The 270,393-nt window shown below is 43.2% G+C and overlaps 3 protein-coding genes and 1 long non-coding RNA gene across 10 annotated transcripts; 2 read left to right on the forward strand and 2 right to left on the reverse strand.

Annotated features, from left to right (window-relative positions):
• Nucleotides 1-26,780: 26,780 nt before the first annotated feature.
• nectin1b (nectin cell adhesion molecule 1b) lies at nucleotides 26,781-165,366 on the reverse strand. 7 transcript variants are annotated; one of them, XM_047335616.1, is made up of 11 exons: nucleotides 164,418-165,365; nucleotides 115,808-116,179; nucleotides 113,616-113,915; nucleotides 112,749-112,866; nucleotides 107,200-107,351; nucleotides 55,911-56,058; nucleotides 47,855-47,948; nucleotides 43,257-43,358; nucleotides 40,967-41,005; nucleotides 39,191-39,303; nucleotides 29,235-29,400 (listed from the first exon to the last, which is right to left on the reverse strand). In XM_047335616.1, exons 1-11 carry the CDS (start codon nucleotides 164,467-164,469, stop codon nucleotides 29,370-29,372), a joined length of 1,521 nt encoding a protein of 506 aa, XP_047191572.1. In that variant the 5' UTR covers nucleotides 164,470-165,365; the 3' UTR covers nucleotides 29,235-29,369. The 7 variants fall into 7 exon arrangements, with proteins under 7 accessions (XP_047191570.1, XP_047191572.1, XP_047191573.1 ...); XM_047335615.1 differs by having other exon boundaries at nucleotides 29,264-29,400; nucleotides 39,117-39,303; XM_047335617.1 differs by lacking the exon at nucleotides 40,967-41,005.
• Nucleotides 132,289-141,974, forward strand: LOC118299204. Its single transcript, XR_004789788.2, has 3 exons — nucleotides 132,289-132,365; nucleotides 140,360-140,475; nucleotides 140,684-141,974. It is a non-coding gene; the product is annotated as an uncharacterized LOC118299204 (long non-coding RNA).
• A 59,151-nt stretch (nucleotides 165,367-224,517) lies between the features above and the next one.
• ttc36 (tetratricopeptide repeat domain 36) lies at nucleotides 224,518-226,579 on the forward strand. The gene is made up of 3 exons (XM_035623930.2): nucleotides 224,518-224,701; nucleotides 224,954-225,142; nucleotides 226,233-226,579. The coding sequence occupies exons 1-3, from the start codon at nucleotides 224,596-224,598 to the stop codon at nucleotides 226,499-226,501; spliced, it is 564 nt and encodes a 187-aa protein (XP_035479823.1). The 5' UTR covers nucleotides 224,518-224,595; the 3' UTR covers nucleotides 226,502-226,579.
• A 45-nt stretch (nucleotides 226,580-226,624) lies between these two features.
• On the reverse strand, nucleotides 226,625-231,916 carry LOC118299853 (F-box only protein 40). Its single transcript, XM_035623931.2, has 4 exons — nucleotides 231,864-231,916; nucleotides 231,549-231,581; nucleotides 229,536-231,413; nucleotides 226,625-227,532 (listed from the first exon to the last, which is right to left on the reverse strand). Exons 2-4 carry the CDS (start codon nucleotides 231,549-231,551, stop codon nucleotides 227,347-227,349), a joined length of 2,067 nt encoding a protein of 688 aa, XP_035479824.2. The 5' UTR covers nucleotides 231,552-231,581; nucleotides 231,864-231,916; the 3' UTR covers nucleotides 226,625-227,346.
• Nucleotides 231,917-270,393: the final 38,477 nt, after the last annotated feature.

The raw sequence follows: 270,393 nt of genomic DNA on the forward strand, positions 1-270,393 counted from the left end.
TCCTTACCAGGTTCATTGCTCGTTTCCCCTGGTGCTTGTCAGGGCTATGCAGTTCTTCATGACCCTCAGCTGTCGGTATGCTGTGTAACCACGGCAACCCAAACATCTGTGGCATGAAAAATTTTACTGGATTTGGATTTTAATAAATCTTGATCATAGTGAACCTTTGACTTTGTATAAGTTGTATTTCCAGCTACGTCTAATGTGAGCTGCTTTTGTGTGTTTTATATTTAGTGAATGCGTGTGTGTGTGTGTGTGTGTGTGTGTGTGTGTGTGTGTGTCTGCTCGTATGAAATTTACAGAAGTTCTAGCGTTGAGTCGTTTGTTCGTAATCAAACACTTCAATATGCTGTGAATTTACCCTTAAACGTTTGATGTAAAACTACTATATATATATATATATATATATATTTAATATATGTATTTAAAACATACATGTATCCTGTACTGTGGTTACAATGTATGAATTAGCAGCTCATGTGAATGTGCATCTCAAATATTCAACTCCTGGGTTGAATGATTGACAATACAGCACATATCACAAATGCTACATTTTTCAGACTTATATTTCATTATGCTTAATATTATGAAATAGAAATACTGTACATATCAGTCTGTTCAGCCTGATAGCCGCCTTATCACCCCTGCCTGAGAAATATCCCGTCTTTTTTAAATATCTCTTTACAACATGATGCGGTATTACCGGTAGCTCATAACGTTTTCAGGATTAGTGTCTAGTGAAATTAAAATGATGGCGTTATGCCCCACCATCCATTGTATTAGGCCGATACACGAGTGATGACAAGGGGTATTTACTGTCCGTGAAGGATTTTTTTTCCGTCAGAACAGCTCATCGTTGCCCGCGGTAATGATGGCATTGACCAAGTTAAACATATATGTTCACTTGTGAAGGTTGTGGCACAGCCAGTGTAATTAGCTCAACAATGGGAGTTATTCTCGGTGGGTCTCTTTTGCTGGCGTGTCATCGCTGTTTTCTCACAACCCTGCTGTTATTTGCGGAGATGCAGACTCCTCTCTGAACCTCAATTAGTGCAGAGTAAAAGAGAATAGGTCAGGCATGCACCGCCTGACACTTCGATGTTGCAGCTTTGAAGCTTTACCGTTTGAGGGCCAGTGCTATCAGCAGTGGCATCTTCGAATGAGTGATTCTTTTTTTAAAAGCAATGCTGAGAATGACATTTCCTCAGATCCCGTCTCATATCTGCGGAAAGCTGTTTGATTAAAAGGAATGATAAGCAAGACATCATCTGCTCTGTTGCAGATTAACCTTCCTCATTCAGAGGAGACTACTCTCCAGTACATTTTGTAGTCCACTTCAGACACATTACAACAGATGGATCCCCTCTCATCTTTTAGATGCCCTGTAGGCCAAGAAGTACTGCACATGGCGGAGCTCGGGTTGGACTGAAATCGAAGCTGAAATAAAAACAGGGGGGGCGGTGGGGTGTACTGCCTCTTCCCATGACACATCTTAGAGAACAGATTTGGAGCAACGGCAGCCTGTTTGTGCCACTGACATCTCTGTGATGTTTACAATGACAGTGTCTTACATACAACATAACAATGTCGCAGGAGTGGTTTTGTCCCAGTGAGACAGCGATTATATCATTTCTACAAGGCTCAATACACACAGATGTCGTATCATTAACAAAGTACATGCAACTGATTTCCTATTGACAAAATGGTTTAAAGGAATCATTTGAAAATTCCTTCTGGTTTCTTTTTCTTCAAGATAGACAAGAGAACAACAGAAGTGTACCCTAATTTTTTGAACCAGTTTAGTATAGCACCGATCCAAGATTTATGATTAAAATAGAGTAATATGTGTTAGAGAAGTCAGACTTCTCACAACTTCTGTCTGAGTAATATAAAAATCTCATGGGAATATCTGCTATGATTTTTACAAAAGGATGGATCACATTTGAATTATTAGCTACTGTAGAATCATCACCATAACTAAAAGAAAGCTGGAATTGACAAGAACAGGATTTTGTGAATATTTTTGATGGAGTGTTATGTCAGGATGTATTCTTCCTAAGCTATACGATTTGTGGTTATAGTCTGAAAATATTATATAATAATACAAATATTCTAGCACTGGTGCTGTTGTCATTATTGCTGTGTCATTGCTGTTGTCGATATTGGTATTTTGTTTTTGTTGTTGAGTTTTTTTAGAAGTTAAATTTTTCCTTTTTATATATACACCCTAACCCTTGCCTCTACTTGATTTTAAACAAACAAGCTGGACATTTTTTTCCCGCTCCTTTGAGAAAAGTAAGTACAGTATTTAACTGTGTTCTAGCTAGAGGTGAGATACACTAATTGGAGCACACTCTGCGCACCACAACGTGAGTGAATAATAGTCCTAATCTTCTCAAAATGCCTCATTAGTATCATCAACCACAGAGGGAGAGCGGGACCAAAGTGGTTCCCTGAGGCACGCCAAAAACAATGCCCACATTAACAGCTTGCAGGAAAAAGCAAAGTACTAACTGCTCAACAGAATATATATTTTTTTTTTTCAATAAACTCTTTATTACTTTGCCTTATTAATTCGAGAACAGCATGGGAAATATAATGTTCATGTTTATATACCATTATGAAGGTGACTTTCTTCACTTGTGAGTTACCATTCATAATGATGAACTACTATAATGGGCACATTATGGAAACTGAAGCACAAGGAAAAGGGGAACGTTCTTGGGTCAATATATATGCCATTGTTTTACTGCAGAATAAGCTGTCTGTTTTTCCTCATTTTTGACTTTGCACTTTAAACTGGAGATGCAGTGTGAGGTGTCGCACATATTATTCAAGATGTGTGACAGAGGCCTGCAGAGCTTGCAAAGCAGGTAGCACCGGCTCCTAACAGGCAGAAGAAACAAATAGAATTATTTATAGGTTTAAAATATTTATTGGGGATCTGTCTGTGGCCCCATTGCTAAAATATAACACAGGTTATTCAGCAGAAAAACCCAGAGTGGGCTAGAACATTGAAAGATTAATTTCTCCTCATTTCACTGCAACAACAAATTTGATGGTGTTGGTGCCAAAAGACAAAGGTGTATGTGAATAAGCAAATCCGTGCTGCTACTACATAGAACAACAGAAAAAACCTAAGTCCCCGATAATATCTTAACAGGATAATGAACATGCTTGACAACTTTGCATTAAAAAAACACTTAAAATTATGTATCATAATTTCTACATAAAGAGATACAGTAAAATAATCATACTTACTGGATTTGATTTGTGTGACTTGATAACAATATTATTTAACTTCACTGAGTGAGGCAAAATTGAAATAAAGATTGATCTTGTTGTACCAATACTGCTGTGTTGCAGGAACACTTTGTAAACACACACACACACACAGGAGGTTGAACAAGAGGTGCATGGGAGCTGCGAAAAGCAAAATACATAGAAAAAGTCAGTGTACAAGTGACAGGTCCATATCTGCATGCTAAAGGCAACAGGCGGGGTGGGGGTGGGGGGTTCCATCTGAGTTAACATGATGGTGAGAATGTGCAATCCGTTTTGAAATTGCTCTTTAAAAAATTAGCTATGGTTCTTTATGGTTATCAAGAAGGGCAATGGACCATTTAGTTTGCTGACCTCTATGTCAAAGCAGTGGCTGCTGTCAATCATCTAATCTTAAAATGTCCAATGAAAAGCTTTACACATTCAAGATCCTTTTGGGAATTACACTATACATATACCTTGCCTTGCATATCTATCGGTTATATACATTGTGTGTCACAACGGAAGCCTGGTTGTTGCCAAGTAGCAAAGTAAGTAAACATTTGATTTTTGCTTGTCATAGAGACAATATATATAGTAGTAATCACTTACACAACTGCTTTTGTTCTCCCAGCTTTGTCCTCCGCATGTAACCAAGGTAAGGTAACCAAAGCAGCAAGGGGAAAATGTGACAGATTTTAATTCAAGACAAACAATTAACAGACTTGATAATGGCAATCTATCATGTCACATCCATTTATCAGTCAGCAAACTCATGGCATATATTTATTATGAGCTAAATATAGAGCATCACAGCATCTGTAATGTTGATATTTGACATCTAGTTTCTGACAATGTCACTCACAGTAAACAAGCAGAAAGTCGAGCAGGAACTGAGGAGCCACGATCATACATGAAACCACCAAAGCCAGATTAAATACAAAGCCAGATACTAACAATTAAACAGAACCGACCAGGCCGCGTGTTAACACGCAGCAGCAGCTGCTGTGAGACCACTTCCCTGTAGCTCCTATGACCATTACAGGAAATTTACTATCCAGTGAAACGAGATGTATTTAATCTAATCTCAGCAATGCACCGGCTACGCAGCAGCAGGGTAAGACTTGTCAGCTATGCAGCAGATAATTACAAACCATTTTTAAAAAAATCACAATAATTCATGGCAGTAAGCGCAGAATCTCCTCTTAAAGAGCTGATAAAAAGCAGATGACCATCATAAAGCTGGAAATGAGTACAGCTTTGTTAGGCAGCAACTAAAAGCACAGAGCAGGAGCTCGACATTGTAGATATGATATTTGATGTGAAGAAGGATAAAGCGAGCTGTCACATAAACCAGGTGCTTTGAGTAGGCTTTTTTGATACAATGCTAATCATAAAATATGTGCAGAAAAAAAAGGGATGTGACTCAAATGTGTGTGTGTGTGTGTGTGTGTGTCAGAGATAGCCAGGTTGAATTTTCTATGAAGCCATTAGTACAGGGACATAATCAGTGGTAAGTGTACACCAGAAATGTTGACATTTCTTCGACCAATGTACAACACACCTGACCCTGCAAACAGGTAGAAACAGGCCAGCAGCAAGGGCAGAGGTGACCAGCAAACACGCAGCCGCCAAGACATGAACTCGCAATACATTCATTAGCACAAACAGCAGATGCTCACCTGGATGATGTAAGAAGGAAAGATCCTCTGCATCTCAGCGCGCAGTGGTGTGTGGTGGACCAGAGACTTTGACCACAGCTAGTACTGATACTGCACTGCTGTAGCGAGTACAGTAGCAGAAATAAGCCTCATTATTTCCCCTAGAAAAGAGGCTTAGATCATCCGACTGTTGGCCATGAGTTGGCATAAGTTCCCTGCAGCCCAGAGCAAACTACATTGAGGAGCAGACCTACAGGTAGTGTGAATAGAAGAGGCGTGCTGCATACCTGCTGCATCCTGTTGGAGGTTTGTGAGGTCCAACTGACAGGCTTGAATCAGGCTTTGTTTGGGCAAAGTTATACTTTGAACAGTTATCTGGCATCATAATTGGCTAGCCAACAACAACAGTAATAGGTATGTAGTGTTATATTCTTCAACATATTTATTAAAGAAAATATCAAGCATCATGCTAAATTCAATAATCAAAGGAAAAAGATACTTTAGATAAAGAATAGTAGCAAACAAAGATTGATATTCTTCTTCCAGGTCATGGGTAGTTTGCCTGGAAGACAATATATATTTTAAAATTAAAAAAAAAAAATATATATATATATATATATATATATATATATAATATATATTGTACACATGTGACTGCATTCATGTTAGCGGTACCACTGCATGCATTTGTAATCTGGATCCTTGAGGTTTGTAAAACACTTAAGGAAGTGATTCTTTGACAGAAAGGTTGTTCAGGCTGGAAAAAACTCAAACATGAACCTTTGCCTTCACTACGTGGGAGCCCTTGAGCGACCCCCTTCCATTATCTGTACACTGCAAGGTTTGTCAATTCAACATGACCTTTTTATGTATCGACTGTAACCATTATGTTGCTGTTTTCTGTAATGTCTGCTCGTCTTCTGGTCACCTCAGCCATTAAAAGCAAATTTAACAATGACAGCTCTTTGGCTCTTCTTTGCACAGTCTTCACAGAGTCTGGTTCATTTTCTACGGGAAATTTAATTTTCCCAGTGGCACAGACTCTATAATACATGCGCTGATATGATGATGTCAGTTGCAGTTATGTCAGTTAAAAGATTCAGTCAGTCAGTGTGTTTTTGGTTTTTTTCATGTTCCAGATTTTACAATTATTCACTTGATTTTTCCCAGAATATGGAACATGGGACATTGGGATAAGAATAATACTGTTTTTTCAGCATATTCAGAAATGAGGCTTATAGGCAATAGCTTTCACACATCACAACACTTAGAGTTTTTCTAAAATATCCCCAGCTCTTTATATTAGTTTAACTTCAATTAGAAGGGAAAAACAACAGGAAAACGATACTTGATGTTATGCTTCGCAGATTGTGGTGCCAAATGTGCCCCCCTAATAGAAAATCTGTGTCATAAAAACACAGTTATGTCATCTCATATTCACATTACATCTTCACCCTGTGCATACATATTCAGTCAATGCATTATGATACCCAACAACATTTCTTTTTTTCATTTATTATCCATTTCTGTATGCATCAGAGTTCAATGTACTGTAATTGTGGAAAGAGGGGAAAAAAGCATATTGACTGAAAACTAGAAAACCCAAAGGTAGTTCAACATGAATGACTGCTGATGCAGTGCTTTAACTTGTAATACCCCCCGAACACACACAAACACACCTCATCCCACCCCCTTACTCCAGCTGTGTGCTACCTGGGTCTGTCTGCATCCTGTCTCCTTAGGCTCTGAACCATCATTAAAAGGCAGGGTAATCCATAGCCTCACTCAAACCCCTTCGCTCACTCTCTGTGGTTTCACATTCAACATAAGCCTCCGATGCCTGGGCCTGGCATTCTTGAAATGTCAGAAGAATTGTCCCAAGGCCTTCCAGCCCGTTAAATTAAGCCAGACATGCGAAGCTGGACCTCTAATGAAGTACATTAACCTGGAGCACGAAGACTCCATTCACAGCACTGTGTTGTTTGCTTACAAGCCACCATGGGGGGAAAAGGTAGAGTGTTTGGATGGAAAAAGAGAGAAGATACAGTTGACAAGCATATTATTGAGGAAAAGAGTCTGCAACAACAACTTTGTGGTTGAGATACACTGATACATTGTGAAAGCCTATATCTTCTTCAAGGATGGGAAAGATGAACTGCCTTGTCCAACATCACTGACAAAAAAAGGAGGGGAAAAAACAAAACTCTCTCTGGACCACGGTTGTCTGGCTGACACAACTCATGTCCCCGGAGACCACAGCGTGGTAAATAAACTGTTGTGTCCAGCTTTTTGAAAAGGCTTTCAAAAACGCATTTGTCCTCATCGTACGGTGATTTTGTGTCGCTGACTTTCTGTGGAACTCACACTGGCATTAAAGTTTAGACCTACGCCGAGATCTGTCAGCTCCACAGGCAAAAAAAGGCCACCGAGTGTATTACAAGTTCATCAAGAGACATTTTTACCGTCTGATGCACAAAAGTGGATCAACATATCTGCAGCGGGCTGCAGTGTTTGGTGGGGATGTTGATCAATGCCAACGACTCAATGATTACTTGGCCGAGTGCTGAAACTTTTGGCTTTCAGAATTGCCCCTCAATTTTCCTACATTTACAACAGCTTGAAGATGACCGGGTTGGTGCTAAAAGCGAATGCAGAGCCACAGAGCCATGCCGGAATGTACAATTTAAAGGACCTGATAAGTTAATGTTGGACCTCTACTCCATTCATCTAGCTTTCTCATCTCTTGCTAGAATGGACATTTAAGTCCAGGCTTGCGTGCTGTGCCAGAGAAGTATTGATGTCGCTCCGGCTCTGTCATTGCCAATCAAGACTGACATGAATGAAAACATCAGGGGGCCAAACTACTACTTATTCTTGGCCATACTTAAGGGACCAATTTTACTTCAAACCCCCCCCCAAAGCTTTGTTTGCTCCCCCAAAAAAGTCCACTGGGCACAAGCATGTGTGAAGGTAAGTTGATTATGGTAATCACAAACGATTTGTTTAAAAGAAAACAAAAGAAAACAAAGGGGAACAAACTAAACAGAATCACTTCCTTAAAACAATTCGTTGTCAGTTCAGTCGAGCTGTCAGCCAGTCCCATGGAGATGCACTCATTCATTGTGCGTGTTAACAAATCAATGTCATGATGTGATTTAATCTTTTGATGCATTTCATTTTATAAAGGTGAACAGAAATTAAAAATGAACATTTTATATATGTGCCCTGTAATGCCCTGTAAAGGATTGTCTGCAGCTCTATCTGCACATAGGCAATCATGTGAGGCGTTGTGTTATTTTGTGTTGAATTCTACATTAGGTACTCTTTACTTTCAAAATAATGTTATCTTTTTTTTAGTCCAAAGACACAGCTTTTATAATTTCAAAACTATATATATATATATATATATATATATATATATATATATATATATATATATATATATATATATATATATATATATATATATATATATATATATATATATATATATAGTAGCATATACTTTCCATGTGATAAGAGATAAGTACTGTATATTTGACGGGTGCTTTCACATTTACTGTAACTACTGCTTCGCAAATACTTTACAGTGTTGAAAAAGCGGCGTCGATAAAGGTGAGGAGCTCCTGGAGTCAGAGGTCAGGCAGCTGCTGGGGGAAATTTCAGTGCTCCAGTTGAACACAATGGAAATTATGACTTTCATCCTGCTTTAACTTGTTAACAAGGGAAACACTGAGCAAAGTGAAGAGTGATGTCTGTCTATTGATTAAAGGGGCCATATTATGCTCCAGGCACTTTTTCAGCCTGCCTCCACGTATATTTTGTTATCTGGGGGGTCTGCCAGCCCACGAAGAATGAAAAGAAAACGATGAGTCGTTGATTCGTGGTTTGGGTTGATCGTGCAGACGGTCTGTAAACGAGCCATTCACAGGCCGGGCGTCAAGTGACGTAAGTTGACTCCTGCTACTGGGGCGACCACGCCCCCAACCTGAGCAGCACCTCCCCCCTTGAAGTGCGGAAAAACAGATCGCGTCTACGCCATAATTTTCTCACGGCTGCCGGCGGTTGGTCGCGGCTGCCGGCGGTCGGTTGTGGCTGCCGGCGGTCGGTCGCGGCTGCTGGCCGGCGTAGCTAGACTCACGGCTGGCCGCAAGCTCGGCAGGCCGGGATATCCTTAACGTTCTATCGCCCAGCCCCTTTTGCTCTGTTTTATTATGGAGAACGTGTTGGCTGTGCCTCCCGGGTCTATACGTCGTGTATGTGCCTTGTTACGTGCGACTGCGGCTTGATCCTTGAGGTGTTTTGACATGGAATGGCAAAGACATGTATTGCACACACCTGAAAACCAATGTAACTTGTGTAAAAGGGGGCATAATATAGGCCTTTTAAATAATATAATTATGTTATGGTATTCAATTACATTTACAACATGACATTTTGACAATATCATAACAGTAAAATGATTATTTTGTTGATTTCTTTGTTATTATCCATCCATCCATCCATTTATCCATCCATTCATCCAGCAGACATTGGTCGAGAGGCAGGGTACAACCCTGGACAGGTCACCAGTCCATCACAGGGTCGACATAAAGAGACAATAAATCACGCTCACATTCACACCAATGGGCAATTTAGAGTTGCCATTTAACCCAGGCTTCATGTCTTCGGACTGAGGGAGGAAGATGAGAAAACCCAAGCAGGTACAGAGCGAACAAGGGAGAAAGGCCCTGGTGGGCCTAAAGCTTTGAACCCAGAATGTTCTTGGTGCGAGGTAACAGTGCTAACAACTGGACGACCATGCCGCAGTTCTTTTTCCCTTTCTGCTGAAGTAACATGATATTGTGACAAAAAGAAGACTGCTGACATGCATAGATACATAAATACATATCAGTCTAGATATTTATTTTCTTGTGATTGTTTGGAAGCATGGAAGAAGGTGGTCAGGGAGAAGATCAGTGTGTCCATTGCGGTGAACGGACATTTGTGGTTAGAGGAATCATCATTTAAGGTATTATAAGAAAAGGGAGAGGTATTGTTCTTTAGAGAAACTGTACGTTTTTCTATATATGAGTGTTCAGTTAATGAGTGGAGCCAATGGTTTTTAGATATCTTAGTTCTGTCTTTCCAGTTCTGTAATAAGATGTTATTTTTAGCGGTCAATGATATGAAGAAAAAATGTTTGTAATGTGAGGGCATACGTTGAGAGGTCACCAAATAATGCAGGGACTGGTCCAATGGGGATGCTGAGGCTGAGCCCGCCCACAACCTCCGACCAAAGGTTTTGGATGATTGGGAACAGCCAGTGGGCATTTACGTAATTGTCTGTTTAGGTTGGACAGTGTGAGCATTGATGGTCAAAGTGAATTCTTGAGATGAGGGATGAGATTTGGCCTAATGAGCAAGATTGAATTCAGACAAGTGGATCAGACAGTTCACAGTTCAAACACTGTTTATTGCAGTGGTGGAAAGATGCCGACTCTGCATGCTTAGAGGAGGCTCGACCATGAAAACAGAGCAAGGAGTTTGTGTCACCAAACTCTGTGACCTGGGTATCAACACTTCCCTCTGCAACTGGATTCTGGACTTCCTAACCAACAGACGAAAATGAAATGTGTCCAAGCACCTTGACCTGTTCACTCAAGTCTTCTTGTTTGAAAAAAGGTATATGGCATCAATGATGTATGTCAACCTAATATGATCAAACTTGGACCATACTATACAAAGTCAATGTACAATCTTGAAGCATGTATTGCTTTGGTTAAAGCCCATGTGGTGAAGATTATGGGTAGATACTGTATACGGGTTCTGTGAAGAACTTTATACTGAATTAGTTGGGTTCTGGGGTTACAGGACATCGAGAATATTTTATTGCATATGTCTGACCAATCATAATCTGTTGGAAGGTTCTGTATATATCAAAGCCATGTGTCTGTGGGGATTGATTGGGTCTGAGTAAATGTAACCTTAAATGGAGGGGAGGGCTCTGATTTTCAAAATGTTGATGGTTTTCTGTACATTGATCCAGTATGTTATATTCTTTTTAGATATGGTTGAAGGTCATGAACAGGCCACCAGTGAGCAGCCATCCCAGGCTGGTTACTCCTCTCTCAACCCAGACTGCAAATTGATGGGTCTCCTTTTGATCAGAAACATTGAATTTCTCAATGGATGACTTGCCATTCAATTTAGTATATTTGTCTTTTGTGAATAGTGCCTCCATCACCTTGCTTGACCAAATACCTGCACCATATACTGTACTTGAGCAAATGTTATTCAAATGAGTCATTCCATAGTAACCCAACACTTTCATTGGCCTCCTTTCGGTCCGGGATTCTCCCACACATCTTTAAGAGGATGTCACATATTTCTCCCAAATATTATCACCGCATGGACTTATTTTTTATGGATCTCCCTGGCAGATTTTTATTCATATGGAGTGATGAGTGACAAGTCTAGCAGGTCATTCATTCATGGCCTCACATGCTTGCTTTACAACAGACATGAAGATGATATGTCCAATCTGTCAAAGAGACTAGCAAGAGGGCAGTCAGCAGACATTACAGCAGGGCTTTTATAACACTCGGGGTTGAAGGGGAGGAAGCAGTGAGCAGAACTGCACAGTAAATGTGGCAGTTCCTCCTTCTGTTTCCCCTCCCACCCTAACCCTCCCTTAATCGGAAGCTCAGGTGGGAACGCAGGCAGTCAGATAAGGCGAACAAAACCATGAAGGGCTGGGCAAAAGACAAGGTCAAAAAACACAAGCCGAGATCAAAACATCAAAAAAGAAAGAACACACAACTTAAGTGGCAGATGGGGACATGGCAATATTGTGCTCAGATTGAGCAGCATACTTGTCCATGTGGCCCACATTTTATCATCATGGGTAACGCACAGTTTGCCAATTTGAGGCTCACACCCTCTTGTTATGATGGCTTCATCAACAAAAAAAAACAAGATTCGCAATTTTTTTCATTATGTCTGTATTGAGAAAATATGTATGTAGATAATTAGCAATCTGACAGCTGAATGGGCTTATGCGGGAGGTTTATGCAAAAACCTCTGATGGTTTCTTTTGGGTGACACTTTGAATTGTCCCCTTTGGCAGCTCGCGCGCTTTAAGATGGACCACTCATCACTAGCCTTTTTGAAACTTAATTCATCATGAGCCAGATTAATCGAGTTAATAAATTGAGCCAATTATCCTAGTGCTGGCCCATTATCAACTTATGTTAGATGACAGCTAACTTTAGAGTGATGGACAAGGAGGTACAAGGAGCTGGGTCATGAATTTCAAGCAATATCGTACATAATCAGTGTTGGGGTGAGTGGCAGCATCACTGATACAGATTCAGTAATGCTGTGTGTGTGTGTGTGTGTGTGTGTGTCAGTGTAGTAGTATCAACTTTCTAAGCAGAGTACGTCAGAGTCAGAGAGGAATGTGAAGAAGTTTCCAAGTAAATTAAACATTTTTCAGCTGAAACATTTTAACTGCAATTTTTAGTGCCACCGCCTGTCTATTTATTTTGATGAATTGGATAGATTCATTGCATGACTGTCAGCACTTCATTGTCACATTAAATGAAACAAATAAAAAAACAGATTAAATAGAATAGTCATATATATATATATATATATATATATATATATATATATATATATTAATTTAACTGACTATTCTATACTATACGCCTGTCTGTACTTATGCAATTTTACCTTAGCATTATTTGATTGCAGTTGCAGTTTTTCCTAAAAGGTTTTGCTCTTCAAACTTTGCCATCATGCAAACTGTGACACCCATGTTACCTAATGTCGGTTATTTCACTCCCTTTGCTGGTACCTTATCATTATTCCTGACTTGTGCCTCTGACACTACTGTCTCTGCCTGGCCACATACAAAAGCGCCTTGTGTCCAATCAACAAAGACAAGAGTGTCTGTGAGACTTCTACTTGTGTATTGTAGAATGAGGGGGCATCAAAATCAATATAATGAGAATCTTTTCACATTTTTTCAAAGTCATCTGCGCTCCTGGAATTGGATTCCAAAGGCACAAAGCCAGTGTCACTGGCAAACACTTACAGCTGATAGCTCTCAGTAGCATTTTTCTTCAAGGAAAATACTGGCAGCTCAAAAAGAAAGTTATTAACGTGATATTATAATGGAATACTAATATAAATTTTTATCATCAAAAATTGCTGAAACACACATATATATATATATATATATATATATATATATATATATATATATATATATATATATATATGCCAAAACATGTTGACCGCCCTCTGGTGGCTGGCTGCAGTAAAGGTTAAAGACCCCGTCTCCTCGATGTTCGTATGGGATAAATTAAAAAGTCAAGGTACACATTAAATAATTGTTCCCATAGATATATTTTTTTATCATTTTAGGAAGTTCATATCACACTGATGATTGTTCGAGTGTTCATATTTCCAACAAGTTTGGTTTTAATTAGTTATCCGGGTGAAACATCATGATTGGCAGCTGAGACTGACTCGTGATTTGTCGAGTGAATGCGTGAGCTGAACCTTGATTCCGCGGCTCTCCACAACGATTACTGCTGCACAGACTCTGGCTCCAAATTATGTCACCAGCGCAAGATATTTCGGCTTCATTTTTGCACAGTGGAAGGAAGTGGAGATGCGGGATCCGACTTCATATACTGTCTTTGGGAACACCATACTAATACAGCCAAGAGGCTCCTTTGCTTCTCAAAATATTTTGAATGTTATTAAGGGGCCCAAAGTGTGCAGTATAAAATTCAAGGAGATCAACAGTACTAAAAACCAGCCTGTCTGGCACTTACAATCATCTAACGGCCAAAGTCAATGTCAGTGACTAGAACTCAACATACCAACCCACTGACAAAGATTTCCAAATCCCCCTGCTTCAATATAATACAATGGTTTTCGGTGAAAACGTGCAGCAACCGAGTCTCTGATTTTATTGTCTGCACAATGGCTTCTCTGTTTGAAAGAAAAAGAAAAAAAGCCATTCAAGTGTTCCTGGCAATTCCTGTTAACAGCTGCAGCTGCTTTGGTACACCAGCTGCTACTGACATAATCCAACACCTTATGTTATATCAATAAAATATTGTCATTTATTAGAGTCTGATTCACTCACAGAGAGTGGCCGACATGAGACTGTTCTCTCCTGATAGCCCTTTACACATTTGTAACAAGCAACCGCCCCCCCCCACCACCATATACTTTTTCTAATGTGAGTCAATGTAAACTACATGAGAGAAACATTCTCTCTTGTGCATACACACACAGACCAGGTGAAGCACAGCAAGCTTGAAATATTTTTTCTCATATCTACAGTCTGCTCTTTGCAGCTACTTCCGTTCCTCCTTTGTTCTGTGTATGCCTTTGGTGCCCTTTCAAATCCAATGTACCAGTCATAAGCGTACAATGACGGCAATAATGGCCCTTATTAGTTCTATAGTCCTGCCTGATTCAGCTGCCAAGAACCACTCATTTGTCACGATGACCACATAGTACACGTTAGGGCTCATCAACTCAAGTCAAAGGTTACATAGTGTGCATGAAATTGAATGCATGCGTGATCAAACCGGAAGAACTTTCCATATGAAGGTACTCAACATGACGGCTTTATTTTTTCCTTCCTACCGTGAAGGTCACACTCAGATTCACTTCTGCTGTGTGGGCTGGAAGCAGTGTAGTGTAACGTTACAGTGCCCTGCCTCTCCTTCAGATCAGAGGACACCGTTTATCGATCAGATGAAGCAGCCTCAGTCAGCTCGTCGATGCGTTCGCACGACCTTCCTTCGCTTGACCCGGGCTTGTCGCGCAGTAAACCCACCGTGTGACCAGCTGCTGACCAGCTGCTCACCAGAGTCACCACCTCTCCTCTGACCCAGGCCCCATTCACCTACCAGCTCCCCTCCATCCATTTTACCACAGCCTTTCCTGCTTAAGCAGTATTGACATTGAAACTGGTCTGTTTTATTTTTATTTTTATTTTTTTTTACAGGACAGACGCTGTGCACGGACACATTTCCAAAGACAGCAGCCAAAACAACATTCTGTCATCTGTGCTCAAATCTGGTCTGGTGAGTATTTTAACAAGGTAAACAAGGCCTTAAAACTGGGGGGGAAATCATTTGGGGAGCCAGTATTACAACACAAAATTTGGAAAGTTATGCATGTAATTGCAAACAATGCAAAATGGCTTTTTCTTTCTTTCATTTTTTGTGCTTGACGGCCCTCAGCATCTATCTACATGGTTTTTGTAATTCACTGATGTGGATACATAATGTATTTGAATTTTTAATTTCAAATCCTTTTTAATGTGACAGTTATTAAAGTAATGGTCAGTCTATGGTTCAAGTTAGCAGGACACCGCAATCTGGTTTGTCCAAACAGAAGAAAAAAAAATCCACAAACCTATACCACTGAAGATCACCATTTAGCATCCATCGTTTATCAGTTGTAGATGAAACCAAGCCACCTTCCCTATGACAAAAGCCTTGACAAAAAGACCAAAGCCTGGACCCTAACCTCATAAAAAAGTTAACTCAGATAGAAAAATGATAATACCAGTTAACAAATGAAGTTCTATAAGTCAATTTAGCAAGACTAGTCTGTTGAACGCTTTCGTCAAAGTTGAATTCTCATTCACCATGCATGGACACTCAGTTGCTTGCTGACATTTCCCTTGGCTGTCATTTTAAGCAATCAGCTGTTCATCAGCTGGTCATCTATCCAACTGCCTTATTAGCCGATCATCTCATTGCTCTCTTTAAATGGCTTTTCTCTCCTTGTCCTAGTTCTCTCATGCTGCTGCTATGTGCACAATCCACTGGGCCAGTCTTCACCGACTCTTCAGATTCATCTCTTCACCCTTCATCAGTCTCAGCAAGTCGTCATCCACCATCACCACCGCAGCATCTGGACTCCATGTGGGGGATTTATTTCGCCGCTGCTCTGGGCAGATGCCCTCGGCTACAATGTCCTCCCATTGAGTCTGAGCGCCAAAGACTATATCAAGACTTTGTCATCGCAAATCGTCTGTTAAATCTGTAATAAATAGTTATTCCCCATTCACCTGTCTCTCCTGATTGAAATTGTGTTTTGTCTTTTGGAGGCCAGCTGTAGCCTTATATTTGAGGGTGCAGCTGGCATTACATTCTACTGTCATTCAGTCTTCTTATGTAACTCATATTTTTTTCAGTTTTTTGTTGTTATTTTTTTTAAAATGTTGAACTATTCCTTTAACCAAACAGTTTTTCATCACTGGCAGCTAGCCAACCTCTCTTCACCCAGCAACTCTTCTCCCCTTGTGCAACTTCGAGACGGATGTTTTGCTTAAGGGCACCTTGACGGGAGCTTCCATGAGAGAGATCAGTGTTTCTCATCCTACACCTGCACTTTCTGTCTGGTGTCTCCCCTTGCAGTCAGGAGTCAGGTTGACCTCCAGGCTCACCAAACTGCTCACGCACCATCATCCTCCACTCAAGTGGAAACTCGTCTGAGATTGTTAATAAGAACATTTCAAGATCAGTTGAATTATATTTTTAAAAAAGATTCAAAAGTTAGATGACCATTAAATTAAATAACATTACGTAACTAAATAAGGTGAAAAAAAGAATTGCACTGTGACAGGGTTTTGGTAATAGCAATTATCTGCAGTTGGATAATAGTACTTTTATTCATTTTAATGATACAGTTCTCCTTTTATGAGCACATTTTCACTGGGTCTTAGATAAGTTAATTGAAATAAAGTGCTGCTGTGATAGCAGGCCTCCGAATTGAATAATACCCATTCTTAGACATTTGTCAATTATGGCAGGTTTACATCCAGGTCATGTGAAGTGTGATAAAGCACAGCGCACATTTTATATTCATCAGTAGCTCAGTTCCAGGATATGAAATTTAAGGTCACGGTGAATGACTGCCAGATGCATTTATAAATATGCTCCTTCTTATTGCCTTCTGGAATCTGCATAAATAACCTGTTATCAAGCCTGTGTTATGAAATCTAATTTCTATTTTAATCCCTTCTGCACTTTAAACAAATTTAATCAACTGAGCAAAATATCTTGATCAAGATTTATTGTCAACTGTCCCATTGGATTGCATTAATGCAAAAATAAATCGAGTTTTAAACTCAGATATATACGTTGAGTCATTTTTTTGCTCACTGCTTTAAAAAGTATACCCAATTTTCATAATTTTGCATATTTGCATGAATTCCTTTTTCATGTCACCTTCAGATGGAGCCATCAGAATTTAACTTTGATGAAAGCTTTTTGTGGAATAGTCAGCTGGAGCCAGAGCCCCTGCAGGGTTTATACAAGGTGGCTGAGATTGGACTTCAGAGTGCTGAGGAAGAAAGATGACTGACACAAGAACTGACAGAGTCGGGGAGGCAGTTCCATCTGATCCATGTGTGGATTTTAAACCTCTGTGCCTGTACTCCTGCTCTCTTTCTTTTTCAGGACTGGATGCCTGGAGTTTGTGCAGCAAAACGGACAAACTTGGAGAAAATCTCATTTGAAAACTACTTAAATTGTCATGTGTCTCCTCCTTTGAGCTCCCTGTAGACACTGTCGCATAGTGCAAGAGTACATGAAAGCCCGCCAGTCAATCAGTGCTTCAGTGGAAATGCCACAGTAGAATATACGATAAACACTTTAGTGTGGCATTTTAAATACTGTAAACACTGCAAACCACTATAGCAAAGATGAATGAGTAAAGTCAGCAAATCAGATACAGAATATGCCAGCTTTTGAAAAAACTGTGGCACCAAAACTCAAATCATAGCAGCTGTGACTTGAAAAAAAGGGAAATTTATTCCAAGTGCTAAAAGTTGATGATTAGATTCACCGTCCTTTATTAAATTTGCATTAACAACTCAGGCGTTTAGCCAAAGCTGTTATTTAGAGCGACTTCGCTGTACAATGAGGTACATTTGCTCAAAATGTCTCCAACTTCACAGGCGGCCAAGAATGAGAAGTTAAAGGTCCCAGTAACGCTGCCCCTGATTATAGCAGCAACAAAACAAAATATTACTGTGCTTCAAGAATAATCATGAATATCACTCTTGTTTGTTGTCCTACTTCCATGCACACTCTAACAAGTGCACATGCACACACACACACAAACGCGTACTAATATTCACACAGCTTCAACCTTTTGAAGTGTATTGTATGAAAATGACTTTCTACACGATAACGCGCAGCACCCTCCTCCAACCCCTTATCTCTAACTGTGTTTTGTTTATCTGCCTCCTCACTGTCGCTCTCCATTTATCAGCTGCTCTGGCATTCCCGCTAAAGGATCCCTGTGGCTTTTTTTTTTCCCCCTCTTGAACAATGATGGACACAGGTGGTCAGAGCAAAGTGTCCACATGGCTGGGGCCGGAGCACTGTCCTGGGGCTCTGGCAGTGGCCTTGAAGGCTTATCATCTCTCCGCAGAAGTGCTCTTTCATGCTTTTGATCTTGTGTAAATTAGTTTCCCGGGCTTTTCTGTTAAAGCAATTTTCCTCCCCGCCCCTGTCACTGAAGATCCCAGTGGCGACGGGTATGATCAGGAACTTATGAGAGTGTCATTTCTGCCGCCCTTGTGTCTGTGTGGCTGTGACCTTGATTGACAATCTTGAGCAGGGGTAGTTAGGGACATGAAAGAGTGAACAGTGAGAGGAACAGAATTAGCTCATTATCTGAGCTCACAAACAAAAATAGTGCCGCCACCAAGAGGTCACAACAAACCAGCATTTATTAATTCATATACAACTGAAAATGAATAACTTTCCCCTTAAATTAAATAAATGAAGAAAAAAATTTACAAAAACAGTCTAAATAAGTAGCACGTAAGTAACGTGTTATTTGACAAAAATTGTAGTGGACAGATTTTACATTGCGATAATTTTACAGATTATAATGAATATAACCTGTAAATACAAAAAACATAGCTAAATCAATCATGTACAATAAAACCCAAACAAAGCTTTGACTTTATGTTACAAAACAGAGATTTAAAGGAGACATACTATGCTCATATTCAGTTTCATAATTTTAACTTAACATAAGTTATTACTTGAAAAGGTTTAGATGCTGTAATGTTGAGTTAACACATCAGTTTCTCTTTTCAGCCTCTGTCTGAAACACTTTTCAGAGAGAGGTTTTAGCTCCTGTCTCTTCAAGATCCACCCCATGTTACGGTGGATGTAGGAATTTGACCCAAATGCAGAGGTTTAGAAATCAGAAAGTAGATATTTAATAAAAATAGAAAACAAAACAAATTCACGAATATCCAAAGTAAAACAAAAACCAACAGAAGGTGTCCACGGGTATGGGAACGGAAACAGGAAATCTCAGCAAACACTGGAGCCATAAAACGCATTAACGGACTGGGTGGATTCACAGACGAACCAACAAAGGGAAGCACAGAGCCTAAATAGACACAAGGTGGGCGGGGCTAATTGAACACAGGTGAGACACATTATAAACAGGTGCAGACAATCACAGGGGCAAGCGACACAGGAAAAGTAAAGTGAACAGACAAAAGACAGCAATAGCATGTCTTCTTTAAACGTTGCGTTAAGAACCATCACAGTGATGCAATATTCTACCTACTGGGCACGGAGCCTCTCTGGTGATAAAGTGGTTCCTTCATTGTTGTCCTGTCAACACGCTCAAACAATGGACCTGCTGACAAAAAATTATCTGACTACAAATGTAAAAATAATGCCCACGATTCTGTGACCACCTCAGTCTTTTGTGTCTATAGTCACTATTTTATTTGGATTAGTTCATGTTGTGGCAGCTCTGTCTTGGTTCTGTGCAGATGAATATGTTTCCTATGCTTCTGTCTGCGCTTCACGCAGTCATCACCTCATTAGTTAAGAGGAGCCACACAATAAATACATTTAGTGTTTTAATTTGCATGTTTTTAAGGGGAATTAACAGACAATAACATAACAGAAATGTGTAATACTCTTAAGACTTTAAGACACAGCCTGTTAATGCAGTGAATCATCTCACACACCACGGCACATTGCTCACCTTTACACATCGAACACCAGGTGCTTTTAAAGCTACAATTATTCAAAATAATCAGCATCTTTGATTATATTTGTGGTACAGTTTCATAAGCTGTATTTTTTTCAGTCAAAACAATGTTATGCTATGTTCAACAAAGCTTTGTTAGTTTGACACGTGCTGTCCATATTGAGTTTAGTTGGAACATTAAAACGATTGACAGACTGATGCGATTACCTTCAAGCAATTGTTAATTGTCTATGATCAAGGACATAATCAAATCCATTACTTTCTGAGGCTGTGATGAGGAACAGCAGACGCAGGATTGTGTTTCTCATTCTACTTTCATTGCAGGGGGCAGAGACAAGTCTTTGTTTGATCCTCAGGAGTAACTTGAATTTCTTGTTGAGCCCTCGCTGGATATTTAACTGCTCTGCTTTTGTGCTGCCTGCCTCCAGGACAAAACAAATAATGTTATATCCTATTCATTATTTGGGTTGTCATATCAAATGATTTCCCAGACAAGAGAGCCACTTCCAAATAATATGACTCAGTTTGAAAAACTTGTGCCACAGTATCAATAAACTCCAGCCAGAGTAAGCCTACCAAGAACTGCCCACTCAACAATATGTGATTAGGGAAAAGAGAAAGGCTTTACTACTGGGATTGGATATGATGTATAGCAGGAAGAACAATACTTATTGGTTGTGGCCACGACGAAGAAAGGGCCCATCTCCCGCTGCGGAGTCGTGTCACATGAAATCTGTTTCCATTTCTGAAAGGCACTGAATTAGTCAATTCCATCTCTGTTTCCCTTTTTCTCTTCTGTGCATCCCAATAAGCTTCACGCCGACATCAAGATATGGCAGGAGGCTGATGAGAAAATATAAACGGCTGCCTCTATATGTTTCCTGGATCGACACGAGAGCAGCATTGATTCTGACTGGTAAGGTTTTTAGTAAAGGTCGCAAGGTCGTGTTTAAAGGAAATTGCCTCAACTTATTGGAATATGTATTCAGATTAAATTGTTGATGCATTTTCTAAACACTTGTCACAATCAGTGTGTATTCCCTGATCATTGAAAATAAATCACTTTAGCTTCATTTAAAGTTGTGTTTCTTTTACACCATATCAGTACACTGTGTGCTCTACTGTGTCTATACTTTTGCATTGCTTTGATACAGAAGGCATCCAATCACCACCGGCAAAATTCTGTACAACTACAGCACATTTCACAGACGTTACTGTAAACACTTTCAGTTGAAAATGTAGATCACTGTTGTTGAAAGTATGCAGCATTTCGACAGACAAATCAAATGAGACAGATAATTCTAATTTCCGCAGGGTGTTTTTTTTTCATTGCCTTGTTACTCTCTATTCAAAAGTGGTCACGTTTCACCAAACCTCTGATACCGCAAATTACTGTAAACAATGGAAATGTTGTCTTTTGTTATTTTTTGGTTATTGTTTGTGTGGTATTAGTAGTAATTGATTCAATTGTATGTTTTTTTTGTCTTTTTTGAATGACAATATTATTGCACTGTGAGAACAAATGGCAAAATACAGTAAAACCCACTGTAAAGTACAACATTCATTACTTTATCTTTTACTGCAAGTTAACCACTCTGAGAGGCACAAGAACCTTTGTAATATTTATGGTTATTATCAATTCAGCTACTTGGTTAAACATGGTTCACAAACTGTTGGATATTTGTGCTGTAAATACACTGTTGAACATTAAAATGTTATATGAATATTAGTGAAGTTAATAACTGTAAATTGCCATAGATCCTTTGTCTTTCAAAATGAACATAGGCACCTTGGGTTTCATAGTAACGGAATAATGCACATCAGTTAATCCTATCTAAAACTTGCACAATTCTAATGTCATACTGTAATTGGTATCACTAAAGTCTATGTTCCTGATGTCTGTTTTAGATTTTAGAGAGACAAAGCAAATTAGGGAAGAGCAAAAGAGGAGCTGAGCGACGTTTTACATAAAAGTGACACAGAGGATTTGTTCCAGGAGGCTTCCCCCGATTCAATTAAGTGGGCTTTTCTGGATGACTTCTCAAGCGATACTTGCATCTCTCAGGAGAAAGCACTCAAGTTAACCTGTCCTTTGGTAATGACAAAATTACCTTTTTTTTCTGGTCACAAATATGATATTGTGAAGGATTCTGCAGCTCTTCTTGCAAATGTTTCCTGTAGACTTCTTAGTTTTTTTGTCACCAGCACATACATGTACCTTTATTTAGTTGACACATGCGTTGTTGTGTCAATTATAATCACTGTACCTGCTGTGATGTTTGTATCTTTTTCAAGCAAAGTAAGCAATCTTTTTAAGCAAGCTTTTTTTTAATCATCATGACATAATTCAAACTTAAATTCCAGAAACAGATCACATAAAACTTCATTGTGTGTTATTCTCATGTGAGGAGGAACACAAACATGTGATTGACTAATTAGAAATTGGGCAGTGTTGTCACGCCTGAAGGTCAAACATGACAATTACTGAGAGAAACACATTTCTGCAGTGCTGCAACTAAGCAACCATTACTGAATCTTCTTCTAAGTTTCTAGTGCGGTAGATGCTACAGGGAAACTTGTTCTATACTGTGCATTTTGTTCTGTCCACTCCACCTTCACATCTACGTCTACTGTATATTAATAATAACTATTTTTCCCCCTAACAAACAGACTATTAATAAGAATGAAGCAATTCAGTATTATGCCCATTAAACAACGACCAGTTTTAGCTGCTGATTGGAAAGGTTGAGGAAATAAATTTTAACAACAATCAGTACAGCCACATTTTTTTCTGTACACTTACAAACTCTTTCATTGCAGCCCAGAGGCCATTTAAAATCAAACCTTTTTTTCCACCAATAAAATCAGGGTCTATTATTCTTTTCTATGCACACAGCAGACACCGGCATTCATCAACGCTAGGCTTTCAAGCAGAGGTGTTGTTAAGATATTTAAAAAATCGAGGGCTTAGTCCACTGCAGAATTTGATTTATTCATTTAATTAACCGAATCATAGCCACAAGTTATTTAGGGGAACAAATTAATATAAGTTTTGAGACACCGTTTTCTGTCAAAAGGTTACAGTCAGTTGTGTTGGCTGGCTTTTTCTCAACACGAAACCAAAGTAAACCAAATGAGTTCAATCGGACTTCTCATTCAACTTTGTTATCATCTTCATTTTCATCAGCAGGAGTAGAACCCAACGGAAACAAAAGGAGCCCTGACTCTAATGAAGCTGTCATATGCTGCCAATGCTTTGCTCAAATTTTAAAATTGACCAACCAACCATGGTCTCAGAGCTTCTGCCTCTGTTGTTTGACGAGGGGCTCCTTTTGAGCTGTGACAAATTTGAGCTAAGAAAAACTGTGTTAACTCTGTGTCGTATCTTTGTGTCTGATTCTCTCCTCTTTCTATTGCTCTTCTGGTGTCTGATCTGTCTGTCACCTCCCTCATCTCAAAATTGTGTTTTATCCAACATGCTGCAAAATAGGTGGCTGGGACCCTGAAACTGTAGCAGTTCCATGTTCAGTTCTGATAATTTGTTTTAGTTTTGATCGACTGCCTCAAATGTTGTGTAGGTGTTACTGACAGAGCATTCTGCTGACCTACTGTGCTGACTCTGACTTCCTACTGAATGAATTCATTGCTGATAAAACTGCGACAGAACTCATGGCTATTAACTCTACTCCATTAATTCACTTACTTGAAGCAGTCCCCAGAGGCTGAGTGTCTCAGCCTCCCTGAGCGCCACATTGTCTGAAACCACAGTATCTCCTCACACAACCATCTCCCACCATGTTTGTTTACTTATCAGTAAAATGTGCACGTCTTTAACTTCTGCCAAAGAATATTCATATATCTATATCCTTATACTTGTTTAGATCATGTTTAGGCACTCAAAACACTTGGTTAAAGTTAGGGAATGATCATAGACTAGTTGAATACAGACTTCAAAAACAATAATTGTATTTACACTCACCCAAAGCCATGATCTCTACCAAATGTTAAAAGGAGGCATCAAGTTCATCAACATCCATGGTACAATGGTATATAAGGCACACCTAGCGGCTACCCGGACATGCCCCCAACAAAGCCAGGTACAGCAAGAGTGGAGTTCAACACTTCCTACACATGCTGGAAGCCCTTGACCAATAAAAGAAAAGACTGGGCTTTATCAGGAGGTGGGCCTTAAAGAGACAGAAGCTAAAACAAGTGTTTCAGAGAGGCTGATAAGAGCAGCTACAAGAATGGACAGTATGCATGGCCACTAAGTGGTTTTGATATGAAGGACACGCATATACAGTATTTGGGAAGACTAGACAGCCTCTTCAGGGTGAAACTGTAGAGTCAGAGGCAAGGCTAGAGAAGCTTTAGCCTTTATCATTAAATACACAATAATTAGTTACAATAACATGCACACTAAGTGGCCTACAGCCGGGAAATCCCACTATAATACACTATATCCACAATGACTTTTCACACAGCTCAGAAAATAACTAATGCTGTTACTTTGATTATGTGGCCATAGGTCTTACACGTGAAACAAGTCTTCAGGATAGCCTTCTTACAACTGTACAATATAATGAAAATTAGAAAGACAATAATTCAAAAAAGATGCATGCATTTCTGACCTATAGAATTGACTATACTGCATTTCCTTGTTTTCAAAATGTCACAGTGAATGTAAAATGTAAAATCCTCCACTTGATCCAAAATGCATGAATAAATAATAATAATAAAAAAAAGAGGCAAGAAGTTTTCTCTAAAACAATTTCTTTCAACAGCATAAAAAGGCTAAAATGTTTGGACATGCTGTCGACTGAAAGATGCACCATTCAGAACCTGTTGTGGGGAATGGTCTAAATCTTAAAGGACATTGATGCAGGGACAAAATGGTTGAAATTAAAAACATCCACAGATCATCATCGCAATCATTTTTTAAATATATTTGTTGTTTTGTTTTTCTCACATTTTCACCAATTTCCCGGGAAATAACACATGGATCTTGATGAAAAGATTTAGGGGACTGGTATCTACTGTATGAGTGTGATTAATGCTTCCCTGTTATACTTTTGTCACAGACCTACTCATCAAATTTTCTTGTGTTTCAGATACTGCTCCTGTGCGTTTTCTGTCTGTGTGATTAGTCTTCACCACCCCCTATTAGTTTAACCTGTGTCTCATTGTCTTCCCTTCAACTTGTGTGTTTGAAACCAGAATGTAACAGTGTGTTGTCACACTCACAGCCGAATGAGGCACCCTACTTTAAGGTGTCGTAATAAGTAGGCTACAGCAGCAAGCTTCGGGGGGTACTTCTCTCTGGCAGAAACAAGAACCGATGTAACTTTTGGTAACCATGGTTACTCCCAATTAAAACTTACCTGTGGCATTTTCCTCTTTTTTTATTTTTTTTATTTAAATATCATCTTCTTTTTACCTACCTGATGTAAGGTTCTTGGTTTTTGCAACAGTCCCTGTAACTATACACCACATTGCAATCACATGAACACATCTATCATTTTTTCTTTAGACCAGCGAGGGCCATGTTTCATCTGAAATATAATATCACCTTTAAGTTGTTAACATCTGTGTGACAATATTAAATCTATCTTAGTTTGAGCAGCTTATGAATATGTGTTTGTTCAAAAACTTTTGAAGAGAGTGTGTTGCAGGACGAACTCACCACAGGCATTGCACTCGGTCAGTAAGTCGGCGTGGATACACACTCGCTGTTGAAGGGTTTATAATGAACCACTTTCACGGCCAGCTAATTAGTTTGCGATGGCACTTAAGGCAAACACACAAATGGAGTGGAAGTGGATAGCGAGAGGGTGTAGGGTGGTTTGGGAAATGGCTCTTGTATTTGTCCTTTGTAAAGTTTTCGAGCAGTTTTCATTATTTAGTTTTTGTCTTATTTCCATTGTCTATGATTTATGATATTTTGTACTGTGCATCAAACCCTTGTGGCAAGTAAAGACCCCATTTTTTAACTTAGTGACTGTCTCTGAGTCGAGCCTCCAGTTACATTGGCCAAGAAAAACTCAGTGCCGTTGATTACACTTTTAGAGTAATCACTAGTATGGATTAGATCCTGGATTAGACTAATATAGTGCTAATTTTGTCAGGGAATTTACTGGTTATATACACACAGGATTAATTAGCAATCAAACTGATTGACAGGCTACATCTGCTTGTTCATGTGTTTATATTTTGAAAAATAGTGAAAGTGACAGGTACCTTTACGCTTTATAATAATTTTGGCATGATTCAATTCTACAGTACATTTTATAACATTGTGTCATTTAATAATATGCTAATCCAATCCCAAACAACATGGACAAAGTAAGTGACTAGCTAGTGAGCATAGTGGAGCATTTAGCAGCTAAAGGCCCTATTATTTCCCTCAGTTTATGGTCACAGAAGGTGACTGTGAATTGGATTAAAATATTTAACTTGTGTAGACTTGGCACTTTCCCATAACATTTTTATATTTATATATTTTAGCCCTAGTTTATAGTTTTTCTTTTTCAGGCTTGCAAAATGTTGCTGTTATCCAACTCCTTTCAAGCTCTAATTTCCTGAACAAAGAAATTGCACGACTAAATAATTGCTGGAGACCAAAAATTGGCAAATATCCAATATCGTCTGGTTTATTGGATATTATTTCAAATGAATGTCATTGCTTAATGTCTGCTGGATGTGCAAAGAAGCAGCTGTTTGCTAACACATAAGCCATATCAGAATTTTTAAGGTAATGTTTGTGTTGACAATAGTGATAACAGATTAATAACAACTATGGGTAGTTTGTGAAGTTTAATGTTAAACTGCATAACTTGTTTTTTGTCACACATCAGATACAATGTTAATATATTTACATATAACGTAACTTCAAATAAAAAAACAAAAACAGGTTAAATTGTTTCACATCATTTCAGTCTCGACAACAAAAAGAGCTCAAAACCCTAAAATTAATTCAGGTAGTATCCTACCACAAATTTACAATAAATTTCAAAAGAGATGTGCTGTAGTCCTTTACATATGTATATGTTTAAAAAAAACACCAAAAAAACGAAATAACTAAATGTTACGGTCATACAAAACACAAAGCAACAAGATCAAGGGTGAAAACAAACATGGCAATTATCTTCAGGACATTCGAAATAAATCTGTGTGACTGAAAACGAAAAAGGATTCAGCAGTAAAAATGAATACAGTGTATGTAAGTGCCATTTTAAGCATACGCTGCAGCAAACACTAACGTACAATAATAATAATCATAATCATAATAATAATAATAAAAGGAAGGATCTCATGTGTCACAAAAAGACAAAGTAGTGTTCAGTGTATTTTTCACACAGCAGGTACAGCAATATCAAACTCCTTCAGCAGTTCAAACTACAGACCACTGCTTAAACTAAATGCTAGCACACATCGAGCCAATGCAAGACAACAAGGTGAGCACAGGAGAAAGTCTCACAAGTTTTACTCTATCTCATTTAACACCACCATTGAGTAAACACTAAATACCTTCAACATCTCACGGATTTGTATTCATATTTTTTTTTCACATTGAGCACAAACACAAGTATTTTACTTTCTCTTTTTGTTCCCCTAACATACATCTAACATGGCAAACCGTGTGAACTTTCAATTTATGCAAATTGGCTATTTCCAGAGGGGCTTGTGTGTGGGAGGCAGTATCCTGAAATTGGCTCATCAAGCGCATTAGCTTATGTATGGTCTGAAATTAACAGTCACAATGTAAAATCTGAAAATAAATCGCATGCTATCATATATAACTAAGCATTCTCTACAAAAATACAGTAGCAAGCTTATCTCTCCAGAGTTTCTTAGACTGATTTTAAAGTCTTCAGGCTCTATTACTAGAAATTAATAAAAAAAAAAAAAATATTCAAATATGCTTAACATGTGGGCTGTCCTCGAAAAAGTAGGTCCCTTTAGGGTTTTACTAGAGCAACTTAAAGTCATTTAAACTGGGTTTTTTTTGTTTTTTCCAGGACAACCCATGTGTGTGATTGTCTTCACCTATTGCACCTGCATAAGAACATCTCCTGGGGGTTGGTAACACGAAGAACCCATGAATCTCACACCAACCTCCACGGGCAACTCAAGACTTTTACATACAGATATGGAAAATATGGCGAGCGATCATGTAAACTGGGAAAGCGTAAGCACATTGCCGATCCTCTTTGTTTATCTCACATCGAACCTTGTGGTTTTCATGTAAATGCTAGCATGAAACAAAATGGACGAAAACTAGATGAAAATATATGTCTTTGGCAACTACTGGTAGATGATAGTGATAATAATAATAATAATAACCATGATCGATGGATAATAATACATGGAGAAATAGAAAAAAGGCGATACTGCTAAATGTCAAGCCCTTTGTTTTTTCTTCGTAGCTAATCAGGATAAAGTTTTCATTAATTTCCGGTCAAACTCCATAACAGCGAAGCTAATATGAGAAGTTACAAAGGATTCGGTTGAGACACTGCCAATTGACATCTTCACATAACAACCCTGTTATTAACGTTCATTAAAGGGGTAAGTCCACGTCATTATGGATTGATAATTAGCTTCACAAATCAAAAATCTTTTTTTTTTTCACCAGAACACATCCAATCACACAAACAGTATAGTATACGACTTTCAAAGAAGCAAGCATATGAATGACATACCAACAGAAAACACACAAAAAAGAAGCACATTGTTATTCAAGGCTACTACTACTGTGGGAAATGTGAAAACAGAAGAAAAATAATAAAATTTTGAGTGATACAATGCCATACTCTGTACACAGTTTTGACGGTTGGCAAAAAAAAGCAAAAATATTTAAAGGTGAGGATGCAATCAGAAGCAGACAGGGTGAGTGGGCACAAGTGAGGGATAAAGGGTAGAACGGTGGTAGAGGGGTAGTTGGTGTCAGCTACGCTAATGTCAGTGGAGCAAACGATGCACAATACACAAGGGATTTAGGGCCACTAGTTACAGACACTTTCATCATAGCAGGGGTAAGCCCACGTGTGTTTTAAGCGTATAGAATGAACAGAAGCAAGGTGGGGATGGATGCCCATCCGTTCTGCAGCAGCGTTGTTTTCCATGAAGCCTTTGATGGCACATTGCCTTTTTGCAGAGCTACGAGTAACGTGGCACGTCACACGGATTGCTCCTTGGGGAAAGTGAACGGAGCTCGGGGGCCGGGGGCGGAGAAGCCCGTGTTGGAGTACATGGGCTCGCTGGGCGGTTGCTGCGCGTAGGGGTGCTGAGGCAAGAAGGTAACAGGAGGGAAGGCTGCGGCGGGCTGAGACTCGGGAACGTGTTCCATGTTGCAGATGCGCTGGTAGCTCATGTATTCAGCCGGGTTCAACAACTCTTCTGGGCACCTCCCAGAGTCCTGCAAGGACAAGACAAAAGAAGGAGAAAGAAGATAATACTGCAGGGTCACAGGGTTTTCTTTTACGTGAGAAGAGGTTAGTGAGCATTCGTTACAAACAGCATTCCCAACTGAAAACCAATATACAAACTCAAGTTTAAGTAGAATCTTTATACATTTCCATGTATGCTTTTGCATCATGCAGCCCAGGTGCTCTAAGGGTTGGATTAAGTACTATATACATGGTTTTGAATATTTCCTCGAATTCTTCAAAAAAATTCTTCTCACGGTATCTATATTATATAATATAAAAAATATTATGAAATAAATACATATGATGCATGCTTGATCAGCCAATAACCATTTACACTGAATCAGAAATGTGCAATTACAGTTGGTGGCACAACCTAGTTCTGGCCAGTAAGAGTTTTGGTAATGTGGCAGCGCAGATGTGAGACGGCTTGGATACATAGCGGAGGTTATTGTTGGGGGGGTTTATGTATTTATTATTATTATGTGTTTATATCAACGCATTATTATTTGTGGGGGTTTATTGTGAATCAAAGTGGCTCTCTCCGTCTAGATTTGAATCTGGATGTTATGGCAAATTTTTCTACAATAATCTTCGATAGAGAAACTTTGATGAAGTAGATAGAGGGATTTTTGAAAACAATGGTCAAACTCAGGGCGGCAGCTGCCAAGGCATCATGACCTTTAGTTCTCATTACGGTGGCCGACAGTGGCAACTTAATAAAACACATGCGAGTTGACCAAAGGCAAGCGACTTTAGAAGACAATCTTCATCCGTATTGAAACTCATGTGCCGACAATACAACAGAACCAAATAGACACATGCGGTGCAAGTAGCACAGATGACAATGGAAGCATTGATGAGTAGCCAACCTCAAAAGTCGAAATGGATTGCACAACAAGCGCGTCTCTTTTAGGGTCATCCTTTTTTTCGGTGTGGCCTGGCAACACTTACACTGTTCTATGTGCAACTTGCAGAACGTTTGTCCATGTGGTTGCATAGTGTGTATCTGCAGTGCATTTGTCTATTTGCTTGCACTGTGCCTTCGCAGCTCATACTGTTGCCATATTGTCGAAGATGTTTTCCTAATTTGCTTGTGTTCCATCTATTTTCATGATGTTCTTCTTAAGTGTTGAGCTCTCTCAGCCACCATTATCAAGCGTCATAAACATTATAATTCCCATAATGCAACTCAAGTCGTCTTGTTTATAGGAGATTCACTGACTGGTGAATACTCGTCCTTCAAATCCCACACGCAGTTTGTTTTTTTGGTGCTTTTCTACATCTAAGAAACAACCCTGATGACATAATCAATTCAAAAAGTAATGCCACCATACCATTATCATATTTACAAGAGTGACTATCTATTTTCTGCTCAGTCCAGACACAATCACATGAAGCATTTTAACAGCAGACAGGGAAATGCGCTTGTTTTGTTTCCTGTAGCTCTCAATTTGAACAAAACAACTGCTGTGATTATGCTGCTGCATATTTTTTACATCATGTTGATTGGTTCATCCATTCTCTGGCTGTTTGTCTATTAGAATTCAAACCACAACACTTCTAGTACTGCCCGAGAAATCAAAATGGCTTTAAGATCTGGAGCTGTGTCCTCAGGGTGTCACCCATCACGCTCATGACTCTTTTTTAAAACTAAAATTTGGATATGCAGCAGCGAGATGGAGTTCTGAGTTATGGCCAACAAGTTATCTCTACAACAAAGTCTAGAAGTTTCTATTTTGCATCACTTTAGCTTCATTTGTCAAGGGACATCACACACTGACACACACAATCACACACACCCCTCGAGGGTGAAACTGTACTGGGTGGAATTAACTTTATGAATACTGCAGCTTCACTGACATTAATGCTTTCACTGAATTAAGACTATGCACTGAGGTGTGAATTTGGTAAGAGCAGATTCAAGTTTCCAATGTGACAGTTGTATTTTGCTGTTACTGTTATTATTATTATTTGACTGGGAGGGGGGGTAAGGCACAACCATAGCTCACACAAATCACCACACAATACAGGACACACACAGGATTACCATTTGTGTTCACTGGTGTTGATCAGCTCCAACATGAACATAGTGTCCTCAGCCCTGTGTGTCTTATGTGTTGGTTTTATTCTTTGCTTTACAAGTCTGAGGGGAACACACAAGGATTGCTTTGAATGAGGTGCATCAGTGTTTATTCTTAGATGCAGTAGTTGCAAAAATTGGATATTACATCCTGCCAAAATAAAATGATGGAGAGAAAATAATATCAGCCTAGATTTTCTTAAGTAAAACAAAACTGTTGATGGAGACATAACTAAAGATGATGGAAAACAAACTAACAAACAGACATATTTTTTTTAAATTGACCTTTCCATTTATAATTTGTGTACCGTGGTGGCCGACAGGTCCCAATTTCTCCATTTCTTTGTAAGGAATTGCTTAAAAATTTCAAATAAATGATTTGACATGACTGCTTGGTTATGAAATGACAGTAAAGAAAAGCATACATGCAAAAAAAATTAATGAGTGAAAATGCAACTTACGAATATTCCTCAAGCATCTCTACATCTACGAAAACGATGATCCCAGTTCTGAAAATGTAAATGGACTGTATTTATATAGCGCCTTGCTAGGCTTATTGACCACTCAAAGCACTTTACAGTACAAGTCACATTCACCCATTCACACACATCCATACAGCGCTTCTTAACACAGCGCTTTTTCTATCATTCATCATTCATACACTCTCATCACCAACTAGGGGTTCACTGCCTTGCCCAAGGACACTTGCCGAGGAGCTGGGGGATCGAACCACCAACCTTCTGGTTGGTGGACGACCCGCTCAAACTCTTGATCCGCAGTATTGATGGGGGCAACAAAAACCACAGACTTATATCTGCCAACAAATGATTGCATTTGGTAAACAAAACATAAAATCAGGAATGTTTGCAAAACAATAAAGCTGCCACACCACAAACGATATTTCACGGGTAAGTAATGAGGAATTAGCCAAGGGGTTTTCAATAAGCAAACTCAGCTATTAAAACCAAAGTTCATCTTTAAAAAGTTCACCTTTCATATGTGTAGTAACTTAAATAACAAATTATACTGTCTCAATTGCAATCTTCTTTGTAATGAATTGCCCTTAGCTGCATTAACAGGGATTTTGACAATATTTGCTTTGACTGATTAGACAATTAACTGATTAACCTCAAATAAATAATTTCAAGTACTTTGAATGGGAGAGTAACTGGAGTGGATCTCAGTAACACAAAAGGGCGAGTGTTGATCTTGTGTGAAGGTGAATCGTGTCTTCACAGCAGAAGTCATGCAGGTAAACCCGTCCTGACACACACGCCCAAGACATCGACAGAAGTGTCTGAAAAGCTTATTTGTTTCAGGTCAATATCACGGACCGTTCAAACTGCCAAAGAAAACTTTCGACTTTGTCTGGTTATTAATTTCTTGGCTTGCTGAGAAGACCTTGGCAAATTCAAGCAGTTTCTGGCAAATTGAAACCAACAGTCTTAGGAGCAGGTTTTTCTCAGCTTCAAGGTTTGTCTTAGGACATTTGAGATTCAGACCGGCAACCAAGGCAAACTGCTGTGAATACAAGTATAAAGCTGGATGTTATTTTCTATCTTTTGTCTGTACAGAGTAAATTAGGAAATAGGTTTTAAATGTGATAATGCATCAGACTATGTCTTGAGTAGCAGCTCCCAACCAAGACATGTTGTCACCCCTGCCAAGTTTAAAGTTTATGGGATAAACGTGGTTTTTTTGCGATAAGCGCATTACATATGTGCATAGAGACAGAGATTCCTCACATTATAGTAAAATAAGCCAAGCTTTATTTACTAGCTACATATTTACCATATAGGCATGAGAGCAATATGGATCTTTTCACCAAACTCTCAGAAAGAAAGCAAATAAGTGTATTTTCAAAAATGTCAAAATACAGTATTCCTTTAAACAAAAATGCACGGTTCATAAGGTTATACAGAAATAAATGTTCTTTCACTGAAGATAATTAATAACTAAATCATTTTCCATTTTCTACTTTTTTTCTTCAGTATTTCTTCTATCAGACAACCAGAAACAAATTTATTTCCAGGAGTTACCACGGTGTAGTCTGAGCTGCAGAGAATCATATATTTCTATGAATGCTGTAAGCAAAACTGACAGCATACCTACACTGAGGTTTACATTTATTTGAGAAGAGTTTGCCAAATAGTTCCCATTATGAACAATACTTTCCAAAACAGCGTGCTGAAAGATTTCCGCCTTTAGCTATAGTGTCTACTGTGTTTTTCAATTATACGACCAGGTGCACCAAATATGAACCTTTTTTCAAATCCTACATATTGCAGCTTTAAATTTCTTCATAATGTCAAACTATTTTTAATAATAAAAACATTTGTCATTTGCATACTTTGTCTTCTTACCCCAAAATAGTATGTAGTTTGTCCTATAAGTTACAATTGTGAAGCCTTTTTATCTGTTTCTGAGCACTTCCAGAGTTTCAACATTAAACTCTGGGCGGTGGGCCAAGGATTTATATAACAGATAGGCTATCAGAAAACAGCCTATCTGAAGACATATGGTATAGATATGGATGGAAAAGAACAGATGATAAGATGGGCGATAAATAATAGAAAATAATTAATTATCTATACCGCTTATCCCTCGAGGGTAGTTTAGGCGGGTGGAGCACATTCCAGCTAATGTTGTGTGAGAGGCCGGGTACACCCTGGACAAGTCGCCGGTCCATCACAGGGCAGACATACAGAGACTTTCACGCTCAAACTCACACCTACAAGCAGTTTAGAGTCGCCAATTATTCTGACCTGCATCTCTTTGGACTGTAGGAGGGTGCCGGACCGGGAGAATAACTCCGCAAGCACAGGGAGAACATGTAGACCTCAAAACAGAAAGGCCCTAGTCAGAACCCAGAAGCCTCTTGGTGTGAGGAGACAATGCTAACTGCTCATTGTAAATTATGATAAATAAATAATGAAGCCACTAGTAGTGTACGGAACGAAACACCAAAAGTGTCTGCTCCAGGATCGATTCTCATATTAAAATGTACACTCTTCATTGATTTGGTGTAAACATGAGGTTTTTTTTACACATGAACTGGTACTATTACTCGCAGGTTGGTCAGAACTACTTCTATTTCCGCCTTTCACAGTAATACATCTCTATGAATGTGCCACACACAGTTGTACTGACAGGCACGCTGATGATGGCTGGGCGCGGACGCAGTCATGCGTGGAGCTTTTTCTGTCCTGAAAACAGCCATGTGAATGTTTATTTCCCTTTTCCCTTTTCTGTGCAAAGTATCTGTATCATATTGGTAGCGGTAATACCACCCTCAGTATTACTTGGTCACCTATCGGAATGACAATTTAGTGGTGTGGCACATCACTAGAAGCCAACCTATGCAGGATTTGTATGTAAAATGATGCACATCATCTCAGCCCATAAATCACAAAACTAAAACGCTGAGCATAAACCGAAATAGGGGAAATCATTGGCTGTTAACCTTACAGTTCACGTTGAATCTTTTTTTTCTTCTTTTTTCTAGTCTTAACACATGGAAACAGATGCAACATCTGCTGACACAGTGACAGGAGCAACATCTGGAGCTCAAATTGAACTTTCCTTTTACGTGATGTTACCGTGAACTGAACACAGACAATTATTGGGAAAGAAAAGCCCCCCGTTTTTTTTTCACTTTGACTTCATAACCTCTGCTCATCTTCTCTTCATTAGTTGTTAATAATGACTAACATTCATTATTTTTAATTGCAGTTGGGCGTATACAAGAGGAGGTTCTTGTTTTAAAAAGTTTTGCCACAGACAGGCAGCAGAGTGGATGTGTTTAGCTTTTCTTTTGCACTTTTCTGTGGAAGCTTTTGTTGTGCATGAAACATCCACATGTTTAACAATCCCCATGAATCCAGCATTTCTTAAATTACTTTATCTTGTTCCAACACTTAGTTGGATAGTAAAAGGACTCATTGACGGAGCTGGTTAGATTTATTGCAAAGTTGTTTTAACATTTGGGCGATAAGCCACTTCCGCTCATAAATCAAAAGATTTGTCAAAAAAGTAGCTGCAATTCAATAGACTGATCAATACAAATGCATTTCAAATTCTCGTACTTTACAATATTAACTTATTTTTATTTTTTTCCTCACATGTTCACATTTCTGCCCCTTCAGCCACTTGACAGAAGCTTATATAAATAATTTAATAAAGGCTCATAAACAAACAAAAAGCATCTTGTGTTTAACCCAAATCCGTTTCAACCTAATGAGCAAAACATGAAGAAATGAAAATGATTTTATCCAAAATGGACGGTTGACTGTGCTTTGAGAATATTTTACCATCCTTTGGTTGTCTGCCAGACAACAGTATGCAAACACCAAGAAAACACCCCAAGCATGCTTCTTTACATGCATTAAGCTTTCGCAGCTGTTCACACAACAAGAATAGAGGAGTCAGCAGCTCTGAAATGGAAGATTCCACTTTTTTTTCAAATGCAACAGATGCTTTGCTTCGTGTGATCTGGAGAAGTGGTTTTAGCAATAATGCAATTGTACTGTACTTGACGCCTTTGCACTAAAATGTAACTTGCCAAGGTGTTTTGTTTTTTTTTTCCCCCCAAGAAATTTTGTGACCCTTTGCTTTTTCTGTCAGGTCCAACTTTCTCTTCCATTTCTCACTGAAATAAAAGCTCGTTATTTCAAGTTTGTTGAAATGTAGAGCTCAAATGCATACATTTAATACTGAGGATACATCTAAATGAAATCTGGATCACCTTGAAGTCGTTCTGAGCGGGTGGAGAGCGTAACCTTGGAAAAGAATGCCCCAAATATAACTCTTATTTAACATTTATTTGAGTGATTACTTTTAATTCACTGACCGAAAGTGAAATCCAAAGCCTTTCTCCTTCTCTGAGACTATAGTGAGGATTTTGTTACTGGATGTGGTGCAGTCTTTGCTTCGGTAAACAAAGTTTGTATTGAATGGTGTAACCCCGTGACTGGCTCCAGTCAAGACGAGGCTTAATGCCTTATTACAAACAGAGAATGTCAACAGGCAATTCCCGGGAGGACTTTCATGTTGAAAGTGTTCCCCTGTGACACTGTACCATCAATTACAGAGCTGTGGATTGAACACCTTGTGAATGCCAACGCAAGGAGTGAATCAATATTCATTAATGTGTCTGTCTGACAACTGTGTGTTCTGGTGGTTGAATTGATTGCAAAATGTTCTTGTGCTCAGTGTTGGGGTTGAAGTGTATTTACTGTATCGAAATCGTGAGGAAAAATATATTACTGTACTGTAAAAGTGAAATTAAATGCCTTACAGATGGAGATAATATCTCTGTATTCATTTTCTTGACATTTTGAAACGTAACTCCACTAAACATAAAGTTAAATTCTACCCTAGTTTAAGAAGAAAAAAAGTAATGAAGATGTTTAAGGTCCAAAGTCAGAACACATTATGTCTTACTATGGATATTTTTGGGGAAAGACTTTGGGGAGCTTCCTCCCACATGCAGCTGCCAAAGATTTAACTTCAAAGATAAGTTTGGGATGTTAATACAGACTGTGTGCACATGGCTTTGTATTAGAGCTAAGTTACAGCATATGCAAGAATATTAAAATCCGCCCATTTCCTTGGCCCCAATCACAAGGGTAGGCAGAAGAAATAGGCATTTCTTCCTTTTGAATTGAAAAGTATATTTAGTCATATTTAATATATAATATATATAATTTTAATGATGTTAGTTACATTAAAAGTGTAATGTTCTGTCTTCGTGACCTATTCATCTTAATTAACATGGGTGTCCTGCTGCAGTACACATTGATATACAGTATTTAATTTAAGTTCTCTGAAACCTGCTGTTGCCATAACCAACCAACACATTGTTTGAATATCAAACCACTTCATTAAAGTCATGGAAATATTGTCTTGTCTCGATTAACCATTTAATATATTAACGGTGACTTGAATCTTTTCTTTCCTTTTTGCCTTTCACCAAAACAAAATACATAATATCCAGGGGACACAGTTGTGAGGGACGATTATTGTTCTAACCCCACCATCACGGCTGTTCTGATGTCGGTGTTGGAGGGAGTATTGACGCCAGGCTGGACATACTCATGTGTTAGCACAATGAAAAAAATGCTAATTTATCAAGCTAATTTATCAATGTTGCCCTCAAACTGCCTCATGGAAAAGTGACGCTTTGTCCAGAGAAAGCTGGACCCACTGGACTATTGTCTTGTTTTTCTCAGCTCTCGCTTCTTTTAATGTAAAGCATCAGAGTTGCCGGGCTGATAAATGTGCCTGCAGTTTACGCACCTCGCGTCCCATGATTTCCCGGCCCCTGAACTGGTCAAAATTCTAACAGTGTCTCCCGTTGCCTTCCGGGGTACCCGGCGAGTGAATGCCTAATGTAGCTCTACATTCTTGCTGCCTGGTGTGTTAAAGTTGTGAGTCACCAAAATAGACAATCCCAAAAAAGTTTAAGTCCCTCGGTTATTGCTTCTCATTCGGAGACTGTTCTCTAGGCCATTGTGTATCACAGTCACAGATTTTTTTTTCATACAGTGGATCTGTAAGGCCTTTATGCACCATAATGCATTTGACAGCAACATTTACTTTCCTCAGATGCAATCGTCTTTAAATGAGAATAGAATTGCTGCTACAGTATTTCAATGATAAACTCTTTGCGTTGCACCTCGCCATGTCTCAATTATTGCCACAAGAAAAAAACCCTCCTGAATTACCTGGAGAATTACAGTCATCGGAAGCAGTCGAACCAGTCTGACGCCATGGCGATTTGTGCCCCCTTATATCCCACTTTGCTGCATGTAAATAATGAAGATTTCGAGTGGTGCAGGGGACTGCATACGTGTGATGGGAGGCAATTTTCTTCCCCCTGGTTCTCTCCTGTGTGGCTCATGTGAGACAGATCAGAGCGGCATCTAGTAGATGAGAGCATGTTTTACGCTGCTACCAATCAGGGCTGTCAAGGAGTTGCTATAATCACTTGAGGAACCCATTCTGCCTGTTTATGTTTTAGAAAAAAACAACTTCATATTCGATATCTTCAATATTTGATGCTGCCTCTGTTGTTAAGGTAAACAGTGAGTTAAAATACCCTGCAGCACAGTAAAAAAAAAAACATAACGATTCACCATTCCACTGATATGTTCATGCAAAAGACACATGCAGATAAATCTCCCATGTTATTGACATTAGTAGGGAATGTTAACTGTATGGAGAGGATTCATGCATTTAAATACTAAAAGATTTGAAGACGAAATGAATGTATTTTGTTTGCCATTGAGTCCTATTTTACATGACATCTGCTGAAAATAATAGAGCACTTAAATGGCTGATCCTACCATCTGACGCAATCATGTGCAAGCTAGATTTAGGTTCTGTTTTTTCCGCTGTTGCGTCAAAGGCATTGGATGTCTCTGTCTGCGCTATATTGTTTTCGAGAAATAATCGCCAGAAAATATATCCGCCTCAAACTTTCTGCAGAGCAGCGGGGGGGGGGAATCAAAAGACGGCCAAGACTAAGGAGGAAGGTAGACAAGCGAACCACATTGAGGCCGGGAGGTCAGTGGATGTGAAAGGGGGGTGAACCAAGGGGAAGGAGTGCATCAGTCTGTGTACCTTGAGGCCAAAGTCTGAGGGGAAAGGCCTATAATGGCATGCGCTAGTGTGAGCTAGGCTGGATGGTTGCATACTCGACAAGGTCCCCAGGGCCAGTGTGAGCAGAGCTTCGTGGGCTGGGAGAGGAGGCCAAAGCTGCAGTATCCAGCTCCGCGTACTGGACATCACAGTCCTTGTGGCCAGAGTTCTGGAGACAAGAGAGGCGAGAGGTGTGTAAGGAGTGAGGCAGCCAAAATTATGAGAGAGTGAGAACGACAGAAAGACAGCGAGAGAGAGAGAGAGTGTGAGAGAAAGAGAGAGAGAGAGAGAGAGAGAGAGAGAGAGAGAGAGAGACAGAAAAAGGGGAGCGACAGAAAACAGATGAGAAGAAAAAATTAAATATGACATCTGATGGGACATATGGACATTTTGCGTTTGTGAGCAGTGGTGTTAGAGAGGAAGGCAAAGAAAAATGTGTAAGCATGGAACATAAAACGACAGATTGAGGTCGAATGCGACACGCCGACAAAAAGGTGGAGATGTCACATGACAGACAGGCCGAAATTAATTCAACACAATAAATATGAGGTTAGAGGTGGAGAAGGCCTCACATTTTGTTTACATGAACACTATAACATCGATCCATTATTTTGATTTATTAAACAAGAAAAATAAGCTTTTATTCCGTATTCAGTGACCATTAGTTTATGATTCTGATGCTTGTGAATTTTTTGCTGGATGCAAACTCAATCACTGTAACTAAAAAAAGAAACAAACACATGTTTGGCATGTGTTGCGACTCTAGTGGCCGGATAGTGGTTTACCCACTTCCACATAATCTTTAAAAAATGAAACTATGGGGACAGTAAACATGTGTTCAGCTCACTGAATGAATTCACTTATTATTTGGTAGAACCATAGTTGCTGTGCCACACGTGGAGGCATCCACGCAACCTGTAACCACGTTCACGGAGACGCCGCGGCGTGCATGTAAACAACAGACAAAGACCTTCATTCAGCCAGCGTCTGACCACTGAGTCCAATGATTGACTGACTGATTGACTCGATGAGCAATTGTGGATTGTAGAGGGGGGATGATTGAGTAAATGACCTTAATGGGATAATCGATAAATGGCAACGAAAGCTTTCAGCACTGTTTGTCCAACTCCAAAAAATACTTCTTGGATTGTCTCACGAAGGAGACTCAGGGGCACCGCTCAGTAAATATCTGAGAAATGATGAATTCAGACACTGACAGACACAAACATGTATATAGTGCGGACGTGGAAACACATGTTGATGTCTGAAATAGATATGCGACATTGATAGAGACTGGAAAGACACTAGTATTGAAACAGACAACGAGGTAACACTACGACATTAAAGCAAATGAGGTTTGGATTGGATTTGGTGACTGAACTGACAAGCTGTGTGTTCAATTTTGTGTATGTCATTTTATGAAAAAGCAATACAAAGTGTGGAATCACAGAGCACTGATGCTCTCATTGCAGAGAAAACTAGAATTACAGAGGAATAAAAAAGGTAACGGACAGATCTTTTAATTTTGCTGCCTCCATTGTGAGGAGTAAAAACTCCAGAATCCTTTTTTAACTTCTGCACAATGTTGTTGTTTTTTTGTCTTTCCTATCCTAAGAGCCAAACTGACTGCATGAGAGAGTCAGTGATTGGCTCAGATGGTGGTGCGTCTCCTTTTAGCCTGCCTGCTCTAATGAAATCAGTGGAGCAAAAGAGGGCGTTATGGCGAAGTAAATGCAAAGCAGAGCTGTTAGCTGCCAATACTGCATCTTAGGATGGATGTTAAGAGGGATGGGGGGGGGGGTTGTGAGGGAGGAAATGCAATGGCATGATACCTGTTGTCCCCAAACTGCATCAGTGTACCTTATTTCCATCTGAGAAAGGATTACACAGAAATGATTGAAGCTTTCACAGGATTCCACATTAATAATTTAAATCTACTGTGCAATCTCTCCGCCATTACACATTCCTCCACCTCTCCCACTCGGCACTCGCTGGATATTTAAATATCTGGAATATTTGTCATGACCAGAGTGCAATCAGGGGGAAAATTACAGCCACATCGCATTCAAAATTGGCAGATAGTGTTTTGCCCCGAGAGAATCATCATTAGTAACACTTGACGCTCGGCAGTCAATGCCTGTCCCTCGTAAATAGTGTTTGAAAAACCTCAGTGGTAAGCTATTCATCTTAAGAGCAGCCCTACACTTGGATTTAAGTGGAATGTTATCGGGTATAAGAAATGAATCTAAAGAAAATCTACCCTCGGTGTCCAAGGATTATCAGAATTAAGCATCCAGTTCCTTTGAGCATATAGTTGGAGATGATAGTTTAATATCCTTGAATAACTACACAGAAAATCAAAATCAATTCGTCCGGGGGAAAAGAGTGATAGCAAATTAGGTATCCCTGCAAGTTTGGCGAGAGGACAGGAGCTATTTAAAAAGCAGGCCATCAATGTAAAGCAGCAGTTTTAAACAGCTTGGCTGACAAGCTTATTTATGAAGTAGTGCAAATATGCAGAGTGTATCAACAGCATCGCTAAGCACAACAGTTATGGAGCAGAGATTTCCTTTTTAGGTGATGTTTACGAGGAGGTTTAGCCTGAGTTGTGTGCATCAATTAACATTAAATCCCTTCAAGTTACTATAAGACCACAGACAACTAAGTGCTAGTTTCTTTCTATGGCACTCCCAAATCGGCCGGTGTGTCTTAACCCCAAGCACATTCATTCCTACTGAAAACCTATTTAAAAACAAGTCACAGATACCTAGATTTAAAAAAAAATTTTTTAAAGAGATGAATAATTCTGCAAAACAGGTGGACAGTGCAGTTTTCACTTCATGGTACTCATAAAGCAGGAAATGGAGTGTTTGTTGGGGGACTATTCTCCGCAGTGTGTTGACTCACAATGAACTGCGGTGACTGTTCGGAGCTCTATGACTCAGTGGAATAATTGATGTCAGGCTGCGGACACACAGAACAGACCTTTTAGTAGGATCCATTAGCATTGGTGCCTTTTTTTGGTTTTTCATGGCATCGGTGAGCATAACTTAGAGAAATGCATTTTAAATTGTTGGTTGATTTGAAATCAGGCTGACAAATTATATCTGAGATCTACTTACTATGTCTGACAGACAAAAGACAAATTCGATATCCAGAAAAAAGAAGGTGTCCAGATCAACACCCACATGATTGTCATTAGTTTCTGCACATCAGACACAGGCGACATGACACTTCTTAGCTCCAGTAGCAATAGCAGGCAGCAACAATAACACTGGTGCTGAGCTGTCCGTTTCTCATCCAATATGGCGGACATGTACCACAGTGAGACACGGTTGAAAGGGTTTATTTTTCCACTAGCGCACACAAAAACACGCACACACACACACAGACTTACACATGCACACGCATTGCCCCAACCAAAGACTTTTTTTTATTTTCTTGAACTCAAAGCTCCAGCCGAAAGCAAGCAAAGCCCCGACCACGCCCGGGCATCTGTGCCACCGAGAGAGGCTCAGAACAAGAGTCGGCACTGCACAGGCATCTGATAACAAGGCAAACACATCACAGTCAGCGGTTCACACTCGGGGGCCAGAGATGAACAGAACTGCACGCAGTTGCCATGCTAACGCCAAGTAATCGTTGCGGGTTGGAGGAAGCGGAGGGAGAGGTGAGGCAAAGGGCAGAGTGGGTGGTGAGTGTTGGGGTCACGACATGGTATAGTCCACACAAACACAGAGAGAGAGAGAGAGAGAGAGAGAGGACTTTGACCAGCCAAGGTCTAGACAGAGGGAGAGTGGTGCTGATGTAAATGATGAGATAAGGATCCCAGTGGGTTCACTGGTCAGCTTTGTTGGAGACGCTCCGGTTCCACTTTCGACAAAAGGCAAAGCAAAGAAGAAGCAGTTATGTTCACGAGTCCTCAGCGACACTCGGGGAGCGTCGCAGTGCTGCATTTCAACTGTGAATCAATTGTGGAAAAAGCTCCGAGAATTAATGGCACAGTAAGTTCACCCTTTCACCAGCAATTACTGCCAGCCGCAGGCGGCGGCGGGGGCTGCCGGTGACCCCGGCATACGAGGAGCTCCTTTGAACCTGCCCGTGGCGTCATTCACTACTCACCGGCTTATCAGTGAAGGGGGTCGACTCGGAGGGCGCCATGTCGTAATAGGGAGGCTGGAGGGGAAGCTTCTGCATTTCCTCATCCTTGTCGAGATGAACCACCTACAGGAAACACCAACAGCTCAGCAGGACTCATAACGATGTCAAAAAGTCCACAGACGAGGCAGGTCAAACCAGTTTCCACCGGAGCGGCGCTACAATCCTCACAATCCGAATTTCACCGCTGGCCCATCACTGCAAATACCGCGTTGCATGCACGTTAGTTTAAAGCCACAACACGTCAGAACAGCATGTTGGAAGTTATTTTCACAGATGAATTCTGAACTCTGACAGACAGCAGTTTGAACCTCATCCGCTCCGTTGCACTCTCTAATTAATCGCGTCCACATCACACAAAGGTTATGATGTAAACCCCGGAAAAAAATCCCAAAGCTACCGTGAAGCTGCAAGAGCTGAGAGAGCCACAGACCTGAAGAGCTGCGGAGGATTTATTTGAAGGTGACACGTGACTACAGAGCAGATTAATTACAGTTTAGCAAACGCATATTGTCAGTATATATCTGAATAATCAAATATCTTACATCCTTATTTTTTTCTTTTTACAAGAGAAACAAAACATGAAACAAAACATTTTCAACAGCTCCACAAACAGGATGTAAACGCCCAGTTTGGTGTTTACTTTACATCCTTTTTTTAATGGTGAGATGTCGCTGAAGTGAAATATGTAAATTTGGACTTATCCCAGAGCAGAGACGCCTTTGAATGGAGACTTTTTTTTTTTTTTTACAATCGAGCCTTGGCTTTATCATATTCTAGAGGAATATGTCAGCGTCTGAGGATTTGAAACTGGACCCCTGATACTCTGAGAACACTGAGCCTTTAATGTGTCAAATGCTTCTTTATTTTTAATGTTCTCTCCAAAGAAAACTAAGAGAAATATGCTTGTGAAAGATACAGCGGCTTCTATTTCAGTAAAAAAAGAAAAACATTGAATGTTGAACATTACAACAATTGGAGGGTTTAAATAAACCTCGTGAATTCCAAGCAAAACCAATGCCTCATGAGTCAAATTCATATTTGAAGAGGTACAAAATAGGATGATGTTGCCAGATTATTGAATGCACTTTTTTTGTGCATTTCTGCACTGAAAACAGTGTTTCGATGACAGTAACCTGAATTTCATTGTGCAAGGGTTATTATAAAAGCACAGTAGCGAACTGTGGGGTCTGGCATTGGGCCTTCTGACTCGCAAAGTCTGAATGTTTTTGGGGTATCTTTTTAAAGATGGGAACAGCTCTGAGGATGCTATTCCTGTAGTCAAGGTAAAAAGGAGAGCTAGAGGGGAGCAGGGCATTTTAGAAAAGACATTTTACGGTGAAGATGATATAGGACCAGTCCTTATTCCCTTCATACATACCTCACCATCAGTCACACCCTGTAACTACACTAAACAATTTTCACAACCCGGGCCCTTGAACTGATCAGTTTGACTAATCAAAAGTTCGCCAAATGCTGTTTGATCTCCATTTCTCTCAACCCTCAAAAACTAGCCGTTGAATGCCAGTCAGTGTGCTCTTGGTTTGCGTGAGCTTATCCAATCCCATCACATCAAAAGGCCCGAGAACTTAATGGCTGAGCGGTTGAACCGGGAGCCGAGCACCAGGCTTCACATGTAATTAGCCAAAGGGAAACGTTTGTTTCGGGGCATAAAGACATCGGCCTCCTGGACGCCGGTTGTCTGTTTGGCTCTCGGAGTCGATCGCAAGGCAACATACACTGATTGTTTGTGATGTAGCGGGGCGCAGATGTTTATACTTTGGCTGCGTTGCCAGCTTTGCTTTGCGCACTGGGCAATGATTACTCCGTGATGCTGCCAACTTCTACAGGCCAGTCAAGACACCCAGTCAACCTATCCTGAAATAGAGCAACGATATCCAACTTTTTTCAGGCTCCGATTTCAATTACAGGATATTTTTTGTTTGCCATTACCAGTCTTGTGTCTTGGACCGAGGTCTGCAGTCAGAGCCGTGTTGAGGGGGTAGCAGCTACAGCAAAAGCAGCTTTATCCATGTCTCTATTTCTTTATCATTATTTTTTTGTATATGTGATTTCTCTTCACAGGCTTTGCTCTAAACTCCGAATCTTGTTGCCCAGAATCCGGTCATAGTTTAATTCTGCCTTCTCTCCCCTCACACACATGCGCACTCTGTATCTTGCTCTCATTAACCCTGGGCCGTCATTTTCGGTAATCAGCTGTTCAACAGCTGTTCTCATCCATCCAATTCTAATTCAAAATCATTATTATTTTGGTTCACTTGGAACCTGTACAGCCGTCCGGACATATGTTCAGCCATTGTTAAATCGCGACCTGCTGTATAGAGTATTTTAAAGCCACAAATACAAAGCAACCTAAAAGCTTGAGCCTTAAAATGTTTTGGTCCATTCATTCATAAATTTTGCTCTGCACACATCCACTCGTATAACAGTGATTCTTATTGTTTATGCGTCAGTGACTAGTGTTTATGCATGCATACTTTACTCACCGTGTACATATATCACATTATAAACCTGCTGGGATGTTATTTTTTTTAACCCTACTTTGCTTACTTTAAAATTTCCAAATGCAAGATAGCTGAGCATGCAGCTTCTGTTAACCACGGTCGTAAAAAGGCAACCATTAAATCCTGTAAACTGTCAGTTACAGCCCCGTCTCGCCACTAATCACTAGTGAGCCGGCCCCTTTAGGTGCATCACTACAGGAATCCTCTGCAGTAGTTGTATCCAGACGAGAGCACATTACTTTCCCTTCTCTCCGTTGCTTTCTTTGCCCAGAACTTGGACGTACGAAGGCTATCAAAAAGTTGTTTTTCAAATCTCAGCAGTGCAGATACACTGTGGCCAAATCGGCGGTTAGGTGAATATTTAATTATTCACATTGTAATAATTACCCCCTCCCCCCCGCTGTATCTCCCAACCTGTTATTTTGTATTGCAGTCCCTAACCACACTAAAGGCATGCGCAAAAACTCATGTGACCTCCGAGGACCCACACACACACGCACACACACACAATCCACAACCTTTGATGTGTTCATAGGAATTCACACTAGTTCTTATGACAGTTGCCATTCTTCTCCTAACCTGTGGTCTGAGCTATGCTGTTTCCATGCAATTCTGACCACCAGCACATCTGAAATATTGGTCCCACAGACCAAGATCCAGTCATCAAGGGAGCCGGGCAGAGTTGGCAGAAAATGAGATTTCAAATTTCCATAGGGACTTGGGGATTCTTTTCTTCTTTTTTTTTTTTACCCATTCACGAGCCATGCTTTAAATTTGAGGTTATATTGCAATGTCGCAAGTCACAAGTAATGCCGCTGTGTAAACTCCAGTGTGGACAGCTACACATCAATCAAAACTGCAACTTTACATTATTTTTTATATTATTATCATTATCAAATGTTGCAAAGAGACACCAAGATATTTTTATTCTCCAATGAGTCAGTTATCATTTTGTGTTTCACCCCAAACCAAATAATCAAGAGTTCCCCCTTTCCTTTGTGGGAGGATATTGTCCATCAAGAGCACAGTCATAGGGTCTATTGTTTTTTTTTAGTATGCATGCTCAGTTTTATGGGATATTTGGTTTTGTCACACACACACACACACACACACACACACTCTGCTTAAAATGATGTGGTTTGTCCTAAAACCTCCCCTGTCTCAGGTCTCTGCAGTGGCGTTGTTTTGCCTCTTCAGCTCAGATCAGTGATCTGAGAAAATTGCTATAGCGGTATAATTCCCCCTCACTAATCCACTCAATGTTGACATTTCAGTTTGTCTCTTATTAATAACAAAGCTGCTCGTTCAAATCATGAAATTGATATATTCTGGGGGGGGGGGGAAGAAGAAGGAAAAAATCACTGCTGAAAAATGAAGCTGTTTATCAGACTTGAGACTTTGTTACTTATATACCACTCATGTAATCCAGATATAATAGAGTTGACTAAAACAATATAAGTGGACTACATACAATGATAAGACCTATGCTGCGTATTCCCTATGATCAGTGGCTAGTACCAAATTGTTATTTTTAGTAGTAGTAGTAATAATAGTAGTAGTAGTAGTAGTAGTAGTAGTAGTATTCATTGTCATTGTTACTGTTGTTGTTACTGTCATTATTAGCCTTATTTTTCAAGTATTACTTTATGCTGAAAACACAAAATACTGTACACGTTACAAAGATATAGCCTCCTAACATTAAAATGAAAATTCACTATATTGTTATTCAACATTAGCCAAGAGTATTATCTGCACACCCACCGAGTCCAAGTGATTCAGAGTGAACTTACATTTCAAGAAAGAGAAAGCTCTTTTAACTGTGTTACACATGTAATTGTGACATGGCTGACGTGGCTTTTTTCCAGACGTGTTAAAAATTCATCTGGCCTTAAACTGGAAACATTTCACGATTGGACAACGTCGGAGACAAAGTGACAGAAATTTGACGGAGAAATCTGGAGAGCTCTCGGAAAAACTCGTGCCGGGTGAGCCCGGGAGGGTGCGGACGAGAGAAGAGGAGGAGACGGAGGATCTTACCTGGATGTCGTCAGATGTCAAGTGTCCCTTCATGTCACTGTTCTTCTTCTTGGGTGGGGGAGGGGCCGGTTTGTGGGCGGGCGGGAGGTCTGTCCTGTTAAGAGAGCGAAAAAAGATAACATGACACTGATGGCACGGTAAGGGTCCGCCACTCTTTACGTCCCTCACCTTCTACAGCACTCTATAATGAGAAGTCCTGCCTGCACTTGCCTTTTTTCACTCTTCCCTTGGATTTTGATAGATCTGGTGTTGGTGGCTTTGTTGCAGCGGCAGCCATTCCCCCTGCCCTTTCAAAGGCTCTCGCTGGAGAGACACTGTGCTAATGAGAGTGGGCTGTAATTGGACACTGAGGTGAGGAGACGGGGATGGATGGGGTATAAGGGGGCAGGGAGAAGGGGCATGTGTGAGTCAAGTCTTCAGGGTGGATCGAGGCTCATCCAGAGTGCCACATGGACAAACACCCTGCCTACTGTGAGGCGACTGTTTGGTTTCTTTTGACGTGTCGTCCTGAGTGGTGACTCAGAGAGCTCCTGCTATCCACCTTTCCCTGAATCCCCGGAGCGAACGTCCCCTAATCCCAGTGCCCTCGCCCTGACTCTCTGTTATCACCCGGGGAAGAACAAGGCCTCGACACTGCTGAACCACCTTCGCGCATTTGTGCTCCGCCATTAACGGGACAGTAAACCACCATTTTCTTCAAACCGGCAACGAAATACTCGCTCGAGATGAGGCCCCTCTCCGGCGCACAGCCGTTGACGTGGTAACAAAAGGGAAAATGTGATTGTGAACAGGAAGGGCAGCGGTAATCGAAAGCTTGATGTTGAAATTGTTTGAAGTGCATGCAGGTAATTATTGCAGACGAGGAAGCAGAGGGGTTGTCGCTATGAAATCGTTACAAAGAAAAAACTCCTTCCCTCAAACATGCTGGCAGTCAGATGTCATCTGCCACATTGTGACATGATATGAGGAGTGAGCCGAGATAATGAAGTGGATCACAGACACTGAGCTGTGTACCTACATGCATTATCTCCAGCTCCTCCCGCCTCCCATTCGCACTGGTTTGCGTCCTTATTGAATAACATGACCTTTTCGCAAGGCCAAGTCGGCGTTTTAATGTGCAGAAAATTTGTGCATGAGTGCCCCTCCTAACTCTTTCTTTCACGCTCATTATTTCCAGTCCGTATCACCTTGTCTCCAGACAGGGATGCCGTGCCACTGCCAGATTCATGTGGCACCCCCGCTCGGCGTGCCTTGCAGCACAGAGGCACGGCAAACACACAGAGAGGGGCAGCGTGCGTGCGGTGCACTCCCTCGTCTACAACAACCTCTTCCGTCGCGGGGGCCTTCAGAGGGAGAAGCATCCATTTTCTCAGACACAGATAATTATGGGTCTTGTGGAAATGCGGCTTGCGCAGTCACAGCAGCGTGCTCACCGCGAGGAATTGTAATCCATTTGCCTGTGATTGACTCACTTCTGACACAGGTGAAATCTTGCCGGGAGAGCCAACACGGTCATTTGCTTCTCGAGGAATGTACTGCATGAGACAAAACATAATTTCCAGCGTCTGTCTGCCCCTGTGCAATACACTGAGACACCCAATCAGGACTTTTCCTAATTTTGCTGAAAAGCCCCCGCGCGCTGACCTAATTGGCATTTTTTGTTAAAAAACGAAATGTGGCGTCACCAAACATTTAGTTCAAAATGAATATGCTTAGAGGCATCATCATGTTGGGGCAGATTTATTCAAGAGGCGTGAAATAGTACCATGTTTATGTATAATGCATTTGTATTCAGATGTGTATGCTTACATTCGCTCCCATGGGACCACTGATGATTGCATTTCATATTGCACATTTTGTGAAGGAGCCCGTTCATATAAGCTGATGCGTCGGGGCCCCCCCCATGTGCAGTGGTGGTTTTATCAAATCTGACAAACATGAAAAAACTTGTGCCTACTCAGCAGATACTTCCCCCTCGTCATCCTTCCCCTTTCTCTATTGAATTCAGCCTCTTCTGTAATCACATTACTATGCACACACAGGGGCCTCGGGAGACCGTCTTGTGCATGGACTGTCACTGCTGGTTGACACAATAGCCGGAAACGGAGCAAGGGAGAGGCATCTGGGATGAGGAGCCGTGTGTGCAGGGCACACAGACGTACAGTCAACCCTGATGTGTGCTGAGGTCACGCGTGCAACAAGACAAACCCTACAGTACGTGTGTGCTCACTCACTGTGTGTCCCAGGTCCATACTACAGACCGAGACTGTAAAGTATTGATGTTCTTGTGGCAGCAATGGATAAAAGATCTTTTTTTTCCCAAAGATTTCAATGCCTCTTTGATACATGCTTTGTTTTTCAAAGCTCCCGAAACCGTCTTAACTCTATGCATAATGTGTTCTTAATCTTTCCAGCTGTGAGCAGCTCCTCCCTTTCCTATCAACATTCAACTGTGGAACTTTTGTCTCCGTATCAGCGGCGGCATTCAGGAATCGAGCAGATGTAGCGCAAACCATTAGAGTGTACCTGTAGAGGAAGTCCTCATTTCAGGTTCTTCGAAAGATCAAAATTGAATCAGGAATTCAAACTGTAATGGGGGCGTTTACAATGGACTGTTTGCTTGAATGATTTTAATATTTATTTTTCGACTGAAAACATTTTTCCCCCAAAGACTTTATACATCTTCTTTTCGTCAGGCTGACGCTCCCTGACCATTGTCCTCAGTGCGTCTCCGTTGTGGAGAAAAAAATGTCGACGTAACAGAGCTCTCGATCATTACACAACCTTAGTGCATGTGGATACATGCATTGCCTCTTGTCCAGCACATTATTACCATTTATCACGATGCAGAGGTCTCCGCACAGCACTTAAGAAGAAGCACCGCTGACCAGTTTTGACACAAAATCAAATCGGGTCTCTACAAATCACTTCTGCCCCTGCCATCCCTCAAACCGAAGGACGTCTATTTCTCTAACCGCAACCCCCCTTTTTTTTTTTTTACGTGTGCATGGTTTGCCTCCTCTGCAGTGAAGCCATATGCTCACAACCAGCTTAGAATGTATTTCATATTTATCGGCGTTGTTCTCCGCTATGATGTACACCGATGCCATATGGCGACTAAAATATTCAGGGCTCGCGCATGTCATTCTGCATTTTGCTCCCCGCCGCAGTACAACCTAATCAAGGTCTGCGCCTAATGCATGAAGTAAGCACGATCCGTCGTTAGTCAGGTACGGTGACGCTCATCCCGGCCCCGACCACCCCGTGTGCATCTCAGCGGTGTGATTCTGCGCGGACGTCCTTCAGAGCTAAATGCGATGCAGGCAGCGTGGGGGCGTTGGCTTTGTGAGAGGCAGACACTAATGGAAGCTGACAAGCACCACAAGCCCGTGGGGAACAGAAAGCACCGGGCAGGGAACCATGAGCCACATGCAGGTTCGCGCCGCTTCCTGCTCAGGCGTCCACCTTGAAGACCCTCGCTCCTCCTCGCTCTGTTGGCTACGAAGGGATCAGGGCGGCTTAAGGGAAGATTCAAGGGGGATAGCGAGGATGAAACATAACTAATCCTTAAACTGAGAAGAGTAATCTGCGACGGAAGACTCGCAGCACAAGAAAGTGACTTTTACAATGCACTCAGAAAAAAAAGGGACCTTTCTATTGGACAATTTTTGTGGCGGCTTTTCCGAGCTGCTGATAATCAGAGCTACGGCTGACCCGCGGTTGGAAAACAGTCTTCCTGTGCGCTGCATGTGAGACAAAGTGAAGTGTCGCATCCACGGCGTCGTTTGGCTTAAAGAGCCGCCGTATGACCACGGCCCCGCTCGTGGAAAAACAATGTGAAGTGTTGGAGCTGATCCTTGTGGCTCCCATTGATTTCTGTTGATCACAATCTTATTTGGCAATTTAAATGCTAATGATACTTTTAATTGCAAGACGCGATGAATGTGATTTGATCTTTGGGAGGCAATTACTTTCATGCTTTGTCTTGCTCCGAACCTCCAAAAGGCGGACAACAATTGCTTTGCAGACCTCAGCTTTTTTTTAATCTTTTTTTTCCCTCACAAGAAGAGAAAAGAACAAAACAAGAATGAAACAAACCGACTTCTGTTTGTGTTCTTTGACAAGTTTATCAAAAACTATTTCTGTCGTTGGGGGTGGGGAGAGGTTTTGCCTTTTTAAAACATTTACCTTTACAATTATACACACACAGCCAGTTTCCAACAGCTTTTTCAACACCTTATGTATCGGTACTAGATTACATACACTGCTAAATGAACATGAAGAAAACAAAAAACAGGTGACTGTTAAAGACAGTTATGCTGCATATATAACATTCTGTACAGTGTAACCAAGCACCACTTTTTACTCATAAACAACAACAGTGGTTGATTTCAATGCCCAGTACAATGACAGTCCATGTTGAAATTGACCCAGAAAGACAAGAAAGACAATGCTACTTTGGTTACAGCTTAAAGCTAGAAGGTGTCCAACAATGTATTACCATTTATCACATGTTTACAGGTCTCCACACAGCAATGGTGAAAAGCATGGGTGACCGGTTAATAAATCAAAGGGTACACAAAAATCAAATCCCTCCTGCCAGTGTCATCTTTCAAATTGTGCAAGAAGAGCAGCCACTATTTTCTTTTTAATAACTGCAACATTCCATATTTTTTCCCCAATTTGATGTTAAACTGTCTTTTATCTCAATGATGCAACATTTCAGTCCTGGGAAACCATTTCCAGCCCCGAAGGTGGAAGAATTTGCACCCACGCTTGAGAAAAATAAATAAATAAATAAAATAAAGTGTTAACGCTGTTTAGTGACTTTGACATCGAGCTCAGCGACTCAACGTCCTTTTGCATACACTCGCACGTGATTTAGTACAGATATGGCGGTGAATGCGGCCAGGAAGTTTGGCGTCAAAGTGATTTATGCCAGCGAGTATCTGCAACTGTGTCAACACCAGCTGCACGTCAGGAACACTAGCGAGTTAATTCATTTAGCGGGGGGGGGGCGGCGCCTCGATTGGCGGTGCTTTTCGGCATTTTGGAGGTCGTACATCACGCTGGCGCGAAAGACAGCGTGATGAACACATTATTCGGAGAACATCGCTGTTGACAATGCCCATCCATTTTGATAATCAGTTGACTATTGTGCCAGTGCGGCCTCTAAAGGCCCGGTGATGTATTAGGATTGACCAATTTTGAGTCGAGTCGTGTGCTGCTTTGTGGGGGCAAACAGAGGCGTGACCGGCGGTGCAGTCAGGCATGTTATCAAATGCCCAGGCTTGATTAACTGCTCATCAACATGCAGAATTAAACAGTCTGGCTAAACGCTTCTCCCTTCACCCTGACAACAGACATTCATATAAAACTATGAGTTTCTCGCAGTGGCTATTTAAAATAAACCCCACACATTCACTTGCAACGTATCTGCATTCACATTATCAAACATTTGTTTAGTTAGTTTTTTTTAAAAAGAGGTGTTTTTTTTCCCCCGTAAGACACTGAACACGTTCTGATGAGAAGCCACAGGAAAAACAGAAGCAAATATTCACCGAGAGATTTTAAAAGCTTTGCGTCACATTTCACTACATTAAGCATCACATGCCGAGCTACAAGTAGGACACAACCACAACAACAGTTAAACAGCACTGACACGACCATGACTCTTGTCATGCATATTTGACGACAATCATGCACACACAAGTATAGGTGGGGGGAGCAAGAGGAGAGGGGTTGCACAACGTGGTCTGTTAAGGAAACGGCAACATTGACTCTCAGTTCATATGATCAACACGAAAAACAAACCCGCAGCCAGCGTACAGATTTCCCTCCGATTAACAATTTGATACGCGTATTCAGTCTCATTCGGACGTGCACTGTTCTGTCCAAGCTCCCCAAATCGGATAAACTCTAAGTGGAGCTGGACATGTTATCGAAAGACTTTTAATTCAGTTTGATTTAACTCGGCGGTGTTTTCATTGAGCTTAATGTGCATCCGCAGTTTGTCAAACTGCTTTTGTCCTTATTTGACGGAGCTTTTTATCAAGCACCAACTATAATAATGATATGATAATACAAATATGTTTGCATCAATTACAATTTGTTGCGTGATATCAAAAGAAGAGGGGGGGGGGGGTGAATTCCTTCAATTTCCAAGTTCTTTTTGCGACAAGTCCAGTTTGAGTGTCTAGTGCGTGATCGGGTCGACGGACGTTTGCTGTTTTCAGTGCTCATAGCGGTGTGCTCAAGTATGTCACTTGCAGGCCACCGTTACATGCAGGCAACAGGACAGAGGATCCAGGAGGACAGGGTTCGGCGGGGGATAGACTGGGGTCAGGTGCCTCTACTTTCCTTGTGGGGGACTCTGGCTTCTCTGGAGCCTGTGTCACACAACTATCAGCAACAGCAGCAACAGCAATGCTGAGGGAGGGGAGTGGGAAACAGAGAGCAGTTACTTTGGCATCAGAGCGAGAGAGAAAGATAGATTAGCAGGGGGGGAGAAGGAGACAGAAAGCAATGGGAAGAGGTAAGAGTCTCTGTGCCTCATTTGTCTTGAAAAGCATTCCTGAGAGGTGGAGGCAGTGTGGTCTCGGGGGTCTCCGCGGGCTCGGCGGCGGACCTGCAGAGTGCTCAGAGTGCTGAGACGTGCAGCGGGGGGAACCTGGCAGGGCATCTCGCCCGATGCTTGATGTGAGCATCGCTGCTTTGAACATAAAATCAATTGCGAAATTCTGGAGGGGCACCGCTGAAATATGTATTATAATCTCATCATGTGAGTTGATTAAAGGCTCATGTGTACCCTCAGCCAGATTCTGCACACCCCCAACCTCAGTTCTTTTGGTAATATTCCCAGGGAGGAAGATAGCCAACCCCTGCAGACAGCGGCATCATTCCCATGGGTATGTGGTTTGCATCTTGTGTATGCAGCGTCGCCAAGAGCATAATGGAAACCCTGGCAACCATTGAGCTTCCTGTCATGGCCAGGTGTTTTAGACGAATACATTTCGCTGCATCCAACTCGAATGCTTGTGTCCTTCTCTGTTGTAAAGAGATTTCTTGCTACTCTTCCTAAACGGCTGGCAGAGAGACTTTTATCACCTTCGCACAAAATGATATTTTAGATTTTTTTCACAGCCCTGTTGCTCGTTGTTCTCTCAGCTGCATCCTCTGCAACTTCTGTTTCCCTCTCTGTGTGCAGGCAGCAGCTGGTAATGTTCAGGACTGTCACGGCCCACGGTTTGCAGGCAGAACAAAATTACCTGGCTGCCCGGAGGAGGGGTGGTCGGGGTCCCTAAATCTTTATCAGCAATCTGCCTGGGTAAGGAGTCTCCCTTATTCTAGAACGCATTGTGGAAAAGTGAATTTCTCCATGTAATTGACCTACACGGTTCAGACTTTAACTTGATAGAAGTAGATATTTGAATCACATGTGTGCTCTCTCATCATTGTTCAATCCCCAATCTTCACATCGCTTTTCTTTTCATTTTTAATTTTTTTGTTACTGTTTCGAATAAAATGAATTAGCATAACAACGCACTTCTTTCTCACGGTAACATTGAGCCGACCTTTGGACCTGTTGCATGCTCAACAATCTCCCGGATAATCTCCTTTTCACTTCCTGATGATATCGTTACGATCCAACAGAGGTGAAGTTTTCCCAGGAAGAGACAGCAGCACAAAGTCCTATAATCAGTCCTTATTCAGACAATAGCATTTTAATTGGACATGGGGTCGCTACAGCTCACATTACAATCAAGTTTTCATCCTAATAGCTGCTGCTGTAATGATAATCATCTATTCCGTCTGCCTTCGTAAACAAAGATAAACTTGCTCTGTTTTTGTCGTGAGTGCAATTGGACGATATTTCCTAAACTGACGTGGAAGAAGAGTAAATCAGTGTCTACAGAAGGAATGAGGAGACAACGGCAGGATTTTTCGTGTGTTCTTCCCAAAATGCTTCTCTCTCGTGGGCTGACAAAAGTTCACCCTTAATCTTTCCGCCTGTCCAGCCCCCTACAATATTGTCTGGGAGAGGCGTGGTACTCACAGGTCATTATCTGTCTCCGTGCGGGTCTTCTGCTGCCGCCGATGGACCATGAAGACGGTAACGGCCACTCCGATGATGAGTCCAATGGCGACGATACCTCCAAGGATCCCGATAACACCACCTGGGGGACCCTGCGCCATTGGCTTCTCTGCAGGCAAGATGAGACATAACAGTGTCAGACTAGGCTGAGTAACTGAAAAGACAAATCCCAAACCAGCGAAGACAAAGGAATTCCACCAATGTCACATCTCAGTGACATCCTCTTGAGGCAACATGAGTAATAAATCACAAAGGCTGGACACATTTCAGCAACTGGCTTGAGATATTTAAAAATGAGAGCAACAATGCATCATAGAAAGAACGAAAAAATAAATAGGCTCCGTGAAAGGAAAATCTGTAAAAGCCACTTGAAAATTACATTTGCCAGCGTTGAAGGTTACTTTCATTAAAACACATCCAAATACTATTTTCAGACCCATATTTCAGGATGTGACTATTGTCCCGTCTGCCCTGGCACTCCATGAATACCACACTGTTGTGGTCACTCACCAGCTGCTGCATTTCTAATGTGTGCTCCATCAACTGTTCAAAAGAAGCCAAAATTGGCTTGGCTTTGACAGTGAACCCAAATGCACCCTTAAGAGCATGACAGAGCTATTATATTTTAAACTCCTTGCCAGCATGGGGTAACAAATAGAAAATGTATTTTCAGAGTGTTTCTGTAGTTTTTTTCTTACCTAATTCTGTGGAGAGCAAAACATGGTTAGTCTGCAGCTGTCAGTGCCACTGGCTTGAGAAGGAGACATCAAGGTCCAACCCGGTAAACATTGCGGATTTTTTTATGTTACTCTGTCTGCTCTGTGCTCAATACTCCAGTCGCCCCTCTGTTGATAAAGCCAAGGTTATTACCTTTTAAAAGGGTCGGGAAGTGGAAAACCAATATTCAAGTTATTGATGAAACATGTTTTAAAGAGCTGCACTGGGCTACCATCATCCTCCTGAACTTATTTTTTCAAAGAGTCTTTAAGAGTTTAATATAGTGACTGTCAAAAGTAGGGGAAAGTCTGACGCAGTCTCACTTCCAGCAGATGGTTGGTCAGGACCCCTTGCCGTCACTTTTTACAGACAGGCTACCTCTTTATCGTCCTCTTTCAATGTGCAGGGTTAGGGGTTAGCGATTAGGGGTGGGGTCAGTTAGATTTACAATGTTCTGCACACAGCCTGTTTTCTGCTGACGTAACCCAAACCCTACCCCTTTTCCAACACCACAACCTTCTCCTAACCTTGACCAAAGTGTTTTTTTCCCCTAAACCTTCCACAGACATTACTCAAACTCTGGTCTCTAGGTGACAGTGGTGTATGACCGCCAATCACCTCGAGCGACTTCACTGGCATTAATAACTGTATATACATTCAAATGATTTTGCACATTGGACCACCCGGCAATGACTTTAACCAGTGCGTTAAAAAGATTCGCCGATGGGTCCACGCATGATCAAGACTTTGTGTGTGACGAGTTGAGAGTGAGAGAGAAGAAATATTTAACAATAATGTAACATTTGTAATTTGACACCTCAGATCAACAATGAATCCTCCTGTATTACAGGAGTGGAGAGCCTCTGGTCCCCAAGCCATCGCTCGTGAAACAATTTGATCCGGCCAACGAGACAATTCATAAATATGGAAAAGAAAATCGGAAATATAAAAAAGATCTTTAAATATAAGATTTGTTTTTTCTGTGATAAAGGAAAACAGTTGACTAACATGTCCTTGAAGGTGGTCCTCTCTGGCTGTACACCTGTCAGGTCTGGCTCAGGGTGATCGAAACATACACTTATCTGTTCCATGCCATCATTGACAAGCATCATGGCGAAGAAAAGAAATATGGAGATATGGAATGTTTGACTTAACAAGAGTAATTAACCACATATATTTTTTTCTTTATTTTGGATAGAAGTAAGAAAAAAGCTAGTCTACGTAGCTTTAACAATGATGAGAAAGTCCAATCCCTGGTGTCATTGCAGCTGCGAAACAAGCAGCTTTGCTGCTCTTTGCTGGAGTTTTGGTGCCCAACTAGCAGTTTTCTCAAGACCACATTCTGACAGAGACACTGAGACAGAGACAAAGTGAGCCAATAGTAAAGAAGCTGACACCTCATTTGTGGAGAAGTGCATTGATGCCGCTGCGGAGCTGCTACAACCGGACAACGTAAACTTGTTCCCAAGTGTCAGTTTGTCACAAAGAACCATTGCAGAGAGGATTACTGATAAGATATTGTGAAGAAAAAAAACACTGAAGTACACTGCAAAGAAATGTCTAGTTTTTCTCTCTGGCCCGAGATGAAACAACAAAAATAACACACACCCCCCAAATACCGCAATTCTCTCTTTTAGCGCGTGGGATCACTACCGACTTTGACATCAGATGCTTTGCCAAAGAGAAGCAGTTCCAGCCATCGCATTAGAGAGGTTAGTGTAATGTCTTCACTAACAATTGAAATGGCCCTTGATAGGAAAATGGTTCTCAACACCTGCTGTATTTCATCAGAATCCCATTCATCTGTTGAGGGGTAGATAAAAAGTGAAATTACCGGAGGTCCCATGTGAACCTCTTGCGCCGTGTCCCAGCTAATGTCAAGATATCGCTGGAATATGTTTCCAGAAGGATAATGAAGCTTTTCTCTTTGTCACGGCAAACAGCACTTGCATCTGTCTTCTTCGACAAGAGCTGTTAAAGCTGTCCTTTTTTTCCGAGACAGGCCCAGGCACCAATCAATGGCCGTGAGCCTGTTGTGATGGGACACTCACCTTCTTCCACTTTGAAAAGGAAAAGCCTATCTCCTGCCCTCATGATGTCTCCATTATTATCTGGCCGGCCCTCCCGGTAGTGACAGAACAAGGCCTCGCTCCCAGGGGGCTCCTCTCAACAGCCCCTGCCTGCTTGCTTGATTCACTGCCCATAATGATGGACACAGAGGACCACTTCACACACGGCCACACAATAGCCTGCATGTTGGTCAACCTCGTACCCAACACTCGCTGCCTCAAAGTCGGTGATTACATATCATGTCCATCAGAGTGTCCTGTCACGCCGCGGCTGTTGCTGCTGCTCCGATTCTTTTCTCGTAACCCTACCACCAAACGAAAGGAGTCCCTTTCCCTGGATTCCCTGGTAACCACTTTACATTTCTTTCTTGCGATGCATTTCAATAATAAAAAAAAAAGGGCGGGGGGGGTCTGTGGAGTAGCTTTTGAAGACTGGGCATAAATGTGGTCTTGCTGTAGCACGGCCCACAGATAAGCTAGAACTCCCACTGTTGTCTCATCGTGCTACATGGTGAAAGCCCGTGGGCAGAATTTCATGGCCCTCATGCAAATGCCAGACACAATAGTCTGTTGTAGAACAGTAACACACATAGGAGTGGACTGGATGAGAGTGTGATTTCCCTGCTGTGGAGCCTTAGGCACTCGGCACACAGGATTTAGACTGTCACCTCCCAACGCAGAGGTGGGGTTGGCCATGTGGCGGAGGAAGAGAATCATCGGAAACAGGAGATTTCATGTCCTGGGACATGCATTTTACACTGTGGCATCCGAGTCATGTTTGCACTGTTTAGGTGGAATTATTTCACAAATACTCGTGCGGATGGCAGAGAACGCTGCGGACAGTGACACAAAATGATTAGCGAGCATGCACCACTACTCACACACTGTGTACGATAATGCTGAGAAGCCAAAGCCTCTCTACTGTATGTGCAGCCAACAGCACACCTTCGAATTCAATTAGTCCAACTAAGATAGTTTATCATCGTAGGAGATAACCAGGGCCGAAATGATTCAATTACTGCGGGGGAATGTACTCCGAAGGACATGAATTGCTGAGGATTTGAAAAAAAAAACGTGGTGGTACAACAGCAAAGGTCAATTCTGTAAAAAAAAAAGAAAAAAAAAGAAAAGAAAGTTGGATTGTTAGGCCTCAATAAACCCATAGATTATTGTTCAAGTCACAAGCCATACGAGTTGAGGACAACCGTGACAAGCAAACTAGTCACTAACAAACATATATTTATATATATATATATATATATATATATATATATATATGTAACCTTCGATTGTGCTCTGCGTGCTATTTTCTCTGACGCCTATGATTTCTTACTTCTGTCAAAGTGAATTATTTGGAACCCCCCCACGCCGCACACAATGGCCAGTGCTCCATGAAGAGGGCTTTGTCCTTGTTGTAGAATAAACAGTGGATTGCCAACGGCAACAGGCTTGGGGACTGCGTTCCCGTATGCAGTAGTAGCTCTGCTGCTGCGTTCACAGCCCACGCCAGTGCCAGTACCAACACAGACACCGCGCTGTCTCTCAACTGCATGTAAAGGTGTGAAACACACTGTATTCAGTGGATAAAGCGATGAACCATAACTTTAACATAACGAAACATCCCCGAAGTCGTGATTCAAGCCGTAGTCTAACACACAGTAAAGCTAATGGTTAGGAGAGCCTATATGATCTTTTCTGGGAAAAGATCCAGGAAATTATGCATTTTTATGTTCATAGAAAAAAGCATTGAGTAAAGGATCAGCATAAGTTTAATACCGCTGGTGAGAAGGCAAAGCAAGATAAGCCTCACAGAACCTCATCTTGTTTTGCTACAGCAACAACAATCAAAGCAAAACGTGACCTCCTCTCATTGCGGTGTTGCCCGAATCGAGAGGGACAAGAACCCTGTAGAGTACCTGTAAGTATAAAGTCAATTAAACCCTTTGACCTCCTTTGATTTTTCACCAGTGGGAAAACCTGCATAAAAAAATGTGACCCAACTCTACTGAGTAGAGGCTGTTGCTCAGATGTGTCTTTTGGCTGCCAGTGAAAGATTGCTATTGATTTTCAATAAGTGCAAAGCACCCCTCTGTGCAGCCGCTCTCTCCGTGCTGTCAGTCCACCAACGTGGCACATTGGAGCTGACAGACTTGACCTTGGCTGTTTGTGGCTGCGGCTCCGTCTGCGGTGGCGGCCACCTCCATTCTTGTCACATCTGCTCCCCGGTGTTCTGCACCAAATTTATGAGCGATTGTTCTTTTCCCCCGGCTGCACAGTACATCCACAACACACAAGGGTACAGTCGCTGGCCTGCACAAAAGTCCTCTGCCAGCTCTGATAGGCTTTGCGGCATTACTTTTCACGTCAGCTGGAAGCCCGTGGAGAATCAAATTTCCCTGACAATCCATCAAGGAGGCATCAGTGGCAACTTCCAGCCGGGCAGGTTGCTCTGTTTGATGCAGAGTTCAGACGTGCAGCCAGCCAAATCTCCTGTGGGATTCAGGGGACACGGAGGAAAGGTGCTTCGAATGTGATTTATTTCTTATTTATTCCTCGGGCATAACCAACACAGTTTTTTGCATGGTACCAACAAGAGGCAGTCACTATTTAGGGAAGATCTGGCAACAAATTTTACAGTGCAAAACAGAGACTGATCAACTGAAGCTGCTGCTTCTTTTGGAGTAAATAGGAACTGCATGCAGAGTGACGTAGCAAATTTAGCACAAGGAGCAACCAAAATGTGAGAAAACAGCCTAACCTGAAGCGTCAGCTGTGCTCAATAGCCAAAACATGTGGGCTCTAGGGTTACCAGTCTCCCATAGAACATGTTAGTCACACATACCAGGACAGGACGAGTTCAGGTGGGAGGCCAAAGGGTAAGCAATCTCCAGCTGGAGCGGACTTTGCCCACTCCAAATCCAATCTGTCACAGCGTGTGCGGCTACGCAGGATTTAAATGGAAGCAGGTTTTTTTTTTTTTTTCAGCAGATCACTGCCATGTCCCCGCTGAGGCCCCGGTGTGGTTCATCACAAGGACTCCGGCACAAGGACAAAAATTCACAGCTAAATTATGCCTTCAAATGTACAGTCACCCTGTGGCAATCTGACAAAAAGACAGGGAGCAAGTGTGTAGAGGAACTACAAGGCATCGACAGTGATGGTAGCGAGAGGATATTTGTGTAGTGGCGCTTTGTAAAAAAACGTTCCAGTCACAAGTCTGATCGTATTCCAAGAATGGATGTGGCTCCTGGCGCCCCTCCTCCTCTCCCATCAGAAATTGTAATTGCTATCTCCTCCACGGGGGCCACAATATTTTCCAGCAATACTGGGGAGTTTTCAAGTGGACAGATTGAGAGTCTGGCTCCTAACCCAGGCCAACTCCACCACCACCGATGCCATGTCTGAGACGGCCACCTGTTCCAAAACCACAGTGACTGGTTATCTACCTCGGCTCGCACAAGTTGCCAGATCGACCAGCACGGCAATACAATCAAGGTGTCTAGTTGCTTTTATCTCTCTATTCACGAGTTGTACACCTACCCTGTGTGGAAGTCAATGCCCAGGCTGTTACTAATTTAATCTGCACGAGGGGTTTTTTAAACCCTTTTTTTTCCACATTGGGTAAATGCTCTAGGCCCCAATAAAGAGAAAGTAAACGTAATTTAATGTAGTTCATGAGTCTCTATTTCTTGCTGCCAACTCCAAGCAGCGCATGCTGTTCCGTCTCCCTCTCCCACTGCCCCTCTCGCAGTCGGTAATCTTGTTAAAGTCCAATGTTTCCAGAGCTGTCTCCTCTGGGAGCTGGGGTTCCTGATGTCCTCCTCTTACCCACAGTAGTTTGGCCGCGAGGGAGGTCCGCATCCTATTTCACCTAGATTCACACTGATGGTCTGTTTCTCCACCGCCTCTCAGACCTGATGTGTCAAAAGAGAGATAGGCGCTGGAGGTGGATGGGGGGCAGGGGGATTGTGATGTGTGATGTGTGTGTGTGTGTGTGTGTGTGTGTGTGTGTGTGCGTGCGTGTGTGTGATTGCTGCATGGTTTGCATCACCCCACAGAGGGCGGCACTTCATTAAACGCAAATTGTTAACACATGGGATGTGTTTATTAAGATGAAACCAAGCCCATTATGAAGCTTAATGCCCTGGACCTGCTGGGCCTCTGCAACACACACACGAGCCCCAAACAAAATAGTAATTTTTTGGGTTTTGTTTTAAAAGATTGATTGTTCTGTTTTATTCAGAAGATATGTTTCCACGCTTGAACGGACGCCGCAGGGCTGGCGCGGAGAACCACGCACACGTCAGCTGGAAGTGTCTGGTGCACCGCTGAGTCCGGCGGGGTGGATGACGCGGCGGCTGTAGCGGCACCAGAGCCCCTGTCAGTGAATATGACATCGCAGTGCAGCCAGGCTGGATGCCGATTCTGTCACGAGGTATTACCTCCTGCGACAGCCGACACAACAACAGCTCTAATTAAAGAATGATTGGAACGGGTGGACCACTGCTTCCTAATGGGGGAATAAACCGCAGCATCCCTCCAGGAAGTGAATTGCGCTCATTTATTAACTTCAGGAAGCTGGTAGATGCTGTCAAGATGTAATAGCTTATTTCTAAAGCTACACATCTCATCTCTACACATGCCCATTAGCTTGGTCACCCCTGCACTTTAATTAGTAATATGTGTGTGTGTGTGTGTGTGTGTGTGTGTGTGTGTGTATACCAACATTCTATACGGTCGCCTACTGTTTTTTTTTCTCTTTCTGTTTTACGAGGAGGATATTTGAAGTGTACAGTGTACTGCAGCAGCTCCCTGTGCCATGCATCACCACTAATCTGCAAACTAGCTTTGGCTCCTTAAAAAAGAAAAAAGAGCTGGCCAAGCAGCGCTGGTGATAGAGCTCCCACTCTGCTTCAGCAGGCGCTCTCAAGCCCCTTTTTTCATGCCCCCGCTGAACTCCTCTATGTGTTGAATGTTAATTTATCGTCTGCTCCCAGCTCTGCACTGGAGGAGCCGCAGCGCTTCTTTCAGATCCGTACCCCTCGTCTCCACCTTGTCCCCCTCCCTTCTCCTCCGAGTAAGCAAAATTACCTGTCTCTAGGCCGAGCGGCATGAGGTCACGGCTGTAATTTTCTCTGCCTGGTTAAAAGCTGACAGAGTAACGGACCCAGTCACTCTGGATGTGTTCAAGAGCAGGTTTTCAATTTATCAACACTTGGCCTGGTAAGCCTGGAAATCCCATCCCGGAAGGCCGGCCCTTTTTCTCCTGCCCCTGCTGCAAAGCAAGCGTGTCATCTCAAAACAGCGTGCACACTCAGACGGATTCAGTTAACCTCTGTGGGATTGAGTATTAGATCTGAAATACAATATACTTTCATATTCCTGGACTCGGACTGTTTGTGTTCTCATTGGAAAATTAGCATTGATTCATTTCATGCACAGTGGCAGACCTCAGGATTTCAGTGCAGGGATATGAATTCAGAGTGTCTATCATCGGCTGCTCCTGCCTTGATTAGGTTATTATTTGCTTTTACTCGTTGCACATTTTTCATGAGGTTTTATCAATGAAGCCCAATTAACCAGGCATCCATAACACCTACAGTTAATGAGGCTACTTGTACGTCACAGCGTCATATCTCTTTAATGTACACCAACGCACGGCATCAGCTCTCAGCGGGAAAGGACATCTGCAAAAATCCGCAGGTTCAGCACTTCCAAATACGAAGTGTCCCTCCTTTTCTACGGGTTTGACATTTTCAGTATTATGTGCCATAAATTCTGATGCACATAAGGCCACCGCGGGCACGTGGTTGCCCCCTACGATGATGAAAAGCTTGAAATCTGTTAAAAAAACAAAAAAACAGCTGCGACTTGAAAGAGAATACTGTGCAAATCGGAGCAATGATGTTCAGCATATTTCATCTTGATGTCAAATAATGCATCTGAAACCCTCGAGTGAAGATTATATTCTAATAACATCTGGGAATCAAGACTACTTAATTACACTCCTGACATTACGCTGATGCTCTTCATAACTCTGTTGAATGAATTGTTGACAGGGTTATTGTCTTATCTATGCAGACACATAAAGTCACAGGGTTCATCACTCAGAATCAATGTCCACATCTTAATTAGAAATCACCTAAACGTTGTGATTGATCACATACAAGCGCATTGCTCGATATGCTTACAGGCTTAATCAGAAGTTGGTGACAGTTACCTCAATGAACCCCCCGTGCTGAATGTCCTTTTATATTTCAGCTGTCTGAGTGTCTCACGTCTACGGTGAATGCCAATTTAGGTTCCTCATATCAGGAGAATAAATGTGGCCATAGGTGAATTTAATTTCTATTCAAGTAATATGTATTTAATTCAAAATAACATTAGCAAGTGAGTAAGGGTAAGACTTTTTCAACCTGCTAATTACTGTTGTTCTTCTCAATACTGTGCAATCCGCAGTTTAGTACAGTATATGTCATAATGTAGACGTAGGTAACGAGAGGATGACGACGCAACATTTGTTACAGAATAAAATCCATAGGTTTATCTTGGATTGAGGATTGCACAGCACGGCACTACTTCTTCTACTCTTGACACAAAATGACACAAAACAGACAAAGGTCCTTGGAAAACCACTCAAGAGATGACCATCTCAGGGATGACCAACTGAAAGATAACCATCTCGTCTGTCCTCTGCACTTAAGAGCAGAGACAAACCTCGCACACGGTAAAACCTGTCTGCTGATACTTTCATTCCAAGCTTCATTTGCAAACTGGAAACTATTTCAAATTAGTGTGTACAGTATTCGCGTATTCTGAAATGTCTCATCCCCAATATTAGGAAAAAATAAAAACAACAATAGAACCTTCACAAAACGTCATACGGGCTCTGGAAAGCAGCACGAGGAATGAAAAGCAGCGCATTTCCTGAAATGATTCATGGGCCGACTGTAATCTAACAAATTAATGATGTTGTACTAGAACCCTCACTTCAACCCATTTGTATTTTTAGAATTTAAATTATCAGCTCTGTGGTAAGAAGCTTATTTCAATGCAGATTCAAAAATAGTGCAGGAGGTCCTTCAGGGGACATAATGCACTGTTAAGAAACATCAAAATGAGTGGGGCTCAATTATCCATTTACCCGCTATAACTAACATAGTCTCTTGTAAAATATACATTTGACATTGGACCTAAACAGTTCCACTGCCATCTTAGCACAAACGTGAGAAAACACATCTACAGACTGATTAGTGGGATCAGAACAGATGGACTGGAAACAGAAACTGATTAGATAACACAAATATCACAGCAGTTCTTATCCAAGCCTCTGTTTGTTGGGAGATGACTTAAAGTGCATCAAACGAGACGATAACTCTCTATCTATTTCACATTAGTTCCCAATTAAAATGGTCCATAATGACTTAAAAAAAAAAAACAGACGTTAGGTCTCTGCGTTTGGCACAAGATGGAGACGTTTTACAGCCCCGATGTTTTAAACTAAAAACAAATTCCACAGGTTGGGGATCCAACCTATGCTCTCTGCCACCAAAATCCCCATTTTCTGAGCCTTTCCTGAATCAGCAGGAGGCATTTAGATGACAGCACGTGGCGGAGTTTCCTGTTTCTGTCTGAAGGGGAGACGTCCGTGCCCGCATACCACATATTGTAAAAGAAGAGGACGCGTGACTTCTCAGCTTTTCAAAGGAATCTGAAGATTTGGGACCAATACGGAAGAAATGCGTGGGGAAAAAAATCAGCGTGCGGTTAATATAACGACTGTAAGTTAGCCAAAACAATTACGCTGGTAGATATAGCCTCCCTGCTGCTTAACTGGAAATCAGATTCCTCAGACTGGCACTAATGTGCTCTTCCTTGTGGTTTATGGAACGCCCGGCTGCTCTATGGACTCTGCAACTGGCTGTTTCCACGGTGCTTGAGATTTTCAGGCAAACACTTGATGTGAAAACATGACGCAGCACTCACATGGCAGGGGGAGCGATCGATGGACGGATGAAACGCTTTCATCCTGGAGTCCTCGCTCTCGCAGCGGAGGAAGCTAAAGAGAATAACACAGTATGGGTGCATACTGAATTTTCCGATTGGAAATAAACCCCTTAAAATTCACACAGGGGATTCGCCGGATCTCCGCAATCCCCACCTCCACCGCTGAGAAAACACATTTGTGTCGCCAAACTGCGATTGTCTCAAAAGTGAAATCCACGCATGCAGCCGAAATCTGTGCTCTGATACGAGGAAGGGGAACCCAAGTGTTTCTGAGAGATTAGAAAACTTGAGCGGAGTCTGTGACAGTCGTTCCGAACTGCGCCGACGCCGCAAAGAATGGCCGCTGGGACAAAAAGTGACCCATCACCACAAACTGTAATCTTATGGCTCGTACAGTCGATGGGGAGGAGAACTGTTTGAGATCTCTGCCACGAAAGGTCAGCCACCGTGTCAAAAAAAAATCATTGAGCAATCTCAACAGAGCATTTATGTCTCCTTGTATTCTCAATTGAGATGGGATCTAAAAGAAAGAGGAATCCACAGTTGAGTATGTTCGTTTTTTTTTTGTTTTTTTTAACAACATCATGCACTTACAGTATATGCCGGTCTGCATTTTCTCAGGGCAGTGGGGCTTAAACAAACCTGACCCACCCTCTGATGTCTGACTCGGGCTGTGAAGTTAAAAGAAGGAGGTATGTCCTCTTCAGGTCAGACAGAAGCAGCCTCAGCTCAGATCTGCTTCTGACCATGTAACAGGGGTGTCTATTGTGATTCTGCACGCATACCATCGCCCCCCCCCCAACCCCCCCTTACCCAATCCGAGTGCAGCTCCACTCCGAGCACACACACACTGCTCAGACAGACAGTAGAGTTTCAAAGGAATTTCACCGAGCTACTTACTTCCCCTGCTAAATACTGCCGGGGGAATCTCAAGACTCTGCTGTGGTCACTGAAAATTATCTGCGTTTTGGGGAATCTGTGAGGTCAAAGAGCACAGGGAGAAGAGGGAGAAGAAGAGGAAGGAAAAAAAACAGCCCCTCCAAAGAGAATAAGACCGAGCAAGTCTTTGGAAACAAAAAAGAAAACAGGGCACTCAAAGACAGATTTCTACATCCCTGTTGCAATTACCTCTGGCCGAGGAGAGGATAACAGAGGATGGATTTGTCACTGTTTTGATGGTTCCCTTTCCAAAATATGCGCAAACATGCACACAGAGTTTGAAAAAATAATCTCCCCCCACCGTACTGGACACTTAAACTACACCAGGTTTAAACATTTGCCTTTTTTTGTGTGTGTGGGGGGGGGGTGGGGGCTCAGTTTGTTACTTTTGGAAACCACTCAGTTGTGGCAAAAGAAAAAAAGGGAAAAAAATGTCAATGCAACCCAGTAAAAACACTCTTTATTCTATTCTCCAAGAACCCAGGAAACACACGAGCACACAGTTTCTCCAACGGGAAACACGTCTGACCTTAACCCTACCTTGACAGCGGTGACACAGTTCATCATGACTGAATACGATTCAGACGTGCGATGATTCTGCACATCACAACTTCAACATTTCATTTGAGGGTAAAAAAAGGAATATTTTCTTTTTCGCCTGAACCTTGTGCAGATTTGAACAGAAAATGCATCACTTGAACCGTCACCTCTTGATGATGCTGTACGTTCTGTGATCGTCTGGGCTATAAACTCCTGCTGCGTTTACAATTCAGTGCATCGTCGGTGTGACAACTGAAAACATCGAATATGGAGAGGAAAAAAAAAATAAAGACATGAATCACGTATACACAGTGAAATACCTCAGAGACCAAAGACAAAGGCTGAAGTCAAAGCTACTGCAAACAGAAGAGCCCTGCCTTTGTGTGCTGGTTTGTAGAGACTGGGCTTGTACGTGTCTCTCAACGTGTTATGCCTCGACACTGCATTAATTACAGATCACAGTGTTGCCACCAACCATCACAGTGCATAGTGAGAGTAGATGACAAACACAAGCGCAAAGTGGCCCTTTGACTGGGAATCACGTGGGAATCAAGTCGGAGACAAGTTGCGAAATGGTCTCCTCCACAAAGTGCTACCATGTGGAGGTTTGCAGCGCCATTTACAACCAAATGTTTCTTTGTTCAGTTTCAGCGGAGCTGCACCAGTGTAATTTCAAGGAGGATTGGAAGCGAGGACCCCAGTGGGCAAATAGGTTTTTCGAAAACCAGATGCGCAGACCATCCATTCAGTCATCATGAATATTTGGTTTTGTGAAGTTGAAGTTTCGAATTTGTTTTTTTTGTGTGTGGAAGAAATAGATCTATGCTCAGTCCTGTTGGATATGTAAGAATGCTGTTTCCTTCGAGTTGTTAATGTCTCCCGTCTTTTTTTTTTACCAGGTTTTAGAGTAAAATTATATTGACCAGGTAAAAGTAGTGATGAGACGCAACAGTGCCTCTGCATCACAGACACATGGATAGATAGATCGGTAGATAGATAGATAGATAGATAGATAGATAGATAGATCGGTAGATAGATAGATAGATAGATAGATAGATAGATAGATATATATAAATTGCAATCACACATTTTCTAAGGTTGGGTGTAAAGAAACACCACAACAAATAACAACAACAACAACAACAACGACAAAACAGCCAATGCCCCAACTGTACAGGTGTTACCTGTAGTTAGCATGCATTATAAAATGAATAATTGCACAAGTTGAAACATGTCACAACTGACGAGGACGGGTCTTCACCGCCTTTCTGTTTGCCTTGATTTAATTTCTAAACAGTTGTGCTGTGCCCACGTCAAGTCTGAACAAACGCTCACCTTCACTCTTTGAAATACCACGAGAGGTGCAAGACTTACAAACCTCCTCTGCCGGCCATGGCAGACATCGGAAGCATATTAAATGTAATATTTTATTTGAATTAGATTTTTTTTTAACACCCCTTTTTTTTCCCATTTTCTTCTCATTCATTGAAAACAATGCATTACATAATCTCAGCATTCATCTATCTCTACAGAAACAATGATAAGTTCAATCTTTTGGCATCACTATGGAGTGCTTATATGGGATTTTCTTTATTATTATTATTTTGCAGTAACCTGTCGTCCATCCATGCCATTGTATTTGGTTTGCAAACATTGATCATGACAGGCTCCTTCCAAACCTGTGCAAAAATAAAACCAACTCTATCTTCTCGGGCATACCAAGAAGCAGAAGGAGTAAGCAATGTGCTTTGGGTGAACTGACCCTTTACAAATCCCCCACCACACCTCTGTGTTTTACGACTCAAAGGTCCATTGACTTTCAGAGTGTACCTCGCTGATTAATCCCAACAACAGAGGGACAGATAGAGACGCTGCCGCCTACAGTTCCAGTTAGGCTCTCCGCCCGCTGTCTACCGATCTTTTTCAGACAACTTGATTGCTCCTCCTGGATTATCTGGTGGATGTGCGGCCACTTGGCACCGCCGCGTGCACCTGCGTGCGCAATGTGCATGCAAGTGTGTGTTTTAATTAAAGTTTGAAGAGGACTGGGGAAAAGTTTAATTCGGCGTAAAGGCAGGCTGAAAAATTGTCTCGTTTTTCTTGTCTTCGTTCCTGTGTCGTTTCTTATCTCCCCGTTAAGCTCGGTCACTGCACAGGTTATCTCCAAATTACCAACAGAACTCGTTTATTCTCCAATTGAATTAGGTCCGAGACAGAAAGCCTGCGCAGTCATCTCTGCTATATAACACAGCCCACCAGCAGTGGCTATCCACATCTCCAATGATTAGACCACAGCAGGACCTGGAACAAACGCCTCAATCAGACAACGCCGCTTGCTCCCTTTCTCTCACTTTATCTCACTAACAATCCTCTTTCTTCTCGGTCGCTCTGCCTCCGCTGAGTTGCGACAACAAAACTATGTTCCAGGTCCAAAATCCACAGATTCCCTTTTTTTTCGTAATGAGCAAAATTCAGCTGTAGCTGCCTTGTGAAATTTACCCAAAGACATTTTAATTACAGTTTTTCTCTCATGCTGTACACGCCATTGTATATTGTGGGAACAGCTGACAACAAAACAAACACACAATGGCACGAGTCATTGAAAGTGGAATCATGTTCTCAGAACTGATCAACGCTCAAAACAACATCACAGAAGCGTTCGAAAACAATATAACACAATATAACAACAACCTGGACATTTTGCCTCCATGATGGCAACGTTAAATGGCATCAAGCCGTAAATTCCCACCCCCAATTGTTTGGCATCTGGGATCAAATTGGATGAAACCTATAATACTGTGCAGGACTGTATTTATTTTGTGTCGGGCCATGTCATTTCATACAGGTTACATCTAGTGTTCATCCTGACTGAACAGTTTAGTTAATAAAAGAAGAAAACAACGTGCCTAATCCAAACAAGCTAATGTGACTTGAACATTTGATTTATGTTGCTGTACAATATGGTTCAATCCTATGTGAATATATGTAAATGAAACGTTCCTAATTATAACCAGATCAAATGCTTTTTAATGTAAATGTGGATCTTAACATTTAAATTGTAATCAAAACCGTGAAATGATCAACTCACGACACTGCCTCCGCAGCGTTTACAGGGTGGATTGCGATGGATGAACAAAGCAAGTGGAACGCTTCCGCCATCTTCCTCTAATCACTAACGGGAAGCCAACCTTCTGACCTGGAACTCTTTAACCATGAAAAAAACATTTCAAAATAAAGCCCATACAATATACAATGCCTGAAAGGGCGACGCAATTATGCTCAATTGCGTCAACAGTGATGGATCCATGTATATTCCTTTTAAAACCCTCTACACTATGATGTCACATGGGCTACAGCACATTTCTACACAAACAGTTCTTCTATCTCCTAGTCGACTTTGAGTCGGCTCAAACCGCCGACCTTCTGCTGAGTGAACGGGCCCGTACATTGTCCCATTTTTACAAAAGAAAGTTAAAAGTTGGCTTCCCCCTTCGCAGTGTTTCGCAGCAACATGTTTTTGTTTTTGTTTTTATCTCTTAATATTCCGGCTCTGATGAAAGGTCCAACACAGCTGCTCCAGATTTTCTGCTAACTGGTACAAAGTCCGAGAACATTGTTAGACGAGAGTTGAGGTCAGATCTTTAACTCGGGGCCTTTGTGCTTGAGGTTTTCGAAACTCTGGGGTCTATCTCCTGAACGTATGCGCAGTTCTAGGAGGCAAACGGGGACCAACTGCGACCGAACAAACCGGAGGCTGGCTGACAGTAAGTGGAGCAGCAGGCGGTCGGTCAGACCAGGCGAGCCGAATTATGCCCAGTGAAGCTATTTGCTTGGTTTTAGTTTTACAAACATGAATTACAAACAGCTGGGGGTCGGTCCCGTGAAGTTTTATCTTTCAAAGAGGGAATGGACAACTTCTCGGCTTAAACTTTTTTTTCATTTGTGTAGAAGGAGTGCGACCAGGTGAGATCAACTTCCCCAACTCCACCTCCATCATCCTACAGGTAGTTTAAGTTAAGCTGCAGTTTTAAATTCCTTTCCCTTTTTCTCCACTGGTATCAATAATGTTTAGGACCTGCTCACCTTGGAAGATAATGTTGGCTTGTAGAGTCTGAAACACAAGCTGGAGAATCTGCGTTCCACACCTGACAACTGAAGTAGAGCATGTATTCCTTGCTTGACCAATGCCATGTTCTTGGCTATTAGTGGGTGTGACTCCAAATTAGTTGTCAGGGAAGTCAGGGAACAAGCTGTGTTTCTTTTCTGTCCACCAGTTAAGAGTTAGTCCTGCTTAGCAACTTCATTTAGTTCTGTTGTGATCAGCTTTTGAAAAAAGAAAAAAAAAATCTCTAACCCTGTCTTTTATATCTTAAGGGTGCAAAATATTTTACCCTTTTTCACCACCTAGACAGGTACAGTGGGTTAATAGAGTTATTATTATTTTACTTGACCGTATATATAAAGATGGACGACATGACAAAATCCAAATCATCCCCACCCCCCCTTTGTGGCTATAGGTCATGTTACCAGAGAGGACATGGGCAAATATAGCCCATGGCAAATACACGTTAGATAACTTTTCTGTGGTTTCTATCATTTTAGGTAGTCGTTATGACACTGATGTATATTCACATGTTCATGTCAGTGAAAAATGTCACGATTGACCACTGTGACTGACCAGCGATTGGTGAAGTGCGTGAATTGGCTGGACCTTGATACCGCAGCTCCAAACCATGATCACACTTGTCTCCAAATGACGTCACCGGCGCAAGATGGGATATGTTGGCTGCGGGATACAGTGCCTTTTTTCCGAATACGCGGTTTTTGAACGCAGTGTGAATGAACCAGGTGGGGGGATCTGAAGGCTGTAAATAAAAACACTGAGCCAAGAGAGACACTTAAATGTGTCACAAAGCTAATATTGCAACACTGAAATACAGTTCTCTGTGGGTGCTTTTCAGATCAGTATTTTCACTCACTGCCAATTGAAATGAAGTGATTTCCTCTTCTCCCCATATAATTATAATATTAGCGGAGATTTAGTGTAACTTAGCTTGTTAGCCAAACACAAAACTGTGGTTCATTGGCACCGCCCACTGTGGTTTAACCCAGCCAATGAGATTGGGGGGCCTTGTGAGGAGAGTTTGCATAATTAAAACCCCACTTGGCCGGTCGTTCTGTAAACAGCATATACTGCAGTATAAATATTCCTTTAGATTTATTCCTGCAGTATCTATTGACTGTGAGAGCTCTTCTCCTTGATGATTGCCTCTCTCCCTCTCTTCTCCCTGCTCTCCCTCTACTCCTACATCTGCTTTCAGTTTTCTCTGTGTGTATGACAAACAGCGAAGAAAATTCCAAACTGTGGTTGTCCTAAGCCAGCAGCCCCTCCTCCAGCTTTCTCTTGGCAGGATGGCTCGTGTCTCACATTTAATCACGGAGGCTTTGCCAGGCAGCTGGGCCTGAGGGAGATTCAGCGGGGGGAACAGTAGAAACCTGATCGGATGAGGCAGGCAGCGTACAGTTAACCCTCTCCACAAAGGCCCGGGAGCCAGGTCATAACAACACCATCATGATAGTCCGACCAAAAACAAGAAGGTTTTTTTGGGACAGTCGCATAAAATTACAAAAAAAGTGGCAGAAAACTACATGAAGTTTAGCAAAGCTTCAGGAGCACATTAAATGGCAAATTAACTGAACAGATGGAAAAAGGCAGCACCGTGCCTTTTGCATGCTGTCCCCTCAATTCCTTCCCCATTTTCTTTTCCACAAAGAACACGACTCTTGTCTACTGGATGAAAACGCAAAAACATTGCCAAGACATGTGTGATCTATTAAGCCGACCAAATTTAAAGCTCCACCAGTGGCCATGCAGCCCCACATCACAGTCCCCCAAATTCTCATTCTCATCCATCCTGTATAATTGCATTGTCAAAGAGAATGCTTCAAGGGAACAGATAATTGAGTGGCACATGAACCTAATCATTTCTGCAGAGTCTCCCGAGGGGATCGGGAGTGACGAACTCTTTATCTCACGAGTCTCAAAGGAGAACCTTTTCCCTTAATCTCTCTCTGAACGCAAAGATGAGGGCATTGGTGGTCACCAATCTCACTGCTTTTGGTCCATAAAGTATTTTTCTCTCCAGTGGGATAAGCGTCTGCGATGTCAACCACGGATTGATGAAGAAATGTTTTGAAGGTTCAATTTTCCCCTTCGCTGACATCTTGGCTACAGCGAGTGGATAGTCCAAATTTGTTCAAAGTAGAAAAAGCCCAAGTGGAGCCGAGGAGGTGAGACACGCAAATATCTGACTGATTGTCAGAGACACCTGTCAATCATGCAGACATGTCTAAAAGCATGTTTCTTTTCAAGTTCAGCCACATCTTGAATTGAGTGAGGATTCCGAAATATATAACCTAAACACACTTTATGAAATAAGCTTACTCTTATCCAAACTTTGAATGCGAATCAATGGCATCCCACAGCCTGTACATTTAGTTTTGTTACTTGACTTTCAGTATCACGTTCACATGGAAGGAGTCAGCTGGTTGTGACTTAATGTCCAATCCATCCAGTGTAGATGGGCTTGTAGCACATCGGAAGTTCATGTGGGAGATTCATGTTCAAGATCTTGTCGCACACGTGCAATCAACCCAATCTCCTCCTCCCGTTAGAGCAGCTGTAATCGATATCTTCAGATTACCACGAGATCACACGATCCACTGATGAACCCGCAGGGAATTGTCCCCCGACTCTGCAATTTCCCTCCCCACTCTATGTTGCGTTTCAGCACATTCCAGCTCACTGTGTAGGTTTTATTGTCCGCAACATTATTGTTTTGGTTCACTCTCACTTTCACTTAAAAAGCTGTAAATGCCTCTGTGTAAGTCTCCATGTTTGCTACTTTGTGTTGAATACGGTTGTTGCACAAAACGGTCCAGAATACGTTGCATTCGCGTAGAAGTTTCAGCACTCCTGAAACCGGAAATGGAATTAGCGGAGCGCCACCATAAAGTGTCCCTATCGGGTGCTCAGTTGTTTGCGGTTTACAACTTTACCACCAGATGCCGCCAGAAAATTACAAAAATTACACACTGGGACCTTAGGCATTCATTTATATAGAAACCAATAGTCAGTGAAGCTGCACTGAGGAACTTTTTTTAGCAACTTAATCATTGCGATGGGAATTTATGAAATTTGCGGCATATTATAAGCGGAGGGTTTTCAAATATTTTCAGACGTGTTCACTGTAAACGTCCGTCACAGAGGGGACTGTGGGGATCCTTTGTGTGATATTGCAGTTTCAACCTTTTCTATTATTATTTTGAAAAGTCACTTCACTCTTCTTTCTGGAGTACAATTATTCAAATTAGGCTTTGTCCCCTGAAATTGATAGACATGGCTCGGTTCCAGTGTTTGCCTGTCATGACTCATTAGAGACATCTGTAGTAAGCATGTCATTACCCACTCCCACACCACACAGCTGACAAAACTGTTCCACAGGAGACCTCGCGAAAGACACTGTGTGGGAGCCTTGCCGGCCCGCGCTGGCAGTGGGTGGGAACACCATGTTATTTCTATAACTTTCACTCTGAGAAAATTGAAAAAGCCACACATGAATATCTGAGAGGGGCTGAGTCTTAGCCACGCTTAAAAAAGGCACCTGAGACAAACTCTGCCATCGTTACGAGGAACCTGGATAATTATGGTGCATTTTGAAAAGCACCACAAGTCAAATTGAATTTCAATGAAAAGAAAACCCCGAGAAAGAGATGCAAATATGTGATGGATCAAAATAATATCTGAAAAAATAAGTATTATGGAGAATCAGTGAATTCACGTGAGAGCATGAAAAAAGGTCTTGATGATATACTGTGTGAGTGATTGTCATTGGCATCCTGAGGGCCATATGACACTGACACATCTCTGACAACATGGTGTACCCACTACTCCATTGTCACATCTGAAATATGACAATGCTCTCCTGACGACGTTGTGCACAAAGTTGCATCAAAAACATCCAGAGATGTGGATCGTTCAGATAAGCAAAGAGCGATTCACCATGTCCCTTCTCTGTGTTTGGATTTTTAAAAAAAGAAAATATTTTTAAAAAAGTTGGTGGTTGATGCTGTTGGCGTTTACAGGTTTAAGTGAAACCTCGTCTATACGAGGCCCCGTTAGCTCTGCTAGCTCCCAAGAAAAGTGTTTCAAATGGTGCTGAGAAACAAGCTCCGGCACCGGTGTGGTATTCGGAGAAGTGGTTGAGGGGCTCTGTGACCTCGGGGCTCGTCAGAATAATCTCGTACATTTTGTCTTAACCCAAAACAAACATGCATTGTTCCCAAAGTCCCGCACCGCAGAAATGATGCACACAGTCTGAAATTCAACTGGATCCTTGTTTTGTTTTCTCGTTCCCCCTCCATCCTTGGCTCTCTAAACAGAGCCCACACTTTGTTTATCCTGCATCTGGGTAGCTCCAGCCCCGAAGAGCGGCGGCATTGACTGACAGTGCCTGCAAATGAAGACTTATAAACCTCTCCTTCCCCAGTTACCCTGGACTCTCGCAAACAAGGAGTAAGTGTGTCCACATTAGCTGACCACAGCCGCTGTCATTGATCAGCCGGAGGGTCATGCAGAATGGACAAACCCTATTCAACTCCTCTCTTCTGTTTTGTCTCTTTGTTCCAGCCTCAGCATTTGGTCGGTCGCTGCAGGGGAAAAAGATTGCTCAGCTTTCAACAATTTCTCACAAGTCAAAGTAAAAAAAAAATCGAAATGTCAGGCTGATTGAAAAGGTGCAATCAAAAAGGCCATTGTGCTGTTTTTTTTCAATGAAAAAGTCAATTATGAAAATAGTTCAAGATTTTTATTGTTATTATTTAATTTTTATCGTGGGGCTCCATTTGAGTCTCGGCTGGAGTTTCATTTATTTGAAATTGCCAAATAATTTGAGCAGCCTCTCCGGCTCTGTGGGAATTTCTGCACCAGAACGTGACGTGGAGAATATCAATGTAATACAAATGCTGTCAAAGCTGTGGCACCGTCCAATGGTGTCACCTCATCTTGACATATAAACTGGTGAAATCATTAGGAAGCACAGCCCCGGGTCTTTCACCGTGGCTCTTTCACGTCAGATTATAATGTACCCTGCAAACTTTCAATACCTTTGTCGCATCTGCTTTTTGCAGCAAGTCATGAATTCAATAGAGAAAGGTCCTTCTCGAACACAATAGATCACCTGATTGATGGCCATTCCTGAAAGAACTGCCAGAACAAAACAAGAACCTCTACTCCAATTCCCTGAGAGCCGATGAGTTTTGTCGGGTGTCAAAATGAACAAAAAAGAAGGAGGAGAGGCTGATTCATTCTTGCCCTGAAAATAGACGACGGGGGAAGAGAGCTTCAAAATGCGCGGCAGCATGGCCTCCGCAAAAATAAAAGATATCACCTGACGGATGAACAGGCACTTAATTATGAGCAACACAAAATCACATCAAGCTCCTCCACAACGAAGTTGCTCGAAAACATTCTGAGGACTGTCGTCATGCAAATAGCCACCTCAGCTCTGGTACAAGTCTTTTTCATGCAGATAAATAATGGCACATGATTACAGAGCGTAGACACACTAACAAAACCAAATGGACAAAATTATTCAATCTAATTCAATACCACTATCACAAATGATCTATGGGAAGCTCGTTAATTCCCTTGTTGGTGAGACTTTGTCGACAGAAATTCATTTGACCATATTGAGTTCTCATCGGGTTCGGTTTTGTATGTGTTGTTAATTCATTTCAGTCAATAAAATCTATTGTTGTTTGATTCAGTTTCCTGTAAGATCGTTGTGTTTTTTGGCGCTGGTGGCCGACAAATGCGATCAGAACAATTCAAAAACCTTTCTTTATGGCATGTCTTTGGCCGAATGTGTTGTTGTTTCACAGTATTCAGATACTTAGTGACTGTTTTTTAATTGAGAAATATTGTGCTTGAAAAAGCATAATATGTCTCCTTTAATCAAATCTATCTGAAACGTATATGGACCCCTGCATTGGAAATAGAAAAAACATATATAAGTCTAGGCCATGCTTTACGACACTGCATGAGCACTAGATAGATCCCCCCTCCTCCATTTTGTGAAGAATGCACACGTGCAGGGTTCCTGTCATTCTTCTCACTTTGCCAAGGACAAGTGCTGCTGTGTCAGAGTCTTAGAGAGGCTATGCAATCTGACTTGTGCCCAAACACACCACAGACAATACCATTCGTCAAATTGCGTCGGACATGGTGAAGTTAGAGTGAGGATGCACAATACTGTGTGGTTGTCAAAATTATAGTGGGTATGTAACAAATACATGGAAACACGGGGACGTCTGATGTGGTACCTTTTGTCCTACACGAGTTGTCATTGGATGATGGATTATACTCTTTTCTGGGCAAAAGCACCTTACTGTAAACACTCTTACAATACCACTACAATACTGCAACATGTTACCCGACAGTGGCTCTGCGATGCAACGGATAAGGTGGTGCATGCACCCTCCAGCGATATCACAGCCTGAAGATACCCCTTAAACGTTATCCCAAAATAAATAGTTCCTGTTTCTTTACCACAGCCTTAGACTTACCAGTAAAACTTGAGTCTTCAACTGTGCACCAAAGTCTTCATACATTTCATACTGCTCTGACATGAAGGACCTTAAGAATATCAATTTTGCCAAATGCCTGCCAGGGACAATCCAACATGGAAAGTCTTAACAATCTGAAAAGTAGTGATAAAGAATTCAACTTGTTGACTTTCACACAGCAACATTTGTCTTTGTAAAGTGAGAAAAACGAGAGAATATATTCGGTAACCCTGCACGTCAGCTCGCTGTGGGCCGTCTCGAAGTGTTTACCATAAAGGTCAGAATACCGGTCCAAGGCTGGTTTGACTGCAGTGCAATGGGTGGAAAGTCTGGTCTATTGTGCCGACGATCACAAATGAATCAAAACGCACAAACTAATTGCAATAGTATTTTGAGCACCTAATGTGGCCTTGATATATATTTATGCATAAATTTATCTGTCTTTTTTTTTTTTAAATGTCTATGGCCGTTCTTTGCCTCTGCAGTTATTTCCCTGTTCACAAAAAAAACAAAAACTCTGATGATCTGTCCACCCCCACAAATCACAATTAAACAATAGCCACTTCTGTAACCGATATCACTTTCCTGAGACCACACCACGGCCAGAACTAATGTGAATAATCTTCTTGGTCTGATTGGGTTTATTTTGTTTGTTTTCTGTTGTCAGCCAGGCTTTCATAAATACATTTCAAGAGCTCCTGTCAGAAACAAGCGTTGAAGACTTAACAGGCTGCTTTGTGAACGGGGAAGCAAAAGAATTCTCACAGAATAATTAAACATAAATATGTGTCCTCCATTATCTCCAATTTCAAGTTGCCTTTCCGCAGAACATTACCAAAACCAATTCTGCAGCCAGGACAGTGTTGCTGCCAAGTGGCTCATCCTGGTAATGCTGATAATTGACATCACTTTACTTTGGTTAATTCCTCTCTGGCTTGCTTAAGGGCAAGCGGCTCTACAGTGAAGCTAATTGGTTGAATTGTTTGACCTTTGAGCTGGTTAAAAGCTTTTGAAGAGACAAAGTGCGCAGGTACAAGTGCGGGTTTGACTTCTGTCAATCGACACACATGACGTGTCACGACACAAGGAATATTACACACACACACACACACACACACACACAATGACTCTTTCGTTACATAGCAACAGCACAGCAGTTTGGTCCTTGGCTATAAAAATAACACTATAAAACAGCAATGCTGATTCTTTTACACAAACAAAATGTAACTCAACAGCTTTTCATCAGGTTTAGCAATTCAAACAACACTAAACACACCTTTTCCTCGTGCACCATAATATAACATCACTCCAAAGTGCTAAAACTCCATTTAACCACAATAAATGAAACAGACCTCCATTTCGTAACAGCGTGTTTACTGCTGCACTGGAGGGTCATCGTTTTGACCGTATGAGTATCTGCGAATGGCCTGTACAGCTGATGCATCACTATGTGCCGTAGCATGTGTTTGCTGCCTGTGGGGATATGTTAAGTTTATTGAACTCTGTATTTTCCTCTCATTGCAGGGAGTTGTGATCTGGCCCGTTTTCACGGTTTTATATTTTTTATTTATAATTCCAGTTCATCTTGCAGCATATGTAAGCTCTCAGCAATGCCATGGGATAAATATTGGCCTTATGCCATAGTTGAACATTTGGAAAAGTTGAAGTTATATAAATGTCATTGAATTAATAAAGTGGGTTTTTGGTGGAAGCTGGGATTTAACCGCCAACCTTCAGGTTGGGCAAATGACTCTACCTCTTGAGCCACAGCCGCCCTATAATTTTGATGTATGTTGTACAGGGCAAACTTAAAATTAAACTGTTTTCTGTCAGAGTGAGAAAAATTAAAATGTCATGATTCCTACATTTGAAGACATCACTTCCATCATCTATGCCTCTGTTTTATCCAAACACAGTGATTGTCCATATTCTACAATAGCTCACTATGTGTTACTCAGTCCCTCCAGATAAAACACTATGTTCAGAGCGATGTCCTCTGATGGCAGCGGAGGACGGTCGCCCTGGTCGTCTTTCATTCATGTGATTCTGTCATAAAAAATGAAATAAAATACAAAAAAGTCAAGGCAACATGACTTATATTTCAACATCGTACTCATACACTGTAGTCAGCTAAAGGATGAGGTTGTACTTTGGTTTTTTTCTGTGTCAGGAACACGTGTAGTGCTGCAGTCCGAGGCCCCAGGGCCAATCACGAGAAAACATCCTTCAACTCCTCTCATTGAAATGGTAGAAAAACTGATCAATGCACTGTGTATATTAAAAAAAACCCTCTCTTGTAAATTGCTGAAGGCCGCACGTACATCACAGTCAGGGTATGAGCTGAGCATATTCTTGTGTGTCATATTATTAGAACCCCAAAAAAACAGAAGACAGGACTAACAAAATGCATCTTACACATTGGGCAGTCGCGTGAAGCAGACCAGATTGAATGTGAGGTCGAGTAGTGAGGGAAGCTTTGTTTTCTTCTCATTCATTTCATTTTTGCCAAGAGCCACACGATTCCAAGTTACTCATGGAGCACTCAGCCAGGCATCCACTTGCCGTCGCCGAATACCTTCTGTTCAAACAGGAAGCTTTTACCCAGCAAGCCTTTTCATTAGAAGAAGGGAAACCTCTTAAATCAACATTAGTGTATCATGTTTCCCTTTGACAAGGCGCTTCATGGCAGGAAGTCCTTGTAGATATATCTGCGAATGCAGTAACTCCTTGTTTTTGTCCTGCTGTCAGAGCCCCAAGATGCATGTGCAAGTGAAAGCGTAAAGTTCTCCACGATTATTCGACTAAGAAGTTATTGTAAGAGCCACTGCATTTACACAAGAGACAGTTGGAGTTGTCTTTATGGCAACAATTTCAGGCCCTGACAACCTGATTGTCTGAAAGGGTTCATGTCATGGAAGAGAGCAACGACAATAAAAGTGATCTGACGACGAAGCATGCAGAGGGGTGGTTAATGCAAAGCAACCCCCGCAATATGCACCGTCCAAGTAATAAATTAAAATCAACAAACAGTAAAAGTATGTCGTATTAAATGCCTCATGAGAGAGGCCAGCTCCTATCGGCTTCTTTGCCATTGTCCTCTCCAGGGAGAGACATACACGTGTAATCAGTGATAGCGAGCGTTCAATTATATGCTAACGCTTTCCAACTTTGATTAGCAAATTAGAGCTCAAACCAAAAAATATTTCATAATCTCATGGCACATCAACCAGCTTCTTCCATCAACCAAGTTGCTTCCTGATACAATATCATCACCCCTGTAACATGATGGATAATAAAGTCTGTAAGATGCTGCAGGTACGATAAAGAAAAGATCATAAAGTTATCCCGTTCTGTTAAAGCACTGTACCTGTATTGCATCCATAATTTGGTCGCATGGTGTTCCTAACAGTAACAGATGAGGTTGTATTTGCAGACATATAATTTTGATCTGACAGATTGTGCAGTCTACCCCAAAATGCTAAAATGTTTGTTCATATTCCCACAGAATTATTTTCGCTTCCAGTACAGCAGTGGAAACGCTATGGGACCAAATCACAAGATGGCGTAGGGAGAGCATGGGGTCACACATCGGTCCCTGTGCACTGAGGGCACAGTGTCCATTGTCCACTTGTTGACTGTGACCTGCTCTCTGTCAGCAAAGTTGATGGTATGTGGTCCACATACCGAGCAGAAAGAAAAAAACTACATCCATATTGCTCATCAACTTGCGAGCTAACTATACAACACTGGCCTTTGGAAAAAAAAACTTTTTATACTAATAAATATTTTCAACAATGGAGCCTCATCTTTGATTACAAAACTGTCAGCTTGTATCCACTAAGTTGTGTCCCTATTGGGAAAAAATGTATGTACTATCAATTTTTGAGATGGTTGTATATGAATTACATAAATTCAAGCACATGGGCCCAGCATAGTGTGTCACCTTTTGCCAATGCTCAGCACAGTACTTTGTACCACGCCAGGGATGTTTTTCTCACCTTAATTTGATTCCACTAATCTTAACCCTGTAATCATTGCTGCCTAAACTCCCCTCCTCCTGGGAACCAAGAAAAATTGTGACATGTTATGTAAAAAAAATATATAAAATATAAAAAAATTAACATATTATGGGGGTAGAGTGATATTAAACCAAGAATACATCCTGCTTGGAACATCTAAACTGTATTGTTCCATTTGCTAGTTGATTACAACGATGTTAGTATTATTAGTATTAGTAATTTCTATTAAAACGGAACAAATTGTCGATATAGGTCCATATTGATTGATGGGTCTCAGGAGGAAGTGAGCAAACATGACAATAGCAAAAAAAAAAAAGATGGTTTACTATTAAGATGTTTAATGTAAAAATCCATCATTCCTTTAGCCATCTTAAATTCCCGGCGTCTGAAATAGATCCGGTCCTTTGGCCTATTTGGTCAAACGGAGATTTGGATATAGTGCTGACACAATCACAGTACAAAGCAATATCGGTTCTGCTGATGTGAGCTCAAGCGACTGACCTCAGGTTTGTGTATTGAAACCTGCTGCTGCAGGAAGCCAATCCTCCCGAGGCAACTAATTGGTTGTGACTCGTCATGGCAACCAGCCACGAGACTTCGGGGGAATCGGTCCCAACAGGCGGTGCGTTTGTGAGGATCCGTTAGTTTGTTTTTGCATGAATCAGCTTTCGGAAAGATTGAGCCGCAAATTGCACTGTGCTCTGATCAATGTCTGGCTCTGTGTATGTATCTGTAGCAGATGAGGGTATTTCTTTTTGTTAGCGGAAATTCTGAACCTTTATAGATCAGAGTTTGGGGGGAGGGGGGAAGCAAAGTCCACAGCTACAGATTCCCTGGCACATGAAGCGGTGTAAGATGTGGAACTTTGGACTCAATTAAATATTCTCTGATGACCCCTGGTGCCCAAAGATAATTGAGTGGTTAAGTCAACCGCCGCCGCCGCTACCTGTGTGTGACCCTCCTGGCGTATATTCAGATCCCACTGCTCCATTTTCTCCACTGCCTCCACATTTTCATTTTTATTTTTTTTAATAATCACTTTTAAATTCTAATTGGCACATTCAAACTTGGGGGAGTTTAGCCTGCAATGGGGGATTATTTGAAATGTTGAAGCATCTAAAGTGAGAAAGTGTGTGGTGCACTGTAATGAAAGAATACAAAACATATATATAAATATCAACGTTGATGTGTCCAGTCATTCTGAAGTACATGATTAGGATTCTTTAGATTCAAGGTTTTGATTAATCTCTTCCTGTCATTGAATATATTACAACCTCTTTGGCAGAGGTTAGAATATATTTTCACCCATGCTTGTCTGTTTGTTTGTTTGTTGGTTGGTTGGTTGGTTTGACAGCAGGATTATGCAAAAAAAAAAAATGAAACCTATTACCACCAAACTTGGAGAAGGGTCCATGAAGAACCCATTCAATTTAGGTGCATATACAGATTATGGGAATCTGATAACCTTCTTTCAGTGTGTTTTATGGCATATGTGGGTTCCTATCCTTGTTATAATTCTACTAAAAGAACAAGACAATCAGGTGTAGGATTGTTGGGCCTTGGCAGGGGCATGTGCTGTACTGAGTTCCATTTCTAGTTGGTGATTCTACCCAGCACCTAATAGAAATTCGGAACTTTTGGTCAATTTCAGTTTTGGGGGACAGTACACAAGACAAACCATCAGGTGGCTAACACAGGTTTGTGTGCGACAGAAATCCTGCCTTGTGCAGTTGTACATCTTTTTCATTTAGCATTGTTTGTATCATCAGTAGCATGATTTGTGTTTGAGTTGAGGCCGCAGCCTCCCTGCGAACGGCGCAGCCTCAACCTGGTGGCTCCGCTGACGAGGATTGCTTCTGACAAAGGGCCGCTGGCTGTGCATGACGACAGACATGCCTGTATGTGCTGATGGGCCGCCTCCTCCGGCACAGTGAGTCTAAATGTAGACTGGCACTGACACTAATGTACACTGATAAAGCTGTGAGAGTCAATAGACAGAGGAGAGAGTGTGGGGGTGGGATACACTGGATTCTTAATTTACCCCATTTGTCCCATTTGTCAGACGCTGGAAACTCATGGTAACACGGGTTGATGAATCATTCCGAATGTGGACGGGGGAGCTCTCCCCTAGGTCGGTGGGATCAGCAATTCTTAACAGGTGAAGGTTCACTCCGCAAGCTTCACGTCCGGGGGCCGGGGAAATTTTAATTTCAACCGGCACGTTGACGCTGAGTGAGATTTGACTCATCCTGCCAGGCATTTTCTCTCCCACTAAGAGCAACGAGCTCGCGCGTGATGATCACTAAGGACGCGAGCGGAAATCCGGAGTTTGGCCGAGGACATTTTTCCTTCATAGAAACATGTCCATGCCGAATGTACAGGGACGTAATTGGTCCTCCCGTAGGCTGTACAACATTTGTAAACACTCAATGCAGAGTGCACCGGGTGATGAAGAAGCATGTTTTGATATGTCATTTAATTCAATCTCTTGCATCACAGAGGACAAACTCAGTAGCCAGATATGTTTTTTTTGAGCTAATAATAAAGCCAATAGGTAATGACCGGCTTACCTTGATATTTCCCTCAATTCTATTTAACTGAAGTCAAATTAAATCAATAAATACATTTAGTAAGCCATGAAATCTAAATATACTCATCAAACGAAGTGGAATGGATCAGCACGGTAAGCTATGATTTGGGAGTTGAGCTCATGCACAGAGCTAAAGTAAAACAAATGTGTGTGCATTTCTTATTAATATTTGCAGACCTTTGTCCTGAATTTACAATAAAAAAATATGCCACATCTCTTTCTTTTTTTTCTGTATTTGTGCTTCATTATGACTGGGATGTATATTATTTCTATGTGCTTTGGGGTCGACATGGTGGAAGGTGTCCTTGAAATCCATCTCTCCGTCCCCCGTTGGCCACGCCCCGTCTCCGTGTAATTGAGGATTTCAGTGAGAGAGTCTGTCACAATCGGTTCTATCACCCATGAGCCCCTTCAGCAATTAATTTTAAAAGGGGATTCTTTCATTTTAGGGCCGTGGTAAGACGATGATGCACTTCAGTCAAAGAAAAAAAGGCAGCGAGCCAAATCACTGCATCTTTGCCATCGACCAAAAAACATTTTCAGCGACCTTCTTCTACCAAAAACCGTGCAGGGAGAGCAGCAGATATTCCCCCTCGCACGTTTTTGTGGTCATACAAACATGAAAACTGTAAACTGTGTAAGTTGTGCGGCTGAGGCCGCTCGGGCGCAGTGCAGCAAAAAAAAAAAAGCCTTGATAAACAAAGGGATGAAGAGGATGCACACTGACACCCTCTCTGCCCCACCACACACACACACACACACACACACGCACACACACACACACACACACACAGAGGGAGAGAGAGAGAGAGCTTCTTTGACACTGGGTAAATGGTCACAGGGACAGAGTATTCCCAGCAGGACTTTGTAGATGACGGTTGTCAGCACTTTTCTCACCAGAGGGTTTTAGGCCTTTCGTTCTGCTCTGGGAAGGCTGAGTTTAATTGGAGAACGCTAATGCGCAGCTGGATAGCAGAGCTGCTCATGCCATGACCGGCTCTGAAAATGGGAGGGCGCAAAAAAAAGCAGGGCTGGTGTGTGTGTGTGTGTGTGTGTGGGTGTGTGTACACATCTACGTATATACATATATGTGTCTGTGTGTGTCTCCAGTAGCTACTGCAGGCATCCCCAAGACGCCAACAAATTTATTCATGGGATCCGAGCCGTTTGTTTACGAGCCGTCTCATTTACCAAAATAATAGGCAATAATAATTTCGGCAGATTGATCCCCGGTTAATCCAAATAATTGCCAATTCATTATGATTTCACATTTTCCGAAATAGAATCGACTTGTTCTGTCTATCAGCGGGGTGTAAACTAAACTGAGAGGTCCGGGTCGATCGAGTTATGGGCAACGTGCGTATCTCGCAGAGGCACAACTGAGCAACTTGATGTCAGGTAATATTCTGTACGGTAGAAAACACGTTGGAGAAACATGTTCCTACTTCACTGTATGATTGTGGAACAAATTACCAACTGAGAGAGTCCTCTAAAGCATTAGCATGGTTTAAGTGTCAGCGCGAGTTCCTGTACTGTACGACATAAAAGCACGCTCTGAGAAGAAAGAAAAACCTCCTGGGGTTTTTACTTTTCAATTAATTATCTTTTTTCAGTTTGTAAGTGAACAATGGCACATTGTTGGAGTGAGATAAGTGCTTCATGACTGATTTCACTCCTTTCTCAACCACATATCAAAGAAAGGACCATGAGCTCAGGCCTGACAGGTTGCTTGTTGTCCGTAACTCAGGACTTTGTTAAAACTGTTTTTAATTCTATAATGGCAAAAAAAGTTTGGAAATATGAAGCACATGTGTTGGCCATAGATAGTGTTTGGTTAGAATTTTTGATTTGGCATATTGTATTACAGTGTTTCAAGTGCAATGAAGCCTGTATTGTCTACTACTGAATGCTGGGTTTAAAGTAAATACAGTAATAGGTGTGGCAGTGATTTAGTTCAGGTTCGTTACAGTGCCTCACGCTGCCTTTGGCGGTGGTGATGAGCTTGGGCGGCATGAACTTCAACATGAATCAGGCGACAAGATGAGAATCGGGAGAATCAGGAGAGGCATGTGGTAGTTTACAGATACCACAAGGCCAGGAGAGGTGTTAGGTACGTCATGCCGTTCTTAATTTTAATTTTATGTGAAGCCCATACACAAGGATTAAACATGTCCTTAATCCTATACCTAATCAGCTCTGAATATGGCACGGACACCAAAAAGCAACCCTTCTGATCTACTCTAGCGTTTCTTTCAGCATGAACATGAAGTCGGCTGCAGCACTACAGAGCAAAAGCAGCTAATTGTTGAGAGCGGTTTCAATTGGGGATGGAAAGAACAGCGTGAGCTCCGTCTGACAATGTGCCTGTGCCTTTTTTCTTAGTCCATTTCAACTGGTTTGGGTCATGTTTCCAAATTATGTGCCTCGTGTTTTGGATGGCACTCCAAGTTAAACTTGTCCTCTTTAATCGCGTCATTCGTTGTCTGAGGGACAGAAACTGTGGAGAGACAGAAACCGTAAAAAAATTGAGAGTGGAAATGCAGAAAGTGGGAGTGGGGAGACGGCAAGGCGACGCCTCGGGACATCTCTGATCGGATGACCAATGAAAATACCACAAGCGAGGGGAAGGAATATCAGCAGCTAAAGTAAACCGGCCTCGTGCTTGATAATTATCATGGAGCTTTAGTTTTGTTTGGACTAAAATCAAGTAGAAGGAGGAGATATTTTGTGAGAGGAAAATAATGTGTTTTAATAAGTCATGTATTTAATTAGAAATGATTACTCCTGAGAAATTAAAGTTTGATTGCAGTGGTATCCAGTGGTTATCCAGCAGTGGCTGAAAACCTGAAACCTGATAACATGGCAACCCTAATGTTAGGTTTGTGATCAATCCAGCATAACCTACAATGCAAACCCACTTCAGAAATAAAAAATAATAAATGTGTATGCCTACAATTGTGTTTATTGGCATCAGGTATTACAGCTGTATGTTTTATCCGATGTGTTTTGGATGAATTGATATTGGAATTATTGAGAGAGGCAATTTTGAAAATCCTCCACATTTATGCAGCATACAGTATAGCATAGCAACATATTGTCTGTGTGTGTGTATGCATATACATATATATATGCACCCACGGCATTATACCAAGGAGGCAGCAAATACTTTCGCCTGGCTAACGTCCATTGGCATCATATAACAGGACACCTCAGACAAGGCTGCATGTCAACGAAAGCAAAAGCAACAACACTCCAGATTTTTTTTCGGTGAGCTTGATTAATAACACGTTCTAAAAATGGACGATGAGTTGGGCACACTCCAACTGTGGTCACTGAGTGAACATGAAAAATACATTCTGAGGTGTCGTGCATACACACACGCAGTGCGTCTTTGGCAATGTTAAATTGAATCACTTGCAACTTGGCATGGTTACATTACTAATATATATTCATTTCACCTTTTAACTCTTGAGACCAACATCAAACCCGCTTCTGATGGTGCGGTTGATTGACCTGAACCGATGAACTGCATTTTCTATTCTTCTAGAGGTTGTGGCGTGACTGTGAAATGACAATCTTTGCTTTCTGTCTTTACTGTCACATTTTTATTATGGACTCACCTATGTGACCTAAAACTGCACACACTGAAAACAGGTAGAAAACAAGAGCAGAAAAAAACTGATTTCTAGAAGTCGTGAACAATCTATTCATCAATAATATATATATATATATATATATATATATATATATAGTTATTATATATAGTTATTATATATAAAGTTATTAGAAAGAACTATGCATCCACGTACCATGGTGACCAAACATGGCACAGGTTAGGTTGCTGGGGCTGAAAGAAGAAGATTTCATAATGCAAATTACATTTCTTGATCTTGAATGGACACACCAGTCTTTTAAAGAAATGTGATATTTTCCCCGCTATCATGTCGTTATGTGGATCTTTATAAATAAAGCTCATAGCTATAACCTAGCGCAGCTAAAAGTAATTTACTGATCAATGATCAAAACTCTCCTCCTGTATCCAGCGCAATGAATTGCTCAGGCGAATGCATAATGTTCATTAATCACTTAATCGCTGTGGTTTAGCAACTCGTGGTATTGGCTGTGTTTTCCTGCGGGCATTTGAATTGATACGGTGTCCCGATTCTCAGCTCATCGACAGCTCGAACAATTAACAGCGGAGAAGCGTTCTTATTCCAACGCAAGCGCAATTTAAAAGTCCAATCCTGGGTTTGGTGAGCAATTGTAGCCAATAAAAATCAGACTGACTCCGAAAGACAAACTAAAACAAAAAGAGACGGTAATGTGACTCCCCGGAAAAACGCAAAAGAAAACGAACCAAGCCCCAGCGCTGCACTGAAGATTTATTAAACTTAAAATACCTCTTTACATACGGAAAATAAACAGGCAAAGCTCGGATCATTTTTCTCCAGAGAGATTGCAGTCTCTTGACGCCGCATAGCTGCGATATGAATTCTCTGACTTTAAGTTGCGTCGAACGGAGACGACATCACATACCGCATGCGCTTCACTAAACTTTTTGAATCCGAGGCCCATCGGGGAAACATATTTTAAACCCCCCCCCCCAAAAAATCCAGCCATATTTTATCCTGAACGGACTTTGATGGAGGGATTAGAAGAAAAAAAAGAAGAAAAAAACTAGACGGCCATGCATGTTAAAAGCCTATGTGCTATCAAAGCCCCTCGGGCTACAGAGGGCTCTTCCAGCAAATGGATGGCAACAGCTGCAAACTCTGGGCTCTTCTTCATGCGCCCGCCGCAGATGTCTGCACTTGAGTCCCACAGTACGAGACAGAGCTGTCTGCCTCTTCACCGGGCCTCCCTTATCATATCACCGCGGCTTCATTAAGCACCCGATCCAATATTAACATCTGCCTGACAGTTTTGTTTTTTTAAGCTCTCAAATTAAATGGAAAGCCGTGAAAAAAAACTTTAAAAAAAAAGCGATCAGAGAACCGTCTCGTGTGTTGTATGTATCGCGTCTTCCGTCCTCTGCCCGCCCCGCATGGAATGTTTCTCAGTAAAGTCTGTCAGCTTTTTCTCCACCTGTGAGACACTCTCGGAGCGAGAAGCAGCTCCTGATAATATTTGATTGTGAAAAGACTGGAGCGAACAATGAGGGGGATCCAGGGATGCATCCAAAGAGAATCATCCTTCTTTAGCGCTGCAGTCCGCCGTCTGAGAGCCGAAGCAGCGATGGCGAGACTGAACGTCGGATGCTGCAATGCAAACCGCTGGCTCTGTCTAATGGCCGGATGCCTGAACGCACCCTGTGCTTCGAGGTTTTTGATCAAAAAGTAGGGACCTCGTTCGTCGGAGCGGAGCTACGCACATCTGGATTGAAATATCCGCTCCGAACAAGGTCTATCTTTGTTTAAGCCAAGGAAAAGTTTGTTTGCAGTATCTTTCTCATGTCTTACACTTGAGGCTCTCGGGTAAGTGATAAGGCTGGAAAACAGATCTGAAATGAGCACCCGCACGAGGCGACAAGCTAATCTAAGCTATTAGGGAAGTCCTGCTGTTACATGAAACAATACGCAGCGATAAGACATGCGGTCGCAGACATGAACCATAATCAATCTGATAACACACATCTAACCAATCAGGGAACTAGGACAGAACATTGTTGACTATTGAACTCATTTAATGCTTAAAACAAATACAAGTTACTTCACTGGGTCATCACAATTGAACAAGAGATTTTTTTTTTTTTTTCATATTTGTAACACCCTCAGAAATATACATTCACATGGCGGCATACAGACAAATTTCTCTCTTTTTCGATTTCTGTCAATAACATTAAATCAACAAACTGTATGCATCACCCCTTTGTATGACAGTGAAGCCGCTAGTGGCATATTAAAAACGTACTGGAGGAGCTTTTTTTTTTTTCTTCTTTATTTTTTATTTTTTTAGATGGGACTTTGGAAATAAGCTACGTATGTATCGATTTCATCTAGCCATCATCGAGTGTCCGTGTTTGCAGTCAAAATTGGTATATTTTACATGAACTGGGCCCCTATGCACTTTTCCCTAAATAAATCCCGACTATCTCGACCTTATGTACAGTATTTACAGTGGAATGTTGAACATACTGAATACAAAAAAGTAGAATAGGATGGAATGGAGTTACACTCAGTATTACAAAATAGAAATTCATAACACCTGACAACATGAAGATGTCTACATCTAGTATACAGAATGTTAACTCAAATCTGAAAGGTTTGTTTGTCTTTTTTCTCCGTCCAACATGTCTGACAAGCAAGCGTGGCAGTGGCTTCATGAAGGATGCAGAAACAATATATAAGTTCAATGAAACCCTCAAGCTTGTGCTTTGCAGTGGGCCAAAGTTGCATTTCTTTTCTTTTTTTTTTTAAATTTGTTTTCATGTACAAGTAAATTCAAATCTCTTTCGGCTGCATTCGTGTCAAATGTTGTGCTTATATAATGTCAGCAATGTCGCGAAAGTCGGATGTCTTTAAGATTTAAGACCCATGAGGGAGGGAAAGAGAAGTGCCGTGTAACCATTTCACCATCATTAAACTTTAACACGGTGACGAATGCAGCTTTTAAGAGATCTATTGATTTAAAGATCATGTATAGACACATTGTTCATGCTGGAGCCCCGATGGAATAAAATCCCCGCTACATTAACGTAAGTTCACTGCAGGCAAAAGAAGAAGAGAAAAGATTAGTTGTCTGAAGTAGTTTGCAGTCCATGTCATATTTCAGTATAATTTATAATGTTATTCTGGGCATGAATAATTTAAATAATGGAGCGGCAACTGTTTACACCTCATGTCTACTAAGTTTGATAGGCACTGAATGCAAGAGTATAAGATAATAATAAAAAAACAAACGTGCTTTGTATAGGCTATCTCCGTCTCTGCTGTGTTGTGATGCGAAGCACGTGGAACAGGAAAGTTGCAGCACGGCGGTTTATCTGCAGGTGATTAATAAACTACAGGCAATAAAACTGCGATTTGCTTTGCACTTTGAAAGTAGAAACCCCGCTACTGTCAATTAGTTTCCCCTCCTCTGGAGCTTTCTGTGGCAAACCTTATGGATCGCTCTCTAACTGCAGTGGATACGTTTAAAAAAGAAAAAAAAGAAGTAAAAAAAAAGGAAAGAAACAAGCTGTTGAAACGAAAGCGAACTAAATTCAACAGAACACGACACTCAACCTCTAATAAGAACACGATATCTCCCGCTTTTTGTAATTTGTGTTGAAAATACAATATTGTTTGAGGCCCGTGATTAACATCCTCATCTAAAAAAAGAAAGAAGCAGTAGACAAGCAATGTTCTGTAAAACATTCACATCTCCGACTGTCAGAGAGATCTGCTCTTACAGAGAAGGTTTTTTTCTTCTCTCTTTTGTATTATATATATATATATATATATATGTATGTATGTACACATATATATTTATTTTCTGTGTGTTAACTGCAATATTGTTGCTGAGTTCTGTGTGCCCATTAACTCATACCTAGGTGAACACTGACAACACTGACAAAGTGCCGTCTTTTGAGCTGCAAATGAGGACAAACGCACAAGAATTGATACAGAAAAAATAATAGGAACATACGCACTTCCACTCCCACACACAAAAAAACCCATGCATAAAATAAGGCTTAATACAGTATTTATATTGTTCAGAGCCAGTCCGTTATGCTGTTTTTATCCATGGATTTACGCCTTTTGCTTCTGTTCTATCCAATATTTTTTTTTTGTTGGTTGGAAGCAAACTCATTTTGCCGATTGTGTAATGGACCTCAATGCTGAAGAGACTGGCACTTGTTTAAAAACAGGTATATATATATATATATATAGGTAATGCCTCCAGATAGGGTCATTGTATCACTATTGGCGGATTCAGATGCCAATAAGGAGGTTAGGAAAACCTAATTATTCCTTTAAGATCCCCCCAAACAGCTACTGAAATTTGTTTTACAAAGAAAAAAGGGGGATGGATTGGATCAAACACATGAAAGCAGCAGGTGACTTATTATACTCCAGCATGGTCACCATCGTGTTTCGATTTCCCTTTAGACGTCAAAAAAACAACAACAATCTCCTCTGCAGACGCAAATAAAAGCCTCAGTTGACATTTTCCTCCAATCCGTGTCTTTTGTGTCCATGGACGAAAGACTCCTCCAAGGAAAATGCCGTTGGTGTGAGTTGGGGGGGGGGGGGGGGGGGGGGGGGGGGGGCTTAAGCCAATCCGTCGGTACAAAGTCACACAATTAAAAAGGAGAGACAAAGTCATTATTGGGTAATTCCCCAGACACTTTCCTCATTTTCCATGTTTGATAAGAAAAAAAGGGGTTAGAACCAAACATGATTATGGCACAAAAGAAAAAACCCAACCCCACCAGACATTTCATTATAGTGGCAAGATTTCGAGCTCGTGTACACAGGTGGACCTGTTCAAGTCAAGTGACATTTCAGAGCGTCATTGAGGGATTCACCGGGAGACTTACCGAACCTCGGACGCGATTGAAATGCACCGCAGGGGATTCGGAAGCGGCTGCGCGTGGTGAGTTTGCAGCCCTTCTCTCTCTCCCCCCTGCTATTCTGATTCACTGATGTGGGACATGATTGGAAATAACTGGAAACACTCTTTACACTATTTAACCGTCACTGCATTCGTCAACACGGCTCAGTGGACTGACTCCCTCTCAGTAAAGACACACAATCGAGCATGTAAAACGCACAGTGGGTCAAACAAATACTAAGCGTGTCTTTGGAAAAACAGCAACGACATATCTGCTCTTAATGCTGTAAATATACAAAAGTGAATCATTTCCATGGACACCAACCCCAGTGAGAAACACGACAAATGATACAGGTGCTGCATGGCGTTTTTTTTTTCTCTTTTCTTTTCTTTTTTTTTCGCTCCTTTCTCTGACTCATTTGACCACACAATTACAAACACTTGACACTCCACCTGAAATTATTATTAACTCTCAATCGTCTGGTCTCTTAAAAAAACCCATACAAAAAAAGGCAATGGTAATAGAAAACAAAAACAAATAAAAGTTTTAAAAAATCGCATCGTACATCCAGTGTAGGACTTTCACAAGTGTGCTCAGCAAAACCTCAACCTGCAGTCTCATTTTATACATTTAATACATCTAAAACATGGAATAAAAAAAACAAAAGACAGAAAAGAATAATACACCAGTATGAATCAACCAATGAGCTCCCTGGCCTCGTGGGTCAGTGGCGATGAGTCCTTTTACATACCTTAGTTTTTATTCTTTGCCCATTCACCTGATGGAGCTGATGCCAATGTTGCAGTGCTGAGAGGTTGGTGTTGCTAGCACTTTAAGCAGACGCTTGCTTTTCTAATTTAGATTATTGGATGGGGTTCGATGTGGGAGGAGGTGAGTCGGGGGGGGGGGGGGGGGTCACTAGGTTGACCAGACGAAGGGACGGGACTGTGACGGGTGCAGTTTGACGAATGGGAGGGCGGGTTCGTGAAGGGAGATGAAGGGTGCAGTGGAATGCAGGTGGGGGACAGGGGGTTGGGGGGGTGGTTTGGTTTGCCTGTTGCATGCCACTACACATACCACTCTTTCTTAGAAATGACAGAGCCGTCGGTTTGAGAGATCATATCGTCGGCTATCTCGGGTTCAGGGTCATACTGGAAAGCCAGAGTTCGCTCGTCATAATCTCGGCTCTCTCCTTCGTCCACAGTGAAATAGGGCCTCTTCAGGTCCTCGGCTTCGGCCTCAAAGTCGCGCTCGCTCGCCTCAAAGCCCCCGGGGCCGCCGATCTGCGCGGGCTTCTTCTCGTCGTCCGAGTCGTCGGGGTACTGCAGGTTCTTGGGGATGGGAGGGTGGGCGGGCAGGCCGCCGGCCTTGCTGTAGCCGTTCCCGAACACGTGTTTCTTGGTGCTGTAGTCGCCCTTGAAGGTGCGCTGGCGGCGGCGCAGAAATACGAAGAGCAGTATGGCCGCCACGCCCAACAGGGCGACACCCCCCACAGCGCCCCCGATGGCGGCACCTGCATTGTGCTGCTCCAGCGTGATCTCGCGGCCCCCAGGTGTCGGGTTGTTAGGGAATTCTGGGTAGGAAAAGACAGATGGAAGGGAGTGTGTCAGTGCTCTGGTGGGAGGAGGTGCATTTGTGCAGGTGTTGATTTTTTTTTTTTAAGGAAAGATGAAGTAAGGGAGACAAGGACGGAAAAGCAAAGGGGAAAAGGAAGGAGCCCCGGACCCCACGACGGAAACCCCCCAACCCAAGAGAAGCCCCTACCAATGGTGTGGCAGGGCTTCGTCATTAACAGTCACATGCAGATTCAGACAAGGAAATAATGAAGTGAACAGCAATTCCACCACATGGCAACAGTAAAGAGTCAAAAGACGGACGTTTTGTCAACATGCATTGACCGTCATTTCTTCCCTGAAAGGAAGAGGGGGAAAAAAACAACCAAATAAACTGTGGAAGAATTATGATTCAAACAAGTCTAAGTAAACATATTTGAACGAGTCCAGCATGAAAACAGTGCTGCATGAGATACACGCACGACTTTGTCATCAGTGTCGCAGTTATGAAATGAAGGAGCACCGCCGGAGATGATTATCAGCAGCCAAGCATACACGGCCGTGTGCATCAGGAGAGCGGATCGAAAGTGAAGCTCTCCTGAGGAGACGTCGAGAAAAAATTGTATACGCCTCCGAGAGAAAAGTATATATTATTTAGAAGAAAATAAAAAACAGTGGAGAAAACAGAGGCAATTATGAAATGAGGCAAAGGTTGTCTAGAGCAATGTGACAGTAGCCATTGGCCTGCGAGAGACAAACAATAACTTAGGTGCCCATGAGCTGCAGGGCTGGGATTTTGCCTTGCAAATACAACAAATGGCAACGGCCGTGCCGTAACTGGAGCCAAATTGAGCCGGCGCGCCCATGCCGCCATTTTAGGGAGCACAAACCGCCTGCTACAAAATCACAGTCGCTGCTCACAATAAAACTAAGCCATGTCCCTTACATGCGCGTATTCACTTAGAAGAAAAATCCAAAAACGTGCAAAGCTCATTCACTCGAGCACTAGCTCGGGAGACTTTTATATCGGGAACGCGATCAAAGCCTCGCGGCGCACAGGCAGTGCTCGTGTAAACCCGCAGAGCAGAGGCGCGTTTAGCTTCAATGGCAAAGGCTCCAAATCCTCAACAAAAAGATGGGGGGGGGGGGATGGAAATAACAGCGCTGTTAGTAAGAAAGAAGGGAGCAGGATAAAACCAGTCTCGTAGACACAGATACGATTTATTGATAGGCTGCTATTGCGGTCTACTCTTGTACGGATTTAATACCACCTGTTCAGGCGGTGAACAGTAAATTCCTTACTTACATGCTGCTTCGTGTCAGTGTTTAGTACACCAACAGATATCTAGCATGTCTGACACCTTGGTACGAAACCAATAGTACGTGTAGTAATTGAATACTATTCGCACCATTTACTACTATTAATGAAACATAATAGAAGGAACACCTGAAAATAGAGTGAAGTACTGGAAAAAAGGAGCCACTGGTTACCGATATGCGATTCCAATGACGTATCGGTTCAGATGAGGTAGTTTTTTTTAGAGTTTAAGATGCAAAAAATACTTGTCAATATGTGCCAAAGGTAAGGGATGTTAAAAGCTTAAGGGCAATGCATGGCAGATAAATTAGGTTGTGCTATCAGTATTTTACATGAGTGCGATTATGCTAGATAAATGAGCAATACTGCAGGTTATGTTAAGCATGAAGCAGTTATGATGGACTGCGTTGATCAGAAAATCATCAGAAACATGTCATGACATTTTATGCCACCATGCAAAAATGAACAAGACACATTTCTCATATTCCAGCTAAAGATTATTTTCAAAAGTTAACTGTGGAATCCGAAACCCCTCGGTTAGACTGCTTCTCAGTGTAAATGACAGATGCCTGGGCGTCAGTAGTAACGGATGGTATTGGGTTCAGTCACAATTGAAGCATTACTCTCTGCGTTAATTACTGCGGCCCTGAATCAGTCCAAAGGCGGGACCTCCCGAACACAGCCAATCTCCTCCGCTGCTCTTCCTCTTCCACGTCTCTCCCTCTCCCTCTCGCAGGGCCCCGGCAGCAAAGCTCTCCAATTTCTAAAGCGGTGCCGGGCACAGTCTCAAATATCAGCTCAGGTTTTAATCTGACCACCTAATGGGATTATTCAGACACAGGCCTTCATTACACACATGAATGAGAGAGCGCAGCCAGGTCACCCCTGCTCGGGAACACATCCTCCCACCGAGTCCAAGGAGGGGCGCAAATCCAGAGGACTTAACGAGTGGAGAGAAAGAGGGAAAACGGTGTCCCGTAATCCGCTCCTCTCCCCTTCGCGGTCTTCCTCCGCGAGGATCCGTCTATTCGCCCATCAGTCCGCTTATTCAATCTTAAGTAGCAGGCCTTTTCGCTCTACATCTCGGAGGTCGCAACGACGGCACATGTACCACTCAGGGAGGTGAGGAACACAAGGCAGTAACTTTAAAACCTGGGAAATAGTGGCAATGAAAGATGATGCACCGCGCCTTCAAAAGCGCTCTCCATCGCCCCCGTTTCAAATAAAGGATCGGGTGACACCACCTCTTGACACTCGTATTTGCAGAGGGTCGATGTCAACGCTAATGATTTCAAAATATGTCATAGTCCACGCGCAAACTGTAGACATGAAAGCAGTTGTAAAACTCTCAGGTATTTTCGCAGGCTTTTTTTGGGGGGGGGGGGGTCTTTGTACCTCAGAGGACGGAGAGGAGGAGTATCGAAGTATTCGGGGTGGCTCTGCTAGTGTAGTCGGGATTCATTAAAAGCAGAGAAGGACGCTCGGAAAAAAACACCGGTATAAGCCCGGTCGTCGGCGTCCCCCGCGCCGTGGGAGTACACGCCACTTTCACTCCACAATTAGAAGAGGCGTGTTGGAGAAGTGCTGCACTCTTCCGCCGTGCACTCAGCCCTCGGCGAGGTCACATCACAGCACCAGCTCCCATTGGGCACGACTGGCCTTGTGCACACAAAAGAGATAACAACACGGCAAAAAAAATAAAATTATATATATATATTTATATATATTGCTCACACAGCGGTGGCTTTGTCACACGCATGTACTCAGTGAATGGGAGTACGTGGAATTACAGAGGTTACGGTTACGACTAATCACATTACAGACACACTAATAATAAAACGTGTTGTGGTCGGGGCGCACAGGGGTTGCTTGACAGCACGGGGGAGGGGAGGAAGCGTTCCACCAGCACACCATCACTGCTGGCAGCACCTGCCAACAGATAGATAAAAAAGAACCTCAAAGCAGTGGGGGAAACAGCCCTGTTGATACTGTTCCAGGCAACAAAAGGCAGAGTCTATTAACACCAGCCTGGAAAAATGCAGATAGTTGGGGTTAACCTTGAGATGCAGCGACAAAAAAAAAAAAAAGTACTATTGAGATTAATAGGTGCCCAGATGTGCCGCGAACGGCTATAATTGAGGCCTTGGTGGATTCATGCAGGTAATGGATTGCGTCGAATGCCGCAGCCGTTTCAAACGTGGCCATTTTGTCCCGCAATAATCACACCGTTTTGAACGTTCACAGTGGTTTTTACTCAGCGGATGATTCACTACCTCCAAACATTTTTAGGCACACGATCCGTTTCCTTCGCAAACTTGATCAGTGTTCTCTCTCGTCAGACTCACATCTTTGCTGTGGAAATGACGATGGCATCAGATCAGAGATTAGTGGCTTCAGAAAACAACACACGGGGTTTCTGTTTTTCAGTGCGGGCCACCGAGCAAAACAAAGTAAGCGGCAAATCTTCAAAGATATTGAAAGGAGTGGCAAGTCTGAAGCAGAAGGGGGGGTGGGGGGGGGGTTTTAAAGTTTGAGAAACTGTTTCACAACTCGTGTCTCGCAGGTAGTGCTTCTGGGCGTGCTCCAGTCAGGTCTGGACATGAAAAAAAGAAGGAGTCTCATTCCTGAGTCTTAGCGCAAATCGCTTGGACAAGGTGTTATGACAGAGGCTGGGAAAAATGAGAGAGGATTTCAAAGAGAGGTGAGGGGCGTGGTGTTTTAACGTGACTAAATGAGGAACAAGCGGCGGACAACAGAAGATGAAAAGAGAATAGAGGGCCGCTTAAGACTCGACAAGAAGTAGAGTGGAGGCGGGGGGGGGGGGGGGGGGGGGGGGGACATGCACTGAGCGCATTTGAGGGATATTGGGGGGTGACAATGACAAATAAAGAATGGCACAAGGAGCGAGTGAGGAGGGGGGACAATCAGGGACGATGCATCCATTCGCCGATTCCAACGGCCCTCATTACTCCGCTGTCGGAATTTGCCAGTGGTTGTTAAGTCTCGGAAATGTAATGCTGCCACGACGGATAAAGGCTCATCACTGACAGGAACTCAACGTGCCGCCTGTGCAGTGGACACCGAGGCAAAGCTCTCTTTTTCTCCCCACCGTGCACTCCCTTTCCAATGGCCACCGTTTCTTCCCGTTTGTCAACTTTTATTCCTTTACTTCTCGTTTTCATGCCATCACTGAGGCGCGATGAGTTTACCTCATCCGCGGGGGGAAATGCCACTCGCGCCATTAAAACCCCTCCAGACCAGTAATTCAAGTTCAATTCCCCGTAAAAAAAAAGAAGAAAAGAAGACAGCCAAACAGATAGGAAGGCACCGGATGCGCGGGGGGAGATAAGGGAGTCAAAGACTGGCATGAAAACACAGGCGACATCGCCGGCGGCGCGCTGTGAACACGTCGTAGCTCGCAGAGTGGTCCTCTCAGAGACACCACACACTACTCACGGCTGACGCAGCAGGTAAGCCTCCGAGTATTGCTTTCTTTCTTCTTTTTTTTTTGGGGGGGGGGGGCCTCTACTGATGATATCACAATACTCGCAGACACAATACGGTGATTTTGAGCCACAGAAAGGTTGTAAGAATCATTCTCAATGCACCTTTGATGAGCAATGGATATTCACACAGACGTCTAAGCGCCGATGCTCCTTTTACAAATCATCTTTGCTCATAAAGGCGCCGTTATTAATGCGTCCCTTCATGCGTGTGGCCGCAGCGCTAAGAGGAAGTGCGATGAGGCCCAGTTACTGGGTCAACGGACGTGCGGCGCACAGATCTTCATCTTAGTACGTGTTAAGCCGGGTCACTGTTTGTTTAACACACACCATCCTCCCCTCCGCTTCTCCTCCGTTTTTCTTTCCTTTCCTCCCCCCTCATCTCCTTGTTGTTATTTTGGAGCTGTGTGTGTAATGAATGAATCACCGCAGCATCGCCATCATCATCAGCAGCAGCAGCAGCAGCAGCAGCAGCTCTGGAGCCAGTGGTCAGACCCTGGGACAGCATCTGACCTACTTCATCAGTCGCTCAGGGAGGCGTGACCGAACCAACACCACACGGGTGGACGGAGAGGAGGAGGAGGAGGACCGAGGAGCAGAGATGGGCTGATCGGCCAATCCCCCTGCTCCGTCCGTCCGCCACGTCCCTCTCCTCCGCACATCCTCCGGAGAGCGGAAACAGCAAGCCACGCAGAAACAAATGTTAAGATAAATCACTGCGATCTCAGCTGCTCCGCTCTCACGTGCTTTTCCCCTGGTGACATTTCCATTTCACTCCCCCCCCCCCCCCCCCCCCCCCCCCCCCAAAAAAAAAAGAAAAGTAAAGATACTGCAGCCCTGCAGCCTTCCCCCTCAGTGGTTTCCCTGGCAGAGAACAACACATCAGAGGCTTTATGTGCGGCCCATGGTGTGAGAGCGAGGGAGCGGCTCATGCTAATGTCTCATTTGGATAATGAGGTGTGATCTTGCCAGGATCTGAGCAGCGAGCGGCCCCTCCTTGCCCCCCCGCCCCCCGACTCCTCCAGACCGTCGCTCTAACAGCCTGCAGACCCAAACCCCTCCAAGGTTTGTGGAACGCCTGATGGGTGAGGGCGATGAGAATCTATCAGCGGGGGGGGCTGGAGACTGCGAAATGGGCGCCTCAGCCTGCCTGACAGCATGTGTCTCGTCGCAGTGAGGATGCAATGTTATACATGATATACACGTGTGGCCTTTGGATCTATGAATAATGCAGACGGGCGATGCGCTATATAGCGCGCAGATTGAGACCGACTCCGCCATGACAGGCGAAGACAAACAAATTTCACATTGCTGGGGGGAGCCTCTGCAAAGCTGACATCATAATGTCTCTTGTCTCTGTCGGAGAAAAGAAAGAGACAAATGGCTGCGTGGAGCCGCTCTGCAGTTTGACGACAGCAATACACGAGTGCGATACTTGTTTTTTTTATTTTTATTATTCAAGGATGCTGTCGCGAGTTACACTACACGCATCGATCGCCGTGGTTATCACGTCGAACAAACCGCCAGAGCCCGCCGTTGCATTGCAGAGGAACACGCCTGGTGCGCAGCTGATAAAAATGAGCCACGGAATCAAGCAAGACCTAAGAGTTGTTCACGGTTTTGCCGGCGATCGGCGAAGAGGGACCCGGGAGCCTTTTTAAAAAGAAAACACGGGAGAAAGTCCGAGTTCGGAGCATTCCTGACGATTCTAACGAAAAGCCACTGCGAACATTGTGCCGCTTTTGGGGCTTCCGGGCCGAAGTTACCACGAGAACCAACGGGAGCTTCTTGTCAAAAGAGTCTCCCCATTAAAGTCTCATGAAATGCACTCATTAATGTTTAGTATTTCTTGTTGAAACAAGACCAGTTTGTGAATCAATCAGAAGTGCTTCAGAGAATTGCTTTTGGGAAAAGAAAAAGAAAAGTTATCTTGTAAAATGTAGACTAATGAGGCCGGCGCCTGTCTGATAAAGGATTAAATGTCTGCTAAATGTCGAGCTGCGTAAATTTGATGCTATAATCTGACAATAGTAAAAAAGCAAAACAAAAAAAAAAGACCCTTGTTACATATCCAGGACTAGTTGTGACACGTTTTATGACAATTATAACGTCTAATGTCAGCTCACAGCAACATCTCCTGCACAGTTGATTTACAATGATGCTGAAACGGCTGCCTCTGCCAACCTGGTGGCAGGCACGTGGAATCCCTCCATGGACATTAGCTAATGTTCTCGGAAATGGCCTCGTTTGCTTGCATTTTTTCCGGGGGAGCCAATGAAATTAAGATTGGTAAATAAACAGTGGGACAAAAAAAGTCCATGCAGGGAACGCCAGGAGTTGACGGAGGCTTCATTTTGGAGAATCCACTTTGCCTCTTCGACTAAATTCCAAAAGTAAAAACCCACTGAAGCATCTCCGTCAGTCACGCGGATACTTTTTAATTATTTATATATCGGTGGACCTCCCATGTATTATTCATCTTATTTTTCGCCACGTGGTGAAGATTTTCTCCACGCACCTCCTCTCTCTCGACTTCATTTTCTCCACACGGGAGCGAGACCATCGCCTGTTCAGGCGAGCGTGAACACATGTCGGCGCCGGCTGCCTGTGCTTACAGGGGGGGTCCATCCTCGCGCTCTCACTCCTTCCAGTTTAACCCGAGCGGTAAAGCCCCGTAAGCAGCGCTTGCCTGCACCTCGGCTCTCCGAAAGAAGCCCGGTGCCACGGCCCTGACAAAGGGCGATGACAGTGAGCGTTGCTGGGGCCATGAGTGGAACCACCTAAAGGTTCACATCGCGGCTGACCCCGGGGCTTATCCGATCTCCTCACTCGCAGCTGATCCCGCAAATGTGGCGGGGAATTAAGGGTCGGCCCCGGGACCCCATCTCGCAAAGATTAGCGGTGGCGCGCGGGAGGGTCAAAGTTCAAAAATGATCTAATCAAGTTAAAAATGATCGTTCATGTGGGTAAACAAATTAATTCTGCGGTGAATGCGCTGCCTGGGTAAAGGGCGTGTTGCCACGTCACACACACTGTGTGCTGCCAAGTATTAAAACCACACATCTCCGTTCTCAGGGGTGATAATGACATAATTGTAAGGCCGTCCTGACAAAAAAGGGCCGTTCATCACGTCCCATGTGCCGGGGGGGGGGGGGGGGGGGGGTTGAGCACAAAAACAGAGTGTGATGTTGGAAAAGCCGATTATCTTAATGAAAGACTGAATCGCTCCCTCAACTCGGGGAGGATCTTAAGAGTTCAACCACACTATTGAGCTCTCTTCCTGTGGCTTCCTCCGCCGTAATCTTTTACAGGAGTCGCCGTTCGACTCCGATTCCCTGCATTAGACGGCCCAAAGCTGCCAATGAATGAATCGTCGAAACTGACTTGTTCATCGTGAGGCCGTTTAATTGTCCCTATTCTTTTTAATATGGCCACTGATGGCCGTTATTAACTAGCTGATTAATCAGATCTGACGACTTGTCAAGTTTGCCTCAGGAGGATTCTGATCCGAATGTGAATGAGACAAATTTTCTAAAAAAGGGGCCCAGAGCAGGCAGTCAAGTCAAATCTTTATAGGGGCTCAGCAATCTGCATAGCCTGACGCCAGCCCCTGTCCCTAGAAGCCCATCCCTCTTATTATAGATCTCGATTCCTCTCCCTTCGCCCTGTTTCCACCTCTTTTTTTGCTGAGAGCGAGGCTTGATTAAGACGGGCCGGCGGTTCATTAGATCCTGACGAGCGACACCAGCTCTGCAGAACACACGTCCTCGGAGGAAGCCGCCACAGCCCATGTGGCCTCACCGTAGTGGAGGCCATCTCTCCACCGCAAAACATTACCTGCCGAGGTGACAGTTGTGTGGCTCCCACAAATCCGCCCCGCGAAAACCGAGGAGCTTGATTCAAATGTCCGTTAGTTAGGTGCACCACCGGTACTGTGTGGGGAAATAGTTTTTCTGTGATACAAAACAAAGTTGCCAGTAGAACCGTGTTTGGGCAAATCTAGGGCCTGAAGGTGACACAACCATGGACAATGGTGATTTAAAGAGCTTGACGCACCGTTGCCTAATTCATCATCGCTCTGATCTAGTTCATCGCAGCAATGATGCCCGAGTTCACTTTAGAAACAGAACTCTCCCGAGCGCACCTAAATCAAAAAGACGGTTAAAATGTGCCCTTTAAGAACGGAATTGAATAATGAAAGTGGTGCCTCTGCGGGCTGTCGGAAAAAAAACTGCCCGCATCACTTTGGCCACCTTCCCTTTTTCTGCCCTTTTTCTGCCCTTCTCACCTGCCATGTCTCAGGCCGGGCTCGCCTGCGACCGTTGGGAGGCACAAAGATGCTCCTTGAAGTTAATGAAGCATCAGCATACTTCTATACCTCCACTCCCCGGGTCATTATGCAAAGCCAGTGTCAGGGCTGCGCAGGAGTGCTTCAAAGAATTTTGTGCAAATGCCGAACCCCCTCCTGTTCACCGCGAACACCTCAGTCACGACACCAGAACCGATGTAAAGCGTACCGCGGGCGGGTCCACACGCGCGGGGATGTCTTTCTTAATGGCATGATCCCCTTCGCCCGTATCGCGGCGTTCCACGGCAGCGCGAGAGATTAATGCCGATGGCTCCGCATTAAGACGTGAATCGGCTGGAATTTTACAACATCAGCAAAGAGCACAGTGTGTGTGTGTGTGTGTGTGATCCCATTGTAACATATCCACGTTGCACCTGCATGACAAACACAAGGGCAAGGCCGCCCCTTGTCTTTGCCTGTGCACACCGCGGCTTCGTTCTCTGCATCCTAAAGCAGCAATACACACTAATGTCTGACGATCATCGTTAGACGCTTGTGTGCTGTTCTGCAATTTGACAGGGCGCCATGTTGAAGCCGAGGCTGTGAACCACGCTTTAAGGGGGGGGTTACTATGGGAACTGGCAACATGCTAATGAAGCTTGTATTTGACCCCCTGGGATTGTATCCTAAACAGAAATGCGGGCCGTTTGCCATCTAACAATGCGGAACAACAAAGCACCCGGCCACCTCAATACCAGGGAGGACACAAACACGCCACCGAGTGCTTTGTGACAATCAGGTTGTCAATTAGGGAATTAGAAAAAAAATTGAATAACACTTTAATTCAGAATGATACGTGCTAGCCAGATCAAACAATGAAACACGCAGGGTGATTGGAAGTAACAGCTACCCAGCAGTGAACCAAGAGTGTTTTCACACCGTCAAAATCAATCATTGCACTTCCTTTAATCTACTGCTGAGCACTGCCATAAATGCTAAAAAACAGAAAGAAAAGAAATGTTTAAATTTAAATTCCCCATTCGGAGACAAATTGAAACTGAATGCACTCAAATTATGTACCCACGCACCGTTCACCTCACTCACTCAATAAAAAATGATATGGACAAATGATGAGAATAAACAGTGAGACTGCCGGGACAATAGCAATGTGGTTTTGTTAATTTAAGCAATCAATGAAAAGGCTGAAATGGAAAATGACTTTAGTGCCTTTGTTTTGCCTTTCCGGGGGGGACGCACTACTTTATGCCAAGCAGTACCATCTCTTCGGAACACAATAACTCAATAGAAGCTGCTGCGGGGTGATTTCCTGACGGTAGATTACTTCCTCAATTTCCGGTAAGGGCTGTTTATGCCCCCTATGAGAGTTCTATTATCGCTCTACTAACCCGCCTACTTTGGATGAGAACACCTGTCATGATACAGGTAATGACATCACATCCCCACAGGGCGGCTTTGTCCTAGCCTTACCCTTAACAGTGGGAGAAAAAAAGAAGAAAAAACAAACAAAAAAAATACACAATGAAAGAGAGGAAACATGCAATGATCCTGTAAGGCACAGCTGTTCACTTCGCGGCGAGCCAAGCGTTCCCAGAGACACGACGTGAGTCAACATGCAAAGGCGATGCGAGTTAGAACGCCCCCGCTTCCCAGAAACCAAGCAGCACAGGGAGGAGAAGGGGGAAAAGTCGCTCCAGTCTGACCAGAGCAAAACTGCGACAGTATCCCAGATCCACACACACACACACACACACACACACACACACAGCTGCAACCAATAGAGGAAGGGGTCCTTCAGCAGCGTCAGATCAGACACAAAATGTGGCAAAAGGGCTTTGAGGGCAGGAAAATGGTCTCCTATGGATGAGAACCCGGAGGAACCACAGTCTGTGTGTGTGCCAACAATTATGTGGAAGGGAGGGGAACTGAGTCAGTTTTGTTCAGCATTTTTGTTTTGTCCCCCGAAGACAGTAGAAGAAGAAGAAGAAGAAGAAGAGACACAAGAAAGAGCGCGCAGCTCAACTGCGAAAAAGAGGCACGGGGCTGTTTGGAGACGTGTGAGCGTGATGCGAGCAAACCGTGATCAATACAGTACCCTCACCTCAAACCCCCATTTTCCTTGATGTTACTTTAGACGCTAATAATAGACCAGCTTTATATCTCTCCCACACATGTGCCTGGCTGCGTAGCGGGGCATGGGAGGGAGGGAGCGGCTGTTGTGTTCTCACAGTGTGTGTGTGTATGTGTGTGTGTGGAGCCTCTCCTTTTTCTTTTTTCTCGTCTAACCTTCCACACAGTGCGGCAGCGGGGAGCCACACAGCCGGGGCAGGTGTGAAGCCGAAGTCGAAAAACACGTGATCGGCGACAATCGCCCGCTGGGCGCACGTGAAACGGATGCTTGTGTGCATGTGGCCGGATTGGGAGTCCGACGGCGCCTGACTCAAGATTCTGCGGGGTACTGTATTGATGCAAGCCATGCCCGACTCGAGAGACAGAGGATGGAAATGACTGCCGTCGTGAAACCTACCTGTGATGTTGACGTCCACAATGCCGGTGCGGGTCCCGATGCCATTGGTCGCGTCGCAGACGTACGTGCCGGCCAGGTCGTAGGTCACCGGCCCCTTGAAGAACAGGGTGTTGTTCTTGATCTCCACATTGCTGGGCAGGGAGCCATTCAAGCTGTGATTAAAGAAAGAATAAAAAAAAAAAAGACAGAGAGGCAATAATAAAAAGGGTGAATTTCACCAGCGCACAAAAACAAAAAAAACTGAGGGAAAAAAAAAAAGAGTACAACAACAACAAAAGCTCCCTCTCGCAGGAGCTGCAAGGCAATTCAAAGTGCACGGAAAATACAGTCTCTGGTGCCGAACCAACCTGGATTTGTGTGTGTGTGGGGGTGAGATAAATACCAGGAATATTTGACAGCGCTATATTTCAGCCATCATCCATCAAGTCCAAACAAAATTATGAGGACAGGGAATCCCAGCAGGTCCAAACAGGTAAGACATAGCTGATGCCTGAGGACACAGGGGTTCTTTTGGCATGTGAAATAAAAAAAATGCGTCGGGGGGCGGGCGGGCGTGGGCGGGTGGGTGGTTGGGTGGATAGGTAGGTGTGAAGTTCTTCAACTACAGCGCCGCTCACATGGCTGAACTCAAAACCCACGGGAGTTGTCAAGAGAGGCAGCTGATCAAGCGATGAGCGCAGAATTGACCAAATGCTGGGCTGGTCAATGAGAAGAGGAGGCCACGTTGCTCCCGCCTGAGGTGTTTGCCTTCATGGTTCACCGTCGCCACCACGTTCAGACCCGCTCACGGCCTTTGATCAGGTCGCCGCGCTTTTGAGGTCACGCATCATGAGCTCACCCACCCCTCCATTCTATTATCTAGACCCCCTTTTATGCAGGAGGACCCGGGGCCTGAAAAAGGTATTACATTTCGTGGCAATTAGGCATTTCCCGTTGCCTTCCCCTCGACACGCTTCATCGGCTGCTCTGAATGGATCCGGCTCGAGTGGAGCTACAAACGGGACAGTGATAAAATTGCTCTGGTCAGACTGCGGTGAGCTGCTGGGTGTTGCTGGCCGTTTTGGTTTCTCTGAACAAATAAAAAGGGATGCCGCGAAGACTTCCTCTTCTGGGCTTGCTCTCTGTCAGCTCCGCACTTTGACATCCACTGGCGTGCGAGAGCATTAAAACACAATGCAATGCTCCATTTATTACAGTGAGAGAAAAAAAAAAGACAAGATGACATTACACAGGCAACAAAATTTGGCCTCACGCTAACAGCAGCCACACATCAAGCGCTCGAGCCACACTAAACGGGCTGTGAGTAACGCTCTCCACTGATGGCGGAGAGACACTGTGAGTAATTTGTTAATGAATCTGTCATAAAATATCAATTACCATCAGCTGATCCATCTGCGGCTTGGTTAATTCAACGTAGAACATTTTCGTGACAATATTTTTAAGAAACAATGAAGAAAAAAAGTTGATAAATAAAATATATGGTCGAGTTGTTTTTTGTCATTGGCCACCTGTGTGATGTTTTTTTTTGGGGGCGATTTCAACTGCAAACAACCCGGAATACAGTATGTCACGATTCAATAATCAGTTACCATGTGAGCCTCTATCAAATGCTGAGTTCTGCAAAGCCCAATTGATTTGCTGCAGAAATGAAAGGCTGGCAAACTGCGATTCTCCACAGATCCGGCCGCAACCAGAGATGTCTGAAATTGTATGAGACATCTGAATGAGAGAGAGAGTGTGTGTGTGTGTGTGTGTGTGCGTGCGTGTGTGTGTGCATGTGTGTGTGTGTGTGTGCGTGTGTGTGCATGTGTGTGTGGAGCCTGAGGGGCAGCAAGATGTGAGGCCAACGAACAGCTTGAGAGTGATGCAGATTCTTTGATGGCCGGCTTATGTGCATGCATGTGATGTGCGTGTCTAGATGTGGGTGGATTAAATGCTCTATACATCAACCCACCATCCAGATTGCAAGATTGTGTGGAGATGGGCTTTAAATTTGAATGCAGTAAAAAAAACAAACGCACGCGTGCACAGATCAGGACCACGAGAAAGGCCAAAATGTGAAAATTCACCGTTAACGAGACAATTCACACCGGTGACGAGCAACCGAGAGGAAGATCTGTGTTGTTCGTCCATGTTTTAATGTTTGACGTGGGATTTCGTTCTGTCGGCGTAGCCAGTGTGTATCGAGCACCACTGCAGAATATTCACGTTGTTAATTCATATTTTTGACAAGACATGACCTGGAGCTGGGGGTTCTTCCACACACCAACAAACAGGTATATGCTTGCAAGCAAAATGAACACATGAAATGACTGCACATTTTGAATGGATTACTCGTTACTAGTAGTAGTACAGTAGTAGTACTAGTATTACTGTACTACTACTACTCGTCTGTAGGGAATATGACCCAGTCTGGTGCAAACATTGCACCTCTGTGAGGTTGATTTGATCAGGATGGGGATACAACTAATTCAATTCAATTTGTGCATACTGAATACAAACACGTTCTTGAACCACGTTTGAGAAATGAAATATTAATGTCCCAAGCATTACATATCATGTCAGCAACCCATTTACAACCAAATGACTCCCATGTGGTCAACTTGTACAGTGTTTACGTCTTTGGGAGCATTTCTGCGAGCAAATCAAAGACGTGTGCTTCATGAAGCTGTTCAGCAAATGATCGCAATTCATTCATTCGACTCGATCGCTGGAGAGTTTTGGAAAGCAAACGTGTCTGTTGAATCGCCACTTTGGACAATTAACACGGTGTCAAGGCTCATGGTTACAAATGTATTGCACAATTGTTTTTATGATGCACAAATGAATCAAAATGTTTTTTATTTATTCTGATCATATTGGTTGCCAGACTTGGACTAAACTGGTGCAACTCTGTCCTGTACACTTTATGGACAAGCACTTATAAAGTCCTTTTCTAGTCTAATCAATGACTTAAAGTGCTTTACACTACATTACTTATCTTGTTAGTCCAATTATATTTGAATTTTTTGATGAGTCTGGAAGACTGGCTCTTTAAGTGTGTATTATGTATTGGATTTCTATTTATACAAATTTTCTGTTTTGAGGAATTAAAGATCTTTATATTATATGAATTCCTACATTTACCTGGGTCTTCAGAGTCATTCGTGTGTCAAAAACTTTTGAAAATGTAATGATTGAAAGGTCGGTTTAACATATTATGCCACCGACACGTGAAAATAAAACTAAGATGTCGGATGAGTGTGTAAGCACCAACAATGGCACCACTGCTGATAAAAAAAAAAAAAATTAAAAACCCAAGGGAAACACCCATTGACAACATAAGCAATATTTAGTAACTGGTTATGTTAAATAAAAACCTGCGTGAGACTGTGAAGCCTCCGCTGTGACAAGAAAGGCGGCACCAGGTCCTGCAGCAACAACGCTCTTGACTAAACTTAAACTTAAATATAATTTAAAGGGGACTTAAAAGTAATGTGAGTTTTACCCACCGCGAATTGGCAGCCGAGGAAGCGAACTAATCGCTCTTTTCGGTAGCTTTTAATCGACGCCATTAATACAATCACATTTTCACAATAGGTAATTACACCGCAAGCTCCCTTCTCTTACTTTTACTACAGTGTTTTTTTAAACATACTCAATAAATGAGCCTGGCAAGCCACGAACGCTCCACGAATAAACAAATCTCAAAAACAAACAATGAGGCTCATATAGGGTGCGTCCTTTGTTTTTTAGTCTAGTCTGCTATTTCAGTGCAGCTTCCCATTAACCCACTTTGAGAAATAGGTTTGGCATTGCGCTCCAAGAAAAAAAAAAAACAACAGTTGCTTTCCTCAAGGTTTGTGTACAGTGTTCGCTAAGGGTTTCTGCACAACCGACATAACACAGAGGAAAGAAAGTAAAAATAAAAGTGATCGCAGATGGATCACATAAAGATTTGTCATTTTATTTTACCTTCCACAATAAACCATTGAGCCAAAAAAGAAGAAAAAAAAACATGATCTATAAAACTGTTGAATATAAGAACTACGTGCAACTTATAACCTCTGGAAATAATGTGGATCTGTATATCCATTACGTTACATCGATTTTTTTTTTTATTTGGTGTGTCTGCGGTCAAAGTGTGGCGCAATCATGCCGGCCTGTTCCGGATGGGTCCGTCACAGTCTTGTGCTGACCTCTAGAGCGGAGCCCAGGGGAACCTTCACAACAGATTTGGCATCTCATTTTCGGTACAGCAATGGCCGTCCCCTCCTATCTGTCAGCACAGTGTCCTCGTCTTTCCAGATCACATCGCCTCACCCGCCTCCTCTTGCCTCCTTATCGTCCCCTATCTCCCACAATCTCCCTTTGCCAGTGATAAAAAAAACAAACAAACAGGCCAAATCTTCTATATCTTGTCTTCTTCTTCTGCTGCTGCTGTGTGTATATCAGTGTTTCTGCCCTGGAAGCTATATGCATAAGGGAAAAAAAAAAAAAAGAAAGAAAAAAAACCCCAACCCCATGCCTCATTAAAATCCAACAGTGGCCTGTCGAGAAGATACAACCAGGGAACAATGGTCTATTAATCCACATCCACTCAGGTCCAGTGACATATTTCTCGAAAACCAACCTTTCCCGCGCAATAACAGGACAAATTGCTACATTTATCTCTTAATTGCACCGTATAATACTTTCATTCAAACCCACGACATGCTCAGAAAAGTCGATTTACATTCAAAGGGTCTGATCGGTGAAAATTACAGCAACAAATTTCGACATCGCAGTTGCATTCCTTCCACGTCTCAGCGCTTTTTTTATTCAGACGACGTGACCAACTTCCATGCCATTACTCGAAGCCGATCAAACCGGGGGGTTCATTTGCCGATACCCGGAGGGCCCGGGAACATTATTTGCGTATCTTCTGGCCTGTGTATTTGCAGCGATAGTCTCCGAGGCCAAAAAACACTGCCGTACGCCAGCCTAATCCACGGCTCCTACATTTGCTTCAGCTCCAGCTGTCTGCTCTGTGTCAGGGACAAACCAGCTACCTTCCGAGCCCCCCCCCCCCCCCCGAGGAGAACCCGACGGCACTGACAATGGCGCTTTTCTTACCCCTCTACCTGTATGCTGGTCCTCAGACTTCAAAGCGTAAACCCAAAAGGCAACGCAAAACTGTGTTTCTGTTTGCAGTGGTCTCCCAGTATCTGTGACCATCAGGCAGATGGGGGGGTGCGTCGCTGCCGTAATAGGCCCGTCGTGCTCTGCCTCGGGTCCTGGTCTTATCTTCATTACACGTAAACAAACAAATAAACGGAGACACATCTCTGGAGAGGATGAAGGGAGTGTGTGTGTGTGTGTTTTTTTTATCTTTGTGCAAGACTTTGTTGTGTAGGTATATATGCCTCAAAACAAATATTACAAAAGAACAGACTCCATTAGACTCGGCCATTCTATGAAATAGCCTTGCTGTGCTTTAGCGAGCCTTTCCCACCAGCAGGAATCTACACATAGCCTTGTTGTCTGGTCCCTGGATGGGGGTTTTTTTGTTGGGGTTTGGTCGGACTCACAGTTTCCACTGGTAGATGGTGACAGGGGGGTTGGCGTCGGCCCTGCAGGTCAGCTGAACATTCTGGCGGTTCAAGTACCAGTTTCCATCAAAGCCCTCGATCTTCACATCAGGTTCATCTGAAAGGAAGGCACGCTGGTGTCAGTTCATCCCTCACACAACATAATCCCCCAAAAAACATGGTTTGGCATTGCACCTCGGCCCGAAGCGCACCCATCGTTTGGCTGCATGATTATTATTGAACAGTTATGCTAAAAATACATGTCAACCTACTTTGTTGAAAAATTAACCTTAATTGTTGTAAACTGCTCAAATTAGCTTTAAAATATCTGAGCTTTGTCCTTCATACTTTTTACCATTTTAGCTATTATGCTATGATAAAGCAAAAGTGATAACTACAGTATAATCTAATGCAGACCTGTAAGATGAATGTGGAAGAGAATAAAATCTACTAAAAAGGTAGAAGACATCTGCACGTGGTCGGCACAAACATTTACTAAAAAGTTGGAAGTTTATCTAAAATCAATATAACTGAATGAATGATTATTTTTGTTTTGTTTGTATTTTAGTTTTAGATTAAGTAGTATTTTTTTAAATACTACTTGTGTTAGATTCAGTCTGCTGCATACTCATAAGCTCATTTGTGTATATTTCTCTTCACTTTGTATAACTGGAAGAGTTTCTGAGCTGTGTTTGCAAGAGGATGGTGTTTACTGTAAACTACAGCGACCGGTGTCCTCTTGCAATGGGACACCGGTTTGGGTGCATGGGATTGCTAAATCGAGATTAAAGCAGGTTTAAATCCATCTCATGAAATAGAAATAAACAAAGGCTGAACAATACGACGACTCGGAGAGCAGATCCTTACACTGCACGTTGAGCACCACGCTGTCTGTGATCCTTTCGCTGCGGTAGGTGACGATGCACGTGAGTTTCTGTTTGTGGGTCTCGCGGCTCGGCACCACCACGTAGTTGCTCCGCACCGTCACCGTGCCGTTTGGGTTGCGGGTCTCCTGGAAGGTGGCCTCGCCCTTCAACCTGGTGTCCCATTTGATCACGCTCGGGGGCTTGCCATTGGCCGACATGCAGGTGGCAACGGTCATCTTGCGCTTCTGAGCCCTGGCCACGATGGTGGGAGTCGTCAAGAACATGCGTGTCATAGGCCGAGCTGTGGTGAAGAAAGGTTAAAGTGGTCGGATTAGTGAAATGTAATTAAAACACATTAAAAAGAAAGATTTTCTCTTTCTTTCAACTCTCATCTTACTTCATTGTCTAATTGTATTCACTTCTTCTACAATCAGCCTCAGATTTGACGAAAGCCGCCGTTTGAAGTAAACGAAACTAAGTAGCTGAGATGAAAAGGCGCGTTGCAACGCAAATATGGCAAAGTTTTGTTTCCCTCCCGCCTCAAAGCCAAAGCAGTTGTCAAAGCTCTCGGAGACGTAGAACGCACTCGCCTACCCAAAAGCACAGTCATCCAATTTGAATCCTTTGTGAGTTGCCAATTAACAATCTTCTCTCAGCACATCAAAAGGCAGGCTTGAGTGAATGCACAACTGAGAGAAATAGGCAATGAAGAGGCTGCCGGTCGGTTGTCTGCACACAGGTTCCCGACGTTCACTGAGCCGCAGAAAGCCTTAAAGGACCCGGGAGGCTCAGTGACAGAAAATGGGGACTCGGAGCTGACGAGAAGCTCCGGCAACAGGCGGCACTTAAGCCAAGTGGCTTTTCTTTACTGGGAATTAATGGGAAACACACCGACACTCAATGTCTAATTAGATCTCTAATCAGAGTCAGCGCACGACCTTTTCAAATCCGCCTCTCTACAAGACAACATCCTGGGCTCAGCTTTTGTTTTCTTTCTTTTTTTACACACACAAGATGAGATTATTCAAGCCAAATTATACACTCTGAAGTGGCCTTATTGATTTCTGTCTCACCTGCCATTTTTATTGACCGCTCTCTGTGGCAGTTTCCTATTTTTAAAAGCCATACGGGGCCAAGCTGGGACCGGTGTTAAACGACACGTCATCCCAATCATCACATCAACAATCCATCAGAGTGATTTTTCAATTCAAACGCTGTGCGTGTGCGTGCTCCACCTCAAGGTCCGCGGTGGAACAAGGAGTTTTGTAGACTCAACCATAACATGCAGTCACAGCAATTTTATACTGTAAACAGCATATTTGTATTAAAGAGTTCTAGAAAACAGCGAAAGACCTTCTGATCAAAGGCGTTTTCAAGGTTCTCACTCTACTTCACAACAAAGCCCGTGGCAACGCAACGCTGACGAGAAGAGTGCTTCGCGTGTCCTCCTTAAGTGTTTCAATGGAAATGGATAGATGTCAGTTTGACCCTGTCTTATCAGATTCAGAAGAATTCTTTTTCTGCCTAAAGTCAGATTTGGGTGACAGGTTTACATCCAACTGACTGCTCGTCAGGCCAGTGGTAACGTGTTCGAGGAAATAGCCACTAGCTTTGAGATGTAGATCCTGGTATGCCTTTGTTGTCTTGGCTCAAAACACAATTACACATGATTCATTCACTGCAACAATTGCACAATCTCATGTGCACAATCTGTGCATGCTCTACAACATGCTGGAACATGCTACAAAATCATCAGATTGGGGCCCTGAATGTAGATGGCTTTTTTTCTGATTCTCCAAATCTGCATTGCCACAAAGCTGAAAACAGGAATGCATTTTTAGAGCTCATGAAATTTTTTGGCATTTTGGAGATGCATGAGATACATTTTGCAAAAATACACGTCGAATTAAAATGTTGCTTGAAACACTGACGGGGCTGGTTTAGGATCAAGCTTTTAAAGACAACAATGAATTAATGAGAAAGAAAAGATCCGTTTGGTCTGGTCAAAAGTGGAGACCAATCAGGCATTAATAAAGAAAGAAAAAAAAAATTAAGATGGCTACTGTGGCCTTTGCTTTCACTAAAACACAAGATCTTGACAGTTTTACCTTTTCAAATTAACGATGCTGTCTAATCACTACGCATTAAAATCACCAATTATCTCCAGAATTCCAACATCTCCCAAGTTCTTACCAAAAACGGTGAGGTTGACCATGTTCTCCCGGTTGCCCGCTGGAAATGTGGTGTACTCGCAGATGTACGCAGCTTCGTCGGACAGCTGCAGGTTGGAGAACACGATGGTGGTGTCCTCCAGCGAGGGCGTGCGGTGGCGCACCGCCGCCTGCTTGAAGCTGACCCGCTCCTTGAAGGGCGACAGGACGGACACACCCAGGGCCGGGTTGGCTATGGCCACGTTCTGTTTGGTCCCGTTGAGGAGCTTCTGCCAGGTGACCTGAGAGATCTTGACTGGCGGGTTGCTGTTGATGAAAATGCAGCGCAGCTCCACTTGTGAACCCACGAGGCCGGACTTGCTGGGGTCCATTTGCACCATCTGCCCATTGCCAGCTAGAAGTAACAGACACACAGGGAAAGAGAGAGAAAGGAAAACATTTAATGACGGTTAACAGGTGTCCGAGGCCAAGCAAGGCACCGCATTCAATAGCGAAGTACATGCACCGAGAAAAGGAGTCAATTCAGCCTGCTAAGTAGTACGCGCACGCACGACCCCGTGTCGTCAAATCGCAGGATTTCGGCCACACACTCGCCTTGCGCTACGTCTGCTCCCTGCACACCGGCGTAAAAACAAAAAAAGAAAATTTGGTACACGGCGGTGGTGGTTGTGTGCAAAAGCTGTGGGAGTAGTTATTACCATAATGGGCTCATCTATACAACCCTGTCTTTGTCACCCAGGGTGCTGTTTCTGATGAGATGGGAGGGCCGAGCGAGAGCCAATGCATCACTAATGAATGAGTACAAGGGCAGCGAGTTGGAGCCAAGACGCCGTGCGCTGTGTTCCCCCTCCACCTACCCAGCGACACACCGACAAGGCCATTGTAATTCTAATTACATTGTACTCTCAAATACTTCAATGACTGCCTGGAGCGCCTATTAAAAGAAACAATGTGGAGCCCCTTGTAAGTACACAACACAATGAGAACACACACATTAGCTATATATATATATATATATATATACTGTATATATACAAAAATTAAAAAAGCCCAGCAATTACGCCCCTGTCCTTACTCTCTAAGCCTGTGAGGAGTTTGGTAGCTCCCCCAAAAAAGGGGTAAATTAGCAAAGATTGACCTTCTGTAAACTCGCCTGGGGTTTAGACTTCCATGCTCATGATGACCTTATGATAAACGGAAGTGTCATTTCCCTCCTCTCTCGTGCTCCATCTGCTTTTTTTACTTGATGCGCGGTACGGCCAGAGATAAGCAGTGAACATCCTTCCAATTAGATACTCATTACGGACACCACCGCTTTTATCTGGGGCCGACGAGATGAGCCGACTGACAAGAAGCCAACAACAACAATTTTGACGACCGACTCGCCGCTTTAATCACTTATAAGGCATTCCGGACGTTTTACCGGAGCTCGTGTCTGAAAAACAGCTTCAGGCAGTTTTTGGTCTCTCGGACAGGCACATTCTTGTGAAGTTGTAAACTCGTTGCGTCTGCGGAAGAGAGATAAGCATGTTCTGCTGTTCACTGTCATTTTATTGGAATTGCTTCATCAAAAAGAAAAAAAAGGAAAGTCGATCAGTATCAAAATGCGTGATTCAGCTCTTCTATCGACAACTGCTACGACAGCCCCCCTTATCCTTCAACACGAATCTTAAGTGCAGAAAAACAAATACAACTTGGCCTCTGAAATGACTGTAGTCTAAACAGATGTGCCATTGAACGGCTGCAGGGCTCCCGCATCCTGTTGTCCCTGACACATCTTTGTTATCTCCTCCAGCTTCTGATTTATGTTCCGTTCCAGGTGAACTCTGATGACGTCCCCCTTCCTGGACCCACAAAACCCCCGACTGCACTTATATTTACAAGCAGCTGTAGCTATAATGATCTCCTACATACAGGAAGACGGACTGAACTTCTTCCATTAATCAAACTGGACTCATAAAGGCACCGGTAAATCAAGTCGTAAACACAGAGAAAAAGAAGTCGAAGAAGTCGTGGCCCCCGAGTGGCGGACCGGGCCCCTGCATGCGTTTGCCACAAACAGAGCGGCTCTTTAACACTGAGTAACTGCAGCGCCGCAATGAATAATCCCTGCATTCAGAGATAACGTTTCCACAGGGGGCTTTAAAATGTGTAAGAACAAAAAGGAGCGAGATCCATTTATGTATACACCCATTGCATACAATATCGGATGCAGTCTATCTTGAACGTTAGAGGAATCTGAAGCCGAGAGGAGAGGGAGTTGTGCGCGTGCAGGCCTGTCAATCTGCACCGAGCGGCCGCAGCGACGGTTAAGAAGATGCTGCTCACATAAAAAAAACAAAAAAAAAAAACTGGAGGTAGCCGGGCCGAAGGACACCGGCGCACAAACACATGCATGAAGACGGGAAATAGTTTGTGAGGATTATAGCTGGAGGGCCATTAAGATGAACAATGGATTCCTTTCCTCACAGTGGGCACAGGGCTCTCAGGTTGAATGGCTTATGTGCCGGAAAAGCAGCGCATTACGAGTAAAAAGGTTATTTCTATCTGCGGTTATATGCCTTCACTCCAGCACAGCCTTTGCCTGCCTTCATCAAATCACATAAGAAGAAAAAGAAGAGAGGAAAAAACAAAACAAAGTGACAACCTTTTGCAGTAGCTGAGTGCACATCATCTTTCATTTCCCCCCGACCGCATCAGCGAGACCGTCTCTGTGGAGATTTAAAGTTGTGGGATTTCGAAGGTGACAGATTGATTTGCTAATACAGTTTGACAGGGAGGGACTGACAACCTTGTCATCTGTACCCCGAGAAACACCTGTGTCCTTGTGCACCTCGGGGCAATGCTTTACCCCCATTTTATCTAAAGTGGCTTTAGATTACCAGTTGTGGCAGCTGTAGTATGACTTTTTTTTGCGAAATAGCAAACACAATTTACTGTGTGACAACACTAGTTAAGGTTTGACGTTAAGTCGAAGGGAAGTGAGGCACCGTGTGCTCTAAAACAATACTGGCAGGGGCTGGATTTATGGAAAGCTGCCGCCCCTCCGCTCGACCCCCCTTTTTCCTGCTTTGGATCCGAAGCTCCCCGCTCTGATTGAGCCGAATAAACAGCCGCTCACGCAAATGGAAACCAGAGGAATGGGCATAATTGCGCAGCCACAGGGCCCCCTCCGTGAAGGACCAGGGGCACCCACGGGGACCCCTTTCATTCAAGGACCGGAGGAGTCCTTGGCGGAGTTCACAGCGAGGCTTTAATTACAGACTACGCCACGGAGCAGCAGCGCCGCCGGAGAACAGAGCCAAACGTACATGCAAGAGGCATCACGGAGGGTCGGTTCTGTGAGGGGCTGTACGGGAGCCGGCGATACAGAAAACAGAGGTGGAAAAACAGAGGGAGGGCAGAAAAAAGAGGAGGGCAAACGCAGCGCAGATGCGGAACTGGCGAGAGGCAGAGCGAGAGACAAAGGGGGAGGCGGAGCTCTCGGGGAGATTTGTAGGTGTGCTGCGGGTTTGAGGCTGGCCCGGTGTTGACGCTCGAGCTGCTGCTGCTGCTGCTGCTGCTTTGTTCTCACACTGACAACGGGGTGACTGAGGGGGCAGTCACGCTCTAATACACCTGAGGCCAGGCTTTACCCTGAGAGTTGCCAGTGGAGAGAGAGGAGCCCCATTTTCTGTTAGAAAAATGCAATCCAAACAAACAAAAAGCGAGAGAGTATGCCCAAGATGGCCGAATATTAAAAAGAAGAAGAAGAAGAGGAGGAAGAAAATGAGAGGTTTGATTCACACCAGGTGAGCTGACTCTGACCGAGGGGGACATAAGGGGGCACCATCAAAACAGCTGCTGTGCCGCCTGGCCCCTTCGCCGATAGCGAGAGGCTCCCAGGGCCTCGGCACGGAACTGTTTACAGGGGTGTAATACGATCCGGCCTGTCAGGGCGGCAAGGAAGAAGCATGTGCCTTTGTGTTGTTTGCATATGGCCCGCACTGGTTGGTTCCCAGATATTCTTCTGTACAGTAAACCAAACGTCACTCTCTCTATATAAAAGGAATAATTAAACCCCCGAAATTGAAAACCAGGGCGCCGTCTTCAAAAACCCTAAGAAGCTTCCTTTCCATAAAACAACTGCTATTTGGCAGCTCATCTCATAATGGATATGTAATACTATTGCCTTTTTTTTTTCTTCTTCTTCTTCTCGGCTTAACTGGCCAACAACCAACAATATTTCAGAAGACAATTATTGGCTCATTTACCATTTACCCGGGCCGTGCTCATCCAAGGAATATCCATTTGAGCCAGAGTCAAATGACGTTCAGCGCAATTCACCTCTCGCCGCAGCGATCTGGGGGAAAGCAAAGGACTGAATCGGACTGAATGCATATTTTAGAGGAGGCCCTCATTAATGTCTTCTATTTAAAGCTGCACCGAGCAACTTGGCAAACCGTCAGTCCCAAATGGCAGCTCGACATCACTGTTTGAAGTCGGAAAAACTTCAAAACCCAGAAAGAAAATGCGCAGTGTGATGCCATTAAACTGCACTCCTCTTGGACCTAAACGTCCTCCTCTCTGTGGCATTTCTTCTTTTTTTTTTTCCGGGGTGGAGATGAAAAAGAGCTGCTTCTTTCCTTTTTTTAAAATTGTATTTCCACTGGACCAGACACTCGCTTGTCCTTTCCTGGAGAAAAAAAGGGGAATATTGTGTGATTCCGCCCTGAGATCAACTCTTAAATTCATCTTCAATTGGATTTAGGATCCGACATCAGTTTGCGCGGAGGCAACAGTCGCGCCTTGGCCGTAACTTTGATACAAACTTCTCGCCAAACGCAGCTTTAAGGCTTATCACGCAAAGACGCATCATCTGCCCGTGCTTGATATGGTAACTCCGTTGTTACTTGAGTGGGATACTGCTCGGCAAAACATGGCTTCAACTGCTCGGGATAATGACTGTTTAACGTGGTCCTAGTTCCCACGGCAATGGGACAGGCCGCTGAGTTCCCGTATTCATGACCACACATGGGGTGTTTAGGGAGGGGGGTCCAAATCTCCTCTTTCACACACGCAGCCATTAGTTCTTTATTCTCCTGATGGGACACCTTTTAAACTTATTTTGACAGTTAGTTGTTTAGAGCTCAACCAGTAAGCATTTTTTACTGACCGTATGCTACGGGGAGACAGAAGTGCCTTTCAAATGCTCCATAGTACAAATTATGTTGCAACTCTTAGGAATAACTGGGAGCTATTTCACTGTGCCGGAGGCTTGAGAACATCCAGATAGGGCAATTCATTTGGCAGGAGCGGCGACATACTCCGTTTAATGTCGCCGTCGGTTGACCGCGGCCATTCGATATTTAGAGACGCGGAGGGGTCACTTTAAATCCACTCTCAGACACTGTTTGACGGCGCATCAGCCGGGTCTCATGGGTAAACGACGGCGTACCTGCCAAAGCGGCCCTCTCTACCCCGACGTCTCCCCGAGCAAACGTTCAACTGCATGAGGCAAGCCGAAGCCTCGCTGGAACAGATGGCTAGTGGACCTGTTACTAATTTTCCACTATCTGGTTCAAATTTGAAACGCTCTTTTGTACAACACACTCGTTCATTGAGAACAATGTAACATCTGCTGCGCTGTAAATGTTAATGATTATCGGGAATATTTATTATGTTAGGCGACTCACCAAAACTGGAATTGCTCCACGCCAGGCACTGTGCATTTCATTTCAACTATTCCCAGTGGCTGTTTGTTTGTGGGGAAAAGAGAGAGAGAGAGAGAGAGAGAGAGACGCAGCGACTGAGCGCCACAACACGGTAATCGTGTGTTTTCTGCCGGGGCACAGAAAATTACAACTTTCAGGTTGGCAGTGCGTGGCATCGTCCAGTCAACCGTGCGCAGCCGTTCTCACCTAATGCGGCCCCATCCATGGTTGCGCACGCTTGCGCACGCTTGCGCACGCTTGCGCGCACACACACACACACACACACACACACACACACACACACACACACACACACACACACACACACACACACACACACACACACACACACACACACACACACACACACACACACACACACACACACACACACACACACACACACACACACACACACACACACACACACACACAGTTGCGCCCCTCAAGCAGCTTTAAGGCATTCCAAATGTCAAGGGGATGCATCAGTTTGCCTGCAACTGCGCTTCTCATCTTAGTTCAGCGGGATAATGATTCATCCTTTGGATGCAACACTGGAGAACACTGACGCGCCATTTTGTTATCAGACAGTTTCAAAGAACACATCGCAGATGACACGGTGGAGCATCGCGATGCCCTTTTTGAGAGATCCATGTATACACTGGGTAACGGTGCATGTGGATTTCCTGTAAGTAATGCTTCTTTTTTTTTGCGCTCTGATAACAAATATGCTAAGGGTAATCTGGGATTTTACTTGGGGCCAAAAATAAGGCTTTTGCCCTAGAGAGAGAGAGAGAGAGGGGGGGGGGGGGGGCAGAGACACAGAGAGAGGAAGAGAGAGAGTGTATAGTACTGAGTGTAAACACAGTATCACAGCGCCCTGACCATCCTCCCTCCCCCTGCAGCTTAACTAAACAAGGCCGCCACGGTTTCGGTCCTGCAACGCAAAAATAAACAGCGCTGACGTTACCTGACCAAATGGCGAAGTGACATCACCCACTGATACCAGATAGCCAGCGACTGTCAGCAAACAAAAGGGCCAGGCGCAAGTGGAAGGGAGGGAGAGTAAATGAATGACTGTACGCAGTGCAGTTGTTTGTTTCACTGAAACTGAGGGGGGGGGGGGGGGGGGAATTAAACACAGGGAACAGATCCAGGTGATGCCAGTGTTTGAACCTGTAGAAACGCAAAATGTGTTGTGGTGTTAGAGCAATAACAGGGAGATAGTAATACGCCATCAGACAGATCTCGAGCCAATACGCCGGGGAGCACTTACACCGACCAGACAATTAGTCAACAAAGCATTCCCATCCACAGAATGGGCTCAGCGCACACAGAGATTCGCGCATGGTTATTATTCAATACTGCAAAAAGTATCCCTGGGCTTCCGGGCGAGGGCAGCTGTTGGGACACCTTAATAGGAGCGAGACGATCAATAAATAAAAAGGGGGCCACGGGCGAGTGGAAAAAAGTGTTGCATTGTGGTCTCAGACAGGCCCCCGGCCCAGGCGGTGCCCCGGTGTGGGCTCGCCGCTCGCCTGGAGTTGAGGGGTGGGGCGGGGTTACATGAATGTGATGTAGAGGATTGTAACAGGGGAGGGTAAGCAGTGCGAGTGACACGCAGCGGGTCAGACGCGGTGAGCAGATTACAGCACTCAGGATATTAAAGCGGCGGCGGCGAGAGACGATGCTGCCGGCCACACACCTCCTCCCGTGGAAATCTCTGTATTAGCACAGGGGCGACACACACAGGCTACGGCCACATTGGCTTTTTGACACAGTGCAATAACACGACGGCTGCGGATCAGGCCCCCCCACTTGCCTTCAGGTCAGTTTGCAGTCCTTGTGGCAAAGGCCAGAGAGACGTGCTGACTGAAGTTCGCCTATACAATGGTATACTACCAATGCCGACACTTATACTAGAGAGAGAAACATTTCCAATACCAATATATGTAATAAAAACAAAAAATGGAAATGATTTCCTGAGATGTTGCTATTAAAACCCTTAATAACAGAGAAATGTAATTGAGACTGATGGGTTTTTTCACCCGTCAAACATAAACTGTATTATTTATAACCATGAATAATAAGAAAGCACAAATACAACCAAATCTATACAAGTTGAATTAAAATTAATTGTTAACATATATGAAAATATTTCCAGCATTGTTCTCTTCTTACATACAACATAAATGCTGATACCGATGTGTGTTGCGAAAGGCTCATTTTGGTCGGGCTCTTATATTAAGTGTAACCGTGGGTTTTGCAACTGGCTGCTCAGCTCACTTGCATAAAAGAGAAAGAGTAATTCACTTCATCATGTTTCATTGTTTAGTATCAATGGGTTTTGAACTGCTTTAGTCCCTGGGAACTTGTAATGGACAACGTTTTGAGAATAATTTCAGTTACTCCTGATTCAACACCCTTGTGGACATTATGCCGTCCACCTTTGTGACATTTTATGCAAAAGGACAAAACGAGAAACCCATATCAACTGAAAAATAATCGACAGAATAATGGGTCGTGGAAAAAAAGAATCAATGAATAGGGCGGTCATTTTGCTTGCATGAGTCAGCTTTAATGCTCTGTTTTACACAGTATTAACCACAAACACAGGCACTGAATGTGCAATGGGACAATGAGGCACACAGGATAATGTATGTCTATAAGAAATGGTCTTAAGAGTGGGACGTATAGGACGAAGGGGGGGGGGGGGGGCACAGCGGTCTCTATACCTCCGCAATGAACTCAGCAAATATTGTACAGCATGACAAGCACATGAAGTCCGACCAGTGAGTGCTGAGAAGGAGTCTGGCCCCGGACAACCATGCATGACAAATCCCTCTCTCACACCATCTGTCCCCTTGTCCGCAAGTAAAGATAACCTCTTGCACATGGTGCAAACGCTGACAACTTCCATGCGGCTGTGGCGAGCACTTGGGCACTGGATACGTTGGAGAGTATAAAGATGTCAACAATCAAACAACTGCATGATCAATTATTGACTGTACATGAGGAAGGCAAATGGACACGTGACGCGGAGCCCCGCTGCATTCTCAGTGCACACATCATACGGGTGTAAATACACCCCGAGTCAGGTAACCTTTAGAATATTGTTTTTTAGCATCTGACCTGCGTGTTGACCTTTATTGGTGGAGCTTCTTTTTTTTTCTGCCTCTTTTATTCTTTTTTTTTTAAACAAAGGTCAGCTGATATCTTACAGGCATGCAGACGGGAGGCAGCCTTTGGGGGGGTAACTAGGTCCGGGGTAAACACGGAGAGAAGCACTGTTGCATGACCGCTGGCTTATTAGACCAAGAAAAGAGAGCGTACAATCAATATTTGATTAGAGTCACTTGTGATTTTCCTGTTTTTTCCCTCTCTCAGACATTTCCATTTCCATTCTGCGTTATCGGGGCTGCCTCTGCGGACTTCTTGAAAGGAATTGATGCCGTGCATATCATACATTTTTAAAGATGTGGGGGGGGGGGGGGGGGGGGGGGGGGGGGCGCTGGCTGTCATCAAAGTGCATCTCTGATTGTGATTGGGGCATAAACAGGACAGCGGTGGCAGTGTGCGCCGCGGCTCCGCTTGTCGGTGTGTTGCGCCGAGCTATTTCTTTCCCCAGCGTTTCTGGCACAGGCCATTTATGCAGCGGAGCCATTAACATATAGGAGAGGGAATTCGCACTCCAGCTGGAGCGGGCAGTGGGCCGCAGCCCCGGTTTGCTATCAATTAACAAGCACACTTAGTATGTGTCTGAGTCATGTGCACCATGGGACTCTGACAAATGCTGCGCATTTGCTCAAAACGCGATTGTCACAATAGGAGAGTCTGTAGCCAATTACCAACCCCCCAATATCACGCCGACGGTGTAAACCAGTGGCACTGCATCGACACGGAAGGCATTAAAGTGTCTGCTCAACGGTCGCATCAAGGAACCAGTCATCTGGTCGCACGTGTAAGAGGAATTAACCACGAATAAACACGATTATGAATTTTGCCCTGCAGTCACATCGTTTAGGCATGGATTAGTATCCCGTTTTCACCACTGGGAGGGATGAATGTGAACAGCTATTTAAGCTGATAAAGTTAGATATGCTGCACTTATTTTATCCCTGAACATGTTATCTTACCATGTTATCCAACTAATCTTTACACATTGGTAATGCGTGTGCATTTTTACTGGGGCATTCCTTGCTGCAGTTTAACTGAGACGTGCGCTGCTCGCTGTCGGAAGGTTTCAGGCAGTTTTGTTCGGGGTCATTTTGCCCCGAGTTTCGCAAAAAAAAAAAAAAAACAGCGATTCAGATTCATCGCACGAGTTAAAGGGGAAGCATCAACGGCCAGTGTGTGATACACAGGCGAAAAAGACGGGATCGGTGCAAACATGTGCGGGAGATGGCTACATGAGAACACTGAAGATTTGAGCATGAATGCTGGATCCCTCTGCCAAATTCCCCCCTTTTTTCATGTGTGTTTTCATCAGAAACCTCGATGAAATCCGGCGGTTCTCGGCAGAACTCCGAGACCAGGGCTGAGCTATTTCCGAAACCACGACCACAGCCTATCTTTCCAAGGCGAGCAGGGCTCCATGCTCCACACACATAACCGTCGGAATGCTCACCGCATCTCAGGACCAGTGTTCATATACCGCTGCATGTGCTTTCCAGCTGTGTCGGAGGATTGTCTTCCCCCGCCGGCCCCCGAGCTTCACCCTATACAGTTCTCACTGCTCCGCATGTTTCCATACGGCACCTTGCGGCGCGTCAAGCCGATCTGGCACCTTGTGAACTACCTCTGATCTCAGCTCGAGAGCCATTTCAGATGCCACGGCCATTTCTCTCGAATGACTCCAAACACAGAATAAACAATGCTGGTGAATTGAGCTATTTCTAAAGACTTAATAATATCAGGAGAGGCAATTATTGGCCTGGCATCCGCACCTTTTATTCTTCCCATTGTGACATTGTATGACGGAGTGCTGTGAAAGAACATAAAATAACAGCACTTGAATATGTCAGCACAGATTGCGCTGGTCTTTCAAGAGAAAAGCAGCTGGCATGGAGACACAAGCAGGGAACCGCAAAGCCGCAGAAAGGGGAAGGGAACAGCCCGAAAGCCGAGTCGGGTGGTATGAGTTACTCCAGTGCTCACTGGTTGTTAAATGTCTAACAGTGTGTATTGACACAGAGACCCAGGACAAAAAAACGTTTAGTGCATTTCTCAAAGACGTGCACGGCAAGAAAAACAGTACAGCTACACGCACGGTGGGACTGGGCAGAGATAAAAAAAAAAGAAAAGGGGGGGGGGGGGGGGGGGGGCGGGCAGTAATCAAACATGGGAGACAAAAATCACGAAACAACTCTCTGACTCGCCGGGTGTCTCTCAGTTTCATCTGAAAACATCACAGTGGGTGAAGAGTTAAGCCGTGGGCTTGGGGGCATTGAGAGAAAGAAAAAAAAAATGTCAGGAAATTAGCTCATAGTTTCGCAAGTGCTGCTGAAAAGGTGGGATTCGACGAGTTCCCGGCGATGGGATCAACCTTGTTACGAACCGTGAACATTTCAGTTTTGAACTGAGGACGGAGCGGCTTCCAACGGAAAAAACGAACAATGGTGAAGAGGGCCGCCAGTGAGTGGGGATTATTGTGCGGTTCAGCGCAATTTCACTGTGGCCAAATTGGAACTGCGCGCCTGCTCCGCTGACAGCCCGTGCCATTAAATGCAATCAAGCCGGCAGCGTAATCAATCTCGGCGTTAAGAGATATTTTTCCCGCGGTTACTTCACCGCGTCCCCGAGGATTCACAGCGAAAGAGTCCGGAGGGAATGCAGCATGTCGCGGCCCGTGGCGCTCTGATGAACAACAGAAGGTAAGGAAAAGAAAAGAAAAGAAAAAAAGGCATAGCTGACAAATCTTGACGGTGTATCAATATTGATCAGAAAACAGGGGAAAGTGTAGCAGGCGGTCGCAGGGAGACTCAACTACTCAATTAGGCTGTATTGGAATCCCTGTCACTCGCTAACTAATGGAGTCTTTTGGGAAGAAGAAGAAGAAGAAGAAGAAGAAGAGGAGGCAGCAGACAAAAGCGGGGGAATCATCTCCCATGATGCCGGCGTCTCCCCCGGCGTCGCCATGGAAGCTTTTTGTGGCCGCAAACAAGGTTTTTACCCCGCGGAATCCCAGAGGAAATTACTCACGTGGACACCTACACTTTGACATTAATGACCTCTGCCGACAGGGTTCACTGGAAGCCGGGGTTTCAAAAAGGGCACACGGGGGCCCGTCCAGCGGGAGCGCAGGCGGAATGGCTGTACGCTGCATGTTGCGGGGGGTTTTGTTTTTTCCCCTTCGGGGCTGTGGGAGGATTGTTTGGAGCTCTTACCCTCGCGTTGCCCTCCCCGCGCTGCGTCTCCACTGTGGGCCGCTCGTTGTTTGACAGGATTGACAAGCTCCCTGGCAGAGCTGATTAAAAGCTTTAAGGTCAGAGAAGTGGAACAGATATCGAGCGAACACCTGTCTCCGCGCTGGGAGCCGGTCCCCTGCTGGGCGTGTCCTCCATTGACGCTGGATCAATGGCTCCATTAAGACCCAACGTGGACTCTCTTTTTTTTTTGTTGGTTTTTTTTCTCCCCCTGACAGTACTGCTTTGGCTTGCAAACAACCTTTCACCTGCCTCTTCCTCTTTTCACTTGCCTTGTGCTTTGGTCACAGACTCTGTAAAGGAGCGTCGTTTTTACACAGCCGAGCTCATCGTCCAGCCTCGGCTTCAGTTAAAAAAGGTTCGGAACAAAATGCAGAGACACGAGAACACACTACAGTGTTATTTTTCTTTCTTTTTTTTTTTTTTTTCAGCTTCAGCCTTAATTTCATCATGATTTCCACGTCCTGGTAAAAATAACTCTGAAAGCACGGTTGCCCACTGAAGATTTGCCAAAGGATTACAGATCATTAAAGAGATGTTTGAAGTTCACTTGAAGCCTCTCCACATAAGTTATCCGAATCGCAGAGTTTATAGAGTCCTGGCCACATGTTTTCTGTCTCGCTTTAACGGGTCTGCAAAAAATCGCAATAGCCGGCCATGCTCTCCGGAGTCATAATCCAATATTGGACATTTCAATTCACCACCGCCGAGAGTTTGGACGATGGCGATTTAAGATACCTGCTTCTGTGGATATCTAACTGATTCCATCCCTTCCGGTAGGCGTCCCACGCTCACGGCTTCACAGACGGGAAAATGTTCCCCTTCTGAAATTGTATCTCACAATTATCTGTAAAATGAAACCTAATACCGTGGCTTTAGCCGCGGGATAAGACTTCAAGGGATGGGTGACTTTCACCAAAAGATAGCTCGCAACCGTGTCCCTCATCATTACTCTCTTCGCCCCTGTACTTCCATTTTCACAGGTTTTTTCTGAGTCCCTCCCCCAACACACTCACCTAGCTGGTCTTTCTTGATATGATTCAGTGGCCGGGCACAGAGGTGCATTGTGCTGCATTTTTTTCTTTTCTTCATCACATTAATATGGCTCGCGATCGTGTTTCGCGCTTGCCGTGAGAAAACAAAGTGGCTGACTCGACCGACTTAGAAGTAGACACAACAAACATTTCCTCAAACAAACAACGGCAAAGTCTCCAACGTGCAAATTTGCACATTTCTCGTGTCCCACCGAAGGGAGTCGTTACGCTTCATTGTTACAGAAAGACAAAAAAAAAGCTGATGAGAAACTGTTAATTGGCTCAATGAAAAACATAAGAACATCAGTGATTGACTGCAAATATAGACTGAACGGAAACCTTGCCGTTTGAACCCGATAATGACCTGTCACACCAGGTAACCCATGGCAATAGACGACTAATTTGGAGGGCCACGTGGGTGCTTCGGCACGCTGGTTCCACATTTAGACGTTTAATGAAGACGCGGCACAGCGGCGAGGTGAGAGGAGCGAGTTCGCACGTCTCCAACAGGGCTTTACAAATAGGTGCCAAACTGGGTTTGCAGAAGGGAACGGGTGAGGGGTGTTGGCCAAGTGAAAGGGGTCACACCTCCATTCGCAGCTGCTCCTTCTCGTGTGTGCGTGTTTTTAACTGCTACCTTAAGGAGCTGGTTTTCAGTCAAGGATGGGAGGGGAAAATGCGGTGCGATGTCCTGAAGCTACACTCGATGGAATTTGTGTAAAATGTCTACAAACATCATAATAAAAATGGTACGGGCAAAATGCTTTGTCTGATTTAATATAATATTATATATTACCTTTTTTAAAAAAGGAGGGGGGGCTGTTATAAAATAATGTTTATATCGGTGGAGTTAATATTTTCCATTAGCCAACCCTATAACTAAACACATTCCTTGCACATTTCACATGATTCATGAAGCTAAAAAAAACGGAAGTTTACACAAAACGGACCCGGTTGTAAAAGCATTCCGTGTGTACTTAAGGTGACCGCATTCGATAAACAAAACCATGCGTCTTATCTCCACCATGAAATGAAGAAGTGGAGTTAATAATTGACTGCCAGCGACGCTTAGAACGATGAGATGCAGACAGTTTCTCGTTGGTTAAAGTTCACACTTTATCCCCCCCCCAACCCCTGCAGCCTGGACATTATAAAAGTCATCTGGTGAACACTTAACTGCCACCAGGATTAGAAAATGTCGGTGTTTTTCCACCGTAGTGCAGTACAGGGTGCACATATCGCATCTCTGTGTGTGTGTCCTTCACAGATTGCGAGTGTACCCTGCACTCCCACACTCACTCACTTGCAAACCCAGCCTTGCAGAGCTGGGAAGAAAAGAAGTGTTTGAGCACAAATGAGCCGAGTGCTGGTGTCTTGGAAATCGACAAACCCGCGTTTGAGCATTGAACGCCTCGGACGCGTCGTACTGCCGCACACACGCACACAAGCGGGCGCACAGGCGTTGTGAATGGATGCTAGAATAAAAGTCGACATTTGGGTTAATGCAGGCCAGAGTGAAATAAAGGGCAGTGGGCTGTGACAGGTGTATTCCTCGTGGGCATGATCTTGGGCCTAATCTTGTTTAAATGTATTTATAATTTCAGACTGTGTTGTGCATTGATCTCTCATCCATATCAGCGCGGTAATTAGAGCTAGTATTCATTTTGGAATGATGGATATGTTTAGAATAAGAAAAGAAAGCAACACAAATTATCACATTAATCATTTTATCTAGACTTGGGCCACTTCTGACAGATACGCACACAACGACTGCGCTGTATCTTACCAGCAGGAGCGAGACTAAACGGAGTTCTTTACAACGAAAAGACTCACGCTACCCGGTCACACGCCGTCACTGTCTCGCTACGATGGAAGCCAGACGATCTTTCAGCCCGTCGACGTGCTGACTGTACGTGCCGGCCGATGAGTCCTCGTTGACTGTAGCCGTTACCACGTCATCGCACGAGTGCTCGGCAGCCATTACAGCATTACGACTCATCGGTACTCATGCGTCGGACCACGCCCATCTTCGGGTCTCGGGTCCGTCATTTCGATTGCAACTACACCCCTGTAAAACTTTTTGTGACTGTATCTTGCTCAGCTGTGACGCCACTGTGGTGAGAGAACAAAAAAGCAGACGGACGCATTAACACCGACCGAGGTACTCCAAACCTCCTCTGTGGTCGTCCCTGCTTCAGTAGGCGTCTCCGGGACCTTGTGAGACACACACACACACAGTGAAAACGATACCAGCCCAATGTTGCGGCTGGTAATAAATCACTGACTGATGGTGGCCCGTGGTGGGTGCAGAACGACCGGGCTCTTAAAGCTGCTTTTATCTGTCCTGGCCTGGCCACTCCAATGTGCGCCCGACATCGCCGACCCTTCATATGCAATAGATGTTGTGGCGTTGTGGCGTTCACGGAGCAACGGGGCGCTCGAGGCCATTGGTTCGTACAAGGGCAGAGGCATTAAGACACATTATGACAATGTTTTTATCAGGCCCGAATCGTCTGAAACTAATAAGCGGCCTCTTCAGCGGCACTGTTTCATATTCATCATGTTAATGTGGAGGCTGGCAATGACGTTCGTATCGGAAACTCAGACTGTTGAGAGAGGAAAAAAAGTTCTGATAGGTTTCATTTGTCTCTCATTTTGTAATATGAGTGTGGTTGAAGAGGAGATATTTTTAAACAGTGAAAAACTGAACCGATACCAAGTATTTCTCTGTTTTCTGGAGAATGGCAGCAATAAGGTGGGGGAAAAAAAACCCATCCTTAAAATCTATAAATCATGACTTCACCCGTTTTCAGAACAAGAGCAGCTTGTTATTGCGTCAGCTTTATTGTTCCTAATGAATCTGGATTTACCAGCAAACCAGCATTAATAGCAAATACATTTAGATTTAACTGAATTATAATTCTTTTTCTTATTCGTCGTGATCAAAGACATTCGCTTCCTGGGAGGCGGGAACATCGACGGTGCGCAGCAATTAGCGGGGCATTGTGTTCCCATTCCCCTAACAGTTAGTTATTTAGCAATTATCACGCTCAACATAATTTCGCCATACTTTTCCAATGCAGTTCACTCATTGAAAATAAATGTCTCATCCTTTCTTTCTTTTTTTATCCCGTTGTTATAGTAAGAGAAAGAGAGAGTGAAAAAAACCTGTTAAATATTTATGTGCCCATTTTCCAGCTACGAGCAGATCTCCCTCGGCTGCGCTAAAATGAAACTTGTTGTGACCTAGTTAGAAGAATGCTGCATGACAAGGCCGTGGCCGCCCACTATCCGCGAGACGGGCCAAGCGGAAACGGCCATATCGAGCATTTTTTTTTTTCTTTTTCTTGCGCGGAGGGATCCTTATCGACAGTTTGCCAGCGGGACGCGGGGCGGCCAGGTCTGTGTCCTACTCCTCGGCTGATTAGGTGGGTGAACAGATCCTGGCAGCGCCGGCTCTTCGTTTTCTCCGGGAGGCCGCGGCCGACGCGCTTTTGTCAAAGCGCTGCCACTCCCCCGCAGGGCGAGCAGGCCCGGACAGGCTGAGGCGGCGCTCCCATCTTTCCCACAGCTCAGCCAGCTCTCCACTTTGCTCGGCTGATGAACTGTGACGGGACGCGAGCTCCGAGGTTGTTTGTGCTGCTTTTTTCCTGTCTTTCTTTGCTTTTTTTTCCCTTTTCTTTCCCCACCAGACGAGCCAGCCAGAGTGCGAAACATTGTCGAACTCCGTTGACGGCTCTCAACCTTGTTATCAGCTGGCTCGGCGGCGACCGCTCCGACACACTCCGGTGAACTCCTGAAGGATCCCCGCTGTCACTATACGCAAGAGGCGCGGGCCGTACGGCCGGCTGCCTAATGTCCCAATACCACACGACCGCCATAAACACAGCGTCGCGAAAAAACCTGCCCAGACACGATGTTCCTTGCGCAACTCAAAAAAATGAGTCACTCCTCTGATCCAAGACAGGGGAGCAGTGAAACTCCAGGGGACTTCACAAGTTCATCTAAATAAAGTTCGCTGTGTACGTGTGTGTGTGTGTGTGTACGTGTGTGTGTGTGTGTGTGTGTGTGTGTGTGTACGTGTGTGTGTGTGTGTGTGTGTGTGTGTGTACGTGTGTGTGTGTACGTGTGTGTGTGTACGTGTGTGTGTGTACGTGTGTGTGTGCGTGTGTGTAGGGGAGATTGCTGTTCCTTTTACATTATCATTCAGATCACTTCGACGGGGGCCGCTTCGACTGCAGCTAGAGAGCCTATCACCGCCGTTCGCGGGCCTCAAAGCACACTGTTGAGCTCTCCGCTGGTAGTTTTGTGATATTCCTCCCCCTCGCAACTGAGACAATGCTACAAAGGGCTCTATGTGCCGGGAAGATTGTGATTTAGTGCTGCCTTTTCAGCTCCCCGCAAGTCACAGAAAACACATACAGCGCCCCCCCCCCCCGTGTCACCGCGCTTCGCCATCTCCTCCACATTCTCTGAAACAGAATCCAGCGGCACCATAAATGCCCTCCCCGCTGTGGTCGCCGAGGGTCGGCTCCAAAAGCAATCAGCGAGGCCGCGGTAGATGTTTGCAGGGAGCTCGACAAAATCCCGTCGTTGGAGAAGCTGCCAAAAAAACGCTGCCGGCCTATTATACAAAGAACCCCTCCCAAAAAAATTAATGCGATGAATTCCCACGAGACGAACACTCGGCCATGTGCAGGCGCGGAGAACATATTTCTTTCAGTGTTCCATTTTTATGTTGCCATCTTTCTTTGGGAGCGCGTCCACTTGAGAAAGGGAAATTAATGCAAACGACTCCTTTTGTCTTGCACACGAGACGCAACGAATCCGAGGAACGCGGTCCACGGCACCCATCGTCTCATCGCGCGCGGGACGGCTTTCATTACCAGTCCGCGGACACTTCGCGGAGGTAAATTGTTTGGATTAACGCGTTGAAGTTCGGCATACATAATGCCGGTTAATCCGCGCGTTTACACGAGACTGGCGTTCCAAAGACAAACGAGTGCAATCGTCACCCGCAAAGAAAAGAAATCGCAGATTTCTCTGCGACTGTGGGGTTGTTCAAATCAAAACTAGGCAGGCACAGACAAATTGTCAAACCAAGCAATGTTCTGTATAATTATCCCTCTGGCTTAGTGTTTCATCCCTCACAGTTCCCATTAACCCCTCTCCAAACACCCAATGGCAGGTCTGCACTGGCCTGCTCCGACCACCTAACAAGTGTCAAACTCCCTTATAGGTTGTTTTTTTAAAGTTTTGAAACTTTTTTTTAAGTTTATTTTTTTAGCTTGTTTGTTTATTTGCACACAGCTCATTTAGCTGACTCGCCCGGTGTGGCTGCCAGGGGATTGCTGGTCTAGATCGACCGCGTTTGTCGGTTTAACCAAATTACAAGAACGAGGCACCATAGGAGAATTACAGTTTGATTAGCCATGGGGGGGGTCGGCACAGTAACTGGGTTGGATAGCAGTTGTCGTCTGTGAAAAGAAAAGTGTCCGATTGTATTTAAGATGTTTTAAATGAAAGAAAATACATACAAATACATACATTTCTTCTTTTGAAACTGCTTTTTCGAGCCCCGTTGAAGCGAGACTATACGTTTGAAAGGTGAACCCGTTAAGAAAAGTGGAATTTACAAGCATTAACAAAAACGACCCCTTCTCACTTTATCATACAAATGTTTTTTTGTTCTCTCTACGACCTTGCTTTGTCTGGCGCAGCCGGTATCGTAAGATCGCTAAGGTGAGCAAACACTGAATTTGACGCTGTAGCGTTATCCAGCAATTGTCACTCGGTGCCACGGTGGCCGTCGTTCAGCAACAGTCTCGCAGTTTAACTTTAAACCTGTGCGTGGCACTTTTCTATGAAGAAAACAAATAGAAAAAATAAGAATCAAATATGTATTTCATACCACCAGGACATGCACATGCCTACCGTAAGTGCGTGCGCGCGCCTGTGGCTGCAAGGCTTTGCAAAGGGCAAGAGACGACATTAGGTGCCATTCAACACTTAAACATGTTCACACTTTCCACGCAGCTTTGCAAGCCTCAGCTGCTGAGAGATGCGCTCTGCTTTTCCTCCCTTTTTTTTTCTCCCTTTTTTTCCCGATGATGCGACGAGCCAATCGCAGCCCAGACTGTGACGGAACAAGCGTGACATCTCTAAAATGCGAGGCGTGGGTCGGTGAAGTTTCGGGGGGAGCTGCGACTTGCAGTTGCTGCAAAATGAGGGCGCGGGTGATAAATGGAAGTACTTTGCGTGTTGCCATTGGAATTGACTGACTGCATCAAGGCGGCGGCCGAAGGAAAAGAAACGTGAAAAAAAGAAGAACGCACGTACAAGCGGCGATATGTTGTTGAGGGATACAGCCAGGGGGACAAGTGATAAGGGGATATAATCGCTAATTCATTAACAATGAAAGCTTTCCCTAATTCATGCTAATCAGATGATTACGATGCCAGCATTTTCATGTTGTTGTTTTTTGTTGGGTTTTTTTTTTTATCAGCTGGGCCTCGGTCTGTGAGTTAGTGAGCCAAGTCCAAAGAGTTTTCGAGTATGTAAACTGGAGCAGTTTCACAAGTCAAGTGTGGGACGAGCGGTGCGGCAGTGAGCTCAGTTTAGCCCCGTAGATGCCACTGTTAGTAATGACAATTCCAAAACATGAATTATATAAAGCTGCAGTGTTTGGCGTCCGTCCCGACTTCTGAGGCACCGATCTGATGCAGACGGAGCTGGCATTTCTATTTTAGCCAAGGCTGACGGTTGAAGTAATCAGACACGTAGCTGTCGAGCACTCGCTTGACTTGACACTCTTGCTCTCGCCCATATTTCCTCCTTATCGTGGAAAGAATGCTGTGAACCGAAAACTGATTACTACTTCTATTCTTTCTCGGGGAATTGCTGGAATTCGTCTCCGACGATCTAACAGGGACGCCCTTGAACCGTCTACGATAAGACCACATCAATCCGGACTCCTCAAGAACGGAGAGGGTTCAAATTACGGGAAGGAAAAAAAAAAAAAGAATGCTCGATGCTGCAGTAGCACTTACTTCCGATGTTGGTTGTATATTTTACATGCAGTCCATGATCCAGTAAAACACCTGTTTGGGTTCAAACACCTATACACACGGGAGTGAAGTCGGGAAAAATGAGCATCTAGTCTGTTTGGAATTCATGAAACGGCCTGTTTCTAAACCCTGAGCTGCTAATGCATAAAAAAAACAACGGCGGTGATACATTTGAATTCCATCACGTTTAAATATTCAATACATTCAACATGGTGAGAGCATGGATAAAATAACAGTTCAGCATTATTGCACGGTAAGTGTGTGTGCGTGTGCGCGTGCGCGCGCGTGTCCTCTCCGCGGGACACCTGCCGTCCTTGACCGACCTTGCTGAGGTGCTCACCCTGAGATTTGGCTCTGACGTGTTTACACTGACTATATGGCCTGCTCCACGGCTCACACTCGTGTAGCAGATCCTCCGAGGGGCCACTGAGAGGAAAACCAGTGAGCACAGAAATGGAAAAATACACCTCCAGCAGCGCGCGGGGGGGGGAAAAATAACAACCCGACTATTTTCTTTCCAACAACAGATTGAGAGGGGGACACTAATACAAATTTTCACTCGCATGCCCCGAACACAGGCGATGATGGGTAAACCACTGCTATTATACAATACACGGATGGCGCCACGATACACAGCGTGGGAGGTTTATAAGAAAGGCAGGGAGAGATACGAAAATAGTCAAACGGTGGCGTGAGGAGCAGAAAGATGGAGACGGGCAGGGAGGTTCATTTCATCCGACAGCTCTTCTGTTTGCTCTACATGGTTTGTCTCTTTTTATGTGTTTAGCGAGATACTGCACTCCTCCTAGTGCATGTGCGACGCCCACACTGCAAACAGTGCGGTTCCTGACGGAGGAGTGGGCAAGTCTGAAGTGTGAAGTGTGAATCATTGGTGGGTCTTTTATGAGGTAATTCCAAAATGATTGCAAGGGAACTCGGGTGTTCAACGTCATGGTGAAAGCTTTTTTTTACAAAAAATGTTATTCTTTCGCGTGAAACCAATAGCTACTGGTTAAAAAGAACAACAACAGAGTAAGAAAATTTTTAAAAAGTGCACGTTAGGACACTGCTGCAGTTATTCCCAAGGTAGTTCCTTAAAAGCATAAAACCACAAAAAAAACAAAAACATGTTCCAACGCTTCTGCGATCCCGACACCCAAAAGGTCGTCCAGCCCTGGCGTTGGAGCACCGCACCAGTGTCACAGAGGCACAAGTGAGCCTGCGTTTTTTTTGACTTTTGCACGTTTGAAATGCGCGCAATTTTTTCTTTGTTTTTCGAGAAAAAAAGGGGAAGGAATATGCTGAGAGCGGAGAAGCAGCTGGAGTGCCAGATCCAATGGGGGGAGGGAGGGAGGCCTGTTTTGCCCCTGCACAGCGATGGGGGAGAACCGAGCGTGTAGTGCATCAAATTTTCATGTGGGCCTCAGCGCACAGCTTAGAACGGCATTATGGAACCAAAGCAGCAGAAAATATCCTTGAGGAATGGCTGAATGGAAACGTGACTTATTTATAGGCCGTGGTGAGCACACAGTTGAGTGATTGAATTAAGCTGGTGAAGGAACGGCGAAGGGCCATCGAGCAAAATATGTATTTACACTGTGATTGTGCATGGAATTATTCCGGAATGGGTCGCATTGTATTTCACTTCATACCCTCATCGCATTCATCTCTATGTGCAAATTAACAATTAATGAGAGGAGGGACAACCAATATGCTGACTAGCTTGAGTTCACTTAAGTTGCCGTGGACTTTAAGAGAGAATCCACTGTTGTGCTCATATGTTGTTTCATGCTTCTATGTTGTGTCAACACATACTGGGGGGGGGGGGGGGTCTCCACAGAGACCGTTCATAAAATTGACACACACAGCAACATGTCAGGACTGGGAGGGTTGTTTATGATAAACAGGGATGCATTTACAGTCACGTACGTGTGGTCCTGGGGAAGTTGAAAAAAAGAACAAAAAGAAACCAAACAAAATAAACGGGTGAATGTTACAGACAGAAACCCTGAGAGGACACTGGCATGCCGCAAGTGAGGAAAGATAACTGTGCTCAACTACTGTCTGTGAAAGTAATGACTTGAGGTTTCCCTATTTTTAAAAGTACAGTTTAAAAAAAGAATACATGCCAATTCTGTTCAAACGTGACAGGTTGCATATGGTCAGAACAGAAGCACGTTCTTTACAACCTACACAACGCGAGTTTACGGCAATGCATCTTCAGCCTGATTTGTTTTTGTCCCTAATGCATTGTGGTTTGCAAAGTCCACCAAAAAAAAAAAAGACTCTCTTTGGGATCAGATGTACAGGAAACTTTAATTTACACTTGACGCTCGTAGAAAATAATGCAGAACCGTTATGACGTCCAGGGTGGGTACATTTCCAGAGTGACACGTTAATCTGAGTCCATTCCAATCCTACCAAAGAAAAGATTGTCAACAAATGTTGGATAAACAAATAGGTAAGATTGAACTGACTCTCTCTACAAAACTCTGACGAAGTTAGCCTCGTCAACATGTCCATTTGGGGATCCTCCGATACGTGCCGGAGAGTTTTCTACACTGCATTGCATGTCTGAGAAAAAAAAAAAGAAAGGCCATAGTCATCAGGGATGAAAGTTCTGCCTGACAAACGAGGACTCTGTAATCTCTGTAATACTCGGTTTATGTTCGGCGGCACACCTGGTTCCCAGCCTTAGCACCCGCTCCACAGATGCAGTCACCAGATGGGCCACTGAGCAGAAATACCGCACTGCAACGTGGGTGTAAAAAAGGAATGAGCCCACAGGATTACAATATTCACACGTAAAAAAAAAAGATAAAACAAGTTCAATAAAATGGTAGGCTTGCTGCTTGATAACTTTTGTCCATATGAAACGTGTGAACAAGCAGCTCTCAGGGTGAAAACAACAGGCGAGCGTGTCCACTTGATCTTTTGTTATAGGTGTCACCCGCAGTGTACAGTGCCACGTGTAACGTACTAATTTAGCTCCTTGAATCCGGTCAATGGGTAGTGTTCAAGCGCCAGTAAGAGCCAACCCAGAAATCCAAGGTGATATTAACAAAGTGTGCACAGTTGTGATGATTGGCGGGTGAAAAGATGTCTAGACGTCTGGGTTGAAACTGGGCCAAATCCGGTTGAATGTGGGTAATTTTTAACCTCCGGCGTAAATTTACAGTAAATGTCATTTCATTCGGTATCCGACTGTCTGTAAGGCTGGTATGAAAACACACAGAGATGTGCACTTCTCAAACACATTCAGGAAAGGCCTCGTCTTGTTCGTGTAGTATTGTTATGAGCCGTCCAAGCTCGCCTACTGTGCTACAGTTTGCGGGGACATTTATGAAACGGAAGGGTCCACCTGAGCAAACACGGCCACATTAATCCCCCAGCTTTCGCATGTGCCTAAAAAGCAAACTCAGTACACGTCTAAATCTCTAATGGAATTACATACTACAACAAACACCCCATCTTTGACAAACACACACACACACACACCAGTCCAAACCACCTGAGGGTGAGTTTAACGGCTTTTTAGATTACAGACCGGTTATACAGCTTGGTTCGCAGCTGATGTCACCATGCTGCCTCTTTTTTTTTTTTTCCTTCTTCTCTCCCGTTCGGCGCAGACATGTGGGCGAGTTGGGTGTGGCCGCCTCTGCCGCAACTTACTCTCGGGCCAGAGTCACATATAATTTTCCACACATTTCGCTAACCGCGACATGCCCAATATGAGACGGTTGCAACCCCACGAGCGCCGCTGCCGGGCAAACACGCCTCGGCCTCCCGATTTGTGCAAACAAGCTCCGCGGGTTGACAGCCACTCAGCGCCCCCGTCCCTTGCCATCATCCACATGGAGAAGTGCATCTGAAAGGCTATGAAAAAAAACCCCGCTCTAACCACACATGATATCCCGACATCTGTTCCAAGGACACTGTGCCTCTGGAGGACACCAGCGCAGGCAGTACTGTTGAGGGGCGGGGAAGAGCACCTTCCTCTTCCCTAACTCCCCCTGATCTGCTTGACGAACAAAGCTCAGCACAAGTTCAACCGGGAAGTCTATCTTCGGGACCCAATCGTTTCACAATTCTCTCCAGCTCTCCCTCTCCTGGTTTCTTCAAATCACCTGACTGTGTGCGCGGCCAGATTCTGACACCAATCTCCCTCGAGGGCCTAAAAATTGAGAAGTTGGGAAAAACTGCTCGCCCCGTCTTAGACTGGCTTACAGTCTAGGCAGCAAAAAACAAAAAAAAAATGTTGCACTTGCATTCACTTCCTGAGTGAATGCAATCCGTCACAACTCTTCTACCAGCAGTGAAGGCAAAAGGCTGTAACGTTTGTTTTTTTATCTTAGGTAAACCAACTGTGGGGTAGACAATCTGCTCAAACACGCTCAGTGTGGGTGAAAGGTCACGTGATGCACATGCCCAGGATTTGGCAGCGTGGACGGGGATTAAAACTGATACAGAGGTAAAACGCATGGGGAACATTTTTTAGTTTCAAAATGGCGTTTTGAAATGACAATGTAGTAGTATGAATGTAGCCACATGATGACAACACGATGGGGTCACATTTCTCCTTGTCTGTGCACAAAATGGTATTTTCTCTCTCTCAAATGTAGTTTTTCCTGATTGAACTGGCTTCATATTAGTTTTTTTCTCCTCTTGGCTTCCACAAGGCGACGGCGTTGTTGGTTCCCACCTCCCTCTCCACTTCAACATCCGTGAGCTGACGGTGAACACGGTGTCGAGATCGCCGCGCGCTGTGCCGGTACAGGAATATCAAGAATGATTCATGAGTGGAATGTTCGCATGGCAACAGCTAAACAACAGGCCCATTCAGTGGACTGAGCCCCCGGTGTTTATGAGTAATTGTTTCAACGGTGGCTAAGAGACAGTTGGCTTTGCCGTCGCAGGTACAGGCAGCGACTTGTCCGGCCTGTCAGAGCTCAAACCTGAACTTCCAGGAGAGGTGTGTGGGGAGGGGAGTCGGGAGGGCAAAGCTGTCACCTGATGAGTGCACATTGTGATTATTTATTGAAAAGCCCCGGTGACACTTTGGCAGTGCAGCATCCTTGAGGGGGAAGGGCGAGCAAAGGCACCAAAAAAAAGAAAAAGGAGTGGAGAGGCAGCCAGAGAAAGATCTCCTATACAGCTGTAAATTCGCTCGGAGGTGGTGACATTACACTCCCTCCAAATTATGAGCATCTGCTACACTCACAGAAATTCAGCCTCCCCAATTTACCGGTGCTGCTTTCATGAGATCCGCGATCTCTCGTCTTCGTCTACTAATTGATTCGCTAACAGCGATGCCACCGAGCCAACTGAGACGTCTTCTCCAGCACGCTCCCCCCGCCACAACTTCTGCTGAACTAGCAATGTTCCACTTGTGTCCCATGGTGCACCCTTATTTCTGCAACACCTGCTCTTTGCATGACTCCTTGTTGATAGGCCTCGCATGAATAAGACATGGGAAGTGTAAGTGTGTATCGCCCTTACGCAGGAGTAGCACGCTGCCCCCCCCCCTTTTTGTATTCTCATCACAGCCTGTATCGTAAAGGTGTTGAATTGATTAGACAACAGGCAAAAACAATTATGATGATTTTCAGCCATTTATAAAGATAGCAGCCACGACAGCTTGTTCTACATTCACACATGCTGGGTTTTTTTTTGTTTTTTTTCATCAATGTACATGTTGCACCTGTGGTGAAAAAAAAACAACCTTTTTATAGTTGCCTTATAGCTTTTTATACACTGGACATCTATTCCATCAAAAAAGTACATTTCCGAAAGATCGGGCGATGACAACAACTTACCGGTAGCTGCAGCCCTGGTTTTTATCCAACAAACATCTAACTTAGAAGCCAACCCTGACATATAACACTGTGATTGCCCAACAGATGCCACGGGGGGCCTTGTTAATGCTGAAGTACATAAAAACAAGCCTAATTACTTGCACATGAGCATTTCTTCACTAATTTAACACCGTCCGGAAATCTGCCAGATTTAAAGCCTAAAGCACAGCGCTGCCGACCACACAGCCTGGCTTAAGCATCACTATGTTTTATATATGTTTTCTATTTTATTTACAATATTCAGTCCTCATATTCAAACCGTGACATTTAATCCGCATCCGCAATTAATTCCCGACGTCCTTTTTTTCCTTCTGTGTGCTTCGTTCGAGCCTCTTTGTGCCCCCCCCCTACGCCGTCGCCAATCAGATTTGGTCAAGAGTCTTGCGAGGGCATCGACGCCGTCTCCCCCGTCAACACAAATTAGAGCTTAATTACTCCGGGAAAATAGAAAGAAAACCCCATTCACCATTGTTTCCCCCCAGAGTGTCTCCCTGCACCTAGCCGTCTGTATTACTTCAATAATATTTATCATGTTATACTGAGCAGGCTCGCTCTTCCCACAGTCCCCCTCCTCAATAAGCCCCGGACCCCAGGAGCTCGCTGCGTGTGGATAATTTCCCCCACGTCCTTTCCAGTTTATTGTTTTATACACTCTATGGTGCTACTCTTCCTCTGGGCAAATGTCCTCTTCTTCTTCTTTTTTTTTTGTCTTTTTTTTTTTTTTTACTTGTCGTGGCCCCGACGATCCCGTCATAATGCTTCGCCAACACTCCTGTGTTCCATTAGCGTCTGGCGTTCCTCCACTAATTGCATGAAACTAGGTCTGCAACCTCTTTTACACCCAATTAGCGGGTGGGGCACCAGGGTTCCCCATCTTGATTATAGGCCACAGGAGCTGGGGAGCGGCATCAGTGCAGATTAGACGAGTAGCACAGGTGGGTGTCGGGGAGGTTGGGCTCCACTTACCTCGCCGTGTCAGTGTGTGTGTGTGTGTGTGTGTGTGTGTGTGTGTGTGTGTGTGTCGTCACCGCCAAGGAGTGAAAGGGGGAGTGGAGGGCGGGTAGGGGGGGGGGGGGGGGGGGGGGGGGGGGGCTGGTGACGAAGCCAATTATTTTCACCTATCTGCTGCTCCCTGCCAGCAGACATGTAATCTTAAACGGTCTCAGTGATCTCCGGGCAGGCTTTGAGCCCCTCGGAGAATATGGTTTCACAGATGAAGCTGTCACGGCAAACAGCTTGCATTCGGCGGCAGGCTCTTGCAGACGCTTCTCACCTGTCGCCTGTTTAGAGCGTTGTGAGGGGAAAGTAAGGAATCCTAAATTTCCTGAAACAAAAAAAATAAATAATACATATGAATCGTGCTTGTTAGCATTTTATCCAAAGGTGTACGCGTGATCGCCTAGAGGTTTGTTCAAAAAGACAAAAAGAAAAGAAAAATACTGCCCTAACTCAGTTTCATTTTTTTCATGGAAATGAAGTGAGGTGTGTATGAAAAAAAAAAAATGACCGCAGCAGTGAGCGCTCGGGGAAGGCGGGGTGGAATTTCATCGCTGCAGCAAAGAATGGACGAGGTGGAGGGAGGGATGCTGTTACAGTTAGAGGATCAGGTGATGCGGTCGAAAAAAAAACCCTGACTCCAAAATCTCCCCGGGTTATTGCTATAAATAAAAGACATGAGGCTGGACAAACAAAACAGTTAACTTGTACCCCAAGGAGAAAGCTGAGCCCTCTTGTGATGAGTCAGTCGTCCCCCCGTGGTGAGCGGGATATGAACGGCCTTTCGTTTTTCTCAACATTTCTATTGCAGCTTTCGGATTATGGCAGGACCTGGGGCACCCGGCTCTCCGGTATATTATCCCCACAGTCCACAAAGTTACACAGAATTGTAACTTCTCCCTAAATGTCGGGCATTTAGGCGAACCCACCTCCCAAAAAAGAAGCTAAAACTAACACGTTCAATTCCTGCACCTCTCTGGAGATACCGGGGCTGGGTGTTTTCCCCGAGCAAGCGAATCGCTACACTGCACACAAAACCTTTGTCTTTCGTGATGGCAAGTGTGAAGGCGCCTCTGAAGCTGTCTCATACCCAGAGGTAGTGTCTGAATCGCTGCCCTTAAACAGGCAAGAAGGCTTATTTTTTTTGTTGTTTTTATTCTTTTAAACTGAATAAAGAAAAGGTTGTGTTAAACTCCACCAACACACGAGGGAGTTTTTTTTTAATCTCAAGACACGGGTCAACTCATTCAGAACGAAATAAAAGACGTCCTTCTTTTTAATTTCTGTGCCGAGTCAAAACAGTGTCTCTTTGTTGCCTGTTTGGTTCCAGCTTCGTAGACTATTGATTACAACATGCATGATAACACTATTGTTGATCTGTAGTTGAAGGCCACATATCGTAAGAGAGACAAAAGATCTCGTGCAGATGTTGTAATTTATGGAACTTGATCAAGGTAAATAAAATGCTCTTTTTAACTAGAGAGCCCTCCGCATGTACTTATCAGGCAGAACTTCTGGAGAGAGTAGCGTCATATTAAATATATTCTAGTCTTACATTGTTTAAGGTTAAAATTGAAATCCCTGGATTAAAACCTGTATTAGGTGCAGCACCGAAAGCCTGTGATTCAACCTGTGTTCACGTTACAAATCCATCCGCGGTGACCACATCGAGCAGACGCGACTAACAGCTATGAGTCCTCATGCATGCATCAACATGTTGGGTCCGGGTAACACTGCGTCCTTTGCATTCGTCTGCGCTCGCATCACTGCTGGGTTCATAGAAGCACAATCCTCGCACAGCCACCGCACATCTAAAAATACCCTACATTTATATTTCAGTTATTTCACTCGAATCAAATCGAGGCGAGCTTTTCCCCCGCGCTAATGGATCCCACACAATGACACTGACTAGACATCAAAGTTGGATAAAAAGGGCTTTGAAATGAGGCCATTATTGTAATTCATGTCTTTCAAGTGCTGGACACATATTTGCAACACATTGTCACAGCAAATGTATTTTTTTTCCTTCTCCATTCCCTTTGGATGCCCTCGTTCTACAGACACCTTTCAAGTCCAAAACCTTGTCCATGCATTTGCGGTGCTTTAAAGTAATTGTTGTACATGTGGGCACTAGTTTTGCGTCGAAAAGAATACTGTGAAAAATGGCTTTGTATAGGAGACAGTGGAGCTTTCACAAGCCACCAATCCTGTTAGATTACATCCTCCAGCTGATAGAGGATCTGCACCAACACAACTGGTGTACATCCAAAACCGACCTAAGCAAGAAAGACAACTTTGCAAAATGGCAAGACGGTGTATCCATATCCCGACCGAAGATACGGTTGCTTTCAGCATTTGGACAAAAGGGTTTCCGAGGAGCAAGTCTCCTCCAGGGCACAGAAAATGGAGACGAGGTAAACTGAAACACCAGGACCAATATTATCATCACATTTACTCTTGAGGCATTTTGGCAAATACTCAAATCCTGGATGGCTTAGAATAAGAGAAAGTAGTTCATGGTTATTAGCTCTAGGACACTTCAGAGGGACACACGGTGGATGTTGGACAAGTTATTGACGAACCCAAAACTTCAACTAAAAGTGAAATCGCCCAAATCATAAATATAAACCCCAAAAAAGGTGACGAATATAATTGCAGAAGAAGCCAAGAAACCGCATTTCACTCAGACACTCAGAATTCCGATTGGATCAGTGGGGGGGGCGTCTCCTATCAAGGGAAATTACAAACATCAGAACCAGGCCAAAGAATTGTCATAGAGCGGTGCTGTAATCAGATTTTTGGGGTTGGGCCTTTAAGTCAAGTCAAGCCTCTTCTCTATGGAAAACAGCCCTGTCAGGACCTGCGTGGTGGGCCCCCTCTTTGTATCACTGTCATTTAGCATCTGCACCGGCCTGTCAAACAGAATGCCACCCCTTGCACTGGCTGCTAGCCCCCGCATGAGACAGGATGCTGAACAAAGGCCCCGGGATGATAGATGACGTTATACGACGACCACTGCTTTTGTCGGTGAACGGGAGGGGGGGGGGGGGGGGGGGGGGGGGGGGGGGTTGTCTCCCTGACATCCACTGATGGATATGATTCTGAAAATATGTCAGTGTGTGAGATGAAGCCATTAGAGGAAGCAGGGAGAAAAGGCAACGGCAAAGGAGGCTGGAAGCCGGCGACATTAGCAGACCTCTCAAGGACATAGGTTAAATTACGACTACGTGGAGACACGGCAATTTGTGTCATGAAAGCTTTGACATTTGCAACAGTTGGAGGGGAGACATCTTCTGCAGCACAGGAAGCAACGTAGTTTCACTTTGAAAAAGACAGGAAAAAAAGACGGGTGGGTGCAGCACGAGCAGCACAGTGACTGGGCCGACAAAGAAAAAGGCCGGTGCCAGAAAACAAATCAACTAAATCAACGGAGAATCCAAAGAAGCGGATGCCACAGAGCTGGACTCGCTACTTGCGAAAATAACTTTGCCAAAAGAGTTTTGCTTGAAGTCCAAAAAAAGCTGTGCAGGCCCAGCTGTTGTGATGTGAAAATATTCACCATCACTTCCTCAACAACATCCCCCCCCCCCGCCCCGCCCCATCTCTCACTGACATATGTTATTTCCGGGTGTTAAGCGTTAAACTCGTGTGTCTTCTCTGTGAGCTGCAGCACCTGGAGGGGTTGTGAGTCACGATGGCCACAGGCGGGCAGACGGAGCAAATGCCACCGCGCCGCGCGGGGGGGGGGACACAGCCATTCGCTATCTGAGTAGGCAGCTGAGTCTCAGGAGATGCAGAGAAAAGAGGGAATTGGCATTTTACCACGCAACTGCATCGCTGGGAACCGAGCGGAGTGATAAGCAAATAACAGACTTAACAGGAATTTAACGGAGGCAACGGCAGCTTTGGAAAATCATCCAAGAGACGACCTTGATGGTCTTTACTGTGTTCGACTAAAGCTAAAACAATGTCAAAAACGTGTTAATTTATGATTAGGTTTTACAGAAAAAAAGGGTACATTCCCCCGTGGATTACAATTGCAAACACAAGTCAATATGCTGCAAAGAGCCAACATAATAGAAAATCTCACTATAGCGTATCGATGTACAACTCTGGCTTTTCTTAAAATGCAATCTGTCACAAGCAATACCGGCTGAGATACAGTGTGAACGTCACAGATCAGTGGAGCCGAAGGAATCACTTTTTTTTGGGGGGGGGGGGGGGGGGGGGGGGGGGTTCCTTAGAAAAATGGACACAAGTAGCCCTGCTGCGTTGTGTACCGACCAGCGTGTACACTACGCGAGAAATCCTAATGTCAACTACAAGTTTTGACACAAAGTAATAACACAGACATTTTGAATTGTAATTGTATGTGTTTAGCGTATCTTCTCTGGCTCCAGTGGTGTTTTGCACATCTCTGCCCCGAGGCACCGAGCAGAACCCAGGTCTACGCTCTTTCGTGAAAAATGTATTTGAAGTGCCTCGTAATCACTATCTTCTCTCTAATTTAAAGGGGCAGTACGCGATTTTGGAGAGTGCTTGTCTCTCTCTTTGTTGTTGTTGTGATTTTCCTGCTCCGGCGGGGCCGCGAACCCGGCGCGCGCACAGAACCATCAGATCGCAGATTTATACCAAACGTGTTTGGCTTTAGAATCTCTTACTGCCCTTTTAATATGAAAGTGAAGATAAAATTCGTCATTATTCCCCCTGGTCATTCGGCAGCACAAACGCAACAGGCTCCAACAGAATCCATCGGGCTGCCTTTACGTGCTTCCTACACATATTGCACGCGGTGTGAATGGCAGAGGTCAAAGAGCAGCGACAAACGGAGACCAAAGTGTGCTCTGAGTGTGACACACCTGGCAACAGCGCGTCAGACCTCTAGATGAGCGCGATTAACCCCCCCCCCCCCTGGCCTGCGAGCTTTGTTTTCCTCTGGAGGCATCTGCTCCGGTGGAGCACTGCAGGCTGCAGGAGTTAATGTACCGGTGGAGAGAGAAGGCCAGCTGCAGGCCTGGAAGGTCCGGGACGGGGGACGGGCGACGGGGGACGGGGGACTCCCGTGAGGCGAAAAGACACTGAGTCTTGGATCGCACCCTTGCCTGCACTGTCTCATGAAGACAGCCAGACATTTGTGCCAAACGGGTCAGCCGCGGGGCCAGCAGCTTGTAAATAAGACATTAACCTCTGTGTTTACGAAGGAGCAATGTGGTTTCTTCATTGCAAAGTGCTTTTCCATAGCGGTTCAGTACTGTAGCACACAGCTCCCTATGGTGGGGTGGGGGTGGGGAGGAAGAGGAATAAAGCTTGTCAGTTTTTTTTCTGGGGATAAAAATATTAAATCTCTCCCTTTTCAGAAAAAGAGGGCCCATTTTCATTTTCCGCCGCTCCCCCTGCTTCTCAAAACCAACTTGATGGGATAAAAAAACAAACGAGTTTCCGTCGAGGATATTTGCGCCAGCCAATCAATCAATTAGCTATTAGCGCCGAGATAAGTCCTCCGTCTCATCATGTGGAGGGGAGCTGCACACTGATGCGGCGGAGTGCACTTACTCGTGCACACAATGAGGTCAGCACGTGACCCCCCTCCGGTGCTGGGTACAAACACAACATCCCTTCTGCAGAGCTCTGGGCAAAGCGTTAAGGACCATCTGACTGAATCCTTAACATGATGCTGCCCTGACACATCGCGTTTGGAAACACAGGCCGCTGCGTCTGCGTGTGTGTGTGTGTGTGTGTGTGTTACTAAAAATACGCCCACACATGCAAGCACACTCTGGGGGATTGGATAGTAGAGTAGTACCTCAACGTGTGTGTGACTGTGTGCGTGAGAGAGCGACTTTGCACGAAAGAGAAAGCCTGCACACACAAACACACAAACACACACACCATTGTGACGCAAGAGTTGCAGCCGTGGTGCCGGAGCTCACTCGGGCTCGTGGACGTATTCATCCCCACCAACACTTAAAACACATAACAGACGGGGGAGGAGCAAACAGCTTTATCCTAATAAATCACACAGTAAGACTCCCTGTGGAAAGGTTACACGTTTTCTAATTCAATCCTTCTCTATTCATCTCGGTGGGATTTTCCCCCGTGCAGCCTTTGATTTATAGCACATCAACTGGCTCTTGAGTTTTGAAGAATTGTTGATTCAACGGAGGCTGACAGCTCCTGACAGTCCCCTATAAATATCAATCATAAATCTGGGGTTCAATTCATGCTGGTGAATAATCTTTAAGATATAGCCAGCCAAGAATATTAATTAACTAAATTTAATTAATCCTCTGAATAAACTGGTGCAGGAAGTTGTCTCAGCCACCCATGGCTTCATTGCCTGAATGAGAAGTCGCATGATGATATTTCACTGCAAACTTTAAGAGCTGTTTGAAAGTAAGTGCCTCAAAATATGTACGTTCATTCAGTGTGCAGCTTTCTTTTTCTTTTTTTTTTAATTAAACCTTTGTTTAACCAGGGAAATCAGCTGAGAGCCAAAACCTGGTTTACAATAATGACTTGGCAATTTAAAAAAAAAAAAAGACAACTGCAGCCGGCGTGTAATCAGGCAACAAACCTGTGGGGGCACGTCTTTAGACTCCCGCAAAGCTCGAGAAATAATCAACAATTATGCGGATTCGAATAAACCTGCATTATCATGAAACAGTAATGCCAGTAATCCTCTCGTTACTCATAACGTCTACTTTCACATCTACCGCATGACAATCAGCGCCGTCTATCCAGGCTAGAGCTAAACAAATGAGTCTACACATGGAGCACAAAGGGCTTATTCATGCCTGGGAGATCCTGCTTCCCATCCTTAAAAAAAACCAAAACGCCTTCAATTCGAAATATAACACAGCCTCTAATGGCAGTTTTCATCGGTTCTCCCCTTTCATTTTTTCAGTCCTTTCAAATGGAAAACAAAACAACACACAAAAAAAGATTTGTCAGATGAGGAGTCACTTCAAGGTGTGCGGGAAGGCAAACCTCAAAGGGTGCAAGGATGAGCCTTCCATTTCTGGCTTTTGTTTATCTCGCGGGGGGATCTTAGAAAGGCTATATCATTCATTATTCAAACTGTATTTGCAGAATACAGACTCTTAGCTGTGCTTAGTTCTAGAGCCACTCGTTGTGTAAATGTTCAATGAACCAGATCTTTGCTCCGGGGATTACCTTGCAAATGCATGACTAACTGTCATTCCTATATTCAATGGAGAGGTCGTCCACAATAGGCATATACTGTTACACTATCATACAAATAACAGTATTTTGTACAGCGCTTTTTGAGTGCAAAACTGCCAGTCAGCCTATCACTTTTCCACTTTTTCCAGCATAATACCACTCGTCTTCATTTTTCTAACAGTTTCTCATTTCCCTCAACACATAATACAACGATCCTCACAGCCATCTGTACTTAACCCCCCCCTTGTGATTGTTATGATTATTAATTGTGACTGAAGATGCCTAATGGTGCTGAAGATTTTTTCTGTCTCGAACATACATTAACCTTTGGCAAAAGTCCAGCGACCGACAATGATTGCAGGTCAAAGGACGATATTTTGATGATTTTTGCGGTTGATGTGCTGCAGATTGTGAAACCGACGGCATCTATAAGTCTGTGATCCGTCCAATTATTCTACAGATACATACTTTTAGTGCGAGTGTAACTTGGGAAATGGCCTGATTTTCACACTGCATGGGCATGCTCACTTCTGCAACTTATAATAACCTAGAAGGTACAAACAAGCGGCGTGTGTCAATTACCCCAGACAATCAAATAAAGCACACAACTGAAGTGTGCGTGCATGAACAAACAGCAAAGTCTTAATCTATGCGATAAGTAGTTGCATTCTCAGATGGCAGCACGTTTCTGCTTGATGGATTCGCTGAGCTCAAAGCGTGAAAAGCAGTTGTGGACGTCAAGATTCCCCTGACACTCATTCACCGATGATCAATTTCCCATCCTCCATCCCCTGGCCTGCCCTCACACATCAGCATCAATTCAACACAAGTAAATACAGTGAGTGGCTTAATGCATTTTCCTCTCCGGGGATTCGGCAGACCAAAATGGCACCGGGCGAGTAAATAAATAAATATCATGCTGAGTGGTTGAGTGGATCGCATTCTGTTGACTAGTGGAGAACTTTTTTTTTTTTTTCCATCCCCCTCTGATGTCCATAAAAAGGGAATGGAATTCTTTTTAGTGGAGGCTTCTGAGCATAAACAACCATGGGCACGGCTGCAGCAGAGCACAGAGTCGGATGATACTAAAAGTAGGCATAAAGCTTAAGTTCAAATGAGGAGAGAGGGGATGCAGGCGTCCCTTGTTAGGCAAATCAAAAGGCACCACTGTCGAGTCAGCATGTGCACTTAAGGAAGGCTAATTAAGAGTCCTCTTGGAGCGTGGCGTCCATTCAAAGTGCAATCAGGACGTTGGCACAACACGGACTATGGAAATCACTTTGGCTAACTAGGTCCATCCACAGTGCGCCGCCGTGACATAATCCTGTGGAGAGACGGTTCACATCCCGTCGCTGCACCAGTCCATGTCAGGCTATAACTGTGCTGCCCCACGTTGACAATGAGAGGAGGGACAAAGAGAAACCAAATTGAAGCCAGATTAAGGCGCATACGTCGACAAGACTTGAGCTTGAATGAAACTTTACTCGGCCCCTGTTTCATAGCATAACATCGTACGATTCGATTAATCTCTCCAAGCGCATAAGCCAGTGCGCTGCGCCCACAGAGCACAGCCGTTCTCACCCCGCCTCTGCACAGCAGCAGCTGGATAAGCTGTGATAGGACGGAGGGCACGGGAAAGAGAATGCAACGCATCCAGTGCTCGACACCTCGACCTTGACTTTGAGATACTGTCTCGTCTCTGTCTTTTACACACTGCTGGAAAAAAAGGGGCCCCGGTCCAATTACGGGCACATGGGTACAGCGTCTTGTCAACTTCAGCTCCGACTGTACATTTTGGGCAGCCCGGAGTTGCTCGCTCGGAGTTTAAATTGACAGGGCTACCTCTCCTGTCACAGCCTCCTGTGTTGCTCCGTCGCTGGTGGGCGACAGTGGAGCAAAATAAGCTGTCGGAGGCCTCTATGCAGATAGTGACAGCACCAAAGGACGGTGGGTGCCGACAGCCGACGTAGGAGGTCTGACTCTTGTTAAGAAAACACGTGGAAGCGCACTGTAACTCACAGACAGCACGTCGTAGTCGAATTTCACGGAGGAGATGTACACCTGACGCCATAGTTTAGTCTATCCGCCTTGACATGTTGATGTGGCTACGTGAACGCCTACCGGAGCTCTGCAACGCGACCAATGGCCAATAGACCCATGACGCCTAAGACACAGTGCTGAACAAGTTGTGTCAGCTTATCAAAGTTGAACGCTGAAAAGGTAAACAACAATTTGGATGAAATATTGATCATTCAAGTCAATCAATTGGAAAAAAAACTGGATGATTTGCTGCTTAGTACGAATTATTGGAAATGAAAGACCTTTGGTTCTGGGACTGTTGGTCAAGCAACATATTATAGATCGAGTAATTTGATTAGAAACTTTTAAATGTTAACCAATAATCACAAATGTTATTCTTTTTTCTCTAGAGTAAAACAAACCCAGATTTCTCAACTTTATTACATTTAACCTGGCAGGCTCAGCATTGCCCTAACTGAATCCCGTGGCTTTTCCCCGATTTGAAAAGTGGGAATGGCTGCAGTTCAGTGGCACCGGCGGGGCGGCAGATGCATTTGATCCAAACACCGGCGGATTACTAATGAGGAGTTGACCTATAAATGACACTTCAGAAATGACAGTTACCAATACTGACCTTTGAAAGCGGAGTAAATAGAAAGTGCTTCTCCCAAAGCACAGCACTCTGCATGTGCCAGAGGTCAGTACCGCGACTCCATCAGACCCACTTAAGTAAAACATTCTCCTGGAATAAAATGCCACATTTAACATTTTGACCAAATGATCGTAGTGGAAGAGGCACGGCATATCTGAATGTCTAAACAACAGGCGGGGCAGCCTTGACTCGAGTGCAGCTGACAGACGGAGGAGCAAAAAGGGCGGCCTCACTCTGCAGAACCGCGGCTCTGAAATACGCCGGAGTGTTAATTGGAAACACGGCACAACTGCCTCCTCACTGAGGCGTGTCATTGGAAAGGAAATAAGCAGGAGCAGCAAGATATACAAAGACACTCACGAGGATAAAGGGACGCGGCTCAGAATGATCGGAGTGGGCAGATGAGATGACACTAAGTACACATCTGACTGAGGCAACACTGTAATCTCAACGCAGACAAGTAGCCCTCTGTTTAAAAAAGCCGGTACGGCAACAAAAAAAAAAGAAAAATTGTGATTTGTAATATCCAGGGAAATACATTTCCTTTGAACAAAGGAACATGACAAACTTTAATAAAAGTGCGAGAATAATGTGAAGAAACGATTTCATTTCATTCTAGTTTACTGGTGTCATTCACCGGTGGAATGTGTCTACTTTGAAATGTAATTACTTCCCAGTTAAAAGTCTGGAAGTTAACATGTTCGATGTCCCCTCAGGTTTCAGTAAAACTCTCAGGGCCAATTGAAACAAACTGCAGAATAAAACCTCAGAGATTATTTTTCTTCCCCAACAAATGACAACAAATATATATATATATTATTTTTTTTCAAAAGGCCCTGGGAGGATGTGACCGCATCATAGAGGTGTACTGCTGCACTGTCAGACGATACAGTTCTGGTGCCCCGATGACTGTCCAACACCCTACCCCCATTCCCTGACCTCTATTTCCCTGTTGGTCAGTCCGCAACAAATCCGAAAAGCCTCCCAGCATCTCCATGGCGACAGGCCTCAGTCGAGCAGATGGCCTCAGTGTGCCGCGCGGCAATTAAAGAGGGAGCGACGGGCAGGGAAAAGAAAGTGGGTCATGGTCGGGGGGGGGGGGGGGGGGGCGGCAACGCAAAGCTGTCTCTGCCCAGGGCCTGCGCCTAGGTTGTACGCATGTGCAACGCGCGCGCGTCTGCGCCTCGGTGCACTCCTCCCGAGTCTTCCCAGCAAAAGCAAACACCCACCCCACGCCGGTCACAAGGCGTCAGCAGTGTGTGGGTGAAGAGAGGGGCGAGGGAGACCAAGGGAGGTGTGGCGCATTACAAAACTGCCCCCGATTCTCTCTCTCTCACACACACACACACACACACACACACACACACACACACACACACACACACACACACACACACACACACACACACACACACACACACACACACACACACACACACACACACACACACACACACACACACACACACACACACACACACACACACACACACACACACACACACACCTCCAACGGCGACAGGTCAGACAAACTTCCACCAGAATTACATACGCAAATCCCGCCACCAAATCAATAGGATTAATCCTTTAAATCCCCCACAACGGCGTACAGAATCAGACCCATCTTATTTGGATTTCTTTCCCTGGAGCGCCACTTACTCTTACAGTAATTACTTCTTTTTTTGTCATGGCTTAACCAAAATTCCACTAACAGCGGGGATGAAACGCACCCTTGACGGCGTGGGGTAAATCCAATCAGTTTCATCCAAACTTTCATCTCCACCGAGGAGTCTATTGAAACACGGGGCTAACACTTCATCTTGACTCGGACTCACTCGTAATGCAAGATCTGATTGAGCCTCTGAATCACTCGGCACTCAAATTAAGAACGGCTTTAATTAAACTAATTATGAAGACAATAAGATCTTTGGCACATTATGGAGCTTTTAATTTAATTTACTGTTTTATGTTACATGATATTCTTTCAATTACGCAAACTGCAACTCGTCCGTATAGAAGATTGGGGGGTTCTACAGGCTTCCCGCACAGAAATAGAAAAAAAAAGGTCTAATGAGATGGGGGAAAAAAATTGAAGGAACTTATATTTGAGTTTTTTCGTCCAGCGAGCATCCCCGATGTGCCTACACAGAACTTCAGCCAGGAACATAATTTCAAGGCAAACTAGAATCACCCTTGGAACGTAGCCTCATTCACAAACAGCATGACCTTCTACAAACTCCAAACCCCTGCTGGGTCTACATGTTAATCTCCATTTCCCCTTTTCCTTTTACAATTTGACCGTAATTTTTTCCTTGCATTTTTTTTTCATACAAATTATCCAAACAAAAAATGTATAACATTACAACCCATTCTTCAGAGCAATTTCAAAACTTGGCATCCCGAGGGGTATGAGTCTGCAGGTCGTAAGAGGGAAGGTATTTCGAGGGTTTTAAAAAGGCTCTATATCAAGTTTCTCATTCCAACATTTTGCTCTTCTTTAGCTTCTATTTTCAGTTTTACAATGCTGACGAAGAAAGTTGGAACAATTGCAAGTCTCTATCTGTCTCAGATAAATATTTACGATGCCCTTGCTCCGCGTGCACGGAGCATATTGTCAAAATGGGAGAAGAAACTCGACTCAGATTCATCAATAAAGGCAGGGAAATGCACTCTTCCCTCCCACTCTTCATCTGTGAGACTATGAGCTACTGTATGTGGGTGCCAGGTCAGTCAGTGGGTGTTTTGTGGCCACTTATATCTGCATAATTTATCATCATAAATGTTCTAACACATATTGTCGACACATGGGTGGGAGAAGGGGGGGGGGGGGGCTTGACCTCCTCAACTTTCTGTTTCTCTGGCCTGACGTGACATTTGGCATCCGCGTGGCTCAACTGACAATCCTGAACTACACAAAATGGGCCCGTGTGATTCCTTTACAGTATATCAAAGCCCTCTCCAGATTCCTGACTGGTTAATTCTACTTGCAGACCCGTAGCCAAGCAAGATGTGTGCTGCCAGAGCGGAAGCTCCCATGTGGAAACCGCTGGCAAATTTATTCAGCTGGAAGAGGCAAGACCAAGTGAGTCAGAGGAGGAGGAGGGGAGAGAGGGGGGTGGGGGGTTACAGCAGGCATTTTATATGCAACTATTCTGCATTAGAAACAATTTCCTTCAGGGGAAATAGTAAGAAGTAGCCCCGACCAGACAAAATGCCAATGCCTACAAGTAGTCAGATCCGGGGCGGCTATGACCCGGATCATTCTGTAACCTTAACCAAAGGGTTTTCTTTTTTACTTTCCAATCTGGACCGTAGCTCAACCTTACGCTTAGTGTTCCTTTACCCGCCATGCAGTCTTTTCCCAAAACCCTGTATTTTTAGTTGCCAAGTGCTGATACAACAGGAATATCCTACTGTAAAAAACATCAGCTAACGTTTTTACAAATCTGGAAATGTGATTATGCTTTTCTTTTAAGAGCAATGTTCACCAGGAGACATTGCTATTCTCTCCAAATACAATGAAATCTGTAAATGCAAAACAGTTGCCAATGAACACACTGCAGAAAATAGTGGGGCCTGACCGGTGTCACTGAAATACTGGTGTTACCACACGTGTTGACAATTAAGCATAAAGAAACAAAACACATTAAATTGCATTTTCCAGGACAGAATTCACACTTTGACCTCCATGATTCTTCATTTCATAGTGTTAACATCCATCATTAACTTAAAATGCGCGGCCATATCTCACAGTAAAGTCTATTCTTCATCTGCACAATATCCTGCCTCGGATGGAATTGGAAAACATGCAACACATGTCCATTGACATATCATCATCGTCAAAACATTGCTTGGGCTGTAGAGGATGAGGATGCAAAGGATGGTAGAGGACAGGCAGGTACAGGAGCACCAGCACATGAGGAAGTCTTGCTTTTCAGCCGGCCAGTCATAATGATTGAAGCAGTGGCCTCCAATGTGCACCATTCTGTGACGGACACCTTAAGTATGGAGAGTAGTACTGTACAGTATGTGCACATCTTCAATTCATTCGTATGAGTCCCTTTGGTTTATATTATTATAAGTTGCTCCAAAAAAAAAAAATTCAGGCAGTGCTAACAGACGGTGTTACAGCTCGAGATAAAGGGATAAGCAGAGCCCCTTTCCCTAAATACAAAATCTACTGATAACAACGTGCCCTGCAGTGGCATTTCGGACATAGGCGGAGGCCATTCTGCACACCTGACTTTCTGAAAACAATGCGACTTTGGATTGAAATTCAGCCAGGCCTGAAAATGGGGAATCAATAGCAGACTACATTAGTTGCTGTGGCATAGACCCCACTAACAAAACTGAAGGATCAATGCCAAACTGCAGAACACCTCTTTGTTCATCTTCATCTCTCCAAGTTGAACCATGTGCACTAGAAAAAGAAAAACAGGCAGACTGGAGAATTTTCTACCACTCATGTGGCTTGACCTCAATCTCACTATAATGACAGGCACTGTGGAACCGTCCTCTCGTCAGCCGCGGCGCAGGTGGAGTGGGGAGGAATATTTGCTGGAATATTGTAATAAGTGTTCACATATAAGCAATTTAAATCCTGTTTGAATTTGAGCAATTGTCTTTAAAGTCGATCGTAGCCTGGAACGACATGAACATGAATGAAAGACGCGCACAGAGAAATATGACAGACTCCGAGCTGACCTGTTATCAGTCATATTTTTTCGAGTCTGTCTGCACAGGATGAGGGCACTAAGGAGCTTTGCACCAAGCTGCAGCACATTGGGAGCTTAGCTATATGTCAGGGAGAATAAATAAACCTGCGTTTGTGTTTTCTATCCAATCCCCCCCCCCCCCCCCCCAACTCACATTTACAACCATGCTGTTGCTTTGAAGCACAGTCAACTCCCTGGGAGTTATCAGTGCGGAATATTAAATGAGTGAACACTATCACTCATTAAAAGGGAAAACATTGCATGAAACAAACCCCCTTTTGTATCAAGTGCTAACCGAGCCAACTCTCGACACACCACCACCAAAGGCAAAGCGAGGAGACAGGGGAGACAGGGGAGAGTGTGGGTGTGGGGGGGGGACAAGTTTGTTCACAGTAAATGGGAAAAATGTAAAGTTCTGGCAGAAGATCAGCTCTGAGCCTCACGAAAGCCCAGCTGTTGTGTCACAGCGACGGAAATGTCGATACTACTTTGCTTCTGAGCATTTCCGCACTGAAAGACCGAAGCAGCTGCAAAATGTTTGGAAATTTCTTCGCTATGTTCATGCGGCAAGCGTATATTCCATTTCAGCTTCACCCACGGAGGGAATTTATCAGTGGATGGCATGTGCAGCGGGTGAGCTGGAAGGCTAAAGGGATAGACAGATATGGTTTTTCGACAGGCGGTGCAGATGTATTCGGTATGGAGTTTGAGACGCTTCGTGCAAATATTCAGCGTAGAATTTTCGGCTGACCTGTTCCAGGTCGCATATTTGGAAAAATGTCCGAATTTGTTTTATCGTAAACACCAACAGTCTCATTAAATGGCTCTTTCAAATTCTTACGGCAGAAAGATAAACACTACCAAAGATATTATTGAAAAACTGTAATATACTGATTACCATTATTGAAAAAGTAAAAGTCATTTCTTATTGACAGTGGAATTATTATAGGTCAGTGCAGAGTCAAACAGTCAAAAAAAACATGGTAACAGCATCAACTTGTCCATCAAGTTTTAAAATGAATGACAGTCCACCTGAACAAGTTGTCCAGACAATCATTTTGGCTCCAAATCAGAAATAATCTCTGTCTATAATCACACACCTGAAAACGCACATGACCATCCGGGTACACTGTTCATGGGCTGCGTTGCCCTATACTTGACTTTGATTGGTTTGCAAACGACCGTACGTTTCACGTTGTGTGCTTCCAATTGGGCAGGTAAGCCTTTTCTCTCCGGTTCTTTTTCTAATTCTATGATGGTCAGCTGCTTTAACTTCCTGTAAAGGTCCGAAAGTCCGAACTATTCAAAAAATTGTTTTCACACAAAGGAATTGAATGGATTTTGGTCCATTGGTCCGGGCCGTGGTCCGACGCACCTTTCGCACCTGCAATTTAGGTCTGGACCAAACAAAGTAAGCGTGAGAACCCTTAGTTGCACGAGGAACAGCAATGTGTTTTGGTTTTTCTTTTTTTTTTTCCTGGACTTACGGTGAGGTGGAACTGTTACTGAGCGTAACCAACGCTTTTCATTCACCACCCGTAGTCCATTATTGACTGATAAGACCCAATGGGGGAGCAACTGTGGGCGACTGCGCCATAGTTCCCTAAAGTTTTTGTTCATGCCCTTGCAGACTAAAATGCAACCGTGGAGTTGTGTAACCAAAAATGGGCCAGCAGCGTTTTCCAAAAGTCTCCATTAGGAGATTTAGAAACTCCTGAGTAGTGTGGACACCAGGTAGCAAAAAAGATATGTTTTAAAACTGAAAAAAAAGTGTGGATGCAGCCCCAGTGACACTGCTTGATGGGTTTTGGTAGCACTGGTATCAGGTCATAACTCAGCTACCACAATGGACTTATTTCCACCTCATAGGATCAGTTTCCGCCTTAATCTTTAGTTGGCGTTGCACTGTTATTAGTTCTTCTTTGCTCCTCAATGGGGGCAGTCCAGCCCAGCTGCCTGTTTTGAATTGACTTGTTCAGGCAGTCACACAGGAGGGGGGCGGGAGCCGGGCTGATCAGATCTGCTTTATTCTAAAGTCATGTAGCCTTAGTGGAAAGACCAGGAATTATCCACTCTCTCAATCCCAGATCAACCCGCGACTGAATGCCACAGTTGTATACCCGAACACAATGAGCAAAGAAAGGTATTCCCATATGATTTGGGTTTTTATGGAGAGACAGAAAACCCATTAAAGAAAACATAAAAATGATGAATTAAATGGCTGCATTCCCTTCACACTGCAGCTTGGAAAAACAAAGAAATTTATGCATTTCCTGGAAGAAATAAATATCTTTTTTTTTTTAGCTGAAATGACTTATTACAGGTAGTAACTATATAACAGAGCACTAACTGGGAGAAATAGTGCAAAGAAACTTTACAAGCTACTGCCAAGCCAAGACGGTGTCACACAAAAACAGTGCAGACGGTCTGAATCCCTCCAACGTGTGAGATTATTTACTTTTTCTTCTGAAGATTTATATCAATGCAGGAACCATAACAAGCCTACGCTCGGATAGTGGAACAACGATCCGACTAACGCCAAGGAAAATATGGAACAAGCGCAGTCGGTCAATGCCATTTTCATTCTCAGGAGCGGAGCAGGAATCTAACCATTTTTATCCCTTTACAAGGATTGGCTAAAAAGAAAGAATGACTCGACAGATTAATGCCAAATCAGGAAATCTCAGGCCGAGATGTGATCCACTCTATTGATTTCCTTTTCCCCTTACTTTGCAGATTCTGCGATTTGGGTTGAAACAGAATGGGAACGTCAAGGATTTAAAGTGTAACATCGCAGCGGCAGCGTGATAAGCCAGTGCAAACGCGATTGACGTGTTTTCCATCCCGATCCAGCATGGTGACTGTTTGGAATGAAGGAGGCGAAGGAGCAGGAGGGGACATGCAACAGACACTATGCAGTAAAACAACTGAAAACACTACATATGATACCGAACGGCATGTTCTGACAAAACAATTTATCTTGGAACCTTAGACAGCCGGTGTCTGGGACAAACATTGCTTGTGATATTTGACTAAAACTTCCCCCATTCCCTAAAATAGCTTTGGTGGCGGGGGGGGGGGGGTCAGATTCAAACAATTTCATCATCGCAGAGATATGCAGAAGAGCTGTAAGCTCCTCACTCGAGGCCTTGAAACATTAATTCAGTCCCAATCGTGACCAAAATCCTGCATATAAAACCACATGCCCCGAACAATGGCAGAGCAGAACCTAATACAACATTCATTCCCCTTTTTAATACTATTTGTGCAGTCCTCTGCACGCAGAGAACACTCCATTTTGTCATAACCTTTTCATTATTTAGCTTCAGTGCTTATCATCATGTTTTATTCATCTATTTTCACGATATCCTCCTTGCCCACAGACCACAAGGTCTGGAAATGTACGCCAGGCACTAGGATGGGTCCTCTTGGATCAACCCATTGTGACATGTGGAACAAAGTTAGCTCATTTAAACATTTTGACATTGAAAAGAGTAAAAAGGAAGAAAAAAAATCACTCCTGAAATTAACTCAATTTCCAGAATTATAGCAGCGAGGCCTTGCGGAGACATTCCGTGCAGTGTTTGGAGAGGGATTTGCTAAAGAGCTGACAGCAGAACCACAATGAGCTAAATGCTCAAAGAGACGAAGTTTGAGTGGCCAAGTGCCTCCATTAGTTCCTGTGGCAAAAGTGAAGCTTAATCTCCTGTCAGCTCCCCTCAAGCTCGTCTCCCAGGACTCCGAGCTCCCTCTCCCATCCATCACCTCGGCGGGGACCAAAGGGAGACTCCCCAAGGGGAATGGGGATCAGAGAAATTTGCATTCACACTAACCATCAGTGCCCGACAATCCCATAGTGGCTGTCTTCATTCCACCGTATCACGACTGTCATCCAGCCGAAATACAAAATGCCACGGACTGGCAATTACAGTTTTCTTCAAAAGGAGAGCAAAAAATGAGCAAAGTCAAAATGCTAATTACAGTGTTCCAGCGGGGGCAGCAGTATTCCTTCCATGGCACATCTGAAGATAACTTTCTTTTTCTTTTTTTCCCCTGCCTGTTTCGCTGCTCATCATCATCAAACACCTACTTCAAAACTGTTCGTGAACATGCATGCAATTCTACTCAGACACCCCCCACAACTGTTCAGTCGATCAACCAGCCCAACTGAAGTGGGTGACATTTTGTACACAAAAGGCGGACTTCAGCTCCGTGCTCCGAATGAGTCCGAAAAACAACAACACGCCGCAGCGTGTGTCCGTCCGTCATGAGTCAAATATGAACCGTCGTGCGTCGGGTTTCGGTGACGGGCTTATGCACAGAAACCAGGTGGCCCGCTCTGCAATTAACCCCCAAGAGTCAAAACAATAAAACTGTCCCTCAAAAGGAAGCAGGGAAGCATCGCCCGCGGTTTACACCTCTCGGGAGACGTCACGTGACAACCAAACAAGCCAATAATCACAGTTAAAGGACAGTGACACACAACGTTAGCAGCTGTGTTGTGATATTGCTAAGGAGTGTGCACACAACTGAAAATTCTATAGAAACTCATCCAGGAGACTGCATGAAATGATGCAGGGGCCTCCGGCAGAACTATTTGAACACGCATGGTGCCAAGTTAATACAGAGACTATAATTTGCGGCTTCAACATTTCAAAGGCAGAATAACAGCACATTCAAAGTCGATGCTTGTCCACCATTCAGCATTTATTTCCCAAATGTTTACTCCAACCAAGATGAAGAATTGGAGCCAGACAATCTCCTTATCCCACCGCCAAGGGTGATATCCGCATGGGCTTGTACGGCACCAGCACCCGGGGGTGGGGCCGAGGCATAAACAACCACCTGGTTGCTAACTCGATCCACACTCAATTAAATGTCAGTCTGGGATACTGGAGAGACCGGGTGATAATACAAGAGAAAGGCAACAGAGCTGCTGTTATTATTCACAGATCCATTATTCTCAATGTTCCTTTTATTTGATCATCTGTTTGGCTGGCCGCATTGGAATATTTTCTGTTTATGAATTTGGCACTCTCGTGTTTCCTACAAATGGTTATTACCATGACAGGCGCAAATGGTTTTCCCTGATGGATGGCTGCAAACGCGGTTTGCTGCAACTTGCATTTGTCGGGGGCCATTCCCACTTGTTTGTGCTTGGTTAATGAGGGTAGAGTCTGGAACATGCTGTATATCAATTAGACCATCAAAGGGGGTGGGCATTTATGGCTACACCCTTTAACCTCAGGGTGAAAGACCAAATTCTTGTTTTTGCATGTGAAAAGGAAAAGGCCCAAACAACAGCTGAAATAGAAACTTCCCCAAGCCCTTCCCTTCACGATGATGTCTGCGAGAGTGAATCACGCAGTCTTTTTTTTTTCAGCTTTAAATGCGCTGCGGCAATAAAATAAAGCAATAAGGAGCGAAATGCGGCGCGGCGCCCAATTAGGCTCAGAAATCAACTCCCGCTTTACTCAAATAAGACATTTCCAGGACGCTTTAAGAGCAATTTTTGAGACATTTTCCACTCCCTTGACTGAACAGCATCAAAAGATTTCCACCAGGAATCCCAAGGGAACCAGTTAATCCTGATCTTCTCCACAAGCAAAGGGATCATCTCAATGTAAATCAGACAGGTCTTTTGATCAAAGCATTCAATCAGTCTTAAACACATGACGCCATAAGGAGCCTCGATGCGAGGCAGGGTCAGTATCTAGGTTGTTCTCGAGCCCGAAGGAGGGGGGGAAAAAAGAAGAGGGGGAGGAAACAGCTCAGATGAAAGAAAATAATGGACCAGAAATGACTTTTCAGACTCATTAGGCTCGAAAAAAAGGATCACCGCAGCCAGATCACTCCAACGCGTACAATTCCACCGTCTATTCAAGACACGATCTGACATTTGTTGACCACACTTGACCCTCTCCCATGCCTTGCTCACAATGTGGGCGCCAGAGAGAATTTGTCGGTCCGAGATGTAAACAAACCAGTAAACTTTCTGCTAAGCCTTTAAAAGCCCCCCCCCTCTCTCTGCATAATGGATCACAGCACACATGCCTATCTACATGGTTGTTTGCTATTGGCCTGCTTTTGCTTTGCAATGAGAGGGTTACCACTCGCCAATAACCGGAATAATGATTGATCTATCCAATAAGAGTGAAATACACTGATGAGGCATGTGTTTTAAAAAAAGGTCCTCTGGGAAGCTTTTAAGTCAAGGTGATCAAAACAATCTCTCTCTCTCTCTCTCTCTCTCTCTCTCTCTCTCTCTCTCTCTCTCTCTCTCTCTCTCTCTCTCTCTCTCTCTCTCTCTCTCTCTCTCTCTCTCTCTCTCTCTCTCTCTCTCTCTCTCTCTCTCTCTCTCTCTCTCTCTCACACACACACACAGAGAGAGAGAGGCAATCAGACTTCTTAAATCCATTCACAACCTTTTTTGGAAAATATGAGCTGGGTCAATTATCTGGAAGACAAGTGTCAGTCAAGCCTGTGGGTCTCATTCACAGTGAAACAAAAAGAGTTTATTCTTCTAAAAAAAAAAAAAAGGTCTTGATTATTTATCATATCAAAACTAACCGACAGGAAAGTAACGGAAATAACTGGCCATTCAAGAGTTTCCAGTACGATGAGTCGTCGGACAACTTGTGGACCGCTGGCCTACACGGTTCGCACACATCGCCATCTGCCTGCAGCCGGGGGAAGTTCACGACCGTGCAGACAAATAAGTATTCTGCAGCCGTTTGGAGAGGGTTGGATTTCTAAGACCCCCCACACACACACACACACTTTCAAATTCTCCTGCACTCATTTGCACATGTTGCTCGGCAATCACGTCGATATCCATTCATGCATTGATCAAGAACCGTTGCAAAATAAATCGTGCTGCGCGCACACACACACACACACACACACACACACACACACTCAGGGTGGAGCTGCGGGATGAGGATGAAACCGGGCAGAGACATGCCTCGGACGAGTCCATACGTCTGCGGCTCACCTTGGATGTGCAGCGCCAACAGCAGTATCCATGTCCCCACACGCGTCGCCATGGCACCTCGACTATCCGGGTCCTCTTCTGGAAACCCGAGAGTGGATGGACAAGGAGCTCTCACTCGAGGCGACGAAGACCGAGCATGCAACTTCTGCAAAATCCCTCTCTGGGCCCCCCCCCCCCCAAAAAAAACAAAAAACTAGTCCCCTACCCTTGCTGAGCAGCGGCAGACTTTCGCAAAACTAGCGGGTCGGCGGTGCGCCTCGCCGTGCCTAAACGCATCGATTTCACGTCTGCAGCGTTCCCAGCCCCCCGGCTGGTGGAGAGTTTGTCCGAAGTGGAACCTGGCCCGGTTTCTCCCCCCCCCCCGAACCCCCCACACCCCAACAACAACAAAAAAAAAAAAGAGATCCAAGCGGCTGCAGATTTGCAGTGTGCGCCGACGCGACTCTTTGGGCAAACAGCAGGCGAGGAGAGGCGCGGAGAGCGCGGCGCTTCTACTTCAACCAGCCAGCCTTTGTTGCTCCATCCACCGCAGCGGCTGCAGGACTCTCTCTCTCTCTCTCTCTCTCTCCCTCCCTCTTCCAGGGGAGCTGCGGAGTGGGCGGGAGGTCCTCGCTCGACGCTGCACACCGGGAACTTTTCCCGACACTGTCACAAGCTGCGTGGCGCCGTTGCCGCTTTCAGTTCCTCAAGTTCCCGTCGGTCGCTCCGTCCGCGGCGCACGGCACAGCCCGGACAGAGCAGCGGAGCCCGGGCCGGTGAAGTTGCTGCAACTCGGGGAATGGTGGGATGCGTAAACCGCCCCCCCCGTCCCTTTCCTTCCTCTCTTCCTGCTTCCTTCTTTCTGTTCTTTCGGATCGGAACACAGCGCAGCTCTGTCCCCGCTATGCGCACTGGCCCCGTCGCTCTGCCACCACGGTGTGCTGCCGACTATCGCCGACGCGTCGGGAGAGATCGGGATCGGGTGACGTCGTGCGAGGGAGGAGCCTGGATCGTCCTGCGAAAAGGAACAACCACCGGCCGGAGGGAAGTGCGGTCGGCCACAGCAGCCCCTTCGATCGGCATGGGTCGGTGCAGGCCCCCTGCAAAACTTTTCCAGGGGGTCTCTCTCCCCCCCCCCCCCACACACACACACACACAAAAAAAGCCAACGTTTGCGGAGATGGGGGGAAAAAACTAAAGTCCATGATCCGTCGATGACACAGCGCGGTGGGTGTGGGGACAGGACAGACGCAGCCATGCTTGAGTGAATTCATGCATGAATCATAACTAAAGTACCTTCACTGTGGTGACCTTAAATAACTTCCATGAACAGCATACCCCCCCCCCCCTCACACACACACATGTTGAGAAAGCTGCCTGGACCCTATTTTCTATCATCATCATTTCCCCCCCCCCCCTCAAAATTAAATGAATCAGATTAAGCAATATTTAAATTGCATCAATCTAATTTATGTACAACGAGCAGATAAGCATTTCACTGTCTGACAGCCGTCTCGTAGGCAGGTGGGGCGTGGGCAGTGAAGGCCCACAAATAACCGGCTACACCTATCACCGATTACGTAATTTACTTCACATTAGTAAAATAACTGAGAAATGTAAAATGTGTTCCATATGCAGCAACCCCCCCCCCCCTTCGAAAAATCCAGGGAGCTCATCAATGACCCCCGCTGCACGCGAACCACAAGTCAAACAAATAATTCAGGGTGGGGGGCGGTGGAAGCCAAGATATGATCCAATTAGTCATCCTTGCATATTCTCACAGTGAAGTAACGCGTTGTAATCCAAAAACATGGGAGGTGACACACCTCCCATGTTTTTGAAGCAAAAAATGTCCCATCTAGGCCTACATATACACAGTATATGAGCTGGTTCGCCCTCAAAAGCCGGCTGTGAGAGATGACTACCAGTACACCCCCCCCCCCTTCTTTTTTTTCTTTTAATCCTCACTCCTCAGCTATCTCCTCCTTTTCTCTAGAAGCAGCCTAACAGGATCAGGCATGTGACGGTGCTGCCTGTGAACGAATGGGAGGATGAATGTGTGATAAGAGTTCCCTCTTGTGGACACCACTTCTTCAGATATAGTCAGAGTATGGACCTGGGCTCAAACATGCGCACTATTACGGCCGAACGCCTTGTTCGGACTTTGGCACGTTTTGCGCGGGGGGCTCCGAGATCACCATTCACCATCAGCGGCACGGAATTATCTCCATTATCTGAACAGCAAGAGGAATCACCCGGCACGGCAAAAGAGCCTGGGCCAATTGGTTATAAGGGTCAGTGTAGTGTTTGGGGCACCGCTACATAAATCACACAAATGGGAAAACCACATGCGAAGAAAACGCTCCCTTCTAAGTGAATGATGCATGGTTAATAAACATGCCCACAATCCTGTTTAATGCGATAAAACCACACGAGCGCATTGGTCCTGGCAGTACACAGATAAACCCGAGACTTGACATTTTGTTTTGTCAAACACAAAGCTGCGAAGAATAAACCTAAAGGGCTGCTTGAAAGTCTGCATGCTTATCCCAAAGTAATGGTTTCAGCATAATGGAATAACGTCAGCCGGATGCAGTTTGTAGTCTGCGGCTGAAACGTGTCGCTGTTTACCGACAAGGCACAAGAGGGAAAGTGGATTTCCCGGGTTATGAATAAAATATAAAGTGTGGATCAACTATGTCAATTGTTGGACCACATTTTACCAGTTGGAAGATAAACTCTTAACTTCATAAACCTTCAAAGGTCAGAGCAGCAGCCGCCAGGAGGAAAGTAGAGATGAGTAGTATAGTCTAAATCTGATTAACCTGGGAAATTTCAATTGGAGGAAAGGGGAACATAACCTCCCCCCACCCACCACCACCTGTTCAAGGACAACTACCTTAAATGTGCCCTTAAGCAAGGCACTTACCTAGTAACTGCCCCAGTGGCAGATGTTCATTAGTCAGCAATGGTTAGACTGTCCAGCTTGTGGGCGCGGAGCAGTTTGATTCTCAGCGCTCAGACCAAAACTAAAAAAAAACTCCCTGCTCGGCCAAACTGCCCGTGGCAGATAATGGCTAAACATCTCTGGATTTGCCCCTTGCCTTCGCTGCATTAACTCCATTGCCCCCGTCATCGAGCGGCCGGGGCTGTGATTGATTTACAGGCGAGCTGATGAAATTTGATACGCTCATTCTGAACTACAGCCTGGTGCAGAGCTCGAGGTGAGGCTGGAGCCGCTGGTAGAGATTTGGGAACTGTCATGCATAATGAAATATTTGGAGGTGCGTTAAATACGTGCATTAATCAGAAAACCCCTTCATCTGCCGCATTTACTGGGCCACGTGGAAACAACCCAACCCCGCTCACTTTATTCCATTCATCAATGACTCTGGCACAGGGTGGGAGCCCAATCTGTCTCAGTCCCAAAATCTGTCCTCGCCCCAGCTAGTGATGCAAACACTGATTCATGCAACGCGATATCTGTCGTAATCGGAGGCCCTGATGGAAGCTGTAACAAACTCGCAATTGTGAGAACCTTGGCAAAGTGCTGATGAGCGAAAACAGAATCCAGGTTTTGCCGCAAGTCCAGAATAGCCCTGAAATCTGCACTGGGGCGCCGAACCAAGTCTGCCACACTGGGGAGCAGTCAACTCTTTTGATCCAAAACCGTTTGTTTCCCTGGCCTGAAAAACACTCGGATGGGGGGAATCATGTACCCTGTAGAGACAGTCTCCAGCTTTCTGAACAAAGACAGATCTGTTCAATTAAATTCATTGTCGACCTCTTCACAAGTGAAAAAAAGTCTTACATACCCAAAAGACCATCCTCAGACAGGAAGCAGACTTCATTATGAGTTCAGCATGCAAACATCTGGAAACGACAAACACCCCATGTGAGGCTGCTGCTAACTCGTTCCCCCTCCGCATTTAATACAGTGTAATCACACTGCAGCAAACGAATGACTGACCGCTTCACGTAACGTCTTGATACAGTGGATGGTAATTGTTTTGACGGACATACTTATGTGGGTAATGTCTTCAATTCTGCGTTCTCCATAGAGACGGCTGCAGGGGCCTAAAGCTTGATTAATTCCAGATTACATTTTTCTGTCGACGACGTGTCGATGACTCTCCCAACACTTTACAGATAGGGACACAGGTGACCGTAGATGATTTATACACATAAGTATTGGAACCGCTAGACAGTGGATATGATTCATACTGGATACCATAATCTTTCTGTTCCCCCCCCACCACAGCGAGAGAGAAGAAAAGCCAACGGCGCACTGTGCGAGGCAGCTAATCTCATTCAGAGCAAACTGAAAGGTGTTATCAACCTTTAACAGTGTTTACTGACAGTGTATTATCTTTTTTTTTTTTTTCTTTCTTCAAATCTCAATCAAAGGGACAGAATCTGGCTCTCTGGCATTGCCAGCATGTGCTCTCAAATCACTGGAAGAAGGAAAGAGGAGGTCTGAAAGAGTTTAACTCTCAGTAGTGCCCCGAGAAAGGATCGGGGAAAAAAAGAAAAGAAAAAAAGATGGCTTCAGTATCTTCAGTAGCCCAGTGTTGGACAAATTGACAGGAAAATACCTCTGAGGCCTAACATAAGGAGAAAATGAAAACGATATTTTATGAGGTGTCTAACAGCTGGACATTGGTAAGTTATTTTAAATATACATGTATGCATTTGACATCTGACCTCTGTCCATGTTCTGCACTTCAATGGGACAAATATGCAAATGAAAACCTGTACTCTGCTGTCATGTGAAACGTACACTGTACCATATACGTTATGCTGCTTGCATATTCAATGGCATCCATTTGACTGTGCCACACAGAATGAATAGTTTTGTAGGTAAATTTTGGCCTTCATCAGGCTGGGTGTGTTTGCTCACAGCTCCATTTTGGTTCCTGATTTGAGACAAAAAGATATGATATCAAAGAGTGAAGCCAATACTATTCAACATCTTCATAAGGCATCAGTGGTCCTGCATTAATTCTTGATTTGTAGTATAATTCAATCGTAATGTACTGTCTTTAACATGGTAGAAATACCATACACTTGCTGCCATGTTTCTCTAAAATCCCTCTTAAGGAATGCACGTTTTAGTTAACGTATTAGCCTGTAGTTTTTGAACATGTAAATTTAAGATCACTGTATCTAGGTATTTTTTACAAAAGTGATTACTTGTAGCGTGTCATAATTATTAGAAAATTGGTAGATTTTAATAAGCAATTGAAATATTGAATTAAGTGATGCTGTTAAAGCTTATTGGTAGAAATATTACCAATGATTTGTTTAGACAGTGCCGTTAGGGTCAAAATAGATGCTAATGAAAGAAAAAAAACATGATATTACCAGGTCGTTTGTCATTAGAAAGGAAGCAGAGTTTCTAATGACACAGAGAAATATCTCCTAATCATAACAAAAGACCTTGTTACTGCAAGAAAACCAGGTGATTTTTCTTTGTCAAGTCGAATGCTGCATGCCCCCATAGTTCAGGGCTGTTTTTGTTTCATTTGAAAAACCAACCTGAGACACACAAAAAAATGATGGCTAACCCGACAAATACAGGGGACGCGCGGCGGCCTACAGCATTTCAAATTGTGTGTACTGAGCCAGGTATTGAGTCCTTTATTTATGAATCCTGATGTGTTTCAGCTACGAGACAAGGAAAGATGATGCACTTGTGCGAGTGGGCGGACGTGTGCAGCTGCCGCGTGTATGTGTGTGTGTGTATGTGTGAGAAAGACTTTGGATAATTCTTTCCTTTGGGGAGCATTTAGGAAAATGCCACTGGTACCAACTTAGAGAGAGGAAATCAATCTGTAATAAAGTCACATCCTGTTACTCACCTCCTACAGTCGACGGGTAAACTATTAGCTGGCAAATGAGTGAATAACACCTCACAGAACAGGCAATTGCATTGGCATCCGTGAGGATACAAGTGACCCCTGTCTGCTAACTTGCTGCCACTAATGAGTGAGCATTAGCTTTAGCTTATGGGGCTTGTTAACAAAGAAAGAGCTAGTGTGGCAAATAGCTGAGCGGACAGAGTTTTTCACTGGCTCGACGACATTATATGTGTAACATGCTGCCACACGAGGACACATATTTGTCAGTTGAATTGTGAGTTTACAAATTAATGTTTAATTTCTAAAAACCCAACCATTACCAACCCAACATGTGAATTTAATCTAATTGTTTATTTAATGTAATTGTTTTCCCATATTCAAAACTACCCTCAACAGTTCTCAGTGCTGCCGGAAACCAGAACCAGAAAGGGAATCAGCGGTGCGCCACCATAAAGTGTCCCCTGTCGGGTGCCCAGTTGGTTGCGGTTTGCAACTTTTCCACCAGTTGCTGCCAGAAAATTACAAAAATTATACACTGGGGCTTTAAACATTCACAGTGCTGGTGTAAAAAAAAAAAAAAAAAATGTGATCCCTTGGATGTATTAAAACCTCCTTGGCAGCAATTCCCTCAAACAAGCATCAGACCGACACAAGGTTCAGGAGGAGTTTCCTCACAATACTGCTTCATCTCTACATCAGTCTGGGCTCTGACTGAGCCATTCCAAAAAGTAGATTGTCTTTGTTTGAAGTCATCCTGTCGTAGTTTGATATTTAGGGTCACTGTCCCGCTACATCAACCAACCTCCACTGAGCTTTGGGCTGGCGGCGAGCCACACTGACATTAATGATGATGTCGAGCTGTCCAGGTCCAGAGGCAGCAAAAACACCAGATCACGATGTTCCCTCCACCTTACTTTCCCACCGGGACGATGTTTCCATCTTGAAATTGTGCCCTTCAAACACTGCACATTAGTGCTGCGTGTTCTCCCCCAAACATTTCAACCTTTAGTTTCCTCAGTCCACAAAGCATTTTCCTGGCAGTGTTGTGGGGGATGTCAAGGTGCTCTTCGGCAAACATCAGACCTCAGCGATGTTTGTTCTGGACAGCAGCAGATTCCTCTGTGGTTTCTGCATGGACTACTCATAAACAGAGAAGCTGACCGGCTCCAGTGATTATTTTTAGCCTTAAGCTGTTACTCTGGCCTTTTTTTTTTTCCGCCGCACTAATCATTCTGCGTTGTGCCTTTGCAGTCATCTCAGCTCGACGCCCACGTACTGGGAGAGTAGCCATAGTATTTCAGGATTGATGAATATCTAAACTCTTAAAGATGACTTTGTAATCTCCGGATTTATGCAAATCAACAATCCTTCATTGTGGGTTTTTCTGAGACCTCTTTCCTTCCAAGGCACGTTCACATCTTGTGAACAGCAATCTCAAAGTCAAAGCAGCTCTAATCTCGTTTCATTGACTGGACACCACGGTTGCTAACTCCTGACTCCTGACAACATTTGTTGATGTCATTAGCTTCTGTATCCACATGCTTTCTCCAACACTGTGAATGTTTGAGCAATAGATTCAATATGGACACGACCCAATCCAAGTAGTTTATTTCTGTTATTAGCTGAAATAGATTGCATATTTAACTTTCCATGATTCCAAGACACATTCGTACACAAATGGACATAATTCCACAGGGTTCCTTCACTTTTCTTGCCTGTGTGCATCTCAACATGGAGACACTTTTACAGTGGCAGCGGGATCAAATCTCTGCTCTGTGGATAATGACATGGATCACATGCATGGTCGCACAGCGCTAAGTTACATGGTTTTAACAATCTATCAGTGGGCTCATTTTCCAGCCACTTCAACCTCCCGTAGTCTAGATTGGCTGCCTCCACTTTGACCGGCTGCCTTGTTAAAACGGTTGTTGGGTGTTTCTGCTCCTGTACGGAAGACGCCAGATTTCCTCAAGCATGAAAAATATATTATCATTCTCCAGGTGCCATGATCTGCCCCCCGAAATCACTCATGGTTTCATGATCACAGTACCTCCGTGTGGGCAATTAACCACCATTATTTCACTCATGGCTTCTAAGAATAGATGAGGTTTAGCATAACTGTTCCACTCTGAAGCTGCGGAAGGGCAGGTTCCCGTTGTTGACGTCCACGTGTGCCGGCCGATGTTGATTTGCTTTCAATTCAGTTCATACAAATTGTAAATGGAAAACGCATCATTTGCTAATGGTTGAGTATTCATTCCGATATCTCCTGGTCCGATATGAAAACCTTTTCATAGCGAGGGGCTTTTCAATTTTTGGGGAAAAATCCACTTTGCTGAATTGATTGCTGAATGGGGAACAAATTGAATACATCTTTTGTGCCGGCATTCAAAGCCACGGTTTAGCACATATGCCTCTCACATTTGCAGAAAGTGTCCCAGGCCTGTCCTGTCTGATAAAATGCCCTATTATAATTGATATCCTTCCTGGTCCTATTCAACGGAGATTTGCCAAGCTGGGGAAAAAAACAAAACAACAACTGCAGTGGTGCTGGAAGACTCCTTGTGGAAAATAAAGACTCTCCATTGCCTTGGCATCAGGATACCACAGGGATATTTAAGGACAATATGAAATCAGCTACTCCCACTACAACTTAAGACTTGGCATCTAGCGAGCAAAAAGTTGATGTCTACAAGGTTGAAAAATACTGTGGAGAAAAAAACAGGGACAGCATCAGCAATTTTACAAAGTAATAGGTGGAAAAAAATCTCCCTCCGTCGTACTCTGAGGAGGACACCTGAAGGTGTCACAGCTGCTCTGCCACCATGTTACTATCAGGGCCCCAATCTGCCACTTGGGATGCTTGATGATTCAGCATCAAGTTAACCAAATTACTTGTTTGTGTAATTATATTGTCTATCATCTGGCGTGTTACCTGCAACGAGATCATTAAACCCAACCCCTCGAGTTGAGAGCCTGTTTCCAGAACACTGCGTCTCCGATGTGCTGTCTGTAAACAACAAATGCCAGCTATTGCAATGAGAGCCTTTGAACAGGTTTATTTGTGACAGATTGCCATCTCTGTGCTTTAGACTGAAAGCAATCTTGCACACGCACACAAGCAGACAGACTTGATGAACTGACAAACAAATCAAATTTGGGTGATGACAGAAAAAGAAATGGATTTAGAGGAAATGTTTTCCTTGGACTATGTAAATGAACGCAAAAGAAATATACAAAAACCAAGATTGGACATTTTGAAATGCTGACTGCATCGTGCTGAGGCTATTCCAGACTAGTGCCTCGGGCGGGTGATTTCATTCCTTTATTTCAAAGGAATACATCATTAAAAGTGTTTGCAGAGAGACACATGCTTTCTGTTGGTGCCTATTAACTTCTATTTATATTTCATGATTTATTTACCAGCAGCTTATTAGCATATATTTATCAGGAAGCAGTGACACAAAAGGCCACTCTTGGTTTTGCATTGATGCAAGAAAACATTTACACAAGCCGGCAGTTCCTGATCGGAGCGCTGTATGAAAATAAACTTTTGAAGCAGTCACCAACAGGCTCCAAATATTTAGTAGGCAACAGGTAGCAGATGCCACAGATGTGTGTTTATATGATGAAGCTGGACTTTGGTTAAACCTGACATTATGAAATTTGGTATAATTTTGCAACGGGTAAAAAAAAAAAATCAACATACTGTGTCTGGATACAACTTGACATTATATTAGTGCATCATGAATACAACAAGCCTCCCCGCCTGCCTCACATCGATGGTGGTGGGTGTGGTCAGAAGTGCAGGCAGCCGTGTTATTACATCATACTTTCTAATCATCTGCACGTGCATTGGTACGTGTTGTGACTGGGTTGACGCTATTCCGATTTTTGGATCTGGGTAGTGGCTCTTGACTATTATGGCTGACACTGCCAATAGCAGTAGTAGTAGTAGTTGAGTAGTTCAAACACAATGTTTATGTTATTTCACAAACAACTCCCAACAAAAACTATGAGTTTCTGACTTAAATTGCATCGGCAGTATACCCAGTTAAATATTATACTTCTAAAATGAGTTTATCATCAGTATACTTAATAATATGCAGGGTTTGCAGGGGCATAGATTTGTTTCTCCTCCAGGAAAAAGCTGGCGAAGTTGGCCTCAGTTATTCCCTGCCCTGTTCTCTGCTTTGAATTCGATCTCTTATGTCGATCTCTTTATCTCTTTTGTGCTTTCATGCTCGGCTGTAGCCTTTTGGTCTGACCACATTTATGTAAGAGCACTCATTTACAAGTTTCTTTTTCTACATACTGCATTAACACATTTATTTCATGGGAAAAGACTGAGCAGCTTCGAAAGAGGTTTGAGTTGTGGCCACCACATAATACATGTACATTATTCCATCTACTATATGCAATTATGAGTGTATTATGTAAGCTTAGCGTTACATGTTCTCTGATACAATGATGTCGTTGCCATATCATGCACATAACTCATCTGTGTGTCTCTTTTAGAATATATTGGCTTCGGAATCTATCATTTGTTTAGTTTTTTACTTACATGTTTTGAGAAACCTTTAAATTGTGTCATTCTCATCGGGTATGGTTGCATTTTCCTGTTCAGCAGTGTTTATGAGGTATCATTAATGTGTCCACACACAAAGTGTGCGCGCCATGCACCTCAGGTAGCTGTATGACACCAAAAAGTAAAATCTACTTGATATGTCTCATTTTAGAACAATGAGATCATTAAGATTTTGAAAAAAGATCGGATGAAAGGGAAAGTTTCACGGCAGAATGTCTGAGCATTCATACACATAATGAGGAAGACAGACAATGTCGGCACTCCCAAAAGATATCTATGCTTTTAACACTGTGGCAGCAGACAGAAAGTAATTTCCTTGCTTGAGTTCTAGCAAATTCCAATGTAATATTCTGCACTGCCATCGATATTAACAATTATTTAAAAAAAAGAATCAGATATGCACCCAAATCCAATCAATAGCTCTAATATTAAGCATTCAGGAAATGCACTGCAGACAGAAGAAATATTTTATTCTGTCATTCGAATGGTATCATTATCTTTAGCTGGTGGTCACAGACTCTGCCCATGAAAAAGGTTTGAGCCATGGCAAAGAGTGACTTTTGATTTTCAAGCTTTAAACTCCAATATAAAATGACCTGGAAAAAAAACTAGATTTTTCTGCTGAAATGTCAAGGCTATAATTGCACTAACGTCATTTCAAGTGTAAATGAATGTTCGGCTACTTAGACTTATTTGAAAGAACCAGCGTGCACCAGGGGAATACAAGTTAAAATGTTCCAATACAGAAGGAAAAAAATAGCATTAGTGTTGCAGAGGGTCTTCAAAGGTTGACAGATTATGCATCTTCATGTGTGACATAAAACACAATAGCACTGCCCTGAAATATATATTACCATGCAGAGCAAAGTCTGAGGCGATTTAAACCGCTGAGCAAGATGTAGAAAAGCGCTGGAAGGAAAGGATTATATCTGGAGATCTTTAATTTCAGTCTCGGGCTTCAAAGGCCTCCAGAGAGAAAATGAGAGAGTCGGTGAGTGACCGGTGGGCTATCAGCAAATGGGTGGGCAGTGGCACGGGGTTCATCACCGGGATCATTCTGGAGGTGCACACAGGACTAAATTACTCTGTGTGAATAAATTCTAGCCGGAGGCAACAGCCAGCTCCATTAAACATCAGAAAAATAAGTCGCGGAACTTATTAGATTATCATTCCTCATCTGTGGTAAAAAAAAAACCTCACAGAAACTGAAAGATGTGAGACATTTCGGGGGTGGGGGGATTCTGTGTTTGGTAGAAATTCAGGAAAAAGCTATTTATTTGACAGAGAGATGGAAAGGTGTTTTTATCTGCAGTACTCCTGCGCATCTTGTTTACTCCCATGTTATCACAGTGGGGGCATGGAATCAGCTCAAGATCAATTCTCTTTAATACTCACGTGGGGGAAACATCTGGTTTTCAATTCGATATTTAGCGAGTCCTGACGACAGGGGGTTACCTCAAAGTGGCCGTGGTGCTGCTGGGCCGGCAATAATGAGGTGGCTAATCGGACGACACGTGGATCGAGAGCTCCGCCATCTGCAGTATCTTAAGATAGAGCTCCTCGCAGTCTGCTTCTCCCGATAAGGTGCAATCTGATGCAAGGAGATCAAACGTGCTGCAGGAATATTCGTCATTTAACAGAAAATAAGGCCCAGCCAACAGCCACAGTTTAATAAATCCTCACACTCAATCAGACCAAAACGTGATCCTGTCTATGTTGGTCACATGAAACCCCAACTGTCCACCGGCCTATCTCTGATGCCTCTTCGTCTGCATGAGTTTTAATAATACCCTCTGAGCATGTCAGGGGGTTTATCAGCTGTCACCTCCCGGTAACGACGTCTTATGAATTTGAGTTGAAAAAGAGTTGTTTACTTCCCCTCGTTCTTTTTTCAGCCGAGGTGGCAACATTTGAGAACACAGAGATAGCAGAAATAAATAAATAAGCAAAAAAAAAGAAAAAGAAAAAAGGGATCTGCGAGAGCTGATAAGAATTCAGGATGGTGAAATTGATTAAAACCTGTTTTCCCTCAGCATGTTAAAAAAAGAAGAAATTTGCTGATCCACCCAAAATCTACCAAACAATACAGTAGAAATTTGTGGATTTTGACCTACGGCATCCTGTATCTGTCATATTGGAAAAAGAAGTTTAGTTCAAGGGCCACTTCTGGGACACGGTGGCAGCTGAGGGGCCGGTCGACAACGCTCAGTTCTCACTGTGAGCTTTTCAGCGCTCACTCCAGATATTTATCTTTGCCGAAAACCACGATAGTTACATGTTGGAACCCGAGTTCTATGATGACAAGTGGAGCCCACTAAAGGACTCTACAGGTTCGGAGCAGGACCAACCGAGCGATGAGTGAGTGTTTTCCCTGACTGATCCAACAATGCATCTCTCGCTTCTCGCTTGTGCCAGATATGTGAGGAGAGGGAAGAAGTGAAGCATGTTCCCCCTGCTGCTCCCTGCGTGCCCCCGCCCCCCCTCAACCCCCCAAGCCCCAGGCCTCAAGCCTCAAGGGGAGGCTACAAGATGGTGATCGCTGGTGCTCTTGAGCCCAGAGTCTGACAGTGTCTGGCAGCTGATCCCGATATGATGCCTGAAGCCTCTGCAGGTCAAGACCTGCATCCCTGGACAAGACTGTCAACAGGTTCAGTTGGCGTGACTCATACAGTAACAACAGCCACATTTACAGGAAATACACAAGATAACCTCCACGGACAAGAGTTCTATAAAAAAAAAGTAGAAGGGTTTTTTTTCAGGGCGATTCAGGCCACTCCTCGCTCTCGCTGAAGCCCCGATCCACCACGGCTTCTCCCAACATAGACAGCCACGTTAGGGAAGGTGAGACTGCTTTAAGGGAGGACAACATCTATTCTGTCTACTGATGAGTCAAAACCCCCGTCTGTATCATCAATATATAGGCATAGGGGCTGTCACTTTTTCCAAAATTCAAGTTGGGACGAAATTTGAAATGACAGAGTATTTTTTTTTTGTTCCTAAGCCCATTTAATTAACGTAACTTAAAGCAATCTACTATTTTTAAGCAGCAGTATGTCACTTGGGACTGTACCCTGCTCTCAATAAAATGGAGTTTAAAAAAATAAAATTGTACTACACAACAGGAGGCAGTCAGACGAAGTTGAAGACTCGACATCCGCTCCGCTCATCCGAGGTGCGCCCTCCGCTGTCTCACTTGGGTGGTCAAAGCGAACCAGCCGGCTTTGCACAAAGTCACATCCTTGTTCGTTACTTTGCGGTCTATAGTGTAGAACCAAAAGAACTTCCGCACGCCGCTTCTCAGATTCCTTTGGTGTCGTGATGGTCCCACGCGGGACACCTTTGATCGCTAGCGTCCTCAATTTTCATTGAAAGAAAAAAACACAACATTACTGGCAGGTCAAGAGGGCATGCAACAGGTCACGTTGATAGGGAGCGCCCCCTGCTGGATCACAAGGCAAACCACTACACCGTATATTTTCAATTCAAACAGGTCATCACAGTTCGAATATGAACTCCCACCCCTCCCTATGTTTGAACGGATGTATGAAAAGTGACAGCCCTATTAGGCATGCTGACCACTGCCGCAGTCGTTGATTGATTAATTAGCGAGGTATCACACTGTGCCACACCGTTTCCAAATTGATGAAAAGGAATGTGTGCCGGATGCCTGTTATTGGGATAACAAAGGGAAAGTGGGCGCCTTTGTTGTAAACACAGAGAACGGTGTCTCCTGTAAAGTGAACATATTGTCCCTAATGCTCCAGGGAAATTTGAAAAACCGCAGCATTTTGTTGTTGTTTTAAAACATAATGAGATGGACTGGAATAGATTCTCATGTGACTTACTGAATAAAAAAGTGAATCTCCCTTTTGAAAAAGCGCTGTGTATTAAGTGCAGAACTCTCTGAGCCTCTCTGAGCCCAACAGGCCTGAAATCAATGTGTTGTGTCGCACTGACTCCCGGCAGCCCGTCGAACAGGCGATAGTCACGTAACTGAAAGATGCTGCATGCAAATGACCAAAAAGCAAGCCCCTTCAACCAAACAACCCCTAACATATGGATTCGTTTTTTTTAATGTTGCCATGGAGATGTAAGTCGCGCAAAGCTGCCAGACGCTGATGGTCTGAGGCTCCTTTTTGACGATGACCCGACCTGACATTATTTGTCCCCGTGGAGGTGGGAAGGAGCCTTCACACTGACTCAAACAAACATTATTTCACTCGGATCTGTGTCGTCTTTGGAGCGTCACATTTGAGAAGTGCACTTGAATAACTTCCTGAATAGAAGTAACCTCACTTCCTACATGACTATCACTACAAATGTACATCATTTGTTTGCCGTTAATGTAAAAAAAGACAACAACCTCCAAATACAATGTTCAGAGTTGAAAATGAAATGCATGTAAACCACATGATACAATATATATACCTCTGATACAATCCATAAGAGCATGTGTTGAAAATACTATCAAGAGTGACAGGTGTACCAGGACGACAGTAATGGTTTCAAAAAGGAAACGAACAACAGTTCCCCATCTCAGTGTCCTGTGTTCCGCTTTGGACCAATGTATCAATATTTTTCCAGCATAAAAAAACAATAGTAGTCATCACGCAGCTTGTACAAATTGTGGATTATACACTGTGGAGTGCAGTGGATTATATGAGGCTTGGCACTGTATTCAGTTGAAGAAATAAGTGTTAAAAAAGCATGAGAATTGACTCCCTGGAAAACAAACTTATTGTTTTTTTTCAGATTAAAAAGCAGGTACAGCCCAATATAGAATCCAATGTGAACTCATTATTTCATGCAACTGTCTTTATCATGAAATATCCATAAAATAGCGGGAAGATGGTCGCCGCTGGTTCCCAGTGTCTCAGGTGAAAGAGGTCATGTTTTATCTGGTAAATAATAAGTAAAAACAATTAATAATAATCAATTCATAAAGTGATGAAAGCAACAAATGTGCCTTTGGGGGAAGTGTGAACCAGCATTTTCCATTTAGTTGATGATTTGATTGTCAAAATTGTTGGCGATTTTTTTTCCATCCACCAACGGAAAACGTTTACCTTCCCCTCAAATATCTTTACGTATCCTTAAATATGCAACTGGAAGTCATGAGCAAACCAAACATTCTCAAGGATGTCTGGTTAGCGAAGACGACTGTTTTTGATAAAGCGCTTTGCATAAGTGCTGTACAGTTCACTGCATGGATGCCTTGATGCGTACGTGTGTGTGTGTGTGTGTGTGTGTGTGTGTGTGTGTGTGTGTGTGTGTGTGTGTGTGTGTGTGTGTGTGTGTGTGTGTGTGTGTGTGTGTGTGTGTTGCTGTTTGAAGGAGAGAGTGAACCTGGAGAAGGACGGTGATGAGCTGGTGTGTAAGTTAAAGCCAGCTCTGGGATACAGGGGCTACACTATCTGTTTGGCCGCCTGAGCACAGGGCTGTGCTGGCGGTGTGATAACACAGGACCCACACACAAAACAGGCTTAGTCGCCCAGAAAAAGTTCTTTTAATCAGTTTGATGCGCTTAGTGAGCAAAGACTGTGGCAAATGAAGTGGAGAAACTCAGGTCAGATAATGAGACGTACATCTGTAACACAGAGAATGTGATTTCCTTGAATCCATGCAGAGAAAGAAGAAAAGCTCATTATCCTTATCGCCTGTCAGAGTGGCACGATATAAATATTATGCATATTTTCCTGAAGCCTCTTGTTCAGAAATTAGCTAAATCATACAGGTTTTTTTTTTCCACCGGTCGGCATTTTGTGTGTCCATTTTTCATATTTCACACTTTCAAATGCATGAGGCCAGCGTTTCAATTTGCCTCCTGACTTTATCGATGTACGTTGTTTTCGCACCCCTTTTCATTTATTCCTGAGAAAGCTGACAGTTAATTGAGCAGACGGATGATAATCACGTCTGTCGCAAAGATTCTCCCAAGAGACCGTCCCCTCCCTCTGGTGGGGAACAGCCCAGTTTATTTTTTTTTAACGTCCTCCCAAGCAACAGCCAAAATAAAATGTGATGGATGTGGGGAGAGATAGGAAAACAGTTTAACAAGCCACAAAGCAACAGGCATTGGGACATTCAGTAATTACGGCTGACATTGATTAGCACTTTGCCTAATCATTGCAACAGTCGTGTGCAATTTCCACATATTTTTTTCGGGAAACCTTTTCCTGTCGGAGACAGATTGCTTTCCATGAATTCAGCTCCGTCACAGACATCTTTGTATATTTTGTATTTTACTCGTGCAATCAAAGAGTGGAGCTGTCACAGTTGGAAATTTCATTTGATGCGTGAGAGACTTCAGATTCCTCGAATGAGAAAGTGTCTCTTTGCAGGGGTCAGGGTGGCGTTCCAGCCACAGAACAGAAGGCCTGGGGCTGATGCGGTGTCTTGCTCAAGGGCACTTTGGCAGCTTGCATGCTTGCCGTCACGGGGGCCTGAACTTATTCTAAGGATAGTCTCCCAACTGACTACTATGCCAGTCTGCTGAGAGGCAATGTCATGCTCAATGGAGTCACATCATCCCTGCCTGCTGTTCACAAAATGCTAAATAAACCTTGCACTGTGGATGCAGTCAGGAAATGAGACATAATGGAAGGGATAACAGAGGATCAATCAGCAAAGTACAAGAGGTTCAGGTGTTGGAACATGATTGAATTAATGTTGTAATCTGGAACACAGTTAGAAAGCGCCACAGTTTGCAGATATGAAAGGAAATACATGTTTCTCTAATTGCGAGGCCCACCTCACGAAAGCCATAGTCAGATATTTCTTCACATGAAAGCAAGCTTGCTTAGAGAAAATGAATTAATTCTATAGCACCAACGTGCTGGCTGCCGCTTGGATTTTTTGAGGATCGGAGCCAGACAGGTTGAGGAGTGCAGCTGTAAGCTGTGCCACCTTTGACTTCCAAATGAACGCGTTACATCCCTCATCCTGATGCTGTGATCACAGTGTTTGCCAACAGTGCGTGCACCCAAACACAAGTTAAGAAGAAAACACACAGCATAAGAACCTGGCAAACTGCCACGTTTTGCTACGGGGTTTTTCTTTTTTCAAAAAGTTTTAGAAAAATTATAATGACTGTGCCAATAATGTTCCAGCTCTGGAATCGAACCAAATAATCTTTAGCACACTGGTCTGGGAAAAATCAAAGCCTCTTTGGTGTGAAATATCATTCATCATCTACCCATGCTATTAGAAACTTGTAAAAAGATATTATCACGAAACACTCCGTGAAAAGCTGGAAAAACTATAAGTGCCTAGTGGAGCTCTCAGTGTCTGCTATAGCTGGAGTTCTGTTTGCCGGATAAAACAGTCCTTTTTTTCCAAACACGGTCGACACCTAAGGCTCCAAACAATGCAAATGCAGCTTAAAATCAATGATGCATGTGTAATGGATTTCCTACATTTGAAATGACTGACTGAGCAATGAGCACTATGTGCATCTGGTTTGAGCAAGGGAGTGCATTTAAGTTCATTTACAGCACTTTCGTTTTGTTTATTTAAAAAAAAAAGAAGAAAAAAAAGAATTACAGACAATGCAGAAATAGAGGGGAGGTGAAATGGAGTTTTTGTTCCCCCCCCGTTTAAATAGCTGTGGTGGAATCGCCACGGGACCGCAAAGGACTAGTGAGACATTGCCTTGCTTCATAAGCATTATATAAGAGATGTCAAGGCTGGCTTGGCTAACGCTCCCCATGATGCCATGAGCTACTCATGCATGTTTTACATCCTGCTCAGTGCTGTGAGATTGGACTCCGAACCTCTGGAGGCTAAGTGACTTCTCTTGTAGAGGTCAATGCCTTTGCTCCACTTTTTAACATACTGTCTAAATGGTACAAAGTATACAGTGACGTTCAAGCGAGCGCAAACGCAGTTTCAGTAGCTTTTTACATTCAAATACTTAGCAAGAGAAAGAAATAAAACCATAAACCGCTCTGTATACAACACTCTACACACCCCCCATCTGAATACACGGTATGTGTGCAGTATAAATATCCACTGGATATTCTATATTTGAAACAGCAACACTGAATCTTTTGGGTTTAAAAAAAAAAAAGAGGAGGAATACTATTCAAGACAAAGGCATCTTCCCTCGTGCACACTGTGCAGCATGCGAGCCGTAGTCGTGTCTCTCGCGTCTTGACATGAAAAAAAGCCTGCAACAACGGGATGGAGATTACCAGGGCTACAGCGTATCGTGCATCAAGTGTATCATTCGTCATCGGGAATATAGGCTGTCATTTTACTGGGTAGACCACAGTGTGTAGTTGTGTGTGCACATATATATATATATATGTATGCTTCTTGGTGGGTCTGTCTGTGTTAATGCATCTCCCTTCAACTACTTCCCCAGCAGACCGGAGAGGGAAGCGTCCTTATGTAACTTGTCTGGTTAAATAGGGTTTTACAAAACACGACAATCTTCAATGTACAATGAACGGATAAATCCACAGACTTTGATAGTTGTATTAAGAAAATGCATTACTTTGGTTGTTTTGGCAGTGGCACCGCTGGCTCTTTTTTTTGTTGTTGAAACAGTTATAACTTGGATTGCATTCATAACATTTTGCAAAAGCTTCACTGAAAAGGAAAACATCAGCATGTTGCAGCGATGTGTGATCACTGTTTATATTGGTAGTGAAAGAAATGATGCAGCACAGTGTAGCTTGGCTGCGTGTCATAAACCGGAGCTTTTTCAGACTTAGCAGTGTCAGGACTCCCTTAAATAACAGCTCTCGTGATCCTCCAAACTCTTCACTGTGCACGGCACACTCGCCATATTGTGTTATATACAGGAGACGTGGTCACAGGAGGTCTTTGCTCTCAGTGGCAACCGGCTGTATACACTGTATTTCAGTACAAATTTATTGTCATCAAACAGTTGAAATATATTTTTAATTGTTGGTTTGTGTTTTTCTGTGTGTTAATTCTGTGCAAAAGTCTGAAAATGATTAATAGATGCAGTTAATCTGGTTTGAGGTGGTGCAGCTTCTCCAAATTGATACACATAATTCTCTGGACAACTTAAAGTAGCCATGTAATTTGATATCTGTCATTCTTGAGTCCCCCATTTTCCCGCGTAATCTGAGATATGACGGACAACTTATTTACACACTGCCAGTGTGTGCAGTGTTATTTGTGTTCAAAGTCGTGTAATTAAAAATTCCATTTCTGCATCGTAAATGATGAATGAATTCCAAAGTGAGTGTGATCTATTTATTTTTGGCAACAGATTACATCTGAATTAATCAGGTTATTGTAATTCTGCAACATGTAATCCTGCACCCTGCTTTGAATCTTAATGAGTTTATCTGTTGCTGCCGAATAGTTTAATAGATGAAAGTCAACTTTCACCATGTAGGCGAGGCTTTGAATTGAACATTGTTACATCCTGCAATAAAGGAAATCTCTCTTTTGTCGTGCCTCAGCTTGGGGTGAGGAAGAGGATAGCGCTTAATGTCATGTGTCCACTGCTCCTCCCCCATTCAGAGCTAAGTAATTTTATGCTCCAATTCTTTCCCTTAAATTAGGCAGGAGGCATAAAATATGAAAAGGCCAGGGATATTCTGAGAGGTCATGTGATTTGTGGCATAAATACTTTACAGCCACTTGAAATGAAACATTTCATTGTGTCATGTGAGCAAATAATGTTCAGCTGTAACTTGATTAAATACGAGAGTGGTCCCTAATGTGTTCCCGATCCTTTATTTACCCGTGAAATAAGATGTGATGCAGCCATAGGATAATCTGCCAACCGGTTTTGCATTAATCTGAGTGTAATGCAATACCCAATCCCCTGCTGCGACCGTTGTTGGCAAAAACGCAATCAAACATAACATGCAAAAAAAAAAAATGGGTTCCATCTTCCCTTTCATGATGCCAAAAATGATAACGCCTTTGCCAAAAAAATGAAACAGCTCGAAATATGAGATAAGTGTTACTATTTGAATGTGAATTATACAGCTAAAGACCAGTAGATGTACAATTAAAAAGATCTGGAAGTAGAATTGCTTTGATACTTTGATATCTGCATTCACAGTTACTTTTTTTCTTATCTACAAGTATGACAGCCGACATCTGTCTTTGTTGAGTCTCTCATTTGTTACAACTTTGACATAATGCTGTATACTTAGGTTTTTGCTTGGGATGCCTCACACATTCATTCTGTATTACTCTACAAGCAGTGCGTTGTTGGGAATAAATTAAGCGCTGTCAAATCTACACCGTTTCCCCCCTTACCTCCTGACATTTATGAGGTGTTATTTCTCTCATGTATTACTAAATTGCATGCATGCAATCCATTTCCCCCAAGGCACCTTGTCGTTTTTCTCATCTGAACGGAGTGACTGGGGCAGTGAGCTATATGGGAGATATATTAGTGTCCAGGAGCATAGCACTGAGAGGGTAGGGCCTGTCTTGATGATTTATTCCAAATCCAAAAGCTCTGCAGGAGCGTGTTGTCAATCCCATTGGCATCACCTTAGGGTCACATCAAAGCACTGAGTTGGAAAAAGCAGAGACGGTTGTTTACAAATGCAGCCGCCTGGTTTGTGCTTTGTTGGAGCTGGGAATTAAAACGTAAATTGAGGCTGTGGTATTAAATATGGAGAGGAGGTGACACGTATGCGAAATTTGACTGGCGTCTTCTTGGCCTGAGCAGCAAGCGGCATTGCGCTGGCGTCAGTCACTTACGTTGGACTCGTTTTTAAAGGAGAAATTCAAGAGACGCGTCCTTAGGCAGGCTTTACGGGGGTTTGCAGTGGAGACGCATGGAATGAGTGTGGGCCAGTTTGAGCAGGATACTGGCCGAGACTTGAGGACGAGCAATTTACAAGACGTCACCAAGAAACACACAAATCATAAACTCACGGAGCAAAAACAGGAAGCTCAGTTCCTCGCTGGAGTCATAGTATCACGCTGCTTGCATGCTTGAGTCATCACTTCTCTGCTATGATGCAACCCAGAGGTCACCAAGTCTATTAATCATCACAACCAATACATTTTTTTTTTTACTTTCACTTCATTCATACTCATTTCTTTGTATGTAACTAAGTGCAAATAACCCACATCTCAAACAATAAATGCTCCAACAGAATGTGCCCAAATCTAAATAATTCAAATGCTTCCCAACCTTTTTTTTGTCCAACACATACCCGCATCCCAGCATCCCCACAGCAACACAGCGATGAGCTCAAATATTCTGCACCACCAACATGGTCTTTGGAACCAATTATGAACCTGATGTTATTCAACACAACTTGCATCGAACACTATATCGTTACAACATCTTATTAACATCTTATTGTTTAAATTCCTACAAAACTTTTTTGCCTTTTTTGCCAAGGAAGGCATTTTCCTCTGATGCCCAGTCAGGGTGGGAAGGTCAAGAGAAGTTATCGGAAGAACAACGTGGTGCTCTAAATACAGTCTATGGTCATACTTGCCTTGATCCACGTTGCATGTAAAAGTCATGTCGACAAAGGAAAGTTGACAAGCCGTCATCGTTTCACTGCTTGCCCAACTGATCATCAATTGAAGGAGACAAGGGATCGCTGAATCTTGAGGGACATCGGACAATGGTTCAAGGTGAGACGACATATTTGATGGCCCATTAGCTCTAATAAGACAGCAGCAAATGGTTGTATTCAACCACTTCCAAGCCAACATGATACAATGGGGAATCCTCTGTAGACCACATGTCCAAGTGGGAGATTCCTGATAAGATACCGGTTTGACTCCTTGAAGAAGGCAATGGAGTTTGGGTTTAACATGACAATGCCATGAAAATAAATGTAATTTATTGTTTAGAAAGAGAGTGCTTTGGAGTTTTTCTTGAATATTGCCATTTACATGTATTCTATCCAAAGAGCACCTCAAACAATCTTCAGTGAGCAGGAAGCTGTTGTAACCTTTTTGGACACATCACCCAAAGTCAAATGCACTGGGTGCAATCAATGCAACCTGAACACATATTTCTCTTGTCATGTTTACACGGTTTACATCCGACATAAAACTTTGTTCCAAGCATTTTAGCATCAGATAGCATTTGGATTACAATCTTGATTTCAGTGCATTTTACATCAAGGTTTAAATAAATGTGTATTGAGGTGTACAGATAATTCAGAAGGCCTTTCCCATCAAATAATTGAACATTAATGTTAGCTAGGACGTGACTAGCTGTTTCAATTGAAGCCAATGAGCTAGCAAATGTGTTGTTTTACCTCGAAACATGAGAATATAGTGAATTTAAACTGTTAAACCATTAATTTGAACTAGATCAAATGTTTACTAGTTTAACTACTGTCATTGCATTTGGTCAATTATTTTAACTCCTCCTTTATTTGCTCATAACTACTACTTTTAGTTTTGAGTTTGAGCTCCATCGTTGAGCTCCCCAGGTTAGCCCATCAACGTCAGAAGCACAAGTGCAAGAGAACATTGATTTAAAGGGACACCACATATTGAAAATGTATTTTCAAGAGCAGTCACTTTTTTTGCAAACTGTATTGTCATCACACATTACAAGGAAACCATTTCTCGTAAGGCTAAAATTATACGTTTCATTTTGCTATATTTTAATAGTGTTGTGAAATGAAGTAATGATATAGTTTTGGGCTTTTTCATAACTGACATTATTTAGAAGAAGAAAAAACAACCTCTACATGTTCAGAAAATGTCTCCATATTATCCCATATTTACCCAGGCAATAAAGTCCACTTGTCATTGAATCTGTTAATTTCCTAATCGCAGAAGTTGCCGCATCGTGTCTCAGTGTGATGGAAGTGCGTTGCATTACACTCTTTGCTTTCATATTGCAGTCCCAGTGGGAAGCAGTCAGCCCAGTAAGGTTTATTCATGAGGACAGGCGAGTGCCCTGTGCATTATAAATAGAACAGAGCTCTCAGCCATGCTCAGGATCTAACTGCATCTCGCCAGTCACCACAGGTTTGAGGCCCTGAAATGCAGCAATACTCTCATCACAAGAAAAAAAATAAATACTAGACCTGAGGTTTTTTTTTTACTCTTAGTCTCAATCGCAGGACAATGACACTTGATTTGACAATTTGCTCATTATCCCTACATCCCCACTGTTGAGTCAGTATTAGACACACGCTGCGAGATTCGCAACCTTGAAATCAGGTTTGCTTTGCTCAAAGTTAAAGGCAGGATTGCTATTGACCGAGGTTGTGTTTGAACTGTATTGATTGGCTATTTGTCTTTTTCTTCTAATGTTGCTCACATTGATGAGACGGAGAGCATTAAATAAAGGAAATCACCCCGAATGCTGTAGGCAGTGTATCAGGCAACACCACAACATAACAGCCTTGAGTATAAGTGACTGCCTCTGATGCATGCTATATCTGCATTTCTCCAATTTTCCTCAGCTACTGCACACAAAAAATAAAAACAAATGAAGAGCCAACTCCAGTCCAAAGCAAAACCTCACTGCAATTTACAAGAGCACCTTTGATTATTGAAATTCCACCCTGTTTCCCTTAAAATTGCAAGAGCTAGTTTGAATCATCAGGCATATTTTTTTCAAAATGGCCATGTTGCCAGGATCCGCCTCCTTTATCAGACCCTGAAAGACTTCTTTGTGTCGTGTGCTGTGATCGAAATTTTGATACAGAGTCAAACTGATTGCGCCCCGAGAGACCAAAAGTTGATTATCCTGATGGACTAGATAGCAAAATGTAGCCTATTATGTGCGGGCAGAAAAAGGTTGATTAAAAAAAGAATTTTGAGTTCACTCGTCTTTCTTTCTAACCTCCCTCTGCCTGACCGCATATTGCTCCAAGGCCTCCTTGTGGGAGTTGCAAAGACACGCTTTTACAGCCATACTGCTTATTGATTTAAAGATGAAATGTGACCGAAGATTACACCAACATTGTGAAATGTCAAAGCAAACTTCGAATCCTTTCTGGTGGCTCCTACTTAAAATGCAGACGCGGTGCTTACTGTTGGTCTGGATTCCATTCCAATGTTTCTGTATTGCAAAAGCAAAAATGCATCACTAGGCTGAGAGAGGAATATATTGTAATCCTATGAAAACAATGGACCTGTACTATTCAGTGTCTAAGAGTTTGCATATATCCATGTTGGATAAAGATCCTTGAGCATTTGAAGCCTTGCACAAACCACAAATGTCCTGGAGTGTGTTTGTATGTGTGTGTGTGTGTGTGTCTGTGTGTGTGTGTGTAAACAATATGTATAAGGTAAACACGCAAAGCCCAATTCATTCTTCGGTACATTTCTTTCTGTGATATGAGCGCCGTCCTTTGCAATATGTTGGAGATAGAATCTTGGTTATTTGTTTTGCTTAGGAAACATTATAAACAGCATCTAATCTTCTGTGATGTATGTTTTTTTCTTCTCAGATATTTAATCTTTGAATCTGAAAAGGTCCCTGAAGGTGATGTTGTCGACATGTTCATGTCATTGAAATTATGTCCAACTGGTGCTGAATGCGAAAAAATGAATAAATATATTTCTATCAATTTAAACATTTTCAAAAACGCATATGAAATGTTGAGTCATATTACAATATCAGCTAGATTCCTCTAGAAACACAGCTTACTCCTTTTTTACTCCTCAGTAATGTGTTTTTATGTTGTGTCTTATTTTTTCTCCTGAGATAAATAACAGCCAGAATTCATCAGTGAGAGTTTGTATCGAGAGTAATACAGAGGAAGTGCTGCCCCTAGCAGTGTCAGAGTAAGTTACAGTCATCCAGAAATAGGTACTGAGGATAGGAGGTGAACATGTCATCCTGACTTAGGACGAGCCAACAGGAGCTTTTCAGAGAGAACAAAAGCAGCCTAACTGCCTTCCCTTAGCCACGGAAAACCTTTGTTTCATGCGGCAGTCTACGATCGCAGCTCACTTGCTCTCCAATCAGATCGAGCATTCAAATGCATTATCTCCCCCAGATCACGATGAGGCAGCAGAGGCCATCGATATGTCTGCGATGCGAGGCGGGGGGGGTGGGGGGAAAGGGCGCTATGTTCAGACATTTCACAGTTGCTTCTTCTTATTGGAGCAGAAAAAGGTCGTTGAAACTCAAGCTAAAACTATGTGTGCAGAGTTTATTCCAGCTCAAATTTTCAATCGAGGCTGTGCAGCTGCGTCATAAATCTCGAGGCAGCCACAACTGACAACATCGGGGAGGTCCGCTGGAAAACTGTCCAAACAGATGATGAAGAATTTCCTTCTCTCAACTGCTGATAGAGGGAAGACAGCTAGTACCATCAATGGGCAGACAACATTGGCATAGATTTGGGTACATGGACAGTAGGGACATATTTCCCTACCAATGTCAAGATGTTGCTGAATTTTCCCCACCAAAAATGCCCCCGTTTCAAAGTATCTTGCCATTTAAACTTCTATCTGTGGTACCTGTAGGATCAATTTAGCAATCATGACATGTCAGATTTGTGTGGGGTTTTTCGGCAAAATGTAATTATTATTATGGACTAGGATATGGGGGATACTCTACTATGATCTGGCAACTTCAAATTGCATGAGGCAGAGTTGACCGGCTGCAGCCCAGCAGTAGCAATCTACTGCTGATACCAAGTAATACAATGCCAGAATCGCCAATACCCACGCCGCTACTATTTATAAAAGTGGGTTATGTACGGGAGGGGGGGGCAGTGTGTCAAGATTTATGAGTTACAGTAAATGCATCACCAACACGCAAATTACATTTCAAGACCGCTCAATGATTTGCAAACAGCTAGCCATTATTGTGAGGAGTGGTGCAGTTGTTTTACAGTAAGTGCCTGAACAGATTGGTGGTGTTGCCCCATTAGCAAACAACCTTGTTGCATACATCACAATGTCTTCATTTACAGCTGTAAAGCAGCTCCACTCAATGCTCCTCATTCAGCCATCATTGCATTTGGGAGTTGGATGGATTTGGTGACGAAAAGCCCCGTTTGTGTTCATGTTTGAACGCACCGCAGCAACAACAGCACCAGTTGAACCACCACGACAATTGAACATTGTTTGCACAGACTATGGAAATTGAGAATGTTAAAATGAGACGTCGTATCGTTTTTTTGGAGATCGACCCGCCCCCCCCCCCTGGAAGCAGTGTGATGAGTGTTGTATTTATAGTTTAAAGTATAGTCTCAAATGTCAGCGAATTCAACATTTTCACCGGACAAATATCAGTTGATATTGTATCAACTGTAAGTTTCAGTGGTAAAGGTTTCGCTCATTTGTGAGGATCCATCGGGAAATAAGTCAGCGAGCTACAAGTTATGTCTGTGTGCACAAAACGTTATCACGCATGCGCAAAAACATTTGTGCATGTGTGGCAAAGTACACACACATTTCAATTGTGAAAATGTATTTGTGCATTATGCAAAAAATGCATGGCTGAAAACATAACCTCCTCGGCAGAGACAAAAATTGACCAGGAAACATTTCCCTTTTCACAGTGACACACAAAACAATTCACTTACTCATTTTTTAATAGATTAATGAGGAGATCTCGGTCATATTGTTGTGCCTTCCCAGGACATGGAGGCGATTTCCCTGCCAAGTCCTGGAGTGCTGGCTGCCCCAATTATCTTGTGTGAAAATCAGATGTATTGAGATGGAGACAGTGGCGTTCGCCGACCTCGCTATGCTTTGCAAGCAAACAAGCCTGCATCATCCTCACAGAGAATCAATTAAATTCATTAGCGACAAAATCAATTCCTCCACGTCGAATAAGTTCAGGTGAGACGACAGTGTTGTTGCCTTTGTTTAGAGGCACAATAAGCTGTTAAAAACCACTGGAGCTGAGAGCTAAGGAACTCAAATATGGCTGCCACGGGTGTGTTAAATCACCTGACAGGCCTGTGCTGGAAAAGAAGAAAAAAAGAAGGAAGAAATGCCAACATTACTTTATTCTCTCCGTATACTGTTGTCGAATGTAATCTTTTAGCTGCAAGTTATTCAGCAGGAGAATAACAGCCCCATGATAACACAACCGTACCCCCCCGCTCCGTCTCTGACAGCACAGATGCTCGGGCAGGCTGGGACTGGTCATAGAGTGTCACTCACAATCAGTCTGTGAGTGCCAACGTGCATTCATCCAGAAAATGCCAGATTCCGCTATAATCATTTTTTTTTTCTCATTCTGCCTCCATCTCTTCATACGTTCCATCTCAAATTCTGAAGACAGGGCTATTGAAAATCTTGACCTTTCGGGATGACAGCTATCACTGTTCAGAGATTTGTGTGTACTGGGAGTTTGTGAGGTACAAATCTCGGGAACACTGGCAGAGTTTACTTTAGATTGCAAATGTCTTCAGTAGCATTTGACTGAAGCCCGATGCTTTGGCTGAATATTAGAATTACTAAATTGACCTTTGGCATTATTTTCTAATGTCACTGTGAAGGCTTTCTCTATTTTTGCTAAACATTTTTCAAACCATGCCCATTCGAAATAATAGAATCAATGAACTTAATGCTTTGCGCCATTGCTTCACCGTAGAGCTCTGTGTGAGCTCTGTAGATCTCTTTGCCACAACATGTCAAACATTCATTAAAGGTTTTCGATCAAAAGAAAATGTTTCCAGAAAAGATTTAAAAGGATCTCAGGTAGACTACCCTTATTAATGAGGATTTTGTCATATCTTTATCTAAGTATTAGAACAGGCTTTTCAAATATACAAGCAGGTGTTTGTGTTGGAGTGGAGATCATATAGCAAAGTGTTTTGTCATGGTCTGCATTTATTTTTACTCACACGATTCTTATGGTAGGAGCAATAGAGAGAGAGGAAGGACATTCTTTACTGTGATTATGGATATGACAGTGATGCTGCGAGGTATGATGTGTTTGTTCTGACTACATCACTACTGGCGCCCGCGAGGACATCGTCTTTAATGCAATGCTTAGTAATACACCATTACATGCTGAGAAGTTGTTGTTTTTTTATGCTCCTTCAGAAGAATTAAGCGAGACAATAAAAAAAGTATAGTGGAGAGGATAAGTAACTGAGCATTGCTGTTTGGCTGTGTTAGCACAACTGGTACAACAACAACGAACCCTGAACCTAACATTAACCCGATAAACGCAGCATTCAAATGACTGTAAAATCATATGAAATTCATGGAATGTTACGTCGATTGTCCGCCATCTTAAGAATTCCAGGAGAAACGTGTCGATATGAATGCCAAGCGGTGAACCAATGAGCGGCCACGTTCTCATCACTTTGTCTGTGCCGTGTTGTCGGCCTCGGACATACCTCGCTATTACACTCTGATTGAAATGGAAGGGCATATTATGGAAATGACAAGTTCTTTTGTTGAATGAATGAGGGACAGTGTGTTAAACCTTCCCCTCAGATGGAGGTAATTTCCTTCTGCAAAATGCATTTAGAATGCACAACATCCCCGGCCCAACAGATTGGAGATGATGTCTGCGGCAAGGCGTAGCCATCTCTTCATGCTTAAATGGGCAGTCAGGAGGCCCAAGTCTCAATGTGATGTCAGGAAGTAACCCTGAGTATATAGCCCCCCCCCCCCCCAAAAAGTGATGTTGCTCGTGCATATTTGATGTTGAATATTTAATGGTAAATGTGGGGCCAGGATGGCAAAAGATGAGAAGCCATGTCTGTGCCTGAAAGCCAGGATTTTATCAGCATATTAATGCAGAATAGTGATTATTCTTTGTCCGCAATACCTCAAGGCCGGCCATTTAGTGACGGAAAAAAGAGAGAGAGAGAGAGAGAGAGAGAGAGAGAGAGATTGACCTTCCAAGCCCAGCTGAATGACGTTTTACCCCAAATAAAGTTGCCAATCAGCATTCAATTTCAAAAATAACGTCATTGTTCATTTACATAATTAGAATTTGGATCTCCGAAAAGGAGTCCGTCGGTGCTCTCCACTGTTTCGGTAATAAGCGCTGCAGGACATCAGAAGCCTCCACAGAGGACGAGGGAGAGGTGTTTTGAAAGGGAGATGAGGCGCCATGCTGCAGACACTTACACACGAGTTCAAACCAAAGGAGACACCTTTTCTGTAGAGGAGGAGCTGATTTAAAGGAGCTGCTGGGGGAGAATTTACCGTCTGCCCCTTGCAGTATATAACTGCCGTATAATATAGGTCTTATCTACCCATGTCGCACAGGCTGATGTGGGATAATGGCAGTGTTTGATGAGGCAGCCAAGAGAGCAGACTGCAGAGTTGAAGATCCATCCTTCACGTATGCCCCACGAGGGGAGTGTTCAACTGTTGTTGTTTAGGTTTTTTTTGCTTTTGTTTGAATCAGGAAAAAATAAAGAAGGAAAACTGCATTTATTATTTATATTCATAGATTACTGAGATTTGTGTCCCTAAAATATAATTCTGATTTCCGCAGATTTGTACGACTTCATGGCATCCATCACACCCCCACATCTGAAAAGGATAGAAATAGAGTTCACGCCTACAAGTAATGTTCTATCTGACCATAAGCGAGGCTACGATAGTGATGTGTGTTCTAAGAAATATACAGACGTTTACATAATATATGTCTGTACACAGATGGCACCTAGGTGAGTACATATGGTAAAAATGTGGTGAAATAATAACAGCAGGGCGAACGAAAAGCTCAGTGCACGGTGTCAGTTCACGTAACTCGGAGTTAGCCCACCTTTCCAAATATATAAATGAAATTAATTAATTCCTGAGAGACAGCCATATGGCTGTTAAAATAACGACGCAGTGCACAATTCATCATCCCATTAAAAGTAAGCAGATGTAACGAAACTAAAGTTTTTAAACATTATGTTAAACAGGCCAGACTGACTTTATGAAACCTTGTCTGTTTGGTATGTGAAAAATGGGTCAACATGTTTTTATTATTTTTCTCTTCCCATTTGTCGATGTCTATACCTTATTATTATTATTATTATTATTAAAACACACCATGCATTAAGGTTAAGAAAACTGAACCTGATAAATCACAAATGTGGTGACAGAAAATTAAGTACAGTACTCTTATGGCAATCTAGGGATATGGCATTAGAACATATCCCTAGATACATTTTCTCTCCACCGTCGCCAAGTGCTTTGCTCATTGTGGGATTTGTTGGGTTTTCCCTGTAATATTGTAATATTGACCTCACTATGTAAAGTGCCTTGAGACAATGCATGTTGTGATATGGCGCTATACAAATAAAATTGAATTGAATTGAATTGAACACTCATGCTGATCATCATTGACCTTTTCTTTTTCCTTTTTGATTATAGTGTCTCCACTGAATTGAAGTGAAAAAACTTACATGTCATCTCAAAATCAGTTGTTCTCAGTTTGTGGTGATTAGGTGGAGACGGGTGTTTCACTCGGATACCAGGACGGAAAAACTACAACAGTATGTTACTACGAAGAAATATAGACTTTTTTCCCCCCTAATATTCCCGAAGCACAGCCAAGAACAGAAAATATCACATTGACAGTGGAGTGGGGTTTGGTGCGATAATAAGAGGAATTCTCTAAACTGGGTACAACATTTCCAATTCCATTCTGTCACCGTTATCACAAGCTTGTCATATTTGTGTATCATGTTCCACTACTCTTTAATCCCTTGTGACAAGGTCTGCAAAAGCACTTTTTTTTACATTCTTCACAGAGCAAGGAGCAAAAACTAGTGTTTCATATTGTCAGCTATACTTTTTTATTAATCTTAGTCTTAATCCTGTGTCAAATCCCGTTGATAGTTGTAATGTGTTGTCACCCTCGTGGTTTTTTTTTTGCTACTTAGTCAAGGAAAACGAGAAGAAGTATTGATTTAGTGAAAACATTTTTCATGTTCATTCTGTCTAAAATTGTATTGAACATTCAATCTAAGTCAATCTAATCTTTTTTTTTTTTCTTTTTACATAGGTTTTTTATCCTTTTATTATCTGATTGAAAACAGCCTCATGTTTCACTGAGGTTCATCTTAAAGCGGAAATAGACTACACCATCCGTGCTCATATTGGTTCTCTTACAAGCCTCGTTGTCTCCATGTTATTCTCTTGGCCGAAAAATGTCAACTCAATTTGCGGCACAAAGGAACTGTGTCACCCATTGCATAACAAAAACAAGTCAGAGAATAGCATATTCCTGGTATCTATCCCCAGTGATGAAAACAGCAGAGAGATTTTTTTTTTAAGCAACTTGCAGTTGGATTTATTTCTACTAGATCGGTAAGTAACACAACTAGCCTACCACATTAAAACTGCCTGACGTTTAACTCAATGTTATTTGCTCAAATTGTGATTTTTTTTACAGCGGTTTTCCGCTTTAGACAGCAGGCTGCCGGCATTGAGTAAGCCTAACACTTCCGCTAGAAGCTTCAGTGTGCATACTTCCTTCTTGTCCTCCGTTATCTCCAGAGTGGAGTTGACAACATCCTCAGGACCGCTGACAGCACCTGCAGTACCTGTGTCCTGAACGCCGTCTCGCTGCTGCGGCGTCTTCACGACACCGACAGAACAATACTACCACCTGGAACCACTAGGGGCGCTGACGTTCTCCGTCGACCCTTTAAATCCAATGCCGTGCTCTCGTCTTGGCTGTGTAACGTTTTTAAGAGTTCCACTCATCCGGCCAGCAGCAAAATCCCAGTGGTCTTTGTGATGGAACACTGCAAGGGACAATTTGATGGAACTCTCAAACATGAATACCTCTTGCTATATCAACGTTCTGCGGCGCCACTGCTGTTGTGGGCTCTCTCTTGGCAAAGATGGCGACAGCATCATAACATGACATCACAAATGTGAGAAATCCCTCTGCAGAGGTCCGGCGTGAGACGGGGCCGACTCTGACGGCTTCAGCGTTTGTGCAAGTGGTGGGCTGCAGAACACGGTTTGTGCCACGACTGGGGGGAGGTGTTCCAAACTGCAAAATGGGTACAACGCATCACTCAAGTGTCAGATCTAAAGGAATGCATTCCCACACAGAATTTAAAGCACACGCAATTTTTCGAATCTGAAAAGGTGCAGCCAGTCTTTTTGCGTTTGAGCAGAAACGAAGGAAAACGCGAGGGGCTTTACTTCTGGGCCGAGAAGATGAATCTGTTTCATCCGGCACAGCAAACCCTGGCTGTATACTAATCGAGGCGGGATGTGCCCAGATAGGTTGTGTGTTTGTGTTCCACTATTCATCACTTCAAACACATCCTCAGCTCTCTGCCAATAGGGCGCCTCATCCCTGATGCAGCGCACTAGTGTGACTGCCACTGGAGCCACAGCCAGTGATTTACTATCTCGCCGTATTTTGTCTCACTCGGGTGCACACCGCTGGCCACACTGTTGCCCTGTCACAAGCTGCCTCGCCATATTTAGTAATTCTGTGTAAAGCAGTACCAATGAGGTGGTATGTTTCCGCAGCATTCATCGGACGACCCTCTAATCTGGTTGTGTCTCCAATTCCTGCCTCGGCGACAATGAGCAAGATGAGTGTGATGAGGCAGAACCAAACGGAAAATATACTCTGCATCCAGCTGATCAGATAAAGTGTTTGCAATTATTCGCCGGGGAAGTTTGCTCTGCCAGTTTGAACCAACACTGAGGCTTTTTAAAAGCTCAAGAGATTCAGTCGTGGATCGATGTGATATTGATTTACTTCATGCAGAACTGTACCGCTGACACATTTTTAACACTACAATTATCCTTTTAAACAACTTTCACAGGTGTTGATGAAAGGGGATACTTACATCTGAATAACATAATCATCCATTAGCAGCATGGGCAGTTTCTCCTCGTTTTTGCCCTATTGTTTCTACCCGTTTCTCGTATGAACTAAAAACCTCGATAAACAACCGGCCCCAACGGGTCTTTGGCGTGCGAGTCCTCCACTCAAAGGGAAGCATGCAGATTAGAAAATAATTTTTTTTTAACATGTGTTTACTAGCTCATTTAAGCACAGTCTATTTCCTGAAGGGGCCAATTTAGACTTTGTCATAAAGCAGCACTGGGCAACTTCTCAGGTACTGAACAGATACCTGCTTTTTTTCAATAAGGAGGAAATGTGTCTGTTAATAAAGCTGAAATTGAAAAGCCCAAAATCCAGTTACACTACACACAGCAGGGCTGATGAAGACCTGGAAGGTCTCTGATCACTTCATATCAAAAGATACCAAACAGACACAAGAGCTGGCATTACAGAGTTCATATACAGTCTATGGGCGTACTCCCTTCAGGCGGCAGTTTTTAGTCTTAGCTTTTTGGTTGCTGTATTTAAACGTGTGTGTGGAGAAGATTTCATACCACCCAAAAAAATTCAAGTGGTTAGAATTTGAAGGGTCTGAATCAAGAGAGGCAGCACACCCCTCTCTTCGTTGCAGCTCTAGTTTATGATTTTGGCTCTTTTGTCAGATGTAAATATAAAGTATATCTACCGTAGAGAGCCGCTTTATGTGCTGCACGCCGCTGCCTCAGTCGATCTTTATGTGGTGCCTTGCCCTAGCTCAACCCAAAATATCTGTAATATATATATAATACATACAAAGTTAGCATACATTTGTAAATCAAATCTAACTTTCACGTGAGTCCATTTATCTGCCTCTCTTCATCTGAAAGCCCCATGTTATGTCTGCAACTGTCTCTGCTTTCACATCTGCACACCAGTAAGATATCATTTTAGGTTATGAACTGTCGAGTCATGAAAACATCACTGAAAATGAATTAAATGTGAATGTGCATGTGAATATTTGAATTTGCCCTTCAATTTGCAATTCCTGCCCAAATTAGCAAACATGATTTGTCCTGCCATTTGGGTGCCCGGGTTTTTAAACACTTTAAAAAAGGGAGTGGCAGTGCATCTTCGCCACATACGACATGCTTTGGGTTCAGAAGAGGAACAAGTTTTGTACTAATAATGGGATAAATTGCATTCATATCCTTTAGTACGTCTGTTCCATCCACAGTTGCTTTGCATTTGGAAAAATTGCCGGCATGAATAAGCACATTTCCATATTTCTGATATAAAAAAAATGATACCCCTGCTCTCGTGCAGGGCAAAATGCAGAGCAGCATAAATCATGTCACATTGATGTATTGTAGATCTCATTAAGCTGTTTTGCAGGCATTTACAATGCATTTCCAGAGCTTTGTGTGCCGTTGCCTTAACCAAAACTGAAATGAATTTGCAGCGTTTTCAGGAGTAATAAACTATATAAGAAAAAATTTGTAAAAAAGTAAATAAATAAATACAAGTAGAAACACCCATGGTCCCATTTCATTAACAAATAGGAGGGATTTAAAGAACAATGAGGCAGACAGAAGTTTAGTGGAGGCACACACTCCCACATTTGCTAATAGTTAGGATGAGTTTCGAATGGGGGCGGGTTCATGCAAGTGTGTCTGTTCTTCTTCGATCAAATGATTCTGCTTTCTACTCTCGTGATTTAAACTCAGGTGAGTCCTTGTGAAGCTTACAGGGGATTCTAGCAAAATGGCCAAGGTTTAGTAATTGCATTCTAATATAAAGCCGCAATAAATGCGATGCAACTCAAAATTCGGTTATTGTCTATCGATGTAAAGATGCTTGAAGCCATAATGGATTATTTGCACAGAAATAAAATCTCTTTCAGAAAAAACTCATAGGCCCCGCTGGCACGGACATTGATGAACCACAACTGTACGGCCATAAATTTTCTGTATGTCTTGAGGGTGTAAATCTAAGGAGGCAAAGATCCGGTGCATATCTTTACAATTATGACAATCCGAGCAACAACGATAACAAGAACTCTAATATCTGTCTTTGCAGGGTGAAAATGGACACGTTACAGGATGAGGCAAGTTTGTCAGAGGCGAACTGTTTTACCTGCTGCGGTGCAGAGACCAACATAGCATTTTTGAAAGTTTTGCAATGACTATATTCTTTCAGTCGTGTGTCCACACTTTCCTTCACTCCTCACTACAAAACTGCCCGGTGTGACATTGAAATCCCGTCGACATGACAGCTTCTGGTTTTCGCAGGTCAATGTTATCCAGGCCACAAGTGGCTTCCTGTAGATAAACACAGTGGACTGTAATGGAAAATAACATTCATCCTCGCAAAATTGTGAGAGCGGAGTCCAGCCTGCTGCGCTGCACGACATGTCGACAAAAGTTGAGATTTACAAAAACGCCACTTGTGAATAACCAGTGTAGTTAATTTTTTTTGTTGCGATGTGCTTTTTTACAGCTTATTAATTAAATAAACCTGGATTGTGCATCAAATGCATCGAATTCAAAACATCCAGACAGCTGAGATTTGAAAATATTTGTGCTGAAGCGGGAAAACTTCAACGACAAGACACAAATTATTCATCCACTGATTAACCACACTGTCCCTTTGGAGGAAATTCAGCAAAAACAACTGCATATTAAATTCCCAGATTAAACGGCTTTTTGTCACCGGTTCACATTGTCAATTCGAATGTTAAATGGTGGAAGCTGAGGGGAGCAGCAAATTGGCAGGTGGCGTCTCTTATTAATGGCGGACCGCAACACGGACGGGTTGTGTTCATCGCACTCGGATTCTATTTGTGGACACGCGAATTTCACAGTGCGTTATCCAACAGCAAGCTGTGACAACATATTGGTTTTTATGTTTTTGCGAAAGATGTTAGAAAATAATCATTTCAGATTATTGTGAGCGTAAAAAGTGAAGTTTGGGTGTAAATAGAAGAGCAGAGCCGGGAACACAACGTCTGTTGTCCCAATTCAACGGGCCTCGTCTTCAGTGAGCTCACCGTAACGGGAGACACAGGAGAGACTGCCGAGAACGAAACCATTTTCTCCGTAGTTGCCCTTGAAAGGCTCTCGAGTCAACGGCTGCTCGGCGAAGAAGCGCTGGAAATGATCAAGGAATCATCGCCTCGCGTATTTCAGCCTTTGCAGGGTTGTATGCCGAGGGCGAGTGGCTCCCCCTTCATATTCTTATAGCTTATATAATTTTCAAAATGCTGATGAGCGGCTCTTGCTTTCACGGTTACAAATGGCCCGGGATATTTAAATGAACACCTCCATCCTGAAAAAAATCTATTTGCAGCATGCTGATGTGAGAGAATCCCGAAAGTGAAATAAATGTGTTCCTCATCTCTCATAATAACGGGCAGTGATGAACACAAGTCAGTCCCTGCAAATTCCGGCAGATTCCACCAAAGAGAAGACTTTCACTTATTTTTACTGACTCCGACTAGGTCTTATTGGTTAATGTGGTTCGGCTGGATCGGTATGAGGCATTGGCCAAATGACACAGATCAATAATAAATACTTTAATCTTCGCCATTGCAGTTATGTGCTCCTCAATTCAGTTTGATGTGAATGTGGCGCTAGGCCTCCGTTTAGTTTCACTGACGCCAATAATACAGACATCTTCCCCTTTTATCAAGCGGCCATTTTGAAACTTTGCGAACAAAGTTGGATAAACGGTGAAAGAAACGAGGGCTCATGTTACACCTTATTAACAGCAAACTTTTAGCAACTGAATGAAATTGAAATAAAAAAAAAACATTGCTGGAGGAGCCTCATTGTGCACCAGGTTGCTTTTGTCCAGAAAAGACAGAGACACACAAGAGTGCTTCGGTGATCGTCGCATCTCTATTCAGTTGTGTGCACTTAAAACAATAACTTCAAGGACAGAATTCGTTTTTTAAGATGGAAATGTGCGAGGACGACGCTGACAAAACGCGCCTTGAACAGATTGTCTGCATTGTAATTGTTTCTCCCCCGCTCCTCTTCCTAGCAGCTTCAGACAATCTGGATTACAGTAAATACTGTTGACACAGGCTACATTGTGCACTTGCGACGAAATGTTGATTACGTGTGCACACATCTAACACGGGCAATCACACCGGTAACTAACACGGGCAATCACACAGGTATACAACGAGATGAATGCATCCAATAACCATTATTTACTAATGTGAAAAAAATGAGGAAATGTGCGCGATTATCCCCAATGTTATTGGATGCAGATCAAACATTTCGTACGTTAAAATTGAGGTCTGTGTGGTCTTAGTGAAGCTATATGAGCCCTGCGAGTATTTTCCATTTGGAGGCTTTTTGTTCCTCAAGGCTGCAGCTGGGTTTTATTTTAGTTCTTTCTTACGATCTCTCTATAGTCGAGCTATAGGCCTGTTGTTTCTTCTTCTCCCTCACCTTTGTCTCGCAGGGTGTTGGCAGCTCTCCGCTCCAGCTCTTCCCGCGAGCTCATAGTATATGATTGCGCGACTACGGGCTTGTGTGAGTTCTCCCTGAGTGTCTCCGTGGGATGCACACATCAATACGTTTAGTCCTCGTGTTCGGCCGCTTAACAGCCGTCGCCGTTTCCTCCGACATCGCTGACATTTCGAGAGCCCCGCGAAATGGTGACTCAGTTACAATCTAGGTCCAGTCACCCTTCACTGAGATGTGACGACAGTTAAATACACGGGCCGAACGGATCTAGAGCAATGTTGCTTATTTTGTTTGGGAAAATGTGCTCCAACTTGTAGTCGGCCTTCATCCGTGAGATCATGTATAGTATCTTTGGATACAATATCTCAAAGTGGATGGAAGGATTTGGGGAATCGTTTATGTTTATCAAAAGGAATGATGGATGTAATAATTTTAGCTTATTTTCATTCATTTCTAATCACACCAAAATCAACTCATTCAAGGTCTCTATTGTAACCGCAGGGTCTCTATCCGTATAAATATTACACACTGTCATTCAATTTCAGCTCAAGTATAAGCAACTGAATGAAAAGTATCGGACGGAAGACACCCTGTGCGCGTGTTGTACTGTACATAGGCTACTATACATATTTGTCTTGCCAAAGTCAAATGATGCTAAGTTTTATTTTCTTTTTGTTTTTTAAAAAACAAAATTAAAGATCTCTAACTTTGACTTGTGCCATTGCTCCATTGGAGAGCTGGCACGCTCTCTCTCCCGCCCAATCAATACACTGACCGTTGGCAGCCACGCCCAGGTGCATCTTTTGATTTCTCCGATTTCTGTGTGTCGAAATCTGTTATTGTATTGTGCGGTCGTTTCGTGTCATGTCGACTATGAAACCACAGGAGCGGGAGAAATTGATGCTGAATCTCAAGATATGTTTGCAAGGTCCCGAAACCAATTCAACATAACGTTTAAGTCAATAACAGCATGTTGGGAAAATGCGCTGCCTGAGGGTTTTTTCTCCGTGATTTCGAGTTGTTGAGAGGATTGACCCCAAAGATGAAGAAGTGTACATAAACACACATTACTAGTACAAAGAGGCAGCAGCGGTGTGCCTCGGTTTCTTCCCTGTCTATGCCCCACTGAGCACAAAGCAATTTTGTTTCTTCTTTTTTTACTTTACTCTCAGGTGTACCTGGATGTTTTATTGCTTCAAACTGAAATTGCTCAAGGACAACAAAAAAAAAAAAAAAAACTTGGCACATGAAAATAAACAAGATCATGTAGACACCCAGGGAACCCAGAACTATGGTCATAGCACATTTGCGTGTATATCAAATATGCAGTACATGCCAAGTCAAAACAAAAACAAGAAAAAGCATTAAGGAAGAAATTGAGTCGTACATTTAAGCAGAACACTGGAAATCACTGCGAGTGGTCAAACACAAAGGGAGGTGAGAATCTGACAGAGCCCTGCGGTGAAGGAGAGTGCTTTTCGAAAATGCTTTCTCATGAAGCCTTTTAATCAGAGAAATGGGGGCCGACACTAGATTAGCACCTCTTGAACATGAAAGCACAAGTCACTCCCGTTTTTAAAAAAAAAAAAACATTCCATCATGAAAATCAATTAGCAGTCCTGCAATCCTACCGTTATTTAACTTTTAGATTAAAGGATTTGAGTATTTCCGCAGATGCAGCAATTGCAATTTTTTCTCCGTACGCTCGAGCGCGTCCGGACGTGGAAAATTCGCCACACCAACACGATGCTGACAATGGGAGCTGACAGCGCCGGGCATGAACTAGATGAAAATTAGCAGAACATCCAAGTATGCACTTTCATCGCAGACACACTGCTTTTATCTCAGCAAAGAGGATGTTTATTGTCGCTGTGCCTCCAACCACTCTTCATCTTATTAGCCCGGACAGAAGTTTCTGAAAGCGAGGTCTGAAAAGAAGTTGTCTCTCACAGGACGCCGACAGAGCGCTGCGCATCAAAAGGAGGGAAGCGACAACTTATTCGACGAGTCGTCCAGGTGACAGCTTCCCACTGCACCGCGTTGCTGGGAGAGAAAGTGGTTTGCATACAAAGCAAATGCACTCTCAGACTCTGGGTCATAATCACTCCAAGAGTACATTCCGTCTGTGAGCGGAGTGTCTGCAGGAGTGTGGCCGGTCGACATCATCCGTTTGAGGCCAATTCATCATTGTGACAGGTGACGGCGGCGTCTCCTAAACCTTTTTTGGATTTGTATAATGTTTTGATGAATTTCCAGTCCTCCGTTTGAAATGAATAGGGGGCTGGTGGACGCCTGGCCAGAGTAACAGGTGACAGCCTCTTGCATCAGTGGAAATGTGCAGCATGTACTTTGCATGTACGATTTTTTCCTGTTTATATAAATCGATGAAATGAAACCTAGACCCCTTTTCATCTGTTCTCATCAGCCATTGCACCATCCTTCATGCCATCAGCGGTATATTACCAGGAGCAGATCTTTCCTGTGCATTTGCCACTCTTCCTCTTAATGAGAAATCACACAGCCACGTGGCCGTTTGATGTGCCACAGTCTCTGTGGGGCTTGTGGGATATGAGGATTGAAAGGCAAAGTTAACATTCACGGACGAGGACACACTGTTGTTCAAGTTCCGTGAATTCATCACGAGAGCCTCTGATGAGCTGTCTGAAAAAGGCACACGACTGAGATACTACAGGACCAAAAAATGGCTCCTTGGATTGGAGACTATGAACGGGGACAAAATGAATTTCAAATGGCCCTTATCGTTCACTGTCAAAACCAAGACACACTCGATCCTTTCAAGTGTAAAAATTTTCCTTGGAGTGTAAACAACCCTCTACCGTCCATGACGCTTACCTCTCCTCTTTGTGCTCGTAATTTTCTACATGAATAAAGCTCTGCTCCTGTCTCCCACCGGCTAGACCCTGACTTGAAGTGCAATCTGTTATGATATCAACTCAAACCCCCGTTGGCAAGCATCATTAGCCTCCGCTCTATCCTTGCATATTTAGCGCTGGCACCATCCGCGCAGCAGTAGGCAGCATTACAATTGATGGTGCAAACAGTAAGATGATCGGCGCTTGGGGTGCGATACTGTTCTTCGCACCAACATTTTCACTGACCATCACAACCCCCTGAAAATTCAATTATCAGCCAAAACAGATCCTCTCTACTCATTCATGTGGACTAAACCAAATCCTTAACTCAATTTTTTGTCGCCCCCATTTCAGGCTATAGTCCTGCACTTGCTTTTGACAATTCCTCATTTAAAAAAAAAAAGGTGTGTTACTCCGTTTTTAAAACGATCTCTCTCTGGGATCATGGGATGATTTGGGGCAATGTTACAAAAACTGAACTGACTTTAATACTCAAATGACAAGTTTAAGAAAAATGTATGAAAAAGAATTGTACCAAAAAAAGAAGGAATTCATGATAATCTGTTGTCAGCCGACTAACCAGCAGGAATATGACACCTCAGTTTCTTGGAATGGACATCTGTCTATTTTAAAACCAAATTATCAGGAGTAGTTGCATTGAGTAGTTGCATTCGTATGATGTTGGCAGAACTGAAACAACAGGAAAGCAGTGGTGGTAGTTGGGTGACTGTGACAGGAAGACTTATGTCACCGACAAGGTCATAGAAAAAGAAAAGTGGAGTGACTTCTTTTCTTGTTCTTGTGAGGAGGCTAAGTTTGGAAAGCATTTACTAAAAATGTTGCTTGTAATAACTAATTTCCTTCAAAATCATACGCGTTATCTGGGTGTGATCTACAGCCTGTAAGCGCAGTAAGTCACGGGAATGTCATTTACCATGAGTAATTCTTAATTAATAAGTTCTGTGGTTGGCATGAGCTCCATAATCACTGTTGACATCCTTTTTCGGTATTCTCCAAAGCCTGGGACCAGGGACCAGTCCAAATTACACTATAAACCCAATATGTAGTAATACAGCAACACTTGTCTTCTTCCTTTTTCGCTGTGGACTCGTATCGCTTCAGATTCCAACTGATAAAGTAAACATTAAAGTTCTGACAATCAACTTTAATATTTTTGCTGGTTTTTTTTTTATCTACACTGCTTCACTTTATTTACCACGTTGCGGTCATCTCCTCTCAAACACAAGTACATTGTCTACACAGCCTGTGCAGGAGATCTCGGGTGGATCTTCTAACCTTGCCGTTATTCCCTTTGCCAAGAGAGCTTCATTTAAAATTTCAAAGTGGCATACCAAAAAATAAAGGTGTGTTACTCCGTTTTTTAAACGATCTCGCAGCATCCAAGCAAAGAAAGCTGTAACAGTGCCTCTTCCTCGGGCGCGTCAGCTTAGTGTCCCGATGTTGCTGCTCGCTGTGCACCTCGCGCCGCACACTGTAGGTACGGGAGGCTGGCTTAAGATTTCACACACAATCCTGTCATGAAAGATTGAGCATGTGGGAGTCATTGAAATGTATTCATGCTCACAGTGTAGAGGAAGCACGGGGCCACAGTAATGGTTGTCAGGGGCTGGTATGCCTCAGTGAACTGAGGACGACATTTTCTGTCTCTCTGGCCGCAGGGATGTTTGAGTTATATAACCCTGCAGGAAGCCACAGATGAGAATGTCACGTGTGAGCCGTAATAAAATGCTACATTTAGTGTGTGTGCCGTGGAGAGCCTCGCATAGTACAAGAGATTAAGTAAAAGCTCTGTTTTTGGTGTGGCTTTTGTAAGAATCCGATCAATTCACACAGAACAACGGGGCAACATTTAATCCGCGTGCCTCTGTTTGCGCATGTCACATGATGCTGCCTAAAGAAAATGATAAACACCGGGCAATGTTTAGAAAATTCAACATATTACTGTGAATGTCGTTCAAAGCTTGGACATATTTTGACCTTGCGGGGTATTATTTGAGTCCAACTAAGCCCATCGTGAAGTCTATTTTCATCGCGGATCAGCACAGACGGCCGTGTTCGGTTTGTGTCCAAGAGCTCTCAGGTAACAACCACATTATCTCCTGCAGGCTTCTACAACGTCGTCGCTCGGGCGACAGTGTCCTTTCCAGATGCAAATAATGTGGAAATGGGATGAATGCATTTCTGCAGGCTCCGGTTACATTAATGAAGTAGAAAAAAGGCAAAGAATGTCAATGGAAAAGTTGTTGTGGAACGCTGGATACATGGAAGCAGTCCACTGGGGGAGAGCTGAATGGTCGTCATGCTTCTTAGCTTGTACGGATTGCTTTGCGGCGGTTTTTTCTTTTCTTTTTTCTTCTTTGATGATAATCACCATCATTTAATGTCCAGGGCAGAATTTCTGTGTGTCTGCTATTTGATGAGACAAAGCATAGAACTAGCCTGACCTTGATCCATCAAAAACAGTGGTTCCCTAAAACTAAAGCTTGGGAAAAACCTCAGGGGTCCTCGAGATAGTCCTGCCAGAGTCCGCAATGAAATGAAGACTTTGTGTTTTTCAAATAGAGGAGCAAAGGACAGTGTGCTGTACAGAATATTAAACTCTCTGGGATCATGGGATGATTTGGGGCAATGTTACAAAAACTGAATTGACTCAAATGACAAGTTTAAGAAAAATGTATGAAAAAGAAACGTACCAAAAAAAGAAGGAATTCATGATAATCTGTTGTCAGCCGACGAACCAGCAGGAATATGACACCTCAGTTTCTTTCTTCTTAAAAACCAAACTATTAGAAGTAGTTGCATTCGTATGATGTTGGCAGAACTGAAACAACAGGAAAGCAGTGGTGGTAGTTGGGTGACTGTGACAGGAAGACGAATGTCACCGACAAGGTCAAAGAAAAAGAAAAGTGGAGTGACTTCCTTTCTTGTTCTTGTGAGGAGGCTAAGTTTGGACTGCATTTACTAAAAATGTTGCTTATAATAACTCATTTCTTTCAAAATCATACGAGTTATCTGGGGTTGAGCTACAGCCTGTAAGCGCAGTAAGTCACGTGAATGTCATTTATCATGAGTAATTCTTAATTAATAAGTTCTGTGGTTGGCATGAGCTCCATAATCACTGTTGACATCCTTTTTCGGTATTCTCCAAAGCCTGGGACCAGGGACCAGTCCAAATGGCACTTGTCTTCTTCCCTTTTCAGTGTGGACTCTTCAGATTCCAACTGATAAAGTAAACATTAAAGTTCTGACATTCAACTTTATTATTTTTGCTGGGTTTTTTTTATCAACACTGCTTCAATTTTATTTACCACGTTGCGGTCATCTCCTCTCAAACACAAGTACATTGTCTACACAGCCGGTGCAGGAGATCTCGGGTGGATCTTCTAACCTTGCCGTTATTCCCTTTGCCAAGAGAGTTTAATTTAAAATTTCAAAGTGGCATACCAGAGAAGTGCTTGTGTGACACCTAGGAGGCCATCAGGCTTTAAAACCAGAGTTGCTCATTAGAGACTAAAGTGGAAAAGGTTTTTTCTTAAAGTCATCACAAGAACACCACAGGCAGTTTCTGGGAATATTCATTTGATGCAATCAAAAAAGGGGGAAATTTGCAGAATCACATTTGAAAGTGCAACACCACAGCAAAGCACTCGCAAAACGAGCTCAACGTGAGATCATGAATATATGATATATTCTATTTTTGTAAGGAATTCTAGGGGACTTAGGGGACAGGAAGTGTGCTCTGACAACATGATAAATAATGGAGAAGTAGAGTTTGCATTTTGTCCTGCTCCAAAATTAAAGATGTATTTGTCTGCAGGTTTCGAATATTGATAAATGAATTGATCAGCCTGGTAGTTATATTTGGAAATCTTGCACAGGGACAAAATCCAAAGCATGAAAACTAGATGAACCCTAGTGACTAGATTGACATACTTTCACATCTTCACATCTGAAATGCAACAAAGTCATTTTGCTTTTACAAGTTTGTGTTGACATTTGTTGGATGTTTTTTGTTGTTGTCCCTTCCTCCCCAATTACCAGTGGTGCTCAGGCAATACAGGCTACAATTTTCTGCTAGGGGCGTTGAAGTACAAATGTATTACACCACTCCGTGTTATTTTGGGGCAAAGACCCAAGACACCACTACAGTACAAGATAATCCAAGTCAATGCAATAACTGCAGGTGCTGAGGTTGCACTGATCCCACGCACGTTGTCATGGTTCAAAACGCAGTGCAGGGAACAAATAACAGGGCCCGCCTGCTCTGGGAGTCTGAAAGGGCTAAAGCTGTGTCTGAGAGCAGAGCTGCGGTGAGACGATTCCCAGGTGAGAGGGAAACAATATGAAATGCATTAGCTTTTGCAGTAACCGCTGGACACACACTTGACATGAAATGACCAGGTAAATATCTCCACTGCGGCCTGGGGGGCTTACAGGCTTTAGGCACTGTATCGAAAAAGAAAAAAGGATCTACTTCCTCACCAATATTTCAACATTTTTCCAGTCTTTTTCTTTTATTGCCTTCATATTTCTCGAGGGGTTTTAAAAAAACGTGGTTCTAAAAGATTAGAACCTCAAAATGATGTGCTTAAAAATAAAGCTGTCCATATGTGTGTCACCCTTTGCCTGTTGTCAACAGTTACAAATGTCATGAAATGAGCCAGGGAGTGTGCAACTGAACGGTGCAGGTGACTGAATGAATGGCAAATGAATCAATGAAAGAACAGCGCCACTTAAATTCATTGCCTTAATTTGCAAGAGTCCGCAGCTGACATTTTTCATATCACAGCCAGTGATGCCATAATTACAGAGGTGCTGTCATTATAAACTCATTCACCGACAATTAAAGTGAAAGAGGGTGGAAATAAATTACCCCTGTCATAATTTATATTGCATCGCGCCGAGTGACTGTATAACAGGGAAATCACAGGGAGGGGTGAACATTTTTTTTCCAAAATGGACTCAGTCTAAGTCTCTTAAACTTGTGTGCGAAACTTTCCAACTGATGACTCCACTGAAGTGTCTAAGGAGAAGAACTATTGATTTGTGTTCACCATCCAAACGGATTTAAATCTTTAATTAGCGCAGTGGCATGTGGCCAAATGTAAATTAGACATCTGACTTGTGATTGTGTCAAGGTGTTAATGAAAGGCCCGAACATCGGCTTCTGGCGGAAACAGCATTGTCCATGGTGAAAATAAATCTGATTACCAAAATTGAATTGTGGGTGATTGTGTGTGTGTGTGTGTGTGTGTGTGTGTGTGTGTGTGTGTGTGTGTGTGTGTGTGTGTGTGTGTGTGTGTGTATACACACACACACACACTTGTACTTCCATCTTTGTGAGGACCAGTATCGGACCTTACGGAATTAGGTTTAGTAATGTCCTCACAAAGATACTGCACAAGTGTGTAAGTGTGTGTGTGTGTGTGTGTGTGTGTGTGTGTGTGTGTGTGTGGTGTGAGAGAGAGAGAGAACAGAGACCAAATTGCAATCTAATGCACTAATGTAAATCTAATGCCAATAAAAGTCAAGTCACTGCTAATGGTGGTTGTAATTTTTTGTAAAGGTTTAAGCAAAAACACATTTGACGCAGTCTAGAGTTTAGCATCATCTCAAATAAATGATGACAAAATAACTCACTTGCCCCTAAACTGGCTGCTTCGATGCGATGTTCATTGCGATACCTCTGATTGGCGGAGCTGTCTAAAGACCGTTGAGTCACACATCTAAATGCAACCCATGTGGCAGGAACAACTCACAGTAAAGAATAGCTACAAAAAATTAAAAAAATTGCTTCAGGCTGTGGCGTCTGAATAACCAACAAGAGGTTCCATCTATTCGTAATCCCCAAAAAAAGGTGCACATTCACAATCTGTGAGCATTTATGTGACATATTTAATATGCAATTAATTCTCACCCGTGTGTCTTTCCTCATGATTAGCTGAAACATTGTTTTAACAGCTCAGTTGGTGGAGAACGCCAACTCTGCTTCGTACCCGGCGCGGAGAAGACACACAGACCTGTCGTCAAACTGAGAAGACACAACTGGCAAATAAATATTACCTGACACACTATTAAAGCACTTTACAAAACTAAGTGTTGTTTTGACATGAGAAAAGCAGGCCCAGCTGCTCGGCCCATTTAATCAAAACCCAAACCCTCTGAGGCTTAATAAATGTCCCTGACAACTTTCATAAATGGGGGATCAATTATAATTGATTTCACAGTCTGATACATTTATTAAAGTGACATCCATTTATTCATGTGCTTACCTGTGTTGCCATCAGCCCCTGGCTTGCAGTCGCAGAGAGAATAAGCTCACCGCCTTGTACTTTATTCAAAGTATCACCTTCAGATTTGCCTTACACTGAAATAATTGCTACGCCGCCGAGATGGATTCGATACGTACAGAGCAACACTTCATTTCTCACACTGGTCAGCCGATGAGACGTCTCTATAATTTGCTAACTACGCAATATGTATCACCGGCGCGTGCAGTAGACAGACGAGAAAATGACATTTTGCTTAAGAGCAGAATAAATTAGTTCCAGGGTGTCACCTCCTGTCAGGTTAGGTGACGTGCCCCCCCCCCCACGCGGATGAGACCTGTCACTCGGCAGGGCAGGAGACCATCAGAGAATATTTCATCTTGCCAGCGACGTCGCCGACGCGCCGGGATGAGCCAAGAGTGAAGGGCCCCTCCGCGGCCTACATGTGTGTTTTCTTAAAACTTTCGAAGCCTTTGTCCACTGCAGCGAGTCAACAAAATGCGGTGGCCCAACCCATCCAAGGGCTTCAAACCACACAGAATTAAATTAGCACTAATAACGGTCAATAACCTCTTTTAATTGAATTTCTTTGCAGAATGTGCGTTGACTCACAGTGCTGCGGCACGCCGATGCACATTCAGCCCTAAATCTGCCTGCCCGGAGGAGCTGCAGCCTCCTGGTTAATGCAACATAAAGTTAAGCATGGGTGGCATAGTAAATAGTGCCCCGCAGGCCATGGCTGCCCCGCATGACATCATGTGACATCGTTGTGCTGATGAAGCCTGGCATCAGAGCCTCGGCTGTACAGACTGAATTTCCTTCATGCTCTCCCTGAAACAGAACTGACTAAATGATTTCAGTGTCCATGTGCACACATGACATTTTAAATCCTCTGTCCTTCACTGCGCCGGTTATTTTTTGGTCGATGTTACATAATGCCGTTTCTGCGACCCTGTCGGAGCGCATGTGTTCCTGCAGGTGAGTGACAGAATGTGGTCATCCGGCCGCTGTGGCAGCCCTGTTGCATTGTGCCTATAGTGGGCTTGTTGATTCATTTCCCACTGCGTGTGCTCGGTCGCCTGTGCATCTGCGAATGATATCGAGAGAATCCTTTTCATGCGGTCTACTGTGGATCCTGCTGCAGCGTTCTTGACAAACGCATGCGGTTGTAAACACGAACAACCAGTGCCTGTTATGTAACTTAATTATACACCAGAGTCTTAAAAAGCAATCTAATAGTTCATTTTGTTCTCGCCTCATTTCTTTTTCTCAAAAATACGGTTCTTGGAGGTAGGCCCACCTAATGTTGTCAATGCCCCACTATAAAATCATTTATCATACGCCTCAGGTGAGCTTTACCCCAACCAGATAGAGTTTCATGATGATTTTTCAATACTGAACCGGAATCAGGTCTGCTGCACAAGCATTGGCTTCCATTAGTGAATATGTCAGATATTCAATATGTCAAAAAAAGCACCATTAAGATTCATAAATATCATACTCTCCTCTATTATATCCCTTTATATTATATATTACATCAGATTGATGTATGAGAATCTCACATGGAAGAAACCATCGGCACACACATTTAGTCATAAGAAATGCTATGACTGCTTGATACATAAACATTGTTTCGGTGAAGCAAATTCAAATTCAGCGATTACTGTGCAGGCACAATATAGCACATACTGTCAAAGATGGAAAACTGGGATTTCTCATTATCAACAAGTGAACCGGTGCCCAAGATGATGCTTCACTGGTTTTCAGTGTACTTCTCCCTCCTATGCACATTGCAAGTTGTATTTCCTCTTTGTCTGCATTCGCAAACAGAGTACACATGACAACTGGGAAGCAGATGGATACTACTCCAAGAGATTCTCTGACCTTTAAAAGTAGACTTGTGAGTGGAAGCGCTATGGGTTTGAATTTAGAAGCAGATTGGAAAGTGAATGAAAAACAAAAAAAACAGCAAAAGGCGATCGTCTCTCCAGGTGCTCATGAGAAAGACAATGAGCCTCGAGCACCACTGGTAGAGAAGCTATATCTTTCATCATGTGCACCCAATTATGACAAGTGCCAAATCATCCTTGAAAAGAAAAGAAAAAACGATTTGATAAAACGAAACATTTCCTCCCAGCTAAACAACAAAGTAATTTGTTGGCTCATTTAAAAGTGACTCACACGAGCATTCTGCTGATCTGGCACCACGCTCAGCAGAACAAAGATGCCAAATGACTTGGTTAATGTTGGGAAAAGATTGTGGTGAGGGGCCAAAAAAATTATGGTTAGGCAAAACTATTTGGTTGAGGGTAGCGGAAAATTTGCGGTCGTGGTGAAGAGGAGCCACTGTTGGGTTCTGGTAGGAGACAAGTTACCCAACCATCCACCACAACCATATAAGGGCAATCCCCTCAAAGAGAGGAAGACGCCACACTCAACCAATCCCTTCTTTTTCTATGCACTGATTGAAGTGCAATCTCCACAGGAAGTCATTCAGACTGCACAAATACCATGTTTCCGATATACTACCTTCCCACTCTCTCTCTATTACTTCTTTACTTGTCATGGAGCCAACTTGAAAGCTACTGGATTTCAGATCTTAATCAGCCTAGTAAAGAAAGAACGTAGTGAGAAGTGCTTACATGGCAATGGCGCATCTGACAGGAATTTTAGGGCTTCTCACCGTCACCTTTTGAAAGTTCACAAAAAAGAAAACGCAAATTATGTGCATTTGCATCAACCACTTGGGAGCAGGTAAACTAAACCAGTCAGAAGATGTCGGTATAGGCTACGTAGGCCTATACCGTAACAAGGCTGTAATAGAACAGTAGAAGTAGAGGTTCCATACCTGAAAACAAACCAACAGTTGCCTTGGCAATATACCCACGCGACCAGCTGTCTCTTGGCAAAGGCCAGATGATACATGGAGATGTCTGCATGCAGGACTTACTTTCAATTGAGCAAGTTATCATAGCACAACACGGCCACAAGAATGGCTCGGAGGAAACAGCTGATCAGTCATGTTAAAACATGAACATATAATCTTTTTTTAGCGAGGAAGGTTGTTTTTTAATTTTTTTTTATTATGCCATTTCCATAAACTTTTTTTAATGGGATACTTCAAAATGAGCATTAAAAAGGTTCATGGAAACATAGCTACTGTTAAACATTACTCTACTTTTGGCTTTGCCGCTGATTAACAACAAACAGAATATTGGCCAAACCTACTTACTGACACTATACAGCCACAGCTTTTGTCTCTAGATACTACAATTATCGCCACACAACCAAAGGCCAATTCGGCAACCTGTTGTTTGTGAGGGCATTTGTCTCATAAATGAGATAAGCAGGACAGAGTACTTGATGTGATAAACGGACTACGCTGCTGGCTCTCTGGTCCGCATGTATCACAGTTAAAACACCGGCGAAGTCCAAGTTCATGAAATCAGTAGCTTTGTTTTCGCAGGTCTGGCCTGTGCCGTCTATGAACCCCCTCACTCCTGTAAGGTTAATGGTGTGGGACGCTGCGCCACTCTGTTGATTAGAGCTGGACCGAGGTCAGCGCCTCCAACCTTAAGCTGGAGCTATGGCTCATAACAACACTATATTTACATGGGAGCAGTGAGTGGGCGGATGGATGCAGAGAGATCTGAGGCCAGATGAAAACACTGCTGCCTCCAGATATAAAAGCGATGAGTCACCGAAGAAAGAAACCAGTGAATTTTGCCATAGATGTTTCTTCATTGTTGTTTCTATTAATACCTTGTTGACCTATATTAATGGAAACCGCCCCGGAGCTCTCAATTACCACAACAAACCAGTGACCTTGCTACGAGTAATAAGCCCTTGAAATAGTTGAATATTTTACAAAAGAAAAAAGAAGAAAAAAAAATCGAATGCAACTTTTGCAGACAGCGATGAAATGAAGTCTTGATGTTGTTGTATTGCTGAAGGCATGAGGGAGGCATCATGTTTAATTCAGTCTCAGTGCATGAACCTCACAGACTGAATCCCTTGAAGTGACCTGCAGCAGTACTGGGAAGCTCTGTCTTTGGGCTCCATCCTTTGGTCAATATGCATAACTACATGAACAAATATGCTTCCAATGGTATCCAGCAGCCTGGTGAACAGCATCAGAATATCATCCGTTTCACGGCAGCCACATTTTCTCATGGTTTGTTTTACGACATTTCCATGGAGAAGGCGGTGAGTGAACAATATCTCCTTGTAATGAAAAGTTTCTTTATGCAAAACAAATTGCAGACCCTTATGCAACCACACTTAGCCCTTCAGACAAATCCCGTCTGTCACATTCACCAACCATTTTTGCAGCCGCTGAACTGGCTGACAAGAAGTAATCTACAAACCATACAATATTGCGGCCGATTAGATCTCGCACATAACTCCAAGGGACTTTTCATTTTCCAAATGAGTTATCCCGCGTGCACAAATGATGTAGCCGCATGACATCAAGTGTTAAATAAGCTTTGGACCGGGGCTATCCATTCTACTTTGTGGCTGCACTGTAATGTCTACTCCACCATAAAAATCGTATTTTCCATCCGGTGCAGGTGAACGATCTCCAGGGATATTCGTGTGCTCATTTAACTTTCTAATGGAGGATTTTAAAGACATGCAGATGGCTTCTCACAAAGACCAGATAGGCCTTCTCAAGTGCATCCTGGCATAAGAACAGTAGACTCTAAAAAATGCATGAGAAATGTGATGGTAGGTGGGTGTGTGCTTTCCACGGGGTATTTTCTTTTCTTTTGCAGATGGTGCAGGTATGATGCAATACACAGTGGATAATAATTGGTGCTCGATTGTATTTAATTATCCGATTATTGATTCATTGCACTGTTGAATTCACACAAATTGTCACGCGCTGGCAGAATATTTAATTGCGCCTACGGTGTTTTAAACCATCACCGCCAGTGTGCCTCGGTTTTTTTGTGCAGCGGCAAATGTTGCACCTTCTAACAAAGATGCCCTGAAAACTATCAAAAAACGCCAGCTAGTCCTTGGAGCACAGTGGGAGACTCTTACTCATGCTCATACAGTAAAGCCAGACAGGGCTGTCAGAAGAGCAGAGGAATAACTGACTAGCTGTATGAGTTTGCACTGTCAGTGTGGTAGGAGGAGAATCATACCCACATTATACAGGCATTCATAAACGCGATGGCAAAAATGCATTCGCCTCATAAATCGGATGCAGCTGGGCATTTTATGTTGAGTGCTCAATAAAAGGAAAATTACTACAATAGAACAGATAATGCAAACACAAACACACGCATTGACAATATTACAGTACAACAGATAAAAATAAAGATAAAGCATCTTTGTAGTCAAAATAAAAAAAACAAAAACTGAAAGTGAACGTGTGCATTATTTGTTCATCCATCATCACTGGACAAATTGTAATGAGATTCCCCCTCCAGACGCTGCATCTAACTATGACGTACGGTATAATCCCCTGCAGGATCCGCACGCAGGTGCATCGCCCGGGATCGATTTTTTAAAACTCAAATAGCACAAAGTGTTGTCAAAGAGAGCGCCGCCACTGAGCCCAACACACTCCTCTGCGCTGCGCTGCGGAGAAGCTCAGAGCCGAGCGCTGCGGGTATTGTCGCTGTCACTGATTTGAGCAAGGCGGCGACTTTTGGAACAAACGGTGGCATATCGCCGGTCCCCGATGGATGACTTTAGAGACTTTTTTTCTCATTTAGTTGCCTTGGAGCCATTTTTGGCTCCATCAGGAGGGGTATTAGTTTGAACTCAATGTCATGCCTCAGCATTGCAGTCTCCTTTCATGCAGCAATGGGGCTGCAGCACACTGATGCATGCTGGTGCTGCATTATTGCACCAAACAGAGGGCAACTATGGTCAACTGAAGGATTTTGCACACTTGACATGTTGACAGTGGGCCTTGTGATCAGATTGGTGCTGTGGCTCCATGACTCAGCCGTGTTGGTTTTTTTTGCTTTTCCGAGGACAGCTGCTGGTTTAGCCTCATTTGCCTGGAAATTAAAATGAATGCTTCTCTAAAATTCCCAAGTCTTGGTTCGATAACTATCCGTGCAAAAGAAATCGCAAGCATTTTTCATTCCATCATTTTGTTTCTCACATCCCATGCCCTTAGAGTGAAACTCCAGATTGTGCATGTTGCATATATTGGTGAATAATGATAATGTGTGTGGAAATGTTGTGTAGCCAGCTCAGGGTTTTACGCGGACAGTGAATGCTTGGACAGGCTCTCACTCCTGCAACTACGACAGATAAGAGGCATTGAAAATAAGGGTAATGGCATTTTTTGAAATCATATATATATATATATATATATATATATATATATACAGTATATATATATTGTACATATATGCACTCACATCTAACTGAGGGGTTTGACTTGGGTTTTGGAGTGACAGCGGCTTCGACTCATGCGTTTTGAATTGCGGTGCTGATTTGGCCTTTTTCGTTCAGATTATAGATTGCACCTTCAAATTGTATGGTGACTCTCCCCCCCACACACACACACACTACCACCACCACCACCTCCCCTGCACAAACCCAACTTACACACACCACACACACTATGCCTCAAAACCCACAATCAAATTTCCCTCAACATCTGCAAAACATTCCCGGCAGGCCTGAAGTGTACATTTAGCCTGGGGAAATCTATGAGACAGGCTCACCTCGCTAGTTTCAGGTTTTTTTTTATGAAACTCTCAGTGTGTCGTTTTCTATCAGATGGCGGCGACACTTTTAACAAAAGACGCCTGTTCCACTTAAATCCCTCTGTCAACTATCAATCATCCATGGTTCATTGAGACAGTCGCAGCTACAGTCCACCACATTTCTAGGGGAAACAATACATGTTAAATGTCCAGATATCCAAAATCCTGAAATTGCTTGTTTCTATTTATTTTGTCTCCCCTCAGAACCTCAGTTGGTGCAATCATTGTATTAATCATGGTTGGTTAGCTGGGAGAGTGAGTGAGTGATTGGGGGTTTCTAAGTGTGCAAATTTTTGTTGTCATATTCTCAGAGGCAGAGGCGAGACGCATATCATCTCGGTTTTATGCTTATTTTATGTGTTGTTCAACACTCAGCTACACGTATAATGTCATTCAATTTCAGACTGTAGAAAATGTACTTCATGCCAATTTTTTGTTACAATGCCTTTGATTGTTTAGAAGTGAATGTGTCCTACTGTAGAACCAGGGAGCTGGTAGGCTGAACTCCTGTCGTTGGAGACGAACATATGCCTTGTAAGAGAAATCCATGTGTGCAAAATGTCGTGCAATGCAGCCTGAGGGGAGCAGTGTAGTGACAGTTCAAAAAAGGTTCCATGTCACATTTTATAAACCATGTTTCCAAAGTGTTAAAATCAGCATGCAAAACCACTACTATGAACAGTATTTTCAGCAATTTGCATCAAACTCCCTCTGTATCAATGCATGTCACCATCTCTCAGCAACTATAAAATGCTCCATAAATACATGACAGCGAGCCAATAAATTCCCGTCGGGCCGATTGTGAAGCGTTAAAGGCCGCAACCCTTTGACCATTTCATCCATTTTTCACGAAACCTGGGGGGTATTCGCGAGGCTGGTACTAACTGTGGTGCTACGCCGACGGTGGAGAGCGAGGATATTTCTCCCGTTAATTTACTTTCGGGCGGTAACGAGAACGTCCTCCGGAGCGATGGCGGGAAGGCTGCAGCACGGCGGACACATCACCGAGCCGTCATCTGGTCCGGGGACTGGAAATGCGGTGTGCGATAACCAATCACACCAGGGATCTGACATGTTAATCTGAATATATGTAAACACCATCCCATTATTTTACTGCTGAATCGGAAGTACAGTCACATACAATGCTTCGACTGATCCAGTTGAATTGGGAAGCACAAGGGCAACAACAACACGAGCGAGATTGATGTTGATTACATCCACCACATGGGAGACATTTGTGGCGCCTGACGGCTTTGCCACATTCAGCCTTGCTTAAGCAATAAGCCAAACAAAGCATTTCCACATTCCTTCACGGGGGGTGCCATAAATCCTGTTTTACAAATTCACACATTTTTAAATAAACATAGAATATATAGCGCAGACTTGATTTGAGGGGGCAAAACTGGGGGAAGTGGACATGACCTTACAGTCCATAATTTACAACACCCCCTCGATATCCATTGTTTTCCTGTTGCTGTTTGATGCTTTCTGCTACGCCGCCACTGACGACATGAAAAATGCTCCCGCCTCGACGTGGGGAGCCAACCATTATTAGCAGTGCATGAATCCATCAGGATAAACACTCACGATGGCAAAGCAGACGGGTGGTAGTGTGTGGTTCTCGCGCTGCAGCGTATAGAAGGGGGGGGGGGGGGGGGGGGGCGCTAAAGATTTCCCCCCCATAAAAGGAGAACATTGTTTATTTGCTTAACCTCTGGTACCTCTGCAGTTATTCCCCGGCTCTCCGCAGTGAGCGGATTACTTTGTTTTAATCCAGCTCCGAATGGCCCCCGCGCAGCACGCGATAGTCCTTTGTCATCGGCACAGGCCAGGTATCGACACGCGGGGCCCATGTTTACCGCTGTAGGGCAGAGGGATTAGGAGCACAGGCTTTGATGTCAGATTCACACACGGCACTGGAGCAAAGCCAACGCCTCACGGGGTCATTGTGACATTTCCCGTTCATAACCAGACGTTATGAAGCAGCTGGAAGAGAGGAGGGAGGGAGAGAGAGAAAAAAGAAAAAAAGCTAAACGTCTCGTGCGGTAGTTTTAAGGTTTCATTCGTTTTCGTGTTTTGCTGCTCGTTTGTACCGAAGTTATAACCTAGAAATGATCTCTGGTGTGTTTATAAAAACAGTCCACGAGGAGCTTTTCATGTTGAGAAGTGCTCCTTCCATCTCCTAAACAGCTCAAAGTAATACCGCTGCCTCGTTCAATATTTGCACCTCAGTTAACACTGTTCCATTATTTATACTCTGCCGCTGCCGTCAGATTTAATCTTCCTATTGTCTTTATAATTGCTTGGAGGAAATACAAAGGGTGGGTTCATTGCGTACTGTTGTTATTAGGTTTTACAGCGGAACAACCACTTGGGGTCAGTGTTTTTTTGATTATCCCTTTATTTCCCCTTTGGCCTACAGAAGAGGCAACTCCATCCTCGCAGCTCTCCGTTTTGGAGTGAGTAAACAAGGCCAGTGTGTGCCTCCCCATTGACATGAACAGGAGGAGCGGTGCTGATGCAGTGACATTTGCCGTAATAGGAGGCTGATAATCCTCACACAATTGCTCCTCCACTTATGCACTATAGGGGCAAGCCATGGGGGACGCGCTGTGCCTCTGCAGAAAACCGGTGTTTTTTTCAGAGTGACCGTGAACATGATAGCCCGGCCCGCACTCTTTAACTCTCATTACCCCGAGGAAACCGGTGAGTTGTGCAGGATCAAACTGTCTGACTGTGCTGACTCGGTGAATGGGGGAGCAGAGGGCCTGGCGCGAATGAAAGCAGCAAGAGCTCTCTCAAGTGGCAAAGGAGAAAACTTCTCTTTGCCCAGCAAACAAGAAGCTTTTGGGGTTTTTTCCTTCCCCTTTTTTTAGAATCCTCTTGGATTTTAATCATTCAAAAAAGATTAATAAATCACTGCAAGGGTTGTAAAAAAAAAAAAAAGGGAATTTAAAAAATAGACAGCATACTTTTCCAGATCAGATTTTCTTCTCACGGCTAAATGAGGTGTCGGGATGGTCACAGAATATAAAGAGCTGCAGGAATACAGCAGGAGAGGTTTCAATCAGATAAGTGAAAACCTGCAGCGTTAGTCACGCTGTTTGTGTTACGGCTTATAATTCTCGGACAAAATTACTCTCTTAAGTGTCACGTTCGCATTCCCTGACGCACACATTGCGCTGCAAGTACGGCAATTCTGAAGCACTTATTCAAATTGGATGAAGGAATTGTTTTTTGCCGCAGGTGTGAAAGAGGTCTTATTGGCACTAGGTGGTGCAGATGTCAGTCATGGCCGCAGTGAAAAGTCAGCGAGTTGATTCATGAGCAGAAAGTGAATTGGAAGTTTCAATAATCGATTCGTCGTAAAAAAAAAAAAGAAAAGGTATCTTTAACAAACGAGTGATTGGCCGTTCAGCTTTTATATGACTGTGATATCTTTAGGTTCTACAATGTAATTCCACCATCTCAAATTCTTTGGTGAGACACTCTTAACCATAAAATGATCCAAATTCGCCTGCTATTCACATTAACTGGTAATTTATTGTGTGATCCATTTTTTTATTTATTTATTTATTTTTTTCATCTGACATTGCCATCTCATTAGCAGTTTTATCTGGGAAGAAGGCCAAGATTTCCTCCTAATGAGTTTGCTTCATCGTGAAATTTCCAGTTCCACCGTGCACCTCTCGAGTTTGTGGCAGCTGTTATCACGGAGGGATCGCTCACTTCAGACAGACTGCTGCCTTACTTACACTTCAAAAGAGTTCCCTTTGCCTCGCATCTTACGGGGAAGAAATCTTTTACCCCTCGTTTTTCTAAAATGTGCCCATTATCAGCACATGATGGCGTCACATTGACGCTACATGCACTTGGTTAGCTGGCACTATTTTAAGCATAAAAACTATTACAAGGATGTATGAATCAATATCTATTTGATTGTACCTTACAGCCTATACTTTGAAACATAGAGACTGTCTAATAAAATATTCAAACCTATAACTTAACCAAATGAGAGCTGAACAAACAAAAAAAATAGGTGAAACAAAAGCAACAGTTAAAATGACATTTTAAAAAGACCTCCAGACTGACCCTGGAATCCCGATTAATAACAACCACGGACCCTTTCAGCATCACATCAGCCTCGTTCTTTTGAAAGTTCCCGGAGCCCGTACCACCATGAGCTCTCCCTTTTGTTCCAGATCACCGCTGCCAATAATTGGAACCAACCGGGAAAAAAAAGGCTGTGAGCTGGAACCATTTGGGTTTCTGTGCCTCACTTACACACATTTGCTGGGGACACGCGTGAGTGTGGCTGCGGTTTTTATCGGTTTCCCATCAAAGCGATATCTGTTGCAACCCCACCGCTCTTATCTACCATTATTTACATACAACACCTCTTGCTTTGGAGATCGATCCCCGTCTTTATCAACATGTTGTATTTACAGATTTTCTTCTCATTCTGCCATGTCTTTCCTGTTATCAAAATTTGTTCTGAATTCTCTGCCCTAGTTAAAAACAAAAGCTGGCCTTGGGTTAACTTGAAATGGTAAATCCAGACGAGAAAAACATGTGCCACAATGCAACCCACTATAAATATCCTCACATGAACTTACATATGAAACGCAGAGATTTTCTCTTGTAAACAGCATCGGAACCAAAGAACAGCGGTCCGCACTGAGTATGCTGTTGCTCACACCAGAGAACCTGCTGTGCGTTATTAATATCCTGTTTTGGTTTGCGATCAATCAATGCGGCATCTATTTGAGGTCCCTCATCACAGTGCGATATGTGAGCACTAGTTTAGCCAAAGATGGGGGGGGGGGGGGGGGGGGGGGGGGGGGGTTCCTCCTCACATGGTTTCATTTGAATCATTTTTGAGGTCTCTCAAGATATAAAGCCATCCAACATTTTCTCAGGGAGAAGAAGCAAAGATCAGAGTTACTATACAGAGTAATAATCAACCATCTCTTTATCCAACCTTGTTGGAGAATTGATTCTCTAGAAACGTGTGTATACATATATACACATGTATGTTTCCTGCATACTGTAAAAAAAAAATGCAATAGCTTTCACCGAATATAAAGTGTTTGCTAGTAAATAATTACATGTTGCTCGATATATTCGTATATAACCAGTGTTAACTGCTTAAATTTAATTCCACTGCACGTACAGACACAACACACCATCACGCGCTAAATGACACTGTCAACACTATAGGCCTATACTCAAGGCCGATATGTGCAAAATGGCTGCAGAACCCCGACTCATCCCATGTTGAACAACACTCAACATATAGCATCCAAACACATGTAGCAGACATGTCAAACACCAACCACACTATTGAACCAAAACACAAAACAAGACGAGGTCGACTCCGTGGTGCAGACAACTTCACAGGGACATTAACGCATGATGAAAATTAATAATCCGAACAGTGCAAAGAGGCCGCAAAGCAAAACCCTTCGCTGAACAGTCACCAAACTGTATCACACTGCAGTGCTCATGGAATAAATGTCTTACTTTGAGAGGAGATTCTTCTTCATCACGTCATCAAAGTGGGTCGCCGTCCTCCAGGCCAGCAGGACCGGCAGGAGGCAGGTTTTGGGCCATGTCGCCTTGATGTCTCCTGTGACAGGATCCTGTTATTAAACTTATTACATCAAGTTTGTTTACACTGTCCAGAGAGGAAGTCTACATACGTCAGAATTAGTTGTTATCAGGGAAATTGTACACAGAAAATAGACATTTTACATGTGAAATACTATATATAATCATAGTCATGTGATCCTACACAGTATAATGCTCCTATGCCATAAGACTGGACCAGTGATTTGATTGGAACAGACGTTGGTAGATGAGGCTTACAGGCAGGTACAGGAACCGAACTTTGAACAAAAGCAGGTCACATGATGGCAGAAGATCAAAACGCTCAACATGCAGAGCAAGGAGGATTCAACAATGTGACAAAACAGAGCAGCAGGAAAATGGAGGGAAAATAGGCTGGGAGCTGATTGGGTAATGGGAGTCAGGTGAGTCAGGGGACTGAGGCAGGGAGGGAAGTGCGGGGACACCTGGTGGACGGATGGAGATCAGCAGGAGAAGAGGACAGGAAGTCTTGATACCCTTTGATAATCCCAATATTAAAGTGCTGCATATGTTGCAATGCATAAAATGTAATGTAAATATTGCACTCTGTACAACATGTACTTTTACTTTTGATATTTAAAGTACATTTTTTTTGTTAATGCTTATGTAATATTTTGAATACAGGTCTTGATTTGAAATGAGCATTTGACCTTATGATATTGCTACTTTTTTTTCACAGTACAGCTTGCAAATAATGATTCCACCTTAGTCTTTTTTAGTACACACTAACTCCAAATCGAATGAGGTTTTGAGCAGCATGACAACAACTTTTTATCACTTTTCACTGAGTAGAAATTCATCAGATAGAGTAAACTAATGCTAACTCTGTCTCCTCTTGCCATTGCAGCAGCAGCAGCAGCACTAGTCCCTGGCCTGCATTCTTCACTTAACCAAATACAGATGTGCTCAGTGCAGACAAGTCTCAAAGTCCACCTCTGCCTACGCCCCCCTGTTTCATTGGCTGCTGGGAATGGTAGGAGTCTGAAGAGGAACAATTCTCTACCCTGCTGCCAATTTTGGTGTCACGGTTTTCCTTCTCTTCACAGACGCTGGTAAGATGGCCTCAGCGCATGACAGAGCCGTTCTCCAGGCTTTATTCAACCCCAACACCCCCTTTGGAGACAGCCCCGGCCCGAACCAAGAGGAGGAATTAATTGATGATGGTGAGCATGAGCTTCTGACTTGATGCGGCTCCACGTATCATCTCGCAGCTTTGTATGTTTATCATTTCATAGCATATTGAATTTATTTGAACTCATTCCATTTCTGGACTCAAAAGGAAAAAAAAGAAAAAAAACAACAACATGACATTTTAATCCCAGATGAGTTCCGGGTGACGTCTCTGTGTTCCCCTTGCCATGGGAGCTGTCAATTGAGTTTGAGTGGTTTTCAACCTGTTTATCTCCCCCCGCCAGAGAGTGGCTTTGACACGCAGCTGCTGAGGCAAGTGAAAGAGTTGGAGAAGCGGGGCGTCTCGGCGGCGGAGGCTGGGGATTTGCAAGCTGCACTTCAGCTGTTCAGCCAGGCAATCCAGATCCTGCCTCGGCGAGCCTCGGCCTACAACAACCGGGCACAGGCCCTGCGGCTGCAGGGGAACACAGCAGGTACACATGCCGCAGATTCAATAACAGCTCTTCCCACTGACGCCACGGCGTGCTGACATACCAGACTTCCCCCGACTAAGGCCAGCATGACACCGTATCACAGCTTTGTCTGTCTATGTGATGCTCTGTCACTGTGCAGGCCCAGAGTTTGGCTTTTTCACCTCCTGTCTGACACGTCGTCGGCAGGTCAATATGCACTGGATGCACAGATTTACGGGGTGCTCTGCTCGACTTGTGTCTGCATCATGTCAACCTTTAAGAATCCCTTGTGTGTGCTGTTTTTTATTTACTTTATTTAATACTTATATATTCAAATGTTATCAATATGAAATAAAAGCCATTTAAAAAATGAAGTTAAAATGATGGGTTGCAGCTGATGCTTATGATTTTTATGCATGGGATTGTGCAACCTCTTTGTTGCTCACGCTCCCGGGAGATCACTGTGTCAATCACAGTCACAATGTATTCATTGCTGTAACATCATCTCACTCGCACGGTTTGTTTCTAAAACTGGAGCTTCTATCTTTAGGTGGAGTGTTTTTTCTTCCTCCTTTTTTTCATTTTGTCTGTAACCCGCCTCCAGTTGTTTTTGTTCTTGCCGACTGACAAAATCGTCTCAACACTCTCAACAACAACAAAAACACTTGCATGTACATTTAAAATAATATGCAAGAAAATATTAATATATGTGAAATGAACAGCACATAGGTCGAATCACTGCTGATGAGTGCAGGATATTATTGTAGCACTGGGCTCATCTGCCATTGTTTGTTTCTTGAAAATGCCATTTGTAGTCAGAATAGTATTGTACTTTTCTGGATGAATGAAAAGCATCAGGTCCTTTGGTCATGTTCCGTTTCTATATTAGAATTTGTGTACATGTTTTCTTTTATTTGGCAGCATGTTTTTGCGACGATTGATGGCAAAGCAATTTCGAGCAAATTCAGCTCCATTCCTCTGAGAGAGCATTGCAGGAGACTGCCTTAAAGGAAGGAGAAGCCTGCAAAACATTGCAAAAATTGAAAATCAACTCTCCGGGAGTGTGCGTGTGCGTGTGCCTGACGGAGCTCTCTCTCCTCTCTCCTCTCAGGGGCCCTGGAGGACTTGGACCGAGCCGTCTCCCTGAGCGGCGGCGCCGGGCGAACCGCCTGCCAGGCACTGGTGCAGAGAGGCCTTCTGCGCCGTTTAGCGTGTCAGGACGACGCAGCCAGAGCAGACTTTGAGAGGGCAGCTGCATTCGGAAGTGAATTTGCTCGACAACAGGCCGTGGCCCTGAACCCGTATGCAGCCCTGTGCAACAAGATGCTGTCAGGGGTCATCAACAAGCTACGGAACCCCGATGTGTCTGAGATGCAGTAGTTAATGTGGACAATTTTGTCACTTGTACATCTTTTCTGTCATGAAGTCGTTGATTAATAAAATAACTTTTGCATTTAATGTCGTTAGTGTGCTGCTGTTAAAATAAATTAGGCCAACTGGGAGTCAGATTTACTCTACACTTTATAACCAATGACACACACACACAGATCAAAGATCAAACATTTTCCTTTGACAGAGACAGTCCAAACGTGTCTCATCACATTTAATCGAGTATGACAAGTAGGACGAGTGACGTCATGTTCGGCATTCAAACGTCAAACTTGTTCTATGGTGTGTGTGATGTGTGACACCGTTTCACATCGATGAGGCACTTCAGCTTTCATCCAGCAGATGTCAGTCTTGTCATGTTGAAAAAGAGCCAAGAGCAATAGCACAGGGTATATATATTTTCAACACAAGGATAAATCCATATCACATAGTACAAGTACTGTCTGTCAATATCAAATTTGGTGCCCTCAAAGGGATTATTTAAGTTTAATCCATAATAATAATAATAGAACCCTTAAAAAAAACATGAATAAATGTGCCTTGAAGCATTTTACTCGTTACAGAAAATACATAATTTCTGGAGATGTTACAAAGAATAAGGATGTGTAAATCACTTCAAATGTCTTCACAAAATTCCAATTCATGCTACAACCAATTCTTCACACATACAGAAGGAGGTCGCAGGGCTTCAGCACACCGACTTCTCAGTTCCTTTACGGTAGCCGTGCATGTGGAGGCTTTATCCACTTTGATGTTACGTGGGCGAATACATACAGTATCGCGTCTGAGCGATTCCTTCACTCGGCATTTCTCGTGTTGCGGCCCGCCCGCCAACATTATCTCTTTTGCCTTACGTCTCCGTGTTTTTGCCCTCTGACCTCTCCCAGGCAGGCCAGAACCACCGGCTCAGTGCGCGCCTCCCTCTGGTAGAAGGAGCATGTCTTCAGGTGATCTGACATGGAAGGGGTGCTGCTGAAGCTCCATCTGTCCACAGAGGAGAACACAGAGCTGAACTCCCAAACCTGAAAAAAAAAAAAGAAAGAAAACGAGACAGAGCTGACGTACATGTAGGTGTAGGAGGCCGCTGTCAGGGCATCTATCAGTTGTATTGCAGCTGAATTTGCCATGAGGATGAATGTATCTCTAATATCCACGGAATCTAGATCACCGAGTATTTTTATCCCATGTCGGGGCAAGGTGTTATTTCTATATTCATCTCTTCTTAATGTATACAAATGATGCCCTTCTTTGCGGAGCAAATGCCCAGCTGTCACCCGCATAGTCTTATCAATCCTGGGTTTCCACGAATGATCACATATCTAACTTGTTATTGTAGCCCTGTGGTTACTGGCAGCGACGCCTCGGGCCATTCCTCATCCCTGATATTATCAGCAGGCGCGCGCTCCCTGTCCCGTGATCACAACAGTACAGAAAAAGTAAATCTAAAAATAAACAATCACACATTGATTCTGTTTTTAGCTCCAGGAGAGAGGGTTTTCTCACAAAGCAGACTATCTGATGAACAACTTAAACGTTTGAAAGATGATGAATCTTAAGAAATTCATAGCCAAACTAAAGCGAAATTAAAAGTGTTTATTGTCATCATGCTGGTAATGTGCCTGACTTTAGGTTTTAGTAAATCATTTTGTAATTTTAACCTATAATAAATACATACTTGTCTGTTTAAAGACAAGAACACCAGCTAATTACATCCAATTTTCACCAAATTCGGTCTCTTTTTTGCATCAGCCCTGAAAACATTGAAGTCGTTTTTCATTCATCATATTGTTTTCCAAGGTCCGGTTTTCAAAATCCTCTCAATGTGATCAGTTGACAAACTACCATGGTCTATCTAATGCAGTTGCAATTGTACTAAGACGTTGTGCGCTACTCTACTGCATCTAAAGGAATCCTGAACATTCAATGACATTTTGTGTATAGGTAATACAGACAAAATATGAATTTCAATGGACATAGCTTAGGGGTCAGTCGGGATCAACCTGGGTTTTTAACCTGACATGATTTAGGTCATCTCCAGACATTGAGGCAGCTGCCGGGGCATCCGCAGAGCTCAGACCATTAGGCCGATGGGCGTCCTTGTGGCCTTGTGGTCTGAGCCACAGGGTCTAAGGTCTAAAGCTTAGTGGACAACTGAAGACAAAGCCTCACTGGTTCAATTCAAGCTGCTGCATGTGAACCGGCTCTCTCCCATTTTTCTAAACTCTTTCTACTGTGGACTGTTAAATGAAGGCAAGGAAATCCTGGCAACTGTCACACACTCAGCACAAGATACAACTATGTGTATTTTGTTTCACCTCTGGATTAATATGCATATTATCTTAGAAATATCGACACATTTTTGTATCCTACTCCGTTCGCAGCCTTCTTGATCCCTAAAACATTGCAACTTAGTTTTTTGTATTGTTCGATTGTGTGATTGATGTTGTAGAGCTGTAGTTGATTTGATTGTTTGTTTGTTACTTTCATACTGTAGAACAGATTCAACATGTGCAACATTAAAGTTGCTCCGCTGCCTTGTTACCAGATCATTGCTTTGGCACTTTTTAAAAAAGATTTCCGAACATCCTCATCCTCTGCCATAAGCCGCACGCAGCTGTTTGATTGATAAGAAAGTGGAAATGTGAAAGTCCCGTGGCTGCTCTAGTGGGAACCCACTCACTGTTGCCAACATGTGTGTGATTGAGTCTGTAATATGTTTGGAGAGGACTGCCGAGAGTCTGGTGAGTGTTTACAATGCAGCAGCTGTCATGCGGCACGGATGACTGAAATTTCCCAATGACAGTTAACAGAATGGTGCCAGACACCAAATGGAAAACCAACACAGAGGTTTGGCCTTTGTTCGCTTCACTGAGAACAAGGTGGCGATCGAAAGACATCAGCGATATAAACGAATATGATAAGTCACCTGGAAAAAGAGACAGGGCCGATTATTGAAGCAATTTCGTGAAGAAAGATAGCCTCATTTAATGTTGTGACCTGGAAGAAAAATCTCAAGGATACTTGCTTTCTTTCGACATCTCCAGGAGCTTCCCCCGTGGGAATATGTCTCCTTCTCCCACTTGAGGGAGACCATCCCTCTCTCCGGCAACAATGTGGCACACAGCTCTCTCATCAGACGGGAGACCTGGGACATCTGAGATAATGTAGAACTGTCAAGGTAACCGGCAATGTGCTGCAGAATCTCCAGGGGCAGCCTGCTCAGTGGGTCCAGACTACGTGCACCGTTTCTCTGAGGTCTCAAGGTTCCCCCGCCACCGCGGAGGGATGAGGGGACTTGCGGCCGGAGGACAAGGGTGCTGACATCTTGGCAGAACTTAATTGTAGCCTGGTGACCTGCGGGCTGCAACCTTGTCTGGGTGAAAGTACAGCCGAGGTATGCCAAGGGGCAGCGTTGTTGCAACCAGCCGCTCAGAGAGGCCTGAATGTCAGAGTGCACATTCCTGAAATGAGAGCGGTATTCGTTGCGGCGAAAGAAGTGGCCGCACATGTGGCTGAAGGCCGAATTGGTCTTGTTGTGTCTCCTGGTGACAGACTCGGCCTCAACGTGCACATAAAGGCCGTGGGGTCTGTCTGCCATGACATCAGCAAGGGTCGCGTCCGTTTGGAACGGAGCCGAGCGAAAGCTGTACGTTTGAGTTCCGACATCGACGTAGAGGCCGTCTATCCCTGCGCTCTCGGAGATTAGATGTCCCTTCAGTTCCCTCTCCAGGGAGCACAGGAGCGTGGCGCTGACCTCGTCGCAGCTCGGAAGGTCCTCGACTGACACGCCCAAATCGGCGGTGTCGACGCTCTTGTGTACGGCCTTGGCCCTGCGTGCCGGGTCCTTCATGTGAGCGCGCTTTGCTCGATAGCTGGTGGGAACGTTGAATGAACGGACGGTTTTGACCTCGGTGGGCTCCAGATTGCCATACACAAAGTCCCTTTCTCTCGGGGTGCAGGCCGCTAGTTGGTCAAAGTTAATCAGCATTGCCCCGTTGTGCACCAGATACATGTTATATTCTGTGATGTTGACTTCTTTGCCTAACCTCTCGAGGACCCCATCTTGCCATGGCGCAAGGCCAGTAGCACCATCCGTGCCCGAAGCAGCACCAGCCGTCCCTTGGTTCAGGTGTGAGTCTCTTGTCTCCCTCTGACAGTTTGACGATTCTTGCTCCTCATTTTCTTTTCCGTTTTCTTCCTTCTTATTCGGGTTTTGGACAGTTTCTTTGCATCCGCCCATCTCCTTAGTAAATATTTTCTCCCACGAGCGGTAGTTCTGAATACTCTCTACGTCGATGCTCTTCGTCAGAGCCCTCTCCTCTTCACCGAGTTCGCTTGCCTCCATCCTCGTGCGGCTATTTTCTGTATATTCCCCGCAATGTGAAGAACAGGCAGCTCCCTCTGCGGGAAGGTTAACCGCAGAAATAGTATCCTGGAGGGCAGGGTCGTCCATCATAAGCTCAGGAAAAATACTCTTCATTTTTATAGATCGAAACAGCAGCTCTTGGTCTCTTCGAGCCATGGCGGCGTCCAGGTGCAGCTCAGTTTGGCGGTCTTCTGAAAGATTCCTGTAGAAGGTCAGGTCGGTCTCAGCAACAGGCCAGCGGGTCCACTCCTGAGAGCAGCATACCACGCTGGCAGGGCAGACGTCCAGGTGCTTAGCCAGCCTGTGGCGCAGCATGGTGAGCGGGCAGCCGTAGTGGGCATTGAGGCAGGGGACCATCTCATTCGCACAGAGGAGCGCATGCTCCTCTTGCTTGCACACGTGGAGGGTGACGCCGCAATTATTACGACACTTGACGACCATGCACGAGAGGGATATCTGTACCGGGACCCGACAGTGGACGCTGAAACATTTGTCACAGTGCTCATGATTCCCCACTGACATCATTCTGCTCTTCACCTTCAGAGACAGAAAAAAAGAGGAGCTTGGAACACCTCTTGCATAATGTAAAGTAAAAGCTTGCATTAGTCTCTATCACATCTATCAATCTCTATCATATACAGTTTATCAAACATTAAAAACAAATGCACTCACCATTGTCGTTCACCAACAGAACAATATGATCACCTGAGGAGAGTTTCAAGCAAGAAACCTGGTTAGATCTGCATGGAAATACTGTGAAGATACTGAATTCATGCTGTAAAGCTGCCTCCACGTTGATAATATACGTTTCAGATCATTTTAAAAGAAGAATCTAAACGAAAAAATACTGAGCGCATAGCTTAATTTAAATGTCATATTAATTAAATATACATTCATACACTATATTTGATGTACAATGGGGAATTACGTGTCTAGGTTTTACAAAATAAAGTCAACAACAGGAACGGTAACTGTAAAATGTCTCACCCTTTGTTCCTCGGTGCCTTGTCACCTTGTATTTGCCGGCACCTCCGAATAACCCCTGCACTGTGTCTGGACATTATAAATAGACACACCAGCAGGGGCAGACAGGCCAGTGGGACGGGGGCACCATTGTCGCACAGCCATTAAGAGGCAAGGTCAAGTTACAGCCTCCACCTCTGCTTCACTGCGAGAGGGTGCTGATGATTTAAGGACTCAACAGTTCAACCAGCGCATGTTCAAACACATCAAAGTCTTAGCAAGTGCATCACATTTCTTCCTTACACATACACTACACTGTCAAATGTTATATCCTAATTCAGTAATTGTATGTTAACAATTAAAAAAAGAGAGACATTTGAAAAATCACCAATGAATTATTAATCAGATTCAAAGCACTTTGTGAAGTATATTTTCACACATGGCATCTCTGAACATAGTATGAAGTTATTCAGTATTACTTATTTTATTATGTCTTTAGTCAAATATAATGTAGAGTATATATATATATATATAAATACTCTTTATATTCATATATACAGTATAGTGTTTTACTATAAATGCTTAACTGTCTTGATCAGTGTCCTCCACTAGATGTCAGTCACACACTTTCAAAAACTAACAACATTTCTTCAGCCGACGTCTCTGCTGTCAGAGAAATCTCACGACATGAATCAGTAAAATTCCTTTGGGTATCAAAGCAGGATCAAAACTGTATTTTTCATTTCTTTTTTTTTTTTGAAAATGTTGGCTCCAACACTGGTCAATTCCAATTCAGCACAAAGTCTGCGTAGATGACCGTGTCCCAGTTATGAGGCAGATTTAGGGCCCATGTGTAATTCTTTAAGGGAAATGTAGCTTCATGAAATGATGTTTGTGTTCTACATAGAAACTGATGTGTTTCCAAGACAATGTATCATCGATGGAGTAGACTCAAACATCCGCCTCCTTTAATGAAATCATCATTCGGTGGTATCGTGACTTTATTCCCTGCTGCTCTGCAACAGCAACAGTTTGATCGCACTTAATTACTCCTACAACGTATGGCACTGATTCCCAACTACAAAGTGCTGTTTCCCGTTCGCTTCAGTTCATTTGCAGATATACTGTGTTCTGCAACATAATGACGCGCTGATCCTGTGTGACTAGCATTAACTATTTAGACTCATCTACATTGAGGCTGACAGAACAAGCATCCCCTTCATTCCCCCACGTCAGCCTGCAAGCTGCTCCTGACACCCATTTTCTACAGCGCGTGAAATGGGCATTATATCTACAATCAGCTGGACGTCTTTGCGCAACAGAGAGGTTGTTGCTGTACAACAGCAGCACACAGAGGTTCTATTGTTGAGGTTAGATCAGTCGAATACAGTTGTGCTTTGAAGCAGGAGTGCAAATACCCATTTGTATATTTGCTGCTGATCTTACTCATATCATTTTTTCTTATCAGATTTTATTCAAAGTTGAATCGTTATTAATGTAATATTTGCAATTACCCTGACTAACCGGACACTTAAATTTATAAATCGTCATTGCTGGCTACAGCCAGCAAATTATTAAAATTATGTTTGTAAAAATATTCCAGTTTTAAAAGGAGTAGTGGCAAACAATGAGCACTTTTCAAGTTGTACTTAAAAGATTGCAAAGATGCTTAGTAGAACGTGGAAGTCCAATTTAACTGAAATGCATCTCTTATGATCTCTTATGCAACCTGGCGGCTCAAAATAGAGGATAATTACAGCTTGTCAATTTTCTGTTAGTGCGGAGTTGAACAATGCAGAGGCTACGGGATGATTCATGTGAATTACATACCATTTAAATCTGACTTAACGTTCTGAAATTTGACTGGACAGCATTTGATGCATGGCAGAACAAATAAATGGATTAATATTCAAGGCATTCAAAAGCTGTCAGCACACAGCCGGACTGATAAAAGCATCACTGGTTTCAAGTATGACAGTGTGTTGAAGGTATCCCTGTCTCCACCACCAACACACCACTGACAGCATCCTTATATGCTCTGCAGATACTCTGTGAATCTCATCCTTTTCTCTAAGACTTCCCTTTTGCCATCCCTCTTAAAGATTACCCCCATTTTTGGGGATTTTCCATCTAGTTTACTACACCTAGAAAAAGCATATGCTGCCTTAAAGTTGGGTGGAATTTACTTAGTTCATGAGAAGAGTCTTTATTTCTCCATGTTTGCTGACGGTCTAATTCTCCCTCTGCCATGATGCCTTTGCATTTCCTGTATTACGTTAGCTGCCTGCTATTTTGATTGGGGCAACGACAACAAACCCTAACTCTGACTCTAACCTGATCTGGATCAGAGAAAATGCATGAATGTTACGCCATTTCTCCGTCTTCTTCAGAATTGAAGGAGAACCGTGACAATTCGGCCAGAAAGGTTGCCATTAGCATCAATGTCGCCATCGCCCAGCAGCAGTTTTCTCTGGAGGTAACCACTTGAACAGCAGGCACACCGTATAAGCTGTACACAACTTCCCATGTTGAAACTCACAGATTCTATTTGAAGGCAGCAATACAGTGTCAGCTGTGAGACCTTACACGGGAGAGGTGTGCGGCTTTCCGAATCATCTTCGATCAATTGAATTCACCGCAGGTCGGCTCCAATCAAGGTGTAGCAACAGCTCACGGATTATGGGAGACACCTGGGGGAAAGCTCAAAAAGTCACAGCAAAAGGCCTGAATACCAATGCTAGGGTGATATTTTATTAATTTATTTTCATTTTTGGCAAAAAAAAGTCCAAGTAGTTCTGCCTTGTCATTACGGTGCATTGGTGGCGTGATGCGAGAAATATTGAATTTCAACAAATTTATCATATGAGGCTGCAAAATAAGAAAACGTGAAAAACATGAAGGCTTCGGAAAACTTCGTGAATGTGCGGGGAGTCAATAAGCGCGAACCACTGGGGCAACGTGGGGAAACAAATTTGCAACTGCTGAATTTCCAACGACCCAGGAAACGTGTTTATATTGTGTTTATTGCAGAGCTCAGCCCAGCAGAGGCCTATAAATAAGCTGCAGACAGCTATGGAAATGTCTAATGAAAATGAAAATGTATAAAGCTGGGCCCAGATACACTGCAAAAGAAATGAATTTGAGGAGAAAATGACGTAAAATGCTGCATGGACAGATACTTTCTGTCCATGCAGCAAGACAATTTTACTTGACAAGAAATTTTGACCTCTGAGACACATTCATGATCAACTCAAGAACATTCATACATTTTTTTCAAAGATAGAAACAATTGAATAACTTTTAAAACAAGGTAATTAATCTACCTTGATTAATAGATTTTAAATCCTGTCAAGCACGGAACAATTTGCAGTGTACCAAGTTTGTATTGGGCATGGAAAATAAAGATTTAATAAAGATATAAGACAAACATGAAATTAATTAAGAAATTAATGGATATTTATTCCTTTTTGTGCCCACCATGATAAGTCATCAAGATCACCTGATCATTTAAAACAATCCTAATACTATTTATTAATGGGTTGTCAATATGATATTTTTTAAAATGTGTGCTCACTCTAAAGATCTGACGGGAGCTGCAGAGATGAGTAGTAATTCTCTTTAGGTCCATCACCACTACTGATCGCTTTTCAGATTGCTGTTGTGACCTTATCGTTTGATTCATTGCTATAAAACACTTTTATATATACCATATGAATTTATCAATGTCAAATACTGTTTCACGTGTGCTAAAACCACTTGTGTTATTTTTGGTAGGTGCTTGTCCCCCCTCTCAAGAATATGTATTTTTACTGAGTTGAAAAAGGTCCGTGCTCCTCATTAAACCCAGAGCAAACCGTGTCTGTCATCTTGAGGCTCTTTAACCTGACACTGCAAATTACCTCTCGGCCGTGAGATACATTTAATGCCATATGCCTCTGGGGTGAGTACTATACCGCGAGCCCCTTCTGGATGACATATTGTGACATATGTTCAGCCCCAAGCAGCAGGAAAAAAATGCAGATAACCCAGCTTCACACCAGCTTATTAATTTCATAACATACATGGTGTGGCCTCTCTCCTCCAATCCCACATAATTAAGAAGGTGACACACACATTTTATTTGAAATCCCTCTGCAGTTCAACCCTCGAGTCTCGTCTGAGCCGACTGGGTGTAAACAAGCTGGTTTGGTGACCCTGGCCTATGAAGACGCAAATGTTTATGGGCACATCAATGTAGCTTCCAGCCTTTTCCGCACCCCAGTATTCTGCCTTTAAATTACAAAGGCTCATTAAAAAAATACAGAGTAATGGTCATCATTAATGGAGAATATGCTGAAAAATCCCAGGACAATTACAAATGAAACTTTTTCACTCCACTCGGTTCGGGGGCTAATAAGCGCCGAGAAGGAGGGCACCCGCGTGGGGTAATTCTTCGGCACTTCAGCAAGTCATTTCATGCCCAATTTTACACCCATAATAAATGACAGCTCATATAACATTAATGAAAGTAGTAAAACAGCTTGTTGCGGACAAGTTAAATAATAAAGTGCAATGAAGACATTCATCAGTTCAGTCTCGTCACCGCAGGGACTTCTCTATGTAATAAGTAGATCCAAAGTCATCCTTTTCATATGTACAGTCACACGATCTACATTTAGTTCTGTGTATACGAGATATGAATCCAAGTGGCAAATATGACGTGTATGTTTTCAAGACCTCCACATTTTCTTTCAGTGAAAATTATTTTTTACACATGTATTTGTGTTGCATCTTTCTTTTCTTTAGGCTTGGCATGATCTGGGTTGGACACTTCTCCAAAATAAGGATGTCAGGAGAGCATGGAGCTGTGCTGGCACGGAGAGGAAAATCTGGATGAATATCTGTGTCTGTTCTATTTTTCCCTCACATACATTATGGTATGTAAGTGCATGTACGCCGTGTCCTTTATCATTGCACTGGATTACTTCTGTCACATGGCTGGAAGCAGCAGGCGCAAAATCCACCAACCAACTATGTTTATAACCTGCAGGGAATTTATATTTAGAGCCACATTCTTATCTTAACAGAGCAAACAAGAGATAGCATTGGCGTTCCTTTCCACTGCTGGAGACTGCTCTTGGTGAGCGAAAGAATGAAGCTTGATGCTGAACATTTCACCCTGGACAGGTAAGAAAACAGGGGCTGATGCTCCCGCTGGTTATGTAGCAATAGCTTGTAGTTGGCCACATAGCATCTTTACTATATGTGATCACAGTGTTAGGTTGTTGCGATCTTGTCGGTATCATTTGGACTCATGTTTCTCTCCACCTGATGAATCTAAAGCTGTTTTCAGACATGCAATCCGGAAGATGTCTGGAAAATTGGGTTCGGGAACATTCAAACGAGGGCAGATGCCTGGGGAGAGAGACCACCTGCTCGCCGTGAATCTTCTGGCGATTTTCATGCTGTATTCTCACCTGCGCTCACTCTGACATTTTACGGAAAATTTTACTAGGGGGGGATGTCCAAAGCAACATTTGCAGAAATTTGCGTTTTCTGAAAGCAGCGTGAGTCAAATTTTCACTCTTTGGCCTTTTGCTTTGGTTTGGTCTCTAACTGAGATAGAGTCAGGTCTTCAGTTTTGCCGAGGTTTATCAATGCTTGTTTGCTAGAAGTGATAATTTGTTGTCGTGTTCAAAGTAAATATTGTCACTAAATATGTAATTGTGTAAGTATTTCCATCAATATTGTCTAATAAAGGAACATCTACATTATTATATAAGGACTTATATACAACATCGCTACGATCGTTTATCCGCAGCAGCAGTCCGGAACGCAATGGCCAGTTACCAGCTGATTGACATTATGTTGTTTGACTTCCTTTTGATGTGCACTTATGCCTTTTTTCCCATCATAATGACCCACTCTTATATCATACGATTCACCAAGTACATTGCCTAAATTCACATATATTGACAAAAAACATATGTGAAAAAAAATATATGTTGACTGATATATAACTATGTGTGCTATGAATCCAATGAGCTAGGAGGCAATAAAAAAAAACTCCTCTCCTGTAAATCCCTGCATCAGAAAGTTATCCGGATTCACCACGTTTTATATTTTCTTACCACAAACAAGATCTTTGGTCAACTTTAACCAAAGAGAAGAATTGGCAGCATAAAAAAACAGTGTCTAAATACTGTATATGACTGCCAAACAAGGAGGAGGAGAAATACAAAAAACATTCCTTGGGCGACAATATTACTCTTGTGAGCTTCGGTGCACATTTATATGTGTACTTTTCACTTATTTTCTCTCAGTTTCTGCTGCTTGTGTGTAATGCATAATTTTATCTGGGATCCACAGGAGAAAGAAAAACGCACGGCAGAATGTCGCCATGCAACAAACATTGATAAAGATAATTTCTTCGCAGGTGGTTGGGCTAAAATAGTCTCTGTGTATTTCTGCTGTTGTGGGGCAGAGTGATAAGCAGCAGCCGCTGATAACAGACCTCAGCAGAACCACAGGATGTCACTCCCACCGCTAACCGTGTACGTTCACAACAAGTTCAGTGTGTGTGTGTGTGTGTGTGTGCGTGCGCGCATGTGTGTGTGTTCGCATACACTGTTTGTGATTTTATCACACTGGAAGCAGAAATATTGCATTTGCAGCATCCGTCGTCATATGTAGCGCTTATGCATATGCATAATGTTTGTTGGGATATTTTGTCTCCTACTCCCCGCTGCACTCCATAACACCTTATAAAAAAGACAATAGCACAAAAATGCTTAGAAATGACTATACAATAAATTAATTCCATCGCTGTGAATGTTTACCAAATATCTGAGTATGATGGGCCCCGGAAAATGTGGTATTTAGTAATATATTATGATATCTTCATGTTATCTACGTTTGGTACCTTCACATGCCGTATGGCACAAAGAAGTGATTCAACAAAGGACGAAAGTCAGGAGCAAATGGACAGAGTTCGTTAAACACCTGTAATGGATGACTAATGGTATTGATTCAATCTCATTACAAATGCGGGACTAATAGCTCCACTGGAGCTCTGCTAAGCAACAGCTTAATGTGTTAGGAGTCAAACGAAATCTCTTCATCTTCACCTGTGTACACATGCACAATGCCCGCAATAAAACTCACTCAGCATCTCCATCAGGAGAAAGGCCTGTGAGCTGGTGAGCTCTGTGCTCACTAAATCAATGACGCTGTGACCTATTAAATATATGCCGACTATGTATCGTGGGGAGTTCAGCAAATTCCCTACCACAACCGCAAAAGACCTTTGGCCACGCAGACAATCACTCCTTTTCAACTGTAAAAGTCCACAGTCAGGATATTCTTGACTGAGCCACATGGATCAGAAATGTATGAAATTCCCCGCTGTGCCGTTCTCCAATTACTGCCACCAATGTTTACCCCTGAATTGGCCCACAGTGTCGCAGCATGCCCCCCTTGGTCTCTGTCTCACACAACTGCTGCCTGCAGCTCCTCTCCAAACGGGGGCGTGACTCGGCTGCACAACTCCGGGGGGAACTGCAACTCTCATGCCCCATTAGTCCCCGCGCGTCCCCAGTGGATGAAGAAAAATGTATTCACTACTGGCATGGCGCTGCCACAGACATCTAAATAGCGACCGCTCGTCCTCTCTGCTTCGTCCTGGGCGCTTTCGGGTGACCTCAGGACTGGAAGAGCGCTCCTGGTTAAATCAGTGGTGGGGAAAGTACGCTCGTAATCACAGCGTGTGAAGATGAGGAGGTTGACATTGATTGCTTCACCCTGAAATTGCACAGAAAGACGAAGCTCGGGCTGGTTCCGTGCAACGATAAGTGGCATGAAAGGTTCCTGCGATTCTGCAGCACGTCAGGCTGATTTTTTGCAAAAGAAAAGCAGCACAGTGACTTTCAGACGAGGTTTTCAGGTTATTTGCTGCAGGTGGTGGGATGATGGCATTGGGTATCAGTGACCGTCTGGATGTATAGGTGGTCACGTAAAGCTGGTGGATTTGCAATGAATAAATCCAGAGGGAAATCATGGATTTGTCTCAGTCAGACGGCCGACCCGTTGGCTCTAAATGGGAAGAATCACAGAGCAAGTGCCCAGTTCACTGGTGCAGTATTGATTACCAATGGAAGATGTCTGATTCTCTTTCTCAAGTCTCACTCTTACAGCCCACCACCCCACTGAGACAGCCACACAAGCACACAACTAAATTATATGCAGGGTTGGGTAGTAACCGATTCCCAACAACAAGTAATCGTCGGAAAACATTACATGTGTAAAAAAAATGATGGTTATTTTAATTCCATCTGTTTGTGAGGCTAATTTGATTTCTAAATGCTGAAAGTTCAACTCTATGTTCTACAGTATAACAACAATAAGACACTCAACATTTGTATATGACTCCTCCCAGGTTGCCAGCCTTGTTAATGTTTTATGTTTTTATGATTTATAGATAATGATAATGGAGTATTCATCCCTTTTTATTTACATTTAAAATGGAAGAACGATTTTTTAGTAAGCATTCTTCTTGCACAAGTCTTGTAATTCAATTTTACAAGAAAGACTTCTTTTGGGTTCGTTTTGTAAAGGCTGAATGTGCTAAATGCATTTTATTTGCATTGAAAATGAGTACATTTCTGGAACTCAAAATGTTGTGGTTGTTACAAATTTTTTGAATATGGTGCAATATTTCAAAATGTTTGATTTTGAAGTAATCCAAAAGTATTCGGATTATATTACATTATTTTTGTAATCCAATTACATTACTGATTACAAAGTTTGTCATGTGACTGTTATTCAGTTACTGACTACATTTTAAAGCAATCCGACCCAACCCTGATTATTTACACTTGGCTCCTAGTTTGAACTCATCAGCCTGCATGTTTTACATGTTCATGCACAAGCTGTAAAACGTTACCAGTTAACAATACGTACTGTACGTGGCTTTATGCCTCAAGCCCAAATGTTTTTTTTGCAATGGGTGTTTGCGGAATGTACAGTATCATTCATTGCTCAGACATTGAATGTGAAAGCTTCGTGAGGTATTTATTGAAGTCCTGACCCCGTCGTCTTCTCATTAAATTGATTCATGGATTCAATAAGTGGGGCACAGGCGGCAGGTGTGCGCGTCGGGGTGAGCACACGGCTCGCGGGCATCCATCACGCAGATCAGGTACAGTATCTCCAGCCGCTTCTCCGCGCAGCCCTCTCACAGGACCTCTGCAGATGTTGCTGGCTTACAGACCAGGCTGACCCAAGGCTAGACTGTATGCAGACATACGCATGTACATATATGATAGCACAAAGTTTAAATACACACACACACACACACAAACACAGAAACAGGCACAGTTTCAGTTTCAACTGTATGTCAGTCGGGCTAAATGCCAAATGGGGTTAAACTGTCTTCTGGAAAGCAATCATTCACGTTCTGCTGGACATTAAGAGCCTGATGCAAGGCCTCATGAGTCATGACTAAAAATAGAAGCCGCTTTTCGAGACATTTTCTCGTCTCTGGGACGCTGAAGCCAATGTTTGTTTGTTCTGTTTTTTATGTTTTGTGAAGTTATCAAAAGTTTGCTCACATCCCATGCAGTACGCTCGAACAACAAACAGCCTGGAGCGAAATGCCAGACGGGCCCTGTCCTACGAAGTAAGTCCAAATTAGCAAGGATATTTCATTCATTAGGTGGCTTCACTAAGTCGCAAATGAATCAACCGCAGTCACACATGATGGTGGTTATCAAGTTTTCCAGAATACATTCATATTCATCGACCAATTACTACAGTCAGTAAACTTTTCCACTTGTCAGCGACTATGTAAATGCACATTTTAATAGTTTTATAATATCACTGCCCCATTATTAGGGCACAAATGGATTTGACTGTAATTTATTTTGTGTATTCCATTAAATCCTTGTGTTGCTTTCTTTTTTGCTCAACACCAGCAGTGTCAAACTGACTGGGGAGCAAGAAGAAAATGATTAAATACAATTCAATACAATTCAAAGCAGTCAGTAGACTTTGATTTCTTTTTGAAGTACAACGTGTACAAGGTGTCGTTCAGTATCTGTTGTGGGAGGATGTCGGTGTACAAAGGTACAATGAAATGGCTTTGACATTGCTCGCAGACAACAGGAATAAAATGCAATGGAAAGGACAGGAAGAGGCCCTCCAGCACAGGGGAACACTCCCGCTGAGGAGCTGCCCCTCTGCCATAATGAGGGTCGCTCATTTAACAAAAATCATCAGAGGAAGCCAAAGGGGTTTCGCCGGTCTCCGAAACACTCCTGCCCTCCTCAGAGACCTTCTCGTGCTCCGTGAACCGAGCTCCATGGGAGAATGGAAGAATGTTGATGCCAATTTCCAAGAGAACTGATCGGTCAGCAGGTGTTGCTTTTCTATACGTGTTGATCTGTTATCTAGAATTGCTCTGAAGCAGGTTGGGGCTGGGCGCAGCGTCAGTTACCATGGTGATGTATGTTGATGACATGCGGCAGGAACTCCTTGAACCTCTAACATTTCCTCCTACTGACTGACTCAAAAACCTTGTAAGAAAACCCACTTCATTTCTGGCTCATTAGCTTTTCAAGCCTCTAACTTTCTGCCAGTGCACTCTGTTTATGTAAGTCATACCTGAGACAATCAATCAAATCCCAAGGTTGATACAAGATTAACCTTATGCAGCCGTAACAGCTCTCAGCGCCGGTGAAGACGAGTCTCATTGTGTCATCCGAGCGATTTTTCAACCTCAACAGAGAAGGGATCATTTGAAGACACTATGATGAGTGAACATTTAAACATCTGTATCTGAAGCAACTCCGTCCTCCACAAAACAAACCTATCATCGACTCACTTGGCACGGCCGATCTTTTCAGACGGCCTTAAGAAAAAAGTGTCACCAATGCATCCTTGAATAAAAATGGCAACCAGAGAGATTTGTCAACTAAAGTGAAAACAGAAAAAGGAGACGGATGGTCATTTTTTATATAAAAATGAACGTTTTTGTACTTTGTGCTTTTTATATTAAATTCCAGCTGGGGAGAAAAAAAGAATATCATATTGTAATAGTATCTATTTTCTCTTTGTTTCTCCTCTTTTTAAAAAAAAGAAGGGTGTCCGCCAAAGCCACTGATCACAGCTGTAGATTTTCATTGTAAAACATCTGATGCAGTTCACCATGCAGATCTCCCCGCTGGCTGCAGATTATCTCGGGTTGCACTGTGTTCACTGTTCCTCTTATCTCACATGCTAGCCCGGTAGCCAACGAAGCTCTGAACAGCCCAGCCTCCGATCTCCAACACACAAGGAGTAAAAGTTTATTCAGACCCCTTTTCTCTTCTCTCTCCCAGGTCCAAAGACGCATTGTGTCAGTTTAAGGTATAACATAAGTAAAGTTTAATCATAGCAGCGGGAAGAATCCCATCAGAGGAGGAAAGGAGAAACGCTCCTTCTCCTTAACCTCTAAAGGATGATGGAAGCCCAGGTTTGTGAGGCTCATTTACTTTTGGACCAGCGCTGTCACTGCAGGTTACAGTCAGTTCTCAGCCACAGGCTCTCAGCGCTGCTTAAGTACGGCTGCAGACAGGAAAACCCAGTGGTCTTCGCCAGCGCCCCAAACACCTACCGCACCCGAAAGCTCGAAGGCACGAAAACACAATTAAAGGGAAGTGCACTCTCCCTGGTGTCCTTTGAGCATTACGTCTCTCCCTCCCTTCGCTCTGCTCGTCCGTGCTGGTGTTCCGTGGCCAAACATTGGCTCAGCACTGGCTCGGAGCAGTGTGCACTCAGCATAACTGGCTTGTTTTCATGCTCTTAACTCGGACCTGCATCAAAGCTCTGCGTGTTCTAACTACAGGGGAGACAGTAAAGCATCTGTCAAATTAATGCTATGAGGCAGTTAAATGTCATTGACCCAAGGGCGTAGCCATAGCATCTACATCAGAGGTGGTGTGGAGCCCCCGCTACAGCGAATATGAAAATTCAAAAACTCATTTCCTGCCTTTCTGCATTATTTAGCAGATAAAAACTACGCAAAGATGGACACCAACCTGTCTTGATTTTGACATGTGGTGTTTTCTGTGACATCTTCGAATTTAAATATATAAATGCCTTGTTCTGAACAAGAGCACATGACGCATGAGCGATAATGTACAAATGTTTATTTCTCTTTTTCTTTGAGTCCCTTGATAGAAGAATGTCTTGGAAGTAAAAGACTGTAGTTTCTACTCCAAGGTTCCTTGGCACACAACTCTGATGACCCTGGTGATAAACCACAGATGAATGAACTATAACACGTCTTGTATATAGGACATTTTAAATCAAAAATTTCTATCTAAAGATGTTGTGGAATTATTTCGTCCTGATAGAGAAATACATCACACACCCTCTGTGTGTGTTGTGATCCAAGCTCTGTTCTTTGTTTGGGAGCTGGTCTGGGCACACGCTCAGCTTAGTCCTTGTGCATGTTGGTGAATGTGAGTCCATTCCTCTCTCCGAAGGCACACATAGACTGGAAAGGCAAGAACTGAGTGTGATAAATCTCAAGATGTTTAAAAATGTAAGACTAATATGAATGTAACATTAAATAAAAGATTGGGCGAATGGAATTAGCAAGTGATTATACGGCGATCCTCGTCTTAAGAAATGTAAATGCATAAGAGTTCAAAACTAGACTCATGTGCGTGATCAAAGATGGTGAATGTGATGTAGAAATAAAAATTTGATATATGTTACTGAAAGGAAACTGAACATCTGAAAGCCCACATTCACTTTTGGATTCTTTTAGTGTTAAAACCCTTTATGTTTATGGCATGCTTTAGGATTATGGTTTTTTGTGGGTTTCTCTCGAATGAAAGGTCTGAAATCAGAGCAGCTCCTGCAAAAGACAACCCGGTCCAATATTCTGATTGTCTGTTGGTGGGCAAATTGTCTCATTAAATGGCATTTTCACAAATGCACTGTTATTTGCAAAGGATCATTACTGTTATCACTGACCATCATTTGGTATTTGATAACAAAATCATAAAAGACTGAACAGGACAAAAAAAAAAAATCAGTCTGTACAAAGGCTGCCCTCTGACTTAAAGGCCTCATTCCTCATCCCAGTAACTGTAACATAAATGTCTGGGTAACCATTATGGTTATTGATGGCTCTGACGGGGGTCATTATACATGCTGTGTGCAGCATATGCTCTTTCAGCGCTCGTGAAAATCCTGTGGGGTTGAAAGAACTCTTGGAAGGACACGTGTTAGACCTCTGTGTTCAGACCAAACCAATTATATGCCTCCACTTTAACAGCAATTGCACGCGTGTGCAATCACATTATATTGAACTTTCGGACAATAAATCTGAATGCTGCTTTGGACGTTATGATGGTGTTGAATTCACTTAACTGAGATGTACATGAAGTGGTGCCAATTATCGATAATTACCTTGGTTTAGTTAAATTTAATCAAAAAGCCTATTGCAGACAGTAAACGATAAAATAAAACAATTTTATACTGGTAGCACAGAGATACAGATAAACTGTGGTTTGTGTTTTCAAACTGGAATGAAACATAGGCCATTGTTTCATGTTGATATCACTTTCCAGGGGGTTGTGATATTATGCATCACTGTAACATATGTTTCTTATAACATAATGATTACATTTTAGACATAGTGTCATATCTATCATAGAAGCACAGATGTCCATGTCTGACTGACTGATGGAGATGTGTGGCTGAATGATGAGCCGACGTCGTTGGTCGGGCGGCTAAACGTTACACTCTCCCCTTTTGTCCGTTGCTCCTTTCTCATTAGTCGGCGCCACCAGTTTCTATTGCGTCATCAGGGAGCATTCACATGCAGAGTTGTCACCCTTTGTCTCTAGATTTAACCTTCCAGAGCCCCCACCAGTATTGCCCTGCAACTGTGAGGTCAGACTTTCCAGACACGCCTCTCCTGGTCTCATTCAACTGGCCACACGGCAGCAGACATTAAAGTGAATGAGTTGGTTATGTTCTCTCTGAGTCATCATTCACATAATTGCAGCGCAGTGGTTGTCTTGAACTCATGTGGCGACACACAGTGATTTATGGCCAACTTTCAGACCACGTCATGTTTTCAAAATCAGGACGTTCGGCCGAGCAGACGGCAGAAACAAAGCACATATTCATTGGAATGAGCTCCGTGCTAAAATATCCTATATGTGAGCACAGAGTGTAGCTGAAAAGTGAACAGATAAAAGGGCTGAAACTGTTTTGACACTGCTGAGTGTGAATATGATGCAATAATGCAAGGAATATGCTAATCAGCGCATTACATCATCTAGCAACATTTGGTGACTTTGCAGGCCGGCTTTAGCTTCTCTCCATTGAAAGAAGTTGCTTACAGCAGTTAAAAAAGAGTTTTCAACTATGTCCTCAGTTTGCACCAGCCGTATACTGGGTCCTACCCTGGTCTAGTTTTCTCAAGCTCCACCATGAGGTTCAAAATTGTGTTTCTGTTTTAGTTACACTCTCACAACAACTGTCGCCATACAGTAGAAATGTTCATGGTACCCACAGAAATGCCCTTGGCACAGGTAATACTATCATCAGAAGACATCAAGTGAGCATTTACAGAAAAAAACCCACGTTTGATTAAAAAAAAAGGCCGCTAAACTGTTGTTTTTTTATGTGTAAACAACAATATGTCTTGAAGCCTGTCAGTCATTACTGAATAATATGTCAGTGTCTACTTTCACAGTCGCTGATATTCAAACACTAGTTTCACTGGGGAAAAGCATGGCAATCTCAAGCTACATTTATCGCCAGCGACTAAAAACAGCTATGATGTTGTTAGGAGTGATCGCTGTTTAAGCAGGGATTTGCAGACATGCCCTGAGCATCTGTTGACTCATATCTCGGAGCAATACCTCCACTTTTGATTGAGACGTCAGAGGGGAGCGGTGCAGTGCAGACTAATGGATAGAGCTGGAGTGAGGATTTAAAAAGATATTTAACTCTGAAGTCTAATACGGGAAAGGAAAAAGGCAAATGTCGTCCAAAGGTTTTGGGATAATGCACTTTTCCATTGCACTGCAAACTGTAGGCAGCTGTTGTTTTAGTATACATTTATTCATAGGCCTCCTTACAGAAACATAAGCTTCATGAAATAAACATTTTACAGGGATTTAATTCAGTTTTTCATCAAACTTTAGCATAGCAACTTGACTTTCTTTGTTTTCTTTACAGCTTCACATGTAACATAATGCAGAATCCTCTCAGAAGTGCCGTAAAAAAATTAAATAACTTCTAATTCACCAAAAATTAAGTAAGAACTTTACTACACTACCTCAATACATTGGATACAAGCGCAACAGGAATAGTGTCAAAACTTTAGTGTCTTAAAAAAATATATGGACATTCACGTTTGCAAGTTTCACACCTCAAATGTTGACATTAGGAATACATCTATTTTTCAAAAAAATGATGTATTACAATGCTTACATCGCCCTCCTTCGACATCTACAAGAGAAGAGGAATATAATAAAACAGACTACGAAGGTCATGCCAACCTCATATAGCACTCATCATGCCAAAGGAGATAAAATATAGATGATAACTCTCACCCTCCACAGGACTTGGACAGCCAGAAGTCCAGTATGACCATCGGCATTGTCAGTTAGGTCAGTGTGGTTTATCGTTTCAAATCTTCCAGGACACCTTCGATAGTGTCAGTGACGATGAGTGACATTCGTTGACACATTGACACAGGTCAGGCTTTTTAAGGTCAATACCAAAATAGTTTTAAGGGTATCTGTAGCTCCTCGTGACACATGGTGGACCTCCGATTGTAGTCGACACCTGGACAAGTGGATCATGTGGTGCCATCTTCTTACTAGAGCACTGCAGTTCTACGAACATCAGTGTCCAGTAGAGGGAAATGAGGATACATCAGGCATTTTTGGCACCTCATCTGGATTAGTAACATTGAACAAATCTATTCATTGGAACAAATCCACTGGCAGTTCAATGGAACAGTGATCAGTTGCAGTTCTGGGAATTATGTGTAAAAGTACCCTGAGGGCTGACCACTGGTAACACTTTGGATCAGTGTTTATGTAGTGGGTCCCTTTTGTAGCCCCCACTGCAAAAGGGGCAAACAAGGATGCACACAAGCACGCAAGAGAGGCAAATACAAAAGCAAAGGCAGGGGAAAAGATGGCTGCCAGAAAAGATGGATGTTTACAAGGTAGGTATCAACCTTTTTCTTTAATTTTGCAAATGTTTTGTCAGGAAGGAAACACAATCCAACTTTCTTACTCCGCAATGATACATATAATGTGTTTTGCTGGGTAATACTGGATGCAAAACAAAAACTGAGGAGGCGAGGGAAGCACCTTGGGGATTCAAGTGCCTAACTTTAAGCGTGTAAGGACACCGTGATTGCACCACAGCAGATTGGCACAGTGATTTATTGACAAAAAGGTCTATTTACATTCTCTTCTGCAAGGGCCGTATAGGCATCCTCTCCATCCAAGACAATGAGAAGAAAATGTGTTTAAAGGTGTCACAACTAACACCCACACAGGCTTGCCACTCTCTTCTGCTGGGCCGGTCTATCACCTCTGCAGCCGCCTCCGGTGTCCAGATTTTGATGGTGATGTGTAAAGGTGTAAGAGCCTTAAGGTCCACTGTTTGAACCATTGCATCAGTGCAATGGATCATTGCTTGCTGAAGGCAGGCCAAACTAAACGGTAGATTAAAGTTGGTTTATGAGTAGTTGGTAACAATAAACATATTAGTCACATTAGGAGCTCTGTGGATGGCAATGTATGTCTATCCACCACTTTGGTGCAGCAAGAAAACTGTCAGATAGATTGCCGTGACATTTTGTAATCACCTCCTGATTATGATGATCCCCTGACTTTTCCTTTAGCGCCACATTAAGCTTCACCTTTGTTGTTTGGAGTGAAATATCTCAACCACAGGATGGATCACCATGACATTACGTTCAGATATTTATGTTACCTGCAGGATAAATTATGAAAATAAATAAATACTTTGTTTTATGACCAAACACCTGCAAAACTAATGACATTCCTATCCGCGTCAGCTGAATGTTTTCCTGTAAATGTTTCATTTTTCCTGTAACTAAATTTTATTTCCACAGTTTTTTGATTAGCTTGTCTTTATTTCGTTTTTTTATGTGCTGTATGTTCATTTCCTTTTTTTATTTTTGCTAAGCACGTTGTAACTTTGTATAGAAAAGTGCCATACAAATGAAGTTTATTATTACATTATTGTTGTTATTATTATAGCAGCAACCAAGCAAAACCTAGGATGAAAACAATTATACCTGCTAAACATCTGCATGCTAACATTGTCCTTGAGAGAATGTTAGCGTCCTTATTTTAGCATTTAACTTGAACACTGCCATGCTTTAAAGACAACCTCACATAGCTGCTAATATCCATTGATTGTTTTGTTAATAAATTAAAAATGACTAGAAGTCTTTATCCTGATGGGTTGACCACATTTATAAGTTTTAGATGCATCATATTGGACTTAACAAGCAGGAATTCTAATTAAATAAGGGAGAATTCCAATTTCTTTAGGACTAAACATCTCCTGGCAGTGAACATATGAATTGAATGATATGATCATCCCTTCAGTAGTTTTTAGATATCTTCTTCTTGATCACTCGAACATACAAATTGCTAAAAAACTTTTAAAGAATAATCTTGACACAAAACAATCTCTCACCATAATTGAGGGTAACATGTGAAATGTCAGTAATACAGGCAACTCCACAGGCTTTCTCATGGAGGACATTTTCACTCACCAAACACAGGTGCACATGGTATCGGTTACAGCTGCATTTCACCGGGGTGTGCCAGTGTCAGGACCCTGCTTCCATGCAGGCTTACTGGGACACCTTAATAAATGTCCCAGTGAGACATAATATAGGCTTTCAGTTACACCTGTGTTTTGTGTTTTTTTACTGCTAAAAGTCAATGGTTTTCCCTTTAAACCTACCACTGTAGTTTTTGTGCTTTTCTTATATCAGAACAACATGTCATTGCAGTATATTTATCCACATATATCTAGCTTATTCCAGCACGTCACTGATACAATATGTTGCGTACACAAACTGAAATATTCAAACATAGAATTACTTATTTCTTTACGAGCAACACTATTTGGGGGCAATGTGTTTTTTTTTTAATTTTGCCTATTGGATTGTCTGCCACAGTTTAAGATTCTAAACGAGCTTATGAATTGTTTCAGAATTATTTAAAGTTGAATTCCTTGCATCAGAATTTCATAAGGCTATGCAAGGAGGGAGCTTGTGACGTATAACTAATCCAGCTATTGTCACTTTAACAAAGCAATCTAAGAGAAAAACAGCACCAGTAAATAGATGTGATGGATGTGATTACTTGTGTTATTGAATTTGATGCTATTTATGTTGGTCATTATTGGTTTATGCACATGCATTTGTTTTCTTAATTGCAATATTGAGATAGTGGGAGTCCAGAGCAATGAATTACTTTCTGAAAAAAAAGACCTGCAAACACCAGGGAGTCTACATAGTTCACACTTTAAACAAGAGAGCCAAGCCACTTTATGTTGCGCAATTGAACAAGTTTTGAGAGGCCAACACATTAAGAAATCCATTAAACTGTAAATTTTAGCAATCATAATGGCATGTTTTAACAGTCTGCATAATTTCACATCAGTGAAAATAAAAAGTAAGTGGAAAACGTTTTTAATTTCAGAACACTTTCAGCCTTTACACAACAACAACACAACAGCAGTGGCTTAATGATTTCTATAATTCTAAAAAGATCAACATTTTTCATCACTGAGGATTTGTTTTGTGTGTCTTATTCATATTTACAGAAGAAACGGTTCAGAATGTAACAGCTCGCTGCTCTGTTTTTCAAATCCACCACTGCTGCATTAGATTTCGTTCAAAGCTATGGTTTGGTACCCTGAAATATATGTTTACAAAAAACAGTCCACAGTTAACCTAAATTATCTTAAATAGTACAATTACTTATTTTAAAGCTATGTATAGCAAAGTAACACATAATGCTGTACATCATTTAACCAGGTTAGAATCAAAAAATAATATTATATTTTATGTTTGAATGTAAATTTGACTTATTATGGCTTTCCTGTCAAAAACAAAAATATAATGAAGTTTATAGACAAACTAAATTAAGAACATTCCTGAATATTGTAGAAATTGGAAAAAGGATACATTATAAAAATTTCCATGTTGTGCAATTTGTAACATGTTTCTGATCCTTAAAGATTTTTTACACCTTTTTTTCCCTTTTCGCTCTTCCCACCAGCAGTGGTTGAATATGTTTTGTCACTGAGGCTGATTAGCAACAGTAACAAGAAAAACAAAAGAAAAAAAAACCTCTCACTTATCAGTGTAGGATGTGAAACATACCAGATAAAGAAATAAATAAATAATTATTACAGGAGGAGGTTATTAATAACAAAACAGAAAATAAAGTGATATTCTATTGAGGTGGCCACAGTTAATAATTCAGCTTGTAATGCTTAGGCTATCCAATTTTACATCATATATTGTCCCTCTTGAAAAAAAGAAAATCCAGAGTGACATATTATTTTTGGCATACATAAACAATGTTTGTGGTGTTTTGGTGAAAGTGACAAAGGTCAGACAATGTCAATTAATTTATATTATGTAAATTGTCTTCGTTCTCCTTATATTTAATGAGTGTTTAGAAGTTCTCAGTTCAACAGCACACTTCTTACTGTTCTGTTTGAGAGGCTTCCTTGCCCCTTCAGATATTTTATCACTTTATTCCAAAGTAAACGATTACTTTTGGCCAGGTATGGAATTTTATATATATGACCTCCTGTTTGAGCCATGCTTTATTGGGGTCATAACATATGCCATATAGCACAGATGCTGTGGACAGGGCTTGGGGTATTATTCTTATTTTGACAACTCAATTTTGGCTGTCAGGCCATAGAACACGCTTCCCTCACTCTACTGTAGCATGAGCAGAAAGGACTTTGTTTGTCCATGAACATAAGGTGAATATGATGGCAGTTGTTCTCGCAGGGTTAACAGCTCTTTCACAGTAGTTCTTAATCGTAACATGCTCTTTTCATGAGTGCATGTGTGGTTACATTTGCAGTCCAGTAGAGGTGTGATGGTTTCCAAGGAGTGGCAGATTTATCCTCCCCTGCCAACACAACTGAGGCTCTATTTTCTCGTTCAGTGAAGTGGAAGTGGGTGGTTCAGCACTGTTTGCCAATGTAATACAAAACAGATCTTATACAAACACAATTAGTGCAGTGTTTGGTTCGGTTGTGCATAAAACTAATTGACAATTGGGTAGCAGCATTAGCGAGATGCATTCCACACGTCTCTGAGCTATTGCTTGACGTCGAAGACAAAGTAGAGCTGCGCCCGCTGCGAAGGTGAAGACATCCTCAGAGCTGTGGGTTATTACGCTGAAAAATAATCTGTAAGCCCCCAGGGGTATTTTACAGATTTACAGAGCCAGTTTGGGACAAACCAAATATCCACCTTTGGCTGAGCTTCCACTCATCCCAATCAAAAAAGCACAAAACGGGTCAGAAAATATAAGAATATGTTGAATTCTGTGAGTCACACAAGAACTGTATGCAAAAATGTATGCATTTCCATCACATGGACATATTGTGGAGCATTTTTATGACAATGCTCACACATCTCTTTCCATTCCCAGCACTCTTCACTGCACAGTTTGCGTTGCTTGAGGATATAATCCCCTGCAGTCGGTGTCTTTGATGTCGGTCAGCAGTTGGAAGTAGCCCCGTGATAAGTATATTGATTGCTGTGATCCACAAGTACACCTCCTGCTGTTCTGTATTTCTTTTTCTTTCTTTCTTTTCTGAGCTTAATCTCATTATTGATATTTTAGATAAAACAGTGGGGGATACAAATAGCAAAGACATGCTTTTAACAGTTGAATAAAAATCCATTTCTGTTATTTCTGTTATATTTTTGAAAGTGCTTTGTTCCTCAAATTTAAATGGATGGGGCTGTGTATGTGTGTGGGAGTGTGTGAAGTTATTTTTCATGTCAAATGCATTTTAATAGTTTATTAAACCTTGTCAGAACTTAAACTTCTCTTCCCTGAACAACCTTGGTCTTCATTAACATTTTGAACCTTGGGTATGTTTGCATCCCGCTTCATTGACTCTCTCCTTCTGTGCCTGCTCAAACTTTTATTTTTGTCCTTGTCGAGCTTCAGTGAGATAACTATCCAAAGAGAGTTAGACTGAATACCCTATAGATGTAGTACAGATAGTTCTGCTCCGATGATTATTTATGCAGCATAATACACTGGAAGATTCAGGCAAGGACTTGTCACGCGTGGCTGAAGCATCAGTTACACAGTCTGCACACAGTGTAAGCAATACATTCACCAAACACTTTTATTGGGAACACCATAGTAATACTGGGTAAGGCCTCCATTTGCTCTCCCAACTGTCCAAAGTCTTCGTGGCATGGACGCCACAATATGTTTGACACATTGCTTTGACATTCTGGTCCATGTCGACATGAGTGACATAAATGTCCTGCAGTTTGTCAGCAGCACATTCATGCTGCCGTCTTTGAAATCTCCAAATCTACCACATCCCAAAGGTGTTCTGTTGGATTCAGATCTAGTGACTGAGGAGTTCACTGAAGTGCACTGAACTCATTGTCAAGGAAACAGTCTGAGATGCTTTGTGACATGGTGCATTATCATGCTGTAAGTAGCCATAAATCAGGCTGTGGAATTCAAACCATGAATGATTGGCAGTAAAGGGCCCAAAGCACCACGGATACCAACACCATCAGTATTTACTGTTGACACAAGGTACAGTCCTCAACTGTCAAGGTTTGGTAAACCTGCGCCAACTGCAGCCTCAGATTTCTGCTCTTTGCTGACAGGGATGGAACACAACACGGTCTTCTGCTGTTGTCCCCTATCCCTTTTTCACAATTTTTGTATTTTAGGCTATACTGCACCTACACCATAGTATACAACAAAGAAAGAAATAGAGATACAAGAAAACTTAACACTGATCAGTAAAGTCATATATATATATATATGTATGTGGTGGTCACTTGTCCAGTGATGCTTGCGATGTTACAGTTCAATTTCATCGCCCAAATGAAGAGGGTAGCCGTGCCATTTTTGCCAGCAGATTTAGACCTGGTAATATGAAACTTATCATGAGTCAAATATTTGTACATGGATGCTATCAAGGAGTGCAAAGAGCCAGGGAATGATGAGAGACTTCTCTCCGCAGGTCACTGTGTTTGCTCGATACTTGTGGGAAGTCCTGATACACTAAAGTCAATACTGGAGGAAGCACAAAAGCAGATGTCCGCTCTGTGGAAGAGGCTAGCTGGGCCAAATGTCTTTTGAGTATACACTATTTATTTACACACACATGCTCATGTGGTTCAGTTGAGAAAGCTGTGTCTGAGATTTCACCATTCACCCTGCGTAAAATGCGGGACGGCCAAATCAATGGTATGAAAGTTTTTTTTGTTTGCTACATCCTGATTGGTTATCGAAGGTTTGCGACATCACCTCTTGTCAAGGGTAGTGAAAACAAAAACACAAAAATAGACATATCTTCTATGAAATACCAACAGTTGTGCTAAAAATCAATAATGGTAAATATTTTAACAACTTAAAGAAAAAAAACTAAGGATTTGACATACTTAATAACCTACGTATTAAATAATGTAATGTCCATTGATTGAAGTTTTGAAAACAATAATAACTACAATGACACAGTAACACAAGACAAACACAGTTGATGTTGGGGTCTGGGAACTATAGACAAAATCGAAATTTCTTGATTACATTCAGGCAGAGCATTAGCGGTAGGTATAGAGGTAAAGTTATTTTGGTGTCATTTGGGTTATTCAATCTTTTAATAGTCCAGTAAAATGCTTTTATTGCATTATGAAATCTCTACAATACCCACGCAGTATTATAAAGGCTCTAAATTTCACTCTGAATTTGTCAGCTGTACATTATGCTGTATGACTAATGGTAGTCGCGCAAGGTGTTGCCAACAGTGTATTGCAATATGCTATTGTTAAGAGGAACACGGAATGAGATGGGATTAATGCTCTCAATCATTGGATCAGGAGACACTGCTCTAAAATGAGGTATCAACCATATGATAAATCATTCATGGAGTCCGACCAATGCATTTAGCGGTAGAGCACTCCTATAACCCCCCCCAGAGGGTTGTTTCAGTTGTTTAGCTTGCTTTTGCTGAGAAGCTATGATATCAGACTGCATGGGCTATTCGGGAAGCTGAATGGCTAACAACTGCCCAGAGGTTGGGTTCAGGGATATCACTGTGTAACATCAGGGTGTTCCTCCATCATCTTTAAAATAAGACAGGACAAGAAGATGTGCATGGGAGTATCCACCTTAAAAGAGTGGAGGGAAGATGAGCTATTGATTTATGGCCTCCTGCACCCCCCCCCCCCTCATTCATCATGCTGTCCCTGTGCACACCGCCGTCACTCCCCAGTGGGGAGCCTCTCCTCCTCGCCGTGTGGCTGGCCTCTCGTCCTCATGTCTGGGTAACAAGCTGGTGTGCTCCACGCAGACCCCACCAACACCTCCTCCAACCCCCTTACTCTCAGCTTTACTGTCACACTCCTATGCCCAGAGACGCACCATGACAGGATTACACGCAACACGCGAGGCTCTGCAGAGCCAGATATGTGCGGACGAATAGCTCCAGTCATAGCCCATTGCCAGCAGCTTTTCCATTTCCAGCTAATCAACAGAATGCAAATTTTTTTCAGCAAATATGTTTTACTTATTGTCTCTCTTTGAAAGGCATGATCGAATTATTGTTTTGTTTTCATGTAAGTCTGCATGGAAAAGTCAAGCCTTGAGTCTGATATTTGCACATTGTCAGAGTTTCCTGCACTTATATCAGTACACAGAGGAACAAGCCCTGGAAACAAGTGTCAGCTCCTTCATTATTCAACAAAACAAAGTGACACTTTTGCCTGCGTGATACTGGCCCGTCCCATCCTGCTGAAGTAGCAGGCTTCTAATTAGCAACCTTTCTCACAGTGGAAGGACAAAATGATATAATCCAAACTTCATCTCTACTTTCAAATCGCTATTTTTCGAAGTTGACTTTTGTATTACCTCAAATTGTAAACATTCTGTTTTTTTTTTATTGCATTCCAAACAGGTCTGTAGAACAAACAGTTTATAAATATTCAAATCAGGCTTTGAAAAAAAAAAAAGGTGGCACAACCTTTAGAGAAATGATGTCAATGAAGAAAAAAAGGAAGAAAGAAATATCTCTCGGAATGTTGTAACACTGGGCTACGTGCTATTGTTGACTTCTTTTCATTGTCAAGTTTCTGTGCTGCATCCAGAAAAGACAACACGAAGACTTGAAGCAAGGTCCCACAATGTTATTATTATTATTTTATTCTTCTCTCGGGTGAAAATGGGATCGCCATCTCAGTTTGACGTTACCATTTGAATAAGATCCTCCTCTTCTGTCACAGCGACGCCAGTGGCCAGGGTCATCTGCCCATCACCTTCACAAAGGTTCCGTGAGGCTTCGTCGCCTCCCTCACCTAACTTCACCAGCGCTGCTCATCTGCCATGAATATTATACTGCAGCGCCCAGCGACAGCACATTCTCATTCCATTCCCTTTCCCTTCCCTTCAAGGCCCTCACAAAGTCAACCCCAATTTATTCGCGAGGGATGGACTCATCATCACTCCGGCTTGCCTCTCTTTAAGCCACACTGTGCATAGGGATAACAGACCCAGGCTGCTCATTCTGTATGCTGCTGTTCGTACAGTATTTCATCTTGACTCACTTGAGTCACTGTGATCCCTGGTCAGTCAGAGTGAATTAAAAACAGCATCTGCATCCAGATAAATGGGCAATTCATTATTTAAACGATACCAACATATTAAATGCCCGTGATTCAGTGGAGTATCACATCTGCCTTCTAATGATTATTACTTGTTCTCGCTTTTCTCTATGCAGTTTGGTTTCTATTTGCATAGGCTGCATTTTTGTTCTCCAAATGTTCCAAAATTCGACGAGAAGCACAAAGTAAAATCCCTTCACTCTCAGTCACTTCACCCTCATATTTTGGAGGAAGTTGAAACGTGTGTTTGTTGGGATTTGCTGGGGAACCTGGATGATCGGACCCTTCAAATTGTCTGTTTTGTAGTAACATCAACATGTGTCTGAATAAATCAATCTTCTCTCCGCTCTCTATTTGCAATTTGCAGCTGCAGCCGCCTTGCCATAGAGAAAATAACAACATGTTTGTGAAATTGTTTGTGAATAAAGTCAGGTGGTATATGTCTAACAACAAAAAATAGCACGGCTTTACTCCTCTTGACTATTCAGGGAGATAACAAACAGATACAAAACAACCAGTGGGCTGAGACCTCTATCATCCCTTGCATACCTCCCGCAACAAGATGGAGTTGTCTGCTCTGTGGATAGAAAGACCACAGGGATGGGGTTGGGTTTGCCGTTTTTGCCAGGATAAACCCCCATTTTTGCAATCTCCTCTTGTATAACCAAATCTCTCCATCAACCCCCCCACCCCCCTATCTCCAAAATCTCCCCCCGGACATCATCAGAGGACAGATATGAACATGCCGAGCAAGTCTTTTCAAAGTGGGGAAATTGACTTTTGATTTTGGAGACCCATCTCTCTCCCTTTCGGTGCCTGCATGGTCCGTTTTTGATATTCCACTCTGAATGGTATCAACCTGGGCCAACAGCTGGTGCTTTTGGATTTGCTGTGTTGCCTGACTGATTCCAGTGGAGGGAAGGACATGGTCCAGGTCTCCCCCAAGACTTTTACTGGACCCATATGCTCCCAATTCAGCGACATTTCTATTCTTCAAGAACAATTCTTGTCTGACTAACGAAGCCGAGCTGATTCAGAGGCTGAACAAATTGAGCACAGCGTCCTTTTTTTTTGTCCTTCTGCCTCATCCAGGAACAATGTTCTTGTCAGAATTTGTCTTTGAGATTTTCTTTGCGCACTAATGTGTGACCAGATGCTGCTGCTTTGACAGGCTTTGAAAGCCAAAAAGAATATGTTTGCATTCTTAAAAATTTAAATATTTATCGCAGAGAGAAAAATGACAGGGCCCAGCTTTGCCTCCGCTTCATCATCCGGTGGTTCTGGAGAATGTGCAATCTGAGCAGCATTGTGCAGCCGAATGGATCTTGTTGTGAGTGGAACCATTTGGAAAAGGCGCGGTTCATCCTGTCCACGCTGTGCTTGTCTCCAGGTGATGGAGAGCGTGCGTCTGCGGCCACGCGTGCTGTCGAGCTCCCCAGATCGCCCGCTGCAGGCGTGACCTTCCCTCTCTCACTGCTTAACCTAATCAATTACGGTTCAGAACAGCAGCCAAGAGAGAGAGGAGACAGAAAGCCCATGACCTTGTCAGAGCCCTGAGGAGACTGTGAATAATTCCCTTTGAGCCCCATAAAGAAGGTTTCCATGGCGGGAGGAGAAGAGCAAAAAAGGTAGCTTGTTGAGCAGAAAGAACAATAACAGGCACGGTACTAAAAGGCAGATCAGGAAGTGCCTGATACGACCACAAATCTGAATCACAGCAATTGCAAACTTTTCAATTACCTGAAGTATACTGCTTCCACTGCAGCCACCATCGACCTGCGTCTGTCAGGTAGAAAAGACAAGATACAGAACAAAATAGTTTCAGCAGCATTTCGACGAGCCGCAGCGTGGACCTGGCGTGACGTGACACGACGTGCTGCTGGGTCTGTGCGTCCCTTCACAGATCTCTGCTCTAATTAGCTAACTAATCTCCACTGTTCAGAACGGTGTGACTGCCTTGTGTGTGACAATTAAAGGCTATAGATGGGCCTGAGATACGGCATGTGCCGAGGAAACCCGACTCACTCACTGACTCTTCATGTCATGCATGTGTAAAATGAAAATAGAGTTAAATTAGCTTGGGTGGCCGGGCAAGGAGAACACCTCGTAGCAACGCCTTCGAGCAATGACAGCGTCTCCAGCAGGAAACTGTTTTAGATTTATTAATACAGTGAAGTGTTGCTGTTAATGCAGCTTAAAGCTCAGCAGCCGACCCTCTTTTTTGACCCTCTCGCCGAGGCCTGAGGTCACTGCGGATTTCCGCTGGGCCGCACTTTGCGCCTCAGACTAAAGAGTAATTACACCGTACACAGTGAGTTAAGTGTGTGTGTGTTTGTGTGTGTAACGTGGAAGCTTGCGTGATGATACTTTCCAGATCAGCTACTATCTGAGCTTACTTTGGTCCGACGAGTATGAGGTGAATCATGCGAAGATTACGCTCGGGTTGCGAAGCTATTTGAACACACCACGTTGAAATGTAAGTGTGAGTTATCCTTTAAAGCACATGTGAGCATGACTTTGTGAATCAAAGACAATCATGGTCCAGTATGTATTTTACAGTGTGACGTGTGATGTGGACACCTGCAACCACCAGGGGTGGGCAACTTTTTTGTTTTTTTTTAACATATCAAGGGCCATTTCAATTTTTATAACATCCTTCGTGGGCCACGCCGCTTCTTTAGGGCAATTCCTCACAGATGGTAGTGAGGACTATGATGATGATGCATCTCGCTGCTGGTTTTAGCCAAAACACCTTCCCACACGCCTTTTGTAATGCCATACATGGCTTGTAATGGCAGCTATCCCTGCTGCGTATCAAACCCAGCAGAGATCCCATGCGCAGAAATATTCTTACTGTCACGATCCGCCAGGATCATGAACTCGCTGTGAACTTAAATAGCCTAGTGTTTGTTTTATCTTGAATTTGTTATTTCCTGTTTCATCCTGACGTCCCTTCCCTCGTGTCTCTGCACCTCCTGTCCTCCTCTTGTCTTTGGTGTCTTTACTTTTCTTGTGTCTCTTGCCCCGGTTATGGTCCACACCTGTTCCGCATGTGGCTCACCTGTGTCTCCTCACCTGTTGCCCTCTCGTGTCTATTTAGTCTCTAGACTGTGCTTCCGTTTGTCAGTTCGTCCCAGTTTGTACCTGTTCCAGTGTGTCCCAGTCAGTTTCCAGCTCGGTTCCTGTTTTTCCCTGATTGAGTTTTTTTTTTGGTTTGGATTACTGCTTTTCTTTTGCCTGCCTGATCTGCACACTTACAATGTTTTTTTTCAATATTTTGTGCTCCAATATAATCCACACTCATTCACTAGTGTCTCCTTCTGAGTGAAGCTCTTTTCTTGCTCACCAGAAAACCGTCTGTATACCAGTGTCTCTGTCAGACTGCGGCCTTGTGAAATCTGCTTGTTGGGCTCTCGCACTCCACCAAAGAGCGTCAAGTTCACCCGAGAGCATCTGTCCTTGCAACTCGTCCAGTTTGGCCTCGTGTTTCCAACTGTATTGATGCCCAAGGCGATTTGCAACACTGTGACAGCGCCTGATGAAACTGGACGCTGGCTTGTATGTTACCTCGACAACCAAAATCTACTTCTTTCACCAGGAACGGTTACTTTCATTCACACTGACAGGTAAACAGCCAGAAGGGACCACCCCGAAGGACATGTTAGTCTACTATATGATGTAATGAACAAATTAATAGCTGTCATGAGAATATTTTTGTCTTTTTCTTGTATTTATCAACTGTCTTGTGGACGTGATCAAATTGATTCGCAGGCCACATATGGCCCCGAGGTTTCCCACCCTCACACTGGTCTGGGTTTTTGTTTTTTTATGAAAAAGAAGTATGAAATTTCAATTATTTTATTTACACTTTTTTGTGAGAAAGAAAAGTTAATATGAACCTACATGTTTTCCTAATTGCATTGTGGTTCTAACATAATCATTTGCTGGGTTACATTCAGTGTGTAATCTATCGGAATGCTTTTAATTTTAGTTTTAAACTTTTTTTTCTTCATTCATTGTTATCTTGCCAGAACATGCCACGTTTTTTCCGCTATCTTTATTCCCTTCGGAACCGGCCCCACACACAGTTACATCTGGAAGCTGCCCAGCAAAACCATTGCCATGGCTGAGATTAGCAGTCAGGGCACAGGGGAACCATCCTAAAGGACACATCAGTGGTTCATGTCGAAGTCCATAATTTGTTTGGGAATATAAACCTGCAACCTTTTAAAGTCATTCAGCTTAGCCTACATCACCCAGGTTTAACATAATCGTCTGTAATGACTGCACTGCACTCCACAAGATTTCTTTCCTTTTACAAGGCGCTTCAGAATTATATGAGTTTATGTTTTACACTGCAGTCAGTCATTTGAAATTGTTTTGCAGAAGGGTCGGGTTGTAATGCAACTCTGAGCTACTTCAGCAGCTCGCCTCTGCATGAATTCTTGTTTTTAGTGCAGCTTATCACCTTCCGCTGCTGTATTGTAGCCTGGGGAGGGCAGAATGCTGAGTTTGCTTTGCTATAAGATCACATTTCTAAAAACGTTTTCAGATCCCCCCCCCCCCCCACAGTCTGGTGTGTACATTTAAAAATCACCAAAGTGTCTTCTGAACATACAAATGCAATAGCAAATCATGCAGCGTGGCACTGAACATGGGATATGTTGCGCATTCAGGTGTGTACCATGTATCTGGCTTTGAGTCTGTCACTCCCTCTCTCGTCCTCCTGTCTTATATTTTTCTCGCTACCATCAGTATCAAATAAAGCAGACATATCAAAAAAATGATTGAAATAAAAAAATCATTTTAATATTTGCGTCGTGTTCAGTTTGCAGTTCAGTGAGCCACAGGCAAACAGTGACTCGATCTTAAGTCACAGATTTCGAACTTAAGAGCCTGAGGTAACTGAGCTGAAGAGCTGCAAACCACAGAGAGAATTTCATTGGTGAAGTTTTCAGTGACAGGCTGAAGCCTCCAGTTCTCTAAGTGCTTCTATTCCCCCCCCCTCCTTTTTTTGAGGCTTTTCTGTGCTGCCAACATAGAAATACAAAAGGGGCATGCTGCTCCAATGCTATTTTCGCCAACAGGACAATCTGCCGCCTTTTATATGTTAATTGCTGTTAGCGGTTTAACCTGAAAATGTGGAAATATAGATTATAGACTCTTTTTTTCCTGTGGATCAACGCTAGCTTCTGCTAAAGTCCATATGTTCTAGTTTCTGGGAAAGCAAAACATGAACTCTCTGAGCTACGCTGCCTCATCTAATGAGATATACCATAAGTTGCACAAAAGTCAAGCTTGTTTAAAGAGAACACCGCATATGAATAGTCATCAGGAAGACAATACACATACGGGGGAATGAGCCGTCTGCTTGATTCTGCAGTTTGTCCACCTGCAGTTTGTCTGGCCTTCCACACTGATCCGGGCAGCGGTCGATGGCAGCTTGTTTGTTTCTCAAACATCAATCATGGTCACCTCCTAATGACTTATTCATTAACTTCTCCAAAACACACATCCCGATGATGAGACTGGAAGGAGCATGTTTCAAGACACACATTTGCCGAGTCTGCAGTCAGCATTCTGTGGAATTAAAGCCACTATTAATCAATTTTAGCCAAGCTGGACCTGATCCCAGACACATGATGCTGGAGCAAAAGACTGACAAATGGGCTGTGTGTGTGTGTGTGTGTGTGTGTGTGTGTGCATATCTGCATGTATGAAACAGAGGGGGTGGAGGAAAGGCAAATACGAATGATGTCTTGTAGACCACAAATAAACCATGATAACAGCAGATGGATCTATAGATACTGTACAACTATCATAGGGTGCGGTCGATTTATCAAATTCGCTTTGGAAGTTTCCTAAAAAGTAACCCAGAAGTATTTCATCGGCAGCCATGATAAGAGCTGTTTGGAGTCTCCAAATTCATAGGACAGGTGCTTCCATGCTTCCTTTCCTATTTCCTTTAGCATAAGGTACACTGTACTTTCCTGTGCGAAAGGAAAGGAGAAATAGCCGCCCCACAATTCATTTGGTGATGCGCAATGCACGGACGCAAATGATTAAAACTGAAGTAGTAGAAGTACTAAAGAGTATAAATATGACCCAGAAGGGACGCGTGTCATCATGTAAATTACCGTTACATAGGAAGCATTTACATCTGATGTCACGCGGTGGTAATACACGTTTTCGGAAATTTGTAATTTCACCACGGCAGAAGCACGTCAATAACATCCACCATCGCATAATGACACAGTATAGTGCAAGTGGAATCGGATTGTCTGAGCAGCACCATCGGCTTTCCCTAAGTCCTATGAATCCTCCTTCACAGTTTCCTTGACAGCATGACATTTTCCACTGAGGTCAAGGAATAAATAGGAAATGACGATAGGAAGGACATATCTCAAACCACCCATAGATGGAAATGTGGCTCAATGTTTGCCTGCTTAATGCCCACGATGCTTGTGCTCCTTCACATTTGATTTCTTTTGTCTTCATATTAGTAATCACTTGCTCATTCCCCTCTCACGTCCACTGGAAATCACTGTAGAAATAGCTTGCCTAAAATGGTAGCTAAATGTGAAGTGACTTGCACCATAGGAAGTGCCGTGCCTTGCAGTTTGTTTTTTCCTGCTCTGCAACAGAGGCATGACTGTGATCAAGGATGGATTCAAAGTGTAGCTCTAGGATACAGCAAGCCTTTTCCTGAGCTTCCTGCGGGGAGAGGACGACAACATGTGTCCAGCTGTCAGGCGCAGCCGCCGGCCTCTGAAGCGATGCTCTTGGTGGGTGCGGCCCGCAGTGGCTGGTTGCAACACAACTCCTAAGGTGGCCCCATCATTTCAGTCATGACAGTGCAGCAACCCCGTTTAATATCAAAGGGGCCTTGGGTTTGAGCTGCCGCGTTACTATTATTGATCCTACACAATAGAAACATAATGGCCGCAGTGTTTCCTTCTTTTCAAGAAATCCAAGTGCATGAAGCCGCAGCAGAAAAGAATGAATACATTTGCAAGGAGGAGGAGTAAAACACCTCTTTTTTTTGACAAGGGCAAGTGATTTCAAAGTAGCAATTATTGTACTTCTTCATCCCAGGGAGAAACTGGTCAGACTTCTCTGATAGTTCTACTTGTACTTGGTAGAAGTAGAAGTATGCTTTTGATCTATATTCATCGCTCAGGCTCTCGGCGCAGAAACATTTCTGCATCGCCTTCAGCTCTCAATAATCCTATCATGGCAACTTCGACATTGGCTGTCACATATTCTTTGTTGTATGCTTGGTTTATCATCCGCGATTTGGAATGGAGTCACAGGTAGGGCCGAGAGGCGCTTCTCCCATTAAAGCAGCTCTTAGCTGTGCTGTGACACCTGGATAATCCAACAAGGAATCAATCATTAAATAGTTATTGAGGTAATAGGTGAGCAAATATGTTTCCTGGTGGCTGTCCTTATTATGCCGGGGCTAGCGGGGCCCCAGGAGACAGAAGAGCCAGATGGAATTGAGGTGTTGTCACTACTGAGTGAACAGGTAATGAATTACTCCAAGACAAATGGGCCGCCACATGGGAGATGAGGAATCCTTCCTGCAAAGAGGAGAGACAGAGGGTGAATGGCAGCATCCACCAACAATCTCTTGCCTCAACTAAATTCCAGTGTGTAAACAGTACCTACTGAATATATATATATATATATATATATATATATATATATATATATATATATAGATATTCTTTCTAAATTGACAAAGAATCTGTGGATGGTGTGGCGTGTTAACAGTTAGGAGAATGAATGAATAAAATAAGAACCCTCTGAGATGGAGTCAAAGACACAAAGGGATTTTGACACATTTCAGAACTGCATTAAATTACATGATACGTGATAGTGAACCTTTCCAATTATAGAGACCGACCCTGCCCCCCCTGCAAACTCCTCTTCTTCTTTCTTGTGATTCTTGAAACCAGCTGATTTGTTATGACATGAGGGGAATGGTATTTCTCTGGTGACAGTCCCTGCTGAGGGATATGATTACGCCGTTGTAATTATGATTGTTATTTCCAATCACGGCTGAATGGAGTCGGAGTGTGTTATTTCGGCAGCACAGACGGCACCGGAGTGACTATCTGCACGAGACGATTCTGATGGGGGCGATTTGAGACACAAGCGTTCTGCTGGCACAGGCACTGACAAATGCTTTCTGTATTTCTGCAGGGGAGGCAGCGGACAATCTCACTTTCCCTGCAGGTGGATCTACTGGTCGCTGAGGCAGCTGGATGACTCCAGACCACACTTCACATACGAGAGAGAGGCTAGGGCACAAAGAGTGGAATGTGCCTTCATATGCAAAGTCAACGTGAAATTGTGGATTATGTTTTTTGGTTTTGTGGCAAAAAAATTTAAAAAAAATTGTGCTAAAATTAAAAAAAAAATTGTGCTAAATGGGAAAGATTTTCTCGAAACAATAAACGTGGACAGTTATTTTTGTCCACTTGGGTGCAGCATTAACAAGTTGCAAACACAACATATAACCTTTTAAGATGATTGAGTGAACATGTTGGAGCAACGTTTGACCTCAAGGATGTGAGCCTATTATTGCCTCTGCTTTTATTCTCTATTAATGCCTAAAGGAAGTATCCGTCTCTTTGGAAGCTAAACGCTCCACTATGATCACCGGCTAGATGCTGGGCTTCTCGAATATTTTCTCTGAAAACAGCTGGAAATGACACCTTGACACTATGCGAGCAATGAGAGTGAAACCGAACAGTACGAGGGCAGAACAATGAGCTGATAGAGAGAGAGAGAGAGAGAGAGAGAGAGAGAGAGAGAGAGAGAGAGAGAGAGATTATTGCTGATGTAGGCTTGACCCTTCTATGTGCATCATAATTATCATTTATATATATATATATATATATATATATATATATATATATATATATATATATATATATATATATATATATATATATATTTTAAGTCCACATAAAATGTATTCTATGCTTTGTTCATCTTGTCTTAAGGAGCCTGACACGTTACCCCAACAATCATGTTATGACAAGTTATTAAATTGATTTATATAAGCAAGTTAATTTACATTATTTTCATTATGAGTTACATAAAAACATATTTCTATTAACATTGGAGCAAAACTGACTTTCATGACATACATCATTTACCCTAAAGCTAATTATTTCCAAGCTTTGTGTAGTGAAAACATGGCGTCCTCTAGTTGTGAAATGATTGGAATTATGTCTCCCACCGTCTGACAAGTTTGATCTTTAATTAATTTAAACGGCAATGTAATTTAATGTGTTGCCCTGTTTTTTCTCTCTTTTACTTGCTTTACATATAGTCTTTAAATCTTTCATCCCTCAGCGTGACTTTATGCAGCCACTTGCATGCATAAGCACTCTACCCAGCAGCTGTTGGTGCTACCAATAATTAAAAGAATCAGTCTACCAGCTAAATTATAATTTACCACCTCTATCCAGTCAGCATCTGCAGAGCAATAAATATAAATTGCTCAAATTTGCTAAGCATGTTAATGTTACTCACCATCTGTACAGCGTAGTATAGCGTCATGCCTTCCTGACGTTCATATGGCAGGAGAGTGTGAACAGGCAGACGCAAGACTTACGCTCAACGAATAAAACACGCATACGCGCAGATGTGCATGCTCAAATATAGTAGTAAAAACATATGCCGGTAAGTAACCCTTCTTGTCTATTTTTGCAAACTTAGAAATAATATCTATCCAATGGACAGACATTTAATTAGACTGCACCAGAGATATAGGCTGATCTTTCATGTTTGAATCAGAAGTTGGTGCAGCAGTCTGGGCTGTGGTGAAGTGGAAAGCAGTGTAGCACAACACAGCTCTCTGTGTGTAATGAAGATAAATTACAACGTTTTGTACGTGAATAGTGCTGTGCGAGCTCGAAAGCGGAGATTTGCCTTCTCCTTAGCCTTTTTCCTGGGAAATTAGGATTCAGTCAGCTGCAACATCACACACACCAACATCACTTGCAAGCAACAGATGTCTGGTACTCGCATTGTTAGAAGTGTGAACATTTCCATTCCCCGCACTGACAGAAGAAGAGACAGACTGAAAGATTATGTGAAGAACGGGCTCTGCCATGCGATACGACCGATCAGGGATGTATTCCAGCGCCGCCGTTGATAAGCTACGGTGACAGTGACTTGAGTGTCGGGCCGCTGTCACTACATTCGATTTGGATTTACTTGTATCTTAATTGAAAAGGAGAACACATTTTGAATTCCAGACAGCTCCGTTGAGGAGTCCACTCTTCAGCCAGCTTCGGCTTTTTTTCTAGCACGCGCACATCAAACTTAAATAACGGGTTGGATTCGGGACAGGCAGTAAATTTGTTTCTGATTGTTTTGCTCTGCCAGCCGCCCGTAGATTTTATGCTATAAAGTTTGGCTGAAAAGTTCAGAAAGTCCTGCATCCTGCCATACAACTCATGTTACCACTTGCCGCACGTGTTGTCAGGCCCTCATTTCTAATCCCTCTCTTGCTGCAAAGCACCTCCTCTCTAATTGTATGTGACTGCTGTCTTCTTACCACCAACAACATATTGTCATTTTCATAATCTGGTGTGACACTTTAATTCAGCAACAGTGGTAGACTAACAGTAGCCATTGTTGAGGCTTTCCTATTTCTATCCCCGACTTAATTATCTTTAAAATGAGCGAGTGTCCATTAATGTTCAAGAGGAGAAAGAAAAGATGCATCATCATACAAAGGACAGCAGGGGACGGCTCTTATTAAATGGCAGCTTCAGAAGGTTAGCTTCATAAATCCTTTTCTCTAAGTTGTGCAACAAATGTGCATCAGCCATAACTGTGGCCCAAACTGTTTAAGGTGATGCATTGGATCAAATGGTGCAACTAACGGCAAATGAGTTGCAAAAGTAACTGCTGTTTATTATTTCATACACTCAGTTGTTAATGTCAGTATACTTCAAACAAAGTCCAAGCTGGTGCCTTCTCACAGCGAATATGGTTTGGATCTTGAAAAAAAAAAAAGATGCAGCGGTGTGCTTTAAATACTGCAACGTGCACACACGTCTGCCATCTTGTTAACATTGCCCTGTTAACAAATTGTTGTGATTAGCTGCTGTGGCTTTGGTGGGCACGTTTCTGGTTCATCTTTAGTTCAATTACACCTTCTGTATCTTATTTGCATCTTACATTGATGGAGCAACAAGATGAATGAGCTGCAGGGCGCTCGGAAATAAGAACAAAACATTTTGCGTGAAGTTTTTGCCCCAAGACTGTTTCCTTTGCTATATTTCTACATGTACTGTCAGAAGGGGACTTCTGTGCAGAATGGATGACACTGTGTTTGTGATATTAGCAGAGAGTATAGTATAGTCACTGTGTTGAAACAAAAACATTGTATTGCCCTGTGAATTACAGCACATATACACCATATCCTTTGTATCCAAACCATAATTCAATGCCGGGAAGTACAGCCTTAAAAAAACTACTTAGCTTAAGGTAACAGACTTTGAGAAATAATAATATCCACTGAAACACATTTTACAGTGTACACTATAAGCAAACCTCTCCAAACGATATGAGTGCCAAGAAGCAAAGTTGTAAAAGGGATCTTTAAAATGCTGCTTTTGAAAAGATGGCATCTAAGAGCTGATAAGAGCTACAAGCATTGGAATGGATCAATCGTGCAATAGGAAGAGCACTCAGCCATGGGTCCTGTTTAATTAATGATGGGGGGTAGAGATAGGCCATTAGCTCCATATTGTCAGTCAAACACTCACAGCAGAGGGTGGCAATATGAGCTATGCAACTGATACGTGAAACAGAAGGAACTAATCTATACTCTCCAGTCTAGTACCATTAGTGATCTGTTGACAGGGCATGGAGCTACTGCGTGGCAAAATAATACACTTTTTAATTTCCTCTGATTGCAAAAGACCACTTGTAATGAATAAACACTATATATATATATATATAATGTATGTGTAGAACATCAAAGAAACAATAACACGGGACTGAACCATTTTTATCTTTAGTCAGTCGTTGATTATTTGAATTGACAGTAAACAGCTCACCTTTTAAGCCTGACTTAACTCTCAGTAATTTGAAATTACAAAAAGGCAAGTAACCCAGCAGGTGAAGCTCGAATAAACTATTTTCATTTTCTTTTTTGGGGGGTTACCTGTTTCATCTTTATATTCACCTTCTTCTTCCTGTTGCACTATTCAATGTTTTTTTTCTGTCATTGGTGCCCCTGAGAGAAATATGTAGGATCCCCATCAGGGGTCTATACTACCAAAGTGGCGTATTGATGGGTGGAGCCAGTACAGGGCTTCAGTTGTGACTATCAGTACACTTGTACTCTCAAAACTATAAAGGTCACAAGGTTACAGCTAGATCAATATAGATGAAAACAAAACCTTCAGCTAGATATGCATTTTCCCTCCTGTGGTCACAGTGCATAATTACACCTCTGTCTATTTCAGAGAGTTTTATTTTGAAAGCGTGATATCACAAATTGTGTGTAGACACATCACTGTGCTATTGTGTCAGGAGTCAAAGGAGAGTGCTAATGAGCATCTCGACTGCCACTGACTTTAACAATTCAAGAATTTATAATTGATTCAGTGTCAATGCAGACATGATATCATAACACTTCCAGAAGTTGTTTTTTTTTCAAAATAAAGTAAACAAACAAAATAAGTAACAGAAACTATATATCCAAATTCTTCAGTGGGAATAACTGTTTCATTATAAGTAATCTCGAAAAATCTAATCCAGGAATCTGATATAAATAGTGTCAGTTAAGCACTGTGACCACTGGAGGGCACTTAGAGTCGTTATCACTTTGCCTGTACTCTAATAATTGGTTTTCAAAACTGGCATTAGTGTAGACCACGAAGAGGGTTACTGATTGTTTTTAGCTCACTTTTGCCCCTTTTGTAACGTCACCGTTTTTGAAGCCAGCTCCGAAAACCTCTTTCGAACCAGGAACAGAGTGTTTAGAGTCAGAGTAAACCAGATAAACACGCCGACAGTCAGGCTATGTCTTGAAATTTGTCTCGTTCTCAAAATAGTCCAGAAAAACTATTAATGCACGTCTGACCACAGGGAGGGGCTAATCAGTGTGGACGGTAAATGTAGTAGATGAACTGACTTTAGCTCATTTTTACTCCATGTGCAATGTTACCATTGTATAACCCAGCTCCGAAAACCATAGCAACAATGTATTTAAAGTCAGTGCTAACCAGAAACACGCTAAATCAAGGTCAACACATCTGTATCATCACAGCCCATGGGTAACCAGTCATGTCTGCACTTTGGTTTTGGCAATGGCAAAGCAGGACAGGTAGAGAGCTGCAAAGGTCAATCGACTAATCGATAAGTAACCGACGACTTAATTAATCGCCAACTATTTCGATAATCGATTAATCGGTAGTAGGTAGTTTCTATGAAAAAAAAACATCTCTGTTTCAGCTTCTTCAATGTGAATAGTTTCTGGTTGCTTTTGTTCCTATATGACAGCTAACTAAATGCCTTTGGCGTGTGGACGAAGAACCAAAAGCATCATCTCTGGGTTCGACATTCTTC

This window comes from Scophthalmus maximus, chromosome 11 (genome assembly GCF_022379125.1).
Source record: "Scophthalmus maximus strain ysfricsl-2021 chromosome 11, ASM2237912v1, whole genome shotgun sequence".
In the NCBI taxonomy this organism is placed as follows: domain Eukaryota; kingdom Metazoa; phylum Chordata; class Actinopteri; order Pleuronectiformes; family Scophthalmidae; genus Scophthalmus; species Scophthalmus maximus.

What these genes read in the sequence shown, in the direction of transcription:
- nectin1b (XM_047335614.1), bottom strand. Translation starts at nt 164,469, where the DNA reads ATGGCGACGCGTGTGGGGACATGGATACTGCTGTTGGCGCTGCACATC. An exon ending in CGTGGTGCTCAACGTGCAGT is followed by an intron (nt 112,867 to 113,615) that starts GTAAGGATCTGC and finishes CCTTCCTTTCAG; the next exon opens with ATGAACCTGATGTGAAGATC. An exon ending in ACCATCTACCAGTGGAAACT is followed by an intron (nt 107,352 to 112,748) that starts GTGAGTCCGACC and finishes CTTTAATCACAG; the next exon opens with CTTGAATGGCTCCCTGCCCA.
- ttc36 (XM_035623930.2), top strand. Translation starts at nt 224,596, where the DNA reads ATGGCCTCAGCGCATGACAGAGCCGTTCTCCAGGCTTTATTCAACCCC. An exon ending in GGAGGAATTAATTGATGATG is followed by an intron (nt 224,702 to 224,953) that starts GTGAGCATGAGC and finishes TCCCCCCGCCAG; the next exon opens with AGAGTGGCTTTGACACGCAG. An exon ending in GCTGCAGGGGAACACAGCAG is followed by an intron (nt 225,143 to 226,232) that starts GTACACATGCCG and finishes CTCTCCTCTCAG; the next exon opens with GGGCCCTGGAGGACTTGGAC.
- LOC118299853 (XM_035623931.2), bottom strand. An exon ending in CCTGGAGATGTCGAAAGAAA is followed by an intron (nt 227,533 to 229,535) that starts GCAAGTATCCTT and finishes TTTTTTTTTCAG; the next exon opens with GTTTGGGAGTTCAGCTCTGT.